Source organism: Camarhynchus parvulus, chromosome 11, assembly GCF_901933205.1.
Source record: "Camarhynchus parvulus chromosome 11, STF_HiC, whole genome shotgun sequence".
Taxonomy (NCBI): domain Eukaryota; kingdom Metazoa; phylum Chordata; class Aves; order Passeriformes; family Thraupidae; genus Camarhynchus; species Camarhynchus parvulus.
The window spans coordinates 16443749-16732106 of NC_044581.1; the positions used below are offsets into that span (position 1 = coordinate 16443749).

Genomic DNA, 288358 nt, shown 5'->3' on the forward strand with positions numbered 1-288358 from the left:
ACCAGCCTTTCATCCCTCTGAGTGTTAAAAGGAAGATCTCCATTATCTGCTGTCATAAAACCTTTTTTTAAAGGCAAATCTTTCAACATATCTGAGATAGGGGAAGAGGATAAAACAGTACAAAAAAAACCCTCCAAGTTGTAAATGAACCTGCCTGCCAAAACAAAGCTGATGACAAAATTGAAGCATTTGAAAAGACAAGGAGCATTGAAAACAACATCAAAGCTTCCTCAGAAGGTGGAGGTATTTTTAGTTTGGGGTGGTGGGGTAGAGACAGCCTTTGGGAAAAGTTTCCAATCAGAGGAAAATATTCTACTGAGTTTTGTGCATGTTAAACAGCTGCTTACAGAAAGTGGACAACATGAGCATGTGCTTTTCTTTTCTGCTTGTGGATATTTTCAAGCTTTGTTGGTATTTTTGGGTTTTATGATCGCTTGGGAGTGATTGAGTTCATGGTTTGATTTCCACCCTCTGCCAGCAGACTAGTTTGTACAGGTTTTGAATCTCCAAACAACTTTCTGTAGCTACTCCATGGGGCTCAGAGTAATTTACCTCATGGCTCAGTCTTGACATAAGAATGCTCATGTGATTTGCTGACCTTTATCTCATACCTCAATGCCAGACCCTTTTCCCCCCTTATCTTGCTTCATGTCTCTGTGGAGTGAATATTTTTTGGCAAGGTGAATAAGGCTCTGTAGTGCTAAAACACACCAAGATTGCAGCGTGTTCTCTTTTCCCAATAATGATTTCTCTTTGTATATATTTGTATTTTTATATGAAAAAGGCACACAGAGAAAGTATCTTTTATTTCTTGCATTAAAGGATGAACAAAGCCAACAAGTGGAAAAGAAAGTGAGATATAGCCAAGTATTATGTTACTCCTTTCTCTTGTTTACTGAATTGGTGTTTGCTCTGAGAGAAGATGTTTCCCTGCAGAGTCCAGTGCCTTTCTCCAAGTTTGAATTGTTTGAGGAAAACGAGTGGGTTTTTCTTTTGCTTTTGCTTCTTACACAAAGGCAATAACTAATTCAGTTAATCAATGTGTGCTATCCTTTCAGAAGGGCTTGGAGATGGAATTTTCAGATGCATTTTGATGTAAAGCCTTGCACAATTATTTCTTTTTTTTTTTTTTTTTTTTTTTTTTTTTTCTTTTTATAAGAAAAATAGTGTAGGTGAGTTTAAGCAAACTTCATAAGTGCATGGTGAGGCCAGAGGTGCTCCAGGTAGATCTCAGGTTTTGGAGATACTTTTTTCAAAATCAGCCTTCACATACTTGAAACCTTTGATAATGAGCATTTAGTAGTGATACCATCATTTCAGAAGGAGGTTCACAAGGTGCTTGTGCATAAACTTCAGTTTGGAAGATGACCTGGCAATGTGACACAAGAACAGGATATCTCAGTTCTGTGCTCTGAAACTCAGAAGACTGCAGATACTTTGAGTGGTTATTGCTTAATGATAGCTACTGACTTACAGGAACAATAGAATTACAGTCAGCTGTAGACTTAAATATAAATTCCTGCATCCTGGAATGCTGTAACTTGTACACTCAGGAGTTATTGCCTCTGTAGTTTTTAGCTGCTCATTTGTTTGAATGGTCTCTTGCTGGTCTGTAACCAATTTCTCCATCTCTTAATGCAGAATGGAGGAAGTAACAGTAATGTTCATGTGATACTTGGGGATAAATTGAAAGAGTAGTGCCAGCAGGAGCTACTCTCTAATCCACTGGTACTCTTTCAGACCCAGAATGTGACAATTTCTTTGTCCTAGATTGCATTTCCAGCAGGAGAGAATACTCCAACTCTGTGGCATCGTTTCCTCTCTCTGAAGAATGCATGTCCTACCCTGTTTGTGTCTGACGGGGGATGTGATTTATGCAACCAGCAGCTGCTTTCAGCACCACAGAACAACTCTTTTAGAGTGAGGCAGATTATTTACGTGTTGTGGTAGCATTGCTTATATCTCTGCCTGGTGACTTCTGCTTCGATTTATGTCACTGCAGAAAGCATCTGGTTGTTCTTTCAGTTCCCTGACAGTTCAGGTTTGGGTTTCACACTCTGCTTGCACTGTTTTCACATTTCTGCCTTCTCTGGCTGACTGTTGTTATAAATCAACGTTTGGTCAATTTGTCTCCCACTCTGTCTCAAGGCTCCCCTAGATGCATGTTGACAGTCCAAAATGGTTTCTTCAGGCTGGCCCAAATGGCTGCTGCTTACATGTAAAACAAATTAACTTCTGCCTCCCCAGGATGAGAAAGGATTGAATGGACAAATTAAACCCAGGCTATATTTATCAAATAAGTGCTGCAGGAATTTCCTGCATTCCTTGCAGTGCTTTAGTATCTCCCTGTGCTTCACTGAACCCCAAAGTCCCTGGTGGCTCTCACGGTGCAAAGTGTCACCACCGTGGTTCTGCCAAAGGAATGGTTGCTTCATTTAAAAGTTTTTGATTGGGAAACAGATTCAGCTCACTGGAGAAGAAAGAATAAGATACAAGTGTCAGAATGACCATTTCTTAGAGAATATCATGTTGTGAAACTCCAGTACTACTTGGGAATTTGAGACCTTCCCTATGGAGCCAGGCTGGGAGAGCTGGGGCTGCTCAGCCTGGAGAGGAGAAGTTGTGTGGAGACCCCACAGCTCCTTCCAGGCTCTGAGGGGCTGCAGGGAACCCAGAGAGGGACAATTCCTCAGGAACTGCAGGGACAGGAGCCAGGGAATGGCTCCCAGTGCCAGAGGGCAGGGCTGGGTGGGATCTTGGCAATGAGGAATTGTTCCCTGGCAGGGTGGGCAGGCCCTGGCACAGGGTGCCCAGAGCAGCTGGGGCTGCCCCTGGATCCCTGGCAGTGCCCAAGGCCAGGCTGGACACTGGGGACAGTGGGAGGTGTCCCTGCCATGGCAGGGGTGGCCCTGGATGAGCTCTAAGGTCCCCTTCAATCCACACCATTCCATGATTCTATGACAGATTTTTAATAATGGTGAAATGGTTTGTGGGTGACATTGTTCCTACTTCAAGGAAAAAGGGGCAGAAACACCTTTGAGCCCTACAACCTCCCATGAAGTGAATGAAGCCTGTGAATGCATTTTGCAAACAAGTGAATTCCCTGCTTTGCCAAAAGATGAGCTCTAAGGGAAGTGTTGTGTATTTACTCTCAAGTAAAACCAATGCTTTCATCTGGTATGTTGAGCCTATTTTAGTTGCTCTGGCTGTACAAACTCTGTAAGCTCTTTTTAAGTCTGCATAGGGAAAAGGTGGGAAAAATTCACCACAGTTTTGATGAAATCAAATTAAAAATTCATGGAAGTAAAGCACTCTTCTGCCTGATCCAGTAAGAGGCAAGTTTGGGAAATAAAAAAGCATTAGGACATGCAGAAGCCTCTGGTGCGTTATTTTATTTAATTTTAAATGTAACTTGTCTATTTTGTGATGATATTATCACTTGCCTCTTGAATAGAGTAATTCTCAGAGGAATAATCTTCCCTCCTACGCTGCTGATGTAGGAATGTGCTGTATTTGATGATCAACAAGAGTATATTCCATAAAGGGCTTTAAGCCAGAAGTGCTTGGAGGAAAGAGAGCTTGTATCAGTAGCAAATCAATACTTTCTTTTTATATTTGTGGAACATACATATTTGTGCTAGATAAATACAGCACTGCCTAGCTCCGTTTAGTTTGCTTACCTGCACAAATTCCAGAGACCACATCTGCATTTTTGTCATTATCATCTCACAAGTCTGTTCACAACAGACAGCTACTGTCTGTGGTGGATGGGGGGGGGGGGTTTAACATTCACTTTTGTATGTTGGAAGAAGGCATGGCCTGGAAAAGAATTGAGAACTAACAGTAAACCTCTGTTAAATTAGCTGTTGCAGTGGAATTAGCAAGGAAAGTTAAATATCCCTCACAGGAAGAATTTAGCTTTTTCAGTGATACCTCATGGATGTCTGCTTTAAGCCAGAACAAGGCAGGAGCACTATGAGACTAATTTGCAGCATAGGAACTCAATTAAAATGAGAAAAAATACAACAGTATGAAAATGGAATGGTGTGATGAACAAGTGCAAATTGTATCTCCAGTTTCATGCATTTTGATAATTACAGTTTCTTGACAAAGTCTCTGTACTTCCAGCAGCGTGTCAGGCAATTTACAGCAGGAGAGAAGGTCAAGTTCACTGTCCAAGTGTGGTCTCACATCATTCCAGCAGAAATAAATCAAGTTCCCAAGAAGTTTGGGGCTGCCCAAACACATACTGAAGTTTGCAAACGAGAACTGCTCATTGGATGGGCTATATTTTGAGAACTGGGCACCGTGGTATGAGACTTGCAAGCAGCAGATGCCCTGAGCAGGGGCTGGAGGGGCAGGAATGTGACCAGGAGTGCTGGGCATGGAGATCTGCACAGCAGGGCTCAGTGCCAGTTCAGGGCCCCTGGCTGCAGGGAGGAGAGGAGAGGTTTTGGACACACAGCACAGGGGTTCAGGGCTGGTGCTTTGCTCTGTCCGTGCTCAGCAGTGCCAACATCTTCATAAAACACACCTGGGATCCAGGACTCCTCTCTTGGAGTTGCTGTCTGAGCAATAGGAGACTTCCAAACTTTGAATTAAAACAGTAACCAGCACTCCAAAGAGCCATCACTGAGGAGGGGGGATGCACTGCTGCTGCCTCTGCTGAAGGGCACAGAAGGAGGGTCCTGTGGCCTTCTGTGAGTGCAGATTTTTTTCAGTTCCTTAAGTTCTATGTCCCACTTTAAATATTAATGATCTCCATGCAAATGCTTGATATGGCTGTAATTCCTAGGATGTAAATGGTAGCCTAAAGGAATAGATTTTATAAAGTACTGGAAATTGCTCTGCATTATGTTCAGAGGAGCATTATGTAATGGAAGCAGCACTTTAAAAATTGTGCTTTCCTCTCAAGATGCAGAAATGCTGGGAAACCTTTATTGTCTAAAGTGTTTAGTGCCTGAGAATTCCATAGAATATCCATTCTGGATCTTGTAATAAATATTGTCCTAGTCTGCCATGGGAATGTGGCAACTTCAGCTATAGGAAATGAAGAGCATTGTCTGAGTGCTGTAAGTGGATTGGATTTAAAATGGTTAGATTGTGGCTTTGTCAGGGAGAGAAAAAGGACAGCTTCTCACTGAGATAGCTGTTGAACTGAATAGTCCTTTGGAGATAAGGCATCAATAACTTTCTCCTAATCTTAGTTGAGCTTAATCAAACACCTCACTTATCAGACTTAGCTGCTCTCAGGTAAAAGCCTCCTTATCTGGCATTCACAGGGTTTTATAGGAAGTTAGTTAACATCAAAAAGCGCAGATTTTGAGCATGACAAAGTCACCTCTACTCCCCAGAATACAAGCAATCACACTGCTCCCCACCAGGAAAAGCAGCTCAATCTGAAATCTTAAAAGGTTCCGGTCACAATTGGGAAATTTTTCTTTGTTAATAATAATAATGGCTGGGAGTTTTGTTCTTTGGAGCTGTTGTGCTCCTGAACAGAATAGCACCAGGTTATATGAGCAAAGAGGGTTGCAATCCTTCTTGCTTGGGAAAACAAAAAATCTTCAGGACAGGGAAAAAGACAAATTTACATTGTTGAAGATGTAAATGTACATATTACATTACATTTATAATAATTCAGGACACCAGTGGGTGAAACTAGAGGGTCTCCATTGCCAAGTTAAGTTCTGTATAGCAAACAAACTGTTAATTTTATTTGTTTGATGCAATTAATTCAATCTCTGAGTTTTGACTTATTGCACATGCCAGCCCATGAAGCAGAGGAGGGCTGCCTTTGTTCTGATTCTGCTAATTTTAGTTAGAACAGTGTCCTTTTTTGTGAGTAAATACCCTGAGAAGATCCAGAGACAGGATGTTGTTTGCTAAATGGCAAAAGAGATACGAGAGGAAAGATGAAATCCAGAAAGGGAATTGACTTGGCACTGATGTAAAGTAATAGGGGTGATATGAAAGTCTAAGGGAAATGTTTCATTTCAAAAGATAAAAAGCATTATGAAGATTTCAAAGACCTAGACTGCTACTGAACTCTATCTGGTGAAAGAAGAGTGTGAAATATTAAGCATTTGAAATGTTTTGTTCATATGGGAATTCATTTGAAATTGTTGTTGATTTTATTATGCAGTTCATGTTAATGGATATTTGACTGTAAGGTTGATTATTAATGAAGGACAAATGAAATCTATGCTTAATGTTATGCCATAGTATGTCACCTTGAAACTTTAATTGTAAAAATTCAGTAGGGCCAGACTTGATCAGTGTTTCAATTGAGAGCCACGAGACAGATGCAGCAGTGCTGTGACAGGGCCCTGAACAGTTCATTGCAATTCCTGCCACCTTTAGAGACAGGGGTAGAAAAGCTGCAGCCTTTCATAGGAGTATATTATATTAAGATGGAGAAGATAGTAACCAAACCAACCCACAAACCACTTTGGAAGGCTTTGCTTGGCCACCAATCAACAAAACCCATGTAACACTTTCTGTAATAAACAGGTTTTTTGCAGTCTTGCTGGCTGCAATATTTATTTCAGCCTGTCCTGAGAATGCTGAATGGTTGTTTTGTTTCATTCCATGATTTACAAGTAGAAATTCTTCAGAATTCTAAGGTTCCCTTAGAAAATATTTTGCACTGGTACAGAAATACTCTTTGGAGTGGGCCAGGACTTGGTGTATGTCCGTGGGGCTGTTGAGGGTGGAGCTCTTTGATAATTTGGTTGGGGTTTTTGCTGTTTTTTTGTTTGGTTGGTTTTTTTTTTTTTTTTTTTTTTTTGGGGGGTTTGTTGTGTGGTTTTGTTTTTTTTTTCTGATGGAAAGTATTGGTTTATCAGAAGCGTTTAACTGGATATAAAATATTAGCTCTAGGATAGGGTTATTTTGAGAGCTAAAGGATTGCCCCCTTGTTCCCCCAGGCATTCCTGCGAAGTGGGAGCCCAGGAGCCTCTGGAATGGGATCCGTGCTTGGTGATGGGACTGGGGAGCACAGCTGCAGAACGCCCCAGCTGCTTTAGGGGCCCCGTCCCCCAGCCCAGGCGCTGCCTGGGGGCTGTGTCAGGAGCCTGGCTGCAGGGAAAAAACCCACGTTTGCAGCTGGAATGTCACAGTGCCACGCTGTGGTGGTTTGCAAGATCGATCACAGGCAGGAAACTCAGCTGAGGACCCCTAAAAGCCGGGGACAGGGCTCTGGACCTCGCTAATCGCTGCTGTGACAGCTCCCTGCACAAGGCTGATAGCTGGGAATTTTGGCAGCATGGCTGTTTGCCTCTTGCTTTTCGTCTGCATTTCACTGAAACCAGCACTTGGCTTTGGGAGGTTTTTATTTCCTTGTGAGTAACTTGCTCTGAAGTCGGCAGAGGGGAATATCAGGAGAAGCAACATAAACTCAGTAGTCTTCCGTTTGTTTTTGTTTTCAGTTTTTTCTAAAGAAAAATAAATGTCAGTATCCGGTTGCTTTAGTCAGGCTTTACATGTAGCCTGTATATTTAATATAATATAAACAACTCTTCAGGTTGATAGTTCAACAGTATATCTGTCATTAGGGCATCAGATGAATTCTCCTAGGTCATCCCTGTGGAACTGTTCATCCTCAAAAATCCCTTTCCGATCTCATCTGTCTCTCCACGCAATGTGCTTGTGAAATTAAAACCCTGCACAAAACCAAAGAAATAAGCAGGGAGGGAAGGACAAACCACTCCCTTAAAGCTTCTGCTTTCCTTGTCTGTGCCCCTGAAACAGCCCAGGGCTCGCCCTGGAAAAAACAAGAGAAGTCATACTAAAGCAATTATCAATCTATTTAAACTTCTGTGTCTCCAGTCTGATTTCTTCAGCTGCAAGGAGAGAGCAGTGGAAATCAAGCACAGCCACTTGCATTTTGTGTCGTTTGTGCAGCAGGTCCTTGGACGCTGGGCACACAAATTTCAAATCTTTTGAATTATGGGAGTTTGCAGAGTTCTAAAAGATAGAAAGTAAAAGAAATATAGTCAGGAGTATACAGTGGCTAAAGCAGAGCTAGAAAGAGAATTAGGAGTTCACTCTTCCACTCCTACACATGAAAAGAGATTTCTTTAATGGTATCAGGCCTCAATATTTTTCCATGAGTTGAGGAGAACAATTTAAATTCATTGAAATTTTAAACAAGATTTTTAATGAACAAATCAATGTTCCTTTGTCACATGGGCTACTACTGCAACCTTCAGAGTTGAGATATATGGCCTTAACACAGGTTAGGCAGCCTGCTTCTAACTGAGATTTTAGAAGCCTTCTCAAGTTAGAATTACAGTGCAGTGTCTCAGGCACTGTTGTTTTTTCTGTATTCCCTGCTACCAGCAGCACATATGTGACTTGCCATTTAACCATGGGCATTGTTCACATTATAGCACTTTAGTAAGGTCAGTGCACCTGAGGTGGAAGGAATTCTTGCACAACTTTCCCCTCTCTGCTCCTGCCCATGTCACAGCAAAGGCTCCACAGGTCTCTTGCTGGTATCTCTGGGCTTTCTTCTGCCAGATGGTTGGGTTGTAAGTGTGAGGTCTCATTTCTCATTCTTCTTTTATTTTTTTTCCCCTACTTTGGTACATCTTTAATTCTGGAGAGTTTGTTAAATCTGAGTGCAGCAGGTATAATTTTCTCATTAAATCAAAGGACAAGGTCATTATATGTTAAAAGGAGGAAATAACTAGTTCACACATGTTATCTTCACAAAAATATGAGCTGAGCAATTCTGTGCTGACCTTTCAATATCATTCAAAATTAAACTCCATATGCACTCTGCTACTGTCTTCGGTTCTGCTGCTATGATGCTAGAATGGATTTTAGAAAAAAAATATAAATGGGAGCTGTTTCTTTATTCCATTGCAGTCACTTAGCCCTGATTTTATTTGATATTTTATTTGTCCATATTTAACATTTTAATATAACTCACACATGGTCTCACTGTATTGATCATGGCAACATCAGGTATTTTCTAACTGCAATAAAAACCACTGTGATCTTTTGCATGCGCTACTGTCTCCAGAAATACAGGCCTTGGTATGCTTAAGAGTAACAAGTGGAAGGACTTGCATCATTAAATACTGTAGAAAAGACATTAATATAGATTTGTAGTCATAAAATGAATTGGTCTGTCTCGGTGGCAGGAAGCAATTTCTGCAGGGTGTAATTCCAAACACAAAAGAACATTGCTACAAAGGTGCTGTGAAGACACAGAGCAGTAACAGATAAGCCCCCAGAGTGCACATTTACTAGAGGAATATTAGAGTGATTTGAGAATGAAGAAATGGAATAGTAACACTCAGGGCTGCAGTGTTCCCACCTGGGAATATGCTTAATTGTTTTATTGCAGCGCTTTAAATGTGGTGCCTGACAAATAGGACTCTGTAAGATGCCTCCTCATCCTGTGGCCTTAGGATGGAGGTGTTTCTGTTTGCTGGCAGGAGTGTCCTGTGTGAGGCAATAATTTATGAAAAGGCTTGGAAATTGCTAAGGGAGGCAGGTACTTTGTGAGGAAAGCTTCGTTTGGTTCTGCTTTCAGAACCCAGCAGAGCTGGCTTGTAATAGCTCCTGTGGTCCTGGAAAACAGCAGAACGTTGATAAGTATTTGGGGTTTGGGTAGGGATAATGATGACTGTAAACTTTCTGTGCCTAAAATGGAAGCATTGAGGCCACAGAGTGTGTTGGATAAGTGGGTAATATTTTATTGAAGCCTCTTGACTGAGAATTGCTTTGATGGTGATGAAATTAGAGATGGGTAAGAAAATGTTTCATCTTAATGTGGGTTGGCTTTGGAAACTCCAAACAAAAGGTCTTTACAGGAGGAGAACAAACTTTGCTAAGGTTGAGGGCAAAATATTAGACAGCAACAGAGTGCTATGTTCAGATGGTTCTGCTCTGGTCCAGATTAATGTCCTGACCTTTGTATTTTATTAGTCTGGGCTATCTCCATATCTTTCTGGGTTTGACCAGAGACCTTTTCCAGCACAGTGCTGTAGTTGTTCTATTCTCAGCCTTTTGTCTATTGTGGCTAAAAATAGTTGAGTTGAACTAGTGAGGAGTTTGGCTGTTTCAAATACAGATAGAGAGGGTGACTTGCCAAACTGGAGGGAGCACAGTGGAATGGTTTCACTTTGAAGTTGAGTTCATCCCTTTGCTTTAAGATAAGAAATTCCTGAACTGAGAAGGCAGATACAACTTCCACTTTAAGAAAGGACACAAGGAAAGGTCAAAACAATTTAGAAGAGATTTGTCTCTTCAAATAAGGCAAGTAGTTATGTTGTTTTAAAAAAGGAAATGAAACCGTCATTGTGGAGGACTTATTCATGTAAAACAGATTAAAATATGCATTCATAATATGTAAATATAGAGTCAATTAATATGAAGCTTTTTTACAGTATAAGTGATTGTAACCTGCCAATGTCCTCTGGGACGACTTTGAAACTGAAATGCTTCTTCTCTATAGTCCCAGTTAACAACAATCAATAAACAGTAAACATAAAGCAGTCTGTTGCCAAGTGAGCAGTGTCTGAATAGGACAGTTTAATTTTCAGCAGATGAGCAGAATTCACCAGGAGCAGATAGGCTCAGGAGCCTGCTATGCATTCCAGGACCAATTCTAGTAGGCAACAGAAAGGGTCAAATTCAGAAAGGATTAAAATCTGTGGGTTTGGGCTGACTCCTGTCTGGTTTCCCTCAGATTTCATCACCTACACTCCTGTGAAGTCAAGATGAAGAGGGCATAAAAACTCTGAAGCATTTATTTCCCACTTCTAGTTTGATCTTTTCTTTGATCCTTGAAAGATTCTGTCAAAGCAGGACAGCTGGAATCTGTCAGGAGGCCTATTGGTGAAGGAGGTCGTGGTGTGTCAATTTAGCAAAGGTGACATCTCTCCCCTGCAAAAGATGGTTCTGCTCACAGCCTGGGAAAGACGTGCCAAGGGAAGAGGCCAAACTCTTTGCAGCTCTCACTGTTGCCACAACTCCCTGTAAGCCTGGTGCTGTCAGCAATGCTCAAGTCATAGTGAAGAGATAGCATTATTTATACTTCAAATTGTACAAGGAGATGTCTGAATATTTTTCCCTTGAACAGGTGCAGTGTTACTTGATAATTAAATGGTGCCATGTGACACAGTGTTTTAAGTGGTCATGCTCTTGCTCCCCTGTCTAAAATTTAGCCTTTTGGAAGTCATAGAATCATAGAATATCCTCAGTTTGGAGGCACCACAGGGATCATTGACCCAGCTCCTGTCCCTGCAGAGCCCCCAGCAATCCCCCCTGTGCATCCCTGAGAGCCTGGGCAGTGCCAGCATCTCTGGGGAAGCAGAACCTTTCCCTGATCTCAGCCTGAGCCTGCCCTGCCCAGCTCCAGCCATTCCCTGGGGGATCAGAACCTTTCCCTGATCTCAGCCTGAGCCTGCCCTGCCCAGCTCCAGCTGCTCCCTCTGGTCCTGTTTCCAGTGACAGGATCCAAGGGAACAGCACAAAGCTGTGTCTCCTATATGAAGTCTCCTTATAGGAACACAGGTAAGAAGGTATTTGGCCATTTTTGATCTGCCTGTGTACAATGTTCTGTTCATTTCTCTGATTTTCACTTGGCACATGATCCTTGGGGTATTCATCACTGCATCTTTAATTGCATTAATCCAAGTTGCAAATAGATGCACATTTCTGGTGGTGCAGAGGTTGGCTCAACTAAGTACAAAACTCTTAATTTTAAGAGGGTTTTGCACATTTGGTATGTTCAGCTTTTGAGAGCAGTTTGTGCTGAAAGTCTGGCTACTTAAAATTCAAGCACTCTGCAAGTAAGGAACTCCAAAAAGAGGTAATGAACCATAAATTATTGCCGTTAGATATTTAATACTCAATCAGTATGTGCTCTCTCATGCATATCCCACTGGCATTGCATTTATTCTGACAGTGTGGTACTGGTTCAATTACTTTGCTCATTTACAATAAAAGATTAATGAAAAGAGGTATATTTTAGTTCACAGAGATTAATTGCATCCCTTACTTTCCCTACCCTAGAAATATTCAACCCATAATCCTGATAGCTTTTTCGTCAACAAGTACATGGAAAATTAATAGACTTCCTTCTGCTGGAATCCTCAGCAGGCTTGCAGATACAAACATCCAGGGAAAAGCTGACTGAAAGTTGGCTTTCTGGTATGGAGGAATTAATTTACATCCTCTCCCTCATTCTTTCTCTTTCCTTTGCTCTTTAATCCATTCTGATGACACTTTGAATTAGCCAGAAGAAAAACAGGTTTGTGCAGTAAGTGTTGAAACCAGCATGTCCTTTGTCTTATGTTATCCAACCAGGACTTGTGGTGTCTTTCACTGCTGATGTGTGCCCAAAGACCTTTGTGAGGAGGGATGGATGTTCCAAGAGCTTCCTAGGGTGGTAATGCCTTATCAAACTCAACAGCCTTTATTTTTGCAGAGTACCCGCCAAGGTTACTGGTAAAACTGATTTTTAATCTTGCTATGAATGTAGTTGGTACTTGTTTAAAAAAAGGATATGCTGTTGACATGTAGGAAGAGAAAAATGTTTTGCTTTATTTTAGAGGACTTCTGTTTACATTAAGAAGAAAGAGAATCTAAGAAAAGGCAATAAGTGCAATATCACAAGAAAACACACCAGTGGCTATCCTTTATAACAATACAAATTGAGATTTACGTGCAAGCTGCAGAACCTTAAGGTAGATCTTTAGCACTAAAATTATAGCCAGGAAATTTAAAATTTTAGAAGGGATTGCTTTGAGTTCAGCTTAGATAAACATCCAGAAGTTCAGAACTTATCACAAATTTCTAAACCCACTAACCTTACAAAATTAAAAGGGAAACCTGATTAAAGGAATCATTCTTGCAATGTTATGGATCTGCTCATTACTGGAAACTATTAGTGGGGGGAAAAGGGATAAAATATTGAAATATTTTAAATATTAGACACTGGTACAAAAATAGATGTACACTTTGAATATGTATCTAGCACATGCACATATTTGTCTCTCCATGGTCATATAGAAAAGGCTCTTGGAACTACTTTTGAAAATGCTTCCTGGAAATCCTTCTCTAAAGCTGCAGTAAAATATGTAACAGCCAGCTAAAAGTCTACATCCAGCTCAACCTCAAAATGCAGTTTTATGCATTATGATCCTTTTTAATCTGTACTATTTTCCATCTTATTAAAGCTCAGCATTAGTTCAGAGTGAGCCCCACAGACTTAGGGAGTAGAACAGAAGCTGAACTGGTTTTTGGTGGGGTAGCACAACTTCTGGGGCAGTTTGGGCTGAGGGGAATGAAGAAGCACAACTTCAGGGAGTCCACATCCTCTGTGGTCACTGCACAGCCAGATTTGCCTCTTCCAAGGGCTGAACAAAGACATGGATAAAATATTCATTGGATTGATAATATATTGATATATCCAAAATATTCTTTGGATTGTTCCTATCTTACTGATGAGGACTCAGAGGTCTGTGGAATCCATCTGGAGTGGGGCCTGTGCCTCCCTCTTCACCCTTGTCTCACTAGCACTGGGCAGGATCAGGAATTCTGAGTCTGAGCTGTTAAACCACACATGTGTGCAAGTTCTGAAAAACTGAGCAGAGACAATTTTGCTTAATGCACTGTGCTCTCATTTCATGATGCTGTTGTTCATTTTCCTCCTATTGCTAGGCATGGGGATCTTTCTGGAAATGGCTTCACTGGGGGATTAATGTGCTTTGCCTGCTCTTCAGGACAGGCTGGGTTTATTTCTTTGTTTTAATAACAGCTGAATAGTTTGCTGGTAGCTACATCTGATTTAGAAAACTGCAGCAAAACACTGCTGCTGTATATAATTCTTCCTGTGTGAAAACTGTTTAAAATCTGAATAATTTAGCTTATTTCATGTCTGTCTATGCACACTTTTTCTTTGAATGTTGGATGATTCTATATTTAATTTCTGATCTTTCTACTAGCAGATTTTTTAATTTAATAATACAATAATATGCTTTAGAGCTGCCTGTAATTACTTGGAAGATATGACTTCTCTTTGTGTAAGTTATATGTCTGTAATTAAAAGAAGATCTGGCACATATATCTCCAGTTAATAATACTCATGATAATAGAAAACTTGTGTCGATTTTAATAGGAAACAACTTTTTAATTTGCTTTTATTGAATCCTGTGTAAATTGACACAAAACTATTCCCCTCCCATTGCACAGTATTTCTTAAGGAGAAAATTTGATAAAAGAGACAGTTTTAAGTTCTGCACAGTCCTACTTTAAGCACCTTTGCAGAATGTCCCAGGGAGCTCTGCCCAGCCACTGGGTTTCTCTGCAGGAAGATAGTGCAGCATCTGAAATCAGAAGCTGGTTGAATGTTTCTGCTCAAGTCAAAACTTGTAATGCTGAAGAATCACTTGTTGCTTAACCTTGTAGACACCAGAACTGCCCATACAGCTCAAATTTTGACCTTCAACCTTTTGCACAGAGGTGGAATTTCAGATGTTTGTTATCAGTGTGTCTCCCTCCACAGGCTGAGCAATGAGCCAGGAGCCTGAGAGTAAGAGCTGGTGGATTTAAATCCCCTGTGGCAGAGAACAGACCTGAGATAAGGACAGAGTTCTGAGTCCAGTGTGACAGCAGAAACTGCAAGAGGGAAAGCAGATTGTAGAGGCTTTTCTACAGCATCACACATTTTCCTGACAAATATCATAAAATCATAGAATGGCCTGGCTTGGAAAGGACTGTATAAATCAACTCCCAACCCCCTGTCATGGCAGGGACACCTCCCACAGTCCCAGGTGCTCCCAGCCCCAGTGTCCAACCTGGCCTTGTGCACTGCCAGGCATCCAGGGGCAGCCCCAGCTGCTCTGGGCACCCTGTGCCAGGGCCTGCCCACCCTGCCAGGGAACAATTCCTCATTCCCAGTATCCCACCCAGCCCTGCCCTCTGGCACTGGCAGCCATTCCCTGGCTCCTGTCCCTCCAGCCCTTGGCAATTGTCCCAGTACTTCGGCCTTGTCAGACCTCAGCAGATTCCCAGGGAATTCCCACTTCTGGAGCTTGGCCAGGTCCCTCTGGAGTGTCCGTGCCCCCCCCAGCTCTGTGTCACCTGCAAACCTGCAGAGGGTGTCCTTGATCCCCTCATCTTTTCCTGCCTTTGAGACTACATGACCATGTGGAGAATATTTTGATTTTCAATCCTTTCTGTGGCTGCTGCACTATCAGCCAGCGAGGAGCTCCCCACGGCAGTGTCTCCCAGTGAAACTCCAGCTCCTTTGGCTGTAGTTGCCCTTTCCACCTTGTTGGAGAGTGGAATGACTCACCTTGGATAAGTCACACAGAATCACACAATAATGAGGTTGGAAGAGACCTCTAAGATCATCGAGTCCAACCTATGCCCTAACACCTCAACCAGACTATAGCACCAAGTGCCATGTCCAGTCTTTTTTTAAACACATCCAGTGATTCTACCACCTCCCTGGGAAGAGCATCCCAGTACTTTATTATTCTTTCAGTGAAAAACTTCTTGCTAATATCCAACCTGTACCTGCCCTGATGTAGCTTGAGACTGTGTCCTCTGGTTCTAGCTCTGCACTTCTTTCTGCTGCCCCAGCCTGATCCCCAGCTGGTTGTTAATATTCCACGTGAATATTTATATGTCTGTGCCTCTGTTTTGTACCAGAGAAGGACCTGGTGGTCTCTCATTTGAAAATGTAATTATTCTTCAACAGGGCTCTGCAGAGACACCCCTTAAACTAAATTTCACAATTTATCAAGTCTTACATACTTGTACAGCTGCACCCCAAGTCCTGAATCAATTAATTCAGTGTGGTATTAAAAGATAAGAGCAAAGGATATTTGAGGGAGACAAGACATATTTTTAAACTGGGTTTGGTGATCTTGTCTCACTTTTTCTCTACTCTGCCTTTTGCCTTCTATCAGAGATCACATCTTAAATGGTAATATTTTAAATCTCCTTGAAACTCTTCCAAAACTGCTGCAAAACTGTGTATTTTTCTTCATCTTAAACCCTAACTACGTCTTTATCTAAAATTTTGGACAGATAATTTTCCACAGTCCTCATTGAATAAATCAAAGCACCTGTTTCTTTTAGCATTTGATTTTCTTTCTGTTGCAGTCAGGGATGCACCAACCAAGGGAGAATAGAAGAGCACTGATCTCTCTTCTTCCACTTGGCTGAGTAAGATCTCTGGTGATGTTTGTTTCTAGGACATAATTCAAAAGTTCAGGAAAATCAAAAGTCTTCCCATTTGCCTCAGAAAGTTTTAAATATGGGTTATAAAAGATAATTACACATTTATTTTTTGTGCATGTATATAAATATTAAAGCCAGGATAATATCTGTATAGAACCACCTTGCTTAATTAAAAATTGGCTTATACAGATATTGATTCTTTAGCTCAGCAAAAGCAAAAACAATGTCAAGAGTGAAATAATGACAGGTCTTGGGGGGAATATTCTAGCACAGCACCTTATATCAAGTAAGTAAAAAGTAATGTGGAATAAGAAACAGGGCCTGATGTGCTGAGTTCTTTTAATGAACTAGAATGCTGACTCAGATTGTACAGATTAATTATTTTTTTAGAGGGGGAGGAAAATCAGCTTAGCACTAAAAAGTGTGATCATATGTAGCTCTGCTCTACCTCTAAGAAAGTAAGACAAGATAAATTTTAGTAATTTTACTTAAAATTAAATTCTGTTGAATCTTAATGTCTTACCTTTATTAGTGCAATATTTTAAGGCAGAGCCACTCTCTAAATGACTTTGTGAGGCAGAAGAGGCAGAAATCAATCACTGAATTAATAGTTGTGTATAAGAGTGGTTCTTGGTGTCCTCTCAGAAAAGCTCTCCCTCAGCAATGTCTTTTTTTCCCCTGGAGTGAATAGGAAAGGACTTGCTTGAGTGCATCTGCATCAGATATATTTTAACATTTTGCTAAATCTGTCAGATCCTCATCCTGCTCCCTCCATACCCTGACACTGCCCAACTCTGTGACAATAAATGAGCCAGGTAAGGTTATAGAAGGGTTTTATGATGGAGGCTGTTGGATCCTCAGGAAATTCTGTCCTGAGAGGGAAGAGCAGGCACAGTCTGAGCTGTAAAGCTTAAAATTACTTATCATTATAAATCATACAGGAGTGAGGAAAAGGTCTAGAAGCTTAAATGGTAATGTAGGTCAAGCTTAGGTATCTTGTTCCAAAATCAGGCTGTAGTGCTTCCATGACCAGCCTTTCCATGGATGAGATCCTGGAGTTCTCAAAATTGGTCTTATTTGGATTTTATCTAATTTCTTTACTTTTTACTATTGTTTTTTATCCTCCAAAAGTAATAGCTAAGGATGGTAAAATTGATTACCATTGGGGAAATTCACAGATGCTTCATTAAATGGATTCTCTTTTACACACAAACAATGCATCTGAATCTCCATATCTTCAGAGATTTTCTTGTGTTCTGTTTCAACTCCTTGTGAGGAAAAGATGAAGTTTTGTTACCTGAATCTTCTGTATAAAAATGTTGCTGGAAAAACAGCATATACTGATACTGGCTATTCCACTACTTGTTGTGTATTGCTTTTTATTACCAAAACTGTTGGAAACCATGAGTTTAAAAAGCATACATGAGCCAAAATCCCAAAAATATCCCCAAAACAAACCCAAAACCTCAGAATTTTTGGTAGAAAGTGTTTATTAGTTGAAGAGTAAGCATTGTTACCAAAATACCCAACAAGTTGTTATTGGGCACTATCTTAACAAAAATATAATCAGGTGAGAAAGATTATCAGGAATCAATAGCTTTTGCCTTTTATCACAAATGATTTAGTATTTAACTCTATTTGATTATGTGAAAAAACCCTAACATCTTTTATTAGCTGAAATTTCTGGAAAGAAAGCCAAACCCAACAATACTATTTGGATAACTTGTTCTACATAGCAGCAATTGTTTGTGGATAAATTTAACTATATCTAAAGAGCTGTCATTAACTAGGTGATGATTTCAAGGAAAAGTACATAGCTACTCTCACCAGGGGGAGTTATATCTGTTTTTCTTGCAGCAATAAGAAAAACCAAAATGTATTAAATTAAGCTCTAAAAGCAGTTCTTTGTGGCATGCTTTACCCTGCCATTGCTCTTAAGCTCTGGCGTGTCTGAGAGCCCAAACACTGACTCAAATGCTCATTTGGGAACATCTTCCTCGTGAAGATAACATGGATGGGATCAGTAGTTCAGCTGGACCCCCTAGTTTGTTGTTCAAATAAAGAAAAGGACAAAGCAGTGTGTTTGAGGGGGACCCTTTTATAAAAGGTGTCTTTTGTGTGTCCCACTGCAGCTAAGGCCAGTGTTGGTGCTACAAAGCTGACTTGAATGGAACTTAGTTTGAAACTAATAAGGACTAAACAAAACAATAAACCCAGGGCATTTGGTAAAAGTGCTGGTCCTGTTGGGTGAACAGGAGAAAAACAAAGATCATGGTGTCCCTTTTGTTGTTTGGTCTTTGTCAGAATATTATTTTACTCAATGTCTGTTAAATGGCCATTAAATAGCCATCAGGTTTTGCACTTAGCTGCTCAAGTGTCCTACTCAGTCTCTGTCCCCACTGACTCTCTTCTTGGTCTTCTCAGCACCCATGTGTGGAAGACAATGCTTTAGAAGGCTTATTGTGTCTTCCTGTGAAGTAGTTCTGTAATTTATAGTCATTAGGATTACACTTAAGAGGGTAAACCCCCCAAAGTTCCTGAAGTAACCCTCACATTAATTTGTTTTGTGGCTCTGAGGAGGAGTTAACTGCCAAAGACTAGCTAGTCCTGCTCTGAATGACAAGAATAAAAGCAGTCACGATGTGTAGAGTGTAGGGGGATAGATTATAAGAAAATAAAGGTAGTATAGAAAGTAATCTTACCCCTAAGAAGTTGCAGCTGGGCTAGTTATTAAAGATTAGGAGCAGGCCTGACTTTAACAGGCCACAGCTGTAGCCAATAAAAGAGTGTTATTAAAGAGTGGGTTGGTTGTTGAGGGGGAGCTGGAGTGGTTGGCTGCTGTGAGAAGAAGGAAGAGTCAGTGCCTAGAGGAGCTGCCTATGAGAAACAGCAAGGAGGTATGGAATTCTTGCAATAAGGAAACAACAATATGGAGCCTTTGCAATATGATGACAACAGTAGAGGCTTTCTCCTAAAAAATAAAAAGGAAAAAAAGGGCTGGGGAGTACACAAGAGAGTGAGGGGTCTGGAGAGAGGAGAGTCAGGTCATTGTAAATGGGGGATGTGCTTCTGGGCAGAGTGGTCAGAGTCACACCTGGAGAGAGGTAAAACAATTCCGTGAAAGCTAATGGCACTATTGACAGTTACCAAATGTATTTCAGCATAGGCCTTGATGTGAATACAGCTGGAATGACCAGCTGGTGCATTTATAATCCCTGAACCTTTTGGGTTTATCCTCTTCCAAACTCTAGTGATTTCCCTTCTCTGAATTGTTTTTTCTTTGCAATCTCTATCTCACTCTAGGGTTCTCTATTCAAAGCATAAAATGAAAGAGTGGAAAAAAGGAAACGGAACCATTTCACAAGAAATTTATTGCAGATAGTAATTTAGTAGACTCATTATCCCAGTGTGAGGAAAATATAGTAGAATCCTAAGAAAACCAACACAATAGAAATGCAGTGAATATACCCAGGGATTGAATAGACAATTTCATAATTTCTCAGTTCAGGTTAATAAAGATCGTAATTCATTTTGCTCTAACAGAATGTATTAAGTAAATGTTAAGTGCTAATTAGTATCCTGCTTTTGAAAAAGCAAGAAATATATCACAAGAGATAAGTTCAAACTGGTAGAAATTGTTATGTTTCTGGGTAATTTGGAATGGTATAATGAAGGTCTTGGCAGAAGCTTCAGTAGCAAAACAGTTAAAAATGCTTGCAAGAATTTTTCAAGCAAGTCTAGTTACAAAATACATCCAGTGCTGAGAGAAAGATGGAGAAAGGATGGTTCTACATTTTCAATATATATTTTAAGAATGCAGCAAACAGACATGAAAGGCAGTTTCAGGATTGCCAGTGCTATTAGCACAGCTTTCTTGATTGCAGCAGTTTAATGTATGCTGTTTCCTGATGGGTCCCTCCCTATATCCCCACTAAACCCTTGTTTTGAAATTCAAAGACGCCTTTTAAGTGCAGTCAACAGAGCTGGTCAAAACCAGTGAAAAGAGACTCATTTTGTTGGACATATTCTGAGGCTATGAAATCAATAACACTTCAGACAGTGCATTTAGATATATGCTTATCTCTGTGGTAGATCTCAGGTTTTGGCTCAATGGGAGGGATTTCTGCCATGGATGTGCAGGTCGTGCAGTAAACTCTGGTGTCCTGAAGTGGACTGTGTTTGTCAGGCAGCTTTGTCAGCCTAAACTGTGCTCTCTCCCCATTGCAGAAGCAGTAATTCTAATTTAGCAGGTGAACGGGTCAGTAGTGCATCAGTTTATTCTTAAAGGACACATTTCACAGAATCATAGAATGGTTTGGTTTGAAAGGGTTCTTAAAATAAGCTCATCCCACCCCTGCCATGGCAAGGACACCTCCCACTGTCCCAGGCTGCTCCAGCCCCAGTGTCCAGCCTGGCCTTGGGCACTGCCAGGGATCCAGGGGCAGCCCCAGCTGCTCTGGGCACCCTGTGCCAGGGCCTGCCCACCCTGCCAGGGAACAATTCCTCATTGCCAAGATCCCACCCAGCCCTGCCCTCTGGCACTGGGAGCCATTCCCTGGCTCCTGTCCCTCCAGCCCTTGGCAATTGTCTCTCTCCATCTTTCCTGCAGCTCCTTCAGGCCCTGCAAGGCCACCCTGAGCTCAGCCAAAGCTTCTCCTGTGCAGGTGAACAATGCCAGCTGTGCCAGCCTTTCCTCCCAGCAGAGCTGCTCCATCCCTCTGCTCACCATTTCAAGTTGCCATCCATGCTATAGCAATTATGAACTGGTATGTGCTTTTAAATTTACCTTTTACTTTGGGAGTTTCTATTCAGGAAAGTAAAATATCTTCATTTCTAGTTCCCCAGTTCCTCTGCCACTGCTCCATGTTCATGTGATCAGTGCCCTAAACCCTTTCCTGTCACTTATTCTGACTTATTGCCTGAAAACTTGGGTATTTGATGCTTCCTGAGGGGTACCACCTGCAAATCTAATTTCAGGCTTCTGGTGAACAAGGGACTGTTCCAAGGGACATCGGGAGAATTCTTGATGGATTCTCCTGTTCCATCAAGAATTTCACTTTATTGCTTGACAGGCTACATCCATGCAATTGTTTGCTTAAACTCTGGGTTTCACTGAACTTTTTCAGCCTTGGATGGTCTGGAGAGTGTTGAAGAGATAACTTAGTGATACAGAAAGCAAACTGCAGGAGTGCAATCTGATGTCTCATAAAACTGACAAAGTAGGCAAAAAGTGGATGCTCTTCCTCAGCTCATTATGAAAAAAATAGATGACCTTAATCCTTCCTCTGTCTAGAAGAAAAATATGTTCCTATAGTTAGTTATATTAACTACTTGCCAGAGTCACTTTGTACCATCCAAAGACCTTGTAAACCTTTTCTAAACTGAGCTATTGAAATACACTTTTAGATAGACTTCCTGTAATGGATTTGTATTTGTACTGCTGATGCATTCAAGGGAAGATATTGAGTCCTTCTGTGCCTCTTTACCCATTCACTCAAACGGTGCCATAGAAAGGGTTTTCCAGGGCTAATGCTGTATTTTGTGTGAATAATTTTTTATAAACTCATTAAAATTACTTTTTATGTAAAGAGTGCTCCTCTTTGGGGATGAGATTTTAAAAAGTCTTCTGCTTGAGAACAGCAGGAAGAAAAATAAAGACCATTTAACAATGCACCAGATTTGGCTCATTTCTGTAAAATAAAGCATTTCAGCAATGAGGAAAACTTGTACCAAGTCAGGTGCTTCAGCATGTGAGATGGGGTTCTGTTTGTGACACAAATGTGGGGAAACTTACTGTTGTTGCTGTGCTGCTGCAGAATTAAGGATCTCATTTTAATTGAGTTTCCATGTAATGATGACTTCAACAGTAATTTACTAACTTTAATTAAAATACTTTCCAGCTAATCTTTGGACATTATCCCTTTAATTATAAAAGGCATCTGTTATATTAATAGCCTTGGAGACTGCCTTATTTGCTTTAAAATGTAGGTGCATGTACAATTAAACTTTTGCCATGTTTCACTGTGTTCTGGGCAGGATCAGTGACCATTATGCATTACAAGGTTTACAGAGCTGTGATAATGAAGCAAATTTGTGCTGAAAACCTGTACTTCAAGGGAGTATTAAAGCTCATTAGTTTCATTAGCTGAATGTATCTTTTTCAACATAATTTTAAAGAAATCTTGCAACCCATGTGAGAATACCCTGGCACTGCAGAATGGACCAATTTGTTTAATAGCTCTGACTTCATGGCAAATAAACATTTTCACATGATTAGTCTAATAGTGTGCTAAGACAGGATTTTCTTTCAAAGTTTGGCATTTTCTCTTTTGCATATTTCTTAACTGCATTCAGCAGTGACATGTTATATTCCACATCATTAGGAACCAGTAGAATCTCAAGAAATGATATTGCTTGGGTGCAGAACAAATGAAGCTCAGAGTTGCACAGAGCAGGCTGGAGCAAAGCTGAAATCTAGGATGGGAGGACAAATCAAACTGATGGCTGAGGTGCCTGGAGTTGGCTGCTTTCAGCTCAGCTCTTGTGCTACTCCTGCAGCTCTTTCAAGCTTCAATTGTTCCGTTTGCCATGGATATGAATTGGAAAACTCCAGTCTTGTGGAACTGCTGTTCTAGTCCAATGTCTTTCTTCTTAGCTCTTGTGTTTCCTGAAGTAGGAGAAGACCACAGCTCTTTACTCCTTTTTTGGGTTTTTTTCCCAGTATCTGGGAAGGACACACAGCATGGAGGAAAGAAAGCAAAACTGTTTCTTTTGCAGAGTGTTGGTTGAAGAGAGATTGAAGGTGCACTGTCACAGGACAGGGGACATTGAGGGTGTCAGAGGAGTTTGTGATCAGGGAGGGGAATTTTGGGAGTGAAGTGGACTGAGCAAGGATGGCCTGAGGTGTCTCTGCCTCCGTTTGGTGTGAGGTGATGCAAACAGGACCCACAGTCCTTGGAGGGAGAAGGATCCTCCCTTCCCCTGGTGGGGTGGGCAGAGGACAGGGTCACACACCTCTTTGGGTCAGCTCGAAGTACCTTCCCCAGCATTGTTTTGGGAGAGCACCTACTAGGCACCTGCTCAAAAGACAAATTTTCCTTTTTCTAATGAACCCATTTGCACACTGGTACAGTGGAAATCCTAGAATGCCAGCTTAGAAGGGACTTCAAGGATCATCTGGTCCAACCTTTCCTGGCAAAAGTTGCTTTGTGTTTTTGAGGGTGCTGTCTTCTGTGCTGTGGGAGCGGCTCTGTCCAACTGCCACACTGGGGGATATCAGAGCTGGCTCCTCTTGAAGGCTGTCTCCAGATTTAGGTGGGTGTCTGTTAGGCTTTGGTTTATCTTCTCAAGAGTTTTGTGTCAACAATTAAAGGTGGTTCTCTAAAGGACGAGGTTGTGGCATCTGCTCTGGAAGGAGCAGCAGCCCAGGCTCCAACACTGGGCTCAGCATCCCACTGAAGGTGCTGGGATTGTCAGGAAGCTGAGAAAAGATGTCAGAATTTAACCTGAGTCAGTCTCCCAGAGATTGTGCAGCCTCAGCCACTTAAGCAGTTCTGCTGCTTTACTGTTATTCCAAGAAATACTTGTTTTACTAAAATAACCTTCTATTGGTGATATTAAGTGCTGCAATTAAGGGCTGAAAGTGTCTAAATATCCTTTCTTTGACAATGCAGTATTACATAAATATTTTCCCTTCTTTTTCTCTTTAGTGCAAGTGAGATCTAAGTGTTTGGTGCTCTAAATTTAAAAAATCTCTATAACCCAGCTGTGTAGCTGAAAGCACTTATTAGAAATTGTTGCCTTCATATCTTCCACATCTTAATTGTTTATTTACATTAAGAGCTAAAACCAAAGAAACCCCTCCTGTTAAAGTCATGACAGATTAGTCTGAAAGAGATGAATCTTGCAGTGATAATATAGTCCAAATAAGAAGTGCTTTGCTGTGAGCTGAAGAACTCTGTCTACTCAGTTACTAAAAATGGACTCCCCACAAATAAACACAACTCTTTACTTTTAGACAAATCCCATATTTGTTTCTGTATTTAAGGAAGCAATTTAAATAACAACTTGATCATTATAATGATCATAATTCATCCTAAGATTGGTTTAGCTAATATTAACTCTAAGCCTCCTTCCGTAGCTGTTGTTCATCTGGAGTAAGACCCTTCTGTACTGAGTTCTGTCTGAATTCTGGTTCAGTTTCAGACAGATCATTCTCCCTGCTGGCTCTGAGGTTGGTACTTTGGATTCCCAGAGATGTCCCTTTCTTTTCTGCATAGTCACTATTCTTTCTCAATAAGCAGAAGATATAAACAAAAAATTCAGGAGAGCTTAAAAGTTGCAACAGTTTCTAAAACAGGGTAAAAGTTTGGTTTACAATTATGAAAAATAAGTTTAAACATGATCCCATATTTAATCCTATCAAATAATGGCAGTGTATTTTCTCACAAAAATTATAGAACCATTATTGCTTTTATCTGAAGAGGACAACTGAAGGAGTTAAGATAGGGAAACTGCAGCCCATATTAATTCCCTTAGATAGGGAAACTGCAGCCCATATTATTCTCCTTAGTGTTGATCATTTCCAAGCTCTCTGCATTCATTCTACACGCAGCAGAGCACCGGTTACAGAAAGGACCAACATCTTGACACGTGGTGTAAGGTGTGCAGCCAAAAGTGAGATGAGTGAGGAAAGCCTTCATCCTGAGCTACACTGGTAACTCCTGGTGCTCACCCACAAGACTATTCTTAAATTTTGCTTCTTTCTTTAATGGGTATCTTGTGACCCCAAGGGATTTGTGTAAATCTTGCATCCTGGCTGAGAAGGGTTTGCATTCCAATACCTTTTCCCTGAACTGTGTTGTTTACCTGTTTTTGTTGGAATGTAGGTGTGGTTGGATTTTTTTCCCCTTCTTTTCCAGATTTGTCTGCTGTAAGCTACAACATAGCGTTTCCCCTGATTTACACAGCCAGGAGAAAGCCTCAACCAGAAAGCAGTTGTTGTTAATTAGTATCACACTGCCTTAAAGAAGAGTTGTTGAGTCTTTTAATTTTGCATAGTTGATTTTATTTTAATGTCCCTGCAGACTGCTTTCTCCATGAAGTTTAATGATGTTAATGATAGTAAAGTCATTTGCAATTACTGTGATACAACTTTGGTTAAGACAAGCTGAAAGGAGAATTGAACTAGAAACTGGTGATCCTCTCCTTATTCAGTAGTTGCTTTTATTAACTAATTTAGTTGCAGGGTATTTATGAATGACTGGGGGTAGTAAGCTTGGATGTTTACCTAAAATTAATCAATGACCTGAACTTTCTGACACAGCCAATATTTCACAGTGGTAAAACTGTGGGCCAGGCTCTCTGCTTCACTTAACTTGATTTGACCTCACTAGAGTCCATTAGTTCTGCTGCTTCAAAGTGACTTCAAGTCCCATTATCTTCCATGGAAATATTCATCCACGTCCTGGTCTGTTTTGAGTAGAAACCCACTTGGCAGAAGAAAGATCATGTGCCACCCTCTCCCTCATGTTTTCTTAATTTTGTTTTTGAAGATCACAACACTGCTTCTATTGCAGTGTTTCAAAATTTTTGTTATGAAAGTCTATACTTTGAAGGGGGGTAAAGGTGAAAATACACGGCAGCATATGTTATATTTGCATTTTTTTAATATTCAGACTTTTTCTGGCTATAAAATGAAATGACAGGGTCTCAGCACACTGTGGATATTTGTAGCAGTAATGTTGTCTACACTTACTGTGATAGAAAACCAGAGAGAAACAGCTCTCTGGAGTTGTTGGAGACAAAAATAGAAGTTTTTTTTCAATCTAACTGCAAGGTCTTGCTGATGTCCTTACCCATGATTATACAATTTCTTCTACAATGCTGATATTAAACTGAGAGTTGTGTGGTATCTCACTAACTTCTAATTGCTGTATCTTTAATGGAGTGTTACTTATTAGGTCTTGCTCTTGATCTTTTCAAAATTATCTGTTTAAACCATCTCAAATGCAGTTCTTTTCAAGACTGAAATAGAAGAGGACAGATTTATCCTATTAATGCTTAACTCTTGTACACTACCTCCAGTTGGTGACACGGCTGATTAAACATCATGCATTATCTAGTGGGAATGACTCCTCACTCTCTCTGAATGTCTTGTTCTCCCTGTCACCACCTCCAACTTGCTGATACTCAGCATTGTGAGGCTGCTTTTTTTCTGCCTTTTTTTTAAGCCATAGTCTAACCTGAGCTGAGATTAAGCAGCATTATTTGTGTAAAAGGGCTCGTGCCCTTAAGAATTAAGAAATTTTGACTGTTTCTGATATAGAACTCTGTTCTGTGATAGTCATCCTGCCTTTAGGAGGTTTTGGTTTTATAAAAATCAATCATGTAGTAGACATTTTTACATCAGACTTAGCTGAATAGTCATTTGTTGCTTCAAAAATCATAGACTCATAGGATGATTTGGGTTGGAAGGATCCTTAAAATCATCAAGTTTCATTCCCCTGCCTTAGGCAGGGACACCTTCCACTATCCCAGGCTGCTCCAAACCCCATCTAACCTGGCCTTGGACATTTTTCAAGTATGGAGCAACCACAGAGCACTTCCTGTGAATTTGGTGTGATCTGGCCTGGAACAAGGGGTTCATAAAAAGGCCCATTCATTCAACAGCTGTCCAAATACAGTATGGAATTTATATTTACTTTTTTTTCAGCCTGCATATATCTTCATTTGAAAATCTTTCTGGTTCTTGCAGCCTTGGCAAGGTTAAAGGCACTGCCTCGTGTCTCTTTAAAAAGCAAAAATGGGACAAATTTCTTTTGAGTTCCAATGTTATAGTTTTGAACAAACTACATTGATATCTTCCTAATTTAGAAATACTTTACACCACATATTTTTTAATTACTCTGGGTTTTGATAAGCAATCCTGCAGTGGCTTTTAACAAAAAAAAGTTTTCTTTTGTCACTGGGGACCACTTTGATAATCCACACCCACCAGATGGGATCAGCTGAACAACACAACACTGCTGTGTTCTGCTGCAGGTATCTGTGGGATGGAGGCCTAAAGCAGAAAAAACAAATGCTGGATAATCAACAAACAGGTCATAGCATGGAAAGTGAGAAGGGAACACTGGACACTTAAAATTAGGTGGGCTTTTAGGAGAAATAAACTCAGAAGCTAAAGGCCCTTGATTAAAAACAAGCAGTGTGAAGAGATTTCAAGATTATTCCAAGACAAATATCTCTTGAATATCCTATGACAATTCTATATGGTGCTTTTCCTTTGAATTAGCTTCCTGATCCAACCACTTTTTCTTTCCAAAGGTCCAGCAAGGCATCTGAAATCATTTGCACTCAACTATTCTGAGTTGTATAAATATTTGATGACATGAACTCCTGTGGGCGCTGCAATAATTATACAAATTGTAATGCTAATCCATGGTATCAATAATGCCTTTGGAGAAAATAGCATTATATACTTCAGTCCCAGAGAATAATAACAATATTAACGCAGCACTGACACTTGGCAGCACTGCCTCTCCAGCCTGTGTTCACTTGGCAATTGGAATTGCAAAGAAGCAGGGAAAGCAGACATTTCTGGCTGCAGTTCTGCTTCCAGAGTGGCAGAAAGAATTTGGCATTTAATGATATGCAAAGTGTTGTTCCTGTTTTATTGTAGTATACTATACATGCCTTGGAGCATGACTTAGAGTAATTTAACAACTGGAATAACAGGCATTTGGGAAGAAACTAATTTCATAGGAAGGCAGATCACAGACACTAGGCTTGTTCATAAAAATGTTGCCTGGTCATGCTTTGTGACGTTGCACCTCAAGCTAGCAAGAGGATGTGGGGGGCAGCATCCCTCAGTTCAGACTGGATGATCCATGTGAGAAAACACCACCATTAGTGGATGTAAACATGGTCCCTAACATTTACAGACCCACATCAAAGATCAAAAGCTTGCATTTTTTTCTTAATTTCTCTCTGGCTGTCAGTTTGGACTCCTGCACAGGCTTCCCTGTGGCTGCCCCATCACTGGGAGTGCCTGAGGCCAGGCTGGATGGGCTCTGAGTGACCTGAGCTGGTGCAAGGTGTCCCTGCACATGGCAGGGTCTGGAATGGGGTGGCCGTTAAGGAGGTCCCTTCCAACCCAAACCCTTCTGTGAGATCCCCACGGGGCTGCTGTGGAGAGCACAGCCAGGGAGGAGCTGATGCTTTTCTGCTGGGCACTGTAGGAGTGTCGAGGGGTAGGATGGTTGGGACGGACGGAGATGAGAGATCTCTGCAGCCAGGGCTTGGAACTTGGGGTTTATTGCAAAGGGCCTGGGTGCAGGACCCTGCTGGGAGCTGCCAGGCACAGCTCAGAGCAGGCCCAAGGGAAGAGAGGGGCAGAGAGGATGAGAGAGTAAGAGAGGCAAGAGAGTAAGAGGGGTAAGAGAGCAAAGTTCCCATTACAATACAATAAATCTTCTTCTGTGTTGAATATTCTAATTCTCACTAACCAATCTAGTACAAGATACAAATCCTATAGATAGCATTTACATACAGCCTATAAGAATCATTACATTACCATACTGTGCTACATTTTAAACCCTAAAAACTCCTCTTTGGGCCCCTTCTGCCAAGCTGTAGGGTCTGCTCTGACCCTTGGGCCTGCCTGCAAGCAGAGGGAATTGTTTCATCAAAAGGAGATCACCTTCAGTCAGCCACACCATTGTTCCAGTTGTTCAGTAACTGAGGCATCCCAAAGCTTGCTTTCATTTCAATCTCACTTATAGTTTCCATATTGTCAAAATCTTTTGCCAGACAATCATATTTATAAGGTTTTCCTGTTTCATCTTCCCCAATAGGCACAAATGAAGCATCACAGCAGAGCCCTGTCTGTGCTTGCAGCCATGGACAAGAGAGGACATTGCAGCAAGTCCAGGAGAAAGCCACAGCGTGGGCTGGGGACTGAGGCACCTTTAAGGAGACATTTAAGGAGAGGCTGAATCACAAATCCTGGGATGGGTGAGGCTGGAGGGGCTGCTCTGGTGGCACCTCCCTGCTCCCCCAGGGCCATCCCAGAGCCCAGGGCACAGCAGTGTGTCCGTGTGGCTCTGCAGTGTCCCCAGGCAGGAGCCTGCACAGCCTCTGTGCGCCATCTGCTCAGGGCTGGGCACTGCCCAGGGCAGCAGCTCTGGGCATGGGCAGGGGCAGCTCCTGGGCTCAGGCCCTGCCCGCGGCTCTGGGGCCATGGCTGGGCCCGGAGCAGAGCCTGGGCCCTGCTCTGCCCCCCTGCACACAGGGACAGACAGACAGGGACAGACTGGGCTGAGGTCATGGCTCGGCCCGAGCCTGGGCCCTGCTTGCCCCGGCCACAGGGAACAGCAGGGACCTGGGCTGAGGTCAGGCGCAGCGCCTGGGCCATGGCTCTGGCCGCCCCTGCCGGCCTGGGCACTGCAGGAGCCTGCTGGGTCAATCCCATCTGGTGTCTAACTGGGCATTAACCATTGTCCCCTGTGTTATGGGGGTTGGAACAAGATGATGTTTAAGGTCCCTTCCAACCCAGGGTGTTCTGTGTTTCCATGGGGACTTGGCTCATCATCAAGTTCCAGCTCTGGGATCCTGAGCTTTGGTATTAAAGAGTGAAGCAAACAAAGCATGAAGGAACTCCGCTTTTCCCTCATCCCATGACGCTGTCCTGCCCTCTGCATCCAGCAGAGGATGGAGTCTCTCCAGAGCCTTCCTTTTGTTGCCAATGCCTTTATACAAACTTCTGTTCATTGTCTTTACCTGCAGTGGCCAGATTTAGTTCCAGTTTGGCTTTGGCCCTTTCAGTTTTTTCCCTCCATAATCTCTCAACATTCTTTTCATCCCTCCAAGGCGCTTGCCCCTCCTCCAAAGGTGATAGACCCTCTTTTTTCCCCTGAGCTCCAGCCTGACTTCTCTGTTTGAGGAGTTTTGAGCCCTACAATTACAGGCAGTCTTTTTCCTTGACAAAATATATATTATGGAACTCTAAATGATTATATAAAATACCTTTCTGTGAGATGTTTAGGTATCCTTACTTAATGAGGATAACCATATAAAATAGGGGGAAAACAATTTGGGAAAATCAATACAACCAGCATCAATCAATACAATCATTGGACTTTATAATGCCCTTCATTCATTGGACTTCATAATGCCTTGATATGAATATCTTGCTTTAAAAAACCCTACATATTTCCTAAATCAAGTAATAAATCAAGACTGAAAGTGGTATATTTCTGTGTTACTATGAAGAGTTCAGGGTGGCTGACAATGTAATAGAAAAAATGCAATAGGAGATGGGTTTTATATCCCATCCTGAATTTTGTTACAGTTGCCATTTTTGGTGAATATTAATTCAGTTCTATGTGACACCTCTCCTGAAACATTAGAATTCGATGATATAATGAAATTCAGAATAGAACATGCCAATGCTCATTTGAGGCCTGTTTATCATATTCCAGACAGCTGAATAAAAGAGATCACTTAGGAAATGTTTTAGGTGAAATTATAGATTAGTTTTCTATGTATTCATGCTAAAAGTTGGGTTCAATTTCAGCTGTAGTGTCCTACAAATTTTGTAGTTTAGAAGCTTTTTTCCACTTCAGTTCTTAAATTTTCTTGTGTATTATCAAGTGATCCTTTTTGCTGCATTTTTAGCAACTAATCTCTGATCAAAAGAATATAAAAACCTAAACATCAAAAGTGCTTCTTAAGGGTTTACAGATCTCTGCGTTCTTCTATATCACAGAATGTGCTGGCTACTTTGGAGTATTCTGCATATTATTTTGGGGGTGGAAGCCTTCAATCACTTGAAGAGTAAGAGATCTACTGGTAATTGATATTATTCTATATTATATTAGCTTTTCTGTTTTTTCATAAGAGCCATCTGGAAGGTAGATGGCAATAAAGACATTGAGTATAATTATAGTAATTCAGACCCAAAAAAAGGGGAAAAATTGTTAAAAAATTTAGTATGCTAGAAAAAATTCTAGAAACTTTCAGTTTCTGAAGAATGAAAGCAGCACAACTGACTGAAAGAATAACAATGGAGCAGAAAAGTCAGATAAACATCAATGCTGAATGCTGGGCATCTCCCTGGTCCTGGAAGTAACTGAACATGTCCATGCAGCAAAATTTGACAGCATTTATTTTTTAATAAATCACACATAGCTCTTTTATATTCATTAGTGTTCCTCTCTTCAGGAGAGTGAGAAAATCTGAACATCCCCAAATGATGGAGCATTTATCAAAGCTGGTGTGAAGGAGCATGGCAGCAGTGTGGGGATGTGTTTGAATGTGTGACTTGACGAGGAAAGCACTGGGACCCTCAGGAGTGGTGGTGGTGTCCTACCAATGAGGGAGTGAAGTGTTTGTCAGGACAAAGCCTGGCTAAATCATAGAATCATGGAATCTCAGAATGGTTTAGTTGGCAGAGACCTTAGAGATCATCCAGTGCCACTCCTGCCATGGCAGGGACACCTCCCACTGTCCCAGGTGCTCCAGCCCCAGTGTCCAACCTGGCCTTGGGCACTGCCAGGGATCCAGGGGCAGCCCCAGCTGCTCTGGGCACCCTGTGCCAGGGCCTGCCCACCCTGCCAGGGAACAATTTACACAGAATCACTGGGTTGGAAGAGACCTTCAAGATCACGGAGTCCAACCCAGCCCCAACACCTCAGCTAAACCCTGGCACCCAGTGCCACATCCAGCCTTGTTAAACCCAGGGATGGGGACTCCATCACCTCTCTGGGCAGCCATTCCAGAACTTTATCACCCTTTCTGTAAAAAAACTTTTTCCTAATATCTACCCTGTATTTCCCTTGGTGCAGCTTGAGGCTGTGTACTCTGATTGTGTCAGTGCTGCCTGGAGAAAGACTCCAACCCCATGTGGCTACAACCACCTTTCAGGGAGTTGTAGAGAGTGATAAGGATTCCAGTTCCTTCCCGATATCCCATCTAACCCTGCTCTCTGGCAGTGGGGAGCCATTCCCCCTTGTCCTGGTAGTCCATCCCTTGCAAATAGCCTCTCTCCATCTTTCCTGTGGCTCCTTCAGGTAAAACCTAGGGTCAGTTGTTTGTTGTACCTGTGCTGCTTTCACTGTTAGACTCTCCAACAGATCTCAAAAGAGTTTTTGGTCAGCTCTGCTTTCTGAGGTTTTTCAGTGAAAATCCCCTAAAATCCTACATTTGCTGCCACACTTACTGTATTGTGATGGTTGCTCATGTATTCTGCTATGACACTGCATCTCTGAAAGCACATCTAATCAAAAAGCTACCATGCATGGAAGAGAAAAGAGCACCTATTTCACAAGCCAGGTGACATCTCAAGGTCTGTAAGACCCTCTGATCTCCTCTCCCTTTTGACAAAGTTCGGGTGTGGTCTCTGCACTGATTCCTTTGACTTTCCTGCTCTTTTTAACTCTTTCCTTGCTTGCTTCTCACTGGACACAATCCAGCATGTCATCAACTCCTGTTATTAAACACTGCTGGTCCTTTCAGATTGTCATAAACTCATAGACTATCCTGAGTTAGAAGGGACCCACAAGTACAACTCCTGGCCCTGCACAGGACACCTCAATATTCTTACTTTCTCACCTAATCTACAGGATTTCCACTTTTTTCTCCCTTCCCCCCCCCCCCTTCCTGCTAGAGATCCATCCTAGTGTTGTGCTTATTGGGTTTTTAATTTACTCTATATTTGCCAATTAAAATTTGCCAATTTTAATTTTTGGATGCTTTTTTCCCCCTGCTCTCCTGCCACAGTGACACAAGCATAGGGAAGAGTGGGCTGCACCCCTGGGGGTTTGCAGAGCTTTGATGTTTCCTGTGGGTGGGTGGTTGGACAGCTGTGTTTTCTCCACTTGGAGTAACATTTCATTCAGGAGGAACATGGTTGAAACCAAATTGTACAGGCCATCACTTCACACTCATGGAAGAAAGGGCATAGTAACAATGTCTGGGGAGAGGATCTGCTGCCAAACCCTTCTGAGGAGGGTTTGTGACCCTTCTGAGGTGGTCTGTGACCACCTGCCAACAGCTCCCGTGAAGCACAGGGGTCCCACACTGTGTGGGGTGGCCCAGATGTACCAGGTACAGATTTTTAGGAGGTCTGTGGTTTCCCCATAGTTATCCAAGGTCATGTCATGGAATTCTGCATAAAACAACTACATGGCTTTTCCCTTCCTGTTTCTCCTGTCCTGGAAAGTGATGTTAAACTCCTCATTGATCTGTGTGGGAGCTCAGCTGGACTAGCTCCAAAATGCTTCTGAAAGTCCTCCTTGTTCTCCCCACACTTTGATTTATCCAGTCTATTCTAAAGGGCAATTTCAATCCCTAATGGAAGCCATCAGTATTTTCAAATGAGGCACCTTTTAAAATGTGGAAATAGCTTGGAGAATAATTCCTGGGAAAGTAAATGTTGAGTGTTAGCTTTTTGTTGTTGCTGTGCAGAAAAATACAGTTTTGCTTGGGGTCGATAAGAGATTGAAAAGTGTGGGTAATAATAAAAGCTGAAGTGGGAGTTACTTTAATAATGGGATGTCATGTGTAAGCCTATAAAATAAACAGTAATTATCACATTTGAGAAACGACTCTGTTAGAATTCACATTGCTCTTGACAGCTTCATCTGTACATCAAGCCTTTCTGGAATATGCACTTTCTTGTACCTAATGAGCAAACAAATGAAACAGGAATTCTTACCCTGATAGAAGGTGTTGATTTCAACAAAACCTAAACAAAAAACTAGATAAAAGAGAGCCAGAGCAGCAAACTGGAGGATTAGTTCTTGCTAACACATTTTGCTTTTACAGAGCAAGATAAAAAACAGAGCTGTAGTTTTATTATTTATGGTTTTCCTCCATCTTTTATATGGCACATGTTGAAGGAAATGGGCTTTATGTATTGCAGCAGAAAATCAGACATTTAAAGAGCACTAGTGGATTCAGAATAAACTTGGTAGATTTTGCAAAGACACGGTAACATCTCTTGATTGTGAATCATAAACTTGGGTGCTGTAGACAGGTAAAAGAATTATTAAAGAAAGTTAAATTTATTATTTTAGCTCCCCTCTGTCTTTTCCTTGTCCTTCATCTGTACTTGTCTTTTTGTCTGCTGTATGTGTAATCTCTCTCCTGAGAACGGCTGCAGCTCTGTGTCTTTCTTCTCATCCTTGGTCCTCCCCCTACAGCATTCTTCATGCTTTTGGTCAGAATTCTCAGATTTTTTGGTCCTCTTGTCTTCATCTTCAGAGTGGTGGTGTGTCACAATAGGACACAAAAGAACACAAGCACACCACCGTTCTCAAGGTGAAGGAAGAAAGAGGCAGTTTATTTTCTGACCCCAATATTTGTAGTTTTCCAAAAGTGACAGTGGATTGGAGGGTGACAGTGACACCTCTCCAATCACACTGGACAAACCAACAGTCCATCAACTTTCTCCTCCTCCACAAAGGAAGACAAAACAATGCGTTATTTACAGGAAGTGTGGGATAAAGTTCACTACAAGAATGTCAACATCAAAAGGCTTAGAAAATCTTAAAAAACCAGGGTGACAGTTGTGCTTTTTCTTCCTCTGTTTTTTAGCTAAATGTGACTGACTTGTGTGAGACTCTTCTACATCCTCATCCAGCACAAGGTTGCACTTGGCGTCTCGCTTTGGTTTTACCTTTCTTTTTAGAGTAAATTTTGAAGCTTTGTCACGTTCCTTCTCGTGGTCCTTGAAATCTTCCTTGGTAGATTTCCTTCCATCCATCTTTTCCCTTCCATTTAATCTTTGCAAAAGACTGGCTAAAACCCATGTGTATCCGTCTGTCATCTACCAGCACACTGTCCATTTTGATGTAGGCTTTCTCACAGTCTTCCTCCTTTTCAAACTCAATGAAAGCATAACAAAGAAATTCACCAGTCTTCCAGTCTTGAATCACTTCACAACTTTTAATGGGACCAAATAGTGAAAGTATTATCTCCAGGTCTTCACAGGATTCATACAAACAGCACATTTTCTGGTGGTTTGATGTCTGCCTCTGGTAAGTCTCCCATTTCTAGAAGAATGACACAAATTTTTGCTTCTTTTTCTTCCTGAACTTCTATTTAATCTGCAGACCATCCTTTCATGTCATCAATTTCTTCATCTGCTCCTATTCTGCCGCTGTCAAGCTGCTCCTTTGTAGGGTCTGGTAGGTGATCAGGAACACACAAGGCAGGTGGATCATCAAAGGGATCATGTAAAATTACTGTATGATTTATCCTGATATCCTGATATGGGATAAAATCCTTATCTACAAAGGTTTCATTAATTGTCTTCCATGCCTTCTGTCACTTCTCCAAATACTGTATGTACACCATCAAGGTAATCTAGGTTTTCCCCTGTGGTAATGAGGAACTGTGATCCATGCTGATCACTGCCATTATTCACCACTGACACAGTTCCCTTCTTCTTGTGCTTGATTCTGGGCACCTTTCCTGCCTCAAAAAAGCTGGCTTGATCACCATACAGTTGACAAAATATGGATTCCCCTCCACGGCCAGTTCCCATGGGGTTTGTATAATAAAATCCCTCTGTACATGATAAATAAGACAATAATTGCAGTCCTTGACTTTGCAGAGCTGCAGGAAATTCAGACAAGTGCAGGGGTTCCCCTCCATGTACAGGCTGCCCACTGCAGCACTGCCATGGCCACGCACCCCCAGCCTGTGGCTCTCCCCTTCTCCCAAGATTATTTGATTATTATCAATTTTGAGTTCTTAGCTAAGTCCTATAACCTTGAATTTTATCTGCAGCAGTTCTTTAAAGTTTAGAAATAATTAGCTCATGAGAAAAATTACTGCTCAAGCAGACAAAGTTGTTTTAATCATGCACCTGTTTTATTGCCACAACTCTAGAAATTTCTATATCTAAAAGTGTTTGCAGTGAGTAATCTTTAATCTTTTGTTATACCTGAATCTACATTACATAAACTTATAATGGATTTGTCACACCCTTTTTAATCCCTCCAGAAAAATCATTCTGTTCACAGACTGCCTGCAGATTTATTGTTAATAAGATTAAGCAAAGTTAAGGTCCAATATTGTCAGATTTGAGTAATACTAAGATATGTTCTGGTAATTTGATTAAGGTTGAGTTCTCTTCAGTTGATTTTGTTAAGTTAACCTCTGTTTGAGTTTTACTGAGTTTGGACAATGTCCAGTTTAATTGTTCTTAATTTTAAGCTTTTTCCTGTTCTATTCTAGTTTTATTGAGATTTATTTTCAGTTCTGTTATGTTTTTATTTAGTGCAAGTTAAATGTTGGTAAAATTATGTAAAGTTAAGCCCCAGTATTGTTAGATTTGGAGTAATGTTAAGTTACATTCTATTAATTTGATATCCTTTTAGGGCTGAGTCCTATTAAATACATTTTGTTCTGTCAAAATTAACTTCTACTAAGTTTGAGTATTGTTTAATCTGAGTTGTTGTAGATTTTGTTAATGTCTTGTTTGAAAGACAGGTGTGTGCTAAGGAAGAGCAGGTAGGGCACACACCACATGAGTGGATTCACTATGCCATGTGTTTTTTCAATTTTTTTTTTGTTTGTTGAGGAAATATATCTTCAGTAAAAGTGAATTCAGTGCACTGACTTCACTCACAGGGATGTTAATGGCAAAGCCATTGATTTGGACATCAGCAGGATTCCAGACTTCTCTACAGTGTGTCTGAATTCAGCCTTGTGTCCGTGGGCACGCTCTGGTGCCAAGGCAAAGGGGGAGATGTGCTGTCCAACAGGGCAGAGAAGGGCTTGGTGTTCAGAGAGCAGCAAAGGGAGGAGCAGCCCTGGCTGAGCCCTCCACAGAGCTGTGGGCAGAGGGAGCCCCTTGGCTGGGCAGGGCAGCCCCTGGCACACCCAGAGTGCCACCCATGGCAGGGCTGATCCCACTGTCCTGCCTGCCCACAGTACCTGGGGAAGTGGCAGCAGCACGTCTTGGTTCCCAAACCTGTTTGTCGCCCTGCTCAGCACAAAAGGATGTTAAATTAGTCCCAGTGACAGCCTGGAGGTGACAGGCTGGGCTGTCACTGGTGTCACCCCAGGGCAGGGGTCTCAGAGCCTCCAGCCAGCTCTGGCAGCACTGAGGGAACAGCACTATTGCAAGCACTCCTCAATTCCCTGGCAAACACACCATAGACCAAAGCCTTGCCACAGATCCTTTTTGGATAAGGATAATGTTTGAGCTAAATGTCTGTCTGATGTGGAGCTGACACGCATGGAGGTGTTTCCTTGAAGCAGCAGGGCACAGGTGCCAGCAGGGAAGGCTGCAGCTCCATCAGCTGCAATCTGAGTGCAGCACCTCAGCCATTCATATCCCCCTTGGGTCTGGACCCCAATTCAGAGAGGGAGGTGCAGTCAGATGTTCCCACCCCTGGAATGGGGCTCTGAGTGCTGAGGGAGGGGACCAGGGCCAAGCAGTGCAGATGGCACGAGGGGCTGTAAAACCCCAAAGGCTTCTTCCTGGGCAGGGTTTGAGCACAAGGTCTCTGGAGAGAAGAGCCATATTTGAAATGTGAGGAATCTGGGGAGTTTATCTTCAGCTGTGCTTGGCTATTCAGGAGCAGTCAGGGAATGTGCAGCTGGAGCACTGTGGCAGGTGAGTGGTTTGGGTTTCCTGCTGGTGCTGACGCAGCTCCCAGGCACTGGAACATGGTCTGCAGCTCCCTGGGTGTGTTACACTCCATGAAGTGTTTGAACCTATTTGATGGTGCCTTCATGCAGCATTATTTTTGTTGTGGAGGTTTCCTTTGTGGTGGTGATGCGAAAGAAAAACACCTTAAAGCCAGGGCAGGTTCCACACAAGGAGTACATGGCTGGAGGAGATTGATGGGCTGTGGAAGCCTGGAAGGAACAATGACACAGGACTAAAACACTCTCCTGAATATACTGAGGTCATGGATTGATTTTTTTTTTTTTGGTGGTTTTTGTCAACCCTACTCAAAGCTTTTTAATGTTCCAAAGAGCCAAATACAAAGGCAGAAAGGAGAAGAAAATCAAGGGGACAAATTAGCTGTGGTTTTGAAAGGGTGAAATGAGGAAACAGAATCAATGCTAGGCCACTATCCCCAGTATGATATACCAGGAATTGTGTCCAATTCTTGTGCCCAAGTTCAACTCTCTTAGCTTCGAAAATCTTCATAAATGCAGAAATCTGCATTTATGAATGCAGATTCCCTGACTGTGGGCTGGGAGGAGCCTGTAATTTGTGTTCAGTTTGTGCTGGTTCATTGTTGCACATAAGTATTTGCACTTTAGCCATGGAATAAAATCTCTTCAAAAATAGTTGTGATAATCAGTAGTAGAAGACAGGACAGCACTAAACCCTAAGGATTAGGAATATTTTGGCTACTCCACACTGTGTCAGGCAGTCAGGCCTGGCCTCTGGTTGTGCATTCTTTTCACAGTTTCCATTCTTACTCCAGTCTAGAGCCAACTGGATCACAAACTGGGTAAACTCTGATCTTTTCTGTAGCAAATATCAAAGGCACATCTACAGGTGGGGTGGAGAAGTGATTGAGAGCTGCACTGGGGAGAAGAGAGCAGGGCTGGGTGGGATCTTGGCAATGAGGAATTGTTCCCTGGCAGGGTGGGCAGGCCCTGGCACAGGGTGCCCAGAGCAGCTGGGGCTGCCCCTGGATCCCTGGCAGTGCCCAAGGCCAGGCTGGACACTGGGGCTGGGAGCAGCCTGGGACAGTGGGAAGGTGTCCCTGCCATGGCAGGGGTGGGATGGTCTCTTCCAAACCATTCTGAGATTCTATGATTCTAATTGCAGTGGAAGACATTTATTTTCTAAATGTCTTCTTTTCAGCTGTTCACAGATAATGAAAGCAACTGTCTCCTATTCTTTGCTTCCTCCTTTTTTAAAGCAAGGATCATCCCCTATGTGGTGGTGCTGTAGCTCTGCAGTAAATTTTACCTGAATTCACAAACCCATGGGAGTTAGTTTGCATTTGAAGGAGAGGTGCTAGTTTTTCCTTTTAAAAATTAACATTCAGAGCTGTAAATCTTATTTACCAATGTCCTGCTGTGTTGAGAATAACATTAATATATGACATAGCTTTAACTAAGCCAAGATTTCTATCTGGTAATTATTTTTTTCCCACCTGAATTTTTCTGTCCCTCACAGAGAAAATGCTTTGTATTATACAATGGAGTTTAAAAAGCCACAAACCAATTTAGATTTGTGGTGCATAATTTCTAGTCATTTTTATGTATATTGATGTTAAATCATGTTCTTGATTTCCATAAATGACCCACATAACATGCCAAATTTCTTCCACATTTTAAACAGCCCTGGGTTTTGATGAACAAAAATTGATAGGTATGAGATGAACAAAAGAATACTGATGACACATAATATAAGCCTTGATCTAAAGTTGTGAACTTGTCAGATGATCTGCCAAAAATGGATTATTTTCTAAAAGTTTGAAATATGGCTGAGAAGCCTGCTGGCCATTATTCAAAGCCTTTAATTTATTACATTGATGCTGTTAGACAAGTGATAATCATAGGCTTTAATTTCCTGCAGAATTGGGCATAGGTGTAGAATGCTTTATATCATTTAATATGCAAAAACCCCTCAGACCAGAGAATGGAATTTCTATCTGTGTCACTACAGGTTGTCTAATCTGACACAGATTGGTATTAATACACTGCATAAAACTGGAATTTTCCTAGACCTCTGGTATTTCTTTGCATTCTTGATGTTCACACTTTGCAAAAATGTGCAAGTTCATGTCCATCTTCAGTATTATACAAACTGTAGTAATTTGCTTCATTAAACGCCCTATAATTTTCCTCTGCATTCAAAATACTCTTGTTCTTTACTCGAGCTGGATTGTTGAGATCTGTGGTGGGTTGCACCAATCATGAGCTTGTTGATTCTCTTGTCTCTTTCTGCAGTTAAAAGTAACCCACAGCACTGTTCCCAACGTGACACTCATCCAGCTCAGATAATTGGGTTTTTTTGCTATAGGATTTTAGATTCTGTTTGTGCAGTTTTGTCTTCTTTTGCAAGAGATAAAAAGACACTTGGTCCCCAGGGCATGGCTCCCCTGGCCCTGCTGAGTGCCTGAGCAGCTGAATGGAACTGATAATCTTTGGCATTTACCAATAGGTTAATTTTACACAGCTACATATGGGGCTCCGAGAACAATAGGTTTCCAAAGATTTCAAATTTTTTTGAAGGCTTTTGTGAAAAATATTTCATGCAAATTGTTTTAAGCTTAGCAGCTTACTTCAAAGCAGCTTTTTCCCTCTGCAGGTTTACAGAAAACTTTCCATTTCCTTCCTGTGTGTTTTTTCTCTTTTTAAAATTTATTATTTTTATTCAATATTCTTCACAACATGGAGAACATACTAAAAATATTTAACAAAAAATTGTCAATTCAGCCTGGAGAAGAGGTGGTTTCTCTATTGTGGTCCCTGAAGAACCTACAGGAAAGCTGGAGAGACACAATTGACAAGGGATGGAGTGCCAGGACAAGGGGGAATGGCTCCCACTGCCAGAGGGCAGGGTTATGTTGGATTTTGGGAAGGAACTCCTCCCTGTGAGGGTGGGGAGGGATTCCATGATAGTAACAATTTCATTGTCTTTGATTTATATTACTTGAGAATCTAACACAATATCCTAGCAAGTGAAACATTTTTCTATTTAATGTGGTTTTTTGTGGACTAAGAGTATAAAAGGATCTGACTTCACGTTGTAGAATAGAACAGGCTATGTCTGCTTGTAAGTAAAAGCTAATGTTTTGCATTTTAACGGGGAAGGAAATGAACAGTGGCACTAAAACCACATCTGCCAGAGCAGAACCTAGTGGCAAAAGTTACCTCTTGTTACAGTGATGACAGTATCCAGATGTCACACGGTTAGGGGCATTTGCTAAAATCTTTTTGAAGTAGGAACACCTGTGACCGTCAAAAGCGATAAATATTAGATAATAAAATGCATTCCTGGCTGTTCACAGTGTAACCAACACAGTCAGGGACAGAGCAATCACATTTCCTCCACTTCCCTTCAAACCCCTGGCTTGCCTCTGTTCATTCCTATTTCCATAGGGCTGAATCTTTGAGGGCTTCCTACTTTGCTTTTTTGCAGCTATTTTATATATAACATGTATTGTTGCATGGTTTCCCATGTGCTTTCCTGGAGGGTTTTGGGGAGGCCTTTGGGGGCAATTTTACATGTGGGGTTTTTTTTTTTTTTTGTTTTTTGGGGGTTTTTTTTTTTTTTTTTTTTTTTTTTGTTTTATTTTGTTTTGTTATTGTTGTTTGGTTGTTTTTGCTGTTTTTAGATTGATATCCCACAGGAATAAAGTTCAAGTGCCTGGAGTTTCAGATTGGGGTCACCACTGGGAACTGAGGGTGTGTTTTTCTGTGCAGCTGCACATTTGCTTGGGGCCTGCTGGGTGTTGCTCCATTACAAGTAATGAAAGGGGATGCACACGTTGCCATGAGCTACATTTAAGCACAAACACTTGAAATGCCATTCTGTGGGCTTTGCTCTCCTCACTTTCAGTGAATCTGAAGCAGAGTTTGAGGCTATTTTGGAAACAGAGCCTACAGCATGACTGAGTTCTTTATTCATTTGAAGATGGCCTCACCTAAAGCAAAAAAATCCCAAAACAACACAACAAATCCCTTTGTTTTGCAATGGCCCATAAAAGCTTGCCCTGTTGCAATCCCTCTTTCTGGAGAGTTAACTGGAGCTATTCCTGGCTCGGATTTGCTTTGCTCCCTCCTTACAGCTTTGAAGCTGCTGGTAACTCCCTCTGTTCTCCAAAACAACAAAGAGGGCAGTACAGCACCATCCTCTTGCATGGAGGAGAATGTTGTTCTATAACTGCACTGCTTTCAAACGTGCATGTTCAGTTCCAAGAGAATATTTAAGGTATCCTCTGAGTATCTGTGTTTACATGGAAATGGATGCAATTCTGCATTTCAGGGGAAAAAAAATGATTACGCTTTTAGTTTTTGAATAAAAATGAAATTACTTAGGTCCTTGCAGTATCAAAATCCACTGTTCGTGTTTGACGAATCAATAGTGACCTCTGGGGTTGCTGTTCTGCTTCTCAAGGGGATTTTGTCTCTGCTCTTTTGGCTGGACTCCAGGTTTGGATGACAATTTCAAGGTTACAGTTTGTTTATTTTTTTATCCAGAGACAGGGGAGATCAATCCTAATCTATAGAGAGACTGAATCTCAAATGCCACGGTGCCAGAGGCTTGACCCTCAGAACGCGGAGTGCTCGGAGCTCGCGGGCTGTCGTGTGGCACCTCGGGGTCACTGCTGTCCCTGCCACCCTCTGCTGTGCCCTGGGAACTGAATTAGTCTCTCACTTTGCTTTCAGAGTAGAGGATTTTTTCCAATGCACTCAGCTGAATCCCGTCTTTCCAAGTAAAATGGATAGTGGCATTTGCGAGTTTCTCTTCATTCTCAAAGGTAATGTTTGAGATTTGCTGGTTGTTTTCCTTTTATTCTTAGACTGTTTTCCACTAGGCTGTTCTGCTCTTGCAGGCTGTGATCCTTTGTTTTCTATGTTAGCTCTGAAATATAAGAAAACCAGGCTGCTTGTTCAGGCAGCAGCTCCTTTTTTAAGAAGTAACCTTTGGTCTTTGGTGGACTTGAAGCAGTGCTGAAGAGCAGAAGGCACTGCTGTTCTGGATGTTGTCAGCACCAGTAAAGAGAAACACAGACAAACTGATTCATTTCTTTCTACTTCAGATTAATCCTGAAAACATTTTCCTGTGGTCACCCAAGTGGAGATCTCCCTCCATCTCCCTGCACCTCCCTGGTGCTCAGTGACCTTTAGCAGTCCCAAAAGGAGGCTCAGTGCTGGTGACAGCTGGGAGATGTCAGCAGAACCTGAGTGAAAATATCCCAGCACAGCACTTCTCCAGGATGACTGAAATCCTATTTTTGGAGATGATAACATCATAACCTTTTAATTTTCCTTTCTATTTTTTTTCTGGGTGACAGATTGACAAGCCTAGAGGATGAGGCTGTCTATTCTTAGAGCAGGTTTGGCGTGGGCAGCAGCCCCAGTTGTTCCCCATGTGTCCTGCTGGTGTCAGCCCTGACCTCGGGAGCTGCAGCCCTTCCAGAGCCCTTCTCCTTCTGAGCCTGCCCAGGTGACTGATGTCAGTGCCAGAGCACAAGTGGCTCTGCAGAGCCAACAGCTCCTCCCAGACATTGCATTGAGCTGCTCTGAGCTTGCACCTCCAAACAACCATCTGAATTCCTGCCCCAGCCAATCTTTTTCATTCTGTCTCCATTCTCTCATGCTCTTAACCACTGCTCACTTCAGATGGGATAGTTAAAATCTGGGAGCAGAATGTGGGTCTTCTCTCGTACAAAATTATTTTAGGTATTACTAGTAGAGTCAAAGAAATAAGAAAATATCATTTTACAAGTTATTGTTTATTTAATGTTTCCTTAATATAACACAGGTTCAGAAAAGGATGTGCCATAAGTTAACCTTTGCAGTTTATTTTTCTCTTTGATCAGTAGTTCCCCTTCTCTAATCCTTATTTTCAGTGCTGATGTCAGCACCATCTCCATTTGTTGTATGTGAAAGATAACGCTCCCTGATAATGAAGATATTAGTCAGACAATTACCAGGATTGCTGCTTCTGAGTGTTTTATAATAGCAGAAGTGTCAGGGAGGGGGTCTTGCAGCAAGAGATGGTGCACAAGGAGAGTGATTCTGCTGTCCCTGCTCTTGCTAGTGGGGATTCTCATCCACTGCCTCCGAGGATGAACAGCAATAGAGAATATCCAGACCCAAGATGGGATAATATCTAATCATTTCCTGAATGGACAAAGAAAGTTTTAGGGTGAATTTAGAAGGGTATTGCTATCTCAGCTTTAATGATACGATACTTTATATTAATTTAAAATTTCTCAACTTCAAAATATCCTTGTGGCCTCCACTCTCAGCCCACACAAAGCTGCTAAGACAAGATACTTTTCCAGGCTAGAAAGAGCCATCAGTCAGCAGCACACAATAGATATCAAAGACATCCCACTTCTGAAGGTATCATTAATACCAGTGCAGAACAAAGTGCACTGCAGCTTTTCATACCTCATCTGAAAGAAAACCACAGTCAATCCCACCTTGCCTAGCTGAGGAGGAGGAAGGGATGTATGCTCTCTAAGGTTTCTCAAGGATGAGCACAAATTATGTCTGTTCAGGCAGTGTTACTTGGCTTTCTATTTGCTTATGGATCACTCCAGCTATTCCTTTAGGAAATAAAGCATTATACTGTCAGTCTTCAAAAATATGTATTGTTAACATGAGCTTCACTTTACATTAAACATTTAAATTATATATGAGACAGCTCAGGGTAAGGGTGTGCAGTGAGCTGTGGTGTGGAGACTGGAAGTCTCTGTGAAGGCACTTTGAGAGAGCTTTGTGTGAAGGCCCTACACCCGGCTGAGCATGGCTGGGCTCAAGCACAAAGGAAATGATAAACCCCGCCTTAGTCCCAGTGACAGCAGAAGGAAGGTTTGCAAACCTCCCACTGAGCCCTCTGTGGGTATGGTTTGGGAGGACAGAGCCCGGGATGGTGCTGGGAGCCACCCTGAATGGAGAAGGAAAGGCAGAGCTGCCCTGGGAAAGCTCCCTCAGCTGGGGGGCTCCAACCCTCCTGTCTGTGCTGGCAGCATCTCCCCATTTTCCCTGTCAGCCCAAACACCCAGACAGGATAAGGCAGGGGCCCTTCAGAAGTGGCTGAGGTAGGTCCCTGAAGCACACCCAGCTGAAATCTTGGTGGGGGCACAGCTGGAAGCGGTTGCCACAGAATTTTCCACATTCCCTTCCCCTTGCTGTACCTGTGCCTACTCACACTGCTTTACTCCACATTTCAGTGGTGAGCCATTTGGACCCACAGTATGTATTTTATTCCTCATTTGTTCTGCAGATTAAGCTTTTTATTTGTGAGCATAGTGTCACTTTTCACTATTCTGTACCCTGCCTGCCAGGCAGAAACAGGTGCCTTATTTGTGGAAACTTTAAAGCACAGTAATACATAACACTAGTGGAAAATCTCATGTTATTCCTACAGCCTCTTGAGCCTGAGTTAAGTGAAGTGATAGGATATGACACTGCTTTTTGTTTGTTTGGTTGGTTGTTTTTTGGTAACTTTTCCAAATAAATTTCCTGGAAATAAGGTATGACATTATTAGGCAGGTACTGAAGTGAAAGCTCAGTGCTTGTTTGCTTTGTAGCATTGTTTTACTTGTGCAGAGAAAAGAAAAGAATACTGTGGCAATGTGAGTGGCAGCTACACATAATGGAATATGTGTTTATCCCTGTTTATGTTTGCAGCATCAGGAGTGTTAATTAGAAGACTCTATCTCCTGTGCAGTCCTAGCTGCCATATGTAAATAAATGTTACCTAGTTTGAGGTGAGTTATCCCATGTGTAAACAAGCAAACCAGACTTAGTTCAAACTTTTTGATAATTCGCAAGATTATTCTTTCACTAAGACTTGATTTGTATGATTCTTTAATATTCTGCACAGTATTTGGACTGCATAATGGCAGTACTCCTGCCAGCAACCCCATGCATCTGTCTATCAAAAAATAACATTTCTGTAATTACAGGATGGGTGATGATGGGTACAGGGGAGGGAAATGCTGAGGGACAGCAGGAAGACAAACATAGCAACAAAACACACAATCTACAGAAGTCAGAGGAATATTACAAAAATAAACAAAAACTTGTGGGAATTAGATCAGAGTTAGTATTACTGTGGTAAACAGAAAGAATGGTTTAACAGCAAAAAGCACAGTAACTAAACAGAGAGGGCCTCAGAATTTTGTGTGCTTGCAAATGAAGAGAATTTCCTCTAAAGCATCATTAAACTGTAGCCTCTGATAAATGTGAAGCGCTGATGAGTTAGATTTGATTTGTCACTGTTTGCCATTTGGTTTTAATCAGTGTTTCTGCGAGTGCATGCAAAACCTGGCTTTTCAGGGGAAAGCTGAGACAGGCAGACTCCCTGGCTGTGGGGTTTGTGTGCACAGCCAAGGCAGAAATAGGACTGGATCACACTGAAGAAACAGAAATGCTGCTTTGAAGTGCCATATCTAGAGGGGAACATTAAAAGTTTTGGAGGTGTGCTAGGAAAAGAAATTTCTTTCTGGTAGGAGTGTAATGTGTGGGCTGAATTTGAGTTTATTCAGAAACTTTTTGCTTTAACTCTTCTGCTGTTTGTAGAATAATTGGAAAACTAGAGACATGAGGTGAGCTGAATTAATGTTGAGAAAAGAATCTGTACCCCTTGTACCCCCAATCCTTTGCTATCCACTTGACCCTTTCTGTCTGCAAGGTGTGGATTTCCTGAGGATTCCCTGGGAATTCCCAAGTGCTGCTCTCACCCCTGTGCCCTGTCAGGGATGAGTTAGATGCTCAATAGAACAGACATGGACAGAGACAAGGTTTATTTGTGCTGGATTAACTCAAGTTCATCAGCATAGAGAGTGCCAAGCTAGACCTAAAAAAGAATAGAATAATTGAAGAAAAATGATTAGCAAAGACACAGCCTCTTACCAGCCCATTCAGGCAGAGAGCTGAGGCTTCTGGAAGTTCTCTTGTTCTCTCCTGAGAGCTGACCTTGAGCTGAAGAGGTAACATGGCCCCTTTCTCACTTTCTCTGGATTTGCATGGCTATAAAGAAAAAAAAAAAACTTTCTTTTTTTTTTCTGTATCTTAAAGGCATTTTACTAATGTAATAGATAGAAAAGAAATATGTTAAATAAAAACATTTATTAGAGGACATAATTTTAAATATTTAATGATATAATTAAGTCTTATTAATGTAATGGTCTTTATTCTTCAGTTTAAAAATTCACAAGGTTAATTTCCCTTTCATCTTTATTATGCAATGTTTGCCACAATTATTTGTTATATATTCTTATAAATATTTGATGAATATTAGAGATTTTAATTTAAATAAAAATATAGGTCATGTTTTACCATAGTGTTAGTCTGGTGTTAAACTGGAATTAGTGAAATTAGCACAGGAGTGAGTCAGGCCTTGCTATTCCTCCAGTTATTCCAGAGTTGGCTTCTCTGGCTGGAGTGATCAATGGAAAACACAGCTTTTATTATTCTCTCTTCACCTTTAAAGGATTGCAAAGAAGCTGAGGGTCACCAAGCTGTGGATCAGTCACATCATTCCCATGTTGTCTCCTCTGGGGGACATTATTGGCATCATCTCAGTCTCAGCTACTTATTCACTTGATTTTACTGCATTTGACAATAAAAACCACCTGTCAGCATTGGTAAATAAATTTAGAATATATTTCAGGACATATTTACTTGATTCATTAAATTACTGGCATTAAAACCAGTTGTTTGGAGTAACATGATTCTCCCTCTATATGCTCTGCCTGTTTAGCTCCTTATGAAGAAGGAAAGTCCTTCAGCATGGAGTCCTGTGCATTTAAATGATTGATATTCTCCTTCATTAGCAGTATTTCTTCCATATGCACCAGAAATATTTTTAGGGGAAATGGATGCTTTATTTCACCACAGCATTACGATTTTTTTTAAGATCAGTCTGCCAAACTACAATGTCAGCAGCTGCTGAAAAAATCACTTTATGGGCAATATGGTGACTTACCTTCTTAATTAAATAAAAAAACTGAAGCAGAGCTCTCTGGAGAAAAGTACTTTGAAATAAGCATATACTCCTAATCTGTCACTGCATTCCGAATGGGAAAACACCATTTGAGTAGCAGCCAAATTCCAGCTTGTGCTGCTGTTAGATTTGGGTTATGAGGTGTGCAAAAGTACCTTTTGGTGAGTTTCTTCAGGTGGCCTGTGCTGAAACCAGGGCTTGTGCTACTTTAGTGTTTGTGCTTGTGCTGCTTTCCCTTGTGTTAGTAACCCCAGCTCCCTTGGGATGCCTTGCCTGCTGTAATTGTCACTTCTTAGGGACCCAGGATCTGCTGCTCTCCTCCAGATAGGGAAGGCACTTCATGGAGAGCCAGGCTAAACTGAAGGGATTTATTGTCTTCAGGACAGGGGTGGCAGAATGCTGTCCATTTTTAAGGCATCCATTTTACAGCAAGAAGCTGCCCTTGCCACTGAGTGGCTTTTCCCTTCCCTGCTGCTCTCCAGGTGTATTTGCTGCTGCTGTTCACTCTTATCCCTGCAGTGATGAGGGCTGAACACACCTGGGGAAGCTGACTCAAATCTGATGGAAATGAAGGCAGTTTATTTGCCCAGATCCCTGCCAAGACCTGTCTAACCCTGCTGTACTTTAGCTTTCAGTTATGAGAGCATCTATTCCAGCATTGTTTCTGGAATAACTCTTGTTGTTGTGTTGCTGGCAGCACGGTGCCCGGGTGCAGTGTGGCTGTTGAAATAGGGCATTTTGTGTTAGAAAACCATGTATTGGCAAAGTGTGGTGCTCTGCTCTGTCCTGTCTGCCTCCCACGGATGCTAAACTGCACCAGAACTGTGTGTTCTCTGCAGAATGCAACAGCCAAGGTACAAAAATTAACCTTCAGCAGAGCCAAGCTGGCAAACGGGAAACAATCCTGTGGGCTTCTCTCAGCACCTCACTTGGAAACCACAACTCTGCCACCACAGCCCAGCTCAGGGGTAGTGATGATGACTCTTTCCACTTATAGGAAGTCCTACTGATTTTACAACTCATAAAAGATTCAATTCTCTCACCCTGTGTAGCATATCCCTATTATAGGCAACCATTTCATCTCTCCTGGGATCCACCCATCCCTCTTACCTCAGCTTTCAGAAGTCCATTAAAAATCTGTTTTGTTTAGAGTATGCTTAGGCTTGCTATTATCTTGGAATTTTATGGTAAATCCTGCCTGAAAGTGAATACTTGGCTTTGAGGTCAGGGCATAGTGAAATGAGGAATGGGGAAAAACTCTTCAATGGTTTCCCCAAAATGAACTCATTTGTGCAGTGGAGAAAGTTATGCGGGGAACTCGAGTCTGATTTTTAAATGCAGGGGAGCCCTTAGAAATAAGCTTAAATAAGTTTAACTTATTTAAAGTTATTATTTAAATTTATTTATAAGTTAAATAGCTCTCACTTCCTCAGAGTTTTCAATTCTTTCTTCTTGGAGTTGCAGTTGGTAATTGTACCTCTCCACACTTTTCTCTCCCAACATCTCCTCACTTCTCCTCCTGTCACTGTTGTTTGGTGTCAGGAGCTGCTGCACAGAACCTGCTCTCACTGACAGACACCACTGGGTTTTTCCAGCCAGGTGATGTCAGAATTTTGAGGGAGAACCTCAGCATCACAGGACAGGTGAGAACACACAGAACTTGTTACATGTGTGCCCCAATCATGATTCTATTTATATTCATGTAGGCTTGCCTGTTCTCTAAACTGCAGACAAAGAGTACTTTTAAAAGACCCTAGAAGCATAATTAGGTGTTTTTGGTTAATCTTGTCCTAGGGTCATGTTTTGTTGATGAATATGGTAATTTCCTTTTGCAGAGAGAAAACTGTTGTTTTGGATCTGATAACACCAAAAACTGTTTGTACTTTGACATTTTCACAACATCCAAAAGAATTATTGGGCTTTATTTAACTTACACCTCTGAGAATAAAAATCTGACAGCAACAGGAGTGATTTGCTTTTGCATGGAGGAGATAATTCATTTATAGCCACACAATTAATGCAGTGAACATTGAATTTCTCTTTCCTCTCCAAGAAAAGCAGTGTTACATATTACTTTGGGATTTAGGAGAGAACTGTTAGGAAAAAAAAGGAGAAAAAAACTTATTTTAACCTGCTTAATTACTGCACACTAGAGGGCACTTGAGGTAGAGCAAACAATATTTGCACAGCTCCTGTGACTGAGCCAGCTCCTGACGCTCACAAGGCAGAGTGAAAACCCACAGCGAAAGATTAACTCCCCAAATTGCATCCTGTACAACTTGCAGTAAGGTACAACAAAAAAATAATGGTTGAGTGCCTTTCTGGATATAATTTCCTTTTGTCTTTCTCCTAGTGTTTGATGTACTAAAGGAATAATTGTTTTTCTAACAGCCAACCTGACAGCAACTAGTCAAAATTGCAAACAGTGCCTGAGGAATAATAAAACCTGATAATGCAGTGTTATTTTTATGCACTCCCTAATATCACTGGTGCAAAAGGTACACAAATTAGTAGTTGGGAGGGTTATATTTTATAATCTCTGGAGAGTGGAAGTGGCTCAGGGCTAGTTGTGTTTTATAGTGCTAAATGAAGTGTTTGGGGATGGCAAAGGATGTGCTAAGGGCCCACCAGCCCAGGGCTGCTGCTGGGTTCAACTTTTGTTTCTGTGTGACAAAACAGACTTTTCCTTGGGCTGGAGGAGGAATTTGAATAGTTATTGGAATATGTTTGTCCAATCAAAGCAAAAGTAACTTCAAAATCAATGCATGTTTCTCCTCACATCTCAAGAAACAAGGGAATGGAGTTGGATTAGATTCTCAGAAGGCCCAGACTCAAAAGCAAAGGGTTTTGGGTGGTTGAGAATCACTTCTGTCACTTACAGCTTCTGCTGCTCTTCTTCAGTGGGGCTTTCCAAGCTTTCTGTTCCAGTGGTGGATATTGAATTTTAACCATGTGTGATCCCTGAAGGAGTCTGGCATTCCTTTGCATACCCCCCACTTCAGTCTCTCAGGGTTTCTAGCCTTGCCTGTTAAAATGTAAACACGAATTTCTTACAGAGGGAAAAAAATTGAAACCAAACCTATCCCAACCCTGTACCTTTATCTCAGAGGCTGCTTGTATCATTTCCCTTGTTTTAATCTATAGGATCACTTGTAAGCATTATATAATGGATTTTTTTTTCAAGTTATAGATGTCTTCAGTGACTTCCCAAACACAGGAGATCATTATTTTTCCTGATAACCAACTTGTGATAACTGTATGCAAGCAGGTTTTAAAGGTTGCAAGACAGTGATAAGAACCTATGTTCTAAAGGTAATTATGTTTGTGTGCTGGCACAGCGAGCTGATAAAAGTGCATATTTTATTCAGAAATGTGCTGGACTTAAGATAACTTCTTGTTTCTTCTTATTTCATGTCATGAGATGTCAATTCTAGTATGCCAGGCAAATGTCAATTCTAGCATACAAAGCAAATTAAATTAAGGAATAATCCTTCATGTAATTTGAGCAAAAGGTGCCAATGATGTAGAGTGGGTATTGCCTAAGAAAACATCATTTAATGTGTTTAAAGCTTTAATGCGACAATGGCAGGTGATGCCACTAGTCCATAAGATCGCTTTAGTAACTTTCAAATCAGTTATTAATTTCTTATTACTTTGAAGTGGCATTTTAGTGGCAATCCCTGTAAGCAAAAGTAGCTTGCAGTAAAGTCATTTATCTTGATCAAGCAATTCACTCTGGACTCATTAATTGCATGTAATTTTGGATCAGGCTCCATTTTACGTATTAAAAACTGAAATCAGCTACTGATGCTTTGAGGGAAATATCTCACTGGTAGGTGATCTGATGGGAATAAAATGTGAATATGAGGAATTAGCACAGTAGTTTCTTTTCCCCTCTCAAGCCCTGACTTTGGCATTGTCATTTAAATGAGATGACCCCAAACAGTGACTCCAGCAGTAACCCTGGCAAGGCTGTGCTGTGACTGAGTCATTTCAAGCCATTTCTGCTGGATATTTTTGAGCAGTAAGGTCTAAACTCTCTGTCTTCAGGAAACAGCTGATTGCACTGCTGAGGAACAACAAATTAAATGATAATCAACAACTGTTTTCACAAAACCGAGAAAGTGAGAGAAGATGGTGGAATTCCATTATGCCACATATTTTAGGTGACAGATACTTCCTGTCTGTATATGCATGGGAACTCACATTGGGGTTTTAATCCTTCTTACTCATAAAAGCAAAGCAATATAGAAGTAAATCTCCCGGTTCTCTTTCAAGCTGAGGTGAATTTTTTCCCAATATTCCATCACAACCAGTCAAAAAACCAAAAAAAACAACCCCTAAAAAACCTAAAACCCATCTAAAAGAAAAAACAAATACACAACACAACCCCCAAAAAACCCAACCAAGGTAAAAAAAGTAACCAAAAGATACCACAAAATCGAAGATGAAAAGTAACCCCACAATAACAAAACCAACAACCAACCCATACCACAAGCCAATACATTTTGTAAATAGTCTGGTTTGTTTGGTTGTTTTTTCTCCCTGATCCCAAAATTTAATATGAAAGATTGCATTCCTGTTTGATCCAGGGTGGGATTCAATCATATGCATTTTGCAGATGACTTCTTTCTTCAGTACAGTCATTAAACTAAAAATCTTCATCCCATTGCAACTGGAGTCAGAGCTGCTTTTTGCTTAAAAAATGAAATGGCCATTTAGAAGATAGAGGAATAATCTTCCTTATAATATTTATTTAAGAGGAAACAATTTCTAGCCAGCATATTCATCAGTGTAATGCAGTAGTGTGTGTATATATATATATCTCACTATGATAAATATCATTAAATCATTTCATCTGGATAGGATGCAGAAAGCTGCAAATGTTCCTTTGCTATTCCAAGCTTATTTTTACATTAATTTTCATCTATACACTTCTTCCTGTCAAGATTTACTCCATCATCTGCAAGGCTTTCCAGCAGGGGAATCCATGGATGGCATAATCCATTTTAACAAGACACTTACCATCCTCTCCCACAACCTGAAGATGAAAGAGTGCAGCTTTTGCCCTGATAATTTCCAATTGCAAGAAAGGTCACGTAGAACAAATGGCGCAAGTCAAAGGTTGAAATCAAAACAAAAAACTCAACTTTTAAGCTGCACTTGGAGGTACAACCTCTACCATTAGCTTTCTTCCCACACACAGCTGTGCTGCCTATTTAAAGCAAGGACACAAAGGCTCTTTTTAGGAAGAACTTTTATTCTTGGTTGCTTCCTTTAGGTGTTTTAAATGGAAATTAAAACAAGGTGTGCAACCAATCTTACTGAAGCCTACAAGAAGTTTGAAAACTGGCATTAATTCCCAGGAGTAAAGCCAGGTTGGGCACCCTCACACCTTCCTTGTGACAAGATCTGTATTTTCACTGCGTTGTTCGGTTGGTGGAACGATGGGGGAGAAAAATACTCCTTGCCTCAACAGAACCCCAGGTAAAAGGAAACCACATTTCTGATCTTATCTATTGCACTGCCAAGTGTTTTGTATTTCCCTCAAGGCTCTCTGCCTGCTTCAGGCATTGGGTATTTTCATATCCATCCTCCTCCAAGCAATCCTCCCAGGCTCGCAGCTCTGAAGGTAAGCGCTTGGGCTGAGGGAAACAAAGCGATAGTTAGATGTTTCTTCATTGACCTTGAAAAACGGCACATTCTGGGTGCATTTTGCTACATTCCCATGAGCCTGAGACTTTTCAGGAGGAGGATTTGTGCAAGTAGAAATGCACCTGTTATCTGCACTAGCTTGCATTTAGTCAAGGTACAGTCGAGCAGGTAAGAGCTACACAGGGAGGGTCTCAGGCACCGTCATGCGCTCATAGGATCAGCATGGAAAATAAGATTAACAATCATGGAACTAAATTATATGGTATTCTTACTGTATAGCAGAATATTAGGCTCCACTTTCTGCAGTTCTAGGTAGATCTTCAACAGAGTAGTCATCTTATATTTTGCTTAAGGTGGAGAGGTTTGCAGGTGCTCTGAAGGAGGTTCAGGTGACCAGCCCTTTAAAAATAAAGTTGAGCAACGAACCTGGTTCGTTAATGTAGAACCACACAGCACGTTCATTTCAACCACACCATCGTACTGGTCATGGAGAGCTGGAGAAGGATGGAATTGGGGGCGATTAAACTTCCCCAACAGCACCAGCTCAGTGTGGAGCCAGCCCTCCATTTTTAGAGTCCCTGCCTGCACCTGACCTTGTGCTCTTACCCCTTCCCTTCGGGCAAACATCAGACTTGGGGAGGATTCAGAGCTAGGATGCATTATAAAAATAATACGTTTAATCTGCTAACAGATAATCCATGCAACACGACAAGGAGAAAAGCTCGATGGTTGAGGAAGGCGGGCAGGGGATGGCAGTGGCCTGTCCCTCGCGGGGTGCTGGCCGTGCTGTTTGTCTGCCCGGGACGGGACGAGCCCGCTCCAGCTCCGCAAAGCCCAAGGCAGGTGGCGATGCCCAGTGCCCCAGCGCTCCGGCAGCGGGGCCGTGCGGGATGCCGGCGCTGTCGGTCACAAGAGCTTTTGGGGACGGGCCGAGGGTCAAGGACTTACTGCGCGCTGCTCCTCCATCCTCGCCCGGCGCTGCCCCGGGGCCGCTCCGCGCAGCGCCCGAGGCCACCGAGGCTGCGAGAGCCCCGAGCCGCCCGCAGCTCCCGGGGGCGTGTTGGGAAAAGCGTTTTTCAAGGATGCCCTCCCTGTCCCCAGGGCCCCCGCCCGCAGCGCTGTCGCACGGAGACGAGCGGCTGCCCGCGGCCCATCGGCTGCTGCCGCATCCACCCCGCATCCCTCTCCCGGCGGGCATCACCCCAAAGGACGGGGCCGGGAGAACGGGGGGCTGCTCCTCGCCGGCGCTCCGGGCACGTCCCAGCCCCGCCGGTCACATCCCAGCCCCGCCGGGCGCGTCCCCGGTGGCCCCGCTCCGGGCCCGGCCCCCCCGCCCCGGGTCCGCCCGGTGCCCACCCCCGCTCGCCCGCATCCCTCCCTCCGTCCCTGCCCGCATCCCTCCCCCCGTCTCTCCCGGGCGGCCGGAGGAGATGCCCCGGCGCGGAGTTGGCGGCCCGGGCGCCCGGCAGGAGCGCGGGGAGCGAGCGGCGCCGCCGCCCCTGGAAAAGTTGTGTGCCTGCCGGGGGGAAGGCGGGCAGCGGAGGGAGGGGGAAAACCACCACCCCAAAGTGCTTACACGAATTTCCCAGCGCTAGACCTGCCTCCGAGATCAGCCCAATAAGAGCTGTCAGGGGAGGCTCCCGGCTCACTTTTCCACATCGCTTCACAGTTACGTTTGGCAGGCAGGCGGGCACGGTAGCGCGCTCAGCCCCGGAATTAGCGGATTTATTTGGAATATCCCTGCTTTCCTGGAGACGTGCGGCTGCCGCTGGCTCGTGCGAAGGGAGAAATTAATAACTGCACTCCGGCATGCAGGCACAGAGACCCGGGAAGCCCGGCAAGCAGCGGCTCCTCCAGCATCGGCAGCCTCGGAAAGCATGAGAAGAAAATCTGGAGCACCCTGCCTGTTCCCAGGGACTGGCTGATGGCTTTTTACCTCACCCTTTCCATCCGTGCGTGAAGTGGCTGTGGGCGAGCGGCCCCCTTGCTCCTTGAAAGAGTGAGTATTCATTTTATTCAGACAATTTGTGGCTGCCTGGCAGAGGGCTCTAGCCCCGTGGGTTTCTGGCTGACTTGGGCTCTGTGTGCGTGCAAGGTGCGCTGGGCGAGCGCCTTCCTCGTCCGTAGGTGCGGTATTAGACCGAACTGGGGTCCCTCATTAAGTCGGATGTTTTCAAATTGCCGATAATGAAAATGTCGTGGGGTGCTTGTTAGTATTTTTTATTATCATTATTATTCTCTCGGGAGAAGAAGTGGTGGTAATTTTGTCTTCCCGCTTGTTGGTGGTTTTTTGGGGGAGGTTTATTTTTTCCTTCCGTTCTACAACCCTCCTTTAAAGAATCGGGAGGACTTTGGATCACAGAGGGTTGCTTCTAAGGCTGGCGAACCCGTTTCTTCTCCTTGTTTTCTTATTTAGTACAATAAGTCTCTGGGCTATTTCACTGTGTTGAATAGACGCAGGGCTGCATTCATGCATTGAAATAGATTGCAGTTTTCGTGCTGAGAATAAAAATCACCCACCAGCCAGATATGTAAATGAGGGAGGAGGAGGCTGGAAGAATCTTGAGGGGGGGAAATCCCCCCGATTTATTATCACCTTCCCTCACCGCAAAGCTTTGCACCCCCTAAGTAAGTAAATAAATAGGAATGGCTTCACAGCTTCCTTTCCTACTTTGAGAGAGGAAAGCATCGCAGAAATACTGCTCTTGAAAGCTGCGATGGCAATGACTCTGTAGCCATAACTAGCCAGGAGTCATCCCTGTCCCACAAGTTGATTTCCTTCCCATCCTTTGGCTGACTAAACAGAGGATGCACCCAGCTGAAACTTGGGAGAGGGAGAAATCCCCTTAGCCCCAGCCTCTCGTTCGCTGCCAGGGCTCCCAGAGCACAAACGCAGGAGCCTGCAGCCCCCTGGAGCTGCTGTGCCACCAAACGCTTCGTGTTCTCTTTGAGGAAGGCAGAGGGGGAGCACATCCTTGTGTTCTGCTGGGCGCAGCAGCAGCATCCCGGCGAGCCCCGAGCCGGCGGGCAGCATCCCTGCTCGGCAGCGCAGCCTGGGAGGCACCGCAAGGCTCCAGCGCAGGAGCCCCTGCCTGGGTAATAGAAAAGAGATTAATTCCAACCCTTATTTAGGCTCTGCCTACCGCCATGAAGGTGACACTACTTAACACAGGCAGGAATTCCTTTGCGGTTCGCTGCCGTTCGGTCGTGTGTTGAATTTGTCTCGATTCAAACAGTTTGCGTTTAGTAGCAGACTAAATAGAGTGGAATCCATCCAAGCTGGCGTTTAACGGCGCTACACAGAGCCGCTGGCGTTGCCAACAGGTATCAAACTGCACCCTGGCTCTCCTCCCTTTCACACAGGCACCAACACTCTCTGCTCCACGCAAACGAGTCTGTCTCTCCTCTCCGAGAGGGGAGGAAACACTCATGCAACTTTTATAAAGGCTGACACCTCGGAACAGCCAACTTGAGCACATAGACGGCTCGCACAGGTGTTTTTTGGGAGGTGCTGATGGCAAGAACTCAAATAGCGACAACTGTTTATTGTTCCAAATGTAACGTGTTAGCTCCTAATGGCAGGGAAGTTAACAGCTGCTCACTTCAGTTTCAATTAAAGAATAGAGCTGATAACCACCAAAGCTATAGATAAAGAATCCTCTTAACTTCACTCATCCTCTTTTGGAAATTCTTCGAGAGTTTCTCTGCAACAAGGATAAGGAGAAATATGCAGTGCTCTTGTATGAGTGATATTTCCCCTCTCTGTTCAATGCTAGACTGCTGTGAACAAGTAGAGACTTCACAATAGGCTTCTCAGTATATATAACTAAATAATAAATAAATTCAGAAGAGTGGGAAATTAGTCTCGTGTACATTTTACCTGTCTTAAACAAGATGATGAATCTTCTGGAAGAAGTTAATATTTGGCGTACCCGCGAAATTAGCAAATTTCACACCCATAAAATCTGATACCATCAAAACCCAAAAGCTCTCTGTGGCGGTACCTCCCAGCCCAATTGTGAGAATGGTTGTGACAGAAGGACCCTAGGAAGGGAGGTGATTATTTCATGATATTTTCATCTTTTAAGCCTTGTTGTTCCACCCCACTGCTTACAGAACGAGCACAGCTTTCTGGTAGCTTCCTCCTAAGCTATTTATTAACTCCCTTCTTTTTCCAAACTTGCATCCTGGCTGTGGAGGACTTTGATTTCCATGCTTAGTTGTAAGCTGAGGGCCTTCAGTGCCCTTGGAGATTGAAGCATTTCATGTAAGTTGGTTCTTAAATTATCCAGGTGAGCAATTTGTTAACTGGGTAGGCTGCTAGCCAAGAAACTAACTTTGGACATTTTCTTCAATATTAAAAAATCAATAACACTCCGTGCGCCTGCTTAACAAATGCAGCTGATTTTAATAAGAAGTATGGCTGTATATGACAGCTACTCCTTTTATGCCTTTCCTTAAAAATAAACCAAGTTTTAATCTATGTGAGGTGAGGTAGAATCCTCCTCAGATGAAGTCCTTCAGTGATTTTTGAATGTTTAGTCATTCCCTTCAGCTCCTGCTACTGATGTCCAAAAAAGAGTTGTAAAGGGGGAAGTAGTCCCACAATCAGATTTAAATTCTCTTTTTTGTGAATTTTGTTATCTTTTGAATTTTTGTCATTTGTGATCTTCAGGATTTTTCCAATAACATTGCACCTTTATCAAATCAATTTAATCGATCCCTGGGCACTTTATTTGCATCACTCTTAACATATGAGTCATTGTCTTCTCTGAAAAAAATATCCTTCTCCCTTCTTCAGGATGTAAAACCATTTCAAGTGAGAACTCACAGTCAGCCATGGACATAAATTTAGGTCTGTTAGCCCCTGAAGCTCTTCTTGAATTTTCTTTCTATTTCCTCTCACAGAGTTGCAGATTTCATCTTTTTAAATCTTGGCTTGGGAAGACCATTCCCACAGACTTTAGCTGGGACTTTTTTGGACGTTTATTAAAAATAGGGGCCTGAAGCCCTCCCACTTGACTCTTGGTATGCACAGATGATTTGATTTCCAAAACCTCAGGGATGTTAAAGAGAGAGAAATACTGATCTCTGGGATTATGGACAAGTGATGGGATGTGAACGTGCCCTGTAATTTCTCAGAGCTGTGTATTTCCAAGTGATGATTGTGCATGTTTTGTGACAGAAAGCGACTTCTCATGCAGGTATTTTTATAAATCCCTCATACCTATCAGATACCCCATATCTCAGCAATATTCCCTTTCCATCTCAATATTATTAAAGCCTGACCTACTATTAATACAATTGTATGCTTGTAGCATACACTAAAGTGGTATCATAACAGTCTTTCATCTATGAGTATAAAATAATAAAACCTAAATTCTTTCAGTGGGAGGCAAATGCTACGGCAATTTGAGCTTGGAGCATTTTAAGCATCATTGCTACCATAAGATCACATCAATAGAATTAAATTAGATCATGGAAACTCAACATTTTTCTTAGTGTTGTTGCCATAGAAAAGGTGGCTCACTTCAGAGCTTTTTGAACATAACTATTTGAGCAGTAGACAGAGAACAAAATAAAGTCCAATTTGAGATTACAAATGTGTGTCTATATATATACACACATTTATTTTCCTCTCCTTTGTTCTAGAATCTGTCCAGCACGTTTCTCATTTTGTCAACCATGTAAATAACATCAACTCAGTGGCATTTCAACTGCATTAATAAAATTTTGTTCCTAAAATACATTGGGTACTGATGATAGCTGGAGTAGGAAGCACAAGCTAAAAAGAAAAAAAAAATCTGTGAACTAGTTCAGGTACCACCAGATACTCTTTTACCTGGAGTTAGATGCTATAAAATCCGATTTCCACCTGCCTCAGCCATGAGAGCAGCCTTTATCCATGGGTTTGTTGCAGTGATAGCTCTCCAGAATTGATTTGCCAAGGTGTTGATCATGATGTGTCTTGTGGAAATCATTTGAAATTGAGAATGATGAGCACCCTGGCTCAGGTTTGAGATTGGCAATGTCTCCCAGTCCCAGATCTGAGGAGGGGAAGCTCCCATGGGAAGTGTCTCCTGTATGTTGTGTGCCCAAGCCCTAGACAAGCTCACGGAGGCGTTTCTCAGTGTGTCTTTGCAGCAGATATGGAAGTTCAAAACATTATGAAAACAGTCTTGGCAGTCCCTGGTTCACAGTTTCAGCTTTCGTGTACATTCACCCAAAGTGGCTTTTCCAGGGAAGCAACGCTCAGCCTCGTTTGACAACTCCCATTTACACCCATTTCCTTTTGCAGTCGCTGATGATCAGAATCATATGCACATATTTTATGTTTTATAAAAATATAAATATAAAACTTATATGTTTTATACATTTATATTATTTCAAAGCCCTAAATACTGCAGCAAACGGAGAGCTGGCACTCAAGAGGAAGTGCAATTCTCTAATTGAATTTTGCAACACTTCAGATGTGAATCTCTCTTATGGATTAAATGTAACAGCTATGATTGCCCTTTAAGTAACACAGTATCAAAACTTAATGTCACTGAAGTTTAGATTGTGTCCTGTGTTTTGGGCTCTGACCTTTATTTTTGGGTGTTTCCCAAAGTTAGATGGAAACAAATGAATGGGGGGGGGGGAAACCCCACAAAATCTCAGCTTGCCAACTCCAAAAGAAATAAGTTTAACATTGGAGCGTCCTAATTCTTTCCAAACAACTCATCTAAATTGGTGGTAAAACTGCCATCAAATTCAGTGATGCAAAATTAGAAACCTTCACTTCTAATTTCACATATCTCAGCAGAGATTTGAGGTTTCTTGAAGCCATATACATATACATATACTTTTCTAACTGTATACAGTTAGAAAAGTCCAGATATGTTCAGAATTTTCCTCTTTAAAGATTTTTTTAATGCACACACACACACACTCGTGCATATGGCTGGAGAGTTTATGTAGCTTTCACTAAGTCATGATGTCCAGTCATAATTTATAATCTTAGTTTAATCGGAACACATGCCAGGAAAACCTGTGGGTTTTTCCTTAAGTATTATATTTTGTTTAAAAATAAACAAACTCTGTAGAGAATAGACAATATTCGTTAAACAAGGATATGAAAGTTCTGTTGTACATATTTATATATTAAAAAAAAGGCTGAAAAAGAAGTCCAGAAAGCAAGATATTTATGTCTCCCATTAATATTTAAAGATTTTTTTTTCAGGAAGTGCAGGATAAGCACATCCCAGCTGCTGAAAGTCTCCTGATAAACAATGCCCCAGGCAGAGCACGGTTAACACCTCATTCTCAGTCGCAGGCCAATCTGTTTGCCTTTTCATGAGCTCTTCTTGTTGAGCACAAGTTGCCTTTTCCCCCCTTCCCTCGTGGCGGTGCCAGAGGTGCCCAATGATGGAATTCTGGGATTCTGGGATTCTGGGATTCACCTTCCGAGCAGGGAGCCAGGCTCTGCCAGCCCCCGGCCCAGGGGTGCTCTGCACTTCTGCTTCGGTCATGGGAAAACCGCTTTAATCACGCATTGGAGAGAACAAAAATTACTTCAGATCGCTTCTTCCTCTTGCTATGGCATGAAAACAGTGCTGGTGCAACTGGTTTTCTTCTGTTTAAGTTTTTGGGCAGCTCTGGAAGCCTTGTCTGTCCTCTCCGTTTTCGAACCTGCATCACGAGATGATGTTCTGACACACATCAGTGGAGTGTCTGCCTCCCAGAGACACAAACCTTTCTTTTTGCCTAAGTATAAGAAATTGAAAGGGAAGGTTGCAATTTCCCTTTGTTCCTCTGTAGAGCTAAAACAGCTGTATTGCCATTTTAATACCTATGGCTGTAGTATCAGCTGTCGTGGAAAAATAAATCCACACCAAAAAAAACCCAACCCAATCAAACAAGAAAACCCACCCAACCAACCAAAACCAAGATCACCTTAAAATATTTTGAATACTTATTTAATTAGGGAGGATATTTCACCTTCAGCTGCAAACTTTATAGCACTTGCTGTCTCTTTGTCCTGCTCCTGAGCATGTGTAGCACACTGGAAGTCCAGAGCACTGCACAGAGCAAGGAATAATAAAGAATAAAAATAGTTTGAAGGTTCTGACGGCACCCTTGGTGGGTTTCTTTAAAAGCATTCTGGTTCCATAAAGTAGTGGCTGCTTCTGGAAAGACTGACAGATTTATATACAAAAGGTCTGAGTCTTGACAGCTTTAAAGTTGTCCCATATTGATTTTACTATTGAAGAGTAACAAAAATAAGAAATTCTATTGATACCAAGAGAAGTTGTACAAAAAACATATGACTGGGTCAAGATACTCTTATGTGGTTTGGTTTTTTTTAAGAAAGACTTATCTGATAGTAAATATTTGTAAAAATTATAAAAAAATACTTAGCTAGTTACATAAAACAGAATTTCTAGATATGATAAAGTACCATATTAAGCACACATAATAACATATAATTTATTATCATAATATTGAGATATATTTCAGTGTGATGGATGTTGTCATTTTCTCTCTATCCCAAAGCCTCAGTGAAGCTGTGACAGATAAACATCCATATCCTAAACCAGCCTTTTTTGCACCCTCAGAACACCAGGTTATGATGTTTCCCAGTTAAAGCACCAAAGTAAGGGAAAGAAGGCAGAGGAATTTATCTTAGAAAGGCTTTTCTAAACCTTCCTTCTGTCTTCCTGTGAAACAGACCCCTAAAACTGCAGTAACCTGCTTTTGGTAATGCTAATCTTATAGATAGATTAATAAACCCTTCAGTAATTATTAGAGCCCTAAATGTTGAAGAAACTGCTGCATTTCTGCAGCTGCATGTCCATATTTTCCCAGTGCATGGATTCCCTCAGTTACATCTGCTGCAGAGGTTAACACTGTGCCTAAACCAGTCCTTTAGCATTTGACACAAGCTCAGGAACTCAATAACCTACAGAACTGTGCAGAAGTCTTTAAAGAGTAGCAGAGCATGACTAAGCTTAAAAAGATAAAGTGACATATCTTTGCTCACTGAATTACTCCATGTGGGTAGGGCAGAGCACCTAAGACAAAAGCAGGAGAAAGGTGCTGCCTGTTGCCATTGCTGCTGCAATAAATAATGCTTTAGGAAGCTGCTTTTGATTTCCCAGGCAGCCATAAGCAAATTGCCACGAGTTGTACATCAGAATGAACTCGGACAGTGGATTTGCACTTGGATTGGCAGGGAGCTCTGACAGCACCAAGGATTTCCTGTAACATTTCCCAGCTCATTTCCCTCCCTGTGCAATTTCGGGTGTGTGGCTGAGGGAAAGGATGTGTGGATAATGCTTTAATGCTTTTCTGTGTTACAGTTAACTCCAGGTGACGTACCAGTCCCTTAAAATCACTGTTAGTGAAATCTGCTGCAGCTACCTGGGGTAATTCTGCTTTGCAGCCGTGCCTGGGCCATGCCTGCCCTGCAGTGTGGCTGCTGGCTCTGTGCTGTGTCCAGGGCACTGGGCTGTGCCCACAGCAGTTCCCTCCTGATGGAGCCTGCTCTCACACCAGCACATCTGGGGGAGAGGTTTCTGTCCCTAAAACCTGCCAGCACCAGTGCATAAAGCCACGGCAGGTTACCATGATTGGATTGCAGGAGTCCACCAGACATTTATTTAAGTAGTTTTCTGTCCCTAATTGCCTGTTTCTCCGCTTCTCCAGAAGTTTTCCTCCACTCAATTTTGTTGATTCAACTATTTCTCTGCTCTCTGAAGTATATAGTGAAACTTCATATGCTTTTTGTCAGCACAGTTGTTCTCAAAACTTCTTGTTGTTGTCCTACAGTTGATGGGTTCTTTAGTTCTGCAATGATCTGGGTTAGAGTCTTGAAGGAAAAGACTTTTTGGAACAAGATTTTGTTGCAAATTGTGTTTGTTAACCCACGTTTCAGTGGCCTGTCTTACAGTGTTGATTGCAGATAGCACAACTGCAGGGACAGTAAACTGCAGTGGAGAAGGAATGGGAATGGAGACCAATTATTGGGAATGTGTAGCTTGCATGTCGTGGGGGCTGAGGGGGGTAAGAGCGTCTTAAATGAAAATTGCTCTTGGTGGAATTATAGCATGAGCAATGGCCTAGCCCAGCTCTGTCAGAACGATTTGGTTTTAAAAACACCTTACTATTAAAGGCGTTTAAGTTAACAAGATCATTTTGACAGAACTGGGTTAGGGAGTGCCTGCACACAGCTCTGCTGGCACACAGAGGCAGGAGAGCCCAGCCAGGGCAGGCAAGTGGCACTTTGCAGTGGGCACTGAGAGCAGGATCTGAGCCACTGCCATGGCAGCATGGCTGATTACAGCCTCACTCCCTCTTCATCTTGCTCTTGGGTGGAGAACTGCCTCTTAATTTGACTGTTTTGTGAGTAAGTGAGTAATCTGTACACAAACGAATAATCCTCTGAGGAATAAGTCTTATTATTTATGGCAAGAAGTATTCATTCCTTTGCAAAGGAAAACATGAGCCTGCTGCCTTATCCAAGGTGATTTAAATCAGGTTCAGGTACCATTTAATAGATATGTACTGGAAACAGGATGAGTATGGAGCTAAGTTATGCAGGCAAGGATGACATGCTTATTTGTTGGATATGGTGTTTTGATAGCTCTTTCTAATGGAATTTAGGTTTGTTCTGCTTTAATGGCAAATTAAAAACCACAGTTCTCTTGTAAGTGAGAGGGATGGAGCAGCTCTGCTGGGAGGGAAGGCTGGCACAGCTGGCATTGTTCACCTGCACAGGAGAAGCTTTGGCTGAGCTCAGGGTGGCCTTGCAGGGCCTGAAGGAGCTGCAGGAAAGATGGAGAGAGACAATTGCCAAGGGCTGGAGGGACAGGAGCCAGGGAATGGCTGCCAGTGCCAGAGGGCAGGGCTGGGTGGGATCTTGGTGTGAGAGATGAGTAATGTGATGATTGACTCTCACAATTAACAGACAAATAGCATGTTTACAGGTTAAGAAAAGTTTTATAGGTTTATAGTTCTGTTGTACCCCCTTGTGTGGCTATCAAGGGACATCTGGCAGGGCTGGGTGGTCACTGTGGTGACATCTGAGCTCCAGTCAGGATTTGAGGAAGAGATCTCCACCACTGGACAGTGAAGAAGGGGTCCATGGACAGAAGTTTGGGAGGAGTTAAAGGGTTAAAAGGCCAAATCTCCATTGTGTGGGTGAGCACAGGGTGGGGAAATCCTCTGCTCCCAGAGCCAGAACCTTTTTCTCTATTCAGTCTTCTGCTGTATTTTTGGCAAGGTTTAATAAACCTTTCTAAGTTATGAAAAGTGAGTAACCATTTCTCACACTGGGAATGAGGAATTGTTCCCTGTCAGGGTGGGCAGGCCCTGGCACAGGGTGCCCAGAGCAGCTGGGGCTGCCCCTGGATCCCTGGCAGTGCCCAAGGCCAGGCTGGACACTGGGGACAGTGGGAGGTGTCCTTGCCATGGCAGGGTTTGTCACTATAGGACACGAAAGAACACAAGCACACATCGCTGCTCTCAAGGTGAAGAAGAAAAAGGAAGTTTATTTTCTGACTCCAACATTTATAGATTTCCAAAAGTGACAGTGGATTGGAGGGTGACAGTGCCACCTCTCCAATGACACTGGACAAACCAACAGTCCTTCAAATTTCTCCTCTATAAAAGAATGCAAAACAATGAGTTATTTACAGAAAGTGTGTGAGAAAGTTGGTTACAAGAATGTCAACATCAGAAGGCTTAGAAAATCTTAAAAAATCAGGGCGACAAGGGGTGGCACTGGATGGGTTTAAAGGTGCAACCCAACCCACTCTGGGATTCTATGAAGGACAGTAAGAAGAATTCCTACAAGTGTGACTGGAGCATTAAGGCCTTTCATTTCTGTTAGTGAAATGTAAGGCTCTGTTGTGCTGCCAAGCAGGGATGAGAGAGGCAAAGATAATCACTGTGCACACTGTGGGAAGGCTTTGCATCATTTTGCTGCTTTTGGTAGGAAAGAACCTTCTCTGAGTCCTTGAGAAAGGGGACAAGGAAGCAAAAGTTGTAGTGTAGCCAATACCTAGAGAGGTAAGAACAAACCTAAAAAGTTTAACAAGAAGAGTGTGTAGAAAAAAAAAAAATCAACAGATGTTCCCCACCTGTGGGGACAAAAAAAAAAAAAAAAGGTAAGAAATAGCACTGGCTGGCACTCTGTATGTGGTCATTAAATGAAGGCATCTCATCAATTATTTGAGGTTGCTTGTATTGTAATGAGGATTTGCTTATGTTAAATTAGCATCTAAGATAGAAATTATGTATTTAATGTACAAAATATAGTGGATCCTGAAAATTCTACCTAAAAAACCCTTTTGGGCAAAAACCATCAGGTTTTATTTTTGTATCTCTGGTGTAACTCATTTAAAGAAAGCAGTACCCAAGGGTTTTATTTTACCTTAATAACAGTTATTTAGTAACTCATAAAATCCATCACAATGAAATAGTGAGGTCAAAGGGCTGAGATGCTGCATATCATCACTGCAAATGAAATAATGAAAAAACCTTGCTGCAGTTCTTAACACAGCCCTCCATGTCTCTAGTGTGGAGAAACACTAGAGTGGCTCTAAAATCTTTTAAACTGAGATCATGGTGTAAATCAATGCACTGGCATTGTAATAAAGTGGTTTATTTAACCAGATGGATATTCTGTGCTTTGAAAATGAAAAAAAATTTCTTTTGTTGTTTTTTATGATCTTACTTTGCTTCTTCCTCAATGGGAAGTTTATACCTTCAACTACTTTTATTAACTTTATTAATCTTTTTAACAAATTACTGCATGTCAGTGGTCACCTTCTAAAGCTACAAGATGATTTAAAAATTATTGTAGTGAAATAAACTCTGTTTATTAAAGAAGTACTTCCCTCCACTCATGCACAAAATGAGCTTTATATCTCTGTAAGTGTGCACTGCCACACTTGGCTCTAAGTGTGCAAGGGATGAACTCCCAGCTGTGACCTGCATAGATCTGAGCTCCAGAACAGGTCCCAGTGTGCGTGATAGTGTTTTCTGAAGCTGTGTGCTGGTTATGTCCTCCTGTTAGCTTGTAAACCTCTTGGTAATCACTTTGTGTTGTACTTGTACAAGACTTACACACTCCATGGCTGAGTTTTATGGGTAGAGTTCCAAGATGCAAGCTCCTGTGAACAGAATAATATTTTTCTAAAACTCCGTCAGCACACAGAATGAAAAACAAACCACTCAGCTTTATCTGTACTTCTCTGTAGCCTGTGCATGGAGAACAGCATTTATGAATAGTTTTAAGTTTTTGAGGACATGAGGCAGTTGTTTGAATCTGTGCTCCATGACATAGTGGAGCATTTTCTTTCATCTATTTGCTACATTAAAGACATTCTTTATATTTTAAATATCACTTTCCCCTCTCAGGCATGAATGGAGAACTAAAGCTGTTTTGTAAACAGCTTTGCTGGATTAGAGTTGATCTGGAGTTGTATATACCCAACAGTGTGCAGGGAAACCACTCAGAACATCGCTGAAGTTTTGTTTAAGGCAACAGCCCAAGGCCATCTGAACATGTGGAGATTAAAAGCAAAAATTGTACTTTTATCAACACAAGCAAGATCTTGATGAAGGTGGAGCATTGCCTCCAGCCTGGGCCAGCACAGGAGGGACCTGGAGCTGCTCAGAAAGCCCAGAGGAGGCACCAGGAGGAGCAGAGGGATGGAGCAGCTCTGCTGGGAGGAAAGGCTGGCACAGCTGGCATTGTTCACCTGCACAGGAGAAGCTTTGGCTGAGCTCAGGGTGGCCTTGCAGGGCCTGAAGGAGCTGCAGGAAAGATGGAGAGAGACAATTGCCAAGGGCTGGAGGGACAGGAGCCAGGGAATGGCTGCCAGTGCCAGAGGACAGGGCTGGGTGGGATCCTGGCAATGAGGAATTGTTCCCTGGCAGGGTGGGCAGGCCCTGGCACAGGGTGCCCAGAGCAGCTGGGGCTGCCCCTGGATCCCTGGCAGTGCCCAAGGCCAGGCTGGACACTGGGGCTGGGAGCACCTGGGACAGTGGGAGGTGTCCCTGCCATGGCAGGGGTGGCACTGGATGAGCTTTAAAATCCCTTCCAACCCAACCCATCCCATTCTATGATTCTGTGAAATACACTCCTGAAGGGCCACGTGCTTCTCTTCATTTCTTAGAAAAAGGTAATTCTGGCTTCACTGGAATAATTTTGCTGTCATTCCATACTCTCCACTGCTTTAGACTGTGGCATAACATAAGAGGAGATAGTGCTGCTGTGCCTCACCTACTGGTCTTCCTTGATTTCTAAGTCTGCCCTTACATATGGCTTTTAATATGTTATCATAGACAGGTTCAAGAGCCCTGTGATGCCCTCTTACATTTCTAATCCAGAGGATTACAATCTAACTGCTTGGCATTTCTCAATTGTCCTATTAGCCAATGTGTAAATTGCTGGGCCACATATTAAAAATGCCTTCCATCAGCTCCCAGCCACATACATGGTATTCTGCTCCCAGGAATGGGGCAGAAAAGTAATTTCCATCTGGTAAAGAAATCTGGGGACAATCCCACCTCCACGCATTGCATAAAGTGTGTGTCCTGAGTCTCTGGCAGAGCCTGAATGAGAGTCTGTTTCTCAAATAACTCTTACATGGCTCCTGCAGTCCAGGTTGAGCTGTGCAGAACAGAATTCAGGGAGCCCCTGACACAGGGCATGACTGGCATCTGACTCCATGATTCAGAATGCTGAACATTTGCTTTATTAAACTATATTATATTACATTAATACTATATTATACCTATAATAAAGAGATGCCATACTACAAAGAATACTAAAGAACAGCCCATGACTGTCTGAGACAGCCAGGACACAGCTTTGACCTAATTGGCTAAGGAAACCAAACAATCCTCATCAGAATCCAATTGCCAAATCCTTCAGGTAAACAATCTCCATAACACATTCCACATGTGCAAAACAACAGGAGCAGCAAGTTGAGATAAGAATTGTTTTCTCTTCTTTTCTCTGTGCTTCTCCACGAAAAACCCTGGGAGAGAGAATTTTGTCTCTGTTCGGAGAATGTGAGTACCACAGTGGAGAACTTTGTCCAGCTCAGTAGTTCCACTCTGATCACATCCCTCTGCAGGACTGCGATGTGCCAAAGTCCCATTGGTTTTTTTCCTTTGCCCTGCACTGCCCAATTTTGCTGCCAGTGCTCAGAATCTCCCAGCTTTATGTATAGAATCTTTGAGCTTGTGTAACTGTGCTCCTCAGGGGGCTGTTTCACTCAGGGGATTTAATGGCACGGGGTGTGCATTGCTGATGTTCCTGATGTTCTTTGGACTTGTTTGCCTTAAGGTGTTGCTGAGCACACAGCTACCGTGAGGACAGCCCAGTCACAGTGAATTTTCTGTATTAGTGTGAGTGGATAGGACCTAAATTTGATTGGAGTAAATGAAGAGTAACAAGGAGGAAGTCTGGGGGAGGAACCGAGGAGGGATGCACTGAAATGAACTTAATGCTTTCTAAGGATTGAGAGTGGCAGTGTGAGAACCAAATATCCCGTTCTTTCTTCAACCAAAAATGGTTCTGGGAGTGTCATATTGTTTTATCTCATTTTTTTTCATTTCTTTTAGAAGGCAGGCTGTGGAGATTAATTAGGAATTGTTTTCAAAAAGCTTCTTGAATATGAAAGGAAGTGCTTTATTATTATTTGGTCCTGTTGATAAAAAGAACTATACCAACTTGTGCTGGAAGTGTAAGGGAGTCAGTCATGTCCACTTGGGTCCTCTTCTCTGAGGGGTTTATATACAAAGTGGTTTTCCACCCAGAACCAGTCATTCTAAAAAGAGAACAGTACATTGCATCTTGCTCTGTTTAAGCCCTAAAAAGGACCCTGAAGTTGTGTTTTCAGTTTCTGCCCCCCATTTTGAATTTAATCCCGGGTGTTGGTTGAAGATGCTGTCTCTTGCTCTGTTTTACAGTCGTTCTATTTCTCCTGTGTTTTGATTCTTGCTCCATTGAAGAAACCAGAAAAATCTGTCTCCTGGCAGGCACAGGCACCCACTCATCCAGTCAGATATAAAGAGGATCCCATCTGAGCAAAACCAATCACTTTGACTGAAATTTGGCTGTTTCTCTCTTTCAATACCTTCTACCCCCAAACATGCCCTGGAAATCTCTGCTAACATGTGCCAGAAAGCAGCAGCAGTAAACTCCATTTAATTCCCTGGACTGAAGAGGCTTTTCAGAAGGTGAATGATGCATCCCATCATTAGACTGTTTTTCCTTTTCCTTTTCTGGGATTAAGAGAATGTCAAGACGTTTAAAGTCTCTCACTTCTCTCACATTTTCCCCAAAACTTGCTCTCAAGAGCTTGCTGTATTCTCTGATTCCTTTATTTCCACCCCAGTTGGCAGTGAGGCCTATAAAGCTCCAGGTTCTCCTGTAATGGATATTCCCTCATTCTGGATGCATTGTCAAAGCACTGCACTATTAGCTCACCATTCTTCCATGCTGCTTGAGAGATTGAGTTTCATTTTGGTAGCAGCTCCTCTCCCCTTCTAACAAGACAAGTTTCTCACAGTTTCGGGTTTTCATGCAACAGATTTCACAGTTGCTTTGGCAATTACTGAAGTTTAAAAAAAATACTTTCTACATTGTTTGCTTTTAAAAGAACAGCTGACTTTTACTGGTCGTGTAAAAGGTGTTCTGCATGTTTTATGTAGGGGAATAGAATATAAGAAAATAAAGATAGTGTGGAAAGTAATGTTACCCCTAAGGAGTTGCAGCTGGGCCAATTATCAAAGATTAGGAACAGGCCTGACTTTAACAGGGCACAGCTGTGAGCAATGAGAAGAAGATGCTATAACAGAGTGGGGTGGCTGGGTGAGAAGGGAACTGGAGTCAGTTGGCTGCTTTGTGAAGGAGAGTCAGTGCTCTGAGGAGATGCCCATGAGAAACACCAAGAAGGTATGAAACCTTTGTGATAAGGAGACAACAGTATGGAACCCCCTGCAATAAGAGTACAACAGTTTTATGCCATAAGTGTGTATGAACCTTAAAAAAGAACAACAAACCGCCCCCCCCCAAAGGAAAAAAAAAACCTTCTAAGCTCTCAGGATTTTCATAAACATAAGACACTAGGAATTAATCTTAAAGTAGAAGAAAACCAGCCTAAATCACAGTGTAAGCTTAAGAATAGGCATTGCTACTCTCTTGTATATAGTTGTTTCTCGTGAGATTGTATGAATCAAAGAAAATGGATCAAGACCCTTTTCAGGTAACTCCATAACCCTGTAATGCAGCCCTTCTCTCTGAACTCCATCCCATCTAGCTTTCCATTTCTGCATTTGCCCATCCCTCTGGCATCAGCCCTGCTATGTTAACTTGCCTTTCCATTTCAAGGAATATTTACTCTGAGATGAAACGTGGTGTGACCTTTTAGTACTTCAAAGGGTGGGCAAGGGAAGAAAGACAAAATGCTCCCAAGTGTCCATCTAGGAAAATGTCTTTGAAATGAAACATGACTGTGTGCTTTCTCTGAAAGTGAAGGAGAGACAGTGAGACCTGTAGTGCAGATATGCATAAATGAGTTTCCTTAGTTGTCTGGTTTGGGAATCATGGATTTCACAGAGGATTTAGCAGCGCTGTTTCTGCTGGGCTGTGCAGGGTTTGCTGGGCAGTGGCTCTGTTGCAGAGAGGTGATGGCTAAACTGACAATGGGCTGCTGGAGCTTTGTACACTCAGGAGAAGTTTTTTTGGTTGTGGTTTTTGTTTGTTTGTTTGTTTGTTTTTCTTTTTGTGGAGGAAAGGAGAATAAGAATGCAATGATTTTGATTTGCTTATATGACAGAATATGTGTTTTTATAATTGACAACATTAACAATGCAGGGCAGTGAGAAGGTTGGTGGCTTCTTCAGACCCTCAGATGAACTGCAACATCCCAGAATGGTCTGGGTTGGGAGGGACCTTCAAGATCCTCCATTTCCACCTTCCTGCCATGGGCAGGGACACCTTCCACTAGCCCAGGTTGCTGCAAGCCCCATCCAATTCTTAGGCCTGAATATTTTCCTAAGTGTGTGTAATCATTTATCTGGGTCTTCTCTCGGTATTTCAGGCAATGAAAGAATACACAGAATCAATTTAACTATGCAATAACATTATGAACTACAAATTTAAAACCCAACATGGCTTATTTATGATGTAAAAGTAAATAAGATGTTTCAGAATGCTTTCCTAAGCTCTTTAGTCACTGATTTGAACTTTCTTTTCTTCTTTCCCCCACCAGGAATCTTTAATGACTGGAAAACTCAATGGATCATGTTTTTCTCATCTAAGCTATTTTTACATTGACTGTGCTGTAAACACATGGAGGAGCTGTAAGTAAATGTTCTGTACTGCGTGATGAATTGGATTGCTACAGTCTGGAGGAAAGCAAAATAATAATAATTTCATTTTTGTGGTGATTTGCGTAGCGTGTGGTACAATGCCAGAAAGACTAACGGAAATGCTCATGGATACATGGACTCCATTAATAATATTATGGATTACTGTCCTTCCTTCCATTTATATGGCTCCAATGAATCAATCTCAAGTACTACCAAGTGGATCCAGTACAGGACTAAAAAGGCTAAATGAAGAACAAAGAGTTTTGCACCGTTCCAAGAGAGGCTGGGTTTGGAACCAAATGTTTGTATTGGAAGAATTTTCTGGACCTGAACCAATCCTAGTTGGCCGGGTAAGGCAAGATTTGATTTTTTTTTCTCTGAATGTATAAATGTGTGACATGAGAAGGTCCTCAGTCATTCAGGCTCTTCTAAGGAATTTCAGACCGAGGTGCTTTGATATCCATAGATTTGCGCTTTAAATGTACCTGCCTGCAAGGACATGATTTCCTAGTTAGCTAACCTGCTATTTCCAACAAAAATATGCATTTTCCATTTGTCAAAAAACCCCACAAGCGTGTTCACATCCTTTTTTTTTTATCATTAGTCACCACTCCCCACCTCTGTCAGCTGAAGATTTTTTACCGAAGCAGCTCTTTGCAATATGTTCCTGTGCATTCCTAAAGGTTGTTGTACCTATAGGTCATGTTCTATCTCCAGTCTGATGAATCAAGTTGTTTATGCTCTGAGAATTTTTAAAAAACAAGAACCAAAAAGGAAGGTGTGGACTGAACAGCAAATTATGAGGTCCTAGTTTATATGGAGGTCTATGCACACGTATGGAATAACATTATTGCCACGGATTTTTTAATATAATGTCAATGTTAGGAAGATAACACAGGGCAAAATATCATATTTTTCAGTGTCACAGCTTTTCTGCTGCCCTAAAGCTTTGCTTGTTGCCATGCATTAGTTTATTGTGTAGCTCAGGGTGTTACCTCCCGTCAGTGAATCAGCCTTGCACTTGTATGAGCCATCTGTATCCATCAGGGATGAATTATCCTCAGAATTATTCTTAGAAAAGAATGATCTGTTCATAAATGCATGTTTGGCAGTGAGCAGGTATAAATACCTTAATTGTTTATCACTAAAGTTTAATTCCCTCTGAACAACCAAGTACATTATTGCCTTACTAGCTGGCTACTGAGGTTGAGTAAAAAAAAAATCTAGACAAAATGATGGATAACATTTAATTTCATGGTAATCTTGGAATTTCCATGGATAAATGAATAGCATATAGTATAATATAGGGACTGCCAATAGCTCTGTTCTCTTATTGAAGAGAACAGAGATCAAGTGCATTCCCAAATCTTCCCTAGGGTAGCCACTTTCCAGGTGAGACAGGGTCAGAAGGTGTAATGAGCTTTCTATGCAGTGGCTTTTGGTGCTGTGTCAATTTACATTTATATCAGCTATTTGGTATCTGTTCTCATTTGTTTCTCTGGGGTTAGTAAGGTATCTCAATTTCACAGAGACAGCAATGGGCATATTTCACATCTTAAAATGTTTTATTCAACCTATTCTTTCTGGAATATTTTAGTTGAGCTTGTAACATTATTTTGAGTAGCTGGGGAGAATCCTGGGTTTGCACTTTGTGGTATTTTGATTTTCAGGATATATCTAGGTCTAAATATTTCTACTATTTTAAGGTTTTTTTTAGGTGGTTATAATATCCTGAATTGTTTGAGTCATTGGTGAATAGAAGTGGGTAGGTTAAACTAAGCCAAACCAAGGAAGACATTATCCCCTCTTCTGCTGGCATTTTAAATAGAATTAGCTAAAATGCTGTGACACTCTATTTGTTGAGACTGCTGCATAATTAAAACACTGCATGTTATAGACGGAAATGAGCAAGAAGCAAAGTTTGTTCCCATAGGGAGGAATTTTTGGTTTATTCATTAGAACATAGACATAGAATATTTTTGGAATTCTTCTCTCTATTTTTTCTCCCTCTCCAGAAAAATCATCCATATTTCTGACTTATTTTTCTTTCCTAAGGCTTGTGAGTCTTGAGAGTGCTTTCAGGCTGGTGGGAGCAGAGGTACTGCACAGCTTTCAGAGCTGCTCTTAATCCTTCCTGACTGGAAAGCAGAGATTCCCTCAATTATACTTCTTGGCAATCCTTCCCAAAACTTAATGGTGTACAGAATGTCACAAGCAAAATACTTTCCTTCTCTGTGAAGTTGGGCTCTGTGGTTTGTCCTCTGGCACCCTCATTGGTTTCTTATCCACTGCAATTTAAAAATAACCTCCTTTTCAGAACTTGCAGTGGATTTGCACTTACCTGGTTCCTCCTCCTGGCTTTTCCACTTACACTCTTCCTCCAGCCCCCTGAACTTTTCCTCTGCCAAAGGATTTGCACACCTGGGGTATCTCCTTTGTTCCAGGACTTTATTAACTATTTTTTCTGCCCTATTGCTTACCTTGATTTTCTTTTTTCTTTTTTTTTTGGCCAGACTTTGAATGAAGGAAACAGGATATAGAGAGGTTTAACATTGTGGAGAGAGTGATATCAAATGTCTGCCCCATTTTTGCTGCATTTTCTGGATATAAATGTGCTTTTGTCCTGTTACAGAGTCAGTATTGCTTGCCATGTGCTTTTTCCATGTTGAAAATTCTAGTATAATCTTCAAACAAATCTTTTATTTGATGGTTAATTGCTTCAAAGAAAACATTCCAGAAGCAAATCTAATTATGTAGATCTTTGTTGCAATTTTTGTCTCTACGCTGTTGTAGAGTGTACCTGCTGCTTTTCATAGTCATGTATGTTTTGTACAAACATTTAATCAGGTGCTTTTGGAGAATAAATTCAAAAATAAGTTTTGCACAAACAGAAACAATACACACACAAGCAGAATTTGTTTTATGTTCTCAAATGTACCTTTAAAACCCACTGAAAATTCAGCTCTTAAGAGCTGCTCAGAATAGAACTGATACTTAAATAATGGTTTTCACGTTAGTGGGTGGAAAGGCACTGAATAGAAGCATTTGGTCCTAATGGAATGGATGGAATTTATCAGCAAAATAAAACTGAAAACTGAGATTAATTTTATGGGGTACAAACAGAACACAAATCACTTTGCAAATCAAAACCTGAATGAAGAGACTGTGAGTTCCTCCTGTTGGTTAAAAAGGTCTGATACCAAATTTTGTGAAGTGCAGGGAAATTTAGCAAGACAGGATTACAGAGGTCTGTAGTATATTTTATTAAACTGCTCAGTTTTTTTCAGGGCAAACAGCTTCCAGACATAAAGACTCTTCTCTGGAGTTTTAAGTGTTGCAATGCAACTGCCCACACTTCAAAGGGGCTTGTTCATTGCTGTTCTGCATGGATATAGAGTAATAAATGCATTCCCAGTGTATTTGCTCTAATAAATGAAGTAAACTGGGGTGAGACTAATAGGAGGAATTAATGTGAACACCTTTTAAAGTGTGGTGTCTTTCTTCAATGACTTGAGTAAAGGACCGGAGCAAATCTTTTGCTTTCATTCTTGAACCTCTTAGAATGAATTTGAGTAATATACACTTTTAATGCCAATTTTTGTCATTATGTTTGGTAGGATCAAGCTCAAAATGAGCAACTCTACTCGAGTTCACACATCTATAAAGAAGTGCTTGCTGAATTTATGAGATTTCCTATAAAAAGCAACAAATATTCTAATTTTTAACTTACTTTTTTGGGGGCTATATTCATATGGCATTTATTTTGCCACATGGTATTTTCATAGAATCATGGAATAGAATATCCTTCCACATGGAAGGGATCCATCAGGATCACCCAGTCCAGCTCCTGGCCCTGCCCAGACCCCCAGCCATCCCCCCTGTCCATCCCTGGTGTCCAAAGGCTCCTGGAGCTCTGGCAGCCTCGGGGCTGTGCCCATTCCCTGGGAGCCTGGGCAGTGCCAGCACCTCTGGGGGAAGAACCTGTCCCTGATTTTCAGCATAACCATCCCCTGGCACAGCTTCATGCTCTGTCCCTCCTTTGGGCATTCTCTTTATGACTAACATAATCTTTATTAAATTCTATATCTTCTGATTTCTATAATTCTTATTAAAATAAGTCCCATATTATTTTGATCTGCACATATATAAAAATGTATATGTGCATTTTGAGAAACCTGCAAAATAACCTTTTTCGTGTTCATGCAACACATGTCAAATGAGTTTGGGTTTATTCCCAGCAATAGAACATCGAGTGACAGATTTGCAAATACCCTTTTGTACTTTTCTTTTCCCCCCCTTCACCCACAGAAGCAGGTACACACTTTACAAAGCTTCTGTGTCTCCTTTAGGAGCCTCCCCATCCTGCACAGTGCTGTCAGCAGCTTGCAGCCTCCCTGTGGCTGACAACCTCATTCAAGTGTAGAGTGATATGTCTTGTGACACTGCATGCTGTCCCTGAGGACTTGATTAGTTGGGTAGAACTTCCACTTGCTATACACTGCTGCATCTTCTCCATCTCCTCTGCATGCTCCTCCAGCACCACGGCAGATGTGCTGTGAAATCTGGGCTCTAGCAAATGCCACTGTTCTTTCACAGGAGACAGCCTCTGAATCCACAATGACATAGGTAATAAAGTGAAAAAGCATTAGGAAGCTGCATTTGGGGTACTGCAGCTCCTGTTTTATGGAGCATGTGTTGTTCGTGATGCTTTAAACGGGTTAGGACTTGGTTTAAGAGATGTTTTCAAGCAAAAATCTGGGATAGTTACTGTAACAGCAGTTGTTTGTAATTAGAATTATAAATATCCTCAGGTAGAAGGGATGCACAAGAACCATCTAGTCCAGCCCCTGTCCCTCAGACCTCCCAGCAATCCCGCCTGTGCATCCCTGGTGTTCAAACCCTCCTGGAGCTCTGGCAGCCTTGGGGCTGTGCCCATTCCCTGGGAGCCTGGGCAGTGCCAGCACCCTCCCTGTGTCATCTCTCCAGCTCCTTGTTCCAGCCTGTCTGTACACCCAGGGTGCTCCATCCATGGTGCACTATCTGGCTCTTGTTTGTCTTTGTTAAACCTCACCAAGCACGGAGAGAACGAAAGAGGCAATGAAGACCACAAAAGTCGTTTGTTTGTGTTTATGTTCTCTGGCTTACTGATAAATGTATCCAAATTTAGGTCCAGGCACAAAAATCCACCAGCAGTGACTCAGGTTGATGCTGTCTGTGAGGTTGATGCTGTCTGTGTCCCACCACTTCACTGGCAATACTTCCTAAGTTGTCCCAGAACCTCCTCCAAACTTGTTTCCCTGTTTCCAGTCCCCAAAAAATAGATTTCCTGTTTTGTCTGTGAGGAGAGACTTGAGAAGTGAGTGTGGCAGGGAAGAGCAGCCCCTGTGGCATATCTATGCCTGCTCCAGGGCTCTGAGAACCCTGGATGGGAGCAAACCAGAAAGCATGGCCAGGTTGTGGTGAGCTCAGGGAGGTTTTCTATCTGTGACTGCTTCTGAATTCCCTGGTTTGTGTCTTTTCTCTCCGTTCAATGCAGATTTTCTTGTATGGCTTGTGGGATGAGGGAGCTGGGCCACTTTTTCTGTTTGGAGCAACACAGATTTTTCCCTTGATGGTTGGGGCTTGGGTTCAGGGCTGTAGAGGAGAAACAATTTTCCTGTAGGAGGAGCAGTGGAGAGGCATCCTGTTTTCACATCGAGTGCTTCAGGCTGAGCTACTGTAAAACCCAAACCTGGAATGCAGAGAGCACTTATAAATAGCTTGGAGCTGTATGTTCTATATTATCCATGCTCTGTGCAATCCTTGATTTCTTTGGCAACATGCATTTTCTATCTTCACCAGGAAATGGTAAAATGTTACTCGTTTAAAATCATGACTAGTTCTGTTTGAAGCACAAGTGGTGCAAACAGGCAAAATAAATAAGGTTTTAATTAAACAAGTTCCTTCCTCACATTTTGCTTTTCATTCCTGCCCTGAGCTTGTGATTATGATGGCTGACTGAAAATACTGTTGTACTCGGGTCATGCAAACCTGAAATGTGTATAACTAAGGCTAGCAGCATTTTGAGGGATGAATTACACCCTGTTTCCCTGAGTGAAAAAAATCCTTGGGACATGTAGGAGTAGCAAAGTCCTAGCATAAATTTCATAGGATATAGCATAATCCTACATTAATTGCATTAATTACATTATAGCATAATCCTACATTGGTAAAGTTTTCACAGAACAGCAATCACAACACCATTTAAAATAGATTCTACTTTTTTTTCCTAATACACACTTGTATGTTTTTCTATGATTTAAATGCATGCCATAAAATATTCAGTATCTGAAATGTTGCAAAGTCAACATTGCCTTCTGAGCCTTAGATTTTTGTTGTTATTTTGCAACCATAATTACACACTAGTTTTCCTGCATAAGTTTATTAAATTCCCAGAAGCTGAAATGTATCAATTATTTTGTTACTGTATTCTTTATGAAAATTCGAGGTGTGCTTGAAAGGGAAGAGGTGACTGTACTGCACAGAATGCTCCAGTTTGCAGTCTCAATCAGCTTAGTAAGCAGGAGTATAACTGGCTAAGAAAAAACTCTCTGTAATTAAATGTTACTGCAAAGAAAATAAATATAGCAGACAATATTTTATAGAAGTCTGATAAAAATATTGTTTTTAAAAAAAAGTATTCCTGAGCCTGCACAAATTTCATTTGTTTCTTTTTTAATTGAGAACAAGTTCCAAGAAGAAATTTAAATATAAAGCATAAATTTAAGTAAGAACAGTTTAACTGACCCAACAATGTCTGCATTTTCTACTACAGTGTAAAAATATTTTACTGATTTCTCTAAGATTTAAGAAACAAGGCATATCTCCAGACACTGAAAATCTCATTTCTGTATATTTCTGGGAGTATTACTGAATGCAGTTGAGCACTTTCATGCTCCTTCATCTCCAGCCTGGGGCATGATATAACCACAATTTAAGCAGAGACACAACTTCAACCCCTCGAACATCAGCTGTAGAACAGGACTGGTAATAACTTCAAAGAGGCATTTTATCAGTTACTTATGAGTCCAGCATCTTAAAGGGTCAAATTGCAAAACACCAGGCATCTCTTCAGCTGCCTTTATTTTCTTCCATGGAGTAGCAAAATGTCTATGATGTGAAGAATAACTTAAAAGTTGTACAGGGGTTTTGCTGCTTTTGTTTGTTTGTTTTTTGTTTTGTTCTGTTTGGGATTAGTGGTTATTTTAAATTTCCTTTTTTTAAATAAAAAGGGATGGTATATGTTATTTTAACATTATTCACTTAAATTTCTCAGTCATGTTTTTCTAGAGCCACAAAGATCTGATATTCTGAAAAAAGAGCAGCTAATATTGAACATTTTGTTTGTTTGTAAAGAATTAGAATCCTGTGTGCTTTTCAATATATCGATCTGAGAACTTTATCTTCCTCTCAGTGAAATGTTGTCTAAGTATGCATGTAAAATGCTGAAGTGACACTATGAAAAATTGAGTTGAGCGTTCCCCATGATATTCTGAGATGCCCTATGATTGTTTAGTCTTTCCGACATTGCTTCAGTAAATGGTTTTCAATTTCTACCTGTAGGGCCCACCCCTTGAGCTGTCAGTGTGCTTCAGTTCCAGTTGTCAATTTAACTACCAATTAGTGCCAATTGTGAGGGGAGTTTTTTGCTAAAAGTTTGTCCTTGTTGAACTTGACAAGCATATTTCCCATCCATCCATGAGCTCTCAGGTAGCTGTGATTTCCCAAAAGTGCCAGGATGTGTCTTTCAACCAGTAAAGTGAAAGGGAAGTTTTATAGTTCTCAGATCCAGATAGGATAGTCCTCAATGTGCCATGGATTTGTGTGACAAAAACCTTAATTTTGTATTGAAATGAGAAATGCTTTGGGACCAATTCCTTTGGTGGCTGTAGGTTTCCAGTAAGGGCTGTGGGTGATACCTCATGAACTGAGCCATATCTGAGAAAGGCTTTGTAGCTGCTGGGCAGCACTGTATTTTTAGGATGTAATGAATATACAATCACAGGAATCACAAGAAAAATGAGTTTTCAAGTGAAAATAATGAGAATGAGTTTGCATAAAACTTATTTTTTGAAAGTTTCTTTTAAAAGTTGGGTTTTCTTCCTATTCTGGTAAAGTCAAAAAAGAAAAAGGGAGCCATAGTGTGTGTGGTGCAACAGACCAAGGAATTCACAGCTGAGGGTCTTTTGTTTGGTGTTTGGCTTTTGGTTGTGTGGTTTTTTTTTTTTTTTTTGACAAAGCCAGGGATGCTGATTTTGGGCAATTTACGGTGTCAGTTTCATGACAGAAATAATTTGCTGCAATAAATATTTTAGGCAGTGTTTAAAGGCAACTATTATTTGCAAGCAATGTGTGAGGCATGTAGAATTGTAAAATAAATGCAGATAATTTTCCTAAAGATATTTAAGCAAATATTAATATGTTTGAATAGCCTCTCGGTGATCCCTGAGGAACACCTGTCGTGATACAGAGTACTTCATCACTTTCCTTTTTCCTGAGGACTCCCTGTTAGTGTAAAAATTCCCCTGCAAGGATTTCTTTTAAAGCCTTTATTTTACAGCAGTCATGCCAGCAGCTAAGCAAAAGTAAGTGTAGCTCTCCCTGGAGACTGTCAGTGGCATTCCTGAATTAACCGCAGGAATCATTAGGAGCCACAGAAGACATCCCCTTCCTTGCTCCGGGCTCTGAGCTCAGTAACTGCTTCCCACCCAGCCCCTGGTGAGCAGAGGCAAAGCTGAGGTTTGTTCCAGCCTGGGAATATGCTGGAATAAAAGGCAGGCTCACAGAGCATCACCGGAGGTGAGCAGCAGCGCTGTGGGCACAGCGGCAAAGGGGATTTCAGAGCGGTTCAAGGGGCCTCAGGCGTTTGCTGGTTCCCATCCAGAAGCCACATTAGCTAATTCTCCTTTCCCTGGCTGAGGGAACTGTGTGTGTGCAGTAGGGTACTGCTGCCAGGGAGAAAAGGGGATTTTGGTACGGGCAGAACCAGTGGTGGGCACCCAGCTGCTCAGCACAGAGGAGCTGAACTAAACCACACTGTGGTATTTTCTGGGGTCCCCTGTGGCAGGAAGGAAATGATGAATCTGATTCCATGTTCTTAGAAGGCGAATTTATTATTTTATGATATTATATTATATTAAAAAATGCTATACTAAACTATGCTAATGAATAGAGAAAGGATACAGACAGAAGGCTTAACAAGACACTAATGAAAAACTCGTGACTCTCTCCAGAGTCCCGACACAGCCTGACCATGATTGGTCATTAAGTAAAAACAATCCACATGTTGGGTAAACAATCTCCAGCCACATTCCAAAACAGCAAAACACAGGAGAAGCAAATGAGATGATATTGTTTTCCCTTTTCTCTGAGGCTTCTCAACTTCCCAGGAGAAAAATCCTGGCAAAGGGATTTCTTCCATCCTGATGTTTTCTAAGGTCATCATGCCACAAACATTATCAGGATCTATTTAACATTTTATTTTGACATCTTGTACACCCAACCGAAGCATTTGGGATTTTAAAGCAAATGGGCAAAACCACTGTATGATTTTTTTCAATTAGTTTGGAATAATTGGCAGCAGAATTGGTGCTACATGAACCTGTGTATTAAGGCATGATGCAAAAGGCTCAGAACCTCCTACTGCTCACCTCAGAGAGCTTATTAAAAATATGCCATATTTTTGCAGAATAAAGTAGTTAAAGAATACAGAATGCAGAATAAAGATCTAAATGGAATTACTGATGTACTTGCTATCTTGCTGTTCCCTTTTCAGTCATATTTCCTTTTTTTTTTAATTTTAAATTGCCTGTTTTTCAGGCCACCTGTTCTCTAATTATTATGCAGTCTAAAGCATTTCACATAGACCACTGGCACACTTTGCAATTCCTGGTGTTGTCCTGCCATACTGACAAGAAAATACAACATCCAGAGGCAAAGGAAAAATGCTTGTACTTCTTTCTTCACATAAAATCATCTGAAACAAGACTAAGTGCCAAGACAGTATTTCCAACTTGTTCATTTATTTCTGCTAATTAATGGGTCTTGATTATGCTGTTGGCTATCCCACATGAACTGAGACCAAGTCCTCTAAATGTACAAGGACTTTTTATTGAGTTTTCATATGAACAAATGGAAGTTACTTTAATAATTTAAGTTATACACCGAGATTTTACTTGGTCTGTAAGACCGAATTGATATTTAAATTATGTTTTTTTTAAAAGAAATCTCAATGTATAATTGTTTCTTGGGCAAATTTTTAAAACATTGTACATATCCTCAAAGCACCCTCACCATGAGGACTGGTGCATGATGTAGCAGGAAATGTGAAAGCTGTTAATGCTGCCATTTATACCAAGAAGCCTTGGCTAAAATTTTGATCCACTGAGTAGGAGACAATTCCTACCTCAAAGTTGTTGCTGTCTAATTGAGATATGTAATTTATTAATAACTGAAATGAGATATAATAGAAAATATGTGTATACTTCAATATGTTGAACATACTGGCCTCATGGAATTATCATAACTCAAAAATAAAGAAAGAAAATGGACAACACTAAATTGTCAGGTAACATTAGGCTTCTCATTCTGTGTAGAAAGCAATGGCACTGATCATTCCATTAAATAATTATTTTGTAATTGATCTAAATTCTGCCCTTCTAAAAGACCACCTGCTTGTTCCTGTTTATCACTGATAAGCCAAGGACTGCATGGAACTGAGCAGTCTGTGTGCAAAACCAAATATTTGGATTTTTAAGGGAATTTTCCAGTAAATGTTTCTATCTAAATGCATTCTGCACAAATCCTGTAGCAGACAATTCTCTGTGGGGGACAGACTGATGGATGGTAAAGCAAAACTTTGCTCTGTCAGGCTGGAGGTCACCCCTGAGAGAGTAGGTTCATTGCAGTGCTTTGAATGGGGGATGAAATGCATGTGTTTTATACTCACAGAGTGAGAGAAACCAGAGCATGGCTGAGGCAGTATTTATGCCACAGACAACATCGGTTCAGAATCAGGGATACATCTGTAATTCTTGCTGAATAACTGGATAAGACAGGAGATACTTTTCCAACTCTAAACCAGGCTCTGCTTTCCAGTTTCACTAGGCATCCAGTCCATCCTAATGTATTTATTGTAAAGTCTCAAATGCAGTTTATGCAGGGTCTGGTGGAGCCAGGGACGTGAAACAAGGAGCAATGACTACACTGAGATGAAAACTGGTGTGTGTGTTATGTGTGAACAGGTTGGTACATGTGTTAGGGAATTTGAAGGGATTTCTGTTAAGGGGGACCACAATAACTAGTAGGGCAGGGGTTAATTAGGGAAACTGTTGCTCTTTCCGGCATGAAGTAAGTGTAGGAGCAAGAGAAAACCACAGCACTCGGGTGGCTTCCTTGTCAGGTAGAATGGCCACAGTGAGGTCGCCCCAAAGCTTCTCCTGTGCAGGTGAACAATGCCAGCTGTGCCAGCCTTTCCTCCCAGCAGAGCTGCTCCATCCCTCTGCTCCTTCTGGAGCCTCCTCTGGGCTCTCTGAGCAGCTCCAGGTGCCTCCTGTGCTGGCCCAGGCTGGGGCAGCTCTGCAGGTAGGAAATCACTGAGGGCAGAGGGGCAGAATCCCCTCCCCTGCTGCCCCCGCTGGGACATCAGCCCAGGGCGAAGTTTCATAGAATGGTTGGATTGGAAGGAATCTTAAAACCCATCCAGTGCCACCCCTGCCATGGCAGGGACACTTTCCACTGTCCCAGGCTGCTCCAGCCCCAGTGTCCAGCCTGGCCTTGGGCACTGCCAGGGATCCAGGGGCAGCCCCAGCTGCTCTGGGCACCCTGTGCCAGGGTCTGCTCACCCTGCGAGGGAATAAATATTTTCCTAATATGCAATCTAAACCCAAATCCATCAGTTTGAAGCCATTCTGCCTTGTCCTGTCTCTCCAGGCTCCTGTGAATAGTCTGTCCCCATCCTTGTGGGCTTCCTTCAGGCACTGCAAGTCCACATAGATTGACCCCTGTAATGTTTGTGACCTTTCCCATTCTTTTAGAAATGCTGCTGAACTTTTCTCTTGTGTCTGTGCCTTCATCCTCAATGCAGCAGGATTGGGAGCTGAAAGGGAAAGAGGGAAAAAAAAAGAATGCATTGAAGGTAATTTTGCACGTGGTACCACGTTCTGCTTTGCAATAAGAAAAGATTTGCAGCCACTGAGAAATCCTTTATTTTTATAATCTCCCCTATTGATCACACCTGTATTGAAATCCTAAACGTGGGAGCTCAAACATTCTTTGTTGGGTTTCTCAGAAATAATTGGGTCATCATTTATTTCATCAGAGTATCAAAAAGGGGTAATGAGACATCCTTTAATCTTTAAAAGTGTTTTGTCATTCTGTGCCTTACCAACAGAGCACTGGTCTGGATCCTTTGGAAGTGCAGATTGCTCATTAGGAATGCGAGCAATGAAATCATTTAAGAGAGGGAACGTTCATCCTGTGTATTTCTAAATCTCCACTATTTTCAATTGACTCTTCATATGAAACATTTCTTGTTAAGGATGTTTGGAGAGGTGTAAAGTGTATTGTGTGCTAAATCAAAGCTGTTATGGTTTCACTTATAGGAATTAATGATGGCCCATGTAAGTAGAAAAGGTATTGCTGTGTATAACCTGTCACAGCCAAACTGGGGAAAGGTTTGTCCTTGCAACTGTTCTGGCCTTTTATTACAAAGAGCAGGAAGAACAGTCAATAACCACTTATTAATGATTTTCTCTGTCCTTTATTGTAGCTTTAGGTACATTAGGCTCTCAGTAATTATCTCATTCATAATCCTCCATAACAAGTAATACTTTCTGCATCTTGTGAAGCATAATTGGAAAATATTTTCTTTGGATGTACACTATTTCTATCCTCTCTTTAATATGACTTTCCCCAAGAGTATCTTGCCAAGGAAAAATGAGCAAGCATAATTTTATACAGGTAATCAAATCTCTCAAATGTTGGCACATTTTCCTTTATCTCCATGGGACCAAAAGCTAACCTTCAAATAGACCTAGGCTTTAAAGGGGAGAATTTCAGCACACAGTTAGAACTCAAACAAGCTTGTACAAGGCAGCTTGAACAGAAGTGCTATTTTGAGTTATTAGTACTATATTTCTACTACAGAATATTCCATTTGATTAATACAGAACTGCAAGGGAACATATATACACACACACACACTATATATTAGTCTAAGTGCATGTGTTGTGTCTTTGTGTATATATAGATATGTCTAATACATTATTTAAACACTGCCTTATAGCAGGAGTTTACAGCCTTTCTAAATAGTTCTATTTTTGCCCACTTAGAACTCCAAACCACATCATGATGCAGGTTTTATCTTACTGTGCTGAGCAAAATAAATGTGAGGGGGAGGGAAATAAAGAAAGAAATCAGCATGTCTTTAGATTCCTCTCAGTTGCAATACCCAGCAGAACAGTTAATTTATTCCAAACTTTCTGACATAAATCATGCTGAAGGGGAGACAAGGAAGCCCTAAGGGACTGCAGATACAAAGCTCGGGACTGGATTCAGACTGAGCAGACACTTTAATCTGTGCTGGACCTACAATGAAACCTTTCAGCCTCCATTTTTGTTGTGGAATTGAACATTCTCATTTCTATTCTCACTCATTTCAGTATCAAGGGCTCTGGTGAGTACAGAACCCAGGGAAAGATGATACTGAGAGAGCATTTGAGTCCCCAGCTGTAAATAATTCACCAGGACTCTGTAGTGTAGTGTATAACCCAGCAAGATAGCTGCCATGTTCACTGTGCTTAAGCTAAAAGGAGACTCTAGATGGCTCAGGGAAGATTTTTTTTTCTATTCTAACTTAAAAGTTCTGCTTGGCTTTAGCTGCGTATTTGAATGCAGCAGTTGGTAATTCAGAATTTTATGGTGTGAATATGCTCATTCTTCAAAACCAGCTTTTTGGATCATTTAAAATTCCATTTTCAGTTAGCTATTTTTTTCCATGGCTGTCCTATGTAAAGTCTGATGATTGAGGTCAGAATTTGGTTTTTTATGTGCTTGGGTCAAGATTTTTTTTATTTTGCATTACCATGAAAATATCCACTGAGTTCTTCTAGCTATAACACTTGAATTCTAAGATAACATGCTTAGTGAGCCTTTTGTTAATTATTGCCTTAATTCACTGTGAAAACATTGGTAAAAACAGGATATTCAGTAACTGGCTTTTTAAATCTGGTGTAAGTATGATTAAAAAAACCCAAAAAAACCCAAGAAAGAACAAAAGCCCTCAATGCAGAAGTTATATTTTTAGCCAGAGTTAAAACAGCAATGGAGATGAGTTTACTTGGTAATAGTTTTGATAATCTGCTGGGTTTATTTGCTGATGGAACAAGCTCAGATCACTTGTCTCTGTCTGGAATTTAAGTGAAGGTAGAAAGCACATGTAACACAACTTTGGTTTTGAGCCTCTTCTGAGTAAGGCTCTGGCCAATATTCCTTCTCCAGAGGAGCAAGGACCTTCCTCCAAGGGCTCCTGACAGTCTGAGGTGGCTCTGTTCTGAAAGTTCTTATGTTTGCACAGCAAAATTGAACATCATGAGCAGAACGAAAACCAGGGATAAAGAGAAAGGGTCTAACTGGGGAAGGGAATTGAGAAGGGTGGGAGCTGCTGTTCAGATTTCTGTCCTGAGGAGAGGAATTTACATACCTGCCTAATTGTGAAAAACGCCAATCACTCATTTTAAAGTTTTAAAAGTTTGATAGTAATCAAATGATTATAAAAATAGTACTACAAATTAGAGCAATAAGAATTTGGACAATCAGAGTAAAGACCAAAAAAGCAAAGAATTTTGAATGTTTGGTTGCTTTCCTCTTGAAAGCATGGCTCACTAACAAAGGATTAACTCTTGAAAGCAATAGCCTGTTGTATATTCATATATCTCATACATTATTGAAAAATTCTTTTTAAACAAAGGGTATTTTCTGGTTATTGTCAACTTCCCCATCTCATCTTGTAAATCAGTCATCTCGGTCCCCACCAAGTCTGGTCCTCAATAGAGAGGCAAGAATTCTTCTCTTGGAGATTTTGGTGTCTTGTTGCTGTTATCTCTGTGTGAAGAATTTCCTGAACTATCTAGAAAAAGTATTTTGCATCACATAGTTTCTATTTTAATATTATGTTATAGCCTAAAACTGTATTTAACACACTACTGAAGAGGATTAATACAGTATAACTTTCTAACATAACACATATAATATTCATTTTAATATTTGTGAAAAGCCAGTCATATAATACACATTTTTCACACTAATCACATGGGTAAAACATGGGGTGAGGACACTGTCAGCACGTTTTTTATTTCTCACAAGGTTGGCTGTGGAACTCTGTCCATCAGGCTCTTTGTGAGAGGGTGTGCTGGTTTTACACCCCGGTGATGTGGAAGGCTCACATTGATGAAAAGTGATGGCTGGCAGCTCTTTTCCAGCCTGGACAAAGGCATTTCATTGTTTCAGAGCTAGGGACAATTCAGGTGGAGTTGCTGAAGCTGCTGGTGAATTTCTAGGTCTTTGTAGCCCTCAGAAGCCGTCTGCCAATGTCCAGATTAGTGCTAGGGCTGACCTCACCGGGACCCACGAGCTCAATGACCTGGGTGTTGCTTAGGACATCAAATTTTGTCATCCTCTGATGGCACTTCTTTGTAGGTGAGATGACCTCTAACACTCCCTATTTCCTCTCAATATTCTTTGAACTATACCTCAGACTATTTTATATGTAGATGGTCTCAACATTAGTCAGTGTTTCCTGTGAAGCCTCCACAGGCTTTGAGCCTGTCTGCAAATCAGGCCTTGCAGATTACCTACAAAATGTGTATTTGCACATTTTGTCAAGTCTAAGGGCTCGATACTGTGTTCAGTTTTTAAAATACAAATTTAAAATAATGAAAAGATCCCCCTTAGAGTGCAGACAGTGCAAAGGCCACAGGAGGGAAGTCAGAGAGGTGGCACATTCCCTGGGACCAGTCAGAAATTATGTGGTGACATCTCTCTAAAGAGCTGCTGGGTGAGCTTGTCCAAGTTCTGCTTTATTTGCTGAACTAGAAACAGCACCATGAACCTTTCCCACCTGCATTGTGCCTCCCTGCTACTGAAATGAGCTCCCACAAACTTCACTTCAGTGCATTTGACATTTTTGCTGTGTTTTGTATCCTTTTGTCCTGTAAAACAGTGTCCTTTGCACATTCAATTCGTTGCTCAGGGTCAGCTTCAAAAGGTTCAAGAACTTAGTGGAACACTTCTGTTGTAAGCTGAGGAAACCTTTGCTCCTCATACTTATTTTTCTCCTTCTCTGCATTGCTTTACGCTGATAAGGAAACTGAAGTTTGAGAGAGATAAATTTTTTTAAAAATCCTTTGCCATTTACTTTCAATATGTCCAAGTGCAGCATATCTGTGCTGACTCCATGTTCAGTATTATCATTAGGATAACTTAGGGAGTGGGGAGAAAGGAGTGGGGGAATAGCAAAAGGGAAGATTTCAAAGGAATTAATCTTTATTTTTACTTAAAAAAAATGTGTCTAGCTGTTCATTGTTATTTAAGGTACTGGTCAGCCTCACAAATGAATGAGATTTTGTTGGAAATAGGAATTTCAGAAAATTAGTTTCTAAACTCAGGAGATTAATAAACTGAATAGAGACTCTGCTGTTGTATCTGTTTGTTTGAGACATCCATTGTTCTTGGAATTCTCTTGGAGCTCAGTGAACATTTGCATTATAAGAAACACACCTTTTATTACCAAGATTTTGACACAGCTGGGCAGGTCTGGAGCAGGGAACTTGCTTCTCTGTTCCTCTTAGTATTCATCTTAATTCATCACACTGGGTTCATGTGGCATAAAAATGGGATGCACTTCACTGAAAATATGTGAATTTATCCTCAGAAATATGCAGTTGTGTGTACCCTGAGATGAGAGAGTCACTTTTAGTATCTATATTGGCTTTTCAAGCAGCAATAAAGGAAACTCTGTAATAATAACTGAGCACTTGTGACTGGCAAACACACTCCTGCAGCTCAGAACTGGAATATGAATGGGCACCACAGGAGGTTTGCCCATTTCTGATGAAAACTGTTTTAACAGCATGAATTTATGAATCTACTCAGTGCAAATGAGAGTTTATTATGCTGAGAGTCCAAAAATGATGCTTCATTTATTAAATTAATACAAAAATGGTATTCAGAAAGTGTTGGAGAGTTTTGTAGACCTTCCTGAATATGAGAGCTGAGGCTGAAACCATTGACTTGGGTTATGGGAGGTAATGGAAAAGAGGACAAGCTGCCAAAAACTTCCTATTATTTCCTTGATTGAAATGAATGTGTATTTGGAACAGCACCTGTCACAGTTTCCCAATCTGTGCACTAGGGAAAATGGTGCTTGCCCATTTTGAAATTTCTGGGTTTGTTTAATGAAAGCTTTCTGTAAATTTTTTTGCTCTACAAAAAAAGCTTTTGCCCTTTTCAGATTATTCCTCCACCACGTGGGTCAGCTGCAGTTATTGCTGCAAGAGTTGAAGCATTGACATCTACTGTAGTACAGTCTGAAGTAGCTTCAAATTTCCATGGGTATGGCAGAATTCATACCATAAAATTCAGGCAAATTTGATACCTAGTGCCACATAACTGTGAGTCTTATTGCCAGATTTGGATATCCAGTCTGCCAGCTGCACTGTGCACTGCCCAGCTCATTCAAACCATATGCCTTGAGCAAACAATCAGCAAAGTGTGTTAAAAGCTCTGAGAAGTACCACATTAGCCATACGTCAGCCAGCTGCAAGTCCTGCCCTATTAATTTCAATAAAAGCTTACCCCTTCAAAAGTGATTTTTTGACTTCTTTGTTCTAAAAATACAGCTTAAATAAAATCTGTGCATCTGCAGTTAGGTTTACAGCAACAAATTTATTCTATCTGCAAAATAATATTGAAATTTTGGTTTGGTTTTAAAAGTTTCCCTAGAGACAGAAAAATCCATTACAAGCTTTCCCTGTAGCTGGAAAGGAAACAGTCACTCATGAGCACCCTAAAGCCATTTGTAGCAGATATTCTTCATACTCTTGAGGGTCTCTTGCCCAGAGTAGAATACTCAGTCTTGTGCCATGAGAAAAATGAAAAATGTATGTATTGTTTTTCTCCCTTTTGTTGGATTTAGCTGATGCTCACCCTGCTGGAGTTACTACCCTGAGGCTGTTTGTAAGAGTGAGTCAAGAATACAGTGGTAGTAATAAACATGTAAACTGTGTGTTTGTATGGCTCCCTACATCTGTGAGGCACTGCTTTGTCTCTACACCTCTGTATATTTGTTTTATGTGCCCTGGTTAAAATGGATTCTCTGGTGTTTATGTTTATATAGCCACAGATTGTTATTATCTGCATATCAAAAGAAGGGGTGAGTATGGAAAAAAAAAAGAGCAGTGCCATTGTGACAGGTACAAAATACTTTCTCAGAGCCCAGAGTAGTATTATTTTAGACTCAGTTTTGTGGGGTTTAAAAACCACAAGAACAATGCATATTAATACAAATGTTACAGCAGCTCTGAGCAGGAATGAAATATTTTGTTCCAAGCTGTTTTAGCTAAATAAAAAAGGGTAGCAAGTATATTGTGAATGAAACATTTTCAGTGCTGATTTTTACCTACATGGTCTTCTTCTTTGATCCTCTGAAATATTTTATCAAGAGAAACCAATGTTGCAAGTGCTAAGGCAGAACAGCAGAGCAGCCTACTGGGGTTAGTTGTCTGTTCTCCACAGTGCTCACAGTTAAGCCAAAGTGAGGCATAATTAGGCAGGTAAATTCAATCTACTTTCTATCAGTCAAACTGATTTATACAATTATTAATATCACCCTGCGATGGTAGTGAAAAAAAATATCTTTAAATATTAGTGGTAGTAGAGAATCTGACAGACTTTTATTGTTTCTTTTGACTGGAGCATCTCGGTGCTCAGGAAAGGCTGAGGGAGCTGGGGCTGCTCAGCCTGGAGAGGGGCCTCAGCCCTGGCTGTCCCTGTCTGTCCCTGTCTGTCTGTCCCTGTGTGTCCCTGTCTGTCCCAGTCTGTCCCTGTCTGTCTGTCCCTGTCTGTCCCTGTGTGCAGGGAGGGCAGAGCAGGCCCAGGCTCTGCTGCAGGCCCAGTGACGGCCCCAGAGCCACGGGCAGGGCCTGAGCCCAGCCCAGCCTGTCCCAGTGTGTCCCTGGTGTCCCTGTCTGTCTGTCCCTGTGTCCCCCTGTGTGTCCCTGTGTCCCCCTGTGAGCAGGGAGGGCAGAGCAGGCCCAGGCTCTGCTCCGGGCCCAGCCATGGCCCCAGAGCCGCGGGCAGGGCCTGAGCCCAGGAGCTGCCCCTGCCCATGCCCAGAGCTGCTGCCCTGGGCAGTGCCCAGCCCTGAGCAGATGGCGCACAGAGGCTGTGCAGGCTCCTGCCTGGGGACATTGCAGAGCCACACGGACACACTGCTGTGCCCTGGGCTCTGGGCTGGCCCTGCTGGAGCAGGGAGGTGCCACCAGAGCAGCCCCTCCAGCCTCACCCATCCTGGGACTGTGTTTTATTTCTCTCTTGATCTGTGAAAGTTCTCACAGTTCTACTCCACAGGCCTTAGACTGTGTGCAGTAGATGTAACACTCCATTGTTTATCCTTTGTTTCTGCTCATCTCATCTCGTCACAGACCTTTAATGACTTTATTGGGTAGTTTATCAACTCAGATTCCAGTTTCCTTTTTCCTTCCATCCGAGGTCAGAATACATCTTGAATTGGCACAAGGTATCTCACTGTTCTACACAGCTTAAAATTACTAAAGCTCCTCCTTTGTGCAGTAGTTCTGGATAGTTGGTCTCCTCCAAATTCTGGTCCCAGTTTTAACAATGTCAAACGTAGTTTAAGACACTGGCAAATTCTTGGAGCTTTACTTGTGGTGGAAGTGACTGAAAATCCAACAGCCTTTTACCAGGTCTTGACTGTGGCTGTGAAGTCTTAAGACAAGTCTGCAGAGAGATAATAGCTGATAAAAATACGTGTTTATAAAGGTTGCTTCAAGGTTGGGGATGTTGCTCCCTGCAGAAGAATTCCTCCAGTGTTAAACTGATACTACACTGGATGAGAGCCAACAAGCTCTGAACTTGCTCTTAAAAACCTGGAGCTGGAGATCTTTTCAGAGAATACATCTGTATTGCTAATTTGCACCTTGAAGGAGGAAATTGGCTGGAGAGTTGGTGAGAATGAATAAATTGATTCACAGTGGGTTGACAACTCCCTGTGTCTGACTTTCTGTGAAACATCTGTGGGTGATGCCACCACAAAATTTGACTGCTGGCTTGCAAGCTGGTCTACTATCAATATGTGATTAAAAACCTGTTGCTCAGGTATATGAACTGGATTTGTGGCACTGTTTTCCAGATTGCTTTGTCTAGCTTTGAATGGATGATAAAGGGGCTGGAGCAGAGCAAGGAAAAACCTGCTTCTTCAAAAAATGTCATCTCTGCTGACTTTCACAGATGTGCAAGCAGAATAATGCAGCAGAAAATCAAGCCCAGATCTGAAAGTAATGATTTATTCAGAAAATATTTTTCTTTATAAAAAGTTTTCTTTTTACAGTTTTAGAGAGAAAAATAATGAAGAGGAGTAAGTTTTAGCAAGTATTACAAGGTGAAATTTTCTAACAGCTAAATCATTAAATGCACTCATTTGTACACATCAGCGATGGAGATGACAAGTTGTATAGATCACAATTCTTCTCTTCTTGTCATGAGGAATAGTGATTTATTATTTGAGTAATCATGCAGTACAACACAGGATTTAGATTCCCCAAGAAAAAGATTTGCAATGTTTATGAATGTATGGATGTATTAGTATGTCATTATAAAATTATAAACTCAGAAAAAAAATTATTAGTTTCTAAAATGTGATGCTTGTACACTGAATAAAGCTATAATGTAAACCAGACAGGCAGGCCTGTGAATCAAATATATTAAAGATTTTCCTGATTTGTGTCTGCTGTAGACAAAGAATACTCATGTTTGTGCCACTTTAATCCATGATGAAGGTGCAGCATGTACTCAGAAAAATGTCCTTATGTTCAGCACACTTAGTAAGTTTTTTTTTTATCCTGAAAATTGTCCAGTTTCATACAAAGATTAAATGAGACAAGAGACTCAGATGTCCTGGCAGTCTACACTTGGTGCTGAAGAATGAATGGATTAAATATATGAAATTCTTAGCTAGTATCCTTCTGCAAAGGAAAACATAACATTATGCAATTACACAGTATGGGCATTTAAATTTATTCAGCCCTTGTAGGATCTGCATGTGGCATCTTTTCCCCCCCCAGACAGACATTATTGTAGCTTTATTCTGAGAAGCAATTTTCCATATCACAGCTGGTCATCAGTGAGGCATTGTAGCCCTAATTCCATGGCTGGCCCTCAGCGGGGAGTTGTGCTTCCCTCGTGCTGCTCTGTGCCAGGACACACTCGGTTCTTACAGCACTGAGGAGCCTTGGATGTGGATTTGTTGGGAGCACGAGCTGCAAGTTTGTTTTTTCAGGCTAAAGGGAAGGACTATTAACCACAAACTCTAGAGCCTCTGATTTTATAATTGGAAATCAATTGGGCAAAGCCTAGTTTTGCATATGCGACCTCTTCCTGTGACTGTATCCCAAAATGGTTCTCTCCTGAAATGATTTGCTTAACAATTTTACATTAACTGCTAATCTATTTGCAAAATCAGTTTGAAATACTAAATTACCTGTGTGCTTTTGGCGACCACATAGAAAAAAAGTTTAAGCAGCATGGAATTATCTGAATGGTGTTTTTTTGGTAATTTGCATTTTAATCTCATTGTTCATTTGCTTTAATTAAAAGCCATCACAAAAGTTATTGGCACTGTGGAGTTGCAGTGACTTTGGTAAGGGCACAGTGGGGCTGATTACATCTGGAGTTGATATTGTTCTCTTGTGTCCAAGGAGGGTAAAATGCAGCTTGAGTGTGTTAGGCCAGACTTTGCTAAAAGGTTTTTACTCAACTGGTTTGGCCACCATGGGCCTGTGTGTTGGTGTGGGCTCATTTCTGTCCTGATTACCCTGGTGTTTGGGAATGCTCGGGTGGCAGGGATGTAGCATTTCCTATTGTTATATTTCCTATTATTTTTTCTCTGCTATTGTGCACAGAGAGCTGTTCAGCGCTCGAAAAAGAAGGTGCCTGGCCAGAGTATTTAATATCAATGACCTTCAGATTCAGGGCTGGGGGAACAGGACCCAAAATCTGCTTTGTTTCCTGGAAAGTGACATATGCAAACTGTTATAAGTGACAAGTTCCTCAGGGGCCAGCATGGGGCCAGTGTTATTTAATATCTCCATTAAGGACGTAGGTGATTGGATGGAATGGGTGGATTAGATCAGAGATTAGGAAGAAGTGAGGATGGGCAGGCCCTAGCACAGGGTGCCCAGAGCAGCTGGGGCTGCCCCTGCATCCCTGGCAGTGCCCAAGGCCAGGTTGGACACTGGGGCTGGGAGCAGCCTGGGACAGTGGAAGGTGGCCCTGCCACTTTTGCTTTTTCCGGTATTTGCAGTGCTTGATCTTATACAAACATATAAATGTATAAAATATCTTGCTGTTCTGGTTAATTTTGTGTTGGAAATGGAAAGTTCTTTCCATGTTAAAGGGAAAATTCCTAATTATTAACTCAGTAAATTTTTTTTGGATTTTTAATTTGCAATAATTGATTTATTGTGGTGGTAGCACAGCAATTTATATACTGGGAAGCAGGAATAATCTGTTGAGTTTTCTCTTTCTGTCTGAGGTCTCATTATCTGTGCATGTTTATTATTTACTACCCCAGAGTAGCGCTGTTGTAAAACGTGCAAGAATATTTGAGATTTGTTGTATGATAGGGCTGAATGGAATTGAATTGGATCTAAGTAACTGCAGATGTGGCTGGTTTCATCTTTATCAGCTTATCTAAGCTTCTGCACTTAAAGGCTTCTGTCAGTTCAAAGCACAGGCACTGCTTGGTTGAACAGAGCTAAACTATGGTAGCACTTCTTAGCCTTTCAAAAATAATTCTAATTTTAATTCAAACATATGTACTACAGAACTTGGGGGAGTTTAGATATGCATCAATTAAAAATTCCTTTCCGTTTTTATAATATAAGGAGGCACAAAAAAAAGGAAACATATCAAAGCTCTTGAAGTTTAATTTTAGTTTTCTCAAAAAATGTGTCTTTCCATGTGAACAAATGTAATTGAGTTCTTTCCCCATTCCCTTGCTTAAAATAAAAAAAAATCACTTAAATATAAATCAAGATATAGCATCAAAGAGCAATTTTGTCAATACAGGCATTTGGGGAGATTCTTAGAATGTTGGAATAATTACAACACTGGATTTCTGTTCAGCTTAGGGATAGACAAAAATTTGCTACTCCAGAGCATACTGAGATATCTGAGTGCATTTCTGCTTTTGAAATGATGGCAGAGCCTACAAGTGCAGCAGGATTAAAATGGCTATATATTTTTTTTTTTGCCTTGGGTTTTGGTTTGTTTGCATCTCCAATTTTGATAGTTTTTACTTCAGCTGGACATCGTGGCACGTTCAGAGCAGAGCTGAATCTTTTGATAGCATTTTTCTCAAAGGGCTGAAATATGGGCCAGCTATGGATCACAAATAGATCCCTTCTAAAAGAGCATCAAATTTATGGCTGGAGATTTCCACAGTGAGAGAAAATTCAGCCTAATTCATTTGCTAGTGAAATATATTCAAAGCAATCCCAGAAAGGGCTGTGCACAGCAAGGGCTGGGTTTGTGCATCAAGACTTATAATCCAAAATCCCTTGGCCAAGGTAGGGTTTGTGAAAGATAAGCAGGAAGAAATCATTAGGAAGAGACTGTTAAAGAGCTAAGGAGATCTCAGATCTAATAATTTCTTTTCCTTTCCCAAAACTCAGTCCATGAGCTTTCACACTTCTGTGTGGTATTTGCAATTTAAGAAACCTTGACTCGACCCTTAGTGATATCCTATATAAGGTGAGAATATGTTTTAAAAATGTAATATTCCCATCTCTGGAAAAAAAAATATAAGCAGTTGGATCCCCTGTAGTGTTTGTGCACTGAGTCTGGGGTGATGAGAGCCAAGGGATTATGTCCAGGAGCTGCCTGTGGTGCCTTGAGATCAGTGCTTGACACTGAGGAAGGGATCCTTCATCCATGGTGGCCCTGTCCTTGTCACAAATCCCAGATGGGTCTCAGAGAAAGCAGCAGGATGTTCCCTTATGCACAGTGCCGCAAATGATGGGGAAAAAAGGCACAATGGGAAAAAAAAGGGAGAAAACAAAACTTGAGAGATTGATTTGGGCATGTGAGGCCTTGACACCATGGGGTGATCCCGTCACTGGGCAGTCTCTGAGCACAGGGATCAATTGTGCCCTCCTGCACTGTGCTCCATGTTCCCTGGCACCTGACAACGTGTCTATTGATTTCCAGAGATGTTTTCTGGGGGAAAATTATTGCCTTCACATGTGAGATTTCTCTGTGCTCATCATGGATTGCTGAGGAACTGGAATGGACTAGTGTCACTGGGAATGATGTAATGTAATTCAGGAGGAGACAATATGGGGATGGTTGTCATCCTGTGGTGCAGCTCAAAGGTTTTCATTACAAACTACAAAAAAAGTAATAATTTAAAGGTCTTTCTAAATCCTACACAAGAAGGAGTTTCAGTAGGTATTCTGCATATGGAATTTACTCCAGTCTTAACTCTTCCTGCTGGGATTATTTATTCAAATTGTGCAGAAAAATGCTGAGTCATAGCTGTGATATCCTTTATCACAATACACAATTTTGTTTGTTAAGATATACTAATAGCAGATATCTTGATCTGTATAACTCAGGGGCACAATCTAAGATGTTATTTTAGAGATAAATTAGTATGTACAAGAAAAATGATTAGAATGTGGTTACTTAGCTTCTGTTAATTTGCAGCCAGGTGACAAGAGGCTCAATGTGAGTGACCAGTGATGCTGCAGCAAAGAAAGCCAACAGGCTGCTGGGTCACACCAGCAAGGGCATCACCAGCAGAGACAGAGTCATTGTCCCTCTCCTGCATAATGTTGGGAGTCTTGGGCTCAGTTTTGGTCCCTGCTGTGCAAAAAAGAGGTGGACAGGCTGGAGAGAGCCCAGCGAAGGGCCATAAAGGTAATGCAAGGGCTGGGAAGCTGCCATAGAGGGAAAGGCTGGGAGGACTGAGTTCAGCCTTCGGAGAGGAAGGGTTAGGGAAGAGCTTATCACTGTGTTCCAGTATTTAAATGGCAGCTGCAAGGAAGATCTTAGAACCATGGATCAGCCTGAGTTGGAAGGGACCACAAAGATCATTCAGTGCCACCCCTGCCATGGGCAGGGACACCTCCCACTGTCCCAGGCTGCTCCCAGCCCCAGTGTCCAGCCTGGCCTTGGGCACTGCCAGGGATGCAGGGGCAGCCCCAGCTGCTCTGGGCACCCTGTGCCAGGGCCTGCCCACCCTGCCAGGGAACAATTCCTCCCTAATCTCTAACCCAAACCTGCCAGTTTGGAGCCATTCCCCTTTGTCACCAGGAGTCACATGGAAAAGATGAGGGGTAATGGGTAAAAGTTCCTTCTGGGGAGATTCCAAGTGAACATGAGCAGGATAATTTTCACCATGTGAACAACCAGCCATTGGAATAATCTCCCCAGGGAAGGGCTGGATCCCACACCATGGGGTATTACTCAGATTCAGCTGCTCAGGCTGCTGGGTCATCTTGTCTAGACCATATTGGCTCTGGCCAATAAAGGTTGAACCAGATGATCTTTGAGGTCCCTTCCATCCTGCTGTTCTACAATTCCATGAAGTGTTTAAAGCACTCAATATAATGAATATTTGCTGTCCACTCCTGAGCTGAATGCCAGTTCTTGTTTATGACATTATTAAGTTAAAAAGAAAGTCCAATAATTGTCTCCAGCAGACTCATTTGCATTATTTCCTCCTAGTAATTACATGAACAATGGGGATTCTCTACCTAAGAGCAAAATACATGTTGATCTGTATGTGCTGAAATATAATCACAGCAAATGTGTTTTAATTATGTGCAGAAGTAAAGGCACGGCAGAAAGCTGCTCTAATATCTACAGAGTGAGTCATCACCTAAAAGGACTAAAACATTAAAATAAAGCTGGTTCTAATAAGGAAAATAATTAAATTATGATAAACAAATGAAATGAAATTGCTTTTTTTTTGTTGGAAGGAAAGGTTTAATTGGAGGATTTGTGTAGGCAGAAGGGATGGCTTTGCTTTTAAAGGAAATAAGAATTTAATTCTCCTAGAATTTGAGAGCTGTTTCTGAGATGAATGACAGATTTTCATTTCATGTGCAGTTGAAAAGTTGAGGAGAAAAGATACTTTTTTGTCACTCAAAATACAAAGTCTTAAAATACCAAAAAATGTTTTGGGGTAGGCATAGCATTTTAATTAGATGAAAATGAGACCTCTTACATGATAACAAAAAAAAAAAAATCATTTAAAAGGAAATATTCCGTTTACATTTTAAACATCCTAAAAAAGGAGAAACATTTTAGAAGAATAAAATTCATGCATATACAGGTAAAAAAAGCTTCTCAATGAAAATAACATTGCTTCTCAATAAAAAATGACATTGAAGAAAACAACATGTTGAGGAAAAATACTGCTTTTGTCCTTCTGCAAACTCTTTTTGTCCTAAATCAGCTTTTTAGTAGTATGAATGATTGGTGTCACTGAATCATTATTCTTGTCCTGAAAAAAAAATATATAGGTGAAAAAATATATAGGTGAAAAAATCAAGGGTAAGGCTGGTATTTTGGGGGTGTCTTCCTGGTGGTCTGCTCAGCCATCCTCAGGACCTTTAAGTGCTCTGTTTGTTCTGTGTTGGGGCTCCATTTCTGTGAGAGTTTCCCCAGCAGTGGAGTGGGCAGATGATTTTTGCTTAGCACTGGAGATGCTCTCTGGGTTACTGTGGTGATACATTTGGCATGTGTGATGCCCCTGTATTCAGATCTGGGTGTTGATAATGTCCCCTTGACTGCAGGAAGACAAATAAAAGGGTTGTTCTGGTCTGTGGGAAGCTGGGAGTGAATTGCTGCTGTTCAGGATGTGTGATTGCTCACTCTGCACCCCAGGGCTGGATGACATGGCCACTCTGATGATGACTCTCTTTGCTTGGACTATCAATATAAAGTGTCACTTCTAGAAGAGAATCAAGCCAGAAGAGAGCTTTAGCCATAGGCAGGGAGAAGAAGCTAGCTTGGCGGTAAGATTCAAGGCAGAATAAATAAAGTCTGGGAGCATTCTTAGCAAAAAAATACAGTCATTATTGAATAGAATGTTATCCAAGTCAGGTATTATTTCTGGGGAAAAAACAACAACTCAGAGTCTCCATATCCATCTCTTCTGCAGTCAGAGAAGGAATTGAAATCCATGTTATCTCTGCAGACTTCTGGCCTGCCTTATAGAATGTAACTCTTTGTGTTCTCCTTGGTTTCAACCAGCTGCTATCCTGATTTCCTTTCATGCAGATTTTCTGGAAAAGCTTCTTCCCACCAAGCAACTCCCCCATGCCTCTGATGGTGAGGGATTGCTTCTCCAGTGCTTCCCTACAGGCCTAAAAATTCAGTAATTGTCAAATCTCTTGTAGACAAGAGCAGGAAATGGGAAGAAATGTAATTATCAAATGTAAAACTCTCCAGGTAACCCTTAGAGGAATATTTTCATAAGCATTCCTGGATTATTGGGGCATTTTTCCTCTTTGCTGAAGACTGTGGTTTGTTTGGCTTTTATTAAAAAAAAAAGGAAAAAGGAAAAAGAAAAGCTCCAACCATCTTGTAATCAATAAACTGGCATCTGGAAGTTAAATATTCTCAGCTTAATTTTCTGTGGCAAGATTTAAATTGCCTAACATTCCTGTAACTTTTTTCTCCATGTGTTTTAGGAGCCATATGCTTGGTATTTATTTCCTTTTGTTTCTTCCTGTTTCCCCATGTATTTACCCCGGATATTTCTATTTCTCAGTTGTTTTCAGCATCCAAGCTGGCTGATATTTGGCCTTTGAGTTCCACTACCAGTGTCCCTTTGGAACTACATTTCAGCAGATAGAAGAAAGCTGAGATATGAGGATTATTTTTTTCTTGTGACAATATAGCACAATTTAGCTGGAGGCTTTTTACATTTTTCTCTATTATCCATCACCTAATCTGCATAACCTCATTCCTTTTTATTAGTAAGGGACAGATGTTAGACTTGTAACTATTTAGCTCTTATATGAAAGTTATTTTTGAGGGATGAAAAGTAAGTACACTGCATGGAATACAATTTCACTATAATTTTTCATTTTGCCTTAAAAATATAGATTATTTTTAGATCTAGAGAATGGTTAGAATTATTGTGATGTTCCTCTAAACTGTTAGAGTAGACTGAGTAGAGACCAGAGTGGCAAAGAGCAAGTGAGGTTTAAAAAGTTCCAGGTAAGCTGTAAGAAATCCCAGGTATTCATGGGTCTGGTGGCACTGGATCTTTAAATGGGGATTTCCATCCATTCTTGTGGATACCACAGTCTCCACAAATGGGGTCCATCTATAAGGGGCTGCTCGTGTAACAACTGAAACCTAAAAATTTTCTGGTTGTCACTGTCCTATTTTCTGGAAAAATCCCTTCACCAGGATTTCTTCCCCTGGGACGCTGAGAAGCCTCAGAGAAAAAGGAAAACAATAATTATCTGATTGCTTCTCCCATGTTTTGCTGCTTTGGAATGTGGGTTGGAGATTGTTTATCCAACATGTGAATTGTTTTGACTTAATGGCCAATCACAGTCAGGCTGTGTCGGGACTTTGGAAGGAGTCAGGAGTTTTTCATTCATATCTTGTTAACCCTCTGTAAGTATCCTTTCTCTATTCTTTAGTATAGTTTTAGTATAGCATAATATAATATCATATAATAAAATAATAAATTAGTCTTCTAAGAACATGGAGTCAGATTCACAATTCCTCCTTCGTCCTGGGGACCCAGAAAATATCTGATCTTTCTGGATTCTGATCTTTCTGGATTCTTTCACAGACCTGTGTGACGGTTGACACAAGGGTTCTTGGGTGAAGGAAGAGACGAGATGGTTGACTCCATTATCAGAAGGCTTGATTTATTATTTTATGATATATACATCTATTAAAATTACACTAAAAAGAAAAAGCAGGAGAGCTTTTCAGAAGCTTGCTAAGCTAAGAATAGAATAGTAAAGAATGATAACAAACCCTGCTCTCTCGGACTGTGTCCGAGCGAGCTCAGTTCTGGATTGGCCATTATTTCTAAACATCCAAGCTGGGCCAATCCAGATGGACCTGTTGCATTCCACAGCAGCAGATAACTTATTGTTTACATCTTGTTGCTGAACTTCTCAGCTTCAGCAGGGAAAATCCTGAGAGAGGATTTTTCATAAAAGAAATGTCTGTGACAGACCTGGACCTATTTGTTAAACCTGCTTATCAATAATATATGAAACCAAAGCAGAATATATAACTGACCCAGGAACTCTGCTTTTCTTATGGATTTCTCCCCTGTTATTGGGAATGTCAGTGCTGCAGTCCCACAGAATTGCTGTGTGTTTTCTCTTGGGTTTTGTGTTGGTTAGAAGTGCAGGGTTTCATTCAACCTAATTATTTTGTCTTGAAAATAATTCTTGAGCTCGTTGTAGCACTGCATTCACACTTCCTCATCACACAGTCAGGAAAGGAAAGGAGACTGGGGAACCCAGGGGGTTTCCCTGCTCAGCCCTCTTGCCAGCACTGCTGCTGTATAATCAGCAGCACTTATGCACCAGGCTGGAGAAAATGATGGCTCCAAGCATTCCTGTCCTTCTGCCTTTTCCTGAGAGCAGCTACCAGTGAGTGCAGTTGGCACAGCTGAGCCAGGCAGCTCTGGGCCAGCTGTAAACATACACCAAGCCACAGAGCACTGGTGAGGTATTTAAATAGCCTGGCATTTTTAGTGTGGGTGCAAAAAGAATTTGGTTTAATGCTGCTGTGATTGTGATTTCTGACTGGGCATGGTTCCAGCATGTCTCAAAACAGAGTTAACCTTTGATGAGCCAAGATATATTTGGTAAATCAATCAGTTTTTCTGACAGAATATTCCTGACAAGACTGACCAACAGTGCATTTGACACTGCTGATATTTTGTTGAAGAACTTCATGCAGCAGATGATCTTTCAGTTAACTTTGCCATCAATGTCCATTTACATACCCAATAATCCCATCTCCATAGGCAAACAAAACATTCAATCTCCTATATCCTGAGTAAATGTAAAAAGGCAGCTTTACTGACTTGATAAATAATCTCAAACACTTCATTTCAGAGTCATGCTATTTTCAACACTTTATTATCTGCCAGTCAGATAATTGTTAATCTCATTATTTATCTCATTTGTATGGAAGTCAGTTACACCTCTATTAGTTATCAGAAAAAGTATAAAAAATAAACTTGTAGGCCAGTGGTAAACTCTGACTTTAATTGGGCTATAAATTGTGGAGTCACAATATGAATTAATAACTAGATGTTAGTTGTGAGGGTTTTTTTTTTTTTGATAGAGTGTCTTTGCTTCTGTATCATTCTTATAAGTCTTTATGCTTCTCATTTGGTTTTGTCCATTCAAATATGAGACAGAGACTCCTACTGAGGTGCTGGGATCAGGCTCTAAAACCATTCAAATTAAAAAGAAAAAGTAATATCAGGACTAGAAATTTGTGAAGGCATTCAGCTCTATTTTTCTGGTGAGTTTGACTCATACTGAATCCATAGGTGGCAACTGTAGAAATTAGCTAACGTCTTAGAAAGTTGGGGTTTTTTTCCCCCCCAGATGATGTATTTTGGGTTCATTCTTCCTTGACTCTGGTTTAGAAACAGGGAAGGTAAAAAAAACCCATTTGCTATTTCCCCATCAACAGAGGAGAGTGAGGTAAGCTGGGGAAGGCTGTAGCACACAATGTAAGAGTCCTTGTGGCAGCAAGGACCTCTATGTGTTATTGCAGTACAGGTAATTAATAACCATTATTTACAGCTCAGTTCTGACTGCACTTGTCCCCTGCCCGGCTGCCATTTGGTGCTCTCAGCAGATTTCCCTCAGGAACTTCAGCAGAAATAGAAGGAACCTTCATAAGATATTTGGATTTTGTTTCATTCTTGTATCCAGGGTATTATTTGGATCATTTAAGAACTCAGTTTCACTTCTCAGTATTGTACCTCTTCTTCATCTTTTTAAAGGTGGTTTTTTTGTGGGCTTTTATCCTGAGCACACTTTTTATTAGAGAAACCTCAGCCAAGTCCTTGGAGATCTTCGAAGTTCTCCCTCATGCAGCTGTTTCCCTCGTTTGTTGTTCCTTTTATGGAATTAATGTCTCCAGTGGGCAGCCTGATGATCAGTTCTTTGAAGGAGAGGGAATACACATCCTGTGTACTTGAAGGGTCCTCAGAAATCATTATTTAGTCTTATATACCTCAAGTTTGTAAGAAATTCACAGGGCCCAGCCTTGGGCCAGCACAGGAGGGACCTGGGGCTGCTCAGAGAGCCCAGAGGAGGCTCCAGGAGGAGCAGAGGGATGGAGCAGCTCTGCTGGGAGGAAAGGCTGGCACAGCTGGCATTGTTCACCTGCACAGGAGAAGCTTTGGGTGAGCTCAGGGGGGCCTTGCAAGGTCTGAAGGAGCTGCAGGAAAGATGGAGAGAGAAAATTGCCAAGGGCTGGAGGGACAGGAGCCAGGGAATGGCTGCCAGTGCCAGAGGGCAGGGCTGGGTGGGATCCTGGGAATGAGGAATTGTTCCCTGGCAGGGTGGGCAGGCCCTGGCACAGGGTGCCTGTGGAGGGATAGGATGTTAGAAAATAAAGACAGTGCAGAAGGTAGTCTCACCCCTGAGGAGTTGCAGCTGTACTAATCACCAAAGATTAGGAATAGGCCCACCCTTAATAGGCCACAGCTGTGTCCAATAAAAGGATGAGTGCTGTAAAAGAGGGGATTAGCTGGTTGAGGAGAGAGATGGAGTTTGTTGCCTGTGCTGTGAAGAAGAAGGAGTCAGTGCTGTGAGGAGCTGCCCATGAGGAATCACCGGGATGGTATGGGAGCTTTTACAATAAGATGATAACAGCCCAGAGCAGCTGTGGCTGCCCCTGGATCCCTGGCAGTGCCCAAGACCAGGTTGGACACTGGGGCTTGGAGTGACATGGGACAGTGGAAGGTGTCCCTGTGATGGCGCTGGATGAACTTTAAGGTCCCACCCATTCTGTGATTCTTTGCCTGCTGTCTTTACCGTAGTGAGTATCCTCCTCTTCCAGGGGAATGCAGGACAGCTGCTCACCCGTCCTTCCTGTGAGGAGCATTAGGGACAGCAGGGAACAGCTGAATGGGGACAGGGCCATATGGGGTTTGGGCTGTTCCCTGCTCACAGAGTGCTACGAGCTCCCCCCAGCTTGCGTGGGCAGAGCAAACCAACAGTGATTCAACCATCATTAAATTAGTGCAGATGTCTCCTGCAGCCTCCCACAGGAGTCTTTCCATGAGCTCAGACAATTTGGATAAAGGTCTAGACTAAATCATTGCTAAGTCTATATGGATTCTGGCTGGCTTGAGATTGACATATGTTACACACTTCCAGCTCCTGGGATACTGATTTGTACACAAGTTGGCTGTATCCATGCTGAGCCAGAGCTCCTCTTTTGATGGGATGCTGACCCCACATTTTGAGTGTTTGGAATCACAGGTAGCTCAGGTGCTTATAGCAAAGGACATAAATACTCTGAACAGTTCCCACACATATAGCACTGTGAATTTTGCTTCCTTTGAAACAAATTAGGTTATCTGATGTGTCAAAAAAAGGTGATAATTGTCCCTGAGACTTGAGTCTCCCATTGTCCTGGGCAGGGGACAGCAGGGCTCAATGCAAGTTGCTAGGGGATCGGGGGTAATACATCTCTAGGAATGAAACCCTGCTGGAGCAGGCGCAGTGCTTCATTTCTGCATGTTTAATACTGCCGATGTGTAATGGTTTATGCATCCTCTCCCTGCTCAATTCTTCCAGAAAAGCATTAACAAAGGCAGGAGCAATGATCTTTCTCTAGTGGTTTAAGGAATATTTCAAATTTAATGGTGTTGCAAATTGATCGCATTATGAGAGACATAACCTTTGCGAGAGAGTTGGTAAGAAATTCACAGGAATACATGACTTAGTGGAAATGCATGGGAAATTACATTAGGAAGCTTTGGAAACCACACGAGTGATGAGGCAAATAACTCCTTGTGATACTGCATGAAATGATAATAACTAGTTTCAACCAGGTTCCTCCAAATAACTTACAATTCTGCATGAGTTATCCCTAATAAACATCTAACTGCAAGAAAAGAGGGAAAAATAATCAAATTATCCTCATGTTACATATATTAATTCTGATGTATGACACTCTGATGTTGCTATGTAATTGCAAACAGAGCAGCTCTGAAGAGCTGGTTCTGGTTTGTTTGACATCTCATAAGGAGTTTGTTTTGTAGCATTTCCAAGTTGTGTTTATTTTCACATTCTAAATAATTTGAAAGATATTTCAAATAAGAAAAAATTGCTACTGCACCCCTGTGAACAGTTCACAGGTTAGTGTAAGTGCACTAGAAATCAGTCATATTGTCACCTGTAAGCAGATAGTTTATAAGAGAAGCAATATGTAAGTACCCACAATTTAATTTTTCAGCTCTCTTTATTTCACTGTTACCTTCTCAACAGCTTTCAATTTTAGCTCGAGCTGGCTGCAGAGCTGATGTTTATATTTCTGCACTGTAGCTGTGTTTGACAGCCAATTGCTAGAGAAGAGCTTTCTATTTGCACTGCCAGCTTTACACATTATGTGGTTTTAGACAGTACTTACTTCCTTACTTACTTCCTTGTTCAGACACTGAAGGATTTTAAGCAGTAATCTTAAATTTGAAAAATTACCTTCCAAAAAAAGGTATTTTACTGCTTTCAGGCTGGTTTTATTAAATATTATTAGCAGGAGACATCCTGCATGGATTTGAAATTCTTTTATTAAAAAGGAAGACAGGTTAAATATATTATCTCTGGGACCCTCCCAATCATTTTGAGCAAAACATGAGAAGAAGGCAGGCTGGTGAAAGCAGGGCCTTGAAGGATTTTAAAATCATGACAGCTAAATATGCTTAAATAAATACAAATATCTTCTCTTCTTTGACCACTCTGGCCTGTTGTACTTTTCTGTGCCTTGGCTTATCTAGGCTCTAAGCTTGTCTAGTTTGGCAGATTTTGTAAGCAGCCTTCAAATTACTGCTGTGCCTACATAATGATTAACTTTTATTCCTCGTCTGCAATCCAAAGACTATGTGTTCTGAGCTGTGGCTTTGACATTCACTTGAGAAAATAATTTCAACAACACAAAGAGGTCTTGGTGCTCAACTGCAGTGAACTCTGGGCCTGAGAATGAAACCTGGCAAGTTGTAATAAGCTTTTAAAGAGGAAAAGAAAAATACAGCTCAAACAACAAGGCAGAAAAGCTCAGAACATGGTGAATAAGGTGATGATGATTAAATGGACAACAGAGTAGGATTTGGGATGTGGGAACTGCTGAGCTTCTGGCTAACCTGTGGTATGGGAATTCCTATAGCTTATGGTTTTGTACAGCCAACTCCATATTTTGTCTGTATTGAGGATGGATCATCAAGTTAGCCTCTGCTGGCAATAAAATTGACGGCCCAAAGGGAAGAGCCCTCTGAAGTCATTCCTGGAGGCTTCACAAGCCTTACATGTAGCAAAAACTACAGCATAGTTTGTGTCCAAGACTGACAAGCTGGAGGAGCGAGCATATGGCTTTGCTGCTCTTTCTCTGAGTTGGGAAAAGAGTGACAAGTGCAGGAGGAGGCACTGTTAATTATAATGCCTGAAGCACTGGAATTGTTAATGTAAGAGCTTGACCCCAAACAGTGGGAGATGACAGAGACTTTTTTTCCCCCATAAAGACACAAAAGAGGGAATGTGTTTTACAAGACTAAAGCAGCATGCAATTTTTGAGGCTCTCTGTGCCCAGCTCTCAGATCTCCTGTGGTGAACCACTGTTCACTGTAGATGAAATAATAGGGAAGTAAATGAGATGGGAAAGGATTCCTCTTTGGCAGCGTGACACAACTTCATCTCATGCTTCCAAGTGTCAGGAACAGTTGGGTTAAAAAAATCCAGAGCTGCTTCCAGGAGCGGTGTGTGCTGGAACAGGGGAAAGGAACAGCAGTCTGGCTTCAGAAATAGTTGCATGAACTGCCAGCTGGGCAGAGAGCCAGCTACAAAAAGGTGCCAGCCATCTGAGGCCACTTGCCATGGGACATTTGGGTGTTAAGGAGCCGTGGGACGCAGGGACTGGAGGCGTCAGGCCAAGCCGCGGCGGGACAGGTCAGGTGTGGCACGGTGCTCTCAGGACAGAAGGGAGGACAGATGGTATTCCCAAATGGAAAGGGCCAAGGCCAGAGCTAGGCAAACAGAAAGCTTTAGCTATCATCTGGCTTAACATAAGGACTCAGAAACAGCAAGGTATGTAAGGAATGTGTGCAGGAAAAATCAGGCTGAGAGCGGGTTTGGGTGGGAACAAAGCACCTTGTCCTTGTCACCATCACAACCACAGGTGCGGTTGGGGAGTTGGGGAAGGCTTTGAATCTGGGGACATGTTTTCCTCCTTCCTAGGCTGTCAACAGTGAAGCAGCACCAGAAATATCTAAAAATTCTAATTGCAAATTCGCATGGAGATTAACTGGAGATAAATGCATGAAGCTGTCTAAGAATGCCTTGAGTAGTCCCACGGTCTGGATGTTTTTTGCTAATGTGAGTCTTTGTGAGACCGAATGTGGGTTTATTCCTTCCTCTGCTCCCCCCACCTGTAAAAACAAGTAGAGCTGTATTTTTTTTTCTCCCAAGACATTAAACAAAATTAGATATTAAAGATTGTTAAATCATCCTGATGAGGAAGGCAATAAATGATACAGAAAGGACCAATGGCACTGTGACCAGGAAGGATTCAGATCAAGATTCAGGCAGGTTCCTGAGCTCTTTCCTTGCATCAGCTGGTCATAATCAGTGGATTAAAATAACCTGACTGTTAGAAGCCAGGCTTGTCTGCAGTTTTCAAACAGCAGTTCACTCCAGTGTACTGTGGGATGATACCAAAAGGTAAGCAATGAAAAGTCATTTGTGCACAGTTGCAGCATAAATATAAACAGAGACAAAATTAGCAAATCAAATAGAATAAAAAAGCAGTAGCAAAGAATAAACAGAAACATAAAAGAAGCCATCTGGAATCAAAGATACTCAAATGACACGGTAGGAAACTGAGGCAGACAAAAGCGGAGATTACACTCTTGAATTGTTAGGGATATTACTGCTTTAATTCCCTTTGAATCTGATTATGAAACTGCAGCTGAGAAGTGTGAGCAGTAATGTTCTTTGACAGTTACTCCAGAGGCTTCAACTTACATGATTCCTGGATCTTAAATGGAACCTTTGTCATCCATGGACATGTCTGTTTCCCTTCTGAAAGTGTTCAAGGACTGACATTATGTCAAGAGCATCAGCTCTGTGCCCCAATTTGTCATTACCCTGAATAATAATGCAGAATATTTGATTCTCCTCTTCACCACTTATAATTCCCATTACTAAAGATGGGACCAGCCTATCCATGGAGAAAATGAAAGATTGAAATATTAAATTGAAATTAAATTCACTTTATTAATTCTGTGTTGTATGGAAGTGAATCAAATCTATTTATAAAAATTTAATTAGGAATGACTCTTTAAACCATGGGTCAACAATAAACATGTTCATTGTCCATGATGTGTCAGAGCACATCAACAATACAGAGAAAAACTTTCTGTAACTCCTAAAGAGGTTCATGTTTTTAGGAAAAAATCATCCCTGCAAAGCCATGTACAGAAAGCAACAACTGAAGAGTAAGGTGCATTACAGTTTTTGAAAGCATTTTGAAGCCCAGCATACAGTTTTTGATATATATATAAAATGGTTGTAAAAGTCACTAAAACCCTTCCATACTTTCACAGAATGACTGAGAGCTTCTTAGAAGCCAGCAGCTTCAGAAAAGAGTCATAAAAAGCTGAAAATTCCATCTCAAAGTCCATTAAATGGGATCTGCCTCATAAATGAGGAATTTTATTGCAAGGCAAAGGTAAAAAATAGAAGAAGAACCTGAAGCATCAGGACAGTGCTGGTGCGTTGTGCTGGTGTCTGCGAAACATCAGGTGAAAATCAGTGAGGCACCCTTAAAAGAAAAGATTCCAGAGTTAGGACAGGCAAGGATGATGCAAATTTTAAAATGAAGTTTTAAGGGCAGATGATTCCTTTTCCCTTGAAACAAGTATGGGGTAATTCCCTTGTAATTACATGAAGATGAATTAATTACTTTCTAACAAACTCAAATAAAAACTTGACGACATAATACCGCCTTCTTTTGGCTTAATTAAAAATGTCCAGGAGCATTTTCATAATGTGTAGATGCTTCCCCACATGAAATATCTCTATATTTATGCTGTTTTTTTTTTACTGATACAAGGAAATTAGGATTACAGCTCCTCCCACTGATGAGGGATCTATTATGGGCTGTTGTGTATCAAGTTGTGCATTAGCACCACACACCTAAAAGGGCTGGAAGTGCCTAATCCTCCTGCAGAGGAAAACCAACAGCTTTCTGCTCATCTGGGCATGGCCCAGCCCTGATGGTGAACACATGGAATTCTTTGTGCTGAGCAACCTGTTGTTTTGGTTGCCATGGGTTTGCCAGGTAGCTGAGTGAGAGCAGGTGAGACAGCTCCCATCTGCAGAGGAGGCTCCTGCATCTGCTCAGAATTGCAAAGGAGCTTCACCAACCTCGCTCCCAGCCTTTGTCCATGCATTAAATCCCTGGCTGCTAATGCAGTTTGGAGCCAAGGACTTGCTAAGAAAACCTTGTTTGAAATATGCTGAACAAAGAGTTATGGAATAGGAAAATTTAATAACAGTCCCACGCTCCTGGAGTTGTGTTTTACTGCAGAATAACACTTTTGCATCTGCAGAATACAGAGGCTCTTAGAATCAGTTTCATCTCTGCAGTTTCTCTGGCATGGATTTTAATTATACATGTTTGCAATGTATATACATGAAAGACTATAAATGCATTTTATACCCTTGGATAGTGTGTTGGCAAGACTTTTAGACATGCATTAGTGAAAACAATGTTAATTTTGTGGCAGCACCCTGTGTGTGCTGTTCCTGTTAGTCCTGGCTTCATTTATTACCATCTGTATTATCAGATAGAACAGCAAAGGAATTAATAAAGACTAGAAATTGCTCTAGTCTGAGGGTTCATTTGGAATGAAGGTAATTTTTTTAGGGAAAAAAATGATCTGTGCTGAGGCTACAGGGGAGCTATTAGTAAGGTATTAATACAGGGCATCTGCATCACCATTAAAACTCAGAGCTGCTCCAAAGTCACTCCTGTCTCCATAAATCCAGGCATGAATTGGGTGATGGACTTGAATCTGCTGCTGTAAGAGAGAGAGGTGTGTGGATTTATAGTCCTCCAGGCAGGGCAGTGATGGAGGAAGATGATTTCACTTCCTTTGAAGTCTAATGAAGTGAATCTCACATAATGGAAGTGATTTTACCTCTCTCTGAACAAGATGAGGTTCTCCAGTAAATGTGTTTGTTTGTTTTGGGGTGCTCTCTGGCAGTGGGACACTGGGGCAGACACAGACATTTTCTGTTTCAAGCAGAAATTCTTGTTGCATCTGGATGTTGCTCTGAGAAAGGTCAGCTTTCAAGTATAGGTGCAGCAAATAAAGCTGCAGATGTGGAAAGCAGCTTCATATTTACATTTTGTGAGGCTTTTTGAGCAGAAAGCACTGTTCATTTCTCATATTCATTTTGCCCTTCTATCATTCACCTAGATCCTATATAATTATGTGTTTAATGATCTTCACACGAACACAGCTTGCTGAAGCTTGACTCTTGCAGTAAATTATCATTCATGTCTGGTAGGAGAGAGGAAATATTACTTGGGAAAAATGCTGGGCTATCTGACTTAAGATTTCAGTCTGTGATATAACTTTGTAGTAGGTGATGATGACTTAATCTTAAATCTAAACAATAAAGTGATTTTGGAGAAGTGGCTCTTCCATAGGTAATTTCTTATTATATTTTGATATTAGAGTGTAAGGACTTCAAAACCTAGAAAAGTTATCTTAATTATTTAAGTCAGTTTGGATGCTTCCCATAGATTGTAGTAAATGCCTCATTTATGTCTTGTGTTTTTTTAATTAAAAAACACAAGACATGAAAAAAAGAGAAAAAATTCCCATTATAAATCTTTGGTAAAAAACTGATCTTCCACTCATCAGACTTAGTTTCAACTTTAATATTACAAGATGCTCCTATCTCTTGTACTTTATGTTTAGCCCTTCACCTTGTAGTGTTTCAAATAGCAATACTTGAATAACAAATGGCAATTCTTGCTTTTGATACAATGGAATTTAACTTATTAGAGGAAATCTTATTAATGGTAATAATAGACATTTTTATCATTTTAACTATTGGTATATCACTGGGACTACAAAGGTTTTATAGCTCTGCATTAATATCTACCAGAACTGATTTATGAACTATAACTGCTGTTGGATATTATGGGTAAAACCTGAGATTACACAGCCAGCCTCTCTTAGTTATTAGCAAATAGCGAATTCTAGAATGCTTAAGCCTTCTCAAATATCTATATGGGATATCTGGTTTATTCTTAGAAGTTCAGATTTTAGCTTTTTATTGTGTGGCTGGGTGAGCTGAGATGTTCCCAGTTCCTCTGCTGAGCTGTGGGTGTCCAGACAATGCTGTGATATTACATCACTCTAACTCAGCTCTGAACATGCGGCCAAAACCTTCATATGCAATGTTAATGCCATATAGATTTTATTCAGGGAGCAAACAGATGCTTAAATTATAAACAATCTGTTTAAAACACAGATTCTGGATTGATCTTTACAGGCTCTGGGGCTCTGAAAATGAGGGTCATAAGGACAATAATCTTAAAGGCAAAAGGAGTTGTGTTAACTTTCTGAGCAGACCAAACTGTGACACCAACCAAGAGGAGAGGGCAGCGCCTCAGTAAATGGGGCTGATTGTTCTCAAGCAGGAGCTGATGGCAGGTGCAAAAAGAAAAGCAGATTGAACTTTGGAAAAGGGACTCAGCTGTCACTTGACATCTCCGTGTACGTTCCTGTGGGCTGGGTAGGAAGAGTGAACTGGATTGAGTCATGCATATTCACAGCTAAAGTGCTCTGAAAAAGTTGTTAAAACAATGGTGGGGGTAATAAAATGCTGCCCAGCAAAACAGAGAGCATGAGTTTACACCTCGTGTGGGTCGTGGGAGTTGTGCCATTATTGCAGAGCAGGGAATGCACTGGTGGCCAGGATTTTGTGTCTGTAACAAGCCAGATGAACAGGGAAATCAGCCCTGGCTGCTGCTGTCCGCTGTGCTCATTGCAACAGACAGAGCTTTGTGTTTGCTGAGCCCTCGAACAGCTGAATTCCTGAACAGGTGAGCTGTAGATACAACTGTTTGTGAACAGTTGTGGGCAGAAGGACCTGCAGAGCCACTTGTGCCATAAGAATCTCCTGTGGTTTGGCTGTAGCCGGTGTTACAAGACTTTTTTCCACACTTATTTTAATATCCTAATGCCAGCTCTTATTCTAAATGATGCTGCTGCCTGGCCCTGGCAACCCCTGCTATCAATTGAGAGTAAAATGCATAACCAGCAACAACTTCTGTTGAGCTGTCTGCACAGAATGAGCAAACAGGAAAAGGTCTTTAGTGCTGGTTGTAACTCATGCTGCAACCTAAGCAAGTTGTACATATTTCCTTCAGACTGTCTTTTGTGAGGCAGAGATAAATAATAATAGATGCAAGTTACATTTTAAATAATGTTATTCACTTCTTATTGATCATATTGAGTGTGTTGGAGCTAACAGTAAACAGAATTTAAACCCCTAATCCTGGGTATTCAAGTTATTATCCTGTATTTTTGAATGTGTTGACAGTGATACATATGATCCAACCAATTCCCATTCTCACAACTTAAAAATTATTGGAGATAATCTGATATGCAGTGTTTGGCTCTGAGCCTACCAAAAAATCAATGAAAGTCCTTTGTCCCCTGGTTTTTAATTAATAAAAACATTAAAAATAAATAATGTATTTCTCATACTGCTTCAGTTTATTATAATTCTCTCTTGTTTTTTAAAAGCCAAATACAAATTTAATAGTTTTTTTTTTTTTTACTGATGGGGCTTTGAGGAGAATGGGAAGATGTGTGCAAGGGTTCTTCTACCAGGGCACCTACTTTTGGAATAAAGATCGTAGAACCTTTTAGGTTCTGCAAAGATCTGAGTTGTGATAGGGTTTTTAATTTCTCTGACTGCTGTCTGTGACAAGATTCCATAGATGCCAGTGTTCAACCATTTCCAGTCACCTGGAAATAAGTTGAAAGTAATAACTAAAAATAAGAGGTTAGATTAAAACATATGTTATGCTTAACCCTTCCCTCACCCTTTCATCTAATAGGTTAGGCACATTTTGTACTTGTACATTTGGACTGATAATGGTTCTGAAGGCATTTACATTTTAGAATGAGGATTTAAAATGTATATATAACAGCTGCTTTTTAAATAGAAAGTCTAATTATGCCTATGATTGCATCAATTTTTGATTAGTATGCATACAAATCCCTGCTCTCCATGTGTGTTCAAGCTGAGCTGTGGATCACTGGTGCTGGGATTGAAGCACAAAGGATCAGCTGACAAAATGTACAGTTAGACCAAAGCAAAAAAAAAACAACAAACCAACCCAAATTCCTTGTGTACATTTTTTTTTGTCTCTAAAATGTGTTTTTGGTTTTTTGTTTTTTCCTTTTTCTCCTTTTTAGCTACACACAGACCTGGATCCTGGCAGCAGCAAAATCAAATATATCCTGTCAGGAGATGGAGCTGGAACCATCTTTGTGATCAACGACAAGACTGGAGACATCCACGCCATGAAGAGGCTGGACAGGGAGGAGAAGGCTGAGTACACCCTGACAGCCCAGGCTGTGGACAGGGACACAAACCAGCCCCTGGAGCCCCCCTCAGAATTCATCATCAAGGTGCAGGACATCAATGACAATGCTCCTGAGTTTGTGGAGGGCCCCTACCACGCCACAGTGCCAGAAATGTCTGTTGTGGGTACGTATGTGTGAGCTCTCCCTGCTCACAGCCTGGGCTGTGCCAGGAGGCTGTTGAGTTGGTGATGAATAATAAGGTATTTATTATGTTGTTAGCATTCATTTGCATATTTTCAAATCTTTTCTTGGCCTGAGCTTTCATCTGCAGCACAATAGCCGAGTCCCTCAGTAGTAAGGAAATGATTAACAGCTGTATTAATGTCTCTTTGTCCAACAACACTTTAATGGGCTAAATTTATATTTCCCTTCTGACACTGCAGTTAGAGAATTGTTATTGAGAAGGATTTATCAAGATTTGCTCCAGCATGATGCTTTAATCCTATTGATATTTTGTTGATGTTTAATTATCTGTTTGTTGTTTTCCTACACTTGCAGGGCATTGATACATACTTATTTGTTTTCCTCTAAGTGCAACTGTAATCAGGGAAAAACATTGAAATGAAAGATGTTGTGTCTGGGAATTGATGGTTAGTCTGTAGAGTGGACTTAACCAATTAGCCACAGGATTTGCATGGATGATGGAAGGGAAAAGCAGAGAAAGCTGTGGAAAAAGATGGTGAAAAGGGAAATTAATTGTGTGAAAGCAGAAAAGAAAAAGCAGAAGAACATAATCTTCTTAATATATTTTACTTATATTTATTCATTTTGTCGGATTAGTGTGAATCTCTTTCTTCATGGATTAATATATTAGAATCTTTTCTGCATAGTTTGTCCCTGAGTGTGCAAGTGAGCATCCTTACAGAGGCAGATATTGACACTCCCCAGGACACATATAGAGTGCAGCTCATCTTCAGCTGTCACTGAAACCAATGGGAAGCAAACCTACCAAACCAAGAGAATCCATTTTAGGGCAATATAAAAATTCAGCATAAGCAAAGGCATCAAAATCTGGCCATGAAATGCAGAGGAAATTCTAATGCACTTTAGTGTTAGGTTGAGGATAATGTGCTTTTCAGTGATTTGTCTACATCTGTCAAAGCAAGGTAATTGAAGGAGTGCCAAGGCACTTTGTGGAATAAAGCAACATCCTATCACAAAGTTTCAAAAACACCACTCTCTGTTATTTAGCTAAAAAGAGGAGGAATGTGAGGAGCCAGAACCATCCTCTCACTCACAGCACAGAGTTCCACCAAGTCAATGTCAAATACAAGTGTGAGTGCTGACTGCATGGTCATACCTGAGGCTTCACCTTGTAAATCAACTCTGCTTCTGCAGATTTTGAAATCTTCATTGTGACAAAAATGATATGTGAATTTTTCAGCCTGCATTTCAATTCTTTTACTAAACCGTAGTTTTATAAGTTGAATTTTTATATGTTGAGTTTTTAAACGTTTGTATATGTTGAGTTACTTTTAATTATACAGCAGCACAAACATAATATGGACCTGCTTTCAGAAGATATTTCAGCCAAGCTCTAGGTGAGCAAATGACTTAATTAAATAAAATGAGAATAGGAAAGCAAACCAAAACAAAACAGTATGGGCGAAGGAGGAAGGAAACTTGAATGCTGTCACTTCTTATGTAAATGAGATTTATGTAGTATTCTAGGAGAAAAAGGAGAAAGATATATGCAAGAAAAGAAAAGATGATTTCTGATCACAAAGCCTCTATAAAAATATTTTATATCTGTGCATATTTACATTCTGTGATAAATACATGACCTTTATCCAAGCAGTATTCACTGTAAAGAAGAGGAGAAAAAAACCCCAAAATGGAAAACTTTGAGAGGAAACTAATCAGGAGATGAAGAAAAATCTAATAAATTGTTAACATGAGTTTTAAAAGATGGTAAATGCAATAAGAGTAAGGGAATAAAAGATGAAATTTTAGTGAAAGAGAGGTAAAGTAAGAATGGAGAAAGAGTGAAAAAGGAGGGGAAAATGTGAAGAAAGGTAATGAGAGATGAATTAAAAGTTAAAACTTCGTAAAGGAAAACTATTAAAGAGGATTATAGAAATCATTGTAGCAGAAATGACCAATGGCTGGATGTAGTTTAGGGAATAGCCAAAGGGACTGGCTCTACAGGAAAATGTTTCATCTGTTCCCCAAGGATCTTGGGGAAAAGAGAGACACTGAACTGCCTCTGAAATTACAAAGTTCCACATTTTTATGGCTTCTTAGGCTGCACAAAAGAGTTTTGTCCAAAAGCAAGTGTGTTCTAACAACAAAAATGGTTGTTACCATTACTAAAACAACCTATGTGATAGAGATTTGCAATAGATTGTCTGATAGGTCTGGGGTTTATTACTGTAACTCTGAGAGTTTTGCACATTTATCCCTTAGGATCCCTGTCCCTTCCAGCTGTTTTACAGGACATTCCTAGGAGTGCAAGTTTCCAAGTTGCTGCTCTACAGAAGCACCAACATGCATTCCTGCTCTTTTGTTGAGAAACAAAATTTATTTCTCTTCTGTTTCTTCAAAACTCAGAGAATATTCCTGATTGCATTAATGGGACAGGAGTGAGTGTGAAGTCTCTGAAATAGAGGCAGTGGACTCTGTGTCTTAATCTCTGATGGAACCAAATGTCAAGGCTGCAAAGTGGAATATGAGAGTGTGACCCTTCATTAATGTTGCTGTTACTATTTCCTTCTGCTTTCTTCCCTTCACCCACAGGTAGCAACATCAAAAGATGAAGGAAAAGATTCTCTGTAAATTATTTCAGGTTTTTTGAAGTTTTTTTTAGCCCTCTTAAAATTAGATTAACTCTTCTGTAATGTTTACCAAAAAAAAGAGAATTGTCTCCTTACAGAGTTCAAGGAATTTTTACTTTCCCTTCACTAAGGGTATTTCACTTCCATTATCCACTTACTTAATTCCCTTAAAGAGATCTCCACCCACTGCCAATTTCTTGCCTTGACTTTTGTACAACACAGACATCACTAGGCAGTGTTCTTACTCAGGATAAAACAAAGTTCTGCTGAACCTTTTCCTTCCTCAAAATGCTTATATCAATTTTCTGCTCTGAAACAGAAGAGGAACTCATATGCTCTCTATATATAGTGCTTATGTAATGAGGATGCAGTACAAGGCATTTTATTTTTGGGCCTCAGGGGAAGGCAATGCATGAAATACAGATGAAGACTTTAACCTTTCATTGTTCTAAGATTCTAAGACAATGCAGTTTTTCTGATAGGTGCCTTAGACCTGGTCTCATGCTCCTGGCTAGAGGAGATGTACTATAGGAATGTCAGGTGTTATTTTGACTATCTAGAACGGGAATGAAAAGCTATGGGGATGTGAAAACCAGCTTCAAACTGGCAGAGAGCAGGTTTAGATTAGAGGTGAGGAAGGAATTGTTCCCTGGCACAGGGTGCCCAGAGCAGCTGGGGCTGCCCCTGGATCCCTGGCAGTGCCCAAGGCCAGGCTGGACACTGGGGCTGGGAGCAGCCTGGGACAGTGGGAGGTGTCCCTGCCATGGCAGTGGTGGCACTGGATGGGCTTTAGGGCCCCCTCCACCCCAGTTCTGGGATTCTGTCCCTACCTGCAGTGTGTGCCAGCCCATGTGGGGCTCTGTGTGTGCGCCAGCATCCAAGAGCCACACGTGGCCACGGCTGCGTCCCCTGCTTGGTTTTTACTCTGTGTTTCAGTGCTCTCTGGAAAATCCTGCTTCCCTGCTGAAACAAAAGGATTTGCATGGCTCTCCTCCCACTGCTGGTGCACAGAGGATCAGTATTACCCGGAGCTCTCTCTGGGAGGAGTGCTGCTCACTTCTCAGCTGTCTGTGCAGAACACACTCCCACACTCGCGCTCGCTGCCGGCCGTGCCACTGCGCTCAGAGTTATTCTGAAATCATTTATTTCTCTCTCTGAGCAAAGACACCAGCACATTCCCCCCCCCAAAAAAAAAAAAAGAAAAGTTTTGAGAGAATGAAACTGAATTTTTTTACTGTAATTCCCACGTAATCTACCATGGTAAGCCCTGCTCCCCACCTCCAAAAATGATGAATTTGCTTGTGAAAGCTAATAGTGTATATCGAGAATATGTTCTTTGGTGAAACTGTGCACTTTAATCTTTTAATTATGATATTAATTTTCTTAAAGAATTAAAGATCAAAAAGTGAAATCTGTGGAATTACTTAGTTATGACAAGTATTACAAACAGGAAATAATTTAATTTTTTCTGTAAATCTTGTTTAATCACTTTTAAGCCTAAAAGGGCACACTGGGGTAGAAATTCAGTTAAAACCTTAAAAAAAAAAAGGATTTAGATTTATCTGTGCTTCTGGGAGTAAGAACCCCAAGACTCTATTTTTTCCCCTCCCCATTTGTCTGTGAGCTCTGTATGCCTGCAACGAAGACAGAATATTATGTAAATGAATGAGCAAGCTTAGAAGATCCATAAGGGTAGTTGGAACAAGTTCTGTAGCTTATTTAAAGAAAAAAAAAAAAAAAAAAAAAGAAAAGAAAAAAAAAAAAACCCACACCTTCCCTTGAGCATGTTCTGTTTCTGTGTTACCTTCTCAGCTACACACAGATTCACTAATTCCCCAAAACACGTGCATGGGTGGTAATGGGAGCCAAAGTGGCTATTGTCTCCTGACAGCAGAGTTTTGGGAACTCTTTTTTTCAGGAGAGGAATGAGGAGTGAAATCTCTTGATTTCGCTCTCGGCGAAGCCGGGAGTGTTTAGACAGCGAGTGTCATGTTGAAAGGCAGGAGACGACTGAAGCAGAGCGACAAACGTGTTGGTGAAATAAAAAAGGACACAGATGGAAAAAGAACAAAAGCCAGAAGGGAAGAGAATTCTCTCATAGTTTGCCTGAATTAAGGTAAACAGGAAAACTTAATAACTTCCAAATATTAAGGCTTCTCCTGACAGTCATTAAAAAAATAGACACAGTGGCATTCAGTCTGACATTGCTCTAGAAATGCTTTTGCCTTTGCCACTTGAAAATAGTAACAATATGGAAAAGCTTAGAATAAAAATATTTTTTGTCCTTAAATGCTTCCATGAAAGGCCTTTACTGGAAAGGGCTTCGGCTTTCAGTTGAGTCAGAATATCAATTTTCAGTTTTGGCACAAGCACATCTACTTAGGAATGTTTTCCCTTGAATCAAGGTTTGCCCTTGATTACACCACTGCAGATACAAAATTCTATCATTTTTTTTTTTTTAAAGCAGAGCAGAGTTCTTTATTCTAGCCAGGTATATTAGGACCACTCTACATAGTGCAGCTTTCTTTTCCAGTTCTCCCAAAGATATTTATTCTCTTCCACTTAGAAATTGTTTGCAGAAGGACAAAATCTGCTCCATATGAAATCAACACGCAATGTCTGACATGAATAGTGATAAAATAACTTGACAAATCAGAAAGTTGTGATAAAAACCTGACCTGAAATGCCATCAAGATCAACCATGCTGTCTTGCTGGGGTTTTTATCATTGATTTTTGAGGCACTGAGCATGACTGTTAAATCAATGATAGTTTGTCACAAAATTGTGGAGTAAGGGGTCAAGTACACATTAGCCCAAAGGGTAAATGCAAAGGCAGTGCAAAAGCTAAGGGAAAACCCAGCAGATCTTGTAAAATATGGCAACAGTATAACAGCTGTTAAAAAGAAAGTATATTTTCATGTAGTCTTGTTCCTCCACCTGTTCCTCTTGTGGATAATCACACACAGGAGCTGTGGCACCGAGGAGCTTTGTGTGAGATTTCTTTGGTGAGAGTGTGTGTGTGTTTAAAATGGTCACACACAACCTTCAGGAAGGGCTCAGGACATTCCACACCAGGGCTGGGTGGCTGTTCCTTAACCTGACTGGCTGTTGAGCCTTGAGAAAACACAGTTCTGAGCACCTGCTGCTATTTCTGTGCTTTTATTTCTCACGAGGTCCGATCAAAAATGTCATTATCTTTCTTACTGTTCTTATGTGCTCATTATGAGCTCGAGGACCAGGATGAAATTAATATTCTTTAGGGGTTTATAGGCTGATCCTTCAGTTATCCCTCTATATTGTTCTATTGTACTGAACCAGTTAATTGACAATACAGAATTACTGAAATCTGTGGGATTGCTCCGAGTACTTTATGCCAATGCCAGGAAGTGCTTGAGTGTTGAGGTTCTGAAGGCACTGTCTGGTCCTTGGGGCAAGGCCTGACTTTCCTGTGCAAGATCTGGAGCTACTGCTGTGTGCTGGTTCCTGAAACAAACACTGCTTTTCTTCCTCTCCATTCACTGGCAGCAATTTGTCACAAATTGTCCATTTTTTGCACACGTGCATTCCCTTGGCATGAAGGAAAGTTGTGCAGATGACACATAGTGAAGATAAACTCTGCAGGAAAAATCTGCTGGGATCAGAACTGAGGACATAGTTCCTTATGGAGTTCTTCCAAATAGAGAAAATAATCTTTCCATCATGTTCCAGTTCTGGGATGAGGACAGACAGACAGAGCTGTCACATATTGATCATGTGATGGCAGAGCAGAGGAAATTTTGGCAGTCTTAGGTGAATGTCCTGTGTACCTACAAGAATCTGTCCTACTGTGGGTCTTTCTCTTGACTCCTAGTCACAGACATCTTGTGCTTGTTGCAGATATTCTGCTTCTGAAATCCTTTGTGGTTGCCTCCATTTGTAGATATCAAATGTGTCACCGTGTTTGTGTTCTGTGACTGTGTGAAAATAAGTCTCTGACTCAGGTTTCTGATGCATTCTCTTCTGGTTAAAAGTTTAAATCTATTCTCAGCATGGATTTTTTCACAATTTCCTCAAATGTGAAATTTTGAAGGGGAAAAAAAAAAGATGTTTCAAAGAGTGGTATGGTTTGGTTTTGCAGGCTTTGAAGTTGTGTTATCTCATTTTTCTAAGCAGCTTGGCTGGTGACATCAGCCTGTTGCTGGCTGGGGGATGATGCCTAAGTGGAAAACAGAGGGATGAGAGGAAGTGGAGCAGCACAGGGTCCTGCCAGACTGATGCTCTGTGAAATGCCACAGAACTGGTCTGGAGCATAACCTCACCTTTCTCAGTCACAGAAAATATAGACAATGTCTCACCACAAAAGGTAGAAAGTTCTAGGTCAGAAAATTAAGTTCAGTGTGGTAATATTTTCACAGAAACTTTGATTACTGTAATTTCTATTCCTCTGCTAGCATGAAGATTTGGCTTTGGAACATCAGGGACCAATACTCCTGAAATTCTTCATTAAGTGGCCTGTGTTAGACATCTCTCTGATGGACACACTTGAAATTTGGCAAAATGAGATGCAATTCAGGATCCTTTTTTTTTGTTCTCTGGCACTGGTCATTCCCCACCCTGCCCTGAGCTGACACCTCTGTCTTTGGTTAAGTGCTGAATCTGCAGCTCCTGTTTTCCAGTGAGAACAGCTCACAACTGCCTCTGGAGCTGCTGTCAGCAGGGCTTCCTCGGGAGCCAGCCCTGGAGCTGCTGGGCAGCTGATTCAGCTGTGCCCCTCCCTGGGGCTCAGAAGGGCTCTGCTGCCATTTGCTGGCCCTGCAGTGGCCTGGGGGGGACAATATTTCAGAGCCTGCTTTTGCACCCTGGGTTACAGCTCCAGGCTTCACTCTCCCAAACAAAGCCAGCAGAGCATCAAAGCTGAGAGATGATATCAGCCACTTTCTGTTCTCACCACACAAAGTCATAAATGAAAGAATTTCTGCAGTAAACAGCCTAGGCTGCTTTATTATTTATTTCTATTTTTTTACAATACACCTGAGCATAACCTGAAACTTCCATTGGAATCAACAAGTCTTACAGTACCTTTTTTTTTCTGCTTGGTAATACAGTGTACAGTGATCATCTAATTTTACTGCCTTTGCCTGGGGACCTTGCAGAATGAATGCTGATGAAATAGTCAATTGATTACAGACAAGCAGTCTTTCAAAAAGTCCTGAACAGAAGAGGAGCTATTTCCCACTTCTCTCACAAATATCAATTAATATTCTATAGCGAGGGTGATATCTAAAGGGAGAATAAAAAAAATAGCATTAAAGGAAAACTTAATTCTTTAAGCCAAACATAAAATATGTTTTACCCTTCTGCTGTTGCCTGTGATGTTTCAAACCATGCACTAATCCTAACAAACAGCCACCCAGGGGAATTTGCAAAGAAATACCTGCAGGCTCTCTAATGGCACCATCTCATAAGTTGTAGCAAGAAAGAACTGCCAGCCTTAAAGCTGAAAAGGAAGAAGGTCCCTTCTTGTTAGATCCACACAGGTAAACCCAGGTAACATCAGCCAGCATAATTGCCAGGGAGGAATCTGCATCCCTACATCAGAATATGTATTTCCGTTGTAGACTATCTCTGATTCCAAAATGTTATGTTAAAGAGGCAGCATCAGAGTTCCAAAACAATTAGTTTATGCAGACAAGAAATGGTGAAATATGCAGTTGATTAGGTTTCCCAGGCACGCTTCCCCTAGCCTCATTATCCAGCTGTGAGGAGCTGCCAGCCCGCGCCGCTCCTGCCTGCTCACACAGCCTCTTCCTCCAGGCATTGCCAGCTCCTCTCATACTTCTGCAGGCACACATTTGCATACAATATGTTTTCCCCATTTCCCTCACATGATAAGAAGCCCTTAAAACGGCACATGAGCAATCTGCACAAACATTGTTGTGTTACATGAGGCAGGTCATGCATTTGTGCAGAGGTTTTGACTCAAGCATGTACTGCATGACATTAACATTCTTTCAAGGTTTCATTAGCCTCCTAAAGGATCTGCTCCAGCATTGAGAAATGTGTAACATTTGGGAGAAGCAGCCTGGATACCTCTTCTGCTTATGGAGATAAACATCATTTAGTGTTTCAAAGGTATGAAAGGATTATTTTTCTGTCGGACCCAAGAAATAGCTTCTTGCATTTTCCTGCATAGTGCTACATAATTTATTATAGACCAAGCTGTTAGATTCTTCCAGATTGTTTCATTGAGCCACATTTTTGGGTGCTAAAACCTTTAGTTTAGATTATTCTTTGGTTTAGATCACCAATTCTTTAGGGCAGCATCTGCCATCTCCTATTGGTCTGTAAAGTACTGAAAATCTCTCTTTCTGTGCATTTCAGTGAGATTGCAGTCAGCTACTTATATAAAACAAAGTGGCAAAATAAGCAACTAATGTTTTGTCACTTGAGTTTAATATCAAAACCAAAATATGAACTGTATCAGTAGCAGTTTATTTCAGAAAGTGTTGACAGGTGCCTATATGAGTATATAAGTGCACACAGGTGTTTGGACAGAGATGTATACAAGAGGAAATGGCCTTAAAGGGTTCCAGGGCAGGCTCAGGGTGGGCACAGCAGGAATTTCCCCACGGAAAGGCTGCTCAGGCCTTGGCAGGGGCTGCCCAGGGAGCTCTGGAGTGCCCATGCCTGGAGGTGTCCCAGGAAGGGCTGGAGGTGGCACTCAGGGCTCTGGGCTGGGGACAAGGTGGGCATCGGGCACAGCTGGGACTCCATGGGCTGGGAGGGATTTTCCAACATTAATGGTTCTATAATTCTGGGATTCTGTGATGGAATTTAATGTAAACAAACCAGAAATTCTTGCAGGGTTCTCCTTGTCCTGTTTGGTGGAGTGTCAGATTCACACACTTGCAGTTCTTGGCGGGCTGGAATTAGAGACTGGGGTGGCCTGTGTTGGGTACAGCCACAAAAGAGAGGACTCACAGGGCTGCAGTTTAGTCATTCACATTAGCTGGCCAATTTAATTTCTGTTCCTCTCTGGTCAGCCAAAAAAAAGTAGGATTCCAGGAGAAGATGATTCTGTCTTCCTCCCTCAGGTAGAGCAGGCAGCTGGTGCAGCAAGGCATCTAATTTAGCCAGTTGAGCCTAAAACTGAGTTGTGTGAATAACCCGCTTTTCCTTCTTCCTTACCTTAATCATCATAAACAAGATCATGACAGCATCACACTATTTCACTACTTAGAGTCAAATAAATTACAGCTGGGAAAGACAAATTACCCTATTAGTTAATCTTCCTGTCTTTCTAGGGTTTTCCCTTAGAATACATTATTCCAGCATCCTGTGCAAGAGAGTGAACTCTTCACTGAGGAGGATTCTGTTATTTCCCTTGGGAAGTTATTCCTCCTTGTGCAATTTCTCATTGCAAGGAAGCTTTTGTTGTTGTTTTTCTCTTTGCAGAAGATAAAGAAAAGTCTTGTATCTGTGTATTTATGTGGTTCTCATCACCAACATACCAGTATTACACCTGTACCATACACAAATTTTCTTTCTCATTTCTGCCTCTAGAAATGATTGCATATTGGATTCTGCCACGGAAACAGCAGAATGCATGCTGGCCTTCCTATTTCTCCAGCATGGCAAGCACAAGTTGCCCATTTGTCCCTCAGTGGAGTGTTCTGACCTGTACCTCTATGCTTTACCTCTGCTTAGGGTGTCATCTATTGCCTCATTCATTAAGGGTCCACTGGACACTTAAAAAGCAGAATTTTTTATTTTTTCATGCTTCCCTCTAAGTGTGGGAAGATGTGAAACACTTCCCCATGCACTCTGTCATCTGTCCCCAAAGCAGTCCTTGACATTTGCATGGTTCTGAGGCCCTGTAGGTCAGGCAGCAGCAGCACCATGTGCTGGCAGCATTGCTTCCAGGGGGATCTACATCCTCTCCTGACAGAATCAAGAAATCATGGAATTCCTGGGTTGGGAAGGAACCTCAAGGATCGTTGAGTCCAACAAGATCCTTGTCTCTCTTCTGTTTGTGTTTGTCTTTCCTGGTCCTTGGGGTCTCTGGGAGAGAATCTTCCTGCCCTGTGGGATCTGACCCATGCATTGGACTCCTAGAGCTTTGGCAATGAAGTAGCTGTTAATAATACTAATAATACTAATAATACATTCAAATATGTGTGCAGAAGGTAGGGCTGAAGTAATAACTTATGATCTGTACAAGAACTCTTAAACACTTGTGCAACGTTCCCACAATTTGTGTGTGTATGTATTTATATATCTGCATGAACACCAAGATTTGCAATGATATTTTATGTGGGTAATTTGCATATGTTAACAAGTTCTGTAGAGCTTTAAGTGGATTCATATTTCATATACATTTTCTTTATTTGGTTAGTGAAACCTCTAATTCATAGGTTTTGTGTTTAGAAATGGTCTCATGCAATAAAGCAGGATGATAAGGCTTAAAACTATGTTTTTGCATTTAAAAAATGAGCAACAATGGAAAACAAATAAGTTCCTTCAGCTTCGAGGCAGTCATAATTTCCATGTCAAGAAGTTATGCAGGTTTTTATGAGATTATTGCAGTTTTATTCAATAAAAAATTGTTACCATGACAACAACTGTCATGCTACCTGTGAGATTATAGCAAAGAAGGACAGTGAAGAAAAGGCTTCATTTTGGAAAGAATGCTTATCTGACCTGCTGGCTACAAACAATGCTTTGTGTGACCACCCCTGGCTGCGGGGCTTCCATCAGGCCAACTCCAAAGCCAGCTGAAGGATTGAAGCTGAGGATGCTCTTAGGGAAACAAAAGAGTTGGCAAATAATGGTGAGGCTCTGTCATGCAAATCCTCTCCTAATACCCCGTCAGATCTTCAGAATGAAATGGAGAATTCACCCTGTCAAGATTTGGAAAGATTAGGAGAGAAAGAGTGAGTGACACCAAAAAGGGCATCAGGAAAGAAAAAAAAAAATCCCCAGAAGTCCCTGGGAAGACGAGACAACATGGTCCCACCAGGTTTCATTATGGTCATGTTATTTATTTTTACCAGCCATTACAATCTTTCAACAAAATGGTTGTTCACTGAATATGGATTCATGTAAATTCTTGGCACCAACTATGCATTACCTCCTCTAGAACATTCAAATTTGATTTTTTGGAATTTTTTTTTCCTCCCAGTAGGCACATTTCACTGCCACACCAAAAGAATTTGCTTTCCTACTCCCTGTGGCAGCATATGTATTCTTCTTTCTGACTAATGTGCAGAATCTGTATCCTGACTTGCACATAAAACCACAGCCAAAACAACAGAAAAGCACTAGCTGAGCACACACATCTTATTTTTTATGATGGTTTTTAATCTTAGTTTGCCAGCACACACAGGCTTTCTCACCTAGCCATATAAAAATAGTTCTGTTGTTAATTGTGTCTCTGATTGCTGGCCTGTTGTAAAGACAGAGTAAAACAATCAGCAATGGCTAATGGATAAAGCACATTAGAAGTGTTCATTAATTAACATCTGTTGAATCTCTGTGCAGTCTATATTTATGGTGGGTAAATCCATATTTAAGAGTCATTAGCATTGCAAAAGTGTACCTGAGGAAAAAACACACAAAGTTTTTTAACAGAACATCTGAACATTTGCCTCATCTCTCAAGAAAAAAAAGAGTTTGATTTACATAAGGCAATGTTAGGTACATAAAGGAAAAAGAAACAGTGATTATGTTGTTGGGCCAGATTATATAAAACTGCAATATTATTGTAATTAGGACAGCAGTGACTTGGACTACAATAGTGGCTTTCTTATAAAAATGGCACCATTTCAAATTTATAGTCTCTGGCTAAATGAGTTTGTTGTAGCATTGACAAAGCTACAAACACAAGCCAAATGCAGTCAAAATTAAACACAAACAGAAACCTTAGCAGTTTATTTGCTGAGCAGGACCCAGAATGTTGTTTCTCCAAGAGCATTTTCTTAATAAATGCCCTTCCTTGCATTCTTACAGCTTTTTCAATGCAAAATTTTTATCTTTAAAACTTTAAGTGCACTATTCTTGTAAAAAATATTTATGTACATGTAGTTTATAACTGCTGTGTCAGTAATGGGGTAAATTCCTGCTTAAATATTGGTAATCCAAAGCTTGGAGAGTTCTGGTGTGGAGGTTGGCTAACAAACAGCCATGGTGACTGTGAGTTCCTTTTTTTCTGCTTTGCTTTTCACCATCAGGAATCTCTCAGCTTTCCAAACCTTATTTTTGCCCAGGTTCTGTCACCTGTGGGAGTGGGATTGGTGAACTCTGAGCACATTGCAGGAGAACCAGGGCAGCACTGACTTAGCAACATCACCTGCAGCTGCAGAGGGCACGGGGTTTGCTCCTAAATATACTGATTATTGCCAGTGTGAACAACATAATGTGGCATGTTTCACACCTGCAGAAAATTTGACTCAAGGCATAAAGCAAAAAAAAAAAAAATCAAATTAAAGGTGATAAAATTTAAACTATGCCAAAGCTTAGCTAATTTCAGTAGTGGAAGCAATTTCTTTAATTTCTGTTTCATGATCGCTCACATCTTCCCTAAACAATTTTCATCAGTAAGATGGTTGGGAGCAAATGACTGACTTTGACAGGCCTCAGAAGAGTGTGATGATCTGAAATTAAGTGCTGAGTGGCAGAAACTGGCTGGGGAAGAAATGGATTTCTAGGAGGCAGGAGAATATTTCAGTTGTCCATTCCCTTCATTAATTTTATTAGGTGAGATTATGATCACACTGTGTGACCTGTAAGGGAAAGAAAAAGAAGATTATGCCTTTTCCCCTGCCTTGTGTGTACTGTGACTGGAAATACTGACACACATATTGCCCATGTATTTTTAATACATTTATAAACTTCAGTTGAATTGGGATCTCAATAAGTGATTGAATTATTTTATATCACAAGAAGAAAACCTTGGTAGCTTAGCATCAGGATTGGAAGCAATGTTAGACACTGATTAACTCTTTTTATTAGGGTGTATTCAACTTTAGCGTCTAATGAGCACTTAGTGCTTATCAAAGAATCAGCACATCCATTCAAGTCTAGGAATCTTGAAATAAATATCTATAGAAATTCTCAGGAATTCTCAAGTGAAGTAAGATAAGAATAGAAATTATATATCAAATCTTTCTAAACAAGCAATGTAATTATTTCTGAAGGCCTTTGAAATGAGAGCCAGCTAGGAAAATCAGACACAATCTCCAAGAAGTCAACAGTTTTATTTCTTTATTTTCCTTTGTATATAAAATATATAATGGAAACAAAATGAAACAGTCTCGATAAAATACTCCAACTAAAATTTTCACTTTGTGATGAGCCTTATCTTTTTCCAGCCCTGTCCCATTGTATGATGTTCTGCACAAACCTCTTCTGTCTAGGAGATTACAAACCACCAGTTTTATGATAGCAGCCACAGAAATGAGCACATCAGCTGCTACATCAGCCTGAATCCAGCTGGAGGAAGCTCTGAGCCTGCATTCATGGCTGGTGTCACCCTGGGACAGCAGCCCTGGGCTGCAGGGAGCCTGGAGGTGTGCTGGGATGTGCTGGGATGGTGGGGCTCAGCTCCAGAGAGTCCAGGGAGATCAGCTGGGCTGAGGGATGGTTGTGTGGGAACAGCAGAAAGAGCCCTGCTAATGGGTGTGAGTACAAAAGGTGAGCCAACAGAAATTCAGGTGGGAAATGATGCCTCAGGTTTTGGCTTTTATATTTTTCACATTCTGTGCTGCTTTAGTGTGTATTTCTGAGCTTCACATCAGGGGATGGTGAGCTCTGTGCACAGAGCAGGGAGACAAAACAATTCCTGCTCCAGCTGGGCACCAAGGACAAATGATCCAAATCTCAGCCCCAAGAGCACAAACACCGTGGGCTGGAGAGAGAAAAACAAGCAGGGTGGGACTGCAGGGGCTAAAGCTGGAATGGGACAATGAACTGCAAGATGCAAATGGAGCAGAACTGATCCACAGGGACAGACCCCGGGCCCGGCTCGTGCATTTTGGGGCCATTTTGGTTCATCTTGGGTGCAGCCCTGGCTGGGCTCTTGTGCTGCCCAAGGTGGATCATTGAGGCCTTTTAATAAATCCCCACTTTATTCCTTAGCTCTGTCCAGCCTCTGTTCTAGATCAGCTTTCACAAGGCACCAAACATGTGAGACAACCCCAGCAGCTACAGCTCCTCAAGCCCTGTAACTCCTGTGGCCAAGCCACCCCGGGGCCTTTTGTCCTGACACATCCCCACTTTGCTTCCTGCAAACCCCCTCATTCCTGCAGCCTATGCCATGGCCTCTGAGTGCCCAGGGCTGTTTCCCCCTTCCCCTCTCCATTGAAGGAGAACATTGAGGGTATCTCCTGTAGGCTGAGGCTGCTGGACTTGCCACAGGGCTGGGCACCACAAGTGTCGCCTCTTCCCTTTATCATTCCCACTCACAGCTGTCAGGAGTTGTCTGTTACTGCCTGGTTGCTGTCACTGGGCAGACAATAAATTTCTGATGTTAATTCCTTACAAACTAACCACCAAGCTGAGGATAAACTCAATTTCTCAGGCCCCATGACAGGTTAAAAACTATTCTGTTAAAGGTTAGGCGTAAGATCACCTTTAAGCATCAAATACAGTTAAGCTTCAAACATGAACAGTTTGCATATTTATAAAACAGGTTCAGCAAGCATCTGTCAGAGAGATGTGACATAATGTTCCTTTTCCATGGGATGTGCACAGCTGCAGGACTCCTCTGGCCCCTGCTGAGCCCAGGAGAGATGCTGGGGGAGCACTTATCCTCTGCCTCCCTTTGCTGATACTCTCCCCGGTAAGAATGGGTAAATTTGCACAAAAAATTAATGACCAATAGCAGCCAAAGCCATTTTTTTCTCTGGTGAGATGTATTTCTGCCACCCCCATTCCCTTCACTGAGAATTATCCCATCAGTTCCACGTGGCAAACCTGCCACAGCTTCAGTCCCTGCAGAACCTGTGCTCCCTAGGAGAGCTGCTCTACATCCTCCAAAGTCCTGCCCTCCCAAAGCAGCCCCACAGCTTACCCTGGTGTTTGAGGTGCCCAGGTGGGAAAGAGTGGAATGGCAGCTCTTGGGTCATATGCAAATTGTATCTGGATATGCAAACATTTCTCGGAATAATTTACATGTCCTGTAACCCACAGAGCTGCCATGCAGGAAAAGGGAGCACAGGGCAAGGACCAAGGCTGTGCCAAAGGGATCTCCTTCTCCTTCCCTCTGCTCTGCTGTCCTGAAGGGCCATGGGATCAGGACTCACAGCACACACAGAGAGGGAACAGGAGGCTATTTTTATTAGCATATCCAGAAAGGGTGATTTTTTTAGTGGATGCTGTAATTATTCTCCTTTCTGAACATAATTCAGCCCTTAACCTTTCTCCTTCTCTTGCTTTCTCTCCCTCTGTAGATATTGTCTTTATTGTCAGCCTAATTAACGCCATCATACTTTAATGTCAGCCAAAAAAACCCTCTCTGCAGCAACCTTAATGCAACCAACCAAATTTCATTCCATTTTGCTTCTTACAGAAATGGCAAGTGCTATGTTGTCTAAGAAATAAAAAGGGTAATTTCCTTTTTTTTTTTTTCTCTATTTATTTTTGTCAGAGTATGGAATTTATAACTCTGGCTGAACAATGGCCCCCTGAGTGGCAGAGACTCATTTCAGAGACAATTGTTGTTGTCCCAACTCTGTCACTGTGGCCACATCAAATCATTATCATGGCTGCAAGCCAAGGGAAGAAAAAAGAACCCTTTTTATTATTGTTTTTCTATCTGGTCTCTGTAACTTGGCAAAGTTCTTTCAAATGTGAATTTGCAAGTCTTAAATGCAACATATTATACTGTATTATTAACCTTGTGTTTTGTATCCCTTTGATATGATTCCTTTGCAAATGCTTGAAGTCTACACAGATCTATTGGGTAGCTTTAAATGCATTCTACAAAGAAACTTTAACTAATACAGTTACTAAAAGGGCTTTTATTTTACCCAGAAATTCAGGCTGCTGGCACTCATCAGCTTGAAGGAAAATGTTTTGTTTCTGTTCCACAAGTAATATTTTAACTTGTTACTGATATTTTTCCTTCTTTTATTATTGTTACACAGCTCCCAAGGAAATGAATTTTTGTTTCAAATTAGTTTTTGAATAAGATATGCAAATTTCTAGTGAGTGTAAACATTAATTGTGTGTATTCTTTCTATTTAGGCACCTTTGTTACTAAAGTAACAGCTACAGATGCAGATGATCCAGTGTATGGAAATAGTGCCAAGCTGGTTTATAGCATTCTGGAAGGACAGCCTTACTTTTCTATTGAGCCCCATACAGGTAGGTGACTCTGCACAGCAACCCTTGGCCTAGGAAATCACCTCAGTTTGGGAACTGGGGAAAAGTTCTTCATGGGAAGGGTTGTGCAGCACTGGCACAGCTGCCCAGGCAGGGGTGGGGAGTGCCCATCCTGGAGGGATTTAAAGCTGTGTGGATGTGGCACCTGGGGACATGGGCTTGGCACTGCTGGGGAGTGCTTGGGATCGATGCTGCAGAGGCTTCTTCCAACCTGGAGTAATTCTAAGGTTGTGTTTGCAGAGGGGACCATCCCCTGCCGCCTGCATCAGGAATGGTGTGGCCAGCAGGAGCAGGGAGGGCATTCTTCACCTGTGCTTGGCACTGGTGAGGGCACACCAGGTGTCCAGTCCTGGCCTCTCAGGTTGGGAAGGATGTTGAGATGTCTGAGTGCCTCCAGAGGAGGCAACGAGGCTGGAGAGGGGCTGGGAACACAAACCCTGTGAGGAACCACTGAGGGAGCTGGGGGTGCTCAGCCTGGAGAAAAGGAGGCTCAGGGCTGCCCTCATCACTCTGCACAGCTCCTGAAAGGTGCCTGTGCTCAGCTGGGGCTGGGCTCTTTCTCCAGCAGCACTGACACAACCAGAGCACACAGCCTCAAGCTGCACCAAGGGAAATACAGGTTGAATGTTAGGAAAAAGTTTTTACAGAAAGGGTGATAAAGTTCTGGAATGGCTGCCCAGGGAGGTGGTGCAGTCCCCATCCCTGGGTGTGTTTAACAAAGCCTGGATGTGGCACTGGGTGCCAGGGTTTAGTTGAGCTGTTGGGGCTGGGTTGGACTCGATCATCTTGAAGGTCTCTTCCAACCCAGTGATTCTGTGAATTCTGTGAATCCCCTCACCCAGGTGTAACTTGGGTCTCACTTGTGTTCCACAGAGTCTGATCTCAGGGAAAACCACAGGGAAAGCAGGGATTAATGGTGGTGGGGTGATGATGATGGCAATGTCACAGAGGTCACTGGAGCAGCTGAAGGCAGAGGAGGAGCTGTGTGACAAAACTGCTCAGGGAAGGCAGGGCTTGGCCTGAGGGGTTTGAGGAGGATAATGCAATGTTCAACATGAGTCTACAGCATGTAGTTTAGCTTGGGAATTTCAGTGAATATATTTTATGTTTTCATTGAAAATTCTTTCTCTTTCTTGATTTGTTGGATCAATTTGGGGAGAGAAGGAGCATCAATCATGCGTGTTGGTGTGAAGTTTTATTAGCATGCATTTAGAGTGACTTTATTTCTCTGTGGTTTTGTAGTCTTGAAAGTCATCTGAAAGAAGTGCCAATAAATCCATTCCCTCTTGTTTTCTGTGCATGGGTTGTCCAAACAGCAAATTAATCTAGTTATGTCTAAAAAGCAAGTTTTAAGGTGATTTGATCATATTTCTAATATTCTGTCATCTGTTACTAGAAATCCTTTTTAATCATAGTGAGTGAAGCAGCTGTGATCTCCTAAGGAGAAGAAAAATGAAACTCTTTTTCAAACATATTCACCTGAATTTATACAGCTGTAAAGCAGTAAAACAGGAGTACAAATTCTTGTCCGTTTGCAGAGTAACAAAACTATAAAATAAGTGCTCAGAGGAATTATTAAAGGATGGTTTTTTGATAGATTAAGTGAACTAAGTTTTCTTGTCAACATTAAACACAGTGCTCCGGTAATCTTTAAAAGCTGGAATTTCTTGAAATATTTCTGATGATATTGTATGGAAAAATTATTTCCCATTCCTAGAAATGCCCTAACTTTATGGGACTTTATGGAAATAGTGTGCATCAATAAATATTAATGGATTAGTCCAAAGCAGGTTTTCCTGGTTGAAGGACAGCTATCCTAAATGTGAAAGGGATCTCTGGAATGTGATTCAGCCTTTTATTTTTACACTGCATGTAAAATAGAATTTTACAGAGAAAAATTCTAGCACAGTACAATGGAAAAAGAGCAGCTTGTTCCAAAAATAAGTGTGTTAAGAGAGGGTTTATTAGTGAAGGCCCTCAGTTCCTGTGGCTCATTTGTCACAATCAAATGGAAATATAACTCTGAACAGACCTCTGACCCTTAAAAATCTAAATATACTGTTTGGTTTCTTAAATATTACAAATTATTGCATGCAGTAATGACTCGTGTGAGATGTCTTAATTAGAGGGGAATTGACTGTAGGGTTTTTCTCAGTTTCTACTTGGGAAAGCATGGGAACACGTCAGCTTTCCTAAAGGAGCTGAGAAGTGCATTCTCCACCTACAGAGAAGATTTTCTTTCACAGAAAAATGGCCTTAAATAAATATTCCAAATGTTAAAAAATACTTCATTTTCCTTAGTTTTCTGATTTGTATTGTATTAATCCCTAATGCTCAATCCAAAGAAGTAACTATTCCTCAGCTAGGAAAGTAATGCCTGTTACCATGAAAGCCAGAGAGAGTTCCAAAGCTTTTGGTGAACCTGAAAATTGGGGTTTTCCTCCTGTTTCATTGGCACTAATTCCCCCCTCCTCCCTTCATTTTCAGCTACAAATATTCCTTTGCAGAGCAGCTCAGTTACCGTGACAATGACATGTTGGTGTCTAAGGGGAACTCATGGACAAAGAATTCAGCTGTGGCCACAGCCCCTAAGTGGCTCCATCTCATGGAGCTGCTTCTGAGTGAATAAATGGTTTCAGATCCCCCATTTTTCTAGATCTGTGGAGGATCTCAATTATGTTCTTTAATTCGCTGCTGCTGGCTGGGCTCCTGTGCTGAGGCTGTTCCCTGTTTCTTTGCCCTTCATCTGTGGTGGAATCACCATCCTGCTCTCACCAAACAGCACATTTTGGTTTGTTCAGGGTGTATAAAATATAAATCTACATGAAAGTTTAATCATTAACCAAACCAGATGCAGGTAGTTATGTAGAAACTGCAGCCACATCTACAGGGTGAAAAAGATTGTCCTAAACCAAAATTTCCAAAGAAAATACGAAGTGTGCAGATGTTTGTTTCTTTCTATTTGTCCAATGTCTGCAATGTGAACCATCACAAGTCTCAGTAGCTAAGCCAGGAAAACACATTATCTTGAGGAAAACACATTCTCTTGTAGTCCTCATGACCCTCAGGGCAGGTTTTGGTGTGGGAAGGTGTTTGGATAATCTTGTGACGGTGTAAAAATTAAAGCAGAGCAGGTATAGTAGTGTATCACCCCAAACAAATCAAACCTGAGGATGATCCTCCAAATGTTGTACATATTTTAGGGTTTGAGCATTGTTTGGGATTTTTTGGGGGTGTGAGAGGGAATGTGGATGTGTGTATAGCTGCATTTTCTCTGTGGTTACACTTCATTAGTGCCCTGATAAGTTGAAAGCCTTTTCAGTTAATTTGAAGCAGAATTGTTTCTGAACACAGATATTGTGTCTTCCCCTAAATGGAATCAGCATTGCAAGAAATGGGCTGTGTGAGAGTGATCCACTTGAGAATGTAAATATTTTCTGTCATTCATAGGAGTGTATCAAGTGTTATCAAAAGAATAGCTATGGAGAGCTGATCTGTTTACAGTTTTTCCAGATTACTGGCCTTTATCACGTTTCTTAGAAACCACGAGTAAATGTAGATCTGTGCAGCTACCAACACCAGGGCAGTGCTGTCTGTAATTTCTGATTTTCCTGGCTCAGAGTAAGGATTGTCTGACCTTCCTGTTTGGATTTTAATGGCACATGGAGAGTGAACCATGGGGAATTATCCCAGCCATGCCTCCTGATTCCTCAGAGCAAAAAGAGAGAGCAGAGGGGCAGGGTGTGGCTCTGTGCCTGTGCTAAGGAGGGGTTGTCACACCTGAGGGTGGGTGGGAGGGAAGCAGGTGTTTGTTTGCTCTCCTGCATTTTGGCTCCTCCTGCCTTGGCAGGAGCTGGATGTGCCCATAGCTAAATCACTCTCAGCTGGAACTCACATTACTCAACCTCCTCCTCACTGAAACAATTCTATAATGCTGGGCACAAAGAAACAAGTGCTGGTGAGTGACCCATAAAACAATAATTTTCCATTACCTGAGATGAAAAATGCATATATTGCTGCAGTTCTAGTTTGCAAGTTCTTCTGTAAGAGTTATAGACACATGAAAGGAGGTAATTTGGAAGTTATTTTACACTGAGTGCTCTGAATGTGGCTTAGGGTAAATGCTTTTTTGATGGCTTGTTCTGAATATTTTTCACTTTTTGTAGGTGAATTTTGTTATGACCAGTGGTTTGTTGGATAGAGGGTGGATGTAATTAATACATGACAAAGATCCAGGTTTAGATTTTTTTTCTGTGAGCACCAAAACTTGCAATGTGATGGCATCAGATTAGTAACAAGACTCATGGTGGGCTGAAATATATTCCTTATATCATTATGGCTCCATCTCAGTGAGTGATGCCAGGCTCCCTGCCTAGTGTGTTTTATTTATAAAGGTACAGGAGCTGCATGGATTCTCTCATAATCTGAATTATGACAATACAAATGCTGGGAAAGGGGGTTCCTTAAGACTGCTAAAAGTAGCTGGAGTACACTTCTCACTTTTAAGCTTTTTCAAGGATATTAAATCATGACTGTCAGCTTTAAAATAAGATTATCATAATGAAAAGTAATATGAAGTGACACTGTGTTCTACAATATAGGGATGGCAGAGGAAATACATTTTCAGCTGTGTCTGATTTATTTACATTTCACATGAACTTAAATAATGTCACTCCTACACACACCTGAAATATAGTTGCACAAAGAAGGCAAATTACAGCAAAGCCCTGCTGCACTGGAAAGCACGTGGGATTAGTGGAGCACAAACACTTAATTTGGCTGGAAAAGAACAGCTTTTAAGCACTGCCATCTTGGATATGGGTACTGGGACAAAGCCAAGGCTCGAGGAGGTACAGCTGAGATGGGTGGAAGAGTCAGCAGACCCAGAAAATGAAGACTCTCCTAGTAGAATGTGGGTATCTTTGGAGACTGGATAATTGTGGGGTTTTGCCCAATACCTGGTTTAACTTTCAGCTGGAAGAGCACATGCTTTAAACAGCAGAGTTTATAATTTAGTGTGTGGCCCTCTCTGGTCCACAGTGTTGAATCCCTGAAATCAGAACATAAATGAATAGGCCTGGGAGGAATGAAAACTTCACTCAACAGAAGCCAGGTTTGAATCTCTTATTTTAATTTGCAGTCTTGCCTCCATTTAGACCTCATAATAGAGTCCAGCAGAATGGAAACATGTAAGGGAGCAAGAGGGAATAAACCAGCACCTTCTCAGTTATAGAAATGGTTGTGAGGTTCAGGCTATTTCTTCTATCTGGTTGTTCATGTCCAGTTCATTCCCAGTGGTACAGGGCGATCTCAGAATATTCTGTGTAGGGCTGATATGAGCTGTCATCATAAAAAAAATCCCACTGCTGAGATACTGAGAAAGTTCAAAGCAGGATAGCTAAGGTCAGGAGAATATTACTTATAATGAAAGACTGATTGAACTAAATTTGTATAAACTGGATCAGAGGTGATTAAAGAAGGATATGAAATCACTGCACAAATATTTGAGAGGTGTTAATAAAAGAGAGACATGGGGACTGTTTTTGTAATTCTTCATGATACAATGACAAGGAAGGAAGCACTTCAAGCTGGAGAGAAATGGGGAAACAGTTTTGGTCCAGGAAGGAATCTGCTACTGTAAGGGGAAAGTAATGAGCTGCTAGGAGCAGAACTCACTTGTGTTCAACAGAGCCTTCCTAAATAGTTCAGCTTCTAAATACTTTAGATCTAAACCCTCATGGGATTAGTGGAGAGAAAGTACTTGTTAGACATGAGTCAGAGTGTGGATTGAGCTGCTGCTTTCCAGCTCATTTTATTGACTGCTGCTGCTGCCATGGCTGTGCCAGTTACTGCAGATTTAAAGTGAAGTAAACTCCTTACTGAAATAATAAAAAGAGGCATGAACTGGGATGGGTGGGTGTTGTTCTGCTTTAGCAAGAGGGATGTAGAAGCTCCTTCTCATAGAATTGTAGTATCACAGAACCAGAGTGGTTTGGGTTGGAAGGGGCCTTAAAGCTCTCATGTCATTCCACCCCTGCCATGGCAGGGACACCTTCCCCTAGAAGAAGGCAGCTGTGTGCAGCAGCATCCAGCTCCATGGAGCCCAGAGAGCAGCACTCCCAGGGCAGCAGTGTGGTTCCAGCACCACTCCCAGGGTTCCAGGAGCACTCCCAGGGCAGCAGTGTGAAATAGGAGTCTCCTCGAGCCAGGTCTCAGAAGCTCTTGGAGGTCTATAACACACCCAAGATAGCTCAGCTACCTTTGGAGGCATAAAATCAGCAGGATGGCTTCTGTGGTAGTGTTAGAGACAAAAAGGTTTAATAAAAGGTAAAATAACAAAACTCTTTACAGAGAAAAACCAATCTAGATGCAAGAGGTTCTTGTTCCTGGTAAAACACCTCACAAAAGCCATTAATTTCTTTGTTCTCTTCTTTTTCTAGTAAATTGCCCAGGTGGGACTTTTTGGCTTCTGTCCAATTGGCTATCCTTGAGTTTGAGGTGAAGTCCTCCAAGCCTATGAGATGCCTTTTCCAGCTAACTGAGGAGAGAAATTTCTAGGCTTCTTTCTTTTTTTCTTTTTTTAGGAGACAAAAGATAGTTTTGTCACTCTGTCAACAAGGGGCACTATAGCAGTGTGTCCCCAGGAGCATTCCCAGGGCAGCAGTGTGGTTCTAGGAGCATTCCCAGGGCAGCAGAGTGGTTTCCCCAGCACTCCCAGGGGTTCCTGGAGCACACCACTGCTCGCTGCCATTGCAGTGCTGGAACCAGAGTCTGTTCTCACCCTGCTGGGAGCCTTTTCGTGTCTTTGAGTACTAAACAGTCTGTGCAGCCCGAGGAGATGTGTCAAGGTGTTTGTAGGGAGGTGTTTGGTGGCCCTGTGAGTTGTCTTGGTGACAGCCCATTAGGAGAGGGCTGGGCTGGCACAGCCAGAGCTGAGCTCGGTCAGTCCTGCAGCTCTCACTCGTTAGCCACAAGTACAAAGTGCAGCTGTTGTGGGTCAGAGATTTAGGATTGGGCCCTTCCAAGCACCAAGAGCTGTCCTTGTGATTAATAAAATAAGTGTAAACTCACTGCAGAGATGTTTGAAAACAGTTCTGCTGGCCTGGTAGAGCTGAGTGGCTTAAGATCAAGGCAGATTGGCATTTGGAAAGAAGCGATTTCTGCTTCTTGAGTTTATCAAATAATGGCAGTAACAAAAAAGCTGATCCCACATATATTTCTTGCATTTCAGAGCAATAGGTCTATCATTTCAGAAAGCTTGTGAGGTAGTTTGAACTCGACTGTTCCTCATGCTGAGTAGGAAAACGGGCAACATATCTAAATAATGCGCTTCAAGGGCCTGAATTAGAGAGAGGAATTTGAACTACACAGCTGGAGCTAGAAAGCACCTGAAAAAGAATCCAAGGCTACTTTCTGTAAAGTGTCTGGTGTAATCACAGCTATTAGATTGCTACAAATAAAATCCTAAGGAAACGAGGTGGTAAATGCAGTGCCAAATGTTTATTTACTGAATTTGCTCTCAGCTGGTGGGAGAGTGATCCTTTCACCATGCCAGTGAAAGGGTCCCAGGGAAAAGGGAACAGCTGGGAAGTAGAGCTGAAAGCTTTGCACCCGTTCTCTAAAACCCAGAGACAAGTTCACCTGAATTAAAAGGGCAGCATTATAATAGGTTTTATCCAGTCATGCAGTTTAGGATACACTTCCAGCAGAATGCACAGAGAAAGGCAGGTAATTTCACATGCAGCAAGAAACTTGCAGGGTCTACTTCAGAATGAAAACAAGGGCAGAAGCTGCAAAAACTGTAGTAATATAAGCTAGAAGAGAAAAAATAATAAATCCTAAGTTAAAAACTCCAAATTAATAAAACCATATTCAACCTTGAGCTCTCTGTTTACCAAAAAAGTGCCATCTTCCCTATACACTTTCTAAAAATAAGCATTAGAATAAAATACACACACTATTATATTCTCTATTGAAAATACAAAAATGGCACAGAAATAGAAAATGTAATATAGCGTTTGATTCTGCAGTCATTACTATTTATTCTTAAGTCATTATTTCTAGTCATTATTTTTACTGTGTTTAATGTCTTTGATTTGAAATGTATCTAGATCTGAGTGTAGTTCATCCAACTGCAGTAATTAATAACTTTTATAGAAAGTTAGGCAGCCTTGCTAGTGATTGCAGATGTGTGTTTCCTGTCTTGCTTAGAAAAGAAACAAGAAATTAAAAGATCTGATGATAATTCTTATTAAGGAGATTATGATAAAGGTAAATAAAATAAAAAATAGTGGATCAGTATTCCTGTATTGCATCATCAAACAACATTTTTTTAAACTTTGAGTAAAGGTGGTTATGATCTACTAATTTTTAAAAAATTGTGGCACAGGTTTTCCACAGTAAAGCTTTTTTATGGACTGCTAAAACAGCACTGAAATTGCTGTGCTTCATGGGAATACAAAGAATGCCACTCATGGCTCTGAAGAAATTGGAAGATTGATTTTCAGCAGTTTCAGTTTGGGTCCTAAATGACTGTTATATTTAATAAGAATCTGCACCAAGATTCTAGCACGGAAGAAAGATCAAAGCAATTACTTAGCTCTTGCAAAATGAAGTAGCGAAAGTTCCAAAGTATCAAAGTATGCAAGTTGAAATAGCAGGAAGTCTTCAACAAAACCTGTGAGATGAATGGGATGCCTGAGAAAGGCTTTTCAGGGCCAGGTTCCAATTTTGCATAGTGCCTGCTTGGTTTTGTTCCATGTGCTCAATTAATATTATGTATAGTTTTATAGCATTATCATAAAGAGATCCTTAAAAAAATGGAGACAAAAGTGAACGCCAGGCTCTTCTTTCTGTTGCTTTTTTTGCTTCTTTCTTTTCATGAGCTGCAGCCTCTGCCACTTTGCTTCCTTTCCCCTGGACTTTCTCAGTGACACAGTGGATATTCTTCCAAATGGATTTTTGAATATAGTCCCCAGGGGTGCATTTTAACTGATTCAAGTTGTGAGGCAGATTGTGCAAATTGCTCAGTGTGTGCACTCAGGACTACTGCAAAAGTAAATCCCCTTCTGCAGCTGCTTTATTTGCAGTGGGACACTGATGGCTGTTCAGGAAAAGCAACTCAGCCAAAAAAAAAAAAAGGCACTTCAATATTTGGAGGTTTCATCCTTGGAAGGAATAGTTTGCTTCTTGGCTTCTTTACCTTCCAAGCAGTTTCCTGATCTTTCCAGCCTGAGGGACAGGATCTGTAGGGAAATTCTGGGGGAGTGGTGCATGTTCAGTGGTTGTACTTGTCTGTAATGTTTTCATGGCAGCAAGGTTTGGGAATTCCTTCAGGCTACAAGGAGACAAAGCCTGGACTTGCACATTATGGAGGGAAGGAACCTTGAGTGAGAATGCAGTGAGTGCCATTGGCCCAAAAAGGATCAGATTTTCCCTTCCCATTCTTGGCAGATGGTTGACTGATACATTCTTAAAAACTTGCAGGAATGGGAACACTGCAAATTCTACAGGCAGCTTCTGTGGGTTCTCCCCTAATGTTCAACTGCAATCTCTCTTGGTGCAGCTGAAACCCATTTTGGGGTTATATTTTAGGACCATTATTTCTTCTCTTATCCCCACTGAGAAAGGAGAGTACTTCCCAGTAATTTTTACATATTTAGCTGTAAAAGCTTTCCTTATACTTCCCTGACTATATAAATCCATATTTTTCAAAACTGGACGCACTGTTCCAGCTGCAGCCATACCTGTGTGACTGCACTGGACTGATTATTCCACACTTCTCCCACAGAACATACTAACCAATACATCAGGAAATGCTTGAGCACTTCTATCAGCAAGTTGCTCTTGTCTCACATTCAGCTCATTTTGACTCCACATTCTCTTCTGTCTTGTGAGTCATCTGCTCTATTGTAATTGGCAAGTTAATTGTTTCCCTCACACAAAATGCTTTTTGCTTGCCAAATAGAGTTGCATCCTGCTATTTTAGACTCTCCAAATTGTGAAAATTGTTTTGAACGCTAATCCTCTTCTTCCTGTACTTGCAATGGCTCCCAACTTTGTGTCATCTGAAAGGCTTGATAAGTTCTCCCTGCCTTCTGGCTTTCAGGAAATATTGAATGATTCTAGAAGCAGAACAAACCCCATGAACCACGTCATCCATCTCTCCACTTGACAGTGAGCCATTGATAACTGTTCTGAATACAATCTTTCAGCAGCCATCTACCTGCCTTACATTAGTTTATGGTAATTCTCCTGCTTTTGAACTGCTCCTGTTTGGCACATCTCCTTCTCATCCATCACTGCATGCTGAAAGTGATTATGATTTTTTTCTCCATTTGTTTCTGGGTTGAGCTGAAGCAGAGCAGGTTGAATGCTCAGTGAGTTAATGTTCTGGGTGCTGGGTGTGTGTTGGTGTTTGGTGAGCCTGGATTGTGTTCTAAAAATAAACAAATGGTGTCAGTGCTTCCTGTAAGCCTGGCCTGAGGACTGAAGAATAAAACCAAAGAACAAATAAATATCCTTGAGATCCTCCATGCAGAACTCTGTATTTGCCTTGATCATGAAAGATGAGGATGGAGCTTTTTGGTGTTTATAAATTTGCCTCCTAAGAGGTATCAGCACTTCTCTGTTGCTGACCTCAATTCTACAGATTCTGGATATAGTGGTAACAATCAGCCTCTGTAATTTGGATAGATTTGGTTCTTAAAAGCCTGCAGTTCCTCTTATAGTAATTTAAACAGTAAACTTCTTTTTAGCCTTTTATTGTGTTTGAAATGGAAACTTGACTTTGACTCAGCTTCTGGCAGGTGGTTTATGGTCTGTGACAGTGGATATGTATAAAACTGTTGAAACAACAGCTTGTGCTAGTACCTTTATACAGAAAAAAAACCACTCTAACTTTTTATGTCTTAAAAGTCAAAATTTTAATTTTTATTTTGGCACTTCTAAAGGTATTCAATCTGCCTGATATATTTCAAACCATAGGCAAGGGCTAAACTCTTCAATGCATCAAGAGACAAATTAAAATACCTGTCTGGGAAAATCCCATCAATTTAGTGAAATAATTGACTTTTCTCAGTGGAAACTGCAGAATACAAAATATGGCATCTTATACAACTCATCTGTAGGCTAGAGTTGACTATGTAAATTAGGTTAAAAAACCCAAACAAACATAGAAACTCTGCCTAAAAAAATAATGGAGATAAAGTACAGTATGCTTAATGCAAGCCCTATTGAAATAAGGGTTCATTGATATTTGGATCTGCTATATTAGTGAAAAAAATGAATGTGGACCAAATTCTGATAGCCTAGCTTTGCATTAGAATGCATGTTATGAGTCATTTCACTTATAACAATAGACTTATTTGCAGAATGCATCATTATTATTCATCAGTAGTAACCCAGTCAGTCCAAACCAGCCACAACTGTCAGATGCTTTTAAAATTAAGCATCATTTACTTTCCTTATCCAGGCTGCCATGGAGGAAATGACCCTACTCTTTCACTTACTGTATTTTGCACCTATCAAATCTGATAAATGGGGTTTGTTGCTCCCCTGCTTTCACTCAGAAAACTTAACACAAGCATTTTCTCCAGCGTGTGGCAGAATAGTGTGGGCTCCCTCCTGAGGCATTTTCACCTGCTGGGCCATTGGCCTTGAAGGTTCCAAACCCCTCTTACAGTGGGTTTTTTATTGCTGTGCTGGAATAAAAACTCACTAATTGAGACTTTTCCTGTGCCTCTGCTCACCTGCTGCAGGTGACCCTTCCTTGGCAGAGGGGCTGGACCTGCTGATCTCCAGAGGTCCCTTCCAACCCCAGCCCTCCTCTAAATTCCTTGGGAATAAGAGATTTCTCTGCCTTGGCTGCTGCAGAGGTTTCATTTTCCTGCAGAATTCTAAAATATGTGAGGCAACGACCAAAAATATTGCATGGAAAAAAATTACACGAGTGTAGGTTCCAAGCCTGCTCTCATGTTATATTTGGTGGTTTATGGAGGAAGTGTATTGCTTTTTTATAAATGCCTTACACCTCCTTGCTCATAGTGTGGTTCTCAGCCATGAGAAGAAGGTCTGATCAGGTTCTTAGTATTAGATTGTTAAAGAAAAATTGATATTTCATAAATGTTAGCATTTTCTTTATAATTTGTAAATGTTAGAATTTACTAAGAAGCATCTCTATTAATGCAAAAAGACTATTTCTTTATTCTACATGAATAGGTAATCTCAGCATTTTAGCCAATGTCATTCTAAAATGCTGGGTTAGTAGAACCTGTGCCAGACAAAAGAGTAAGAGGTGGATGAAGCCCCCACAGCTGTTCCAATCCCAACAAAGAAAACAAAACTAAAACAAAGATTTGTTGAGTTTTACTGAGTCAGTGTCTGCAAGGAAACATTTTTCTTTTTTAATGGAATTTTAAAAAATGGGTTAAAAAAAGCCACATTTCAATGGCACATTTTTAATTGTTTTCTCTATGTTTAGTGGGGCTTCTTTAGTCTGTTATGATCTTATGGTCATGGTGGACTTTACTAAAGTGCAATGAGCACTATTTAAATTTACCTTTAAACATTTATTATTACACTTTCAATACATGCTGTGAGTGTAATAGCACATTACAGGTGTAATGATTTTGGAAAGAAAAAATAATTATTTCTTCTTCATGTCCATGAAAAAATTATTATTTCTACTACATGTCCATGAAATCTCTAGGAGTTTACAGTGGATCTGGCCCCAGAATTAACCAAACTCTCCATTGCTGGTATTTCCTTCAGCCCACTGACATTTTATATTTTAGTATACAGCAGATCATTGAATTTCTGTAGGTTTAAAAGCTTCTAACCTGATAAAGTAGATGATGGCAGCTTGCTGAGGTCATTGTTCCACAGGTGACCCCCCTTGAGCAGTGAGTGGAGTTTGTCTTTCTCCTGTTCAATTTTAGGCACTCAGTTTGAGACTTAAGAGAAGAACTGTGGCCTGCAATATACACAGGAGCAGATTAAATAATGGGTTTGGGTTTTAATTATTTTAAACAATCTGAACAAATGTGGTTAAGAGTGTTCACAGAGTCAGCTTTCTATGTGGTTGTTTTCTGTTCGGGAATTCTGTGGGGAAAAGATGGATTTCTGTGGGAGGTAGGGCAGAAACCAAAAAGTTTGTCAGGAATAAAATGAAAAATAAATATGTATCACAGCTATGATTAATTATTGGGTTTGAACTACAGTTTCAGTGCACTTCTAATTAAATCAAGGTAAGTGACCTCTAATACGATTTTTCCAAAATCTCAAATTCTTTCTCATCCTTTGTATTAAGAGGCAACCTAACTGGACAACTGACATTTTTTGTATACCAAAATTTGCATATATCCATAAAAAACAGCTGCAAACTGAATTTGTATCTGTACCTGATTGTTTCCTCCCCCCCATTATTGTAGCTATAATTAAAACAGCTCTTCCCAACATGGACAGAGAAGCCAAAGAAGAATATTTTGTGGTCATCCAAGCAAAGGACATGGGAGGACATATGGGTGGACTGTCTGGAACTACAACAGTGACAATTACCCTCAGTGATGTGAATGACAATCCTCCTAAGTTTGCACAGAGTAAGTGCCATTATATGTGTGCGTGCTCCTATTTGAGAAGCTATGGTGTTTTTGTTTTATTTTTTTTATTTTTTTAATCAAGTATTTCTTTTATCCTCATATAGTCAGGGTTTTTAATGTCATTTAAAAGATGGAGTTGTGACTACATCACAACTGTGAGAAAGGTTAATCATCCTCTGCCTGATTAAGAGCTTAGGAAAAATTGAGTTATGTCCACAACAGTGTACAGATCTCTGCCTTCCTTGTTACCCCTCTTACACTCACCCAAAAGGGTCTGGACACTGCTGAAAACATATTTATTTGGACACTGCTGAAAACAGATTTATTTCCTCTCAGTGCAGTTGTTTCTGTGCGCTTTGCTGCTTCCATCTCATGCAGACAAGTGACACAACCAGTAAAAGACACATATAACAGATAAAAGGAATAAAAGCCTTGACTAATTAGGCAATAATGAAGAAAACAAAGAAGATAAGTCTGAATCTAGATAATTGTTGATCTTTAATTCAAAATCCATATTTTCTACTGTGGTTCCAATGGGTATCTTGCTGAGCTAGGTTAAAATGATTTGGCATCCTGCTGAGATTCTCTGCAAGCTTTGTAGTCTATTTCCAAGATGAAGACAAGAAAAAAAAGAGGAAGAAAAGCATAATGACTGGATTGATTTTATTTGGAACTGATGCAACCTAATACACTACTAGAAACTTAGCATTTTATCCAACTTGCTCTGGAAAATTAAAGTTAAAAGTTTTTTGAGGCTGCATCTAGATTTTGCATCATTTTTGTTTTCTTAGAAGTATGTTTTTCCAACAAGGTGCTCAGGAACCAGTGTAAAGTTAATATTTTTCATCTGTGGATGACTTCAACTCCACTTTTGCCCTGTTCTGAGGACACAGAGTAAAATGGGTTTGTCCTACTGCTCAGTATATGATAAATCTGCTTCTGTAGCCTGTAGAAAATGTACATAGAGATGGAGAGAGAGAAATCTAATACAAATAAGCAGAGGCAAAATCTTATTTTCAAAATATATATTTTATTACCTCCTCTTAGTGGTTTTTAACAGATAAGCACTCTGCACAATAAAAGTTTTTTTCTCATGAAGCAGGAAATGCATAAATTTTTGACTTTGTGTCCCGTTGTATGGCCTTTCCCTGTGTTAGTGTTTTCCAAGAATTTCCCTAACAATGCCATGTCCACAGATGAACTCTATCACCAGCCTGCAGAGGGATGTCTCTTTTATACCTGCAGTGTCCTGTGGCTCCCTCTCAGGGAGCACAGACCTGCGTTTGCCAGCTTACCTGGCTTTTACATTGGACAGCACTGCCTCAGGCAGCCTTGGGCTGCCAAGAGGGCAAAAATGTGACCCCAAAATCAGCAGCACAGCTGGTCCAAACTGGGGGCAGCCCAGGGGCACAGCCTGTGGGGGAGAAACTGCCCTTTCCCTGTGCTTTTGGTCACAGTGGCACACTGACTGGGGCACCAGCAAGGCTGCATCCCTATCCCTGGAATACATTTGCTCCTGGATGAGTTTTCCTGCCGCATCGAGGAAGGTGCTGCCTCTGAAGCTGTTACAGCCCCTGCAGGATTTGAGCTTCCCCCTAGGCATAACCACTGACCTTGATGCAAATTCTTTAGGAAAAAAAAGCCCTGCTTGTTTTATCACTAGGTTATTTTATTTTTTATATATATATATATATGTATATATATATATATATGTATTATATACGTGTATATATAGGTCTTAAATACATATGTATTATATATGTATTTTACATATATGTATATATATGTGTATATGTACCTATATATTTCTATATGGTTATTTTATATATATTTTACTGGTTATTTTATATATCTATATATACTGGGTTATTTTTTATATATATGTATTATATATATGTATATATGTGTATATATATGTATTATATATATGTGTGCATATATATGTATTATATATATGTTTATATATATGTATATTATATGTGTATATATATGTATGTTATATATGTATATATATGTGTATGTGTATATAATTTTAAATAATATATAATTAATAATAATTTTATAGAGACAGAATTTGACTAGAGCAAGGTTGTTATTTTAAAGAACATAAGTATTTTATGAATATAAACCTAAATATTGAAACATATAAAAAATATATAATACCCAGTGATATATATATATCTATATATCTATATATATTTATTGCTTTAATGATGAGCCATAGTAAAATTGGATCTGGATGTTATTACAAATTCTGCCTTTTAAAAGGTGCCCAGCACCACAGATTAGCCACGACTCTGCCCTTGGACAAGAGCTGAGCAAATCTCACTTTATTTATTTTTTTTTTATACTGTTGAAACACAGTTTGCATTTGCCTGGAAAGGAAAATAAGAAAGGATCAAAGTTACAATAAGCCCAGCCAGAATGAAATAGAAATTCATAAGATGTAATACATGCTGCTTGCACAATAAATGGTAATGAGCTCGGGAAACAGGGTGTTCTATCAGGTTATTGTTTCCAGGCAGGACAGAAATGTATATTTATGGTTTGATTTCAGAGAGTTAGCCTCCTGGGTTTTAGAAATGAAAAAGATGAACTTTCACTACTTCTGTGATCTCTCTGAAATAATTTTAGAGGCGTTTTATAAGTCACTGAAGTTTTTAACCTGGCAGTTTACCACAGAATTGTAATGAGAGGAACTGTGCACTGCTGTGGAAATCCAGGGCTTTCAAAGATACCCAGTGTGGATATTTTGGTCAGCTCAACACTATGCAACAATTCATAATTCTGGAGAGGAATTTGTGTAAAGGAGTAAGCTGCATCATAACTTTTAAATTTTTCTTAATATTTTGTAAACTGTTTTAATAAATCTGAGAGCAAAATTTCAACTTAATAATGCAATCAGCTGTGCCTGGAGATTCAAACCACAAAGTATGGACAGCAGAGTAAATGATGAATGCATAATTTAATCTCCCAAGGCACTTCATTGCTTTGGCTGCTCATTGTTTTTGAGCCATTATGGATATTCCGAGGAATCGTGATGATCTCCAAATTATCTCTAATAATTTAGCCTAGGAACATTAAAAACAAGTCACTTTGGGATTTCATTGTGTAGCTAATACATGTATTTGTGAATTCCTCAGTTTCCTTCCTATTTTCAACTGTTGCTACTGCAATCACCTACAACAGGTAAAGCCAGAACTCCAGAACATTGTTTTTGGAAAATTATGACCTCCAATTAACAGATTGTCTTAGAACAACAGGGAAGACAGGGAAGAACAAGGCCAGAGTCCTGTGTCAAAATTGTTTTAATGGTCTCTTCTATTATCCTTGAATTCTTTTTGCCTATTTTAACTTCTGAGCAGCATTTTGTTTGATTAGCTCATGTATTAACCTTTACTTCAATAAGAGGCAATTGTAAAGAGGTAAAAATATAAGGAGTCTAGAAGAAATTTTGGGTATAAAATGTTTATCTTCTGATTTTTTAGGGTGCTGATAAGAGCAGGGAGATACAAAAGAAAATGGGTATTTTGGGTTTTGCCTTAAACAAATTTGTACCAAAAATAATATATCTAAATAGATTTTTGATGCTTTTTAGCTTAAAAGGTTTGAAGCAGGTGTGACAAAAAATAAAATGTTGACAATTTGAATGGCAATTTCTAATGGATTTTAGTGTAACTCTCCAACAAATAGTAAATACAGTAATGATTAATATGAAAAGGCATTGTTTCCAGTAAAAAAAATCAAATTTGGGAGTTTCCTTTAATGTTTTCTGATTAGTTTCTTACCACAAAAGAGAGGTGGAAGGGTTCAAATAAACAAAATGAAACTACATTTTAAAAAGTAGTAAATATTTAAAGTTATGCAGAAAATATTTGAAATTATGTAAGTATTTTACACAATAAGTTTTTAAAGAATTAGACCAATTTTTTTGTGGAGTAAAAGCTGAAGTTTCTTGGCTGAATTGTAACTCCTTGTCAATAAATTATCTGCATAAAAAGGTAAGTTCTGCAGTGTTGAAAGGAGCTCAATATTTGTGTTTGCCAACACAAAACATCCCTGCAAGGCAGAAGGAGGAGACTGCAGGAATGGAAAGGACACTCAGCTACAGTGAAGTGAATATTCTTGTGTGAGGTCCACACTGTGCTGCTTTCAGCCAATAACTTGTGCAAATGGGGCTTGGGTCAGCTGCAGATCTCAAGAGTTGGTGTTGGGGATGTGTAAACATTGAAGAGCACCCAGGGGACGCTGGCACCATCTGTAATGTTCAGTCTTTTGCTCTTATTTGTAAGGTCTCTATCACTTCTCAGTAATGGAAGATGTTGCTCTTGGTGAACCAATAGGAAGGGTGAAAGCAAATGACCTGGATATTGGAGAAAATGCCAAATCATCCTATGATATTATTGAAGGAGATGGAATGGATGTATTTGAGATCACTACGGATGCCCAAACTCAGGATGGCATTATTAGAGTGAGAAAGGTAAATCATATGTCTGTTAAAAACATAAATGTTTATTGTGCATGGAACTACCCAGCCAGACTCAGCTCTGTGAGGAGATGCTGCATTTCCAGGGGTTCTTTCATCTATGGATGAGGTGCCAAGCCAGTGGAGTGATGGAAAGGGGTGCACTGGCCATGTTGCTCTGAATTTTCATTGAGAAAATTCACTGGGGAGACATCCATGGGGGCTGGAAATGTTAATCTTATCCATGCTCCCATGTGGTCGCATCATGCAGGTTTTGCTTCCTTGGTTCCAAAAGAAAAGAGCAGATTAAATCCCACTTTGGTGGTGGTTTAAACTTCTGTAAAATCTTGGCTGAGTATTCATCAAATAACTTCTCTCAATTATTTGATTTTCTGTGTAGCTGAGAAAATAAATCACGGTGCATTAATTAAATTACCTGATATGTGAGAGCTTAATCTTCTACCTTTTTCTCATGTTGAACTGTCTTCATTCAATGAACAGGGATTTCAGTGACTTTTATTAAGGAGATTGGTAGTTTCATATGAGAAGTGTCAAATTTGGGCACTAAAGAAAGCCATGTTACTTTTCTATGCTTGTACAGTCTTGAAGTGTGCAAGGTGAGGTATTTGCATGTACAAAACAAGAACACCACCCAATTATCTACAGAAATATGGGAGAGGCATCATAGAAGAAAACTCCTCTAAAAAGGCCAAGGAAACATTAATTGCAGATTTAATTGTCACTATTTTCTGGGGAAGGAGAAAAAGCTGTTCCTCGTGCTGTGTTCTGAAAAAGGATATTAATATAATTTAGAGCAGTGGCAGAGGGTTTTAACTGCATAGCACAGATCACTCTAAATGAATCTTTGTTTATAAAAAGAAAAAGTAAACAAAACCCAAACCATGATATTCCAGTGAGAAAAGGTGAATCCAATGAGAACAGGTAATTAATATTCCACTTGTACCTGTCATTAAAGAGGTCAGGCAGATTGCCTGTCAAAACTTCGTGTTTTCTCTTTCTCAGTGAGTAGGTTAGCACTGTAGCTTTATAATAAACTGATGTATATTTATCGAAATTTATATTTGTTTTTCTAAAGAGAAAATTATGATATACATCCCAGCTCTTCCTTACTGTTATTTATTGTATGCTGTGGCCTCTCCTGTAAGCTGAGGCAATTAGCCTTTTGCCCCAGTTTCCTTGGCTTTATTTCATAACTGAATCTCAACCATAATGTTGTTTCATATTTTCATTTTGACAGCAATAATAATTTTGGTTCTACTCCAGTAGATGATGTATGGAGGGTACTGCTCACCAACAGATTTTCTTCAGCATAAAATCATGGGCTTTAGACAATGCTGAGTAAATTTTCAATATGATATTCTGATTAGGCATGACTAAATGTATTGGGGTGCTGTCATTTCTGTAAAGCATATGAAAAGCAATTGAAGAAGTGCTACAGGAGCCATGATTGGCAAATTGTGAATATGCTGATTTATAAATCCCCATTCATAATTTCAAAAGCGTACTAATTTAAGAGCTACAAAAGAAGCAAGACATTCTTGTGTTTACTAGAATTTGTGAGAAAGAGCAAATCCCATTAGAGCTTGATTCATACCTGAAAAAAATCCATAGAATTTGAAGATATACATATTGAAGGCTTTGACAGACTTCCTGAAGATTCCTGTTTGTGCTCTTGCTGGTATTTGCATTACAGATTCAGAGTGTCTATGTCCTCTTCTTTTTATCCCTCAGACATTATAATGCAAATCTTAATATCTTTCCAATGCTTGGCAATTTGCATCTTTGAAATTTGAATCGTTGTGAGACACAAGAGAATTATGAAGTGAATATACTGATGTGCTTCAAGACACAAACTTGAATCTCCCATAATGAAAATGTCTAACACTCAAAAGTGTCACAGATTTGGGGTTTATTTGGTGTTTCAGTCCCTTAAATCCACTGAGTTTTCATCTTTTATGAGTTAATATAGGACTGTAAAATAGTAAGAACAGTGGTAACATAGCAGGTATATTGATAGAATAAAGTAATTTGTTTTGTGATTTTGTCTGTGGAGAAAAAAAAAGAGAAATGATACAGAAGTTGAAATTGCTACCGTTTTAAGAAATTCCTGAGAGATGTCTAGCTCATTTACTCCTATAAACTGAAATACAGAGGTACTTGTAGTGCAAGAATATTGAAGTACCTTCTCATATGATTAGCTCTACATTTTGCTTCTCCTGTCCAACAAATAATAATTTCTAGTTCTTTGCATTTCTCACATTGTTCTGGAAGTAATAAAATATTTATTCTTTGTGGAGCAAGTTGAATTTATTTTCTTATCTCCAGCCAGTAAAAGCACTGATGAAGTGCATTATTGGTATGCAACTTGTGTCATCCCAAACAAATTTGTAGTATTTGTCTGATAGGTAATTGTAATGGTATAATTCATGAGAGGGGATATTTCAGTAAATTTCTTGTGAGAAACAAGGAAACAGTGCTGTTTTCTCTGAGGTTGGTAAATAAACAGATTTTATAGAAAATCTCGAGGTTGGGTTTCTGGGAGAGGGAAGCGCCTGCATTAAAATGATTCCGTGTGCTTAAAATGCACATAACTCCCATCCATCAGCATTGCAATCGCTTGTTCTCTGTGGCCATCAGTAAATGGCATTTATCTTTGTCCTTCTCAACAGCCACTGGACTTTGAGACCAAGAAGTCCTACACCCTGAAGGTGGAGGCAGCCAACATCCACATCGACCCTCGCTTCCTCAGCGGGGGCCCCTTCAAGGACACTGCCACCGTCAAGATCGTGGTGGAGGATGCTGATGAGCCCCCAGTGTTCTCCTCACCCACCTACCTTCTGGAAGTACATGAAAATGCTGCTCTCAACTCTGTGCTGGGGCAGGTGACAGCCCATGATCCCGACGTGTCTTCCAGCCCTATAAGGTAGGGCAGCTTTAAAGGGTTTTTTGGGAGTGCTGCTGGCTGATCCCAAGTGTATTCCCCACTCACTGTGTGGCTGTTTGCATGCTGTTCTGTTTCTGTGAAAATGCCAGGGTTGGGTTGGGTTTATGATGTTAGATTTATCAGTTCAGATCATTTTCAAAGTCCCCAAAATGCTCCTTGCCATAGGAGTAGTCTTATGAAACAGAGGAAGGCAGTGAAAATGAGAAATGTGAGTGGTTCTTATGAGAAATGGGGTTGGATGGGGTTGAATCATCAGAGTGTATCTCTGCAGTGAATTTAAATAATCCAGTAGTGTCTGCACTAACAATACTGAGTTTGTGCCATGCTGTTGTAAGGTTGTCAAAACATATTTTATATTCCTTTGTCTAAACCCATTCCTGGTTTAAAGATACAAAGTCAGAGATGATTATGCCCATATGACTTCTGCATCTTCAGTTTATAATATTTTCCCTTTCTGATCTAATTTGAACAAAATCTTTTATTCCAGTTGGATCAGATCAGTGGGTTTTATCTCATTTGATGAGCACACATGTTCCCCTCCCCCTTGGTAGTGATTGCATGGTGTGGTGAGTGCTCCAAAGCACATTCTGCTCTGTGTAGTACTGCCTGCTAAAGGCATTAGGAAAACCAACACCAAAATGTGCAATTCATAGCAAAAGTATACGTGGAGAGAGTCTATTTAATAGTAGTCATCACTGTGCATTGCTGCCTCAGGGAATTTAGGGCAGGCAGCATCAGGAGGATGATGTTAGCTGTTATAATCCATCATTTTCTATCACTATCATTTTCTAATCACTGTCACTTCCATCAGGTTTGTTGCAGAGCTGGACTTTTAAACCTTTATGTAGAGGCCCTACATTGATGCATATCATAGTATAGTATCTTCAGGATTAGAAATTCAGATTTGCCAACATGTTTGGATGCTTTAGGACTTGTGTGTGAAGATGTTGGAGAGTATGTTTGAGTTTTACACAACTTCCTCCTGAGGGGCAGCTCTGATCTCTGCTCTGGGCCAGGGACAGCACCCAGGGAAGAGCTGGAGATCAGGGGAAGGTTCTGCTTCCCCAGAGGTGCTGGCACTGCCCAGGCTCCCAGGGAATGGGCACAGCCCCGAGGCTGCCAGGGATGCACAGGGGGGATTGCTGGGGGGTCTGGGCAGGGGCAGGAGTCAGACTCAGTTAAGGGGATTTTTGAAGGAGTTTTGAACGAGTTAGAGACAGGACCTCTGATTATTTGGGTGAGTCAAAAGTTTAGTGCAAAAGTTTTTAGATGTTGCAGTTTATTTTTCTTATCTTCTACGTAGGCAGGAAGGGTGAGTTCAGCTCACATTTCACCACATGGTTCAGAAGGTCACAAGACCTTTAGTTACAGGACCTTTTAAGGAGTTATTGACCAACAAAACACTCCCAACAAGGACATTTATGGTTTTGACCCAATCCTTAAATATTTCATCTTATGGACTCATGGTACAGTGTAAGTTTTCTTAGCCAGTCATGTTATAACACACAAACCTACAGTGCTGCACTCTGAACTCCTTGCTTACCTTTGTAACTAGTTTTATTTTTTCTGTATCTTAAACTCCAAAACTCTAAACTTTACTTAGCTTAATGTGTCTCTGCTTTAAACTATAAATCCACGTTCTCCCTTCTGTCACCTAAGTTTGGAAGCCATCTCCAAGTTCCCAGATCAAATCCTGGTTGAATTCTAAGCTTTAGCTTAGAGGCCCAAAGTTCTGAGAATCCCCTGCATTTCAGATTCCAACACTCAATAATCCTTGTGGGTCCCTTCCCACTCAGGATATCCTCTGATCCTGTAATTCTCATTTGTAAAGCAGACTTTCAAAAGCAGATATCCACAGCATCAGCTATTGTGGATATTTTCACCCCCGACGAGGGGGAGAGAATGATGAGGAGGACTCCATCTTATCAGAAGGCTAATTAATGACTTTATTATACTATATTATTCTATACTATATTACATTATTTTACATTACATCTAAGCTGAATCTGCCAAGCACTCAGCTGCACAGAATCTCATGACTGTCAGCTGACAGTCCTGACACACACACACACACCTGGCCCTGACAGGCCAAGGAAACCAAACACCATCACTGGGTAAACAATCTCCATATTGCATTCTACTTTGGCACAACACAGGCACAGCAAATGAGATGAGAATTGTTTTTCCTTTCTCTGAGGTTCAGAGAATGTGAAACCCAGAAATATTCCTGGGAAGTCATGCCTTGCTTTTCTCTGTGAAGAGAAATGTGGCTTCAATCAGCTACCATGGATTCCTAAACAAAAATACCATAGAATGGCAGAGTTTGGTCTGTCACAGTTGAAGCAGTGGCTCCAGCCCTGATTTTTTTTGCTGCTGCCCACTGGTGTCTGTGAAAAAGACAAAAAAGGTCCTCTGAGAGGAGTGTGAGACCAGCCATGGTGACAGCAAATCTGTGTTCCAGCTCCACAGTAATCTCTCTTTCAATGGAACCTCAGCTCCTTCCTTCTGCCTGTTCTGTTTGCTCCTGGCCTGATCCTGGCTCCTCTTCCTCTGTCCCATCCCAGCCTGCCTCCACCCCTGCTTCACTCTTACCTTGCCTGCTTTTCCACTCTTCTGCTGCCCTGGAAATTTTTTTCTCATCTGCCTCAAACTCGTAACAATTCAGACCTTTTACAAACCTACCTCTGTTCTAAAACTTAGCCTTTTTATTCTGTCCAAGCCCAAAAAATGGATCTGAGTAAAAAACTTACCTAGTTTCCACTTCTTCATCATTTTATAAATCAAGAGACATTCAGACTTTTAGAAACAAAAATATTTTGTGTTTGGAAACTGAATTAGAATGTTAATGCTCATCAGGTCATATAAAACCACAACATAAATGAAACAGAACTGGCCAAAATTAATTACATTTAAAAAAAAAGGTAATTTATTAGTATGATTTATATATTTTCTTTAAATAATAGATATAGTACTTAATAATATTTAATATTTTCTAAAATATTGGCTTAATACTAATTAAGGAATATACAGAGCCCAATTTTCTGTGCAAATTTTTTGTTCTTGCTTGCTTACCTGATAAATTTGATTTATCTGGGTGAGCTCTAGAAAGCTCAAATTCTTCTAGGTTTTTTTGCATGTTTTTTTTTTTTTTTCACAAAAACACTTTAAGGACAGAAAATAAATTCAAGTTAGTAATTCTACTATTAAAAGAGGGAAAAATACTGATTGGAACAAGTAGGGAGCAGAAATACTATTTCTTTCTTTCCAGTTTGGAACAAAATAGGAACCTGTCAGGTTCTAACAGAAACATATTCAAGCACTGGTTTTATTGATTGGAATGTACATTTCAGGTGTTAATTCTGTTATTGTAGCATGTATAAATGGTGCAGATTTAATGCATATTTTCTATGATACCAAAAATATCAAACTTTAGTTAAAAATCTGAAAAATAACAGCTGATGGACTGTTTTAGTGTTCCCTGGCCTTTTTAAAATCCCTTTTTTCCCCCTTCAAAACAGAATTTTAGCACATAACAACGACTTGTATTTCAAGGAAATTACATTTGTTCAATAGATATCTGTTCTATCAATATTTAGCTTAGACAGAGCTACTGTGTACATTTGTTATAAAAACCCAGGCAGCACAAACAAAATATGAATCACCTTCTGTGCTCCCAGTACCACGTCTGCTTTGCATTAGTCTGATACACAAAGGCTCCACACATTCAGAGGATTGCAGTGCCACAAATGAAATCAAACTTGGATATCTCTGAATGTGGGAAGAGTCTGATAATTGAGTCAAAGAATAAAATGTTAAAGAATTTAGAAAAGCTATTATCAAATACAGCCTGGAAAGAAGCTTGTGGTCTTAGGGGAAGGTGTCCCTGCCCAAGGCACAGGTTGGAATGAGATGATCTTTAGAGTCCTTTCCAATCTAGACTATTCTATTAATTTCTTATTTCCTAAAAAAAATAAATTCTTTATCCTCATTTGTAACCAATTCACCAGTAGCTTGCTTTTAATGCTTGCTTAGAAAATATAAAGCATTGTCTGAACTTTCACTTGATCTAAAGGCACAAAGCCTCTCATAGGTTTACAAGCAGGTAAATAAATGGATTTTTGGGGCTGTCCTGTGTGGTGGTGTTCGCAGGGGTCCCAGGACGAGGGAAGGGATAAGAATCTTGACTTCATGTTTCAGAAGGCTGATTTATTATTTTATTATATGTATTACATTAAAAGAAAATGATATATTAAAACTGAAAGAATAGATGCAAGGATTTCATCAGAAGGCTAGCATGGAAAGGCAAGGAATGATAACAAAAGCTGGTGACTCAGAGATTCCAAGACAGCTGACTGTGATTGGCCATTAATTAGCAACAACCAACATGGACCAATCACAGATGCACCTGTTGCATTCCACAGCAGCAGATAATTATTGTTTTTCTTTTCCTCTGAGCCTTCTCAGCTTCTCAGGAGAAAAAAATCCTAGCCAAAGGATTTTTCATAAAATATGTCCAGGAAAGTCCTGTGCAGATCCAGGAGTTGGAATTCGATGATCCTTGTGGGTTAGGATATTCTGTAATTCTGTGATATTTTTTCTAATCCATAAGCTTTAAAATAAGCAAAACAAGTTCTTTTTGGTCCTTAGTTGCCATTGTGCAGTGCATGCTACTTAAGGGCCTCCTATTTTTAAGGCTGATGATGAAAAGGCTTTACAGAGTTGGGTAATAATTGCAAATAATTGTAGTTTGTTGTGCTCCAGCCCAGTAATTCCAGGATTTTTTGTCAGGGCCACATCTGGATGCATGCTTCTCCTTTGGGGAAGGGGCCCAGTGAGTCCAGCTGAGCTGTGAGGCTCTACTGTGGGCAGGGTGGCACATTCTGGGAACAGCTCCAGCCTGGGAATGTCATCCCTGGCTGGCACCCAGCTGTGATCTCCAGGGCTGGCACCCAGCTCTGGGCTCCAGGGCTGGCACCCAGCTCTGGGCTCCAGGGCTGGCACCCAGCTCTGGGCTCCAGGGCTGGCACCCAGCTGTGATCTCCAGGGCTGGCACCCAGCTCTGGGCTCCAGTCCTGGTGCTCAGGGCTCCAGCAGTGTCCACTCCAGGCTCCTGGTGTTACTTTCTAAGGATGCTCTGTTCATCTGCAGTGAGTTATCTTGGATAAAGCATGATCCAGGCACATAGCAAAAAGCACGAGCAATAATGTTCCTTCCTATCCAGCCAGTGCCCTCCTATAAATCACTGCCCTTCAGTGCTTTCTCTGTGCAGAGATAAGATTCACTGGAGTAGGTTTTCCCCTTCCTTTTGGCAGAGATTTCATCTTTGGCAGCAGCTGATCATTTTCTTAATTCACAGCAGGCCTTAAAAAACCAGACTTAATATTTTGTGGCTCCCCAATGGTGCAGCTGTTTATCTGTCACTAAGTACCCTGTCCAATCTGCCTGGCATTCATAAAAATGGAGATTTACCACTCCTGGGGTGTCAGTGCTGGGGTTCAAATCTCAGCAGGAGCAGCAAAAAAAGGGTTTCTGCTCCTATTTACATTAGTGCAAATAATGAGTAGATCAAATAAAGTCATAACAGCAACAGTGCAAGAGCAGGACTGAGAATCCTTTCCAGGCTTCTGTTAAACCACTGTGGAGTTGTTCCTATAATTGCCATAGCAGACTCATAAACTAACCCAAACTTCCCAATAACCTGTGCTGGCTTTATGGCAATTTGAAAAGATATTATTTCCCAAGATATTATTTTCTCATTTTTAGAGAAATATATGTTTTATGTATGTTTTATGGATCTGACAATGCATTCCCATTAAAAAGAGTTACAACACCATTATCATGAAAAGGAAACTGCAAATATATTATTAGTTTTCCCTGGTTTATGACACTGCAGATTTTATTTTTTGGGTTTGTAACAAATATTTATCACATTAAAATCAGGAGAGGTTGTTGTCTTGCAAAGACACACAACTTATGTTAAAAATGTTTCCTCTTGAATTGCTGGGTTTGTGTTGTGAGTAAATACTGCTGGGATGAGATGAAATGTGATATAATAAACTCACAAATGTGTCACTCCCTCTTTTATAACTTCAAAACCTGCATGGCAGGAAGGCTGTGAGTGGAAGTTTAAGGAAGGATTGATCCTTAGAGAAAAACTGTCTTTCCTCAGTGGAATTTATGTCAAGTCAGGTCAGCTAAACACTGAATACCATATGAGCATTTCACATTTTATTTTGTTTATGGACTGGGAAAAATTCTTATATGTTTGATATCAGTAGAGTCCTTTCAGCATCGTTACATACAACTCACAAATGAAAAGACAGTTTTAAGTGGTGACTTCTTACAAAGAGCTGATTGCTGTCTTTTCTTGTAATTTCTTGAGTGAAATCTTAAACCTGTGAAAGGCTGTAAGGTATTTTTTACTAACTTCACTAGTACTAGAATTTTACTTCTAATACTTTAATTGGAACTAGGTAGACATCAAAATACAGTTAAGATCCATTTTCAAACATGATTGCCTGAAGTTAAATACCTACAGCTTTATTCTTCCACACAAGTGACCTGCTTTTCAGAAATACTGAATTTAGAGCAGTTCCCATTAAACCACTGAGAACTGAGTATGTAGAGCTCATGAGAAAATCAGTTTACTTCACTGTCCAAATACACATGCGTGTGTCCAGCTTGGGGCACAGATATTTGGACTTTGACTTCCTATTTTCCTGGTACTCTTCTTACCAAACTAGTAATTTTTCAATGAGTAGAACTAGTTCTTCTGAATGTTCCAAACAAAACAAGTAAATATCTAACAAATCCCATTTTGTAGTTAAGCTGGGGTTTTCCCTCTTAAATCCATTACTTGTGAAGTACCAGTGTGATCAGGTTAGCCTTGAACTCTGACAGTGCAGTATTTAAACACTTAAACATTGGGATTTTGATAGGTTTTCATCATTTAGAGCTCTTTTTGAAAGTGAGCTGTATCTTCCAGAATGCATTGCACAAATAATATAATTGCAATGCAACTTTTATTCTAAATATGAAAATATCTGATACTGAAATAAATAAATTAAAAAAAAGATGAACACAATAATCCTGAGCTTTGAAATCAGATGCTAATGCTGGGTCTATTAAAATCGATTGTGTTAGGCTGGAATGAGTTTGAGTTCATTGGAATATATTTATTGTAGTGTATAAAGGGACCTGCAAATCAGAATATATTTTGGAAATTGCTTCTACTAAAGCACAAACCAGAATGGAATAGCTGATTTTCAGATAACTATGCCATTCTCACTGTAGTAAAATATGTTCTTTTCCTTTTATTGGGGAATTTTAACAATGTGCTTGCAAAAAGTAGAAAAGTGATGAGAAAGTGACAGTCTGGAGTCACTTTTCTGGCCACTCCATAAGGTAATTGAGTGTGATACCTTATCCTAACTCTCCTAACTATTGTGAGTAATGTAATGTACTGTCTGTAATGCAGAACAGATGTAAAAACTGCCAGTGCATGCTGGTAGCTTCTGTAATACACAGACACAAAGGCTTAAAAGGCTTTTGTATAAATCCACAATCAGGATTCAGTAAAACCCCTTGAAGTCAATTGCTGTTAAACCATATCAATAGTTTATCACTCAACTCCCTCTTTCCCTACCTTTCCTGTCAGGAAACTGAAGGCTCAATTTTGTCATTTAGTTTCTTTTCACGAAGAATTCATTAATAAAATAACTCTGTGCAAATGGACAAACATAAAAGCTTTCTGGAGATCTGGACCTGAGCTTTAAATCATCATCCTGCTTAATGCACCGTTGGAGCAATCCACTGCAGCTCTGGCTCCCTGCTTGGGCTGCAGATTTACCTGGACATTCACATTTGCAAACTCTGATTACCTGTCAGATGGAACTTGTTTGGTTAAAAATCAGTGATGTCAACCCAGAGAAGAATCAAGCCTCCAGCATTTGCATTGTTTTATAGGAAAAAATGATGATTTACTCTGCTCTGCCCATGGAGCTGCTTGAACCATAAGCAAATAATGTGCTTGGTGAATCGTTCATGCTTCGTTAATCTGAAATTTATTGGTAAAATAATATTATTCAGCCCTTTTTTAAAATAACCACAAAGCCCACCACTTTTGTGGCTTAATACATTACTGTTGAAATTATCATCAGTTACTGTGAAATACCATAGAAGCTGTCCAATAAATGTGATGGATTGTGTAATTAACTCTTGATCAGCAGCGTTTTTCAGAGATGCTACCCAGTGAACCTGAGGGCACTTTACGACCTTCACACTGGGTATACAGCTAATTACTCCTTGGGCAATAATTATTAAGTTTTTTTAGCATCAGTTTGTCATTTTGTCTTGTAAATTATTATGCTATTGAGCTTCTCAATCCATTTGGCTATAAAACTGCAGCTCTCAGAGGGCTCCCTAAATTGTCTGTGTGACTGTATGGATTACAGCAACTTCATTAAGTAGATTACAGGGATGTCTGTTTTGCAGGTTTTCCATTGATCGCCACACTGACCTTGAGAGACAGTTCAACATCAACGCAGAGGATGGGAAAATAACTCTGGCAACACCCCTGGACAGAGAAACCAGCACGTGGCACAACATCACTATTGTAGCCACTGAAACCAGTAAGTGTTTGTGTACTCTGACTGTTCTGTTGGGTTTATAATTGATTTTAACACTGCAAACTTTAATAATTCAGTAAAAGAAAATGTATTGGGTGTTCAAGTTAGAGAATTTTGGAAAGAAAACTTAATTTTTGTGCAAGCTCCATTTCTTTTAGTTTTCACAACAGCATTTTTTTTCAGTGAAAATGGCAATAGATATTCTGAAGTGATAGATGAGTACATATGTACAGGGTATGCAGGGTAAATGTTAAAAAATGGTTTAAAAAGCCCAGACCTAAGCCTTATAACTAGCTCTATTAAGACAGAAAAAATTAAAACTTTGCTATTGTCGAAGTAAATTGAAGGCTCAACCCAGACGTTCTTAATTCTGAGTGCTATTATGTTTCAGAGTCATAAATGATTAAGCACAGGGGTAATGTTGCATGAAAGTAGTGCTGTTGGATACATATGGATGAGTTTACTCACACCCAGCTCTCAACAAGAACCTGCATTGTTCAGGTCCACAGAGCCCCGGTGGCTGCTCCGCGCACCTGAGTCAGGAGAGCTGCCCTGCCTGGCAATACGGGTCAGAGATTTTAATCAAGGAGAATTCTTAATTAATTTGGAGCTGCTGACAGGATGGCACACGACAGTGGAATTTATTATTCATATTAGCTCTGTATTTTAGACAATGCATGTGACACAAGAGTATTGAGGCAAAGGAGCAGGTGGGAAGCTGGGGCTGGCGCCCTGTGCCGTGTCCTGAACTGGAACACAGACCCTGGAACCCTCTCTGTTCTGCACTCAGTGTGCAGCAGAGCCCATTTTGCACACACTGGAGCCAGCCCTGCAGGAATATCTCTCTGCAGAGCCTGGTGACCAGGGCTGCTCACATCCTGCCTGATGTCCTGTTTGCTTTCCCCCAGATCTCTGCTTTGAAGGATACAGCATTATGGTACAGAGCATTTGAAGCTCAGTTTCATGGTACTATAGCCATGAACATAATAAATTGGGGATAAAATATGCTTATTTGGCCCATTTTTGTTGTCTAATCTTTCCTGTGGTACTTGTCAGCAATGAAAAGAGATGGGGAAGACTGATTTGGTGATCAAAATCTGAATTTATTGTGGACTACCAATGATTATATACTGTTTTAGGGAGACCAGTAATGTTTACTACAATGATTAGGTTAAAATCACACACACAAACTTGTGCATATTACATCATCTCTTGCTTGCAGAGTTTAATGAACTTTTCTTTTTCTGGTAAACCAATCTGATTGAATCTTCTTTTAATCCTCAAAGTTCTCTTTGCTCTTGCCAAGGCATCCTGTTATCAAATCTCTTATGCTCACCAGGTCCAAAGTCCATCATCTGTCTTGTGCCCCAATATCACATTATTGTGATTTCCAAACTAAATCTATTTGGAATCCATGACACAAGGGAAAGGTGGGTCTGGGTGTGAACTGAGCTCCCAACTTCCAACCCTTGTACCCTGTGTTGCTCTGACCCACCTCAGGAGTTTGGGGGTTTCATTGCCAGCAGTGCCAACAGTGCCCTGTCACTGTGCCATCTTGCAGCCAAACAATACTTTGATTGAATTAGCAGAAATGCTTTCTGCTTGCAGGGAAGCACACGAGGAAGGAAAGGAAGGTGTGGTTTCATCAAGTACCCTTTTCCCACTTAATATCTAACCAGTTAATAATTTTAATGTTTTTAAAGGAGAAATATATAAAATGTCCAAACGAATTTTCTCCGATCATGAGATTTACCAACAGCATGGAAAGCAGAATTATTAGTTTGTGATCCAACACTCCAGACATTGGAATAATAAGATGTAAAGTGAAGTCATTTTACAATTTGTTTCCTCCAAAAAGTTAAAAAGGAACAAGATAAAAGATAAAATTTTGCAAGACACTCCTCCAGTTCAGTTTTATATCCCCTTTACATGTGTGTGTCAGAGCACAGCTGCCAGAAGTGCACTTTACTAAGCCACACAAGCATGAAGTCTGCCTGTTGCATTTTCAGTTTTTTGAAACATAATTATACTCGAGAATTTTGTAAGAAATCAGCCTTGTCATTAGACTTCATGGGAGCCTCAGCATCTACTGCTATTGTAAAATTGCCTCTTATCAGACTGGCTATGAAAATAATAATGCCAATCTTGTTCTAAGCATTTGTGTTCCTGCTGATGGCTTATTTTTGCATTCCTAATATAATTATTTGACATTTACATAAAACAAGGGCTTAATTTCATAGACTACTGTCTTTGCTTATTTAAGTGAAATTATTTTTAAGCTCTTCAAGCAGAAATTAAATTTGCTTATAGAACTGTCAAACAGGGGAAAATGGGCATTTTTAGATTTTTTTTTCCAAGACAGTAATAGACAAAATCTCTGTTTTAAAATAACAGAAATCTGTTGGAGGCAGACACAAGCAGCAAATGCAAATACAAAGTGTGTCATTACAATGCCTTCACTGACAGCCCTATTAATGGACTGCTGATCTCTCACAGGAAAATAAATATGTGGGAATTGTTCGGGCAGGAACATTTCCTTTTCCTGGGCTGGCTGCTTCCCAGGGCTTGTACAAAACTCTCCTCTCCATCTGCAGGGCAATGACCAGGCCATTTAACTGCCATTAAATTTGCTTACTACTCATAAGCCATCATACTGGATTTTTAGTTCTTTATTCCCAGCATGGTAGATCCTAGATCATAAGAATATGCCCTAATGTAGCCACACTTTCACAGATAAACACCAAATTTTGACAAACAATAATTCACTATTTCAGCTTTGTGATGGTAAGGTACCTGCATCTAAATTTGTGCTCTAGGCTGATTTAATTTTTGGCAGTTTCCTGCTTGTCATCATGACAAAGTTATTTATTTGTATCGTCCCTTAGCCACTGTCTCAGGTAGGAGTTTTCCAAGGCAGGGTTGGTGTGGCTGAATGGAGCGTTCCTGCTTCTGCATTTTCACTGGAAATGGGGGTGAAGATCCTCAGGCTCAGACTGGCTGTTCTTTTAAAAAGTGCTCAGATTTAAAATGGGTATGGATAATTTTAAACATTTTAAATTTTAATGCTCCAAAATATGAATTTAACCCTTTCACGTCTAGAAAAACAAGGAGGAGGAAAGTGTGAGCCAGTGGGGAATGTGATTCTTCTACATGTACTTGACAGGCAAAAGACCAGCTGGGGGCTGTTTTGTGGGATTTTTGTGGGGCTTTTCATTTGGTTGGGTTTTTATTTAGAAGAAAGACATTTTCTGTTCTCATTCATAGGCAAGTGTCTGGCCAGTACTTGTTCAGACAAAATTCATATTATTGGTGACAAATAGCACTACCGTTGTGTTCTGAGACTTGTGCAAAGTGAGACATTTTGGGTGGTGCTGTTCCCTCCTTTACTTTCCCACTGCTGACAGACTCTTTTGAAGGTGTTTCTAGTTTTCTGCAGCCTTTGTTTTCAGGGAGTTAAAGCGGCCAGACAGACTGAAGAGCAGCTGCCTTGAGTGGCTCTCCCTCAGACCTTTGCCCAGGATTTTGTATTTCCTTTACATTCTGGTTCCCAAAATGCATGGCCAGTGCACAGGGTTTGCCTCCTGCTAAAATCCCAGTAACCACAGTGCCTTCCTCTTGTGTTGAGGGACATACCTGGTGCTGGTAGCTTGGTTTGCAAGCTGCAGCTTGAGCTCTGGGTGGGAGCTCAGAGGGACAGGAGGATGTGACCTGTGACCCTTTGCATGCCAGCGGATCTGATGACCTGTGGCACAGCTGGGTGAGGGACACCCAGAGTCGGGGCAGGAGCTCAGGGCTCAGGAAGAGGAGCCAAAACTTCCCTGTGCTCAGGCTGTGAAGGGATAAAAGTCCAGGGATAGAAGTGGGGTCCCTCTTCAGAGGCACAGTCTCATGCTGTGGCTGTTTAACTGTGAATAAATGGCTTTATGGAACGAGAGATCTGAGACTCTGCTGAGGGAAACCTGGGCTGGAACCAGTGAGGAAATCTGCTCTGGCTCTGAGTGGGGTGTGGGGAATCAGGAGGGGCCCTGGAGATGCTGTTGGGTCCCAGCAGTGACAGTGCAGGGTGGTGGGGGTGTCCCTGACAGAGAGTCCCATGAATGGTCACACTGGCAGCTTCCCCTTAATAGTTGCATGCCCACAAAAATGAATTCTTTAATCTTTTTGTGGTTACTAGAGATTAAACCATGCAAAGAGCCATCTGTGGAAAAGATGAACTGAATGAGATTATCACAGTGCAGGTGATATTTAGGTGCTGATTTCAATATTTCAAGTTTACTTACACATCTGCTTTTAAACTCCTTCCGCAGCTTTGGTCCTCTCAACTGCTACCCTTAAATTTGTCTACTCCTAAATATCTTTTTGCACATCTTTCCTATTGTGTGATTTCTTACATCTCTTTCTTATGGGATCAAATTATTTTTTGCTTCTTTGTTGCTTAACTTTTTTCCTCTCTCGTCTCCTCTGTGCTGATGAATTCTGCCATATGGATTTTCAAGAGAAGATAATATTAGAAAGAGCATTGACATCTTTGAAAGATGCCTCTGAAGTGCAGGCTTAGGGTGTGCAGAAGAAATACACTCATGGCAAGGGCAAGACTCAAAGCTATTGAACCTGTGAATTGATTCTTAACTTTTCTTTCTACGTTGCCATTCACCAAGTTTACCCTGCTGAATGGAAAGGAGCAGGAATATCAAGGTGATGACAGGCTGAAGGAAGTAGGTCCACTGTAAAATGATTTCCTGAGAATGAACCTTTGTGCTCTGTGGATATAAAGGGTGAACATTGTCACTGATTCTGGACTTTAAACACTGACCTAATGAGATTTCTCATTAGTTTGTGGTGTAGCTGAGACTTACATGAGCTTAAAGTCATAGCCCAGGTTGGGAGGTTTATTTTAAATTTAAATGCTTGAGAGAGGGGTGAATGTAGACTTGCTCTGTAAGTCAGGGTTGATAGTGCTGCTCATGTGTTTGAGCTCTCTGGAGCTGTATCCTGAACAGGAAAGGAATCTGGGGGCATGTGCAAGGGTTTTTTGACAGCCTGAATTGCAGTGCAGTAAGAATGAATGATTAAATTACAGACGTCTCTTTTGGTGCATCTTTTTTGTGTGTACAAAGGCTCATCACATCTTTGGTTCTTTGCTACTTGCTTGAAATGAATTTTCTACCATTCAGTAAAATCTGGTGAAGTCAGGATCCTGACAGTCAGATGTGATCCCATTCTCCTGAACCCACAAATACATTTTTTTTCTGTGTAGAGTACAATTATAGCTATAACTCTTGCTCCCATTGACATGCTTGTGTTGCTGGCATTAACTGGCTGCCAATTTTGCTGGGCAGTGAAGCAGAGCAGGGTTCAGGCTGGGCTTAACCTCCTCAGTATTCTCCCAGTTTCTTGCACAGGTTTTTGCAGCACTTACCACGTTACGTGTTGTCAATGCTAGTCAGAGGAAAAAAAATCAAATAGCCATGACTTATTTATTAGACCATTTTTCCTACAGATTCTGAATGGAGCTCAGAATCACTGATCATTCAAGAGATCAGATTGCCAGACATGGATAAGGCATGTAATAATTAAATTCTGTCCTCTTCCTGCCTCCAGCTACATGGATTTCCATTTCCATTTTTTAATGGCTGGAACAGCCACCTTGCAGATACTTCCTAGCACACTCACAGTGTGGGCCATTAATAATATTAGGGAAATGCCCTTCATTGCTGGTTAATTGATATAACAACAGCAGTAATAAATGGAGGACTAGTGTAGTTTGAAACCAAAGCAAAGACTTATGTAAGAGAAGCTGGTTTAACTTAGCCTAGAAAGAAATTTATTAGCAACAGAATTTGACTGCACAACATTCCTCTGATTTAAATATGAATATCCTGATATTTGCATATCCATCCCTCCAAAACTGAAGCTGAGATCTGCTTGAGATAAAGGATTCTAGTGAATTCTTTGGAAACAAAATATACTGCAATGCCTTCATTATTAGCAATGCTTATCTGAAATTCTCTTTTTAAAAGTGAGGTAATCTTTTTCCCCAGAATATGTGTATTACGTAGTTTAGCTGCCTTGAATGATACCATAGATTTCAACAAGTAAAGACTTCTAAATATATTCCACTTGGCCAGCTGAGATTTGTGACAAACACATCAATAAATAACAGAAAGCCTGGCTCATTATCTCTAAAGACAGCGAAATGATGATCCCTTTAAATTCCCCAAGCTGCCTTTCACTCCATGTAGCACTGAGTGGACTACTCAAGGTTTATATTTTCCTCTGAGCTGTGTTATGATTATTTGCAGCATTGGATTCTTCTCCCTCTTAGGCTGGATATTAGCAAGGAATTGTTCCCTGGCAGGGTGGGCAGGCCCTGGCACAGGGTGCCCAGAGCAGCTGGGGCTGCCCCTGGATCCCTGGCAGTGCCCAAGGCCAGGTTGGACACTGGGGCTGGGAGCACCTGGGACAGTGGGAGGTGTCCCTGCCATGGCAGAGGGTGGAAGAAAATTATTTTTAGGTCCTTCCAACCCAAACCACTGTGGGATCCTGTGATCCTGACACTCTGCACTTCACACCCACAGACACACAACAGAGAAGTCCACTAGGGAATCCCAAAACAGGGACAGGATAATTCTTGTAGCCTGGAGCTGTCCTTTCAGCCAAGGTTTAAATCTCTGAATGAAGGGTTTAATGGAATTTCTGCTGTCCCTATTCTACAGGCACTGCAGTCACAGAGGTGTTATTTTCAGTAGGATTGACTGCTTGATCAAAGGGTTCTTGGCACTCAGCCCCATGTGCCAAGCAAGCATCACTCCCATGGCAGTCTCAGCCCCCTGCCCAAGGGCTGGGCAAAGCACCAGAGCTGCCACAACAAGTAGAAATTCTCCTGAATATTTATTCAAAGCAAGAGGTGAAAATCTAGACAAGATCTTGAAATGTAAATGGTGATTTGACCACAATAAATACTTTCCAGGCCCAGAGCAGAGGCATCTCAAGGACAAAGCCGTGGGCTCTGACACAGGTAATTACCCACACCAACAGCATTCTTTGGAAATGAAGAAGTATGAGGCAATTTTGTCACCTAATGGGAAAGGGCATAAAGCCAGAAAGGCTCTATATGGTTTACTAAGAACATAAATAGAGTAATTGAATCATCACCCAGCACAGGCACTGCTAAAGTTATCTATAGTGTGTATTCCTTTAAAAAATGCAAGGACACTAATTAAAAAGGAAGAGAGACATATTTCTTCAGAACAAGCCTTCAGCTACAATGTACTTTTTAATGCCACGAACACCTTTGCTTTCATTATGCTTTCATTTATTTAATTTTATTTAGCCTTTTATGGTAAAAAGAACTGTAGGCATTATTAGCAATAATTCTAACATTTTAGAGAGTTGCTTTGGTACATCATATAATTATCTCTAACTTAGGGCTGAGTAAATTTCAGTAAGTTTGAGAAAGAGAAGGAAATAAGCCTTTATGGAGGTTTAAACAAGAGAAGCTCAGAAATATTAACCTTTTCTGCTTGACCCTTTTTGCTCTGGTTTAGTGGAAATCAAACTATATAATCCATCCTTTTTACACTAAAACACAGAATTTGCTAAGGTGTTTTTTATCCTTTTGCACATAACTAGAAGGTTACACAGAGCTCCTCAGATCCTAAGGGGTCACAGAAGGTTTGCCATTGGGCAGGGGAGGGCTGGTGCATCTTGTCAAGGCAGTTTGCAGCTCTCAGCTGTGAAGGTGTGCTCAAACATAGCACAGATTTTCCCATTCGTGTTTCACACAGCTCAAGAGTAGCAGGAGAAGTGATCCACATGGATAATAGCATGGGAGGGGCCTTATTATGAGGAAATGCAAATGGGAAAGGAGTGTGCTTGTGAAAAAATCTCTGTGTGAAGAGGCCTCAGTAGTTCAGGAGCAAGCACTAAAATTCAGGTATTGGGTGCTGAGTAGAAGCTGGAGACCTCTGATTCCAGAGGGAGGCATGGAAGGCAGCTGTGAATAAAGCATCTGAGTAATTAAGTTAAAAAAATTTTAAAAAACACCAAAAAAGGTCAAACTAAGTAGTGAACGTTATTATGACAAGGAAAAGGAGAGAGATTCGCAGTAACAGTCTAAATTATACTTCTGTTTTCTGGGCATTATAAATCCAGGCTGGGCAACTGGGTTCTAGATTGGCAGATATCATTTTGTAAAATGGTACAGGAGTTGGAACACTGTTCAAAGCTTAAAACACAAAAGGCTGGGGCATTGGGTGGTGATTTAAAATGAAATAAGGTTTCCTGGGGCACAAAGCAGGGAAGGATTCAAGTAAGGAATACAAGCAGAAATGTACATAACTAATTAGTGCACAGAATATTTATTAATTACTTTGAGGAAATTTAGAGGCTTAGCATATAGATATATAGCTGATCTATAGATATATAGCTGATCTATAGATATATAGCTGATCTATAGATATATGTTATGTTAACCAAGTGCATCTTTACCCTGACCAGCTACCAACTGGCCATCCTCACTTGAACATTTGAATTAGACGTTCCAAAGGAAATAAGATTAATTTTAGAAACACTGTATGGAATTCACCTCATCTGAGAACCTGAGTTCATCAGTTCTGAGCAGATTGGGACTATCTGAAATCTCCACTGGTTTTTCTGGATGAGGGCAGGTCAGAGGAGGAGTTTGTAACTCAGTATAATTTCAGTCAATCTTCTTGAGGCACATTTCTGTCTGGAATAAAGTCTGAGCAGCATGCTCTGAGCTTCTGGCAAAGGTGCAGGGCAGGGAAGAATGGAACTATTTTGTCTCTGAAAAACAAAGCAGATGGTATTTTTAAAGGTGCATTCTGATATGCTGGAGAGGTCTTTTTTGCTTTTTGCTGAAGATATGCAAGTTAGAAGGTTTGATGCTGAACTCCTAGAACCTGATTCATATCCAAGATATCCAGCAATATTTTATCTGTGAAGGAAACATAAGATTAATTAAATGGTACTGTTAAGAAAATCAGTCTCAGAAAGCAATATGAGCTCTAAAAGTAATGACAATTAAATGCTTCTATAATAAATTCTGCTTTAATAAAAATCTTTATTAAAGCATTTTGATGTTTTGTCTATGAGTAAGGGAGGGATTTCATTCGAGCTATAAATTATTTTACTTCAATCATGAAATCATTTCAAATAAAAAGCCCCAAATATTCCAGACAACTCATCCTCAATCAGGCTGCTTATTGTTATTATTATTGCTGCTAGTCATTAGAAAATGTCATAGCTAATTATAATTGACAATAAGACCTTGCATATCTAAGTCAATATTTTTATAAGATTTTAATATGCATGAGGTATTAGCGTATTAATAATATAATTGCTCTAAAGTGTGGGACAGATTCCTGACTGTTTTATGGCAGCACAACTCCCTTGGCTAAGCTGGAATTGAGAAACACAGCAGCAAATCATATCCTGGTACATTTGTTGTGTCTTACATTTTTTTCAGTCAATTTCTTTTCCTGCCTGTCTACTGCCTTATTTTTAAGTCAAATTCTTTTCTGTCATTCAAGGACACCATATTATTTTCTAGAATTTTTTTTTCCTCATTGTTATATTTAGAAATTAAAACCTGTTCGTACCTCACAACAATTTAAGGCATTATAGTGCCTCAGAAAATCTGGAATCCTAATTAGGCTTGTGGTGCTTTGATCCACAAAAGTACAGATCCAGTGGCATTTCATCACACTGTTATTATTCTAGAGTGTATAATGAAAGTATCAGAAAGATGGTTCTGAGATTCTTTGTTTTCCTAACTTTTTTCCTTCCTAGTGGTTCTTGCCACAAGGAAATGGAAAACCTTCACTCAAAATCTTTTAGCAGCGTCTTGCTGAAATGCTGGGTCTGCAGAGCATTCTTCCTTCCTGGAGATTCTTCCAGAGATCACAAATGTTGTTTTTCTATTGCTCAGTCTTGAATTAGGTATTATTTTTCCATTTGCTTCATGTTTGTTTGTTTGTTTGTTTGTTTGATTTGCATTTGCCTTTTGCACAAAAATCTAACTGTAAAATTTCAAATATTTCTAGGTTGCCATTTCTTGTAGTTGTTAATAAGTGCACTGCTAGTAAGTGCTAAAACTTTAGCTGTATTTTTAACTTTGCACTTGTAATGATTCCCCACTTCAGTACATAGCACAGCTAATTTACTGAGTGTGACATAACTGCAAGCTTCCTCCTGACTTGTGTCCTCGTTAGAGATAAATAAGGCTCAATTAGACAGTGCTTTATCACAAATACAGGTTGTTTTCTCCCAGAAGTTGTTTCAGTTTGGTCTCTGCATAGATGTGTGGGTGGAAGGATATCAGCAGTGCTGGTTTTTTTATTGTTTTCCCTTAAGGATTTACTTAGGATCATTGAACAATCTGGAATTGCTTCATTGTCATAAACCTGATATGACTTCAGCAGCTTCCAATACAGCCCTCTCAAACAGCTCTACTAATACTTTATTTTGAATTATGTATTTGTTTACTCATATTGATGTGTCACATATATCTTTATTATGTGTCACTGTGAATATAAACCTCACTGTGGTCAGAATTAGATATGCAGAGCAGCCTCTAAGAACATGCTGTTTGCATCCAGAGCGTCTGCCAAGAGACAAGGACCCATAATTCTTACTCAAATATTGCAAAGATGTTACAATTTCTAATTAGGATACTTATTCCAACTCTTTCCAAGCCTCATCCCATCCATTTGTTCCCATTGTTTTCATAGCCCACTTTTCTCTCCTCCTGCATATTCCATGCATTCACAGAATCCCAGGATCACTGGGGTTGGAAAATCCCTCCCAGCCCATGGAGTCCCAGCTGTGCCTGACGCCCACCTTGTCCCCAGCCCAGAGCCCTGAGTGCCACCTCCAGCCCTTCCTGGGACACCTCCAGGCATGGGCACTCCAGAGCTCCCTGGGCAGCCCCTGCCAAGGCCTGAGCAGCCTTTCCATGGGGAAATTCCTGCTGTGCCCACCCTGAGCCCAGCCTGAGGCCGTTCCCTCAGCTCCTGTCCCTGTTCCTGGGAGCAGAGCCCGACCCCCCGGCTGTCCCCGCCTGGCAGGGACTTGTGCAGAGCCACAAGGGCCCCCCTGAGCCTCCTTTTCTCCAGGCTGAGCCCCTTCCCAGCTCCCTCAGCCCCTGCTGGGGCTCCAGCCCCTTGCCCAGCTCCGTTCCCTGCCCTGGACACGCTCCAGCCCCTGCAGGGCTCTGGTGGCCATGACAGGCCCAGCAGAGGCCGCAGCCCTCGAGGTCCCTCAGCAGGGCCAGCCCAGGGGCCGGGCCCTGCCCTGGGCCTGCTGCCACCCCAGGGTTGGCACAGCCCAGGTGCCACTGGCCTCTGGCACTGCTGGCTTTGTGCCCAGCCCTGTCACCAGCACCCCCAGGGCCTTTGCCACCAGCAGCTTTCCAGCCCCTCTTTGCCAGCCCCGCTCCATGGGGTTGGGGTGAGCCCAGGGCAGGACCTGGCACTTGGCCCTGCTGTCCCTCAGCCCATGGATCCAGCCTGGCCAGATCCCTCTGCAGAGCCTTCCGGCCCTCCAGCAGATCCACACTCCCACCCAACCTGATGTTATCTGCAAACTGCCTGAGGGTGTCCTCAATCCCTCGTGCAGATAATCCATAAAGACCCTGAACAGGACTGGGCCCAACACTGAGCCCTGGGGGACACGCCTGGTGCCTGGCTGGATGTGGCACCATTCCCCATTTATTGGTCAGGCCATCAGCCAGTTTCTCATCCAGAGAAGGTGCACCTGTCCATGCCATGGGCTGCAGCATCTCCAGGAGAATGCCATGGCAGCCTCCAAATCCCTCTCTCATGCAATAGGAGTGTTCCATGTAATGAGCACTCCTAGTATCCAGTACATGGAGCATCTCCTGTCTTTTCTAGCATTTGCTCTTTGGAGCCCAATGCTGCTGAATAGGAAGCAGTGACACCAAGGTGGAGTTTTCAAAACGTACAAGTTGGGATTAAAGACAAACCACCATTCAGAGTCATTTGGAATAACCAGAAAGCCTTGAGTTTTGGGGTTGCTGAGTTTTTGGAAGGATGGCGCGAGGGATGGTGTGGCCGCGTTTCTCTTCACAGAGAAAAGCAAGGCACAACTTCCCAAGGATATTTTCTGAGAATCACAGTGAGGAACCTCAGAGAAAGAAAAAACAATTCTTATCTCAATTGCTGCTCCTGTGTTTGTGCACAAATGGAGTGCATTGTGGAAGATTGTTTACCTGAAGGGAATTGATAATTGGATTGTGGTGTGAGTGTTTTGATTCATTGACCAATTGAATCCACGTGTGTATGTCAGGACTGTTGGCTGACAGTCACAAGATTTGGTTGAGTTGAGTGCTTGTGCAGTTTCAGTTTACATGTAGTGTAATATAGTATAAAATAATATAGTATAAACGAATTAATTAGCCTTCTGATATCAATGGAGTTGGATGCATCATTTCTCCTGCATGTCAGAGGACACCTGCTTTACAACAGGGTGGGGGCTGTCTTTGCTTCCCAATCCCCTCCAGCCCCAAGGTGGATATGAATTTCTTTCAGAATCCTCTGCTTCCTCCACGACAAACTTAGAGCTCGCTCAGTGTGGCCCATGTTCTCATTCTCATTGCAGCAGAGGATAACTTCTCCTCTCTTACCATGCTCAGCTAAATCTAAATAGAACAGAATCTTTTGATTTTTCCCTTATAGCCAGGGTTGTGGTAGAAGAGGCCCTTTTCACACTTGTGAACTACATTTGAGGGAATGTTTTGCTTTTCTGATCTAGTCTCTCTTTTCCAAGCCCTTTTGATCTGTCTGTGCACTGAGACAAGGCAATATCATGCAAATACACCAAGTGAAATAAGATACTTCTGCAGAAAATTACAAACCCTTCCCAGTTTTGCAAATGGATCTTACAATTCACAGAGTATCAGAGGTAATTACAGAGTAACTATTTGTAAAGCTGCTGAATAACTGCACTTCATGGCATGAAAAATAGCAGAGAGGTTGCATTGGAATGTCAAATTACAGCCTGACCTCAGATAAGCAAAATGAGGGCTAACTGATTCTATCAGTATGCATTATACCTGTAAAAAAGGAATAGGCTCCCTTTTAAAAGTTTATTATCAAGTTTTATAAATCAGTGTTGATTCTTTGAAGTTAACAAAGTACCCGGTTGAAATCCTTGGTTTAATTTAAAATATATTTTTATTTGGAGTTCTAAATTATTTCAAATGTAGTAAATAATTCAGTATTACTACTTACAGTGGCAAGCAAAGAGCTGAGTGCAGGGCTAGGTGGAATATCACTAATAAAAAAAAATTGGTCTTTTTGGAGGCATGTCTCCATTTTCTGCATAATTTAGGTAATTGATTCAGGACCTGATTGGTGCTGGGTTATATGAAATAATTTTAGTGTCTTATGTGCACTTATGTACCAAAAAATATCCCACAGAAAAAGAACGTGAGTGAAAAGAGGACCTGAAGGATATGGTGTATTTAATTAGCACTTTCTGGCGTGGTGTGTGCATGTATCAAAGAAATATTAATCTTTATTTTTTGTTTTGATATTATCAGCAACCTGAAAGTAAAATCAGTCCTTTAGTCCCAAGTGATACATCTCATATGTTGAATAAAGATAGGTAGGTGAGTGTGGCCTTCCTGAGTCACCTCTTTACAGATGGAGTTGCTGAGCTTTGGGAACCTCTTAACTCCAAATTCAGGTTTGAAGAGGTGGATGATATTGAGCCGTTTCTTGGTTAAACTTGTGACAATATCTTGGTGAACAAATAGAGTGTGACAGAGCTTTGCTCTTGCCTCATTCATCCTTCTGGAGCCCACAACAAGATACACCCAGGGAGCTGGAGAAAGGAGACAAAACTTCTCAACTCTGTTATTATTTTTCTCCCAAAGAATGACTGAAGGAACAAACCTGAGAAATATGTTCCACATCCTTTCCTTTCCGCGCCCCTCCCACACACATGTACACACAGACACTCGCCACAATCTGTGCTGCTCTGGCGAGTTCCATGTGCTAAAGAAATACAAATTGAATAATAATTAGGAGGTTGCGTTTGTTTCTTGTCTTAGCACGTCATACAGGAACCTTCCTGCTGATATGCACTGATATGTTTATACTGCTATTTCAATAATCCATGACTTCTCATCCTCTAAAAAGACAATAATTTCAATGGGGAATCGAAATCTTCCTGGTGAACAGTTCTGTCTGGGTTTTTAGTTTGTTGTTTGAATTTTGTCCTAGCTCAGAAATAGCTTGTGTTCTGGTATTTTTAAGAGAAATGCTGGCAATTACTGCTGTCTTCCTGACAATTTTGGAGTGGGTTTCAGGCACTCAGCCTCTCTTGAATCAGATCATTACCCAATGCTGCAGACAAATGAGCCCAGTATTTGCTGCACTATGTGATTTCTAGAGTTAAGTTGCAACATAAATAAAACCTCAGTTTCACAATAGCATCTGTGTATCTAAGGATTCTTTAAGTCAGATTTGTCAGTTTTATATGACAGAAAGATTGTTATAAGCTTACACTTCTAGAAGTAAAGGATTGCCTAAAAAAAGCAACAACATAAACTCTAACAGGAGAAATAAACTTGTCTTGTGGATTATCTTAATAAAGTCATCAGATAAAACTTTGATAAAGTCATGGGAAATGGATCTGTTAAAATACAATGTAATAAGTTTGAAACATAAGGAATGTAAACCAAGTGCTGTTGTTTTTATTAAGTCAGTGATTTCAGATTTTGTTTTGATTTCTTTGTTAGAACTAGAACTGTCTTATTTAAAATATTATTATTGTAGAAATTTCATTGAATCAGAGAAGCATGAAATAACCATTTTCAAACCATGTGGTGGTGGTGTGATGATGATGATGATAATAATAATAATAATAATAATATTACAACCATAATAATAATAGTAATAATAAATGAGTGATTTTCTAGGAATCTACTTTCTATTCAGGTAAATTTTAGGTAAAATGCAAGACAGCTAATGATTTTTTTAATAGAGAATGTTGAAGTGATTTTGTGATATTTAATCATTTTCCTAAAGGAAAACTGAACTAAACTGGATTCCTTTGGGTTAAAAAAATTATAAATTTAATTTTGGGCCACAATAATTCTCTTTATCTCAAAAAGCATTTTATCAGTCAAGGGAAGACAGGGGAAAGTGTTTTAAGCAAGTTTATGAAGTCTTTTTTTATGGGAGTTGAAAAGCTGTATTTTATTTTGTTAGTTGTGGTACAAGACCAAGAATTATATTTATGAGCTCTAGTTACTCCTTGAAACTCTTGCTTTTTTTTACTTCTTTTGTTACTAACTTTGCAGTAACAATGTTGACAACACTCAGTGCTTTGTAACTCAAATTTCCTACAATACAGGCACATCTCAGGTATGTAGGATTTTTTCCAGGAAGGACAAAAAGTGTTGATCCCAATAACAAGTGGTAAAAAATGGGGCTGTAGCCTCCGAAAGTTCAGGTTTGGAGACACTAAGCTGCTTGATAGTGTTTGTTTGCGTTTTTTTGTTTGTTTGCTTTAATTTGACTTTGGTTATTTGATCTGCCTCATCATTTTGGTATCAAACTCTACAGCATTTTTAAACCCTGAGCTGGTTTCAGTGGGTTACTCAGAGGAGTTACCAGCAAGTTGGATATTTCAAGCACTGAATGTTCTGGTAGAGTCTTGTGAACTGGGGTGAAAACAGAAGAGATTTTTAGGTCTTTATAACCCTTGGAAACCTTTCAATATGCATTTCTAAACGCAGATGGATTGTCCATAATTTTTGGAAGTTTATTTATCAACCCAAACGAAGTTCCAGTAGTTATTTTTGCATTGAGTCTTCCTTTCCTTGGATCTGTCTAGTGTGCTCTGTGCTCATCTAGACACAGAGTGATGTCCTCAGATTACTAAATCCTTCTGGGCAGCCCTAGCTTGAAAAGACTTTTATTTAATTAGTCTAGTGGAAATTTTGTCAATATTTTTCAATCTTGCATCTCAAAGCGTTAAATTTTCAAACAAAGCTGGTGTTTCTCAAATGACAGCCCTAATGATACTTTTATATTGCAAAATTCAAGGTAGGTCTTTTCAAACTGTGCATCACAATAAATACAGGTGACAAAGCTTTAAAAATTCTGGTTAGTTCCTTAGAGAGTCTCTAACTTTACTTTTTTTTTTTTTAATGGTTTTGCATAAAATAACAGATTGGAAGTTAAACAGTCAGTCTAGCTGTCCACCTGGTGCATGCAAGAAGATTCAGTCTCCCTTAAATCTACTGACTGAGGGGTTTATTGGGCAAAAACCCAAACTAAACAAAAGCCCACGCAGCAATTAAACTCAGTTTTGTTCCTAGCTTAGAAAGAACTGACTGTCCATTCATACAAATGAGGAAAAGTTCTGAACGTTGAATACTAACGAGTGAGACACCCAAGGGCCTGAAGGGCAGTGACCATGCAGATGGGGCAGGTTGTGACCAGCCTGGATCCATTCCAATCCCTTCCTACTCCCAGTTCAAGCATTTGGGGCATTGCCAGCAGGTCTGGGTTTAAGCTTGGACATTCTCTGTGAGTGTTTCAGCACCGAGAGTCTGCAGACATGAAACGTATGGAGATGAACAGATGGAACTGTTCCATCCTGATGGTGTTTTCAACCTGGGTTTGCTTAGAGAGGACTCACTAATGTGTCTGAATAGGTGTGCTCAGGGTGGAGGAAAACACAGCACAAAGTGGAATTTCCCTGGTGTTGGGGAAGATGAAACAGGAAAGCCTTGTAAATATGGTTGCCTGGCAAAAGATTTTGAGAATATGGAAACTATAATTGAGATTGAAATGAAAGCAAGCTTTGAGATACCTCAGTTACTGAACAACTGGAAAACAATGGTGTGGCTGGCTGAAGGTGATCCCCTTTTGATGAAACAACACCCTCTGCTTGCAGACAGCTCCAAGGGTCAGAGCAGACCCTACAGCTTGGCAGAAGGGGTCCAAAGAGGAGTTTTTAGGGTTTAAAATGTAACACAGTGTGGTAATGTAATGGTTCTTGTAGGCTGTATGGAAATACTGTAGGATTTGTATATTGTGCTAGATTGGTTGGTGAGAATTAGAATATTCAACACAGGAGAAGATTTATTGTATTGTAACAGGAACCTCACTCTCTTTTTCTCTTATGCTCTTATCCTCTCATCTGCTCTCTCTCATCCTCTTTCCCACTCTCTTCACTTCTCTCGGGCCTGCTCTGACCTGTGGCTGGCAGCTCCCAGCAGGGCCCTGCACCCAGGCCCTTTGCAATAAACCCCAAGTTCCACGACCTGGCTCCAGAGATATCTCATCTCTGTCTGTCCCAACTGTCCTACCCCCATCACTCCTACACCCTGCGAAGTTTGGGATGGCAAAATAGTGCAGTGTATTCAGGGTGATGGGGAGTACAAACTGTAGATACATCTTCCTCTCCATCTCTCTCTCTTTCTCAACAACAAATTTGTCTACAGTCACAGGAACCCTAAAAGGCAGTGGATATCCCCTTGTTTGGAGATTTCCAAACCAGCTGGGTCTCTCTTGTGTTTAGTAAATTAATTTTTTAAATGAATTCTCATCAAATTTCTAATTATAATATCTTTAAATTTAATGTTTGTATTTCTGATGAAAGACAAACATTTTGGGGGCAGTCACAAGGGACATGAATAATTTCTTTAGAAGCTTATCTAATTAATTACATTTCTCTGTAATGTCTTTAAAATTTGAACTGCCATCATTTCATTAATTTAGATAAAAGTAAATCTTTAGTGTTTAAATATGACACTAGTGCTGAGAATTCTGATAAGCTTGAGATTCATTGTCTGTATTTTTATTAAGTGAAGATAAAAAAAGTGTTTAAAATGTTTGGAATATGATTTGCATATTAGGTTTTATTTGGTTTCAAATATATCATTATTTCATTCCCCTCACCTGTTAGTAAGTAAGATCATAAGATGCAAAGTAATATAAATACTGCTCATATAGTATTTTGGTGGGTGTTTTCTTTTCTTCTTTAATATTCTTTCAATATTAAAACTTTCGGCTCCTTAAGATGGAAAACGTTGAAATCCTGATGTGTGGTAATCTTCCATGTCCTATCCAGGAAGAATTTTGATATTTCAGACAATCCCAGAGATAGAAAGTCTTTTATAGCACTGGTATATTTGAGTTTGCATTTTTAAAATTGTTATTTTTATGCCATTTCAATGTCAGTAGAGCAATTGAAATTTGCACATTTAGATATATGGCTGGAGCCTCCCATCTTGTGGATGTCTTTAGCACACAAGGAGGAAACAGGGTTGTAAGATATCAGGTTTGATTAGGTCACAACAGAATTAATCCCGATGGAAACCACAAAACCCACAGTGTATATGGTGATTCTGCCTTTATTAATCTCTGTCACTTGTAGAGCTGCCACCAGTTGGTCCCTGAACACTGGTGGGCCTGATCTTCTTGTACTTTGTAGTCATTTGTACTGAGAAGTGCACTGAATATTGAGATTTGTCATTGCTGATGATACAAATGAGGTAGAATATCATGGTTGGAAAATAATATTCACCAGGACATGGACTTTGACACTGGGGTTGAGGTACCTGTGGAGGTGTGCATGTGCTGTGGAACAGTTTATCAAACTCTCCAAATCAGCCGGTGACCTCAGTTTAAACCGAATTCATGGGCTTGCTCCTTGGGGAAAAATAATTTAAAATATTTATAAGTAGTCTCTGAGCAAATTAACGATGCTGAATTGAGGGAAAGACACAGGCAGCTGCCTCTGAAAGCTATTCAAAGTAGATGAAAACTGTTGGTTTAGCTTTTCTTGCCTTACAGCTCATTCTACTCTTCACAGTGATAAGCAATTTTATGCAAAATAGCTCTATATTATAAATAATGAGTTGTTACTTCAGTGAAAAAAATTCACAGGTCACGGTTTTGGTCATTGGTAGATGATCAAAGTGCTTTAATTGTCCAAATTACTGTCTAGTTTCCTGCCTGTCAGTGTCCCATCCATCTTTTTCCCAATGTGGGTCAGTACTTTAACTGTGTTTGCAATGAAGAAATAATAGATGTGCAGTCAGAACAATTAATGGAGTAAAATGTGCTGTTCTCTGCCAAAGATAAACAAAGAAATAAATCTCTGCTGTTTGCAGCCTTCCCTTTTCCATATATAATGGACTTTATCAATAAAACAATACAAACTTCATCAAAGAAAAATCTTACCAATTTAGACCAAGAAAGGTCTTCATTGAGCTAATCTCCAACAAATGCTGTTTGTAGCAGGGATCTATTTATTCTTTTCAGCCACCAAGCCCTGGCCATCCTTCTTCAGCTGGTGTTCCAACTCCATGATCCATTGCAGATGAGGCAGCCCAATTAAGCAAGGGCAGGAGACAGGAAGAGCACAGTGCCAGTGCCAGCAGTGCTGTATTGAATTCCCAATTAAATATGCTTACCTTGGGTACTTTGGTCTCTTTCCTCAGGGAACCACAGCCAGGTGTCCCGGGTGCCTGTTGCTATCAAAGTTCTGGATGTGAACGACAATGCCCCTGAGTTTGCATCAGAGCACGAGGCCTTCCTGTGTGAGAATGGCAAGCCTGGACAAGTGAGTATCCCAGGTTTTATGTGGTGTGAGACTGGGCTGGAGTTTCTCCCTGTCGCCTTATGTCATCTTTATTCCCAAAATGGGTGCCCATGTGTTCATGCTAACAGCTCTTAGCATTAACTCAAGATACACCCATGATCACTTTCATGGGATGTCTTCTATAATTTCGCTTTTGTGGGATGTTTTCTATAATTAAAGAAACTTTTTTTCCCTTAAGGTTTAAATTAAAGGTGAGTTTAATTAAAGGTGAGTCTAGTTTTAAATTAAAGGTGAGTACTTTGGGACAATATCCTGAAAAATCCTGAGTGTCTCTAAGCTCCCAACATCACACTCTGTGTAATGGAGCTCAGCCCTCTCTAAGTTCATGTGTGTTAGTAGGTGAAAGTATAATCCAACCTGAATTCCAGTTCAGTTATTGATTTACATTGCATCTGCTCCCAGGTAAAATTTAGAATAAACAGTTAAAACAATAAACCTGTTTCCCCTTGACCTTATCTCATTATAATCTCTATTCAGTTCTTACTTTTCTATGACAGTTGGGAAAAAAATTAAACAGCAAACCAGAACTTGATGGAAAGTGAAGTAAATTGTAATTGTGTTTGAAGATGGGGTTGGAGAAGGGAAGTTCATGTTTTCATTATATTAAAAAAATATAAAAAATGTTGTTACCTCCTTCATTTAATGAAAAAAAGCTTGGTGAAGAAACTCACACAACATTCTCCATGGTGAGGTCAATAGCCACATCTCAGAAGCAGGATTTATACTGCTTAGTATTTTTCAAAGAAATGAAGCAGATTTTTTCAAAGGTATTCACTTTGAAGGACAAATGTACAGAAATAGGGAAGAATATCTCATATGCCACCTAAATAACAAGGTGAAGATTCAAGAATATGCATAGACATTTAGAAAGTAATGCAGTGTAAATGAGATGTAACTTTTGTCCAGCAAGAGAAACACTGGGTGTTAACACAATTCGATGTTTTTAAACTTTGCAATTTATTTCTAGATTGTGACATTTTATGTAAATAAACAGCAGCTGACAGCATGACATGGCTTGTTAATCCAACTATTCCTGTGTCTCATGTGGGTGTTAGACATGAAATTCACTGTTCTCCAAAGAAGGTTACCTGACAATAAAGTTAGAAGTTATTTTCTTTTTAGTAGTATGAAATGACAACCTATATAGCAGTGTATGACAACCCAGCTCTGCATACAGGATTGTATTGTTCCAGAGGATGATTTGACTTCTAGCACCCCTTTTTGTTTAGTAAAATAGTGTCAAAAATGTCACTTAAGGAATGAGAATTCTCTCTATCCACTGAAGAGGAGATGTGCCCTCATGGGCAAAGAGTGTTGTTACAGCTGGCAATTCAGTTCTTCTAGCTCAGAGTGGATTTCTGTTTAGCTCAGGGTGGATTTCTGATGCTGAGTAGTTGCATTTTCCAGGATAGATCAAATCCTAATGACTGTGCTTTTATCCAGGATTCAGTGAGCTTCCCTAAAATCATAAAGTTCTGTTGTACAGTGTTTTCTGACTGCATTTATCTGATATTCCTATTGAATTTCAAGTGGTTTAAGAGATGGTGGAAAATGTTCACATTTCATTTTGGAATAAAACAATAAGTGAGATGATTAAGAGTCAGCAGGTAAAAGAGGCTTTTGTTTAAGCACTTACAGAAAACTTTCATTAAAACTTGATATTCTTTACCATTGCCTCTTACACTCTTGATCTGATGGCAGATGTCACTCTTGAGCATGAATCCTTGTGTGAACTTTACAGATGGTTATTAAATATTTGGCTGCCAGCATGGATGAGGTGGCACTGATCCTGTAATTTATTCTGTATTTAAACAAATAGCACTACTGGAACAGTAACCAGTCCAGAATAATCTCCAAGGTTAGGTTCTGAATTGAAGGTGTCATTCAAAAATCATCAGCTCCTGTAAAGATTTTAGTAACTCTACTGCCTTACTGTATTTTCTTATGCTTATTTCTATATTCAAGTTTTGGAAGAAATTGCATTAATAAGTCAGGATGGAGAATTCAAGAAACTACATATATCTCAGTTATGAAATAGGTGATATGAGAAAGATACAACTAGAAGCAAAAGCCTAATTTGGATGGTTGTCCAAAGCTTAAACTCAAATGTTACACATGCAGGAAAGGTGCACCTTGTCTTAAGGTATTCCTGTCTGTTGACATTTGCAGTTCCATTTAAATCTAAGTTTAAATCAAATTTGATTTACCATAAAGGAGATTATATTTGAACTATTGGTAAAACCTTATGTGCAGCCACTAAACACATTGCACCATCTATTCCAGTTCACTTTCTGAATGTTCTGAGTTCTGATATAATTGCAGTAGCAAGTACAGCCGCTAGTGAGGTGACACAATGGATTAAAAACTCTTGGTGTGTAATGCTGCCAGATGCATTTTCCTTGCCTTGATCTACCTCTGAGTAAAGGTACCACAGGCTGATAGGAGAGGAAAGGGAGGGAGAAGAAAATCTATTTGTCTATGCATGTATTTCTGTGCTCCTCTCACATTTTTACACACAACAGAGAGTTACTAGAAATGTTTTTTGTCAATTTTAGGAGGAAAAAAACCCAAACAAATTCCAAAAATTTGAATGTATTGTTACAGTACCTCTAGGTTAACCACAAATCATCTCTTGCCTTTTCCTATTATCCTTTTTTTTCTGCATAATTCCAATTACTAAAACCAGAACATTCATGCTTTGCTGACTAATGCTATGCTGCTAGTAAAGTAAAATTATTTTCCTGTAGACCTACAACAGAATTTGTGTAATGTTGAGTAAGAAAAGTGCCTCACTCACTATTCCCCAGTCCATACTCAGACTTTTCCAGGGAAGTGCTGTGGAAACAAAGCTACAAAATCTTCACTTGAGTAGTGCAGACAGTGATATATGAGAGCTGAAGGCAGCTTTAAACTGGAGCAATATAAAACTGAGCACAGTGCTCCTTCAGCCTCCCACAATTTGTCTCTATTTTATTCACTTCTCCTACTAGATTGTTTTTCTTTCTAATGGGTGAAATCTTCAGGTAGATCTTTGTCTTTTCAGCTAGAGCCATCCCTTTACTGCCAGAACCTGCATTTGACTCTTCAGACAAAGTCAAAATTGCTCTGTAGTGACTCTACTGTTATGGGGCTTTGAGTCTGCAAAATAATGCAGAAATAACCATGAACAGCAATGGGACTGCAAAAGCTTTTCCAGAGTTGGAACATCAGTCTTATTAAAACTAGAAAAGTGTTTATTAGTGATAAGGAACTTAGGTTAATGAGTTGCATCACAGGAAAAGTCTTTTAAACAGTACCATGTACCAAAATTGCACGTAGATAGTTATGATGTGCTGAAAATAACTTTGTTTTTCTATTTATCCTTGTATATATTATTTCAGGCACATGTAGCTTTGTAGAACTGCAATACAAACCTACAAATTAGAAAGTCAAGCTGTCCTAGGGGACCATTTAACTATTCATTACAATCCAGTGCTGTCTGCTAAACAAAATATGCTGATTTGCTAAGTTTCTGCTAAATGTATGTACAGAACCAAATGCACGCATGAAGTATTAATACGACATCAAAGTTGGAATTTTACATGTAAGAATTTCAGAAATTTCAAGACTGAACAGCCAAAGGGTTATTAACTTTCACTGGATATGTAGTGAAAAAAAAATCAGTTCTTGTTTTCTTTATTGACCAATTTCTCTATAGTGGAACACCTTTGGCATGGATGTTGTTACCAGGAAAGAAAAGACATCTGTAGTGAGCAAGAGACCAATAGCACCTGGGATGTGCCAGCCCTGGGGTGACCACAGGACCAAGGCAGTGCCTGTCCCTTGTGCTGGCCCTACAGAGGGATGTCCAGCACTGGGGAAGTTTTGGGAGCCCTGGAGGGGCTGGAGCGTGTCCAGGGCAGGGAACAGAGCTGGGCAAGGGGCTGGAGCCCCAGCAGGGGCTGAGGGAGCTGGGAAGGGGCTCAGCCTGGAGAAAAGGAGGCTCAGGGGGGCCCTTGTGGCTCTGCACAAGTCCCTGCCAGGCGGGGACAGCCGGGGGGTCGGGCTCTGCTCCCAGGAACAGGGACAGGAGCTGAGGGAACGGCCTCAGGCTGGGCTCAGGGTGGGCACAGCAGGAATTTCCCCATGGAAAGGCTGCTCAGGCCTTGGCAGGGGCTGCCCAGGGAGCTCTGGAGTGCCCATGCCTGGAGGTGTCCCAGGAAGGGCTGGAGGTGGCACTCAGGGCTCTGGGCTGGGGACAAGGTGGGCGTCGGGCACAGCTGGGACTCCATGGGCTGGGAGGGATTTTCCAACCTCAGTGATTCTGTGACTCTGATTTTGTGATTCTCAGCCATGTTGTGTACCACAAATTAAGAGTTGGAGAATTACCTCAGTAATATTCCATTGCCTGAGCACACAACACAGAGCGGTAAAATATGCCTATCAGCACACTAATAAAAACTTGGAAATGAGAATTACTGGACTTTTCTGACCCCTGTCGAGTAAAAGATAGCACAGTTTAATATCACTGCATATATATGATGTTTTCTGTTGTGTTTTTTTTTTTTTTTAAGACCTTATCTTAATGCAAACACACAAAGAAATAAGGTTGCTATGGGAACTCTAACTCTTAATTCTGTGATGTGTGCATGTAACACAACAAATGTAGTATTGCACTAAGCTTGTCTTTTACATATAATTTTTGGTGCATTTTTAGAGAAAGAAGCATTTTATAAACAATGTAGGGAATGGATGGAATACCAGTACATACAAAATATTATAACAATCTGATAAACTGCATCTGTTATGTGCGCTTGCCCTTCCAGATTTCACTGTGCCATAATCCTTTTTCCCTATTGCTTTCCCATTCTATCAGTGTTTGAAAAATTCAACAGCTATAAAATATATCTGTCTAAACATCTCTGCCTTGTTCAGGATCCCAGCCCAAACTGCACTTCCCCGTGGTGATGAATTACTGGTACCTGCTCCAGCCCTGGGCACATCACAGTGGGTGCTTCAGTGCCTGACACCTCTGCAAAGAAAAAGCTGAAAATCCTTCCCATCTGCAAATGGCTCCAGCTCTGCACTGGGACAGACAGAGGCTACTTAGATATTTTTCCATTGTTTATATTTTTCCTACTTTAGGATCCATTATTCAGCTATTAAATTGAAGATCTACCTCATAAAGTAAAAAAGGCAGAAGCTGAGCTAGGCCTGTTTTTTTTATCCATCTCTTCTAATACATTTGTTTGAAATCCTGTCAAGGTTTCCACCTTGATATATGCAGTTATAAAAAAAACCAAACACCCTATTTATATGGTATTTAATAAATCTAATTTTTTTCAATAGATTTTTGACAATAATAATGATAAAGCTGACCTATCCAGAATATGATTAGGCTAGGAATTAATTGTCTCACATTCCTTCCTAAATTGGGTTGTCCTACAAATATCACTGCTGGCTAAAACCTTTTTTTACATACATAATTTCAAATATTTATGTTTTGGTGTTGATCCCTGTGTTTATCTAGTAAGATTTTCTTCTTTCTTTGACTCTTGAAGAACATAAATATGATTTTGACTATTGTCATATATTTAACACATACAGACTGATAGTCCTTGTGTTTAAACCAGAATAAAATCTTAGTTATTGGCATTTTCTTGGGGAAATGTGGAAATTTTAAAATAAAAGTCTATGAATTTGGACAGCATCAAACCCTGCTTCCATTTTTCACTCTATACTTTAAAATTTTTAGTGATTCCTAGTTTGAATTTAATTGTGCAAGAAATTAAAGGTGCATTGCTTTAGACATTGCAAATAAATACATAAGACAATTGTTATTGGATTCAATGGACATGGAAAAGGTCAATAATTCTAATTAAATTTCTTATGAACCTCATCTAGCATGAGCTAACTAGCCCTGAAAGCCACATCTGAGGGTGGCATCTGGATCCATGGCTGGTTTTATTGCTGTTTCTCTGGAAAGCCTTTGGCATCACAAGCAATTGCACCAAATAGTTTAAAATTCCCAACAAAACCAAACAAATTACAAAGAAACCCAAAAATATCAAGCAAAAACCACCAAACCTCCTGGTTATTTTAAAATAGTGTTTATTCATTTCATAGTCCTGTGCAACTTGGTATGATTTGAAGATGATCAGCTGCAGTACCTGAGTAATGTAAAGAGTAAAAATTGTAAATGGAGGTAAATCCACTTCAGACACTGCAGCTGGTCATGTAAATCATATGAAGTACTTCATACAAAGTTACTTGATTATTCAAAGTTTTCCAAACTACCCAAAGCACTCTTCTCACCTAATTATCTTGCATTATTCTAGGAATCATTAATTAATAATGATGTTATTAAAAAACAAACAAGCATATCTTTCTAGTGCAGGAATAACAGGTTTTATTAGAATTAAAGGAAAAAAAATACAGCCCTCGATATTTTCTTTTCTTTTCATTTTTGATTTTTTCTCATCTAAAATTTCACATCCAAATTAATTTTAAAAATAATAATTATTCTATGAAGTGAAATGTGGGGTAGGGGAAGGAGAAAGGATTAAAGGTATATTATAAATTCAAGTCCAGTGAGAAGTGTGGTTGTGTAAATGAAAGCTTGCCATAGGCAATATGAGTGTTTCTGAAGCACAATTTTCCTTTTTTTGTTGAATAATAATTTATTACTTGTCTAAATCAGCAGCAGTTTTTGCTGGCCTCTCTTACCTGTCTCTCCTTCTTTGCTGTCTCTTTGTTCTGGAACCATTTTAAAAGGGGCATATACAGTTCCTTTACCCAAGGTTTTCCATCTAAGGTCTATAAAAGCCTTGCAGAGTTATAAATTATCTTTTTAAATCTGGCATGGAGAGAAATGAAATGTGTCCAATAAATACAATTTTTTTCAGCACTGTCTGTTTATCAGGAGTCTGAAAACTTAATGAGCCCATTTATGTTGCAGGTAATTCAGATTGTCAGTGCTGTTGACAAGGATGATCCTAAAAATGGGCATTATTTCCTGTACAGCCTTCTTCCTGAAATGGTCAACAACCCAAATTTCACCATCAAGAAAAATGAAGGTAAATAGAACAAATAGAAAATGTGTATTTCAAGAAGTTACTTCCAAATTGTTTTTTTCATTTCCAGTTACTTTACCAATGTGTCCTTTGCGCAATTAAAATGTAAATAATCTGCTGAATGGTACCTTCATTTTATCACTTAAGCTATTTCCAATAAATTTAAAGTAGATAAGAAGCAAGTAAAATGAATGTGGAATTTAGATCCAGAAGACAGCTCACTGGCTTAAATAAAATGAAAGGATGGATTTACTGCCTGTATTATTCCTATTAATTTGAAACTCCAGAGATATGGTGCAAGATGAAAATCTGAAACTATGTTGATAAATAAATGTTGATTCTTACATTGACTGTTTATGGATGGGAACATAAAATTAAGTATCTACTAAATCTCCCAAAGAAAGCACCTTTTCAGCCTGTTTGTTGTGTGTATAAAGGTTCCAAAGTATTTTGGTGAGGAGCTTTTGCTAGAAAGAGATATCCCTTAGGTCAGCAAAGCCCAGAAGGGCACTTTGAGTCCCCGTGATTTGGATCACTTCTGGAAGGGCAAAATGTCATATTGCAGGGCTGTAGAAAGGACCATTCACATGTGATGGGGAAAAAGACCCATTTAATATTGTTGGGCAATAAATTTATACTGATCCTATTCTTTGGCACACAGATCAGTTTGAAGGTCAGGTGAGAGAAGGAGCTAGGCCTGATCCCAAGAATGCTATAAAGAGTGCTCCATGTGTTTGAAGTTGAATATTCAGCAAAGTTGTTCTATCTTGGCTCTTTTTAATAATGCACACCCTGCCAGGAATTCTGGTCAAATTCAGTTTCTTATTTGAAATTGTAAGAAAGTTTAGTCCATTACCAACAGGAAGATGAATGAGAGTGCTGTATGTGCAGGGGTGTAAAAGCAATACATGAAATGTCAATTAAAGAGGAAATGCTGTTTGCATTTTTTTATTCTATCTGTTCCAACCTAGAAGCATGATGACATTGTTTTGCTAAATGACACTGCACCTACATTCTTAAATCTGCTTAAATATATCCTAAATTTTCCTTTTCTTTAGATGTGTTTTTCTCTTCTAGCATTCACAAAATGTGTCTCTACTTATATCTCTGTTTTCTTGTAGTAAATGAGTCTCTGTGTGTTTTCTGGAGAAGATAAAACAAATCTCTTCAAAATGCATTTCATAATCATCAGTAGTGTAACACAAATTGAATTAAGCATCCTAAATGTGAGGTGCTTTGCTTGGCACAGCATGACAAAGTAAAAAAGATCTTAGCATTTCTCTTCATGTTTAAATACTGAGCTCACGTTGCTAATTACCCTTGTCCTTCCAATCTGTTACCTATTTAAGACCCACTCCTGCTCCTACTCACAGACAATGGCAAAATGAGTCCTGAGCTGAGTGGGAGTGAGGAAACTTTCTATGCAACAAGGTTTAGAAAAATAAGTCCAATTTTGTTATGTCATTGTCACTCAGTTTTATGCAGTTTTTAATGTGTTTGAATCAGTTAAATGTCAAAATCCTCTTAAAACAACCACCTGAAATCTCTTGAAATTAAAAATCTGCTTGAAGAGACTTTTCTGATTCAATCCTCCAGTATCCAATAATAAAATTCCAGCTATGCACGCCATCCTTGTCTATCAAGGCTGTTCAGTCAGGGGTGCTGTGCATGGTTGATGTTAAAACATGATCTCCCACAGGAAGCAAATACTCCTGTCAGAGCCAAAATCAGGGTATCATTTGGCTGAGGTGAGTTTTATGTCCTTTAAACATCATAGATCTTCAGTAAGTCTTTATTTAGTTATGCCACTTAAACAATGAACTTGACCATGACTTTGTCTTGAATGTATCTGCCAGATAAGCATGAGTGATTATCCATGTTGAAAGTCAGCAATATCCCTAAAAAACCCTGAATTCACAAGTCAAATTTCTCCTTTTTTTTTTGTATTACTGGGTGTCTGGGCTGTCCATAACCAAGCTGGTGTGATGTGGAACTGTAAGGAAATGTCTGTAACAAACTTTCTTTTCTTTTCTGGAGATCAGATCGATGCTCAACACAGTAAAGCTTGGAACAGAAAAACATTCCCTCACACTGGTGGCCAAAATCCTTGACATCTTCCTGACTGTGTCCTTAGCCTCAATTTCCTCTCAGATTAATTAATTCCTGCCAAACTAATTCTTCAAGGCAGCAGAAACTTTATGGCTGCTGAAGAAATGCTGTCTACTTGTGAATACCACACAGGGACTGCATTTTCTCAGGAAGCCTCCTGTAGAAACCCAATTTTTACTTGCTAGAATTAGCACACCTCTTTATTTAAACAATTTTTAGTACTTTGCCTTTCTTCAAAATTCAAAATTCTCTTGAGGGTTGAGATAAACAGAAGTATGTCTCCTCAAGAAATGATATTGCTCTTTTGGGTTCTCTGTGCTTTAGGTAACTGGTGGCATTTGGCCACCATGTAATGGTGACATTGAACGTGGTGACATTGGTGTGTCTCTCTCTGCCAGGAGAAAAAGCTGCAGTGCCCTCTTTCTGTCCCTCCTGCCAAAGAATACATAAGATGTCTGTGATTTGGAATGTTGCCTTCCTGTGTAGAACATAAGCATAACCATTAATCAATTTAGCTTCTTGCACACAGGCTGATTCTGTTGTTCAAACCTTCCAGATCACCCTAAGGCAACTTCCCCTGATAGTCAGTAATTAACTGTGCTGCTGACATGCAATGCAAATATTATGATTGGCCATGTTGTTGAGAAATGTGTTTAACTAAGTGACACAACGGGTATCTTCATCAGGAACCACACAAAAAAAGCCCAAAACACTTAGAATATTTTATTACATATATAGAAGTTATGCTGTGCTCACAGCACAATCTGTGCCTTGAAATGGTGCACTGGTGTTCTTCATTTGCTTGGTTGGTTTAATTTCCATTTTAATTCCCATATTATTTTTTTCCATATTAATTTTTCCATATTATTTTTCCATATTAATTTCCATATTATAAATTTCCATATTCCTTCTGTAGACAAGATGCCCAAAACTGTAGAAGATGTGGTACCTTTCTGATGTAAATAATGTAAAAAATGTAAATTTAAATGCCATCATACATCTCACTGAATATCTGTAGAGCATCTCTTAGCCATCTTTATTTTCCACATCTACTGATGCTTTTCTTCTGTCCTTTTCTGAGCTCAGATGTCCATTACTGGTTGGGGTTTGTAGGTTTAGTGCCTTGGGATCCTGGGCAGTGAGTGATAATCCAAATCCAGGCAATCATGCCCTCTCAAGCTGTAATCAAGGCATGCTGAGCACTTGGATTGCCAGGTGCAAAAACCTTTATCCCCTCTCAAGAGAAATAATAGAGTTATATAAAAAATATATATAAGAAGTTAATGCCTGATGAAAATCATGTCGTGTTTTCTGTGTTAGACCTGTGACTAAACCTGTGACTCTGTGACATAACAAGTCCCTGACTGCACAGACTCCTGACTGAATCTCTGGGCACTTTTCACGTGCTTTTGTGCTGGATTTTCTGCATAGGAGCAGAAGCAGGGAAAAAGTGAAAATCTGTGTTTTGTGTGGTGTGTCTGAGAAACCTTGAACCAGAAAAACCTCAAATTTCAGATGAAAATATCTCATGTTTAGCCAAGTGTTGATACACTCTAGCAATGTGTTGTAGACTGACTGGAATTAACCCTTCCAAAAAAACTGTAGGCTCACAATAAATGACAAAAAACTGACAGGAATCTAGACAACTGATGAGGATTTTGTACTGTCACGGCATCAGAAAACGGAAATGAGACCTCTGGAAATGGAATTAGAATTTGTTGACAGCCTTTTCCTTCAGGTGAATGGTCTTCACAGAGCATTACCTAAAATCTTCTGCTGCATCCCAACAACCCTCTCACAGCAGTACCTGTTTTCAGCATTGAATCCTTCAGGTTCCCTTAGATTGTTCAAGTGAGAACAGAGCTCTGTGATAGAAGCATTTTCACACATGCAAACATTTTGATATGTTGATATGCTGCCAGTGCAATTTTTACTGTCAAAAACTACCAAACACGTCTTTGCCATAAAGAGACCGAAAGTTTTTCCCGTGAGAAGTTGCCATTGCTGTTCCATTTTTCTGATGCCAGAATCTGTTTCCTAATGGAATAAACCTCAAATTGGACATTCCACAGTGCCTTTGAATCCAGTAATTCTTCTGCCAGCAGAAATCTTTCCTGGATAAATGGGATATTCCATAATTCTTGTAGGGTTTATGTAGCACAGCAGTCCTGGGGTTGCCTGGCCCATGGGCAGGCTTACCTTTGGGTTAAGAACCTTACTGGCACGAGCTCATATTCCTGCAGAAATCCAATAGCCTGGTTTGGCTGGTAATAGGCTGATTAGCAGTGATCAGCCTCCTCTCTCCTTCAAATATTCAATGTCCATCTGGCAAGTGGAGCTCCAAGTTTGGTCCTTATTCTAGTGAGTGCATAGTAAAATGTTTTTGGTTTTTTTTTTTAATTATAAATTATTTTTTTAATTATAAATCTACCTAAGTGATGAACTGTTCTGTTGGTTCTCTCTAACAAGCTTAATATTTATACTTAGCCACACTTAGTTTATTATATTTATGATGCATATAACAGCTCCAAGAGTGATCATGTTTAAATGTCCATTTCTTTCATTCTTTCCTTCAAGTTTAATCTTGCTTATGTCCTCCTTGTGCTGCTTTGAAAGTGCAGGCACTGAGTCAGGTGTTTTAAAGGAAATGGCCTGGTAAAATCACTTCAATCGCTGCCTTGCATGCCTTTGCATACTATGGATTATTTTATATTTCATCACCTCTTTACCATTAAAAACCAAATATTTCTAAACTTTCACAATAGCTGAGGAAAACAATTACATGCAAGCACTTTTAGATATCCCAAATAATAAGACAAATTATTATCACTTTTTTTGTTAAAGTACTTCTCTGTCACTGTGATTTTAATACAATAAAACCTGGATTTTTCCCCAGCTTTTTTCATCAAAGTATTTTTAGCAGCATCTGTCAAATACATACCTGGAGGGTGAGTCTTTTGTTCCCACCAGAGTAACTCTCATGTGTTAAAATAACTCTTTCCCTGAAACAGTTTCTTTTGGCATTTCTGGATAAGTCTCTCTGCCATTGTCTCAGCTGCCAGCTGAAGCTCCTTCTGTGTTTTTGATTGACTTTTCTCTCCAAATGTATCCCTCAGAGAGCTCTGAGGTGACTCCTCTGTTTCATTGCCCTTCTTTCACTTCGCCCAATTTCAAAGTTAACCCCCTGACCCCAGGTACAAATTGCCAGAGCAAGGACATCATTAAGCCCATCATTTCTGGGTGGATGTGCAGTGAACATCCAGAATCACAGCACCCAAACAGTGCCTTGGATGTGAGCAGCACATCCTCACACATTGCTGCAGTTTCAGGCAATTTTGGGAAGCTTTGTGGCCCAGCTGCCACGTGCCAGAGGGTGTTCCACAATGGCACTGCTCGAGGGAAAGCACATGCTTATGTATTTCTAATGGGTTTAATTATCATCCTCATTTCTTTTCTATATCAGTAATTAGACTTTCAAACTCCAAAACATTCCAAATCACATCCTTGTTAGTGGTTTTCTTCAAATTAAGTGATGTGCTCAGTCTTGCATCTTATAAGTTATTATTTTTCTACCATCTGTCAATATTAGTGGTATGGAATAACATCCAGAAGATGTAAAGGAATATGAGGCATAATCTAAGGAAAAGCATTGATCAACATCTCTTTGAAGAGATGTGGTTTTTGTCACCAGAAATCACAAGGAATACTTGCATAACCAGGTGCAAGCAGTGTGAAAGGAGCAGTTAAAAATAAAGCATTGCAATGTATTAAAAAATAACAAACACAAGGTACCTTATTATCTGGCACTGGTGTGTCAGGATCTGCCATCCACAGGACACATCATGTTTCTCTAGGAGTGTTCATAGTGTGAAAAATGTATTATAAATATCATACTATCAATCTTTTTCTCAGCATGGCATTTAAACTGGAGTTGTTAAATAGCAAAGTTCAACATTTTTATAACCTGTGCATGCCAGAAGAACCTCGGTTTATTGATTTTTTTATGAATAATAGAGTTAATAATGAAATTGCTAATACAAAATTATTGAAATATTTCCTTTGTAGCGTGGTCGAAAGATTTTGTTCAATAAGTTCATTTTTTCCTTCTATTAGAAATTTTAAGTTAAATAAATTAAAACAAAGCATAAAAATGCTATTTTGCTGAGTAGGAAGATCTAAATATTACCAAAACAAATCATGTGGTAGTTAAGGTAACTAAGTTCATGAAACATTGCAATTCCGTGAATTAAGAATAATTTCTCATTATTTCTTTTTCCCTAAAAATACTTAATTATATTTTGGATGCATACTTGCCTTTCTCAGCTAAAAACAAAATGTGATTTACAGGCCTGAAGTAACAGAGTCTACTGATGGCCTGCAAGTTATCCTAAACTGCTGAGCCCCCTTTTAGGAATTATGTGTCTGGTGTGCCTTGTTCTGCTGCTAGAAAGTGTGCCAGGATCACAGTGGGGCTGGGAGGGGACCTGGGGACACTGTGCTCCACACCCCCTCACTGGGCAGCAGGCAGGGACACCATGGAGAGGACAGGACTGACTCAAATTTCCACTCCATTAATATGCAAAAAAGGGATGTTCAGCCAGTGCAAACAGCTTTGCTGGAGTGAGTGGTTGTGCACTGGGTGGCAAGTGGCAAGTCCCTGAAATAATTCATGCAGTTCTTTATTTATTATACTCAGGTTCCTTTATCCTTGGTCCTTAGACAATTCACCTGCCTGAAACTGCTTTGGACCAGAAAACATGCTAGATCATCCTTTGTGAGAAAAGTAATCAATTTTCTTATTTGCATATCTGACAATTCTAAGATGTAATGTCATCCTGTGAAGTAGGACTGTGCCTAAGAACTGAAAGAGAGGAGCCCTTTCTCAGTGACGAGTGATGAGCTATGTGAGGAGGAAATCAGTGTTACACATCTTTAAATTATTCTCAAATTCTAGAGGACTTGGTAGAATACCAAGGTAATGATAATATTCCCAAGGGACCCCAATATATTCCAGCAGTGCTCAGAGGTTCTGTCTTGCCAGGCAGTGGATGAATTTCCATTTTCACTGTATGATTTTACATTGCAGTTGAAGTGATAGATCTGACTCCTGTCTACTATTCCTAGCAAGGCTACACTTTTCCCTGGTACTGCAGTTAGTCCCACCTAGCTGAGAATGCTGGTGCCAATATTCTCAGTGTCTTTCTGCTGATAACTTTCTGCTTCTTTTCCTCTTTCTTTCTTTACTATAATCACTGTCAGCTGTGTTCTGTTACTCCCTCAAGTTCTGTTTTTCCTTGATGTTGACTATCAGTTGAGTGAGATTTGAAACAACGTCCCTGGCAGGGATGGCTGTGGTGTTGTTTTCTGAAGTGATTGCATTAATGTAGATGGGAAGCCAGCATTTTTCCACTCCAATCCTTTGTCCTTCACTGACACCTGCTTCTGCTGTCTTTCCCAGCTTTCTTCTTGCGTGCAGATCACTGCTCTTTCTAGACTCCTTTCTGATTAGAACCACAAACCAGGTGAAGAGTCAGCGCAGTTCTTCTGCAAACACTTTTCATCCCTGTCTGGGTGATTTAAGCTTCTTACAATGCTTATGTGCTTTTCACCACTTCAAAAAGCTAAAGAGGTGACTCCTTCTTGGTGCACATAGCAGAAACAGAGAACTAGGATCAACTCTTCAGAGCTGCTACCTCCTCCACCCTGTGACCCTCCTGTCTGTTCTGTCCACCTGAATCCTTACTCACTCCTCTCCTGTATTCAGGATGCAGGACTCCAGACAGATTCCCTCTCTCCTCGCCCTAAGCCAGAGGTGATCCATCAAGTCTTCACTGGACTGGACAGGCCAAGCTGATGGATGAACCAGCAAGGAGGGGGCCATCTGGTAAGCTGATTGTCCTCTTGCAGGCATCTCCAGCTCCTCTTCAGCCCTGCTGTGCTCCCCAGCACGTCTGTACTTTTTACAGTTTTGCCCTGGCAAATTGTTTCCTGGGAGCTTCTGTTCTAAATGCTGTTTAACCTTTCCCTCCTGGTTCAGTTGAGCTCTGAGGTGACAACTTCTTTCCAAGCCTCCCAAATGCAAACTTTCAGGCAGCTACAGAGGAGTTGTATATGCACACTGGAAAACCAGACTGATTCCCACAGCATCCCATCCTTTCAGAGACTGTCTTTTTTTGGTCATTTGAATCAACCACAATTACAGAGTTACTGCAGAGCATTAATGCAAACATGACCCAGCCCCAAACAGCTTCCAATGGGGGTGATGAGACCCAGCTAATCCCAAATACATGCAGCCTGCCATTATGTATACATGACTAAAGAGACTTTTACTTCTCTCGTTCTTAATTTATTATTTGTGCTGCTAGCAACAGAATGTTGCCAAGACGTCAATTATGTTTCATTTTATAAATCAAACTAATTGAGAACCAGATGCAATCTGAGTGAAAAAGATCTGAGGTCAGTGTTGTGCACCATATGCACGACAGTGCTTACTCATGATGAGGGAATGGATTGGACAGCTGTGAATTTTCCTGCTGTAGGAGTTTCATCAAGCTCAGTAGTGTAACGTCCTTAGCTCTCTTTTCCAGTTTATTGCATTAATTTTATAATAAATCTAAAGAAGAGTGAGTAAGGGATAAAAGGTTGTGAAAACAAAGCAGGAGAGCAAAAGAATTTGATCAGTAAGTTAGCTTGAAAATCTGTCTGGTTCAGTAGTAACATGGAACATGGATGAAAGAAATAGCAATGAACAAATTGAATCTTCAGGTGACTTAATCTCAGACACATGATGGCAAAATAGACATTAAATCAAGGTCTCAAGACTGAACTGCTTAGCAGGCAGAAGGGTGGTGTTACTGAGTGCAGAACTTCTACACTAACAGCAGTAGGATCTGCAGTACCAGCTCCTTGGAATTCATCAATGGGCAGCGCCTGAGCCCAGGAGGCAGAGCTGCTGCCCTGGGCAGTGCCCGGCCCTGAGCAGATGGCGCACAGAGGCTGTGCAGGCTCCTGCCTGGGGACATTGCAGAGCCACACGGACACACTGCTGTGCCCTGGGCTCTGGGATGGCCCTGGGGGAGCAGGGAGGTGCCACCAGAGCAGCCCCTCCAGCCTCACCCATCCTGGGATTGTGTGAAACATTGCTCCACCAGCTTTTAATCAAAGCTTCCCTAAGCGCCCTAACATGACTCCTTAAAAACTCACAGCACCCATGATTATGATATTCTAGGACTTTAGAAGTATTTCATAGTAGTATTTATAGCTAAGTGAATATATAATATTTGGAGATAAATTTCCAGATTTTCAATCACCTTCCTTCTGAAAGAGTTCAGAGATTTCTAAGTACCACTTCTGGCTTGATGGGTACATCTGATTCCTCTAGGTTTTCTGCAAAAAGTAATTTCTGTGGTGGAAATGCTCATGGACATTTGTACTGACTATGTTTGATTTCCTGGAAATGGTTTTAACTCTGAGGAGGAGAAATGATGAGGCCAAAGGTTCTGCTAGAACCTCTGCCCCATCACCACCTCAATATATTACCCAGCAGAGTCATGTTGCATCTAAGAAGTTCTTCTGTGTTCACCTCATGGTAACCTTTTGTTTTGGTTTGACTATTTGATTTTATGCCTAAGTACCTTATTGGTTCTTTTTCTTTCTTTCTTTCTTTCTTTCTTTCTTTCTTTCTTTCTTTCTTTCTTTCTTTCTTTCTTTCTTTCTTTCTTTCTTTCTTTCTTTCTTTCTTTCTTTCTTTCTTTCTTTCTTTCTTTCTTTCTTTCTTTCTTTCTTTCTTTCTTTCTTTCTTTCTTTCTTTCTTTCTTTCTTTCTTTCTTTCTTTCTCTCTTTCTCTCTTTCTCTCTTTCTCTCTTTCTCTCTTTCTCTCTTTCTCTCTTTCTCTCTTTCTCTCTTTCTCTCTTTCTCTCTTTCTTTCTCTCTTTCTCTCTTTCTCTCTTTCTCTTTCTCTCTTTCTCTCTTTCTCTCTTTCTCTCTTTCTCTCTTTCTCTCTTTCTTTCTCTCTTTCTCTCTTTCTCTCTTTCTCTCTTTCTTTCTCTCTCTCTTTCTTTCTCTCTTTCTTTCTTTCTTTCTCTCTTTCTCTCTTTCTCTCTTTCTCTCTTTCTCTCTTTCTCTCTTTCTCTCTTTCTCTCTTTCTCTCTCCCTCTCTTCCTTTCCTTCCTCCCCTTCCCTTCCCTTCCCTTCCTTCCTTCCCTTCCCCTTCCCCTTCCCTTCCCTTCCCTTCCCTTCCCTTCCCTTCCCTTCCCCCTTCCTTCCCTTCCCTTCCCTTCCCTTTCCTTCCCCCTTCCCTTCCCTTCCCTTCCCTTCCCTTCCTTCCTTCCTTCCCTTCCCTTCCCTTCCCCTTCCCTTCCCTTCCTTCCTTCCCTTCCCTTCCCTTCCCTTCCCTTCCCTTCCCTTCCCTTCCCTTCCCTTCCCTTCCCTCCTTCTTTCTCTCCCTTTCTTTCTTTTCCTTCTTTCTTTTTCCCTTCTCTCTCTCCCTCCCTCTTTGTAAATTTCTTGGTTGCTCTCATTATGGAATAGCTCTTTGTTTTATCGTATCCTAAATGCAGACTCTTGAGGAGGAATTAATTTAGTAGTTGTTCTAATTGCACTTTTGTCAATTAATGGGAAACTAGATAGGAGTTTCATTTTAAACTTTCAGTTGCAGTAAAGATTAAAGGACCACCAACATTGTTCTACTACAGGAAGAATAAACAGGCTAGAAGTGAAAAAAATTTAAGCAGGAATCATCGCCTCTTAACTGTTACTTTTTCCTTTGATTAGGAAAAATCTCCTTTTGCCATTATATCAGATATTTGCACATGTATGCTCCATTAAAAATAGAAGGTGTTGATTTTTCACACTTAGCCTTAAGGCTTATCTGATTAATTATTACACAACTGACATTATAATGTGAGTTTAAAAGGCTCAGATCATGTTCTAATTTGTATCTTGTTTTGAACCAAGCCAACAAGTGTTTTACACAAGGAAGGAGTTACTGTTAGAATCACAGCCATTGTTCCTGCAGGGTGACCACAACATTGATTATTAAGTGAATTCTGTGTCTCTGCATTTTCCTGAACCTGTCTGGGGTGCTCAAATAAGTTTATATTTTATATTTACATACCCTTTTATCTCCTCCTTACTCATTTTGAGGAGGTGACTGTTTAAGAACTGGTTGTATTTCTCTGTCGCAGCAAGTACAGCAGTGACACACTGAAGGAAACAGGAGATTTTTTAAAATTATTTTTTTACTACAGCTTCCAACATCAGCCTTTAGAGAATAAGGGAGACAAAACTTTTTTTTTTTTTTGGAGGAGGGGGCTTTGTATCACTTAGGTTATTTTCCCATCAACTCCTGATTTTGTAATTTTTTATGGGTGATCTTGTTGTAAAATATGTCACTTTGTTGGTCTTCATTTAATCCTGTCTAATTAGGACGTACTTTATTTGGCAAGCAGCCAGTAATTAGCGACATATTTATGTAATTATTAGCATGTAATATTTATATAATAAATCTGCCTAGAAGGCAATGCATTCAGAGGGCAGGGAAGAGGTAGAATACATGATTTGACTGAACAGAGAGATCTTACACACTGAGCCAAACACAGCAAAGAAATGAAATGCATCAGTTGACCTGTCTAGTCTGGGGAGAGAGTTTGCATATCCTAAAATGATAGGATGTGCACACTTGGTAATCAGCACTGATTAGAGAGGGAGTGAAGATGGGCCCCTGTTTGAAGTGAGATAATAAGGCAGCTTGTTAGGGAGAGATAAATAGAACTTGAAGAAAAGGACCAGATGTCTGCTTGATGGCACTGAAGAGGAGGAGCTCGTGGGGTCCTCCAAAGGTAACTGATGGATGTGGGAATCAGGGAAGCAGTGGGAGCTCTGTGCCCGTGTTCCGAGAGCAAAGGCTGAGCCCCCAGCCTGGCCTGACTAACCCTGGGCTCAGACTAGCAAACTCCACTCTGGCTGTAGGCTAAGGACTGTGTTCATGCCTAAACAGCAACTGTAACTCTGTAGGATTGGGGTTTTAGTAATCTGACTCTTAAGAGCTAAATCAGGAATGAAGTCCTTGTGGTGGAGTTTTGAGTAGAGTTTGGTGCACCTTAAAAGGAGCACCAACAGTAATCTCTGAATGCTGATGAAAGTTTTCTGCTCTGTTCTAAGAATATTGGGCTGTCTTGAACATGAACACTGAATTTTTCCTTCTCTCTTAATGACATAACAATTTCACATCACTTTCATAAACCAGGTAAAACTTTCTGGCTTTCTTGCTTTATGAAACTCTCATTCAGTCTAACCTAAAACTGAACTAAAATAGAGCTTGTTGGAAATAATACAAAATAAAACTAATTCATGTAGGCTTTTCCAAATTGTTGCACCCTAACCTTGCTTAGCTGGGTCCTGTCACTTTCTATAACCTTTTCATCCATTACCTGTGACACTCCTGCAAACTATGTTGTGTTCCCCCAACGAAAATTAAGACCTTGTGATCTCAGAGCACTCCACAGGAGTGATGGAATTTTGATTGAGGAATTGTTCTGGAGTTTGGAACGCTTCTGTTTAGCTTGGCTATGGCTTTCCTCTATGAATTTGGATAAAACATATAATCACTTTGCTGCTGTTGTGCTGTGCAAACATTGCAGAGCTGTGAGCAGTGGGGCTGGTAAAGGCTGAGAGTTTCAGGAGTGCTCTAAGGGAGGGGTATTTTGGATTCTTCTGGAAATCCCAGACAGGAAACACAAGGAATTGTCAGGTGAGGAGATGCTGGAGCCCAGTCTGACGGCAGCTGGCAGCTTTGATGTGGCCTGCTATACTGAACACAGAGGGAGGTAGTTGAGACACAGTCCTACCCTGACATCTCCTTCTGTATCATCTTTATCCAATGCACATTGTCAGGGCTTCTTTGTACTAATATTTTCTATTTTTAAATGAGAAAAAAATTATAGCAAATCAACTTTTTCTTGTTTAGTGCCTTTTTTGTGCTAACAGGCAAGATCAAAAGCTGTAGTTGCTAAAAACTTTATAGAGTTCTAATACAGTCTGTCTAGCAGAACCACTTGCTTTAAAAAATCATTTATAGACCACAGCTTTTTCTAAATCAAAATTATTAAATTATTTTTCTTAAATTTTTTTCTTTTTCCCAGTAAGGAAACATAACTTTTTCAAACCATCTATAGGGTTTTTCTGCTCATCTTTTTGACTTTATATGTTTTTTCTTCATGATCACAGAGGTTTTTTTTGTCATAATGAGATGTATTTTCCTCTGCCAGTAGAATCCCCATCCCTCATATTTTTATGTGATCATGCTTTGTATTTTTACTGCAGCTGCTGCCTAAACACTTCACTTTATCAGACTCTTCATGGCAAATTAGAAGAGAACGAGGAACCATTTGCAAGGTGTTCTCTTGGCTTACAGGTTCTTCATATATTTATACCTCATAACTTCACTTAATAAGATGTCTTTTCTTTGGTCACAGTTATATTCCCATTGTGAATACAAATGTTTTACTATTTTTAGAACTCCCATCCTTGGAGATATTCAGAAGGCAGCTGGACATGGTCCTGGGCTCTGGGTATTTGTGTTGAGCAGGGTTGGACCAGGTGACCTCTGGAGGTCCCTTCCAACCTCACTCAACCTGTGATTCCATGAGAACTCTAAACAACTTCTGAGCTGGTGCTGTAGTTTCGTATATTCATAATATATAACATATATATTCATAATATTCTAATATATGAACATATATATTCATAATATTCACGCATATTAGCACTGACTTTGTAACATCTCTGTGGTGAGGCAGAATTTCAAGGGCTGACATCTTTCCCTGGCTGCTTCTTGCCAAGTTCTGTGCTGTGTCCCACCCTGTACAGAGCAAAGGCAGGGTCTTGCAGTATGTCCAGGCCTTGGAATCTAAATTCAGATGTGTGTGTGTTCCTGCTGTGATTCTCCATAATCCAGCTGTGTATCCCAGTCTGAAACTTGTGGTTATTCCAGGTTTTTTCCATGCAATGTTTGCATGTTGTCCAGAAACATTCCAAAGAGTATCTGGGAGGTTTCACTTGAAAATTTTTTTTTCACTTGAAATTTTTTTCATTTTTATTCCACTCTATAGATGGGTAATTGTTTTTTTTCACTCACTGGAATTCCTTCTCTGGATGTCTTTTGCTCTTCCCTGCATTTCAAAAGGCCATGAGTTTTCCCCATGGGAATCACATCCTCTGCAAGAGGTGTGCATGTAATAAGGCATGTGTGAATCCTTTGGGTGTGAGGCAGAAGCCTGAATTACTGCCATTAATGGCCTGATGATAACAAATTGTTATTGTTATATGTAATCTGCATATCAGAATGTCTTCCCAAAGTCATTATCATGCTGCCTGTGTGCCCAGGGGCAATGTTACACCATAACATTTCAGTCTTTCAAATTACAAAAAGCTAATATAACTCTTGATGACATTTACAAAAATGTATAATGGCACTCCTTTCAGGGCTCTCACAGAAATTGTTCTCAGGGAACTTCAAGGGAGTTCTGCGTGTATAAGAACTGCAGGATCTGGCACTCTTTTACTATCAAAGCCACATTTTTTTCTTCAGTGGCACCAGCTCAAGAAAATGTTAAATCAGAATTGTTTTTAATTTATTTTCTGACTTAAAATGCCCTGACCAACGTAAGCTGTATTTAACTTTCAATGCTCTTTGGCAGAGAGTCCACATTCTAAATTTCTTTTCATAGGAAGTTGTTATGTCAGAGTTATAAACCTCTGAAAATTGGCATTTTGTAATGGAAGTGCTGACAAGACCTTTATTACACCGGGCACAAAAAGGCAGCATTCCAATAAATGCTGGTTGCTGTTTTTATAGTCTGCTGGTTGCTTTCTGCAGCTGTATTTCAAAGTGGACGTTATGTAAAAAGTAAGTGGCATAATAGAAATACACTAGTAAGGCTGGAATTTGGCTTTTACTGTTGCAACAAAACTTCAATATGGTTGATAGGTCTGATTACAGATTTAGTTTTTAAGGGCTGGTGTATGATTTACTGGTAAATTGCTTTAAATCCCTACCAAGCCCCTGTGTACATTCAGCACAGAATTGGAATGGAAAAGGTGATAATCATGGCATGGAGAAGTGGATGTTAAATTACTTAAATGGCAAGAACACATCACATCTAAGACCCAAAAGGTTGCTACTTAAGTTTAATGGTTTTTACTGTGATATTGAGAGTTTATATTGTAGAAAGAAAGATTCACTTCAAACATCCATGATTGTCTTCATAGTCACAAGGTGTGTGAACTTTTCCAGACCTGGAAGTCACTGATGTAAGAATTGGAGGAAGGTGAAGAACATGGCTGGGAATTCTTGGAACTTTTCCATCACCTACCAAAATCACTGAATTTCACTGAACCTGGTGGAGGTTTAGCTCTACACAGAAGAGAACAGTAGTCAGTGTAATGTTTAAAGCTGTACCTATCACTGTGGCCTGAAGGACTCAGATCCTGGTCTGCCACCAACTTCTCCTCCCACACTGCATTTGTTAAGTAGGTATTAATGGAAAGATTGAGAATCCATTAGCCCTCCAAAGAAAAGCAGATGGCACAGCCTTGGGATATCTTGGCTTTTTTATTTATCCTTGCAGCATTTTTGTTGGAATCTGGTAATAGAGTACTGGAAAGTTTTTGGTTCAAATGCAAAATATAGGCATTATTTTATCAAAGTGCTGTAAAACACCGTATCACTATCTGAAGCTTTTTGGTTAAAATAACAACAGAATAAAAATAACTACAATATGTAGATTTCAAAAATGATCCATCAGTCTATGCAAATCGCTGTGTTAATAATGTATTTTTAATGCTGAGCACATTTGACAGCCATTTCATCTCTTTTTCTAAACCAGAGCTTGGCAACCTGCATTAATTCTTACACTTTACAGATGTACCATTCAATGCACGTGCCACGCAGTGATGTGATCTGAATGGAGCAAAGCGTGTCACAGCAGTGGCATTATTGGTAAACAGCTTTGTGACTGGCTGCTGGCATGCAGGAGAGAAACAGGAGGGGCAAAAGCCAGGGCTGGTTTACCACATCTCACACCCTCACTGGCCTGGGTTTGCTTCCCATTATGGGAGTGCCAAGCCCAAGTGGCAGCAGGGTGTTAGGAAAATTAATCCACAAACACCAGAGGTTTATGTCCAAAAAGGAGACAGAGGAATCCTTTTACTTTATTTGAATAAAGGGAGAGGCCATGTCCATGAGGCCATGGAGATTCCCCTGGGATCTCTCCAATTTTTGGAGGACGCAGCCTCCCTTTTTATCCCAATTTCCAGCCACATTTCTTCTCTCTTTCCCCCTTGGCTGAGGTACTTGAGAGGTTCAGACTTCCCAATACACCTGATACCAAAGATTTCCCTCTAAGGTATAACCCTCCCTTTTAATTTTTAATTCTTATGGAATTTAGGAGTTTTTCTTCCCTATTGTTTCTTTCATCTTTCAATGTCTAATTTAATTTATCAGCAAACCTAATTTGTAAAAATTTGTTTATTTGTAAAAGCAAATATCTTTTTCCATTCATCAATCAGTGGAATCCTTCCTGTTTTTTAATCTCCCAGTGCTCGTTTTATCTACCAGCAGACCCACAGCTTGTTTGGAAAGACAAATCCACCATTCCTCTCAAGGGGTTTGGAAGAGATGAACAGACAAACCAGAGTGAGTGAGGTTCAGTCAGATGTGCTGGGTGCAGTTCAGACAAGGTGAAGCTTAAACAGATCCAGAACCCAAAATTTCCTGCTTTGACTCTCTCTGTGTGTCTGTAAATTGAAAAGAGAGAGAGAGAGGTACCATGTCCTAATTATTTCTCTACTCCATTAACAAAAAAACTGGTATTATTTCAGACTCAATGTGCTCTACATCATTATTTCTTCAGCAGGGATTTTCTGTCCTTTCTTCAATGAGTTAAAAAACCAAGGTACAAAACACAGGAGTTGCTGCTAGACTGCAAGGGACCATATAGTTATGTTTGATTATAGCTCTGCTGGCCTAAAGGTCAAAGGAAAGTTTTAGAATACTTAAGAGACAATTATCTAAAGTTCAGACTTTTCCAAAGGAATAGAACTAGAAATTATACCGACTATTATCTAAAGTTCACATTTTCAAAGAAAAAAGGTAGGAGGAAATGCTTATTCATCATCACTTTGCTGTTAATTTGTCTGGCTTTTTTTTCTCTTCTGTCAAGAATTTATTTACTACAAGTTCTGTATTACACAGTAGCACTAACATAATTATTCCCCTTTCCAAGAAATTTTAACATATGAGAATGATGTATACACGATTAAATATTACTTTGCTCATGATTCAAAATTCCCAGCAGTACTTTTTATTTCTGCAGAGGTCTACATGGAAATGTGTTTAGTTTTTTTATTCGTTAGTTGATTCAGCTGCTCAGTTCTGGCATAAACTGTTATTATTTAAGCCAACTGGTAAAGAGGAGAAAGTAATCAAAGATACAAAATATATGACATTTTCCAATTATTCTTCTACCAATACATTTTCTCACACTAAATACTTTTTCTTTCCCTGGGTTCTTATTGGTGTTTTAAGGGATTGCAGAAACTTCAGGTCTAAAAAAAACCACAAAATCATTCAAGTGTTTGTTAATTTGTCATAGGAATGCTTTGTGAATGGCCATTAAATATGCCAGTATGGAATGCAACTTGCTGAGGGGCAGGAAAGAGAATTTGATCAATCAGCTGAATTTTTATGACAAAAAGTTTTTTCTTCTGAACCTGATGTCTGCTATTAAATTTGACAGCAATCATCAATCTGCTTTTTTGAAGGCATCACAAATTTTTGATGTTTATGAAAAGCAGGTCAGTTTGGAATACCTGTGGACGCTTCAGTGCCCATATGGTTTGGCCATCATAAATCAGCAAAAATATACTGCAAAAAACGGCCTCTCTTTATTTTCAGATGATTTTGTAAGCCTTCTGTTTGAATAGAACATTTATGTCTTTACCACAAAGATTAGGCAAAGGGTTTTTTTCTTGTAAACTGCTGCTCAAGAGGATTTTGTTTGAGACAGTCATCAAGGAAGGCCTGGTATAGCTGTAAAAATACACATAACACAGTTGTATATATAGATATATTAATACACATACATATATATATATATGTCATCATAAAATGTATTTTTTATAAATACAGCCATGTTGAAAACACTAATTTTAATCACGAAACAAAATTGTTATAGCAGTTCTAATGTAAAAATAGGGGTTTTTTTCAGCTACTAGCTATTGCCAAATTTATAACATACAAACTTATAATTGTACCCTTTTAATCAAATATTCCTTTAAAATGTGTTTCAGCCTAAGGCAGAAAATTAAAAAAAAATCTGCCTTACATGGGTTTCTCATAAAGCATATTAATTTCATTCTTTTGGAAGCAGGAAACTGATGCTTCCTACTTGTACTAAAGTGGAGCCTGAAACAAATAAATCAGTTTTTCAGCTCAGGGCCTGTTTGTGAGCAGTGGCTTTTTAAAAGGTGAGCATGGATGAGGGTGTGCTTGGAGTTGTCACTTCTGGTTCTTGTGGTGGGTCAGAAAGGAGATCAGGACTATTCTTGCCCAAGGATTTTGTAATTGCAAAAGGAAAAGAAAGAAATTTCAAAACAAGAGAATTAGCACATGTGGGACTGTGGGCAGTGACTTGTCTGGGCTGCAGTCACTGGGTTTTTCCTGCAGTGCAATCCTACCAATCTAAAAAGGTGTTATTTGTAAATCTTTTCATAGAAACAAAGTATGACTGAGAAAATATTCAAAAAGAATAATGATTAATAATGACTTGTACAGTGACTATTTGAGACACCTCTGTGTCTCTTGACAGTTTTATTCTCAGGCTCTAAAACGGGGATTGGAATCTTCCTGTCATCCATCATTTCTCTGTAATTAGGTTTGAATTTTAAGAAAAACAAAAATACCAATGTTTGAAATGACCTTTTTAAAATCTATGTTTGACATTGTAAGGTTTCCACTAGTGAATATTAACTATTACAAGTAGCACATGCATATTAATTATGGTTATTAATGGTTGTACAAAGCTGAAATGGCATCAGCATTCTCTTGAATGTTCTTTTCTAGTGCCTTTGCAGCTGGTTGCTGAGTGTTCTAGAGCTCACATTCCTTTAAATATCATGTGCTCCTGTTTTCTGCCTGTATGTTGCTAGTTTCCACTGAAACCTTGATGATAATAATTCAATTGCTCGGTTATTTCAAGTTTGGGATTTTTATTTAAGAATAGATGCTACTTTTGAAGAGAGATTGGAGATGAACGAGCTGTCCCTGTCTTTTCCTTATCAGAAAAAGCAGGGAGTGCCACAGTAAGGATATTCCTGCTGCTCTTCTACTTGTGTCAAAGAACTCTATTTTACAGAGAATCTGAGATTTTAAAATGTACACAGAATGATAGCTCTAATAAACAGGAACAAATGTATATTTCTGTCATTCTGCTGTTTCCAGCTGCAGAGTTTCCAATTAAAATTCCTTCTTCACATAAGTGATATATCCAGCGTAGATAACAACTTCTACCACAAAGTCCTTAATACCATTAATTATTTGATCTTTCTGAGGACATTATAAAAGGGATAAAAAAAGAAAGGCAGAATTCTGTAGGTGTAAGGTGGCACAGCAGGGAACTCCACTGATCTCAGCATATTAGAGACTGCAAGGGAATTAAAGAATTGCAATAAAGTGTGCAGAGAAAATGACACTTAAGTGCAAACTCACTGCTTCTGATTTTTACTTTTGTTCTGTTATTTTATTGTCTGGCTTAAAATTGCAAGACACATTCTTGCACAAAGTGGGAGATAAAGGGGTTGACTCCTGCCTGCTAATTTCACATCCTGATTGCTGTTGATGCTGTTAAAGTCACTTGTGTCCAGAAAATCCAGAAGTAGCTTTGTATTAAAATGATTGCATTTACATTTTCTCAAAATAGTTCATCCATGAGTCTCAAAAGAGATCTGGGAGATTTGAGAACAGCTGGGGAATGTGCAGAAAGCACTTGGCCCTGGGGTAATTGCTGTGGTTATGCAAACTACCTTTGTCTGGAAACCACAGTGGACATCTTTTAAAGACCTTCTGCATTGTCATCCTTTGTTCGGTATTCCCAAAACAGTGCCTTTCATGGTTATTTCAAGAATCTGCTTGTAAATTTCAGAGACTGAGAGTCAGCCAGGGAGCTGAGCCACCAGGTATTTTTATATGTAAAAAAGGCAGAAGTGAGCTCCTGCTCTGAGCTGTAGCTGTGCATGCCCAGAGCTCTGTTCCTGACACTGATGCTGTGAGAGTTATTAAGATTTTACACCATTCCTGAAGGCTGCAGGACAGGATGCAGCTCCTGGTCAATCCTGGGTGGCTGCTGCATCACCAAGTAGAGGGTATTTCACAGGGTTCCAGCATTTCCATGAACTTCTCCAGCCCCTTCCCCACAGTGGGCACAGAACTCCTGGAGACTCATTCTGATGGAGAATATCAGAACCCCTCCTGGATGTGCCTCCCTGGCTGGAGGAACACTCTCAGTGGCTCTATGCCTGTGGCAGACAGCTCAGAGCTCTGGGAGCAGGGAGCTTTGGGGTTTTCTGCACATGTTTTCCCTTGTTTTGCTAAAAGTACCATGAATAAATAAACAACCTGAGCAGTGCTGTAGGAAAGGATCAGTGGGTTAATTGGGAAGATGAGGGAAGGTGATTGTCCCCTCTCCTGCTGAGCACCTGCTGCCAAGTTCATTCATCCAGGTTGTTCCTGGAGAAGGCTCCTTCTGGAATGTCCAGAAAGGAGAAAGCAAATCAGACAAATTGAGTTTACTGCTGATCAGCTGCCAGGATTTATCTTCAAGTTCTAGGAACCAACTAAAATGTCAACCCAGGGAGTCATTGTTCTTCCACATCTCCAGCAACACCAAGGTATATTTATTTTAAGACATAGCAATGAAGGGGAAAGAATTTATTGCTAAACAAAATTCGTAAGTCAAATGGAGGACTTGCCACCCTTTGGCAAAACAATTTGGTCATTTCAGTTTGTTTTTTCTATGTTCTGCTTGTCAGTTTCTTTTCTTTCCAGGCATAACATGTTCACTTTTAGTCAAACATGGTTTCTAACAAAATTCAAGCAAACAAACAAAAAAAACCCCAACCAACAACAAAAAATCAACCAAACAAGCCATCTGTAAGAAAAGAAAGTTATTCTCTTCTCGTTATTCTCTTCTGAATAGTTCTGACAGTCCAGCCATTGCAACTTATTTTGCACTTAACTAACAGTTAATATCCCAAATATCTTGCATCTTTTTTGCTTTCTCTCGTTACTTCTGAACTTGAATTGATAACCATGGTGGTTATCAATTCCAACCAGGAATCAATAAACCAGGTGGTTTCTTACACTCAGCAAAGCTTCACTGATGAGCACTTTATTTTCTCCATCTCTCCTCCCTCTCATTTTTTCTGCCCCCTTCTCTTTGGAGTGCACACTTCCTTTTTTTTACTCAGTTATGCTCTGGTTTTGGCTTATTAGAATTTTCACAGCAGACAGGATGGCAGTGAGTGTCTCAGGAGGATGGAAGGGATCTGAACCTGTTCCCAACAAGTGCAGCTTCTCTTTTTTAGTTCCTTCCTAAAGCAGGTGCCTTCCCTCTTTTGCATATCTGTAAAGTGCAGGGCTGTTGGGCTCAGCAATCAATCCTGTGCTCCAGCTTGGGCAGAGAAGGACTGCAGCAGGTTCACAGGAAGGAACAGGCTGTATCAGTACAGATTTTAGAGCACTGTGCTATAGAACTGTAAAAGTCTCTGGAGTTCCAAATAAAGGACTACAGATGTGACACCTTTGAGTGGGATTTGTCTCAAAGAAAGAGCTGGAAATTGAGCACCACATAGTTATTTTCTCTTTTGAAAGGTTAAAGCGAAAGGATTAAGGATGCAGCTTATGCTAGGATATTTTTAATTTTGCAGGAGAATGACAGCAGACAGGTGAATTTATTTTCCAGTATTTGAAAACAGGGAGGAGTGCTGAGGGGAAAAAGAAAGGTATCAGATTAAAAAAGGAACTTTTGCACATCATGTAGTCACTCTTACTTTGGTAAAGCTCTACACACCCATATTCAGGGAAACTGAGCTACAGGATTATTTTCCCAACTTAACTTTTCCCTTTTTTCCCCGCAGAGAAGAAGGAAATGGTTTAACTTGCACACATGCGTTAACACCTCTGGCACACCCAACCAAGGAGGAGTGCAGGGTTTGTTCACTTCCAAATGTGTGTTAGTTATTGCCTTCAAGCACACGTGACTTTCCACTGCAGCACACTGGCACATGTGGCACAGGGTATCATCAGGGACTTTGGGCCTATTTGAGTTGTCAGAATTCTTAAGAGCTTATACCTGAAATTTGTCTTCAGTAAACACATATGCTTCCTTTCATTTTAAAAAGGGCACAAGGAAGAAGTAGACTATTTATTTAGCTCCAGGGTGCCATCAGTTTTGATGTGACTGTTTCCAACTGGAATAGATAAAACCTCAGGTTTCCTGTGGAAAAAAAAATATTAGGAATACTTTTTGTTCTGCAAAGTGACCATATTTATTCTGCTTTATGAAGGAGTTAATTTTTAGATTGACCTTCATGTGTTGCATAATCTAAATTTATAAAAAATGCTGAAATGCTTACATCATCTGCAATATAAATTATAGGAAGAACCTCTCTGGGCCAAGTAAACGTGATTGGTAGGTGATTCTGCTGTGAAAGGAATAAAAAATTATAGTATCACAGAATGTTTGTATGGGAAGGGACCTGATCTTCCGGAGAAGCCTATTGTCATATGAGCACTCCCAGTGTTTTCTTTCCTTCCATGGAATGACATTTAGCATTGCACGTGGCCATTTTAGAGCATAAAATATCAGGAGGCTTTCTTTTGTTCATGATGCATCAGGAAAATGAACCTCAACTCCTTCTTCCAAACAAGAAGTGCAGCTTTATTTTTAAATTGTCATTGGATTCCACAGCAACACACACACACACACGCACATATTACTCTTCTCTGTTCCTCTGAATCACTTTTTTTAAACAAAACACAAACAGCAAACTAGTGCAAGTCAACATGCACTCTGTTAGTATAATTCCTAATATCAAACTATTATTTTATTCCACAGAATAAAACAGTAAAAGTTACAGATTAATTAAGTCTATAAAGAAATCAGAATTTTCTGCATATTTGACATACCACTAATCATGGTTTATACCTGAGCACTATGACACATACAAGATTATTGATATCTGATATGTGTGTGTTTATAACTGTCTAGAATCTGTAATTTTTATAACTATGCAAATTAAAATCTGTATGATTACCCTTAGAAAAGTCAACTTGTATTCATTTAGTGAACTGAGAACTGAGTGACTCTGAGAGATTTCACTGGGTAACTCTATGGCTGTGTAGGATGCCATGAAGTCAGATGCCTCTTTATATTTCCAAAATTAACTTTCTGCGTATGTGTGCCAGAGGTTAGATGTCCTAGACTCATTTCCTGTCTGCCTCCATGGGAGATACAGCCTGGTTTGCTCTCTTGTCTTCATTGAGGTCAAAGAAATGTTTAAATCTCTTAAAATTAGGCCCACTTTTAATGCATTTAGCTTTTCTTTTGTCTTTATATAAAAAGGAAAAATCTTTTATAGCAGTGGAAAATGTGTAGTTTGTGGTTGTAAGGCAAGGAAGATTTGTGTTAATTGGTGAATAAGCTTTAAGTCTGGGTTTCTTTAACATCTCATTTCTCTCTTGTTTTAATGGCTGGATTTTTATGACTGTTGACTTGGGGAAAAAAAAAGTAGTGAATCGTGATGGGAAGATATCTGTAGTGCTGTATGCAGAGGAGAAATAAGGGATCATGACCTTACCATGTGACACAAGAAAATGCATATATTGCGCTTCTTGAGGCAGCTGGACAGAAAGGGGAGGCATTTCTGTGCCACGTGCTGCTGGCACAAGGAGATCACGGAATGTCTGCGCTGAGGTTCCTGAGGGCACTGAGGAAGAGCTGTGTGTTGAGATGCTGCCATTTTCACAGATTTCACAGAATGACTAAGTTGGAAGAGACCTTCAAGATCATCGAGTCCAACCCAGCCCTAACACCTCAACTAAACCCTGGCACCCAGTGCCACATCCAGTCTTTTCTTAACACATCCAGGGATGCTGACTCCACCACCTCCCCGCAGGCCATTCCAGAACTTTATCACTCTTTCTGTGAAAAACTTTTTCCTAATTTCCAGCCTAAATTTCCCTTGATGCAGCTTGAAAATTTTGCCTTGCAGATAACACCCTGAGCATCCTGGCCAAGCACAGCGGCTTCAGCCGGCAGAAGCAGGAGGTGTACCTGCTGCCCATCGTCATCAGCGACAGCGGCACGCCACCCATGAGCAGCACGGGCACGCTGACCATCCGTGTGTGTGGCTGCAGCAGCGATGGCACCGTGCAGTCCTGCAACGCCGAGGCCTACGTGCTGCCCATCGGGCTCAGCATGGGTGCCCTCATCGCCATCCTGGCCTGCATCATCCTGCTGCTCGGTGGGTGCTCACAGCATGGTCTGTGGTACAGCCTGGCCCATGGCACGGTCTGTGGTACGGCCCAGCCAATTGCATGGCCTGGCCTGCGGCACAGCCAGAGGTACGGCCCGGCTCATGGCATGACCTGGCCTATGGTGCGGCCTGGCCCGTGGCACGGTCTGTGGTACGGCCCAGCCAATGGCACAGCCTGGCCAACGGCATGGCCCACAGTACCCACAGTACAACCCAACCCATGGCATGGCCTGGCCTGCGGTATGGCCTGGCCCGTGGCATGGCCTGCAGTACAGCCTGGCCCACAGCACGGCCTGGCCCATGGCATGGCCTGCAGTACAACCTGGCCCATGACACAGCACGGCCCATGGCATGGCCAGCGGTACAACCCAGCCCACAGCATGGCCTGCGGTACAACCTGGCCCATGGCACGGCCTGGCCCATGGCACGGCCTGCGGGTACGGCCCACAGCATGGCCTGGCCTGTGGTAGAGCCTGGCCTGTGGTATGGCCTGGCCCACGGCAGGCCTGGCCCACAGCATGGCCTATGGTATGGCCTGGCCCATGGCACAGCTTGCAGTACAGCCCATGGCATGGCCTGGCCCGTGCCATTGCCTGCGGTATGGCCCACGGCACAGCCTGGCCTGTGGTATGGCCCTTGTCACAAATTCCCCCGGCGTCTGCCGGTTCTGAGGAGGTCTGAGGTTCAGAGAAGAGGAGGGACAGTCCAGTCCTATGTGCAGCAGCACTGACAGTGCTGGCAGTTATTGTATTTGAAGGAAATGCCCTGACGAAGGCAGGAATGATGAATCTGACTCCATGTTCTCAGAAGGCTAATTTTTTACTTTATAATACTATATTATATTAAAGAATACTATACTATACTAAAGAATACAGAAAGGATACTTACTGAATGCTAAAAAGATAATAATGAAAACTCGTGACTCTCTCCAGAGTCCTGACACAGCTTGGCCCTGATTGGCCAAAAAGTGAAAACAACTCAAGCAGAATCCAATGAAACAATCACCTGTGGGTAAACAATCCCCACGTTCCACATAAGCAGAACAGAGGAGAAGCAAATGAGATAAGAATTGTTTTCCTTTTCTCTGAGGCCTCTCATCTTCCCAGGAGAAAAATCCTGAGTGAAGGGCTTTTTTTCAGAGAATGTGAATGCCACAGGCAGTAGAACTGAATTTCCCATGTGCTAAGAGCTGGACAGAATCAGAGAGAGCAAAGTCCTGCTCTGAAGTACTCGCACACAAGAGTTACAAAATAAACAGGTGTGTAAACTGGGAAACTGAAAATCACACGGGGGTGTTGAGCAGCAAGGTGAACACAGTGTGGGCTACACCTGATGGGAAACAGATCTGTGGTATATTCTAAGACTTGTGTGAATCATGGAATCAGAGAATGTCCTGAGCTGGAAGGGACCCACAGGGATCATTGACCCAGCTCCTGTCTCTGTCTAGACCCCCCAGCAATCCCCCCTGTGCATCCCTGGTGTCCAAACCCTCCTGGAGCTCTGGCAGCCTCGGGGACGTGCCCATTCGCTGGGAGCCTGGGCAGTGCCAACACCTCTGGGGGAAGCAGAACCTTTCCCTGATCTCCAGCCTGAGCCTGCCCCTGGCCCAGAGCAGAGCTCAGAGCTGTCCCTACAGCCCCATGGAGCTCTGCCTTCAGCCCCTCTCCTGAAGCTGACCCAGCCCAGTGCCCTCAGCCATTCCTCGGGTGGCCCCTGCAGGCCCTTCCCCAGCCTAGGCTCCCTCCTTTGGATGCCTTCTTATAGCTTTATCTCTTTCCATTATATATATATTTATATTTGTATATTTCTATTAGGGGTTTATTCTGGATTATAATGGCACAAGAGACACTAAAGCTTTACAAGATAAACACTGTGGTATATTTTAATAAAACATACAACATTTGTATACAACATCAAGCAAGTGAGGGAGAGAACAGTGAAAGGAGAGTTCTATTTCTGCACTTTGCAGCTTCACTTTGTGACTGAGATTTACATCAGTAAATCAGTGAATGCTGAGGTTTAAGCATTAAACTGCAAAACCAAGCATAACGCATCTAGAGTTTTTTATGCATCTGTCCACGATTCTGAAATTGAGCTAAGCTCTTTTTATCTCAATTATTTTCTCACTCTCTTTTTAGTTATAGAATAGGAGTCTCTTGTAGCAGGTAAGAAAAACAGATTTCCTTCTCCCATTAGGGCTATGTTTTCAGAAAAACACTCTCTAATATTTGAAAACATCATCCCTTATGTACATTATTATAGACTATCTGAATAATGATAGCCTGACTTCACTTCCAAAGGGAAAAGTCGACGCTTGAAATTAGAAGTATGGGAAACCTTATTGCTTCTATAAAATTGAGCTTCAGATGTAAATATGAGCTGATAATCAAAGACTAGATGAGTAATCAGAGCTTCTGACCCAACTTCCTTCACGTGAAGGGGGTTGAAGTCATAGGTCCTTCAGCTTTTCACCCTTATTACTCCCAATCCCAAAAAAGCAACCTCTCGCCTTCCCCAGCTGCACTCACCATGTGGTGTTTGGGTTGGAAATATTTTGCCTAATCAGTTTGTGGTGCTCTCTTTGCAGTCATTGTGGTGCTGTTTGTGACACTAAGAAGACACAAGAATGAGCCTCTGATCATCAAAGATGATGAAGATGTGAGGGAAAATATCATTCGCTATGATGATGAAGGAGGTGGAGAGGAAGACACAGAAGCCTTTGACATTGCAACTTTGCAAAATCCAGATGGAATTAATGGATTTTTGCCTCGTAAGGATATTAAGCCTGATCTTCAATTTATGCCCAGGCAGGGTCTTGCACCTGTTCCTAATGGTGTTGATGTTGATGAATTTATTAATGTAAGGCTTCATGAAGCTGATAATGATCCCACAGCTCCGCCATATGACTCTATCCAGATTTATGGCTATGAAGGAAAGGGATCAGCAGCTGGTTCCCTTAGCTCCTTGGAGTCCTCCACATCAGACTCAGACCAGAATTTTGACTACCTCAGTGAATGGGGTCCTCGCTTTAAAAGACTCGGAGAACTTTACTCAGTTGGAGAAAGTGACAAAGAAACTTGACAGTGGATTACAAACTTTTTCCCTGTTGACTTAATGATCATGTAATATTCTAGGGCCACTGCTGTTAGTAAAAACTAATGTGGCTTTTTGTTTTAGAGGCAAGTTTAGCGCCAGTCATCTATAAAATCAACTACATTGTAATGTTGAACCAAAAAAAAAAAAGTATATGTTAGGAGGTTAAGTCTTGTGGAGTGTGAAGTAAAGTATGTGGAGTGTCTAGAAGTCTTTGGATATTTGATATTCACTTGACCACTCTGAAGATGGAGATTTGGATCTTTGATTATCTTCAGTGAATTGAAAAGAACAAAAAAGAAATTGGTGCTCTCTTAGGAAACGGACTTGCAGGGATTTGCTGTTGAGCAGTAGCTCCTGCCCAGTATGTGTAAAGCTAAAGGTTTGTTTCTGCATTGCCAACAAAGATCCCGCCACAGAAATGTTCAAAGCAATATCTTGGTCTTCTTAGCAATGCTGAGCAGAAATAGCATTGCCAATTCCTACTGGCTCCTACTGTGCAGTGACCATCCATTGTACATACAGTAATTGTTGGCCACGCCACCACAGACTGAATATCATCTTTAAATATTGTGTCAAGCCTTAAAATATTCACATGTTCTTAATCCATTCCAGTGATGGGTAATAGATACTACTAATGTGTAGAGATTCAGAGGCAGGGCTGCATAACCTTGCTTCAAAAAAGGATCTTTTTTTCTAGAAGAAGGATCAACCCTGTGCTTCGTCTTCTGAAAGAAAAAACTGTGAAATGGGATGGACTTACATAAATGAAAGAATTGCTGATTTTATTGCTAAAGATCGAATTTATTTGTTTAATCTTTGAAATAAATATTTTATTGATGTCCATTACTGCTTTTATTTATTAAGACTGATAATCTATAGAGTAAGATTATGAAGAAAATTAAATTATATCAGTTAGAATTTTTTTTTCTATATATAATGAATGTTTCATACATGTACATTTTGAAAAGAAAAATGACAAATTGTTGCAGATTAAAGCAGTTCCCTGTCCATTTGCAGTAGCTGAATTTTAAGAGAATGCTGGCAGGAATTAAACATTGCCAGAGAAAACTTTTGACAGTTTTATATCTTCTTCATAAATCTAGTACCTGGTGTTTTTAATACAAGCACAAACAGCTGGAAGTAAACTGGTTCATGTGAATATTTAAACTATAGACTTTTAGAAATCCACACATAACACAGTACAGTAAAAAAAAAACATGCTTATAGTTCTCCACTGTATTAGAGCAGGAACCAGTGTGTACATAATTTTACTGCTTCTGTTATTAGCATTTTTTTCTATAATATTCATAGTGATGCACCAGGGCTCTTGCACACAGAGAAAGAACACTAGAAGCTGCAAGCATACTCAATTTGTAATGCAAACTTGCCATTTAGAAGTAGCAATTGTATAAGAAAACTATGTATTACATGCAAATCATTTTAATTTTCTACTTTGTTTTGAAGCTATATTATTGTTTGTTTATTTACTCCATGTATTGTATTCAGAGAAACTCCTGTATTGTTTCCTACTTTGTGAAATATATTTTTATAAATACTTTTCTTGTTATTGCTTTTTTTTCAGGTTTACCTGGGCACTGCAGAAATGAATCTGCTGGAATAACTTCATAGTCTTTTGAGGAATGTAGTTTCTTCAAAATCATTTATTTATTAGTTGAATACAGACAAAATAAAAACCAAAAAAAAAGAAAAAAAGGAGAATATTTGAAACAATTTTTGACAGTGATTGCAGAATTTTGACAGTGATGGGAGCACAGGAGTTATGAGTGTCTGATTCACTGCACCATGCAGAAAAATAACCTCACATGATTTTTGTTAAAGCATTGCTGGTTAAAACAACCCACTGACTTAAAGTTCCTCAATAACACTTATTCTGCAAACAAAGAATTGTTAACACATCACCCCCAATTTTGCCTGTATTTCAGGTGGTAACACTGACTTTGCTTTAGCTGCAGCACAGCTCGGTTTAATGACTGTAGTCTGTGGGCAACTAATACATTAATTCCATTTTGATATCTATTATAAAGATTTTATTGAAATTCATTATGTACCCAATACATTTAAGTTACACTGCAATAAAACAAAAATACTTTTGAATAACTGAATCTAAAACTTTTGGTAAAACACTGAACTAAACAGTGAAGGGGTAGGAAAGGATGGTAGGAAAGGAGATATCCTGGAGTTTTCAATGAAATCAAATGTATTTCTGTAACCCACTACAAGAAAAGCCAAACACACTCTTACTCATCACCTGCTCTGGGTGCCAGGCTGTTCTGAGCTGCCATGGCAGATCCAACACCAGCCTAAACAGGAAAGGTGTTGGGAACTGAGCCAGTTTCTGTGTACATCCCAGTGCTGGGAGCCAGGGAAGATACTGGGAACATGGATCATGGCAGTGGCTGGGGCCACCCCAGCATTCAGGGCAAGGCACTCTGAGAGTGAGAGGCTACACTGGAGAGTTTAGCAGAGCTCTTTTGTAGGAAAACTCACAAATGGAAATCCTTCTGATTGCCTTTCTGATTGAAAGTTCCGAGACCAGGACAGTGCATTCAGTAATAAGATTTCCAGGAAAAAAATCCCATCACTGGCCCTGTAGGAGAGGCAAAGCATGACAGAAATCTCATCATTGTCAGTCAAAAAGAGATGGGAGTCACTACTGCTGGGCAGAGCTCAAAATTGAGCATTTGAACAGCTTTTAAACAGGAATAGCTACAATGCAAAGGGGAGGAAAAGAATTAATGAATTTCTGACCTGTCAATGGAGATGTGCTGTTTCTTGTGTCATTGCCTCCCCACTGAAGGGAAATGATTAATTCTGCAAACTAATTCCATGTAATCTGAATATAAAATTTATACCAATACATGTTAGAGGGTTAAATGTCAATCATTCAGTTTTCCAGTACTTCTCCTTTTTTGAATTAATTCAGCATAGACTTATTTTGGATAACAACAGTATTTAGGGGGATTAGATCATATTGTTCTACATTTCACATCTAGATTTAGACATATTAGTGACACTCTTTTTAAGCATGTAAACGTGTAATTCTTCTTTTTCACCAACATTTAATTAGCAACTGACTCATTGCAAGTGACAAGGAAAATGCATTAAATTAGAATTATTAATACTGATAAATTTGAGAAGCAAATATTCAAAATCTTTTACAAGTGCCAAGTGCCTTAGAGCCCCATCGATCCTGGCCTGCCTTCACCTGGCTGTGCCTCACATCGTTTGTCACAGCCACTGAAGTAAATCATGGCACCCATGAGAGCTGGAATTCTGTGCACATTGTAAGGACACAAAATTCAGCTCAGGCATTTCAACATGAAAGCACTGTGAAGGGAATGTGTGTACATGTTTATTAAATATAACTCGGATGGCTGGAGGTCCTCAGCGTGTCCTGTCCTTTACAGCAGCTGAAAGCAGAGGCTGTTTGTGTGCTCTCACCTTGAAATCAGATCACAGCAAGCTCATTTAAATACATTTTTTACCTGGTATCATTACACCTTTTTGTCTATGATGACTTTGAAATGACTGTGAAATACAGAGGAGAGAAAATGGCTCAAGACTTTCATTTAAATCAGCAGTTGCTGATCACAGGAGAAACATTTAACACTATGGCAACTCCAAATCCCATCAGCTCTGTGGCAGCACAGCAGTGACAATTCTCAGTCTGGAGAACAGACAGGATGTCTGCAAAATAGTCTGCTTGGAATAACTCTATTTGTACAGCTCTGCTAGAGATGGAGCTGCTGATTTTAATAGAAAGAGAAAAATAAATCAGCTCTACTACATCCATGCAGTTGCATCTACCTACAAATGTGTGTGGCAATTTTTTTTAACAGCCTGCATGGTCATGGCATTCTAGAACTGAAAAATGGGTTTAGAAAGCTTCTCCAAGGTCTGTCTAGCAGGATGAATTTTTGGCAGGTAGCCTTTCCCTGTATCTGGTTTTCTTGGGATATAATTTCAGTCTGATGGAGCTGTTTGGCTGTTTCTCCTCCTTTGTCTGCTCCTCTCTTCACCACATCTATCCTGAGCTGGAATACTGGGAGTATAATATTAGAAAGTTCATTAAGGCCATGTAGCTCTTTTCCAGTGGTCAGTGTTCAGGGACCAGAAAATGCAGCTCACTCAGGAGAGTGACGTTCACCAAGCTCCCTTCCCCTTTCAGGGAAGACTGAACAGTCTGAGTTACTCATACGAATGTAAATACTCATCCAGTATTTAAATTATGCTGAAAAATCTGATGCTAATAATGGTGCTTTTTAATTAATAGAAAAATATAAACAATAGAAAAAAAAAGTTCATTAGTGGCAGACAAGTGCTTCTGATCAAGGGAAGTGGAAAGTTCATCAAAAGTTCATCAGAACTGCAGCACCAGGAGCCAGGGAATGGCTCCCAGTGCCAGAGGGCAGGGCTGGGTGGGATCTTGGGAATGAGGAATTGTTCCCTGGCAGGGTGGGCAGGCCCTGGCACAGGGTGCCCAGAGCAGCTGGGGCTGCCCCTGGATCCCTGGCAGTGCCCAAGGCCAGGCTGGACACTGGGGCTGGAGCACCTGGGACTGTGGGAGGTGTCCCTGCCATGGCAGGGGTGGCCCTGGATGAGCTCTAAGCCCCTTTCCAAACTGGGCCATTCTGTGATTCTATGTAAAAAGGTTGCTTGAAAAATTATTTTTCAGATTCAGAAAGTTTTTAGCAGCAGCAGAATGTTCTAGTAAATTGAAAGTTAGTAAAAATAAAAATGTAAAAAGTAAGAATTGAGAGCATTCACTGTTGCTAGAGTTTGCTTTCAGACCACAGCACATGTCATTAGCAGAAAATAGAAAGTACTGATGGAGTGAGCAATGAAAGCTTTCTGTGCTCTCTCATTCAGATAAGTTGGACTTGTATTATTTCTACATTTGTATACTATTTGTGCAAGATAATATTCTGGCTTTGCAGAAGGTGGAAACCAATTTAACTTGCTGTATAATTCACAGTGATGGGTTTTGTAATCACACTGCAAAATGAGTCTAGCTGCTGTATTATACAATACTGATACTGGCTTATGTGCTGCAGAACGAGACCCTCTCCAAGTAATGTCACAGTATTCAAAATGAGAAAATAGAAAAGTCCTGACAATGCTTTTTGTGCAACTGCAACTAAGACATCTTCCAAAATGGCTAATAAAAACGAGCTGAAGCTCAGCATTGCTGGCAGAGCCTTGTAAATGTGCTCATTAGCATTGCAACACAACTATCTCTTCTTTTTTGTTCTTCCTCCCCCCCACATTGCCAACATTAAACCACTGAAATCAACAACATGAAAATCTCAGCCTTCTCTTCAGAGGGGATGTGGAATAACTTGCAAAATTCCCTTTCTTCTCCTGCCACTGTTTCTGGTGTCTGTTTGAAGGAGGTTTGTGAGACCACAGGCAGAGGGAAGGGATGAGTAGGGGTTGCCTGTTTTATTCCACAAGTGGAGAAAGCATTTCTAGAACGAGGGCAGTAGTACCCTCCCCTGATATTTTTCTGGACACTCACAAAATTCAAATTAATTCTGACAGCTCAAATTCCTGTTCATCAGAAAGCCCCAGACCAACCATCTTGTGAAGACTCATGGATTGGGTGGGATTGGAAAGGACCAAAAAAAAAATCATCATTTTCCACCCCGTGCCATGGGCTGGACACCTTCCACTATCCCAGGGTGCTCTGAGCACTGGCCTTGGGCACTGCCAGAGATGCTCATCCAGTCTAAACACAGACTCCTGCCATGGGGCTGAGGAACACAGAGATTTCTTTCTTTCCTCCTGTGGAAATGCTCTGATTTGTGAAGTCCAGGAGAAACAGCCAGAAAGGCAGCACTGGTAACTGGTGGGGGCAAAATGATGGCTGAATCTGGACTGGGTTCTCATTCTGTATCTTTGGGTTGGCCAAGCCCAGCCTTGATTTTTTTTTACCATCAAAATATTGAACAGCAAAGAAAGTAATTTCCCTGTCTTTCATAATAGCTTGTTTTTGAATTATAAAACAGGTCTTGTGGTTGGGGGGCCTTTCTGTCATTTCTTCCTTTGTTAGTGTAATGTTCCCTGATGGCAATACTGACACAGTTCATTCTGCCAAATTTCACAAGCTGGCAGTTTTACCAATGAATATGAAAACAAAAGATGTGCATTTTTTAAACTAAAATATTATTTATATGATTGGGAGCAACAAAGCCAATATCACCTTTAAAATAAACTCCATTTCCACAATTCCTGCCACAGATGGGACTGCTTTTGGACTCATTTTCAGATATTGATATACCAGACCTGGGAGTCTTATATGCAAGGGAATACCCCTTTAAACATTGCTGAGGAATATTTCCCATTTTTTATAAAAGAAGAATACCATGACTTTAACCCAGGAACACAGAAATAAGGTGCTTTACTTAAACTCACAAGAACAAGTAGGATTCAGAGGTGAATTCCAAGTGTCTCAGGTGCGAGACAGGGCAGCTGGTTAGAGTTAGGCTCCAGATGATTTTGGAAATTTGTGTGGCCTCCCCCTTCCCTCAGCCCAGGGCTCTTGTGCAGCTCTCGAGCCAGGGTGATTCTGCAGGGCAGGGTGGGGAAGGTGGCCAGGAGCCTGTCAGTCACCTCCAGAGGGACAGATGGACCTCCTGCTCCTTGTCCCAAGATTTCACAGCTCCTGCAGTGCCAGGTGTGAGCTGGCTGCAGCCGTGGCCACCCAGAATCACCTGTTACACCAAATAAAGGCAGGTTGGCTAAAACGTCGTTGCAACACTGAGCAGGAGATACAATTAATCCTCCAAAAAAAAAAAAAAAAGTCAAGTATGAATCATGAAATGCTGTAGGGTTTTAATGGATATTTCCCAGGCCTCTTATATTATGTGAAACAGCAGCCATTCACTTTGTTCTATATAATGGTTCTTCCATAAATAAAACAAACAGTGCATGACAAAGGGGCTTTATTTAGACTGGCATAAATGTCTGCTGCTTCTGTTTTCATCATTTACAAAAGAAAAACCTGAAAATCACGGAATTTTCAGCCCATGATTATACAGACCCAGTCCAATGTTTGACTAAAACAGAAGTCTCCATTATCCTCTTCTTTCTGTCCCATCCTCATGAATGCTCTGGCTTAATTAATTAATTAAATTTAGCATTCTGTCAGCTCTTGTCCATGTGGCAATTCATTTGAGAGCTTTTTAATTCAGAATCTAGTAAGAACCTGTCCTTTCAGGCAGCCTGCTAATGTCAGAGAGGGGGGAAAGAGTTATCTTACAAACCTGTGATTGCCTTAATAACTATTTTTCAAGTTTTCCCCCAGATTCTGTTTCTGAAACTATTTTATCACTTAAAAATGTATGAAAGGACCAGGTGAGGGTTTTATTTTTGCAATCCTAATGTGACACAAACAGAATTTAGTAATTTTGAGAATTTATTTCCCCTTATGCTTTGATGGCAAAGCATATGCTGTGATGGACAAAGGAGTAGATATTGATGTGAAGACTTTTATTACCAAAACCAACTTATATTTGCAAAGAGAAAGAAAAACATTAAAAAAAAAAAAACCCAGAAAAAATTTTTTTCCAAATTTTCAGAATTATTCTAATTTTAGTTTTCATTTCCAGTCATATTTTCAGCGTGTTTTGTGGATTTTTTTTCTGGCAACAAATGCCAGTCAAATTCTATCAGTCATAGGAAAGTAATTTGTATGAAGAGGAAGCACATTTTTGCTGCAAGTGTTCATTTCATCATGGAATTTGATGGTCTGACACCAGTTCAGTTTTTGGCAAGGAATTTTGGGAACTGTAGTCCTCCCACAGGGCTTGGTAGCATTCATTTGTTAGAAGCTGGGTAAGGCAGTGGCAGCCCTGGGTCCCACCCCATGGCAGGTGCAGGTGGGAGGGGAAATTTCTCTGTTTCTGTTTGATGTTTCTGATTGCTTTTAGGTGGTAGGTGAAGCACAGATACACCTACCAAGTCAGATACAATTCAATGCATCCTGGTCTATCCTGATTCCTGCTCAGGTAAGTGTGTACCAACAATTTTCATATTCACTAAAATAACTTCCCTTAAAAGCTGGAATTCAAATTTTGGAAGTGCTGATAAAATATTGTGTTCAATGCACTGGGTGTTACACACAAAACATTCAAGCAAGTTTCTAGAAGTGATGAGGAGCTAACGAGGAAAAAGGGCTACAGCTGAAAAAAGAAAAAAATAAAATAAATTATTACTGTGAGTATTCACCTGCCTCAGAGGGTAGAAACTTCCCTGTGCAGGGAACCAGAGTGAGATCTATTCAGCACTTAATTAACACTTAAACCCACAAAATATGGCCCTGTGCTCTGCAGTGATTTTCTCTGAGGGCACGAGCACAGAGAATAAGTTTCAAACTTGCAGCTCTTGCTGTTCCTCTGGCAGTCTCATACATCACTGGAACTTTCTTGCAGCACCCAGTGGCTTCAAAGTCTGGAAATGCTCTGAGTTGTACCGGGCAGCTGATGAAAATTCAAATATTGTACAGGAGCTGAAAGGGAGTGAGCAGCTAAAACATAAGGTGCCACTTGTAATCCAATCTCTGTGCTGCAGGCTGGGGTGAGTATAATTGTTTTTGGTGTCTATGCAGTAAGCCTTAAATCAGATTGGGAATGTAGTGATTTGTGGGATGAGTAGCAGAGCAGAAAGCAGCATAAACAAGAAGAAAAACCCTGATTTTTTTTCCTTGAAAATACACTGTAAATGAGACATACCCATAAATATGAGTATGTGTGTGTAGGATGAGAGAGAATGACAAAGAAATTATCAACATTTTGAGAAGGATTCTCCAAACATGGACATTTAAATCCCTGACATTCACCCTTTAAAAAAAGGACTGATAAGTCAGTTTACACAGTTCTTAAGCATTTCTAGTCTTGTGGGATAGCTCCTAGAAAATATGTACATCTACTCAAGTTATTTTCTTCACTGCAACACAAACAACTTTGTTTTCTCTTGATATAAAGGAATCATTGTGGCTGACAGTCTGACCATGTCTTAAACAGAATTTTGTGTTTCAGATTGCCTTTCATCCAGAGGTGAAAGAGACTCAAACCTCTCACAGGAGCTCTTTCTGATGTTGCAGTATTTTATCCCTCTGATTTGATGATATTTATACAAATCCTTTGTCTATTGCAAACTGAAGCAAGGTGGATTTTTAAAAGAAGGAATCACTCTGACAGGTCCAATTCAGAAGTGAAGAAATAATTTTCATCCAGTTTGGTAGAATTTCCCAACAATCAAAGAACATAATATTTCTTTTTCTTATTGACTGTTTATAGAACAAATAGATTTGTGCATCACCACTACGATGAACTTATTATCTTATGGTGCTAAAAGAGAGCTGGATAACTCCAAGTTTTCCATGAATTCAGAAGTTTAAGCCTGAATTTGATTGCAGATGAATCCTACAGTGGGCAGCACTGACTGAGCTGGGCATTGCATCCCCTGCACAGCTGTCTGCAGGCACTGAGCATCCCTGAGTCCTGATGCCAGAGAACACTCTCATATTTTCCTTAGAATCAGGGGAAAAAATGCATTTGGAGGAAAGCTCCTGAGTCCTGCTTCCCTGCTGGTACAAGCTGTAAGTAATTCCAAGCTTTGTAGTGGCTTCCTTCCCTCTGTGAGGCTGAAATGTCTTTCCAGGAAAAGCATCAAGGTCTGTGTATGGCCTGGGATGCATTCCTGGAACCCTCTAGTTAGATGTAGCCTAAATGAGTTCAGCTATATCAGAAAATGTTGTTCTGTATCCTCAGAAATCATAAAACCAGAAACTTCCACAGACACTGAAGGATTTGATCTATTCGTCTGTTTGATTAGGTTAATATAAAAATAAAATACACAGAATTAAGCAGAAAAAAATATAAACTTATGTTTCTATAGTTGTGAGTAAGAATATGTCTTAAATAAGTGCATTAAGATGTACTAATGTACATCTTAAAAATACACTTATGTACTAATAAGATGGTGAAGAGTTTATAATGTAAGGGTGTGGTTATATTGAGTAATCTAAGAATTTAGAAGTTATAATAGAAGCATCTGTGTGCATGTGAGACAGAAACCTATTAGACAAAAGTACCCACAGGACAGTAGAAGTAAAAGTGATAAGTTAAAAAAACAAAATACACCTTGTGACAACTATCTATTAGACCAGAAAGTTATATTATATTATCTTGTAGCAAAGAACTTGTAACTACTTTAAGCTATGGCCAACTGTTTACTCCTCTAAAATCTCACAGCCTCTGAAACTAATATTTATCTGAGCAACAAATCATTCTTAACCCAATGATAGTCCCATCCCTTCATTATTAGCAGTGAGAATGAACCTCAGGGGACCAGAGCAGGACAGTTTTGCTCTCTCACAGTAACACAGAGCACATTCCTGAGTATAAATACAGAAGGGCATTAGAACCCGAGCCACAGCAGGTGAAGATTAGAAATAAAATTTCTAGTCCCTCACAAAATTAATCCCTCTTGACAGTTAAGAAAAAAGGACTTTCAGATCTTGTTTTGTAAAAAAAAAATGTGTTCAGCTTAAAGCAGATCTATGGGACTATAAATAACTTGAATTTTTGAGTAGGAATTGTCATTGTAATACATGGATCAATAAAGAGGATTTATATAGTCCCCAAGCAGATACTTCAGAACAATGGTCAATTCCTCATTACCCTTTACTCTGAGCATGTCTCATTTTATGTGATATCTTCTCAAAAAAATATTCCTGACTGATGCCTGTGTGCTTTGCTGATGATGTTCCTGTGTAATGTATTGCATGCCAAACCTTTAGATGGCCAGAAACAAAAAAAATTCACCCTCCTGCCAATTCTCCTCCCCCATCTCTACTCTGGTTTCTGACAAGAAGGCAGATGCACTTTCCTGAGCTAAATACCATTTAGTCAGTTATCTTTTTACTTATCACCTCCTTGGTGCTGAGCTGAACTGTGTGTTCATCACGTGTTTTGTGTTATGTTTGAGTCCTGGGTGATAAATGATTTTTAAACATACACCAATCATTTAAATGAAAATGTTATGTGCCAAAATAGTGTCCCTTTCAGGAACTGGGACCACGTGAACAGATAACTGTGCAAGGACAGCAGAAGATAAACTTGGTTTAAATGATAAAGTTTCAGGAAAAAAAAATTAAAATGTGACATTCAAGCTGGATAAATTCTGAAGTCCATCTCAACAGTAAAGAAAGAATGAGGACAATTTGCTCTGGTATTGCCTGAGATTAGTGAATGGTAGGAAGGAAGGGAAAAAGGAGCAAATGATACTGGATTGGTGAGATAAAATTATAGAGGGTAAAAAGTCACTGCTTTTCACAAGAGGTTCCTCAAGCACTAACCTGGTCATTTGCCTCCCTACTGGAGCAGAGAAAAAGCACATTAATTAGTAATTAATAGCCAGGCTTTAGAGACTCCAGCATTGCAAGGCCCTGTAACAATTTTTTCTTGGAGATTGGTTCCATCAAGAATCCAAGTGAATTGAAGGGGAGCAATGCATTTCTCTCCAGTGTGCATTAGTATAAATTTCCATTGTGTAGTGCTGGATGCATCATTTTTTTTCAGTTACCTGCCTCAGAGCTGTAACAAAGCGTTGTCTGACACCCTGCACAAATGAAACACCTGAAACTGAGACGCTGAAGGAGCTGGGCAGGGCTCCACAGAAAGTGTAATAAAGCAGGAACCTGAACCAAAAACCTGGGCATGTCCTGTAAGACAGGAGACATTTCTTCCCTATTTGTGTTAAAGCAGACAAACCTGGAACAACCCAACAGAACACACTATAGCTGGAGAAAGTGTAACAGAAAATAGCAGATTTTGTGTTTCTGTTGTTAGGTTACTATTTCTTGTGTTAACAGAGTTGGGATTTTGTTCAGCTGAAGTGAACAGGAACCTCTCACTGAGTCTTATCAGTGTGACCAACTAATAATTAATGATTTCTCAATATTCAGATAAGTGAGCTGTCTCATTCCTTAGGAATAGTTTAAATGAACCAAGCTGGAATTTCTCAGTACAAAATCTGGATATTTTTTGGCCTGTAAATTAGTTCACATGTCCCTGCACTCCAGAGAGGTTCTTCTGAGTGCAAAGGAAGGACTGTGTGGGAAAGGTTTTTCTGAGTAGTCCAAATGGGGATGGTAGTCTCAAGAGATGAAAAAATTACTCTGGTTTGCTTTTTGTACCAAAGGGATGCTCTGGATAATCAGTTAAAAAGCCTTTGAAATGAACCTTCAAAAATTTTAGACTCATCCCTTCCTCATAAAAGGCCTTTTTTCCATCACATCAGTGAGATGAAATGAAGATAAAGGTTGCTCTGTTTAAAATTATTTCCTTCTGACATTAGTTTGAATTTGTCTTTTTTCACTCTTCAGCAATCTCAGTGGAGATCATGTGGCACAGGCTGCTGTTCCCTTGCTCAGAGATTTTACATGTCAATGATATGTTTGTATTCCTAGATCTAAGCAGATAAGTAGTGATTTGAGCATGCCCTGAATCTGGAATGTGCTGTCCTGGAGTTAGGGAATAAATGCACTCATCAAGGGTTTGTTGTTGGTGTCGCAGAGGGAGTTGAGGCTGGAGGAGGGTTCTGGATGTCAGTGCTGCTGGGCTGAGCCCTGTGCTCAGTGGTGGTGCAGGGTGTTGGGGAAGATGAAACAGGAAAGCCTTATAAATATGACTGCCTGGCAAAAGATTTTGAGAATATGGAAACTATAAGTGAGATTGAAATGAAAGCAAGCTTTGAGATACCTCAGTTACTGAACAACTGGAAAACAATGGTGTGGCTGGCTGAAGGTGATCTCCTTTTGATGAAACAATTCCCTCTGCTTGCAGGCAGGTCCAAGGGTCAGAGCAGACCCTACAGCTTGGCAGAAGGGGCCCAAAGAGGAATTTGTAGGGTTTAAAATGTAACACAGTATGGTAATGTAATGATTCTTGTAGGCTGTATGTAAATGCTGTAGGATTTGTATATTGTACTAGATTAGTTAGTGAGAATTAGAATATTCAACACAGAAGAAGATTTATTGTATTGTAACGGGAACCTCGCTCTCTTACCCCTTTTATTTTCTTATGCTTTTGCTCTTTTACCCTTTTACTCTCTTCTCTCAGTCCTGCTCTAATCTGTGGCTGGAGCACCCAGCAGGGCCCTGCACCCAGGCCCTTCACAATAAACCCCAAGTTCCACAACCTGGCTGCAGAGATCTCTTGTCTCCATCCATCCCGACCGTCCTACCCCCGACGCTCCTACAGGGAATCCCAGTGTGGGGGGCACCTGCTGGGAGCCCACTCTGGGGCCCATTGGCACCCACAGCAAGGCCCTGCTGGTCTGAAGGGCTGCTCTGGCATGGGGAGGTCTTGGGCAAATGGCCATGATTGTTTGTGCTCAGCTGGGCTGTGAGGAGAAAACACGGGGGCCTTCTCTTGGGAAAAGTGGAGGGTGCATCTTGTGGGATGAAATAACGCATTCTGGGTGATGCTGGGGGAAAGCTTCAGGTGTCTCCTCAAATTCTTGATACCCAGTATGTTCACAAGCCTGTTACTCTTCCTTTTCATTACAAATGATGCCTGAAGTTTTAGCTTTTATAATTTTCAGATTCTGTGCTGCTTTAGTGTGTAGTTCTGAGCTTCATATTAAGGGATAGAAAGCTCTCCTCAGAAAGTAAGGAGACAAAACAATTCCCGCTCTAGCTCGGGACCAAGGACAAATGATCCAAATCTCAGGTCCAAGAGCATGAACAATGTGAACTGAAGAGAGAAAAACAAGCAGGGTGGGACTGCATGGGCTAAAGCTGGAGTGGGACAATGAACTGCAAGATGCAAATGGAGCAGAACTGATCAAAATGAGAGACCCTGTGCCCAGTCGTGCATGTTGGGACCATTTTGGTTCATCTTGGGTGCAGCCCTGGCTGGGCTCTTGTGCTGCCCAAGGTGCATTCATTGAGGCCTTTTAATAAATCCCCACTTTATTTACTTCTGTCCAGCCTCTGTTCCAGGTCAGCCTCTCAAGGCATTCCAATGTGTGTGACAGTGCTGAGGGTCATCAGGTGTGTCCCTCCTACCTCAACACACCCCCTCTCTCCTGGGATTGTCTCTGATGGTGTGAATTGTCCTAAGATAAGAACACATGTGGGAATTGCAGGAGGAACTTCCTGGGTGCTCAAATAATGGGTTTATTCCAGAGATGGGAGCTGTGCTAATTGACTGGGGCACACCAGCCTGCTAAAGAGTATAAAATGTTAGTGGAGGTTGGACCAACTGGACAAACTGGTGTCCCAAAGTTGCAGGCAGGTTCTGGGTGGATCCCCTACTTGGCAGGGAGCCCTGCAGGGTCTGTCCAGGTCCAGCCTGACCACAGGGGACTCTCCCTGTGAGTAAAGGCCAGACTGTCACACAGGGAGGTGAAACCCCAGAGCAGCTCCACAGGGGCTCTGTGCCTGAGCATTCTGCAAGGCCAAAGGCTGCCAACCTGGGCATTCCTCCCCAAACCCACTTCTGTTACCACCCTCCAGACCTGCTTCTATTACAGACTGCACTGGCAATATTCTTCACTGTATCAGCAATAAATCTGATTGTAACCCTCCACATAAGCAGTGCTGCACATTTCTCGTGCCTGACTGAGAGCCTTGTCTCCACTGCTCTGCTCCAGAGTGCCAGCTGGGACCCAAAAAACAGGGGGGCTTTCGGCACAATGAGCTTTTTTCCCAACAGTCACGATCCAGAAGGCTTTAGGTAACAATATTCCATAAACTATCCATCCCAGTTCTCAACCATTTCCTCCACCAATCTGCACTAATTTCAGTGGAGTCATCCAGAGCCAGGCAAAGGAGCTGTCACTGGGTTCCCCTAACATCCTGCTCCTCCATTTCCACTGGACACTCACCCTTGTAATGTCTGTGCAACAACCCCCATTAGCAATTCTGCTTTCATCTTGTTTGCTGTTTTATTTGTCCTGTATGATAAAAGGTCCTAGCTATTTTTTTCCTCCAGTTTTAGGGAAAAGCAGTAGGCCTGAGGAGAATGCAAATGACTTCTGCTTTGCTTTTTGTGTTGATTATGGATAAAAGGATGAGATAATAGTAGTTCCATAAAAGATCAACATTCTTTAAAGGTATGACAGATTATGCATCCTTTGTTATCTAAATATTTCCTTCTTTGCATTCTCTGTGTTTTGAAAATAACAGAAGTTATCAATCACCTGGAACTGTGCTGATGTTTCCATGGCAGTTTAACAATTAGGTCTATTCACCAGGGGCCCCGATTAGTCCAATAAAATCCTTTGTGCAGTTCTTTCAGACAGAATATCGCCCTTTCAGACAGAATATCAGAATATCATCCCAGCCTAGGAACAAAATAAAATTATTCTGGCCACAGGCACTTATTTTCTCATTGATACACAACACTTGAGCCTTAAATGCCTTTACTGTGTTCTTTTAGGCTTCTCGGGACAAGAGCCCATGACCAGAAGAGTCCTGTGAGCAGTTTGCTGTGTTTTGCCCAGCTAAACTGCACATCAACATCTAAGATTGCCCCTTCTCCTGAGCTCTTGTAAGCCAAATTTAGGAGTGGAGTGATTAAATAATCTCAATTTATTAGATGGGTTCTTCTACCCACTGTCAGTGTGCTCCCAAATCTGCCACAGGAGCCCCATCCTCACATGGCCTTGGCTCACAGGAGGAAATCCCATCCCCACAGCTGTGATGGGAGTGAGGTTTCTGTCACACTTCTGTTGATGTTCTCCTGTCCATCCAGGTGACATTGCTGAGCTGTGACATCTCCTAGGAAGAAACTGGTACAATTGACATGGGAAAAATTCCAGATCCACATTGGACAGCATAATAAATATAGGAAATATTGCAAATAAATAAGGAAAATATTGCAAGTAATATAATTTTATGTGGGGTTGGGTGTTTGAAACTTTACAAGCAACTTTTTCTTTGGGGATATTTTAAAACAAAAAACCTGATGTTTACTTTGATTTCTTTGAAAAATTCACCATTCCATTATACTGAAAAATAATGGTGTCTATAATGGATTAAGTACATTTGCCTCATTATTTCTTGACATCTTCCCCACACTAGAAATTGGCATGGTTTAGTTCTGTGTTAAGATGGTACACATCTGTGCTGTAGACAAAGAACAGGAATCTTATGGGAGGGTAGATCAGATGATGCTATAGTATAAATGCCCTGGTACACAATAAAAACCATACCCTGGATATTAGGTTAGAGTGGCAGAGCTTTCTTCTATTGAAAAACAGAAAAAAAAGGGGGCTTAAGAATGGAACATTAAGCAAATGACTCATTCTTGTTGATGCATTTTGTCTATCAGTGCAGGATTCCAAAGTAAAAAGAAACTTTAAGGTATTTGAATATTTCATTATTATTTTGTTAAATAACAACACAGAAGGGTATAGCACAGAACTCAATATCTATATGTCAATATCAATAACTATATATCAATATCAAGCAGAACAGACTACTGGGGATACAAGCATCAGAAAGTCACCCCAGGACACACATCTGGTCTGAAAACTCTTGTCATCCTCGCTTTGTTTTATGCTCAAGCAGGCAGCTTTTGGGTTTTCTTCCTGTCAGTTAATATGACCTCTCCACTTCTCAAAATACAAGGAAACCTGATGGAGTGTGAAGTTCTCATAAACAACTAGTTTGTGACTACACCCCAAGATAATCAATGCCAAGCAGATTCAAAATATGGTCATCCTCTTTTATTCTGGGGGAATAGATGCTCAACCTACATCAAGAGACCTTGGAATTCCTGAATTCCCTGTTGGACCCTTAGAGATGGAAATGGGACGTGCAGAGCACAGAGCTCTTCTTAAGGTCTGCATATGCATAAATATTAAGAGGAGGTGTCATCTGCCTACATGCAGCCTATAATTTCCTTCAGATTGATTTGTGGGAATCAATGCTAATTTAAGTCTTTCTGAGAGTGTGTGTTGTGTTTTCTGTGAACTAAACAGCAGAGGCTGACCTTTGAAAGTACCTTGAATTTTCAAATGTGTTCCCAGGAGCTGGAGCAATGCCCACAGTTATCTGGTGTAAAATCAGTAGATTTTGCCAAGTGGACCAATATTTTGAGCTTTATATGTAACCAATATTTGATAAGAATAACATATAGCTAGACATGCTATGTCTTGTGGAGATGCTTTCCCTAGCAGATATCAGGGGTTTACAAAGGCACTGAGGTATCTGTCAATATATTTGATGTCTCTGAAGTATTCTTCCAGATCTGTCCATGGATTTCTTGATCAGATAGCTGGTCATGTAATCACCATGATTATCCCAAATTAATGTGCTGAAAATGATAATGTATTGCACAGTTCATTTACATTATTTAGTCTTACTGGATTAAGTCAGATCAGTAATGCTTGTTCTCTCCTGTATTGGTTAAATATTTCTCTGTTGGGTATATTCAACATCAGCCAAGTACTACATGATTCAGGATGGACATTGGCACAAAAGCCCCAAATAATCCCTTCTCAGGGAAGAATGTTGGATTAATTTGGAGGCTTTTTTGCATGACTGCAGAAGAAAGAAAGAAATATGAGGACAGGTGCTGTGGTAGGTACTGAGAAAGCAGAAGGTGGCAGAAAGTATAATGTGTCACAGCAGCCTTGTACTTAATTTTGTGCTACTCGCAGACTACTGAGCACATAGATTTTGAAAATCAAATATTTTTACTGTGTTGACCATTTTTAAGTCAGAACTGTTGTCCATACAGCTTTGTCCTGTAGTGCACTGAGCTGCCTGAGATTCTTCTAGCAACTCAATATTAAAAATGCAGGCAGCAGCAAAAAAAAATCCTAATATAACACAAGCAAAACCTCTGTAAAACCTCCTTACCCCAATCACCTCACCTTGAGATGAGTTTTGGAATTGAACTTGATTTTAATGAACTGAAAAATTGAATGTTCACGTTCAGACCACGCTCACCTTTGATATTGTACTTGCTCACCAGATATTTTCCAGAGATGTATTCATCTCTCCCCACAGTCCATTGGAGAGTCCCATATCCATCAGCTGACTGCCCTGGTAGCAGCTCAGCCCAGGCTAACAATGTTTATCTCAAACACAAAACAATGGCAGAGTTCTTCCAGTAATGCAGAATTTTTTTTTATTTAATGTCTTGTCATGTTATGCTCGGATGTCAGTTTCCAGTTAGACAAAATGAAAATTATATCTTTAAGCAAACAGTGGGGGATTCTGCCAGTGTGACCTTTAGGGTCAATCATCTCATTAGCAGTCAGCTTTTACAACTGCATGTTATTTATATGAGAGGGATTTACAAGCTGTTGCTAAATAACAAATTAAATTGTCCGTGAGCCATCATCATCTGATAGAGAAATTCCCTGTGGGTAATAGGCTGCTGCTCTCTCAATGGGAAGTTTTGGAAAGATTTAATACAATTTATTTTTTGCCAGCATAACCTTTATAGGGAACAGTCCCTTTTTTATGATGACAGAAAACTCTGCTACCAGTGCAAACAGCTCCAGATGCACAGTGAAATTCAACAGTCACAAACCACAAGCCTCATTTTAATGAATGCTCACAGGCATCTCTCTCATCTGCTAATTGTTTTCAATCAAATTTAAAATACCACAAATAGAGAGCAGCTCAGTAGTGCATTTACAGTCTCCATTAACTAACATTTTTTATTAAATATATTTAAAAAACAATAATCTGAGAAGATAGCTTTAGGAAAGGCTTGCATCTCTGCATTTTGAAAATAGTAGTATTGTTTTAAATAAGCTGCCAGCTGGAGCATGATGTGATATTATGAAGAAATAGGTTGTGACATCATATATCCAATGTTCTTGAAGATCAGGGAGGGCAGATTTCTGGTGTGTCTGATGGTGGTGCTTTACACTGACACATTTTCTGTACAAGGACTTTAGTTACTCTCACAAAGACCCTTCATTTTGCATGTTTTGCTGTTTCTGCCTTAATCTTTCAGGTATGTCAGTCCTAAATATTAGTCTTCTCATACAAAGTCGGTTAATTGCTCTGTTTGCAATCAAATTGAAAATTAATTATTATTAATTGCAATTAATTATGACTTTCAGAAGTCTTAAGTCATTGTGCTGTTGTGTGTTTGAGCTTACCTCACTTTTGTGCATTCTTTTTCAATACTGTCCTTTTTAAAAAAAAAAAAAGAAACAAAAGCCATGTTCTACTCCTAACCTATCATTTCCTCTTGTTTCCAGACTTCATTTTTGACTGAGAAACACTGGTGTCGAGACAAGTTCAAGGAAAAGCTGCTTCTCTAAGTCACTGTACTTGTCCTGACCTCTCTTTAGGCTGCACATGCATAGGCAGAGAAGTGGAGAGTTGCATCCAGGGCTCTGGGCTCCTTACAGGCCACTGGCTCTGCAAAAGAAACAGAGTACAGTCAGGCACTTAAAACTCCCTCGAACTTTCCTACACTTTATTATTTGGTGTATTAGAATTTGGCAGGTGGGGTAGGGGAGGCTCATCCCTGATGATATAAAACAATGCTCACTTTGCATATCAGCTAAATGCAGTTTGTGAGATCTGCCTTAATCTGTGCCACAGTCCAGACAAGTCAGCCAGTCCTTGATAATTCACTTCCTCTATGACCTGAATCAATGCCAGACTAACTTCCCAAATATAATCAAAGCCAATGACTTTTGAGAGGTCTGGTGGCTCTGTAACAGATAACACCACCCACAGCAGGCCTGCATGCTGACCCTGTGCTTAAATTAATGGTAAACATACAAAAAATACCCTGCAGGACATACAACATGTCATAAAACTATTCTAATTTCTTACACAGCAGGAATGTAAACCCAGTTATTTGCAGAGAGAAGTTTTGTCAGGGTAGTGGCTCTATAAAGGTTATGACTTTTTTCTAGGTTTCCATGAAAAGATGAATTTGAGTTTGGACTGGTAAGAAGCCTAAGAGAATATGGAATTTTCACCTGTAGAAAGGCATAGTCTGCGCTTACCTTCTGATATATTTATCATGGACTAGAAAATTGAACAAATTACCATGTTCCAAGCTGTGGCTGCCCCTGGACCTCTGGCAGTGTCCAAGGCCAGGTGGGACAGGGCTTGGAGCACCCTGGGACAGTGGAAGGTGTCCCCGCCTGTGGCAGGGGGTGGCACTAGGTGAGTTTTAAGGTTCTTTCCAAACTGGGCCATTCTGTGATTCAATGGTTCTGTGATCAATTCTGAATAACTCTCAAAGAGATCCAATTAAACTGTTACTCAGCCAAAAATCACAATTAGATTTACACTGGGTTTTTTCCCTCTGGCATGTCAGAAGAACATTGTCTAAACCCCACAGATGGAGTTCATGTTAAAGAAGGAACTATATTTAAGATCAGCTGTGTGGCTGTCATATTTTCTGGAAAAATCCTCTTGCCCAGGATTCTTCTCCTGGGAAGCTGAGAAGCCTCAGAGAAAAAGGAAAACAATTGTTATCTCATTTGCTTCTGCTGTGTTGTGCTCGTGTGGAATGTGTTTGGAGATTGTTTACCCACAGGTGATTGTTCCATTGGATTCTGCTGGGAGTTGTTTTCACTCTTTGGCCAATCAGGGCCAAGCTGTGTCAGGACTCTGGAAAGAGTCACGACTTTTCATTATTATCTTTTAGCCTTCAATAAGTATCCTTTCTGTATTCTTTAGTATAGTTTAATATAGTATAGTTTAGTATAGCTTAATATAATATAGTATCATAAAATAATAAATTACCCTTCTAAGAACATGGAGTTAGATTCATCATTCCTTCCTGTCACAGGGCACCCTATAAATACAAGACAGCTGAGAGCTTTTGGAAAACAACTCAACAGAAAAGAGCAAAATAATAATCATTACTTTACACATGTGCAAATGTTTTAGGAGTCAGGCATTCCACATTCTCCACTGATAGTACTGTGTACTCCATGCTCACCTCCAGAATCTGTATCTCAATGAAAGACTTCTGCCAGATCCTGGGTATCATCTGCTGACATCAGTCTGTCCCACGTGCTCAATTCAAGTCCCTCACAATCCCTCGAGTGGATTCTGGTTTTTATTTGTGCTCCCCTGCCCAGCCAATGGCACAGCAAGCTGGGGTGTTTTGTTATGTGCGTCAGCAGCAGAATTGCAGCTGGGGCTCACTTGAGAACTTTTATTAGAAAGATGATGTATGAAGCAGAAGGAACACAGCTTGACTTTCAGAGCCCAGACTGAGGCTGTTGTTCAAGCAGTTGGAGGAGTTTTTGACATGCAGATTTTGCATGGTTTTGGTACAAAGGCAAATGCTGGAGGATAAAATCTGTGTCCCAGCATATACAATTTACAGTGTGCAGACTGAGCAACGCTTTGATAGGTGCACCAGGGCAAGGAGCCACACAGGCACTGTGGCAGGGACATCAGTGTCTGCAAACAGCTGAGCTGCAGCAATCCCTGTTTGGAATTGACAGTGGTTGAAAAGGGCATCATAAGAAGCAATAGTGTGAAATGACCACGTAAAAGGAGACACTTAAATTAAACATTAAGGGAAAAAACAACGAAAAAATGACACAGGGAAGTAGCTATTTTTAGAGGTATTTCAAGCATCGCTCTGTGCTGCTCCAAAGTGTGATCTCACTTGACAAGGAGTTATAAAAGTTGCAGTTTCTTTACCCATTGTGTCTGTTTAGTCACATTCACTGATTTTAAATGACAACAACTTGGTTTTATACCATGCAGTTCTTGTTATGGCTACTGACAAGTAACAAAGGGAGAGAAAAAGGTGAAGTTTACTGGGCTTTGGTTAAAATTGGGAAAATTGGTGCTCTTTAGGGTAAGCTGACAGTGTCTTTTGGATTCCTGAAATAATATTGGTATTTTTGGACTAATTTTGTAGTAATAGCAGTAGACACGTCATGTGAAGTAAAGTGCAAAATTCAGCCATATGGCTGCTCTAAGAAGAAGGAAAACTTCAAAGCTGTGCAGTAGAGAGTTACTGAGACTTGGTGTAAAAGGGTGCAAAAAATCAAGGGGTCTTTTTTTGAGAAAAAAATCTTTAATTAAATTGCTGTTAGTGCTACAGAGCCTCTTTTTGTAATCCAGCATGGTAGTGGCCTTTAGGTCTCAGTCTCATTTTGCCAGTCACAATGAAAAATGGAAAAAGTCCAAAGTTTGGAGTAGTATGAACATGCTGAAATTGGCACCAGATCCTTTCTATAAGAAACAATGAAGTTTGCATTCAGAGTTCCTTTTGTGTGATGAACTGTGATAGCACTTTTTTTATTATGAGCAGTCAATACTTGACACTCATGAACCAGAAGAAAAACATTTTTTTATATATCTATTTATATACATATATGGTATGGTGTAGCATTTAAAGCTGTAGTATATTGTGTTTAGCTTAGTTTATTTCAAGATAGATCAATAACACCTGATGAATTTGAATTTGTTTGTTTCCAAGGCACTTACTAACATTGTGGCTAAGAAAACAAGTGCCCAATCACAATGTATATTCTTTTTTATCACTTAAGATAATTCCAGAAAAGCACCTTATGCACACTTTAAGAAATAGAATGTTAGGAGCATTTAAAGAGGATTCAAGGACAGAATTACTGAAATTCTGAAATCATGCTTAAAGGCCAAGTTACCTACTATATATTAAACTTTTTAAGGTGTTTTAACTTTCCTCTTAGGTGATCATTTCACATTTGTTTGTTAGTCCTGGAGATGAACTCCCATGTCTTGCCACTTGTAAATCCCAAATCCATGTATGGATCCATGGCTGTTTCACCTTGCTGGGTCTTTCCTGAGGTGTCCCTCAAGAAGGAGGATCTGACTGCCAGTCTGCCAAGCCCTGGGTCCTAGAGTGTAAGGTAATTGTGTATTCTATCCCCATCTGTCAGAGGTGAGGCAGTTCTCTTCTGTTCCTTGGGCAGTTTTCTTTATCTCATCCACAGCCAATCCTCCCTCCAGGAGATCTCTTCTGTTCATGGGCCATTAATTATGAATTATCTTCTGTCCATGGCCAGTGAGTGTCCCTGCAGGGCTGATCAAATTCCAGCATCCCATGGGGAGATGCTGCGCCCAGGGGAGGAGCCAAGCATTCCTACCTGGATCCAATCTGAGCCTGGAGCAGCGCAGCAGCCTTTGCCCACTGCATTGCCAGAGGAGCAGCTTTCTGCTGCCCTGCATTGCCAGAGGGAGCCCAGGCCCATCTGCAGCAGCCCTGGAGCTGCAGAGGAAAACTCCCCCCTTGTGCAGGATCCCTGCTCCAGCAGCAGCACAGCTGGCACTGCAGGAGGGCTGAGCCCCCATGGGATGGGGCTGTGCCACCCCCTGACACACAGGGGCAGGGCATGCTCTGACTCTGGCAGTTGTTTGTTTCTGTTTGTACTATTGCATTTGTATTTTTAATTTTCCTAATCAAGAACTGTTATTCCTACTCCCATATCTTCGCCTGAGAGCCCCTTAATTTCAAAATTATAATCATTCAGAGGGAGGGAGTTTACATTTCCCATTTCAGGGGAGGTTCCTGCCTTCCTTAGCAGACACCTGTCTTTCAAACCAAGACACACTGCCTGTGTTCAGAAAGTCTGACTGCTGTTGGTTTGGGGTTTTTTCCCCTTTCAAGCATTATTCCCAGCAATAATGAGTCTGTTTGCTGAATTAAGGTGCTGATGGCGCCCCTTGTGCAGTCTGGAGCTCTCTATAAGTATTTGGAACCCACCAAAGTGTTTCCATTGTGTACTGGCAGCAGCAGCCCTTAGTTAACTCCAGACCATTTTGGCAATAGGAATAAACTTTTGTCACTAATTAGACAGGACTGGGTCCATCTCTGGATGAGATTTGTTGAGGAGGAAGGTGCCATTCCAGCCTGTCACTTTGCAGTGCAGGGCAGCGCTGGAAATGGGAGCTGACAGAGCACTGCTGTCCCTGGTGTCCGGGGGCAGCACTCGATGCATCGCTGTGGAGCTGCACCGTTTGTCTGCAGTGCTGCAGCCAGCTCCAGGCCAGCTGGCTCCTTTCCAAGGCTTTTTGAATTACTTTTGGAAGATTGTGTAAGACATTCTGTCCAATGGTTTATTACTACAGAGATCTTGAGCCAGACCGTCCTTTCAGAAACTTCATTTTTCCCTGGGTTTTTCTATATTTCAGTAAGGGGGACCAGCTGTGAAGCCAATTTGCAAAACCTTCAGGGGAGCTCTTCTAAGAGGAAGAGAAAATCCTCCTGTGGCAGGCAGGGACTACAGGATCCCCTTCTCTTGTGGAGTTTGTTGTCTTCTCCCTTTCTTACACCTTCTAGAAATACTTATTTATTCATTTGGTATAGTTTGCCTTATGATAAACAAAATTAATGAGAATATTGAATGCATTGAGGTGGACTTGATTTTTTTTAAACCTGCCCAGCTCCTAGATGGCACTGAGAGCTGTGTGCAGCCTTTTGGTGTCCAGACCTCAATTCCATTCCTTTGCCTGAACTCTTTGCCAAGACTTTTCTCCACTTTCCTCAGTCTTCTCTTCCCCAAAATATGAATAATGAAACTGACCTTTGTAAATCACTTTATCACTTTGCTAAAAAGCACAAGTTGAAATGATTTTTTTTCTTTTTTTCGGTAGTTTTTTTTTTTTTTAATTGAAAAAAACCCCAGAAAGTACTGAAGCATAAGGGGAGGGTGGGAGGACTGTGACATTTTAAAGCATTCTTCCCATGCAAGATGCACTAAACAAAATTGTCCTTTTGGGGTTAGTCTGACCACTGAGGTTCCTTCATATTAATTAAAAGAAATGAGTGTTGTTCCTCTCCTAGCAATGTCTCATCTTTCCTTTTTCCTGCAAAAGTAGCTGAACAGAACCTGGATCTGTTTGGTATTGAGCAAGTTCTGGTGTTGGAGGGGTTTTTTCAGTGCTTTGGTGGGTGATTGCTCAGAAAGATGCCAATGTTTTCTTGCATTGCTGAGAAAAAGAAATAACAGACTGGATAATTTTTAGCTTTCTACTTTTTCTAAAAATGTAATGTCATAACTCTTCCATTTCCATATTTTCTACTTCCTGTTATGTCTAAAAGAATGAGTCAGAGAAATGGAAACAGAGCTTCTGTAAATAATTTAAAAGTGGTCTGAGAATAGCTAACCATTACTTCTGGTGATGCTGCTTGTGATGGTTACACAATGATAAGATTATCAAAAGGACTGTGGGAGACAGAAAAATGGAAAGGATGCATTAAGTCATGTAGTCATTTTTGCTACTGTGGAATTATGCCTTACATTAGTTTTACTAATGGTTTGTCTGGCTACCTTTAAAAAGCTTGAGAAAATGGATTTCCAGTATTTCTTTAACATTATCCCTATACCTCTTGCTTGCAAGAAAAGACTTTTCTCTTGTTATTGTTTCATTCTATTATTTTTCTTGAGCTGGTTTGTTCTGCTAAAGACTCTCCAGGTTAAAACAGTGATCATTCCCTTTTCCCTTCATACAAGTGATGAAAAAAATCACACTTCAGATTTGTTATGTAATAAAAAAACCCCACATTTTCATGGAAATGACAGCATTTCATAAAAGTGAGTGAACTTAGTGAATAAATATCTTTACTTCTTTTCTTTCTCACCTCTTCTGCTTTGGATTCATCCTTCCCACCCCTGAGGGTAAAATAGGATCCATAGCCCAGAGATTGGAACTGTTGTTCAGCCAAACAATTTCTGGTTTTCTATGAAAATAGAATGTCACCATACTTGGCCCAAATAATGTCTGAATAGTGAAAAGATAAAATAAATTTAATATTTTTTATTAGTAATCCTCAACAGCTTGTGTAACCTCAATTCAGTAAAAGTTTGATACTGAGCCTGAGGATGGGACAGAATTTACTCCTTCATACTTGTTTTAGAAGGCTAATATCATAAAAAGCAATTAAAAAGGAATTTATTCTAATTAGGTAACCAATTTCACAGTTTCTTTTCAGACTTCGGCTTTGCCATAAACCACCAAATGCTGACGAACTGTAAAGATCAAGTTTTATCAGGATGGGAGGATAAGACTTTCCAGACTGAAATTTCAGAAAATAACTACCACCTCAAAACCAAGTTTTCCTGTTTGCTTTTCTCCTGTTAACACTGTTTTCATAAGAGATTTTAATCCTTAACTCTGACAGAGAAAAGGTCTGGAATTAGAGATATAAATGGCTTAGGGATACAGATAAGCATTGGGAAATTTTTTCTTCTGTGTTGCCTGCCAAAAGAGAACACTGGATATTTCCCATTTGGCTTCCCTTTAATTAGTTGATTTTATTGTAACTACACAATTACCTATCTATTAGTACTGCTTAAGCCCTGATAATTTTCAGGAAAAGTCTACCTGTGAAACTGAGTCCCTTTTTGTGGTTCTTCACCGAGCCCTCTTCTCTGGCCCTGAACTGCAGGGACAGGAGCAGGAGGTGACTTGCCAGGGTGAGCCCCAGAGCTGTGTGACACAAACAGGGACACAAATGGTGACAGAAATGTGGTATCCTTGCTGGATGAAGGCTGACCCAGCTCAGAGTGCATTCCTACCTCTGCTGCTTGGGACATGGAGGAGCACCCAAGACATTTCCTCACCCCTGAGCCACCCCTGCCTGATCAACACCAGGAACATTTGCACATGGGACAAAAAACCATTCCTTTCACTTGAGGTTTGGAATTCCTCAGGTTTCATCAGTTCCATGTTTCCACCCAATGCTGTGCTGATCTTTTACTGCAGTGGGATGGAATATAAGAAAATAAAGATAGTGTAGAAAGTAATCTTACCCCTAAGGAGTTGCAGCTGGGCCAATGACCAAAGATTAGGAACAGGCCTGACTTTAACAGGGCACAGCTGTGAGCAATGAGAAGAAGAGTGCTATAACAGAGTGGGGTGGCTGGGTGAGAAGGGAACTGGAGTCAGTTGGCTGCTTTGTGAAGGAGAAGAGTCAATGCTCTGAGGAGCTGCCCACAAGAAACACCAAGAAGGTGTGAAATTTTGTGATAGGGAGACAACAGTATGGAATTCCTGCAGTAAGATGACAACATTTTATCACCACTCTTGCTGTTCCAAAGGAAAAAGCAGCTGGGCAGCCTCCCTTCCTTCACAGCCTGTGTCTAATGGGCAAATATAAACTGGGACTGATGCCTTGGAAATCCCTCTTAGTTTCACTTAGAGGTCGAGTAGTTCCAATCCCCTGAAGGGTCTGTAATTTAACCCTAACAGCTGCTGACTTTCAGCTGGCTTCTCTCTTTATCCCCCTCTGGACCATTTTTCTTCATGGATTCAAGTAAAAGCTTTAAATCTTGGACAGAATTGGCCATTTGTTGTTGCTGCTGGATCTTTCAGCAGGATGAAATCTACCTCAGGGAAAGACATAGTCACCTCTCACTAAAGTTTTCTGACATTGTTCTCTACAAGAAACTACTACTATTTGGGTTTGACTTCAGTGAGTTTCAATTATAAAAGTTAAAATGTGTCCAGCTTGGACGTTTTTCTGCTTTTGGGATTGAGAGTGGCAGACAAGACAGGAAAAAAGGTTTATGAAGCAGCTACCACAGTGGCTCTTGGTTTTGCCTGTGTTGAGGGACAAAGGGCAGTTTTTCCTTTGGATATGCTCTGTTTCTTACATGTGGACTAGTTATTTTTCTCCTTTCTTGGTTAGCAGGTACCATTGGAATATTAATATTTGTGTGACTTTTTTTCTAAATTAAAAATTCTGATAAATACCTTAGGGTCTAAACAGGTTTTTACACATTGAGATGTTCTGCCTAGGCAATAATTCTGTAATTAAAATGCTCCCCATACCAAAATTTCCATATTTGATTCTACCAAGCACATAGCTTTTCATCCTCATTTGAGATTTGAGGGGTCAAAGTTTTACCCCTTACAATGCTTAATTTTCAGTGCTGTGCTGTCAGCTTAATTTAAAGCAAAGTAAACTGATGAAACCATGGATTGAGGGGTCACAGCAAAAAAAAAAAAAAAAAATCGATATCTTCCATATTCAAGTAGGTTTTCATAACTCCCTACAGCCCCTACTTTCTAGTCCTTTCTGCTCCCTTCTTGCTTCCACAGGGTAACAGATTGTTTCTTATTTTAGGTAGTGTTACAGATGGCAATTTAAGGAATGCAGAGCTTGGCCAAAACTGACCCCCTTGGAGTTCAGGTTTTTGTCCAGCATTGGAGGCAATGGTCTTTGACACCTCCAGGCAGCCTCTCAGCTTTTTGGGGGTGTTTAAGCAATCACCAAGTGGTGGAACCAAGACTTTTGCCTCGTGTTAGTGAACACTTACAGAGCAATTGCATTGTTAATGTACATTGGGTCTGTGTTTTTATTTTAAAATGCTTACAAATGTAATCTGAAATACTTGTGTTTTAGCTGGAGGGGGTAGGGAGGAATACAGAGTTGTTTCATATCCATGGCAACTCCTATATTTTTTATTACTCATTAAAAAGAAAATTTGCAGTTCTTTAAGCTCTTGTAAAAAACTGATTGAAACAAAGAGTCTTTGTTTTGTATCAAAAATATATTCTGCTTATTAAGACATTGAAGTAGTTCTTTCTTTTTAAAATAGAGTAGAAAGAAAAATTATTATGGAAAATGAAATACTTTAAAGCAGTATCTTTCTCGTTTCAGTTCAACAGCATTAAATATTTCACTGCTGTGTGACTCCCAGTATATTTATTTTTTATGCTGGGGAAGTGAGGCCTATCCCTTTTTAGAGAATCAGTTGTGAACTTTGGTTTGCTTCCAACTGCTGATAAACTCCTACTTTTTCTAGTTTTTTTTTTTTTTTTCCCCTCTGAGATACATGTCCCAGATATTGACTACTCTGTATATACCTTTTTCACATTTAAGAGGTGAAACTAATATAGTGCTTCAGCCCTAGCATGCATTTTATGGAAGGAAAGGAATGCTTCATGTTTTGGGCTTGTTTTATTTTGTTTGTTTGGGGTTTGGTTTGGATTTTTTTTGGGGGGGTGGTGGTTTGTAAAGAGAGGAATATATATATTCGAAAAATAAATCAAACCCTGTTTTAGTCAAGCACCAAAACAAGATTCTTTTTCATGCAGGCTCAAGTACACAAAATATGGAATGCTCATAGCAATGCTCTTTGAGTAAGATTGGATTTTCATCGAATTTAGAAAGAGCAGGAGATGGAAGGGACCGAGTTAGTTGTAGACTCTATATTACCACTTGTAGGAGTGTATATGGACTGGGAATAACCTGGTTTAATTAGCTGTATAATGCATTAGAATTATTGGGGTTCAAAGAGCCAGTTGTGACTATTCTTCCCAAATAGCTGTATTTGATGCAGGGGGAGGGGAGGAGAACTCTTTATTTCGGAACCCCTGAAGTTCTGCTGCAGTGCCCTCAGGATAACAGAGCTGCTCCAAGCTGCCTGTCCTGGTCACCACTCTCCAGGCTGGGCTCAGAGGTTTAATTTCCACCAGCTTTGCCATGTTTTCCATGAAGAGTGATTCCAAAACGTTGCTCAGGCCCTGCTCCAGCTGTGGGAGATGTGACTGATCCCACCCTGGGAGCTGCTGAAGGAATGATGCTCCAAAGAGTGGCATTTGCTGTGCTACCCTGTGCTTTTTGTCTGCAAGGAAGGGATGGGTGTGGGGTCAAACAGATGATGCAGAATGGGTGCTTTCAGAAAAGGAAATACAGATTTATTCTGTTTAATGGATTCCTGTCTTCCATCAGACAGGGAGTGGCTGGGCTGAGCCCATACAGGTTAAAGGGGTCACTCCTATATGGGATTTTTTGTAAGGTGTTGTAAGCAACAGTACAAGTCTGCCTTTTTTTAAATAAGAAAATGTATTTTTTTTGTAAAGTGAACAATTTTGACAGAAACATTTGAGTTTTGCTTAATTTGCCATTTTCTCTGTGTCAGGCTCCGTTGCTTTGGAGTGATGGCTGATGGAAACCTCCTGGAGGAATGGAGAACCAGCTGCCCAGGGAGCTGCTGTGCAGGCACTCTGAGCAAGGCAAGGTTCAAGGGGCTGCAGGTGTGCTGGGAACAGGGCCACTGGAGCTGGTCATGAGAGAGGGAAAGCCAGCCAGCCTGGCCAGGCACAGCCCAGACAGCTGCAGGTGGATGCAGAGGGTCAGGAACAAGCTGCAGCTGAGGGAGTCTTCAAATGAGCAGCTCCAAGCCAGCAGGAGGGGCCTGGATGGAAGCAGGAGGTAAGGAAATATTCATATTAATTTAATAGTGAAAAAGGAGTGCAGTCACAGTTGTGTTAATATTTGATGAAGCTGGTCTGGAAGCTTTGCTGTCCTTTCTGGTGTGTTGTGCCAGTGGCTTTTGTGTCATCCAAGTTGCTGGTTTTGGGCTCATCGTTTGAGGGTATCTGAGAGAGGGGGCTTGTGACTGTGAGATATAAAATTTTATAAATGTGTTGGTCAATTTTCGACAGCTGAGAGCTGCAGTCTAAAATTTACACATAATTTGGAATAAAAGTTACAGCAGATCCAGTGACTTTAGGTTCTGTTTATATATTCTGTAGGGAGAGGTTGTGTGAGCTGTACTTTATATCTGTAATTAGTCGTGTGATGCATTAGAATTATTGGGGTTCCAAGAGCCAGCTGTGACCATTCTTCCCAAACAGCTGGATTTGCTGCAGGGGGAGGGGAGGAGAACTCTTTATTTCAGAATCTCTGAAGTTCTTGAAGTGTAGGACGTTTTCTTTGGGTCAATTGATTATTGACATCAGAAATTCCCGTTTCTCAGATGGGGAACTGGAACAAGGCCTGCTTGGTGAGAACAAAGGCTGTTCTATTACAGTGGATTATTACACTTGCAAACCTAATTATCCCCTCTGGGACTCAGCACAGGCCTAATGCAGCTTGGATTATGGAGGCAGGTTCTTACTTTCAACTTTGTTCAATAGATTTCTGACAAGTCTGGTCTTACAGATGATTAAATTTCAGCACAATGATTAGAGAGTTTTCTGCAAAGGAATCACTGGAATTTTTGCAGGTTGGAATGGGACAACTCTTTCACTCTGAGCTTTGCTTGGGCTTTTTCCTGCCCTTTCATTTTTATTCAGAGGAAAGAAAGTAGGATTTTCTTTTCAAGCAGAGCTATCCTTCAGGTCTGGCATGAGAGAAGTGATTGATGTCCTGGGTAACTACAAACTGTATAAGGCTTATGTCTGAGGAATTAAATTGTCATAAATAAGTGGTGACTGAGCAATATTATTGCCATATCTGGAATTAGCTTGGTGAGCAGCTGAATGTCACTGAGTGTGTCCCCAGGGCTGTCAGTGGAGGTGGAACAGGGTCTGGGTGGGTTCTGGAGCTCCAGTGATAAAGTCACTTCATCCAGCTTTAGGTGTTTGCATTAGCTGATTGTTGCTAAAGCTTCTAAAGGATGAATGTGTACCTAATTTCCCAGAGGAGGACAATAAATTAGAGAAAAGAAAAAAAAAAAGGGTTTTATTGAAATCTAAATCCTAAGCCTCAAAAACTTACTTCTGAAGTATTAATAGTGAAAACATCTGTCCTTTTTCCAGGCTCTACTTGCCACCAAATGCATATTTTTATAACCCTGAGTCCAGCTACATATCAAAAATATCATGATTTTTAATATACTCTGCACTTATGTTACCTCATTCTTGTAATGAGGAACACTTGCAGTTAGGCCTGCAAACATCAATACTAGAAAATTTTGGAGGGTTTGTCTTGCAGAATTGCAAAATACTTCTTCATGAGCACCCTTGTACAGAAATCTTTCTTGTGGACTTGCTTAGGTAAATTTCCTGGTATCCTTTTTTCCCTTAAGAAGGGTTTTAATAATTTGTCAGCCTATCCTATTTTCTCTGAAATGTAAATTATTGTCATTTATTTGAGACAGACATCTCAAAAAAAGAAAAATAAAAAGGAAAGAAAGTGGCCTGTAGATTAAGGAGTGATTGGGAAGAAGAGGTGCATGAAGTGGCTGGGGTTTTTTTAAGCCTTATTTCTGTATAAAACTAGGCTAAAATATCTTTCCTTAAATTTGTGATGCTGTCCATGAGCTACATGTTTTCTGCACTGAAAGTTTAAAAGAGCTCCACAGCCTTACAAACAGCTATTGGACAGTCACAATTTTTTTTTTGTTGCCTGTAAATAAATCATTCAGGTAATAATTTACTGAACAGTAAGAATTAATTACACATAAAACTGATTTAAAAATTAAATTGAAATATCATACATTAATAAGATCATTTTTACTGTAGTTTGGTGCTGCTAAGAACCTAATGAACTGTACCCTGTGAATGTTATAAATATGTAGTCTGGACACAAATATTGGCTGTCCAAGTGTGTTGTGCTCTCTGTGGGGTTGTATATTGAAAAATCACTGCTGGTAGGGAAAGAAAGAGCCAGGAAAATAGCTGAGAGTTCTGACTGCACTGCTCCTGGTATCTCATCAGTGGCTGTGGGGTATTGGCAGAACTGAATGATTTAGGAAAGAACTTTATGCACAACAACATGGAAAAGGTGTTTGGATCCTTAGGAGCCTTCTGAAAATAAAAACCAAAACAAAGGACAATGCAAACAAACTCCAACCAAGTTGACTTTTCTTCTATGGAAGGTTCTGGGTGGTCTGCTGTCTATCCTCTATCCCTATTTGGTGTTCATCCACATCAGAATTCCTGAGAATCTCCCTATTTCTGTGCTAGATAAAGGAAACTCCCAAATATTTTGCCTTCTGCTTATTGGTAATGATCTAATGAGTGAAACTCAAAACAGATTCTTTCAGAGAAGAAACATTTTCAAGTATTTCTGGAAGGCTGCTCTGGGCATGGAGGTGTAAGGAAGAAGAGGAGACCAAGGTTTGCAATAACTTTTATTGGCCCAGCTGGGAGAGCTGGTAAAAGTAAGATGAATTTTAGAGCACATAAGCCCTTCTCAGAGTCTGAAATAGAAACAGGGGGTTTCAAAGCTAAATACAAGTGGAGAGAGATTGCTGAGTTTGCCTGAGCTTTATGGAAAACATTCCATAGGTAGGATCCCTGCTGGATGGCAGCCTCAATGCTCAAGTGCACAGCAGGAGATTTGACTCCAGAGCTGCTATCTGTTACATTTGTGCCTCAAAAGAAACTAAAAAAGGTTTAATTTCTGTTTTGATGTGGAACACAAAAATATGTGCAAGGATGTTTTTCAGACTCTTCAGTTAATAGTCATGTTACTCTATTTTTCCTCATGAGAATTTGTATAACTCAGACTGAAATAACTTGCACTGAATCTGTTCCTGTAAAACTGTTTGGTGTTTGGGCTTCATCTTTTGTTTTTGTGACTGTTTTTTGTGTTTGAGATCATAATGAATACATTTGTACTGCAGAAGGACTTTTCTGGAAAATATAAATGTATGTGTTGAAGTATGTCTCAAACAAGTTATTAATTATTATTTCATAGTTTTTAACCTATTAATTTATTGCTTCTTAGGTAATGACAGTACTTGAAACAAATTAATTTGTTTACTTATAAAATACAATACTCAGTTCTGTCATAGGTTGCTTCCTCTGAAATGCAATGGTAGTGGGAATTTGGTATAAAATAAGAAAGATCTAAGGGGAAATAAAATAAAAACAAATGAAAAGCAAACAACAAAACCAAACCCCAGTGATTTTGTAGCTAAGTACACAACAATCAGGAAGGTCTGGCCCTTCTGTGTGTGTCAGGTTCTCCCTGTGTTGAACACACTGTGAGATCAGCCCCAAGCCTGGCAAGGTTTAAATCATGCTCTAAGAGAACATTGGAATGCTGCCTTGAATATTTCATCCAAGCAAGGGCTGAATTGCAGTATTTACCTTTTCTGTGCTGTGGCTTGCCAAAGAATTTTGCACTTTGTCCTTGTGTAAAGTCATGGTGATGCCAGTGGACCGTGTGTGCTAAGCCCTGCAGAGTTGGGACTGGATTTAGAGCAGGAATTTGGCTCTGACCTGAGCCCTGTGGCTCTTGCTCTCTGATATTTGCCTTTGGAAGCATCAGTTCTGTTGGAATAGCAGCCCAACACTGAGTGTATCTGATAAGAATCTGAAATTTCATCTCAAAAAGGTGAAGATGTGGAAGCTTTGGGCAAAATGTTCAGCAGGAACCTTTTGATGGATCTGTTTTTTACATCACCTGAGATTTTCTTGATGCCTTGAGAGGCTGACTTAGAACAGAGGCTGGACAGAGTTACAGAATAAAGCAGGGATTTACTAAAAGGCTTCAATGGATCCACCTTGGGCAGCACAAGAGCCCAGCCAGGGCTGCACCCAAGATGAACCAAAATGGCCCCAAAATGCACGACCGGGCACGGGGTCTCTCCCTTTGATCAGTTCTGCTCCATTTGCATCTTGCAGTTCATTGTCCCATTCCAGCTTTAGCCCATGCAGTCCCACCCTGCTTGTTTTTCTCTCTCCAGCCCACGGTGTTTGTGCTCTTGGGCTGAGATTTGGATCATTTGTCCTTGGTGCCCAGCTAGAGAAGGAATTGTTTTGTCACCCTACTCTGTGAAGAGAGCTTTCTATCTCTAATATGAAGCTCAGAACTACACGCTAAAGCAGCACAGAAACTGAAAAATATAAAAGCTCAAACCTGGGGCATCATTCTATATTGTCTTCAGTGAAGAGAAATTGATGAAATTCTCAAAAATTATCACTGGGGCAGCTGAAGGCTTAGTTCATGGATTTTAGTGACTTAGGTTGATTTCCATTCCCATCCAGGAAATTATTTTGTTCAATTTAGTAGATTTCCATGTCGGTTGACCTGTCTGAGTTTTGCCGGTTTTTAACCTCTGTGCTTATTTGGTCATTTTGCCTGAGGTGTTCAACAGCTCAGAATGTTGGAGATACATTATCCCCAGTTAAAGCTCTTTTGTGTCTTTGAAAGCTGCTTGGCTCTCTTCTTCCTTCTTCAGCTGCATGTAAAACATTGCACAGATGATGTAGTGCCTCATTTCAGTGTTTGTGAGCCAGACTGGAACTCACCTGTTTAAAAGGTGGCCCCCTCTTAGGATGTTAGCAATATTTTCTAAATAATTGTAGTAGTTAAAGCGCAAGTACAATGTAATTAAGTAGAAATGTCACTTTACAGCATGGAATTTAACACAGAGGCAAAGCTCGCTCTCTGAAAAGAGCAGAGAGCATGAAATGCAGAGCTATTTAATTCAGTAGGAAAGGTTTACAACCCTCCCATTTTAAAATACAGAACAAAACTGTATTATTGGAATGGTAATACACAATACTTCTTAAAGCCAGAGGTGTCTAACCTTCTTTAAATATTCTTCAGAAGCAATCAGATGGCAAACACACATTTTCACAAAAGCAGTTTCTTCCACAAAGCAAGCAAGCTTTATAAAGCTGCTAAGCCTTATAAAATCTGTTATTTCTTGTGTCCTTTATACTCTAGGTGTTTTAGCTTTTAAAGTGATATTATCAGTTTAATTAAAAACTTATCAAAGCCTGCCTCTCACGCAGAAGCAATTCAGAAATTCCAAACACAAACATCTTACTGTGTAAATTAGATGCTAGAATCATATCAAACTTCAGGTATGTTAATTATTTAAGAAAAAAATAAATCTCCCAGGCATTTAATGAACTAGATAACCAGAGTACCTTGTTGTTAAAGCTGGAAATGTCTTTGACCTCAGAGGGGATGGAAGCAGTAATCCCTTTGGTGCAAGTGAGCTTTGATTTTTGTACTTAACCATGTCTAGTAGCCTAAATCTTTTTCATAGAAGGTGGTATTAATTATGGGCTGACATGACAAAAAAGGCCATTGAGGCCTTCAGAAACACTCATCAACATTTAGAGGACTTTGGATCAGGTTTTCTGTCAAGGCCTGAGCTTCTGTAATTCCATTGGTGAAAGAACATACTTTTTTCATTGTGGTTAGATTGAGCACCAGAAATAGAACCTATTTTTCCTACGAATGTAACAGATGAAAAGTAACATCATCATATATCTATGCTACTTATATTCCTTTAATAAAGAACTTGGTTATGACTGAGGTTTAAAAACAGTCCTTGTGGGGTTTTTTTTTGCCTTTAATTTTTTTAAAATTTTCTTTGAAGACCTTGTATTGCTTGGGTGAGTGCTGCAGTAAGAGCTGATGCTTTTGACTGGGCCATCTTTGCCAGGGTGTACCTGCAGCAGAGCAGAGTCAGGCACTTTACTGACAGGTGATCAGTAACTCTACTATTTAAAAAAAAGTCTGTTTGGGGTGAGATTGTCACTGTTACGTGGTGCTGCCAAGTCTTGGTGGGCGTGAGGTGAAAAATGAATTTTTTCTGTGCATTCTAGCATTCCAAACCATGTCAGGCCCTTGACAAGGATCTGAAAGTCTCTTCTAGGGTCATTATGCTCTAGGTAGAGCCTTAGTGTGCTGAAAACTTGTGGCAACAAAAGTCCTGTCTGGAACTTGCTAAATGGGCAAAATCAGCTTTCAAATTTTGCCCCTTTTAAGTAGGCTGTTAACAATGGGTTGATGGGCATATGAGTTTATTTTAGGAAGTCTATTTTCAAAGGACTAAAGTCATCTCAAGCCTTGCTTTAGCTTATCCTATAAAGCAACCCTAAGCATTGTTATTTATTGTGGAAAATTACTTAGACAATGTCAACAAGTACATATTTAAACATTTCTCTCTTCCTTACATGGCTTCATAGCTCAGAGTAAATTGGGATAATATGCTTTTAATAACTAGAATTTGCACCTTAAACTGTATTTTTTTAGACTCAACTGGATTATTTACTAAAACACAGTGTAAATAATGTGCATAGTTTAGAGTCCAGACAACAACCTGTATATAGATACTATAGGAATGCAGTTTTTCAGAGAAAAATCTTTTATTGGTGTAAATTTCCATAGGCTAAGTGACTCATGGAATAGCAGTTGATGATGTCTCTGTGGTTTTGGTTTGGAGTTTGTTTGGTTTTATTTGTTTGAGGTTTTGTTTGTTTGATTTTTTTTGTTTGGGGTTTTTTTGTGGTTTTTTTTCCTTTTTTCATTTGCTTTTTTGGCGGTTTATAGGAAAGCTGGTAGGTGAAACTGACGGCTTCCCTGCTTTAATATAAGATTGGACTGTTTAGAAATCTAAACATAGGATGTATGAAATCACTGAGTTATTTTAAATTCTGAGTTATTTTTGGAAAATTAAGGGTATTGTGGGTTTTTGGACGTTTGAAGATTCTTGATTTCTCAGCGCCCAATTGTAAACAATTATATGAGCAGGTGGAAACAATGCAGGGGGTTCCTGTAGTATCAATGCACGAAGTGTATGTTATATAACTCTCTGCTTTCAAGTTATTTCAGTTTTTAGTGGCTCAGAGTACATCTAATCCCAGAGTAGATTGAAAGTTTACTCCTGTGTTTTTTGAGGCGTGTTAGGGTTTTTTTTTGTAGGGTTTTTTTTAATGCCTTTGATGTGTAACAAATTACTAATTCACTTTCAAAATAATCTCCTATATTTTTGCAAATCCTATCTAACTTTCTGATTAAGTATTCCTGTTAATACCAACTTTAGATAAGGGGATTGGATTTAGCGTGTCCAGAATCCTCTGGGGCCCATGGCTGCTGCTGGAGATGTGTTGTGAACCTAAAGCCAAGTTGTTTCACAGTTGAATTGCCTGGGCTTCAGCTGTACACCCAGGCAAGCTGAGTGGAGCTGAATTTCTTGGGGGGTTTGAAGCCTTTAGGTAATTGCATGCACAGCTCAGACCTCACAGCAAGCTGGGAGGGTGGCAGGAGACTCTTCTTTGTAGAATGGGTGTCAGGGCATCAAATGCCATGGTATAAAAAAGAAATACTGGTTAGGTGGTTGTTAGGATGGAATAATTTTGCCTGGGCCTAAGGCAGAACTGTTTTCCTTCTGCCATTCCTAGGAAATCCTAAGAATCAGAGGAAAACCATTGATACCAGAGGTGCTGCAATGCCTTTATTTTTTTTTTTTAAATATATGCATTCTAGATATTTTTTCACCAACCCAGTCCCCTTGCCAAGCTAATGGTGCACTTTCACAGGGTGCATTTTTCTGGGCAATTTTTACATTGCTGATGAGAACCCAAACACTTTCAGGTTTGTAACAAAGGGTAGTTCCTAGCTGATATCCTCACACTCACTCCCATTGTTGTTGCTCTAAAATTGTGCTTTCTTTCACCGTGTGCTGTTTTCAAATGGGCATGTGGTGTACTCTTGACTTGAATGGATGGTGGAGGAAAAAGAAAGGATTTTCCTAATGGTTCAGCAAGAGCACTTGGTAAATAATTTATCATCATCAAGTGCCAGCTTTATCTGAAAGCTGACAGGTCTTTCTTTTATGATTCAGTGGTGTCTGTGCTGACCTGCTGTACACGCTGCCCGTCAGTGTTTTAAATCTGTTCTGGTGTTATCCAGCCCCTGTTACACTGATCCACTCCTTTTGATGCTTTATAAAGCATCTGCTGATATTTATGAGGTGCGTGTTAGCAAATGTAAGAGTAAGTATTTTAAGGCTCATTAATATTTTAAGTACAGAAATACAGCTCCTGGGTTCGTGTGTGTGTGGCAGACGTCTTGTTTTATGAGAACTGTGAGAAAGTGATTTTGCTTATTGATTGACATTATCAGGCAGCCAGGCAGACACTCCAGCAGGTGGAATCACCTTTTTGTGTTGATGTCTGCCAGAAGTTAACAGCAAATGTGATGCCCTTTCTGCCAGTGAGAGCTAATGTGCACAGAGGTAATGGGTTTTAAAAATGCTGCAAACCTTAATGGTGCGAGATCAATATTTCTGCTGCTATGGGTAAAATGCTACTGCATATATTATTAAGATCTTCTTCGAAATTGAATTACTTGAAGCACTTTTGGACTGTTGGAGGATTCAGTATTTATCTTCACAATAAAATACTAATGGGCCTGTATTTGGGGAAATAATATTAATATTTTTCCTCTTGCTTAGAAATATGAAAACTTATTTTTTCAAAGTAGAGATGAACACAGCAATGCCCATGAATCTATCAGTTTCCTTGCTACTGGGTAATGTTTGAGACTGGGAGAAAGTTAAATTAGCTGGTAGAGGAGCTAGACAATTTTCCAAGGGCTACATATCTGCCTGTGTGTATTTCTGTCTCTTGGAAAGGGAATGAGCAGGAGAACCCTGGTTTGTTCTCCCAGCACAATGTTCATAACCTCAGTACCAAGGGGACAGGTCCCCAGTGAGGCTGCAGGATGTTGGAGACCTCGGATTATTTTCCAAGCCCCAGTGTTTGAATATTAATGTGTGTGGTGACTCTGAGGTTACATGTGTTAAGTGCAAAGCATACAATAGCTCCTTGCAGGGAATCTTTATTTTTTCATTTCTTATCTCAAGAATGTTCTTGTGTGTTCTGCAAATTATCCTGTTGAGATTTAACCTGGCTCATAGTGCCTGCTCTCATTTAACTATTTGTTTGGAATTGGTGTTCAGATATTTTCTGGGAGGAGTTTTGCCTTCCTGATGGTTTCCCTGATGCAGCCAGGGGAAGCCAGTTAAAGTAAAAAATGAGGTTTTTGACTAGTTAGATAATCATTGGTTAAATGGGCTGGGTCAAAAAAAAAAGAAAAAAAATAAGGAGGGGGTGGCTTAAATATTTCAACAAGAAACAAACAGAACTGGCATTTCTCCTCTCAAAATTTCTACACAAATACATACTATATAAACCTTCTATCAAACTTTAAAAATTCTCTACAAATTCATTTCCCACAGCTTTAACTCAGGTTGAATTGAGTTACCACTGAAACATATTACAAATCTGTAAACATTAATTGCAATGAAAAAGCTGCTTCTCAGTGTTTGGTCGGTTTTGGTTTCCAGACCAGTAAAGCAATTGCACTGAAGAGTTTCCCTCAGCCCCTCCTGGGTTTCCCCACTTGCAGCAGCAGTGTGCTGAGCCTCCCTGGCAGGACATGCTGCCAGGGGCTGTGCCATGCTTGCAGGAAATACTGTATGACAGGAGCTGTGCCATGCTGGCAGGGAATGCTGTCTGCCAGGAGCTGTGCCATGCTTGCAGGAGAATGCTGTCTGCCAGGAGCTGTGCCATGCTGGCAGGGAATGCTGTCTGCCAGGAGCTGTGCCGTGCTTGCAGGAGATGCTGCCAGGAGCTGTGCCATGCTTGCAGGAGATGCTGTCTGCCAGGAGCTGTGCCGTGCTGGCAGGGAATGCTGTCTGCCAGGAGCTGTGCCGTGCTTGCAGGAGATGCTGTCTGCCAGGAGCTGTGCCATGCTTGCAGGAGATGCTGTCTGCCAGGAGCTGTGCCGTGCTGGCAGGGAATGCTGTCTGCCAGGAGCTGTGCCGTGCTTGCAGGAGATGCTGTCTGCCAGGAGCTGTGCCATGCTGGCAGGGAATGCTGTCTGCCAGGAGCTGTGCCATGCTTGCAGGAGATGCTGCCAGGAGCTGTGCCGTGCTGGCAGGGAATGCTGTCTGCCAGGAGCTGTGCCGTGCTTGCAGGAGATGCTGTCTGCCAGGAGCTGTGCCATGCTTGCAGGAGATGCTGTCTGCCAGGAGCTGTGCCGTGCTTGCAGCTTTGCTGCTGGTTCCTGTGCTGGGGCTTTGCCCCTCTCCCAGCACTCTGGGGCTGTTTCCCTGTGCCATGGGAGAGACACCCAGCCCCAGCATGCTCAGCCCAGCACATGGAAAATGAAATATTGCACAGAGTCTACTCTCTGCTGTGGACAGATGGGCAGAATGCTGATTCCCCAGAGCCTGGGCTGTGTGGCTGTGTTGGATCGCTTGTCACAGTGAATGTATTCAGCGTTCCATAACATTGGCATAGTCTTACAGGAACAAGTATCAATGCACTCACTGATCCTCCCCACACCTTTCAAACACTCCCTTTCCTGCAGGGGTTTGTTCAAACACGGGAACAAATGTGCCTTTGAGGTGGACTGGTGGGAACAAAATAAAGCTTATGAAAGAATGAGGTATAAATATTGTCTGTCATAAGGTGAGAAGCACATGGAGTTCATCCTGCTCAAAGCCATGCTTGGCATGGATCTACCAGATCTTCTGCCAGCTATTTTTCTTTTTTATGCTTTTCCCTCCAGTGCCAGTTGGAAAAATATGAAAACTCTACTCATTTTCTCAAGAGAAAAGGAAATAAAATTTCCCGTGTTTGTGTATATGTATGCACCCACATACATATGTGTGTGTATATACATATATATAAAAACCTGTATGTGTATCTGTATATGTTAAAAACTCTTTTCCATGCAATAGGAAGAAGTTTTAGTAAAAATAGGAGACAAAAAAAGATAAGGGAAAAAAATACAGACTTGGAGCATAGTATGCATGCTATACTGAAGCATAGTATGCAAAATATGGACATTTTATTATTTTTTACTCTAGTGTTTGTCTGTCTGTATAAGGTGTCTTGTAAATTATTTGCTGATTTAAAGTATGATGTTTATAAGAGATAAATTAATGTATAACTTAATTCCTGCAATATTCAGGCAGGAGAAGAGATGTGCCAGGTTGGAAAATCATTCATTTAGTCCAGTATCCCTGTTTGTCTTCTCTTTAAATATATGTGCTTGTGAATGCATAAAAGTGCAGTTAATATTGAACTATAATATGCACCTATGTTTTATTGCTAATAAGTTTAAATCATTGCACTGCAGTAGGAACTCAGTCATGTTCAATATTTCAGTGGGACGTGTTTTACAGTGATCTTTATTTACTTTAATTTGTAAAAAAAAATTATTACTTGTTCTGCCATGGAGCAGCAAGTGTGTCACAACCCCAAACGCTGTCAGCAGTTCTTTAGATGCAGGAGCCTCAGTTCTCTGCTGGAGAATCAGAAGTTGTGCAGAACATTCCTGCCCTGTATGAGCCACCCTCTTGCAGAGTCCTGCCTCTTTTAAGAGGTGAGGAACTGCAAATAAAGATGGGTTTTCAGAAAGCTCCCCTCATCTGATGGGCATGTGAATATATTTGTAATTCTAATGAGTCTAAATCTATGGCTTAAGCCTCAGAGGCAAGTGGCAGAGTTTCTGATAAAGAGGACTTAACAGTGACTGCAGGATATGTGATGCTGGGATGTGAATGGGAAAGAGGTACAGAATGCTGCATTTTCTGAATTAAGGAATATTTTGGGGTGTCGTTGACAGATGTATCCAACTGGGTTCCTCTGGAGTTGCATCCAAGCAGGTTTAACAGCTGTGTCTGTGTTGATAACAAGGAAACCTGGATTACAGAGCAGAAAAATGTTGGAACTGTATCTTCAGTTGAGGTTTTGTAGGATAGCTTCCTTTCATATTTTGGGTGTTAAATACTTCAAGGTGATATTTCACTGTCCTCTCTGGAGCTTTAGATCAGGTCCTTGTAGCTGAGATGAGTAAGCACAGTAAATCTACTCACCTAAGGACCAGTTTCACTGTCCTTCAAGCTGCATTTACCTCAAGCTGTTGGCAATCTGAAAGGCTCTACAGGGAGCTCGGGCTAAAAATCCTGGACAGTGCAATGGGCTCCTCAGTGTGGCTGTGCTGACACCAACTCTGGTTATATGTGCACACACACAAACCCTGAATAGCCCTGAATGGCTTTTTATGGTCACTTAATTCAAATCTTACCCAAATATTTGTGCTCTCTGCTGTCAGAGTCCCATAGATAAGGACAGACCATTCCAGCCTGGGCCAGCACAGGAGGCACCTGGAGCTGCTCAGAAAGCCCAGAGGAGGCTCCAGGAGGAGCAGAGGGATGGAGCAGCTCTGCTGGGAGGAAAGGCTGGCACAGCTGGCATTGTTCACCTGCACAGGAGAAGCTTTGGCTGAGCTCAGGGTGGCCTTGCAGGGCCTGAAGGAGCTGCAGGAAAGATGGAGAGAGACAATTGCCAAGGGCTGGAGGGACAGGAGCCAGGGAATGGCTGCCAGTGCCAGAGGGCAGGGCTGGGTGGGATCTTGGCAATGAGGAATTGTTCCCTGGTAGGGTGTCATGGACAGGGACACCTCCCACTGTCCCAGGCTGCTCCAGCCCCAGTGTCCAGCCTGGCCTTGGGCACTGCCAGGGATCCAGGGGCAGCCCCAGCTGCTCTGGGCACCCTGTGCCCGGGCCTGCCCACCCTGTTCTTCAATAGTTTTATAGTTTGCTATCTTGGGCTTTTTGTTGGTGAAGTTAAGTCTGTACTTAACAAGTATTTGGCCATTTTTCTGTTTTGTTGGAAGGAAGCTACGTACCTTTCCCCCCCTTTTCTTTTTAACATCTGCACTTTAAACACATTTTGATATGGATGTGTGAATAATAGAAAACGTGATTTCTCGTATCTAGTGGCACTTTATCTGCAGAAAAGTGTTTAGTTTTCCTTGAATTTGTAACTCTGCAACAAAGGCAAATGGCGTTTGCCTTTGTTATGAGTCTGTTTAAGCTGTAAATTCCCAAATTCTGAAAATTGCTACCATTGCCTTGTTTTTGTTTAGATGCATCTTTCCTCCTTGAAGTGCTTTTCTGTGGGTGGCCTGTAAAGGTGTATTTGTGCTGAGGTCACTGGCTGATTATAGACTTTTACCGAGTTTTTCCATACACTTACAGATACTTTGTGTATAGGTAAAACTTTCAGAAGGTGGGGTTTAATTCTGGCAAATAGATGGGACCAAAGTCTTTTCCTACAAAGGATGTGGTTGCTTTCAGTTCACCCCTCTGTGCTGATCTAATGCAGCTCTGCAGAGCAGGGTCCTGTCTCCTTGTGCTGTTTTGGAGGAGAATTTGCATTAAGTGAGTCAATCCTACATAAAGGACACTTTGAATGCTTACAAAGCTATAACTACTACGTTACTGGTGTCTCAGCACGAAAATATTTGAGAAAAAGAAGGATTGTGTGAGCCATCTGGAGGCTTTTCTGTCCTGAGTGCTGTCTTTTCTTGCTCTAGGCATGAGTAGCTGGCACACAGGGAAGAATCTCCTTTATAATTTCAAGGTGATGGTTGTAAATGATGTGTTATTCCTTACATTTGGGTTCAGTTGCTGTGAAAAATGCATATTTTATGATTGGCTTTTTGCAAATATTAAAATGAATGTTATATGTGTTATGTTTAGGAAGTTATGCTGTATTAATTTTCTTAAGTAATATGTTAAATATAGTTTTAGGTTATAACAAAATGTTAAAATAGAAACTGTGCTATGTAGGATGCTTTTTTTAAAAGAAAGGACTCACAGCAAGATAGCAGCAACAGGACACCCAAATCTTTCAGAGAAAAAGAATTTATTGTTCTATCAGAAGAAATTAATTTCTTCCCGCCTCGCTCAGCCCTGAAGATGCTGTCAGGATTCAGAGGAAGAAGCTGCCACTGACCAGACAGAATCCTGTGTTTGAATGGAATTTATGCATCATGTATGAGGTGTAGGAATATGCAACAGGCTGTTGCTTTTAAGGGTTAATCCTCTGTTATTGTGGGTCCTTTTTTGGGCTTATTTTGCCTAGAAAAGGTGCCTGGACCATCCGTAACTCTTTGTTTTTATTGTCTCATATTGTCCTAATCCAAAGAGTCCAAATTATTATTACTCTAATTATATTACTATTTTTATAACCATTTTATTACTATTAAAATTTTTAAAATTTGAAAACCAAGTGATTGGCGTTTTTCCCAGTTGTCTGCAGGGCAGAGGGCAGCCGTGGATCAGCTGAGAGGGTCCCTCAGCCCTGGGGGTTTCTGTGAGCAGGGAGGGCAGAGCAGGCCCAGCTCTGCTCCAGCCCCAGCCATGGCCCCAGAGCTGAAGCACAGACAGAGAACTCTTCAATTAATTAAAGGTGAAAAGTGGAATGTTTATTACAGCACTGGACACAAGCAGAGTAATTTCCAAAGGCATGTGCAAAGAATCACAGGCTCCAGCTCTCGATTGATCTAAAAAAGTCTTACATATTCATATAATTCCCAAAGTGCCTAATACATATTCATTACTAACCCCACCTACCTGCTGCATATTAAAATGTCCTTCAGGCCTGCCCAGTCTTTCACTTCAGATGGGTCTGTGGGTTGTGAAATGGGTCTGTGTGTTTGAAATGGGTCAGTGGTCTTCTGAGCTCACAGTGACCCTTTACTTTTGCCTTCTTGGCAGGCTTGGGACCCCTTGGCCATAGCTCAAGTTTCAGGCCCCAGGTGCAGGCCATGGTCCTCTTCTTTTTCACAGTTAGAGCCACATCCCATCCTGCTTCTTTAAAGACAGCAAAGACAAATATATTATTTATATCTTAGCCTTAACTATTCTGTCCACTAATAATTAACTATCCCTTATTATTTTTACTCTTCTTGCTATACTCTTAATTATTTCTATCCCCTCTAACTAAATCTAGCTCAACTTTTAGCTCTTTCAGTTTCTTTAAACCCTTGATTCAGAGCCAGGGGCAGGGCCTGAGCCCAGGAGCTGCTCCTGCCCATTCTCTCTTAATGCTCTTGCATTTGGGAAAACTGAGTTTGGACACTGGTGGTTCACAGAGTCTGAAGCTGTACCCTGTGCCAGAAGTTGCATTAAAGTTTAGTTTAAAGCATATTTGTTAGAATTGAGAAGTGGCTTTGTCAGAAGTGTTTTGCTGCTCTAAACCAGTGGGATAACTGTGTTAACTTAAGAACAAAATGGATGGAACTGTGTGTAAATAGGAGGTGCAGAACAACTGATTTCACCTTCACAGAACAAGCTAAAAATTTTGTAGCAGTTGACACAGCAATTCTACTGTAAATTATTACTCTTGAGGCACCTCAAAAAGGTGCTCAGGATCTGATTATTCAAAAAATTTCTTGTTGCCAGAATAACATGCTGGGTTTAGTCTTTGAATTTTATGTGCAGTAGCCAATAAAATGCAACACTGATTTTGAAAATATACTTTATATTTACCTCAGAAGTTGCATTAGAAAGGTCTTGATTTCAATCACATATACTGGACACGTATTTTATGCATGTAATAGCATTATTTGGACTTTCCTAGGGACAGCATGATTTGGTACACTGGGGGATCCAAAAAAATAATGCTCAAGAAATTGAAGGGCCAGTGAAACTCATTGGGGTAAATACAAAGCACTAATGAGGGTGTATTGCTGAACTCATATAGTGAACTGTTTTAGTGAACTTTCTTACGATATGTGCAAAAATAAGAAAAAAGATTTTCCTCTGCAACAGGAGTTTGGAAACGTATATTCAAAATTATTATTTACTATTGAAGAATTTTATGCAGATGAATATAATGGATAGAATTCATAGAAACAGAATGCTGTTCAACTGTTAATGAACTGAAAAGCCTGGTATTTAGAGGCTTTTGTACACAGATTTCCCCTTAAACACTTCACCCTTGCACCAAAATTTTAAGGGATTGGTGGAACTTGGTGCATAAGCTGGTGTTTATACACCAAGTGTGCAATAATGGGACAGAGCAGTACTTTTGAGTGTTACGGCTTAACTGGGTTCACTGGAACTTGCATATCAGCTGCTTCTCCTAATAGAGTTGAATTCTTGAGGCCCTGATATATAGTTTTTATTTATATCTGTACCTGAAGAGTTATGTCAAAGAAATATAAACAGCCTGAACCTCCAGGCTGCTTCATCTCAGTCCCATCATTTCCTCCTGTTATAAAATCTGTCAGCTGGCATAACAAGGCGTCTTAAAGCCATCTTTTACTTGATTTTAAGCAACACTCATTGATATTAAACAGCCAGGTAGAGGAATTGAGCGTTTCTGGAAATTAAGCTGTTTGCATACATAAAGCCTCTACATTGAATATTTCAAATGTGAGGAGGGGAAAAAAGGAAAAGAAAAATATAGGCAGAAAAGCATGTAAGGATCCAGTGGCAGTAGAAAGAGTCAGCAAATGTGATCCTGGTTACTCTAATTATGTAATGATAATGGCTGTCTAGAAATACAAGAACTTAATTGTTGGCAACAATTGCCTTGGTTTTGGATTTTAGCAGCAGTTGGATAGAGGCTGATACTGGTTTCTGTGCTATTAATAGCAATAACCAGCTTTGTGTCCCTTGGCTTTTATATAGGCCTAAAAGTGCTGTGTTTATCCCCATTTGACAAAGACTAGTAAGAAACGTGAGTGGAGTGACATATCAATGTCACTGAGGCTTTACCTGCAGCCTGAAATGGAGCTTTGGACTCCAAAGTCCTGTGTCTCTGCCTGTTAGATTGTTCTGATGTCAGTGGTGTTTGCATCTTGGAGGAGTAGAAACGTTTGTTTTCAGGGTGTGGTTTCTGTTGTAGGTATCAGTAGGTTCCATATAAAACAATTATTGCCATAACTACAGAGTATTATAGAAGCTCCCAAAATATGAAGCAATACAGACTATGGAATGTTTGAAACATTTTTGTTATATCTGGTTTTATTCCTAATTCACTTAAGGATCATGGAAACCTCAGTGAGCTCAGTTATCAGAGCAGGGGATTGTAGTTTGATGGACATAGTGTCAGATGTATCACAAAGGAAAAGGATAACACAGAAAGACAATAGTAGATCAAAATACTCAAAGATTAAGAAGACTGAATGTGGAGATCAAGAATGTCCAGAGTGAAGACAACATTTGTGTGCCTGAGATGTTGGGATCAAGCTAAGAATGGTTATTGCATCCCTGAGAGTAAGCCAGAGCTTGGTCTGGGGGAAATCTTCCTATACAGTTCTTTTGTCATGCTGGTGCCTTTAGCTTCAGTTTGTTGTTTGCTTGGTTGGGTTTTTAAGCTGTTTTTAACCTGTATTTCAATGCAGGATTATGTGTTTGGGAGACACCATAGTGCTGAGGTGTTTCCAAGCAAAGACAGGCTCTTCTCTGGGCTTGTGTCTTGGTTTGAAAGACAGGTGTCTGCTAAGGAAGGCAGGAGCCTCCCCTGAAATGGAAAATGTAAACCCCCTTCCTCTGAATTGCCATAATTTTTAAATTAAGGGTTCTCTCAGGCAAAAAATGTGGGAGCAGGAATAGCAGTTTTTTACAATGCAGTAAACTAAAATAACACTGACAGAGTCAGAACCCAACCTGACACCCTGTGGGTCAGGGTGCTGGCAGCAGTCCCATTGGAATTGTGGCTCAGCCCTCCTGCAGTGTCAGGGGTGGTTCTGCTGGAGCAGGGATCCTGGAGAAAGGTGCAGTCTCTGCCTCTGAAGATCCAGTGGAAAAGGCAGCTGCTGTTCCTCTGGGGAATCCAGTGCAGAAGCCGTGCTGGTGTTCCAGAATCTCCAGATTATATCCAGGTAGGAATGCTTGGCTCCTCCCTCTGGGCTCACATCTCCCAATGGGATGCTGTAGTTCTCATCAGCCATGCAGGGACATTCAATAAGCTGTTATCAGCAGATGTCTCATCAGAGGGAGGAGTGGGTGTGGAAGAGATAAGGAAAACTGCCCACTGAACAGAAGACATCTGCCATACCGATGAATAGAATACAAGCAAATAGAATACAATTTGCTTGGCAATCCAGGGCAGCTTGGAGAATCAGGAGAACCCTGGGAGCCCTCACTGCTGAGCTCCTCAGGGAAGGAAATGTTGCTGGAATTTCTATCTTTGCTACGTCTGGCTAGCTACATGTTGAGGCTGAGTATTGAGTTAGATGTTTTATTGGGCATATCTCATAAAGGTTTGCTGGTTTGTTTGGTTTTGGTTTTTTTAAGACTTATTCCATTTCCATAGCATTGTGAGTATTTTCTAGTGGGCTACTAGGATTAGGGGAAAAAGATGCAAAGTTGATTAAAAACAGTGGGGTTGATGCAAGGATCCTTACACATATATCTGATTGCAGACTAAATCTGAAACAGGGACTGTGTCCAGGCTTGTCCTTTTATCACATTTCTTACTCACTTAGTCCTAAAACTTGGGGTTTTTTTCACATACATAAGGAACAAAAAATTTTTCAGCAATTTAAAAAAATGTTGTAGATTGAGTTTTCTTTTGGTTTGTTTGTTTTTTTACAGAAGTGGTACTATTAGGGAAAGCAGACATGAGAATTTATGTATATGTGATTTAAGTAGTTAATATGATTATGTTAATATAATTGAATAACACTTATGGTTTACTCTGGATTCAACGAGCAAACTCTTTGTTCAAAGAAGCATTATTGATAACCCCAGAGAACACATTTTGCTTTGCTGTTTGAAAAGGTGGTGTTCTGATTTAAGGATTACAAACCTTCTAATATGATTTTTTATTTTATTTTTAATGTTCAGTGCAAGCATTGTTGTTTCTTGCCCTGTAAATTTTCCAGGATGCATTTGGTGACCAGGAATTCCATCCCTGGATAGAGAGAACAACGTGCTGCAGCTGCTGCCAGCTACGTGTTGCTCTCCCTACAGCTGGGAACCACTGCATTTCTCAGCAAGCAGTGATTAGCATTTTGAACTTGACAAGCTCTTTCCTGTCTGAATACCAATGTTTGAATGATTGTTTCTGCCCAGCAAGGCATAAACAGCCTCTGCATCTATAGCTTGTAGTTAGCTCCTGCTTGCTAGAAGCATTTGATCAAAAACTTGCACACTTGATTATGCCTAATACAGTCTTTAAAAAATCTCCTCTGAGTTATAGTTGTAGGAAAGAAATGTAGGTCTGTGTGTCTAAATATGCTTAATCAACTAATTCCAGGATGAAATGCTTGATGTCTGAAAAAGCATGCAGTGTCAGGTGTTGAGATCTAATATGTTGGTGGTTCATGCCAGTGCTCCCAGCTACATGCAAATTAACAGTATTCAAGTGTAACCACACAGCATTTATAGTCTACAGATTAGCATAGCCTGAGAAAAATCCAATTATCCTTTCCGTGCTTGTTTGCCTTCATTATATTTTTGTTTCAGGGTACCTCTTTTATTAAAATTTCAGAATTATTTAGAGAACTAAAATCAGGTTTATAAATAGCAGATGATAATACAAATCACCAGGCTGAAGTATGAGAGTGTTTTGTCTTTCTTTTCAGGAAAGGAAACATCTCAGAAAGGAAGCCCAAGTCCCAGGGAGCAGGGGAGCAGAAGTTAAGCTTTGCAATATGTTTATACTTTGCTGTAAAACAGGCTTAAACAAAAGCCAGCTTATGCTCCTGGTCCCATTTTAACTGTTGGAGAAAAGCCTCCTGTCCTCCAGTGAGGGACAGAACAGCTGTAGAACGTTGTCTTGTGGAGAGCTGAAAATAACAGAGGGAGGTTTCATATAATTATGGAATAGGTTTGGGGTGGAAGGGACCTCCAGGACCAGGTGGGTCTGGTCTGCCAGAGTGGCCCCTGGAAGGCTGAACAGGGAAATCTCCTTAACACCACTGCCTCGTGTCTGGTTGGGGTGTCCCATGTATCCAGGGGGGCAATGGCAGCCTCAAATGAACAGATCTGGGAGAAGGCTGGAGGGAGTTGGAATTGCAGCTCACATCCAGTTTGCTGCAAAAAATAAGAGCTTGGGCTGGTAGAGCTTCAGCTTCTGGGCAGGGCTTGCAAGTTGCCATATGCTGATGGGCCAAGCTGCCTCTCAAGCCAATTTCCAACTGGCCTGAAGGATTTGAGACTGTCCAAATGCAGTGGAAACTGTTTAAGCAGAGAAAAATGATAGCACTTCATAGAAGTGTCTCTAGATTGCTGTAAGCCAAATGCAGCCTTCTGTCCAGGAACTTTGTTGTTTGTGGTTTTCATCTGTATCTGAGTCAATAGGAAGGAAAAATGTTTGGGAATTGCTTAACAGGGAATGATGTTAATAGCAGTCAAATAAAACGGACTCATTGGCCTGTTGATCAGTGCCCTGAAGATTTATTAAATAAATAAAAGGAGATATGATTGTAACAGAGCTCCCCAACTGTTGAGCCTGGGGGTGAGAAGGAGCCATGGCACAATAAAGAAACTGCTGAAGATGCTCAGTTATGGATACCTGTGAAGAATTTAAATTATTGATAGGAATATCCATCAGCAAAGAGGCCTTAACCTGTACAGGTTGCAGAGCTGGTTGATAGCTGGTGGCAGAACATTGAGAGAGATGCTAGTGGGAACCACAGGGGGGACTCTGAGAATACCTTGAAGTGTAAAAAACAAGGAATGGCTTGAAAATTGCATGAAGAACAAAAATATATATTTGTGTGGTTTAATAAAGGAAAGGAATGAGGTTAGAAGTACAATGGAAGGGTGTTTTGGGGACCATGAAGAGCAGGGATATTCATTTTTCCATTTGCACACGCTTGAGCTTTTTCCTGAAGTGGGAAGGCCTTTACAAGGTCTCAGACAGCATTGGTGCCACCTGTGGGGTACTCGGTAGGAATGTAGTGAAGCATGAATGCTGCTGGAGCCCCTGTGAAATGGAGCATTCTCCTGGCATTAGAACTGGGTATTGTGAAGAAATCTTTCATCAAAGTCAGGCTGAAGTAAATGAGGGAGAAGTACTTAGCAGGAGAATTCAGAGTTAACAGGGTGTTAAATTGCTGCCAGAGACCCTTGTGACACAAGTGACCAGGGAATGCATAATGTCCTTGCAGGGAAAAAAAGTTCAGGAGGTATAAAATGGATGTGGCCAGAGCATCTTTGCTCCTGCTTGGACTGTGTGTCAGCACTACAGTTTGTGTTTAATCTGTACACATAAGTTTGTGTGTTCTTCCATGTTCTTCCTCTTTGAAAAGATTATTAATTTCATTTTAGAGTGAAATTTTACAGAGAATCATAGAATGGTTGGGTTGGAAGGGACCTTGAAGGTCATCTCATTGAGACCCCCTGCCATGGACCAGGTTGCTCAGAGCTCTCTGCAGCCATGCTCCCCTGGAGATTATTGGGCCCCCTTCAAAAAAAACCAAACACAACAACAGGTAAACACCCCACATTCCTAAGTTATAAAACCAACCTCAAAAATCATGCCCTAACCTTTTTTATTGCACATCACACTCTCCCCAGGTGATGAGGGTTTCCTTGGGTAACAATTCTGTTGTTTCACTGGACCACCAGTAAATTGCAGCTCTGTAGTGAACAAGGGTCAGATGCATAAAACAGAATCCCAGCTGTTAATTCTGTGCAGAAATCTAAGGGCCATTAGTACATTGACCTCCTGTTTAATTTCTGTGCAGTGCTAGATAAGTATACCTTAAAAATGTAAGTGGTGTTAGTAAAGCTTCTCTTTGAGAGGAGTATAAAATACTGGGGTGGTAATTGATGATGAGATGGAATCCTTGGGGAACAGGTGAGGGGGAGGTGGGGGGGAGTAGGACAGAATAAAGGAGCTGAGAATCCCAAATAGAACATAATTATAGAATGTTTGAGGTGGTTGTGCAGTGAGTCTTAGTGGTGAAATAAATAGGGAGCTATTTTCTAGACAGCTGAGCTGTTTGTGAAGAAGTAGGTGATGAAATTTGGGAGGCACTGGGAACCCTTGGGAATTACAAAGCACTAGATGCTGGTGATGCCAGGTAGGAACTCCAAGAATTATCAGTTCGATTTTGTTAGCTTGGGGGGAAAAACGCCAAGGAATAATGAGTAATGGCCATAATGAATAGAAGATAAGATTTTATGGCACAGAGAAGAGCTGTTTATTTGCTAATACAGAAAGCAAGTGGCTGGAACTAACACAGGCCAAGTCTTGTCTCACCTCCTTGATGGAGTGACCGCTGAGTCACTGCTGGGCAGGGAGTCACCACTCAGATGGAAAGGTGACAGCCTGTGCTGCTTGCTGGAGTGTGAGGATTCTTGATCTTTCTGAACTGCCACTTTCCAACCCATTTTACATCTCTTCACGTCCGTGTTTTTCTCTTAACTACTACCAGCTCCAAAGTTTCTGTTTTTGTTCCTTACTGCTGTAAAAATCTCCCAAGTCTTTATTTTATGTGGATTTTTTGGGGGCTGGTTAGGCAGCAACCTTAGGCTTCAAAGCTGAGCAACGGTCACAGAGTTGTGCTTTACAGAATTTGGCCATCTATTCAGGATAGTTAATGCTTATTAAAGTGGGTTATAGTCCATGCATCTGCAAAACAAACTCAATGATGCCTTTATTGTTTTGCCCTCTCCTCCCTGCCAAGGAATTTTAGAATCATAGAGGAGCTTTGAGAAGTTTTGATGAAACATGATGGTTGAATTAAGAAGTACAACAGTAGGCTAAATATAAGTAATAATAATTTCTCAAATCTCTGAGAAATTTTGTACTGGTTCATCTAAGTAGCAAAGGATTAATAATTCATATAAATCATAAAGGTTCAGTAAATCATGCATCAAGTTAAGATCCTACTTGCTATTACATTTTCAGACATGATGAGTCAGCAGCTTTAGAACTGTAACCATCAGAATTTCAAATGTTAAATGTATTTTTAACACTGCTTAAGACTGCATAAGAAATTATAGAAGGTCACCCTTTTGAAAAATTTACCTGTGCATGTGTAATTTGATATATGTAACAATCTATTATGTACATCAGGTTTGTATTGTGCCATTTTGTTACGTTAAGTGCAGCACAAGCTGCATCTTATTTCACCTTCTGCCAACAAAGTCACTGACTGAGAGTTGCATTTCCAAGGCAAAGATCTGCCCTTTAAGATACTTCAAACACAGAAATACCATTTTTACTAGATGTGTACAAGGCCAGGCCTCATTGGAGGCACAGCTTTTCTCACAACTCTGCATCATCTTTAACTGAAAAAGAATTAAGTAGTGTGGTCATGAGTCTGGCATCTCAGCCAGAAAGGCCAGGTATTAGAGGGAAGAAGTCAGCCTATAAAATCTGATTATTTTTCCTCTTCCACTGGTCTGTCAATAATGTTAATCTGAATGTATCTCTACATGTTAACACAAAGGTGTTTGTATTTACATAAGTAGTAATATATCTATGAAGGCTTTTGAATTCTCTTCAAGGAAATTTGAACCAACAATCCTTTCCTAATAGAGAGGTCCAGTTTAACTTTTCACTGAAGATGTTAAACCCAAGGGCAGTTCATGTAGTCCTGTCCTTATATATGATTATTTAAATCTTAAAGAACAATCTTCAGTTTCTTTCACGTGAATTTTGACCTTTGTAATATTTGTGTATGATAGATTTGGTGTTAAAATCTGTTTTGAATCATCCCTTCATAGAATCATAGAATCATAGAATCATTAAGGTTGGGAAAGCTCCCTGAGACCATGGAGTCCCAGCTGTGCCCGACGCCCACCTTGTCCCCAGCCCAGAGCCCTGAGTGCCACCTCCAGCCCTTCCTGGGACACCTCCAGGCATGGGCACTCCAGAGCCCCCTGGGCAGCCCCTGCCAAGGCCTGAGCAGCCTTTCCATGGGGAAATTCCTGCTGTGCCCACCCTGAGCCCAGCCTGAGGCCGTTCCCTCAGCTCCTGTCCCTGTTCCTGGGAGCACAGCCCGACCCCCCGGCTGTCCCCGCCTGGCAGGGACTTGTGCAGAGCCACAAGGGCCCCCCTGAGCCTCCTTTTCTCCAGGCTGAGCCCCTTCCCAGCTCCCTCAGCCCCTGCTGGGGCTCCAGCCCCTTGCCCAGCTCCGTTCCCTGCCCTGGACACGCTCCAGCCCCTGCAGGGCTCTCTGGCCAAGAGGGGCCCAGAACTGGCCCCAACACCCAGAATCACAGAATATTCTGCATTGGAAGGGACCCTCAAGGATCTTGAGGTGCCTCCCCAGTGTCTGGCACAGGGGGACAAGTGTCTTCCCTAGTAGTGAAGTAACATGACCTAAGATGAACCAGAAAACCAATTTGATGTCCTGAAGTAACTTGGATTATGATACTTGAACAAATTACATACTTGGGTTTTAAAAAGAGGATTAAAAACCTCAAAATTTTCAAAATTTGAAACTGCTCTTGCAGTGGTTTTGTCATGAAGTCTTCCTCTGATGGATCTGTAAATAAAACTGAACAGGGACCAAGTGCTGTGTATGTAACTTTCATTCACAGTGTGTGAAAAGTTTTGTAAGTGCTTCAAGACTGGGTACTGGCTCAGAGCTGAGAAAGTTACCAAAATGAATAGTGTGTTGAAGTGAATGCTAGGAGGCCCATTCCTTCAGAGAGAAATTATTTGGGAATATTTATAGTGACCAAGTGAGCAGGTGAGAGTACAGTCATTAAAACGTATTTAGATATTGCCCCTCTGAATGTGCGGTTTGACACAGGGCAGCACAATCAATTTCCCCAGAAGCAAGGCAGAGGGAAGATGTCACATTTACTGTCCAAGAGCATCACTGTGCACTAAAGTACTTGTATGGCACTAAAAGCACTGCTCACTTTGAGCCAGGTAAATGCTTCTGCTGGTGATGAAGAACAGTCAGTTATGCTACCTATAATAAAAACAAGTTATTCTCCATAGGCAGAAATTGGCTTTATAAATCCATAGCAAGCAGCTCAGTGTTTCTCACGTTGTCAGGCAGTGTAAGGCTGGAAAAGGCAAACAGCAAAACTCTCCCAAGGAGGGGAAGCTTTGTGGCCAGCAGTAAATGGCAATGCTGGGACACGGGCAGCTGCTAAAAATGTGCTCTCAAACACTGAACTGCATTATTCATGGTGACACTAACTAACAAGGACTGCCACACAGCTGAGCTCCTCTTCAGAGGGATTCAGGGACAGCAAAGGAGTGATGCCTTGTGTAAAATAACTAGGGGAACTAAATAGTCTTGCTACAGGAAAGAGATGTAACTCAAGGTTTGTGTTTTTTGGTTGGTTTGTTGTTTTTTTTTTCAAGTGCTGAGGTGATTTGGAGAATACAAAAAGCGAGAAGTTCAGGCAAAAATTTAGACTTAAAGATTTTTACTAGGAATTGTTAGCAGAAGGATAGAAAATGACCTTATGAGGAAGGAGCTGGGGAAATTGGGAGTGGTAGGGTGGGAATCAGGTTGTAAAGATATTCATAGTATTAAGCACAGCACAGAGCCATGGAGTAATGCTCGGGTTAATAAATGCCTGTGTACTTCACAATTGTCACCAGAAGGATCTGTTGTATGAATTAGACAACAGGGAAAATCCACATGCATTTTTATTTTAGTCACAGCCTGAGCATTAATGAGTGCCATGACAGGGGGAGGAATCCCCCTCCTAATTATGGTTTAGTGTTTTTGACTTCTGAGAAGAATTTCAATATTTTCAGCAGTTTTGGTATATCCCAAGTGCTTGCATGTAACAAATATTCACCATAACCAAATATTCACTGAGGATAGTGTTGATCTGTGGCATTTGCCAGTAGTTTTTCAATCTGGTTGAAACTTAGGGATTGATTTATGATTAAATTTTTAATAAAGACAAATATTATACATAAAATCAAAGCATGGAAGGTTTCCTTTAGCTTCTGTGCATGCACTGTGGTGATTCCTTTCACAAGGTGCACATGAAGACCTTTTTGTTGGAACACTGTGGCATTGCAAACTGATGTGCTCAGTGCTGGGTGCTGGGGATGGACTGCTTGGGAACAGAGCTAAGGGCCTCTCCATAAGCAGCCAAAAGTGATGTGGAGTTTATTTCACTTTATTTCAAAACATTGGTTGTTTTTTTTTTCCATGTTCTAGTTTTAATGTTGCTGGGTTTGGGTTTTGACATGTGGTTTGGGTTTTTTTGTTTTTTTTTTTTTGGTTTTTTTTTTTAGTAGTTATAGTTAAATAAATGACTGAACTCAGGGGATGATGATGCTTTTAATAAGTACAAACAGCAATACTTAGGTAGAAGGTTTATTTTATAAAAGTTATTGATGTTTTCAGTGCTGACTTGCTGTATAAAATAAGTTACTGTAGCAGAACAGGTAAGAAGAGCTATTCTCCTTCTGGTTATACTTTTTCTTGTCTAAGGTGAAACCAGTGTTCAAACTGGAACCTCAATGCGTAATTGACCCTAGTCACTAATTAATAAAAATAACTTACATGACTGTATAAGACATGAATTATTTTGTGTGCAGAGATTCCAGTTGGTTCCACTTCAACTGGCAGATTGTGCATTTTGATCTTATTTTCTTCTGTGCTTAATCCTTAAAACCTTATACTGTGCTGGTTTAAGTTGTTCATCAAAGCAAACATCTCTGGAGCACAAGAGTTACATAAGGATGAACTGTCTTGGTCTTCCAAATTTTACTTTAACTATTCCACTTGATGAGTGGGAAGCATGTGAAAAAGTAGGAAGGGCCCACTGTAGACTTAGAGGTGTCACTCTGCTTTTAAAAATAAATTAGAATTATTCAGTTAAAGAAGTTGCCTGCTTACAAATATAGTAGTGTGAGTACTTCCCAGTAGTGAGTTCCAGCTTCTTGGAGGCTTTTAGTGGAAATTCACTCAAACAGGTCCCAGAAAATATTTGCAAAATTGTTCCTGTGAACTACAGCAACAGTTTTCTCCAGCATTCTGGAGCTGGGTTGATTCTAATCTGAGAGATCAGGCAAGAGTTCCCAGGGAATCTTCGTTCATGCTCACGTGAAGCAGCTCACTTGTGATGATGAGTAGTGTGCACGTGAAAAATAGTTCTGTTTATATGGGTGGAAACTCATCACCTCCATCAAAACTTACAGATTCTACAAACCCAGCTAATTCATCTACTCTGGAAAATTTCCAGTAGTCAATGGTAACCAAGCCATGATAATGATTAAATAGTAAAAATGGTAATGTAGTGATCTGTTGATAAAGCTCTCTGTTCAGAGAGTATGGAACCAAAGGGTAGGACAGCAGAGTGAATGGAAATATTTACTTTGTGCCTGACTGCTGTCATTGCAAAGTGATAAAGTTCTCCTCCTCTCATTGATATCAAGCAATTTAAAAAAAAAAAACCAAGATCTTGATATTGGGGAACTTTGTTCTCAGATAAAAACCTGGAGATACTTTTTAATCTGGAGGAGGGGAGGAGAAGAGCAAAGCCTTCCGTGGGGCTTGTAAATGGTATTTCCTGGGCAGAGCAGAAGCTGGTATTGATTCTCTTCATCTTGATGATATTTGAATGAAATTCCTGCTGTTCTCAGATCTGATTTTTGGAATCACCCAGTTGATGTTGTCTTTTGTCTCCTCTCATTCACTTTTCCAGTCTTCCATCAATCTCCATGATGAAACTAGAGGCAAACTTAAAACCTGGATCACAGCACTGAGAGGGTCTGATGCCACAGACATCTTTAATCTATCATTGAATAGATTATAAGGGCACATGGGGAAAGATTTTCAATTTATATATGGCCACAGATCACCATAGTAGTTCAAAGCTATCTAATATATGTGGCACTCCTTAAGCATCTAGAAGGTTCTGTATGTGCTACCAATTAATTTCTTATTTCTTTTGTTCTGTTTAAAGATTGCAAAAATCTTCAAAGGGAAATTGTACTAGGTTTATCACTTTAAGTTAGACTCTTACAATACTGAAAAATATAGCTTGGATTTTTTATAAAATCTTGGAAAGTGTCTGTGAAGGCTGAAATCCAAAACTGGCAGCCAGGAGGCTGCTTCTGTCTGTTACTTCTACAGTGGCTGCCTGAGAGATGCCCAGGAAGCCAAAGATCTTTTTTTTTCTTTTAGAGTTCTTTCTTTCACCAGTTTACTTAAAAGTTTTTTAGCTGTAGATTGATTTACAAACTCAGGGCACTCAGAACTGCAAGCATTCTGTTAATTTTAGCACTGATTTTATTGGGTATTCAGCTATATGTAGAGGTAGCCTGGGAATGACAATACTTAAATAATTATATATTATAGAGGCTTCCATACATTTTACTTATTTTTACAGGAAAATAGCTTGTTGGTTGCCTTTATATTTAAAAATTTGTCAATTGGTTATAAAAGAAATCTTACAATGTTGGAACTAGGTCTCTTCCAGCCTGAGCCATTCCATGATATATGGATGAACATTGGTTAGTGAGGGCACATTTAAGCAGATTATCTGTTCACTGAGCCCTCAAACCCTACCCTGAATGGATGTCCAGCTTGTTAAAGCTTGTTATTAAACTGTTAAAACATACATTACATAAAGTGGAACAGATTATGTAGGATCCTATTGTTGCTAAAACAATGGTGGATTAATCACATAGGAACTCAATTATATCTTGTATTTCATAGATTTCTGCCTCGTATCATCAGCTCATGAATATTTGATATGCCAAGCACGCTTCATTGAAATAACTAATTACAAATGCTCTGATTTATTGAACAGACTTTACTGGAGTTTTAATAGAAATATCCATTCCAAAGTAATTTGAACACAGATTGTATGTTTGCTTTTTAGAAATTCTATCCAGTATAATAAATTTGCTGCTTTAATTGCATATTAACCTTTGAGAAATCATACCTCTGGGAAAGCCTCCTACTGGAATATACACTTTCTGAATTTGCTGGTGACACACTTGCAGGCAACTGCTGTGGCACAAAAGCATAATTTGCTGTTCTGATCATGCTGGATCCAGACCCTTTATTCTGTAGGCATTTGCATAAGGCTTCAACTTTTTACAAAGCTGCTTCAAGACTCAGTTCTGTGATAACATTTATCATCTGTTTATGAGCTGGGGGTGGAAGGCCTTAACCTACACCTGGGACTGAAATCTCATGGATTTTTATTGCTGGGAGCTGTCTTTTTTTTCAGGCTTCTTTAAGATTTTCAGATAAAACCTCTGTTTCAAATGGGGGAAAAAAGGAGTGTTGCATTTGAAATTAAAAGGGCATGAACATTCCTGAGCCTTGCACATGGGAAAGGAGGAAACTCTGGAGTCTTGACCAAGAGTGGTACAATGCTTGGCCATGACGATGCCACGAGCAGGTTTAGGAGAAAATGGAAAAAGCCCAGGAAATTTGTTTATGCTGACTTGTTTGTGTTTCCAGGGAATAACTGAAATAAGATGCTGAGAGACAGGTTGGAAAACCTTCATTCTCCTCCACTGATGGATTTTGCTTTGTCCTTTCCCTTTTCTCTGAGCAGCTCCTCAGTCTTTGGACACTTTTACCTCTGGCCACTGGGACGGGCGAGTAGCTTTAACCCACGCAGAGCTCTGGGCCACAGAGCAGCTCAGCTGCAACCAGGTGCTGTTGGATAAGCTAGAAAATGCCCAACATTTGCTCCATAAAGGCTTTTAGGTACATAATTCCACTTCAGATCTTTACCTTGTAGCAGTGTGTTGGTTATCGGTGTTTTGTAGGTGAAATATAAAACCTGTTAATGGAATTACCATATTTGTACTAATCTAATTGGGGGATTACGCTGCTGGCTCAGAGTGTCTTCTTGGTCATGGTTCTATAAATTCAGATTTCTGTAAATTTGAAGCAAATCCTAGGTAGCATTGTCTGTCTGGTACCTGGTGTTTGTAACAAGGGGAAAGAGAAGCCCCAGCAGCAGGAGTTGGAAGAGGGCTCCTGTTTAAAGACAGGGGCCCTAGAAGTGACTTTGAACTTTGGAGAGAGCTCCTATCTCTTTGGCCTCTATCAAAGGTAGTGTCAGTGGAAATGTGATGCTGCATTTATGCCCTTGAAGGTCTGAAAGGTCTCTGACTCCTGTAACCCTTTGGAATTTAGGATTTGGGTTGCTGCAAGATCGTTTCATTAAGTTTGGACATGGTGTTTGAGCAAAGTCCTTGTTTTTCTAGCTGGCTAGAGAGATGCTCAAATACTGCTTTTTATGGAATTTAATGGTGTTAATTGCAGCAACATACAGATTAAGCTTATTATAAAATTTACCATCACTGTGAGCAGACTTAGGTATTTTAATTCTTCCTTCCCCTAACTGAATTGAGATAGTGCTGGTGAGTACCTGTACAGAACTCTCATTTGGGGTGGCAAATGGTCACCCTTCCAGGAGCAAACTTTGTTATAGTAAAGAAAGAGAAAAATATATTCAATTCTTAAGGGGTTTGTTGGGGTTTTTGTTAAGTTTTTTTATTGCAATTCCTGACAATGTAGAATGATTTTTTGAGGGAATCATCCAGACAGCCTGGAATGCTTTTTTCTGGTTGTAGGTGTTAAGGTGTGCACTGGTTAATTTTATAAGATTTAAAATGCTTTTTTACTTGCTGCTGAAAGTTTTACTCTGCTATTCTCATCTTCTTCTTTTTTATTTTAATTATCAGGACAAAACTGTCAAGGAATTTACTGTACTAATTAGCCAAGGGGATGTGGAAAAGGGCTGTTGTCATTAAGGTATTTCACCCCTTCATTCTTCCTTTCTGATGAGTGAAAGGCTCTTGGTGGGGCCTGGAGACAAGACATGAAAGATGCAGCTACAAACATTGATATTAGAAGGACAAGTAGGTGTGAATGGTTGATTCTTTACACTTCCTGTAAGTAAAATTAAAAATAACAGTAATAAAAAAATGAATTAAACGCTATTCAAAGCCGCAGGAAAGTCATTCTAAACTATCATAAGAAGGGGGACAAAAATTCAGAATATCAACCATACATCTTTATTGATACTGGTTATCCTGTGAGGATACAAGTCTGGAGCCAGGTAAAATCGAGGTGAGCCTTTGCCATTTGTCCTGCCCATGAAATGAGGTGCATTTTGAGGAGGCAGAGAGGTGGAGAGGGGTCAGCTGAACAGGGGGATGTTAAAAGAGAGGGGGACACTGAAAGCTCCAGGTTCTCACAGCGGATTTGCTGAAGTATTATGTTCTGGTATATAAGCTAAATCTTTTGCATAATTTTTTTTGGTGCTAATCCCAGCCCCTTTTCAGTGTAAAAATTGGGTTAATATGTCAGAAACAAAAGTAACACTGACTAAAGAATCTGCAAACCTGTCGTTCTACTGTTATTAAATGTATTTAATTAAGAGTAATGACAAAGAAACTTCATTTGATTGTTGGTTGAACGTGTGCCTATTGTGGTAGAATACATAAAGATAAATCTACTTGGCATGTAATTAATTCAAACTAGAAAGCTGGTAGGTACCTGACCACATTTCTATTGTTAGATTAGATTTCTGAGGATAATTAATTTAGCCATTTAATTAGCATTTAACCACATATCTAAAAACTATGAGCTACTAAACTTGCTAATTAATTTGTTGCAAATATTTGTTAAATAATGATTAAATACCTAAAGACTTTTGATCAGTTTTTAAGCTCAAGTGTTGAGCAAGTTTAGTGTTGCATAATGTCATATAACTCTAGGTCACTCGAATGCAATGAAGGAACACTGTTAAAATTTAGATCACATGTCTGAAATTTTTTTTTGTGTTTCTGGAGTTTTCTGAAAATTGATGGCCTGCATAACCCCAAAGTGAAACATTGTGGGCTAAAGGGGATGGCAAGAGGAGGGAGGAGAAGGTTGAACCATTGTTTTTACAGTAAAAGAGAAAGGGTCTCTTGTAGGATTGTTTTATTGTTCCTAGTGTTAACGTTCAGGAACACATAATTACAGAATGATTATATGCAGGTGCTTTTATTGAAGAGCTCTGGTTGTCAGGGGTACAGACCCAAATCTGACCCACCATGGGTTTGGGATGAACATGTTTTATATTCTATTGTTATATCACTTACATATTAATTATTAAACTTACATTGTTCTATTGTATATGTTGATTTCATCCAAGCGTGGGTTTCTTGTGATCCCCCTCAAACCCCTAACATAATTTCTCATGATTCTTTAAACAATAATTATATCTAATCACATCTAACAATTATATAATTCATCATATACTGACTTCAGAGACTCAGTTTCACATGATCTAGCAAATACAAGGCGTAACATTTCCCAGGGCCTACTAAGCCTAACTTTCTTTCTAGCTCCTGGAATTTTGTGATTTTAAAATCTTTTATTATCACTAGGACAGACAATGAGCAAGTTCACAAATATTGGTGGTTCAAAACCCAAGATCTGGATTATTTCTGTCAGAAGCAGCAGAGCTGTGTGTGCCCTGTCCCCTGGCAGAGATGGTTTCTGTTGGTGTGAGGAGCTTTGTGCCTCCTCTGGGATGTTCTCCTGACACCTGGTGAGATTTGTGCTGGACCTGGCATGAGTGGCTCATGGCCTTTGTTTTCTTGACTATTAATATAGTCAATTCTTGACTAATAACACATCAGTGTTATTCAAAGTGGAATTGCTTGAGCTTTAGAGATCAATTATTCCAGGATGTAGTACAGCCTGACACACCTGGCTGTGACGGCTGTCACAAGGGGTTTTGGGTGAAGGAAGAGACGAGAAGGTTGACTCCATTATCAGAAGGCTTCATTTATTATTTTATGATATATACATCTATTAAAACTATACTAAAAAGAAAAAGCAGGAGAGCTTTTCAGAAACTTGCAAAGCTAAGAATAGAAAAATAAAGAATGATAACAAGGCAACTCTCTCCGACTCTGTCTGAGAGAGTTCCCTCCCCGGATTGGCCATCAACCGTAAACATCCAAGCTGGGCCAATCCAGACAGACCTGTTGCATTCCACAGCAGCAGATAACCTATTGTTTACATCTTGTTGCTGAACTTCTCATCTTCAGCAGGAAAAATCCTAAAAGAAGATTTTTCACAAAAGATGTCTCCGACACCTGGCAAGGCTGGGGAACCTAATTTGAAGGCTTAATTGAGAATTAGTCAGAGAGAAGGCTTGAACTTGAAATGTTTTGGTTCAAAGATGAACTAAACCCACTCATCCTTCTTCATAACTTGTTGCAAACATTACATTCCATGATTCATTATATCCTATCCAGCAAGAAATCTGATTTATAGATCCCATATTGACTTCTGCAGCAGTCAAGAAGCTCAATTATTTAGCTAATTGAAACATCTCTGTTTTCCCATCCTGTGATAGTGTCAGAGCAGTAAAGTTCATTAAAGCAACAAAGCAAACCTTTTGAAAAAGGAACATAAGAATAAATGAAAAAGACCTGGCAGACCATGCATGATTTGGTTTAAGGGCAAGATTATTTTGATAATAATTTTTTCTTTAAACACTAGATTGTGTTTTCCTTCTTTGCTCTTTCCCACTTTTTTACTTAATGGTTGGCAATAGCACCTTCCTTACCTGCTTTTGCAGCTTCATGGGTATTTACTTCCTAGTTTGAAAATCTCCAGATCTTTTTGTTTGCACTTATCTCAAAAGTGGAGAGTGTGGTTCCAGTCTGAGATGCCTCTGTGCAGGTTTTTACCTTACTGTCAGCTGCTTGGAGAAATGCCAGGCAAGTTTAAAGGGAAAACAGTAAACATGGTAAACGAGGCAAAATTAATTTTTCATTCAAAAGTTGTATAAAATGACCAGCTGAGCAGCAGAACACAGATGATGAGAATTTGTCTGTGCTTCTGCATTAAATCTGTTGTTTAAAGGCTTTTTTGAGAGGCTTCTGTTGTACAGATCACTGGAGATCCTGGTCAGGAGAACTCCATCACTCCCTTCCAGAGCAGGACTCTGTTCCAGAGCTTCTCTCAGCGCCAGGAGATTATCCAGTTACAACTCAATGTTAGCAGGGATTCAAGGCATAATATCCCAAGAAATCTTTGATTTTTTCTAACCTGTGCAGCAGCTTTGTGCTTTGGCTTTAGTTGTTGCAGACTTTTTTTAGATGAGCCTGGTAATGAAATACTTCTAAAATTTGAGAGATTTCTTTGCCTAGGGAAGGAAATCAGTGTGTGAAATGCCTTTATTTTTATTTACTGCCTCAGGCACTAAAGTAGAATTGCAGCTCTATGTTTTTTCCCTGATGGTTTGCATGCCACATCCTGGAAAATCTCTCTTAAGAGAGAGAGAGATTTGGCATCCTAGAACAGTTCCTTTCCTTTTGCTGGTATTTCAGGAAACTTCAGGTGGCACAGTGATATGTGCTGGGCCCTGGTGTCACAGCAGAATTTGAGCTGTAATGTTACATATTTGTTCTGTGTTTTGGTGGGGGTTTTCTTGCCCTGTAGATGTGGTTGTTGGTTTGTACTTGGGTGCACCTGAGCATTGGACTCCCCCTCTTTGAGCTCCACTTTCCTGCAGCAAGAGGCAGCACAAGGTGTGCATTGCCAGTGGCTCCTTGCACTGTGAGTGATTTTATTTCTGGTGGTAGAAGAAATCAGAGCTTCAACGGCTTTTTGTGTGTGTGCATACAGTCATTTTTCTTTTGTTTTCCTAATTTTGGAGAAACACAGAATCATGGGATAGGCTGGGTTGGGAGAGACTTTAAAGCTCATTCCAAGCCCTGCCATGGGCAGGGGCACCTTCCACTAGAGCAGGTTGCTTCAAGCCCCATCCAACCTGAAATGAAAATCTGCTTTACTTTAAGTAGATTTTAGTAGAAAATATACTTAATTTTACTTTCGTGTTTCTTTTTAATATAACTGAGAGTGTGTGTTATTACTAAGTACCAGTGCTCCAACCTTTTACTTGTGGGATTCCAGGTTGTTAAAAAATTTCTGCTAAAGACTGAGTTGTTCATGCAGTAATATTGTATTTTTTCCTTTTGGGTCTCATTTATAATAAAATGAAGTTATGCTTAAATACTTTCAGTGAAAGGGAGCATGAACTTTTTTTGTAAGTTAGGAATACTGAGGATTTTTATTTTTATGTGGAAACTAAAGTCTCAGTTGCCAAAATTGCTACTGCATTCTATAGACTTCAGTAAAGCTAATTTATGTTCTCATCCTTACATATCATTAATCACTGAGAACACAGGTTTTCCTTTATACTTTTTTTAAATCTTGCTTTTGTCCTTTTTCAAGGGTTGAAATTTTTTTTACCCTTCCCAATTTTTCAACCCTCCTTTACATCCCTCCTCTTTTGTTAGCTGTATTCCATGTTGTCTACTTCCTGAACTACTGGGATGTTCCTGCCTTATGAACTCCTAATACACTGAAATAATGGAGAGACATAGAAGGAGACAAAGACATTAATAAATTAATAAAGACATTAATAATATTTAATGATTTCCAGATAAGAGCTGATGAAATTGCACCAGTGAAAGTTGCAGAAATAGAGAATTATTGCAGCTTGGTGTGATGTCACTGCTGATGATAAAACAAGTGCTGGTGTCAAGGATTATTTTCAATCAGGAAATACCTAAGCAGTTGTGTTGTGGCTTTTCCTGGCTCCAGTGGGTTGCATTGTACACAGATCTTGTGAAATCTGCAGAGCAGAGAGGCGTGGTACTCTCTGTAAATACCAAACACTTGGTGCTGGGTTTGGTGAAAGTCAGAGAACACCTTCCTTGTGTACATATATATGTATATGCCACTTCTCACACAGAAGGCTGTAACCTAATCTGGCACTCCAAAAATAGTAAGCTTTTGTAAAAGTGCTGTATTTTATATTTAGTTCTGCATGCTGGAGTGTGATTTTGTGGGAAAATGAGCCAGGTCTGAAAGTAATTTGGCAATCTTCTGGGAATTCTGCCTCTAGAGCATGCAGGAGTTGGGATCCTTGGGTCAGTCTAAAGCCATAAATATAACATACACATTCCTACCTTGGGTATCTGATCCTAACATCAGCTCCAGAGCTCCCTGAGCATTTTTCTTAATTCAGTTTCTAGTAATCATATTTACAAATTTGCTGCTTCTTTGTGTGTTGGTATTGTTTCTTTTGTTTCAGTGAGCCTGAAAAATGCAGGAGTTAACATTTTCTAAAAATCTCTTTCTACATGGAACCAATAAGGATTCTGACTAACAGGTTTTTGTTCTTAATTCAGTGCCATGTAAATTCAAGGTAACCAGGGAAACCAAGAGCTTGCTATCCTTATATACTTTGCAGAGTGCTTTCTGGAAATAGTGTTCTCCAATCTGTCATGATCAGTATTCTTTGAGAACACAATAAATGAAAATAAGACAGGTAAGAAGCAAGAAGACAGAATCATCTTATTGTGCAAGTAATCATGCAGTGCTCAAAACTTATCATTTTGTTACAGATTTACTGGGGGCACTGGAAAATTACTAGATTGGAAAGAAAACCCTGCTGAATGTATGATAAAATTGGGTGTGTCACAAATTCAGCCTTTCTGGGCAGTAGCACATGTACCTGGAGACACGCAAATAAAAATGCTCTTTGTTAGGAATCAGCTTTATCCCTAAATTTAGGTGCAGTAACACACATGCGCTCTGTTTGTTTCTGTGGGTTTCCTCACATGTGTTGTTGCAGACTTTGCACATGAGAGCCAAGAGGGGCAGATGTTTCACTTTTTTCCTGCTACATGGAGTAGTAAAGCAGATCCTCCTTCCTTTCCCTCCTGAATTTAGTGTGGCAGAAACTAGGGCCAGGTGTGGCCATGTGGGGTCTGGATAAGGGGGGCACGATGGATAATAAATACCCAAAGCAGGCAGCCCATACAGAGTGGTGCTGCTGACCTTATGCAACACCACTCTGTATTTATCTCTGTGATGCTTTGTGGTCCCTGGCTGAGTAGAAGTGTGTTCTCAATGCAGGCAGATTGGTGCATACAATAAAGGGAAAGCATTTGCTGTGTCAGAAACATAGACATAAAGTACACTCATGCTTAGATATTGGTCTAAATTCAGATTCTACCTAATCAGTAATGCCAAATCAGTAGTAACTTTGATTTTTTTTTTGAGGGGATGTGTGATTAACAAATAATGGAATAAATCTTTACCTAATTTTAGAAGCAAGCTTTTTGTTTAATATATTATTTCTTAACAACTAGAGGGCTTTTTTCATGGTGGACTTCAGGAATGGCCTTCACCATGTAGGCAGTGGTGCTTCCAGAACAGTGGCAAACTCACTTCTGGGATCTGACATTTAGATTTCTGTCTCTCTGCTATTAACAGATATGTGCTGTACTGCCTCTAAAATTAATTGTGAATCCTAGGAAGGTATGTAGGAAATGTTTCAAAACAAATTAAAAATTAACGACAAACCAAGTTGGATTTTTCATTTGTGGCTTGTATTCTTTCACCTCCAGAAAGCTAGAAGCCATCAAAGAAAGCAAGCATTAGATTCTAATTTGGAGTGACTTATTGAAGGAAAATAATCACTAAAAAGCTGTAATGATATTTTTGACAGCTCCCTAATTCTTACATGTTGCTAGTAAAAGCTGCATCAAGCTGGCTGAGAGCCCTGGCTCTCACCTAAGTCAAAGAAATGCATGGCCTGTGATCATTTGGAAGAAATGATACCTTTAAAAACACAGCTGGAGGTGGTTTTTGGTTGTTTTCTTGGGGTTTTTTTTTTGTTCTTCCAGCATGTGGTAGAATCACAGCTGCTGGTTCTGCCATTCATACTCTGTTGCATCCACTGCCCAACAGCAATAAAGAATAAGTAGGCAAAAATAGTGAGTCTTACTCATAGTGCATTTGAAAAGAAAATCCAATACAGCCCAGTGATTCAGTTCATTGTTTGTGTCTGTACGTGCCAATCAATGTCTTAGGTATACCAAAATGAGGGGTTTGTTCTTTCACTTTAAATTGCCTTCACTTGTTAAAAAATAAGGGGTTAAAAAGGGTCTGTGAAGTTAATTTCCCATGTGGAATTGCTGTAAATTATGACAGCAGTAAGTGGGAAACATGGTTTTTCATTAATCTAATATTAATGAAAGGCCACCTTCTCTCAGAGTCTTGCTACCTTTGTTCATGTTTAATAGATGTGTTTGCACTATTTGAAGTCTTCATTTGCATCTGAAGATGCAAAGGGGGAGCACCCTTCAGCAGTGTGTAATGATCTTTTCTTTTGACCAACAAAACAGGGACCAAAGAAAGAATTTGAGAACTGAAATCACACCCATCCTGTCAGAAAGATACAAGTTCCTTAATTAACTGCTGAAGAGATTGCTGTTCATGGGAATTCCAGTCAGGTTTGCTGAGCTGAGTTGGGCAGGATCATATAACCCAAGATACAGTGCACAGCCTCACTTAGAAGTGAGCTCCAAACTCTTTTTCCAGAGTGGAAAAGTCTGGGATGCGGTTGCACATCTGAATCTGTTTTATTACCTGTATTTAGGATTGGACACAGAGCTGGGGAGGGGCTGGAGCCCCAGCAGGAGCTGAGGGAGCTGGGAAGGGGCTCAGCCTGGAGAAAAGGAGGCTCAGGGGGGCCCTTGTGGCTCTGCACAAGTCCCTGCCAGGCGGGGACAGCCGGGGGGTCGGGCTCTGCTCCCAGGAACAGGGACAGGAGCAGAGGGAACGGCCTCAGGCTGGGCTCAGGGTGGGCACAGCAGGAATTTCCCCATGGAAAGGCTGCTCAGGCCTTGGCAGGGGCTGCCCAGGGAGCTCTGGAGTGCCCATGCCTGGAGGTGTCCCAGGAAGGGCTGGAGGTGGCACTCAGGGCTCTGGGCTGGGGACGTCGGGCACAGCTGGGACTCCATGGGCTGGGAGGGATTTTCCAATGTCATTGGCTCTCTGACATGAGGTACATTTTACACGGGGAACAGACAAAACAACAATTTTATGTATTAGATAGTAAATGTGTAGAATAGTCACTTTATTAGCACTGTTCCATAGGAGCATGGGTTGCCTTTTCACCCCATATAGGTCTGAAACAATTGCAGAGCAACTCAGAAATCTACTTGGGTATTTTTAAAGCACAGGAAATGAAAAAAACAGCTTCTTGAAATCCTTTCCCACCCAGTTTCTGTGATTCTGTGGTTGTGGCCGACATCCACATAGTACTCTGGTGCTGTTAATGTAATTAGAACATTTAGGTTTATTAGTGCATTACCTAAATGCCAATTAACATCTTGTAGCATATGATGGGTAGTTTAGATGCAGTAGTTTCTCCTTGAAGAAGAAACTTTTATTAAAAACTTAAAAAGTTTTAATAATTAAAACTTTTTAATAATTTTCTTGTGCTGTGTCTCTGCAGGTGCTCTAAATGACCTGTTGGTAAGAAGTGGGTGCATTAATGTACAGTGGGTTTAGATTTGTCATATGGAACATGGAGCAAGGGGGCATAGAAATGTGGCAGTCTGTATCTTACTGGGTGCTGCAATTAGAGCAGGAGCTTGATATTCCTTTTGGGAAGGTGTTCCTTCCATATTTATTTCAAAAGCTGCAGGCAGAAATTACGTATTTTCTTTACAGAGTTACTCATCCCATCATAAGTGGTATCTCCATTTTTAGAGTGTTGATAAAAGATAAAATCTTGACCTTTTAAACGAGACTTCTTAGCTTAGTGAATTTATTTTCACAGTTTGGTGTATCAGAAGTAAGTGATGGCAATGTTCTTTGCAAAAACAAACAAAATGAGAGCTTTGCAACAGTTTCCCATGTTTTTCCAAGGTATATTGACTTGACACAAACCAGCCTCCACACATACTTGTCACACAGGAAAATGCCACATCATTACTGCATTTTACTCCCCAAGCTGTACTTCCCATTTTATTGTGTAATCTTCTGGCATTTCAATCTATATTTTAAATAAAAAGAAGTAATATAAATATACATGTCTAATATTAAATCTTTCTTATGTAGATTTCCATTAAAGTATGAATTTTTAGATAGGTTTAGGACTTCTTGCCCTTGTTTGCCATTGGATTCTGAGAATTAATAATGCTAATTTTGAGGTAAGACAGGATGCGTTATGTAAAAAACCCTGTCTAAATGATAACACACTCTGAAAGAAGTATAATGCTAAACACAAGCCTATAATTTGTCTAATAAATCACATTTGTAGCAATTTTACAAATCATCATTCCTGTAGAGAAGAAACCAGCTATGCCCTTTTTAGATGGCATGCTAAAATGTGTCTTTTTTTTTTAGCCAAAGTGCAACATTTTTTGCATTCCACCCCTTCAGATTGCCATTCCTGGGACAAGCTGGAATATAAAGAACACAATTTGACAGGTTTGGTGGAGAAAATATGCTTCAGTGCCCTAAAGAAAAGCTCCCTGACAGGGGCCCTAGCTTTTCCTTGATGGAGAGGGTTATGCTGTGCTGTCCTGGGATGTGGTTGGGAATGACGTTCCAAGGAAACAAGTGCACACTTACTGACCAGAGTAACATTGGTGGCACTAAAGCTTTAGAGACAGTAGAGATCTCAGCAAAGGTTTTTGTAGGAACATTGTGTGTGTTCACCTCCCTGCAGATAATGCAGAGAGAATTTAAGAAATATGTTGTGCAAAAGAACAACAGCACAGATTATTAAAATAATGCTGGTAAGATGAAATTTAGTTACATGTCAGAAAACCCGGAACAAGGATAACTACCATGTAAAAGAACTTTTAGCTGTTTCCTGTGAAATATTTTACACTCAGCATGTATTGCCAGGTCTCTGCAAGTCAGTAAAGCCCCTTCTTGTCTGTCACACACCTGCCTCTTTGACTGGATTTGTTTTATAAGATAAAATTTTATGTTGCTCACCTCATCATAAACAGGAAGGTTGAGGAACACAGATATACAACAAATCGTAGTGAGTGGAGTCACAGGTCTTACCACTCCAGATAGCCTTGTGATATGAGTAAAAAAAAAAAAGGTTCCAAATCATGTAAAAAAAATATAAAAACAAGTTGAAGTTGAAAGCTGTGATTGCAGAGGTGGGTTGTGTTTCTTTCTATTGAGAATTAAAGGCAGCGAAGAGGAAGTGGGAGAGGAGGTGCTGCACTGTTCCCTGGGACTGAAGGAGACCCTGGAAGCTTTAAGGAGGCACCAGAGCTCTGATAGCAGGTGATAAACTGTAAAGTGGAATATTAACTTCCCAGGATTTGAATAGAATCAGACTGAATGAGTAATGAGCCATTTCAGTAATGAGCAAGAGCCAGTGGTTGGCGGTTGGCGTTTGAGCCAAGCCCTATGAGTTCCAATAAAACATCCAGCTAAATTTGATCTCTCCACTTAAAAGAGAGGGAGTAGGGGAGGAAGGAAAAAGAAAACTTCAGAAACCACCAAACATCAGGCAAGCAAACCAACTATGTTCTTCCTGTAGGCAAAGGAAAACAACCATTTTCATTGGATTCTACAAATGTACCATCATGCCTTGGAGAAGAACCATAAACTGCAGCTGGATCATGTGTTTTTTTTCTTTATGCAGCAGTTAGACATACTCATATTCACTTGAAAAATGAACCAACAACTTTCTGTAGCTGTTAGCTGTGCATTCCTTGAAGACATCCTCAGCTTTGCCCTTTTCAGCTGGGTGATTTGCAGTGAATTAAATTCTCCTGTGGATTCCCCTGGTCTGTGGTTTGTCACAGCAGACCACTGTGCTTCCTTTGGAGCCATTTCACCATCCTAATTAAATTTGTGGTCAGGCTTATTTAGCTGTTATTTGCTTCACAGAATCAAACATTTACGAGTTTGGTGTCTGCTCATGAGTGCACTAAAAGTAACTGCTTGAATTAAACAAAAACGTGAAGTTTGTTCTGTGGTTTGAAGTGCAAACATGATTACCAACTTCACCCGTCACTACTCATTTTAATTGAGTGGTATAACTGCTACAGTACGTGCTTAACTATAAATTGCACATTTTTAGAAAGGAGACCTGTGAGAGAGAGACTTCAGTGGGAGTTCTTTGTGTTTCAGGGTAAAGGTTGAAAATTTCTTAAAAAATATAGACTGTAGTAAAAGTTACCATTTATTTTATGGAAGTTGATTTTTGCTTTGAATGGAAATGTTGCAACTGTTCGTTTAAAAACTCTCTGAAAACTGTCTCGCTCATGTTTTGAGGTGGTTTTTTCAGCCCTTGGTGTTTCATTTCAGAAAAATAAGCAGGTTTATGGTTATAGTGACACTATTTTAATACCTATCTAAAATTTTCAGAAGAAGCATTTAATCAATCCTTGTTGTCTTAAAACACTTACAAACTGATTATTTGAGACACATTTCCCAGATCTGGCTTGAGGCTCAGCTGTTTGCATTCAGGTGATTGTTGGCACTGTGAGCAACTTGAAGTTGGAATTTTTTTTTTTAATGGAAACAAATAAATCCATATTCTTAAGGAGTAGAGAAACCATTCCAATGTTCATCTGGTTTAAGAGATGGAAAGAAACAGGCTGTGCAGTTACTGAAAAGAGCTGTTTATTCATAAAGTTATGATCCTGGGAGATCACTGAAGCCCATATAGAATTTATCCATCTCTAGTGTGGGATTTGTCTTTTTCTTGCAATTGAGTTTTAAGTGCTAATATTGTGTTTGTGATAATATTGTGCAGAGAACTGGAATTTGGATCAATGGTGAGGACAGTCCTTAGCAGAACTGCAGACTGAAGC

The 288358-nt window shown here is 40.5% G+C and overlaps 1 protein-coding gene and 1 pseudogene across 2 annotated transcripts; one reads left to right on the forward strand and one right to left on the reverse strand.

Moving 5' to 3' along the window:
* Window positions 1-34314: 34314 nt before the first annotated feature.
* LOC115907980 lies at window positions 34315-35844 on the reverse strand (annotated as a pseudogene).
* Window positions 35845-54986: 19142 nt separating this feature from the next.
* CDH8 (cadherin 8) lies at window positions 54987-217042 on the forward strand. Of its 2 annotated transcripts, XM_030955695.1 has the most exons (12): window positions 54987-55547; window positions 71824-72273; window positions 114006-114300; window positions 131174-131293; window positions 144742-144909; window positions 149202-149389; window positions 152065-152318; window positions 160833-160969; window positions 180477-180598; window positions 187575-187692; window positions 212128-212379; window positions 214979-217042. In XM_030955695.1, the coding sequence occupies exons 2-12, from the start codon at window positions 72022-72024 to the stop codon at window positions 215470-215472; spliced, it is 2400 nt and encodes a 799-aa protein (XP_030811555.1). In that variant the 5' UTR covers window positions 54987-55547; window positions 71824-72021; the 3' UTR covers window positions 215473-217042. The 2 variants fall into 2 exon arrangements, with proteins under 2 accessions (XP_030811555.1, XP_030811557.1); XM_030955697.1 differs by lacking the exons at window positions 212128-212379; window positions 214979-217042 and adding an exon at window positions 195563-195686.
* The last annotated feature ends 71316 nt before the right edge of the window (window positions 217043-288358 follow it).

Bases quoted from the DNA above. Each gene is read 5' to 3' on its own strand.
- CDH8 (XM_030955695.1), top strand. From the start codon at position 72,022: ATGCCAGAAAGACTAACGGAAATGCTCATGGATACATGGACTCCATTA. The intron at 72,274-114,005 runs GTAAGGCAAGAT...TCTCCTTTTTAG, and splicing joins AACCAATCCTAGTTGGCCGG to CTACACACAGACCTGGATCC. The intron at 212,380-214,978 runs GTGGGTGCTCAC...CTCTCTTTGCAG, and splicing joins CTGCATCATCCTGCTGCTCG to TCATTGTGGTGCTGTTTGTG.